Source organism: Bos indicus, chromosome 28, assembly GCF_029378745.1.
Source record: "Bos indicus isolate NIAB-ARS_2022 breed Sahiwal x Tharparkar chromosome 28, NIAB-ARS_B.indTharparkar_mat_pri_1.0, whole genome shotgun sequence".
NCBI classification, from domain to species: domain Eukaryota; kingdom Metazoa; phylum Chordata; class Mammalia; order Artiodactyla; family Bovidae; genus Bos; species Bos indicus.
Genome location: NC_091787.1, coordinates 24961553 through 25174676, shown reverse-complemented (window position 1 = coordinate 25174676; position 213124 = coordinate 24961553). Strand labels below are relative to the sequence as shown.

The window sequence follows — 213124 nt, the reverse complement described above, 5'->3', positions numbered from 1 at the left end:
CACTCTGCCCTTCCCTACTTCATTAAAGAAATTAATATCCATAAAGCATTTAAAACACCCCATAATCCCATTTTTGTTTGGGGAGGGGACTACTGAAATAATTATGTTAACAAAAATTATTTGTAGACAGATTACAAGCAATTTTTCTATGAGCTTCTCTATACTTTCAAAAAATTCTACAATTAAAAAGAGGCCCCAATAATTTTTGAGTTAAAGGAAGTAAAGGCAGCTGACTCTTCTGCACTGGGTCCACTAAAACCAATACGTTTTCTAACTAAAATGAGCCGACTCCCATCACTCCACCTTCCCATTAAACTTGGGGTCAGAGGGCAGGTCTCAGACCTGGAAAATATTACTTCTGGAAAGAAAGCTGGAACAGCAATCTGTCAAAAAGGCATAGCAACTAAGTGCCCTGAGCCAAAGCTAGTCAGCAAAATTCCTATTACTTGAAACATGGAAAATCAGATTAACTATTTCCCTGACACCAAAAAATAAAGTATGGAGGCCTAATGCAAGGTGCCAAATTCAGTTTCAGGCATTTTAAAGGAGCCTGCCTGTGTGTGCACTCAGTCGTATCTCTTTGTGGCCCCATGGTTTGTAGCCCACCAGGCTCCTCTGTCCATGAAAATTTCCAGGGAAGAATACTGGAACAGGTAGCCATTTCCTTCTCCAGGGAAATCTTCCCAACCCAGGGATCAAACCCATGTCTCCTGCTTGGCAGGCAGATTCTTTACCACTGTGCTGACTGGGTATCCCACTATTTACATGCAGATCTGATAAAAAATGAGTTGTCCTCACTCCAGTTGCCCAGATTTCAAACGAACTGTTTCCAGTGAGGCCCCTGCCTTCCAGGTACAAGTCTCTCTTCTCTGCTTTCTTATGGGGAAGAAGGATGCTAATTTCCCTCACACTGAAATCGTCATGGACTGTGAAACAAAGTGTTGCCTTCCCCGTTCTGACAGTCTACCTGTTACCAGTTGTTAAGCAGGAATCCAGGATTACCTTTTATTCATCTATGTATCCTCCAGAATGCCCCCACAGCCCTGCTCAAAAGCAAGGAACAAGATGATAAAGAACAGAAGTGTGGTACCAGAGAACTAGTTCAAGTTGATACCAATCAACCCTGCTTTAGGCCTAAATAGATGTAACTCACTGAACATTCTACAGAGGAACTGAATAAAACATGAAGCTTTATAGAAGCATCTATAATACAAGAACAAGTACTTACTGAGCCTCCTGAATCCCAGGCACTGCCTTGGGTAATAAAGAGGAGGATACAACCATAAAGGATGCATTTCCATTATTTCAAGTAGTTTACCATCTAATGTTTTTCTTTTCATGACAAAAAAAAAAAAAAGGCAGGGGAGGAGAGGTTAAAAGGACTTCCCTGGCAGTCCAGTGGTTAAGACTCCATGCTCCCAGTGCAGAGGGCAGGGGTTCGATCCCATCCCACATACCACGTGGCAAGCCCTCCCCCACTAAAATTAAAAAAAGACTTACAACATGCCAACCAAAGCAACAAAGTGTGGGCCTTATTTGGGTTACTGAACACTTTGAACAAACTCAATGTGAAACATGAGATACAAACACTGTCTGGATATTTGATACAAAGAAAAGGACAAATGAAGGGACACTTGAAATGTGATTTATGAAGAAACAAATATGCTCTTAAAGTAGCTTCACCTTTAAATATGTATGTCAATTCACTGAGTAAGTTGGTGATTTCTTTTCTGCTCTTCAGTAAAAATTACTACTAACCCTCAGTCATCACCTCTAACAAAAAAGTACATCTAGGTAGCTGAGTAGTTGTAAAATATAGCTGCCAGTAAGACCAAAAAAAAAAAAATTAATATTTTTAAGTAACATCTTTAAAGGAGAAAAATGTCTGCTTTCTAATAATCTCTGGCATTGTGTTCTCTTCACTCACCAAAACCAAACAAAGCAAAACAACAATAGGAAAGAATAGCACTGGAAAAATAGAAGTGGTATGAATGAGCCTTTGTATATAGAGTTGCTGCTGCTAAGTCGCTTCAGTTGTGTACGACTCTGTGCGACCCCACAGACGGCAGCCCACCAGGCTCCGCCGTCCCTGGGATTCTCCAGGCAAGAACATTGGAGTGGGTTGCCATTTCCTTCTTAGGAGACTACAAATTTTGATCTTACGATCAGAGCTGTGACATTGTTCCTCATATTAGGACAAAGACTCACACTGAGGATACATTAAGATTTGTTTCCCTTAAGTAAACTGATCTCCATTCCACATATATAAAATAACATTTCTTGGGTTGACTTCTCCTGTAATGGAATCAGGAAATCTAATAATATAGCTAAAAGGAATTTTGTTTCATCTGTTCTGTCAAAACACTTCATAATCTGAGGGAGGGCCACAGAAGTTAAAAAGTTGCACAGGGTCCATAGCCAGTTAAGTGTTTGAGCCAAGAGAGTGAGAGAGATCTTCGATACTCAAGTCTAGAGCAGAGATGGGCAAACTATGGATGGTGGGTCATATCTAGCCTACCTTTTGTTTTAGTATGGGCTGCAAGCTAAGACTGATACTTACATTTTTAAATAGTTGAAGAAAAAAAAATCAAAATATTTCTTGATGGGGAAATTAAATGAAATTCAAATTTATGGCCATTACATTTTTTAAAATTTTATTGGAGCATAGTTGACTTACAATGTTGGGTTGTCCTTTATGTTTTACTGGAACACCAACACACTCTTTCATTTATGCATTCTCTATGGCTGCTCTTGTCAGCAGAGTTAAGTGGTTCCAACAGACTGTATGGTCTGCAAGACCTAAAATATTCCCTCTCCGGCCCTTCAAAGAAGACTGCAGAATCCTGGTTTAGAGCTCTATTCATGTCAAGACTGCTTCACAGAACAGGGCCAGACATATGGAAAGTATTCTCAGCGCACAAATGGCAGGCCTCCTGGTTCAACCCAGTTGCTCTGCATGCTGGATGCTGCCGGAAGAGGGGAGAAATGGTAGCTGCCCCTGCTTGTCCTCCAGCCGACATGCTGAGCTGAGGTGGGGGGATTTAGTTTCTGTTCTCACTGCCCATTTAATCATGAGCCTCTCAGCTAACCCTGTCAACAGGGAGACCAATTAGTGCCAATTTCTATGTGAAAGGCATTTCCTTAAGGCAGAACTGAGATCTCCACCTCATTTCACACAAACAATTCAAGGTCACAAGGTTAACCTGGTTAGAGTCAAACCAGGGCTTAAAAAGTGAAAGGCAGCCTTTCTTACAAAGCCCTAGAGCTCTCTAGACTCCTTAGGAAAAAGCGTCCAAGAATGTACCTCATTTACCACAAGGGGACCTAACACTACAGGGGTAAACAGCCAACAGGCCCTGCAAATTTAATATCCCTCTACAAGATTACTCTCAGATTTCCCACAGATGTTTATGGCAAAACTTTATTGGAGCCGTGTGTAGTGATCAGCTTCCTTGGAATTCAAGAGCATTAGGTTTTCCACTTGACCCACCTCCAAGGGCCAGTGAGTTTTCAAAATGCATTTCTTACAAGTGAAAATATTCTTTTATAGGCAATTTTGTTTTGTACTAGATTGCCTAAAACTTCACTGTAAATAAATTTTTCTGTGCACACTGTAATATTTTAGTAAGATGAGCAGAGCTTACTTCTTAAAACCTTTTGATGGATCACTTCATTAAAAAAACTTGTTTCTGGAGACTGCATAGTTATTCCAAAGAATTCCTAATTTTCAAAAAGTGATGTGCTATTCACATAATATAAATTTATTCTAAATAAATCAAGATTATTTTAAAATGAACAGTTCAGTGGCAATCACTACATTTACAATGTCATGGTTTCTTATGTCAATGTAGCCTTTTATAATATTTATACTACTATTAATATTTTGACTATTAAGAGGACACATACACACATACTGTCCATGTTCCACAAATGAATTTGAAGCCAAGAATTGTTTTTTAAACCAATAAACTGTCCCTCTTGGACATTCAAATTGCCAAATGGTGAAGAGAGGTAAATCACACTCAAGGATAAGAGAAAAATTCTTTTAAGCTGATTATAACCACTCAGAGATTTACTAGGTTTTTCTAGGGTTTGATCCCTGGGTCGGGAAGATCCCTTGGAGAAGGGAATGGCAACCCACCCCAGTATTCTTGCCTGGAGAATTCCATGGACAGAGGAGCTTGGTGGGCTACAATCCATGGGGTCGCAAAGAGTAGGACACAACTGAGTGACCAACATACACACGAGGTTGCAGACATTTCTTTGGGGACATTAGTATCTCCCAATATTCAGCCCACTCCAGTATTCTTGCCTGGAAAATTCCATGGACTAAGGAGCCTGGTAGGCTATAGTCCATGGGGTCGCAAAGAGTCGGACACGACTGAGCGACTTCAATATTCCTCCAAACCACACACTTTTTATTTTTTAAAGAATGCCTCTATTATTTCTGAAAAATGACATACCTCATAATTAAAAATTTAAAATACAAAAAGAAAAACATTAACTTGAGATTCTACCATCCAGAAACGATCTTTAACAACAGGGCAAACATTGTTTTAGGTAAATATAGACAGAAAGAAACAAGTTTAGAAAAATAGAATCATATTATGTATCACATTTTAAGTTAAAAATATTAGTATCAAGATGGAATAGACATGGAGAAGGAAATGGCAACCCACTCCAGTAATCTTGCCTGGGAAATCCCATGGACAGAGGAACCTGGTGGGCAAAGAGTCAGACACGACTGAGGGAGGGGCAGGCGCTCGCTAGAGGCCCCAGAGCTTTTGATGGCAGAGGCAGCACTGTGGCTGAGGACTCCCGGCTCCCAGGCCTCTCTCACCAGATAGGAGCGTGGAAAACTAGTCTAAAATATGCCTGAGGGCTTTCCTGGCAGCTCAGTGGTAAAGAATCGCCCCCCTGCCAAAGCAGGGGACGCGAGTTCCACCCCTGGTCTGGGAAGACCACACGTCACAGAGCAACTGAGCCCATGCATCACAGCCACTGGGCCAGGGCTCTCGAGCCCGGGAGCCGCAGAACTGAGGTCTGTGGGCACCAGAGCCCATGCTCCGCAACAAGAGGAGCCACAGCTAGAGAAAAGCCCACGCAGCATGAAGACCGTGCACAACCATAAATAAAATCATTTAAAAACAAAACAAAACAAAAAGATGGAATAGACAAACTTTTCTGTATTCTTCCCATTTAATAATAACTATAAACCTTGGGGGTATCTTCAACTCCCAAGTTAATCACATTATCTATATTAGTTATAACAGTAGGAAAGTTGTGAAAGAGAGTAAATCCTACGAGTTCTCGTCACAAGGAAAAAATCTTTTTCTTTTTGTATCTATATGAGATGAAGACTGTTAACTGAATTTATTGAGATGGGACTTCCCTGGCCATCCAGTAGTTAAGACTCTCTGCTTCCACTGCAAAGGACATGGGTTCAGTCAGGGGACTAAGATCCTGCAAGCCACACAGTAGAGTCAAAAATTTTTAATTAAAAAAATAATTTCAGTAATCATTTCACAATACATGTAAGTCATTATGCTGTACACCTTAAATACAGTGGTGTACATCATGTTAATAGAACTGGGGGCAATTTTTTAAATATATATATTAACAGGGAAAAAAACTCAACGGATGACCCAGCAATTCTACTCCCAGGTATATATCCAAGATAAATCAAAAACTAAAAGATAAATCAAGATAAATCATGAACATGATACATCAATGTTCATGGTAGCATTATTCATAATAGCCAGACTGACCGGTTCTATTTTGAAAGCACTAGCTGAAAGGTTAAAAACTCACCTCCTAGAAACATTTCCAACAGCCAGGTGAATGCCTCCTGAACTTGCAAAGCTGGTAAAAACCCTGTGATTAAATAATAGATGGATTTGGGAAATGGCAGAAGTGCAGCCCAAGGCTAGTGTACTTGATTTATACCCTAAGGAAGAATGGTTCAAAGTAGGTTTTAATTAAATATTTATGTTATAGCCAGAAACAGCAAGTGGTCTTTGTGTAGTTAGGGACTGGCTTTCAAAAGGTCTAGGAAAGAAAATGAATGAACATTAAATATTTATATGTTGGAAGTAGATTCTGTTCTTTCCCTGCCTGAAGGAAGATAAAAAGGCTAAAGATAACCAGTGAGCTGCACTTGGAAATACTAAGAGACTAGGTTCAATTTAAGTGAATATGAGGGTTTTACTGAGGCCAGATAATGTAAAATATTAAACCCTTCATTATTTATCTGGGGACCACAAAGGAATAACTTTCCATTGTTTTTGGTTGAATTTTCTAACTTTTAGAATGGGAAAAATAACGATCAATTTCTTTGCTGAAGCATAGGCTACTAACTGGGACTTCCCTGGTGGCTCAGACAGTGAAGAATCTGCAGGCAATGCAGGAAACCAGAGTTTGATCCCTGGGTCAGGAAGATTCCCTGGAGAAGGGAATGGCTTACCCATTCCAGTATTCTTGCCTGGAGAATTCCATGGACAGAGGAACCTGGCGGGCTACAGTCCTTAGGGTCACAAAGAGTTGTACACGACTGAACGACTAACACTTTCACAGGCTAATAACTGCTGTATCAACTTTTCAAACCCTTATATGACCCTTGCAAAGGAGAATCTATCCTAGCAAACTAAACCCAAGGCAAGTTTGTTTCTGGTTTATCTTGAATCTGAAAATTTAGAATGATCATGAACCACACAGCATGCCGATTCCTCATATTTTGTCTCTTTAGATGTGAGAAAGTTTTGATCAGTGTTGTAATAACCTCTCTATATATAATGATATATATAATGGCTTCCTAAAGATCACATTTAAAATTGTTACCTGCTCTTTATGATGCTTCATTTGCCTGAACTGCTGCAGCAACAGTGAAGGATCACCTGTTGTTGGACCAAAGGTAAAACTTGCACCTGATTAGTAGCCCCAGAGAATTTTTAGGACAAAGGCTATTAACACAAATAAATGCGAATTTTAAAAGAAATGTTTGAAAAAGTTCAATTCTGAAGTTAAATTAATCCAAATTTGAGAATCTAGAGCAAACTTCATATAAAAAGGTACCATCTTAACCACATGTTAACAATAATGAAACTGCCGTATTGCAATAAAGGAGAAAAATTAAAGTAATTATATGGCATTCTTTGATGTTAGGTCCAGGGCATGTGGGTTCTAAAACTGGTGAACTGCAATGCCACCTACTCTCAAGACACTGTAAAACAATGCCAAGATCCAAATATTTAAAAGGTGATTGAAATATCTAGACCTAGACTTCAAAATATTTTAAAGTTTAAATAACTTAGTAAAACACAGATGTTTTTAAATATCTACTTAAGTTCTCCTAATTTATACACTTTACATGCACAAAATCTCTTCATACATCGTTTCACAACAACTCAGCATCTCTTTAAAAGCATTGATTTTGCTTCCGATCTTGAGTTTACTTTTAAAGCAAGAGTACTGCTGGAGCAATGCTGAAAGCCTGGGATAGCAAGAAATTGGTGGATCACAGCTTTTACCTCCAGAGGCTAGTTTCTTAAGGTGATCTTTATTTGCAGACTGCTAGAGGTCCCAGGCAACAAAGAACTAAACATGATCAAGTTCTGAAACAGAAAAATTAACTGTGGAGCTGAAGGCTGAGCTTTAGAAGGGTTCTTTTTTCATTTCAAATCCAGATTTACCTTGGATTTGATTCCACTCATTTGAAATTAGGATGGTTCACACTAACAAAATACATTACATATATGAAAATGCTTAGATATTTTTGATTAATAACACCACTAGGTAGGATTTATTACCTTAACTGTCCATAAATACGTGTGAATGGAAATGCCACCACCCTCACAAAACTCGTCTTCAATTAAAATCTGTGTAGATGTTTCCTGGCTTCCACTTCGTTCGCTGAACATGGGGCCTCGCTCTGAATCCTGCCTCTGTGGTTGGTTGGGATCCTGACAGTCTGCAAAATATCTTTCAGGGCTGGATGAACAAGCTCTGTCTTCATGAGCTTGACACTGGTTGAGGTCTAATTCTAACTGATCAGTTTTCCCTGGAACTAAGATTATAATCTGCCTGATTTTCAGTAATACTAATACAGCCTAAAAGATTATCATCTTTTCATCCTCTTTACTCTTTCTACCCACCAGACAGACCTTTGGACAATTAAGTCAGTCATTCCACATTAATTAGATTACATTTAGTATTTGATAGCTCACAAAGGAATTACAGTCATGTCAGGTTGAGGATGAGAAGTGGAAAAGAAAAAAGTAAAATGAAGACTGATGTAATGATAAAGACTAAAAAGTAAAATGATAAAGATTCAGTTGTATAAGCAACTGTGACCATTCCCATAAACGATTTTTCAAAGTAGCTTCTCAAAAGTGACTACACTTCAGGTTACCAGACCTGCATCCGCTTATTCAACAAATATTTCAGTGTCTACTATTAACCAATGCAGAAATAACTTACCCCTACAAAAAGACCAAAATGCCCAGAGATATCTCCACAAAAATGCTGCTTTTCTTGGAGTTTTAAAAATCATGTATTGGTAGAAAAAACTGCTGCATATACTTTGGGTTAGAGGTTTTCCAAGCATGTTAACCTAGAAAAGCAGCAACACTAACCCAGGGAACTTGTTAAAAATACAAATTCTTGAGCCCTAACAGACTGTCTCTTATCAGACATTCTAGGGATGGGACCCAGCCATCTGTTTTAACAAGAACCCCAGGTGATTCTGATACTTACCAGATTTAGAACCACTGCCTTAGTTTAAGAAGGCAATGGCACCCCACTCCAGTACTCTTGCCTGGAAAATCCCATGGACAGAGGAGCCTGGTAGGCTGCAGTCCATGGGGTCGCTAAGAGTCAGACACGACTAAGCGACTTTCCTTTCACTTTCACTTTCATGCATTGGAGAAGGAAATTGCAACCCACTCTGGTGTTCTTGCCTGGAGAATCCCAGTGAGGGGGAGCCTGGTGGGCTGCCGTCTATGGGGTCGCACAGAGTCGGACACGACTGAAGCAACTTAGCAGCAGCAGCAGCAGCCAGTGTTCAGGGACGGGGGAGCCTGGTGGGCTGCCGTCTATGGGGTTGCTATGAGTCGGAGACAACTGAAGTGACTTAGCAGCAGCAGCAGCCTTAGTTTAGGCCCAGTGATCACATTCAGATTCCATCCTTAATAGGACTAAACAAAGAGGTGACTCAATAACTTAAGTAGTACCCTATTCTGGGTACCCAACATAATATGTCCTCTCTGTAATAGGAAAAACCAAGTATATTAATTTATGGTCAAAAGTATTTTGGGACTTAACCTTCATTTATGTTTAAGCCTGAGGCTTGCTGCAAAACTAGTGAGCACCAAGGAATTCCTTGACAGCCTAGTGGTTAGGACTCTGTGCTTCCACTACAGGGGAGCCCAGGTTCAATGCCTGGTTGGAGAAGTAAGATCCCACAAGCTACGGCCAAAACAAAAAAACCCAAAACTAGTGAATACTAAAAGCAGGCCAATTTTACCCATAAGGTGAATAAAAATAAGCTAACAGTTTGTCTTAGACTGGTTTACACTTTGTCTTGATAAATTAATAATTATTCTTGGCACTCTATTCTTCCCTCAAAAGGTTCCCAGTTCAGGGTCTAAGTATCACCTATTCTTAGTGATTGAATGTTAATAAAACACAGAGGCAGTAAAATGTGTTAATAATGATACCTGAAAAGTTCTCATCATTCCAGTAAGCTTCATTAGACAAAAACAATTTGTAAAGATATTCTTAGATATTAGTTTTTATTAACTTCCGAAAGTCCACATACAAAACTATAGTGGAACAACTTTCTTTCCTAGAACCCACAGACACAGCAACTGCAGTTCAATTACACTGTGAAGTTTGCTGCCCACCACATGTCCTAGGAAGGAGCCTTTTTTGGTGCCTCTAGTTACCATGCTCACTTCAATCCATTGCCTAAAATCAAGACTTATTTTTTGTACCTACTTTGACTTCACATCACTGGGAACAAACCTACATGGCTTCTATCAATGAAACCATTACAACCTCAGGCTATCTCAGACCCACAAAAAGATTCATTCAATGCCATCCCAGCATTAACTTGTGGACTTGCAAAGGTCTAATGTGTTTAAGTGTATGCTGGGCTAGAAGGGCCATATAGGAGGAAGCAGGAACAAGTGCCCCTTCTACACTATTAATATGACTAGCACAATGTTCTGAAAGCCCTTCAGTATTATGTCAAACCCTATAGTTTCCACAGTAATATTTCTGATGAATTCTAGTCACCACTTACAGATCTAAGCAGCGAAGACAATTCAGGCTCTCAGTAGCCTCTCAAGGGTCAATTATCACCTGGATGAGAGAAAACTCACTAAGGTTAGCCTGGTCTCTTCCAACCACTGAAGATACAGCTTTTCTGCTGGACTTGTCAGCTGTTCTACTTAGGTATCTAAACAAAATGTCTTTATTATTTGCTATGTACAATTAACATTATCTTTTTCCACCAAATTCTTTAATGCCTGTGAGAACAGATATCCACAGGTAAATTCCCTAATACAGTTACAATAAATTTCACCCATATTTTAATAAGCAAACTCATCCATGTTTTAATGTATTTCAAATGTCTTCCTTTAGCAGAAAATTCGAAATTTCCAAACTTTTTATTTTGTTCTCTAAACAAATGCTGCTTTTCTGACGAGAAAAGAAGTGACTGCCTCTGGATTACAGCACAACACAATTGTCACTGTGGCAGAAATTCCTGTTTTTCCTCCTTTTCTCAGCTAAGAACCTGTGGCTCATAAAACAAAGGCACGTAATATTTTCCTCTCACCTGAAGCACAGGCAAGGTACCCGAGAGGTAAGACTCTTCAGATTGTCATGTTCTTTGCTCCTGTGTAAAAGTTCACGTCTTCACTGGTGCTGAAAACGGATCCTAAGATTTACCAGAAATGTAAAAGCATCTTCAAATGTCTTTCCTCCTGAGTCTACTTTTGACCAAAGTCCCTAAAGCTTGGTCCCTTAGCAAAGGTACAACTCCATATCCTGGCCACTCTTGTGGTTTTAAGAGAGGATGATTTGCTCAGGGGTATACAACTGATGAATTGTTCTCTGCAAGTCATATACTTGTACAAGGGGTGAGGTGCAGATGTATGGTAACAGGTGAAATGCTACAGAGAAGCCCTTAGGGTACACAGCATGGGCACATGAAAAGGGCATCAGCTAATCTGTCCCACCTACTCCAGCCTACCCAGTTCAGGGTCTTTACATGTTTCTTATGGGAGTGAGAAGTGTATAAAATCTAACTATTGCTATAATTATCTTTAAAGGATTTTTTGTGCTATTACATTTTGAGGAGTAATTTCTAGGACTTAGGGAAATTCAGAAAAAAATATTAAAATCTTAGTGTCTTAAAATGACTGAACCAAGCATTACAAATGCAAAAACAGGTATCCAGAACATAAAAAAGATGGAAAAACAAAATTAAATGTTATCACAGACTTATTTTGTTACCTGATTAATTTTTTTGGCTTGGTCAATGTTGGTTGGTAGAATTTAAGAATAGATTGCATGTCTCCCTCTGAACAAAAACCCACAAGAGTTTAGAAAGACAGAAACAAGTTCCCTGTACCTCATTTTCACTAGACAATTTCTCACTTTCCACTTCCAGTTTACCTTTAAGCAATAATATAATGCAAAGATTTATATTTTTTTCTCCATTCTCCCATTATTATTTTCAATTAACTATCTCTGATAAACAGACTTTATGATTTTTCTTTCAAAATCATACTGTATTAAAGAACTATATTCTTCACTGTCTTTTAGTTAAAAATTATCTCCAAGATTTCCACCTGAGAAAAACTTTCTAACTATTCTATAATGATTAATCTTACTGTAAAGAAACAGAAACACTTATAGAATAACTGTACAGTTACAGATCAATCAGTGGTTCAACTTCATAGAAGTTCAACTAACCATTAAGAGAGGAAAGAGTAATTTATGGTTAAAAAAAAATTAGTTTGAAAGAACTTCAGGTATTTTAATCTATTTCTTAGTAAGAGCTATGTGGATTACACTTAGCTTAATATGTGTGTAACAAGGTACTTACATTCTCATATTAAACTGTAGGAACACCAAATCATCATTCTAGCAAAAAAAACATAAAAACTCTAGTATATATTTCTATGCCAGTGAAACATTCCAGGAACGGTTATTCATATACAAATAAACTGATTATTTGCTAAAGCTGCAATTCAGCTTTTAGTGTTACTTCAAAGACATGTCATTTTGGGGACTTCCCTGACAGTCCAGGAGTTAAGACTCTGCACTCCCAATGCAGGGGCAAAGGGTTTGATCCCTGTTCAGGAAACTAAGATCCCACACACTGTATGGCATGCCCTCTCCCAAGCAAAAGACCAGAATTTATCCCTACATTCCTTTAGACAAGAGTTTTTCAACTACTGACATTTTGGGCTGCATAGTCTTTGCTGGGGTGGGGCGGTGGCGGGGAGGGTTCGGCGGGGTGGGCAGCAGTGGCAGGCAGGATATGCAAAGTAGGATATTTATCAAAGTTCTTGGCCTCTAACAAGTAGATGCCAGTAGCACTCACCCAGCTGGGCCAGGTACAAATGTCTCCAGACATAGCTAAATGTCTTTTGGGGGCAAATTAACCCCCTGTTGAGTACCATTGCTTTAGAGTGTATCACATTTCCTACCTTTTCACTGAATTAGTTAATAAACTCTTATGTATCTAAAATTCTGAAGGAGGTACACAGACTAATAAAAATAATATTTTTAATTAAATAAGACTTAAGGTATCATACTGACATCCACTGGCTCGATACTAAATTGTACATGTGACATATACTGCATTTAAAAAAAAAAACCTCAAAATTAAAAGTAATATACATGCTATTCTGGGAAACTAAAACAGTTAACATTAACATCAAAACTATGTTTTATGTAAAGCCTAACATATATAATAACATAATTATTATTTTCTCAGTTTTCAATGTACTGTCTTTTGGATGAATTAAATTTTTAATAAATGTTTTTACAGTCTAGTTAGGATTTTAGAACAAGTAAAAAAAAAAAAAGCGTGCTCCAAAAAACTTGCAAAATTGAAGCACCACGCTATTTTCTGACTTATATTGAGGTTTTAAAAGGCTAGTATCTTTCGTAAAAACTAGTAATGATAATGTTATAAATAAAATCGCAACTTTCCAGGTTTTTAATAAATGACATCTGTAATTAAATACTATTGTCAATTAAACTGATGAACTTTATTGGGGTTAAAACTATAACAAAGTTCATCCTAAAACATTTTGCAATGCAAAATTATCTCACTCAAGGAGTGTTTAATAATTTGGATGCCAGGAATTACAAGCAATTTTCAAAAACAAAGACTCACATTCATAAAACTTTATACATCATTTGAACTGACAGATATTTATACTACTAGGATCAAACGTGCATCACTTTCATTCTAGTATCATGATTTTATATATTACATTATTTATCACCATTCTTTGTCACTACATGTATTTTATCATACACTTGCACCATTCTCCTTAGATTTCTGATCTTTATCTTCATTCTTCCCATTATCCTATAAAATATACAAAGAAAAAGTATATTTTATTAGGTTCTCTTAGATGTAACTTTAAAAAAATACCATCAATAAACAGAGATACTCCAGATAGCCCATTTCACCATCTATGGAAAAATGAACCCTTGGGGAACTATTTGAAAGAAATCTCGCAGTTCTGTGCAGAATGACTTTTAGTATTTGAGAAAGCCATATAAGTCCTAAGAAATCAGAGGTTCTCAGGAATACATTACTAACAATAATACAGTCCTTGAAGTGGAGACTTTTTCCCCCCTTGTTCTCTGAGGGAGACCCAGGCTAAAGAAGGTCTCTCAATTACTAAAGTTAGTTTACAATGGCACTAAGTTACTAGATTAGTAAATCTTGTTTATAAAGAAGTCTGCAAACATAAATCATGTTGACATGTGAAGTAAGCTCTAGGAAAATACTATCTTTGGAGAAAAGGACAGAATACTACCACTAGTTTCTGTTAGAAAAGCCACTAAGAGCTTAATAATATTAAATTTTCCAGAGATAGGCTTTTCTGAAAAAGAATAAACTATGAAAATGTTGAAGGTAAACAATAGCTAACCTTCTTAAGAACAGTGTGGATTTCATCCATTACTGTGGATAAGTTTCTGATTGTCTTATTCAGTTGGTTTTCAAATTGCAAATTCATGTTTTCTGAAATCTTTAAGTTTTCTTGTAACTGACTAAGGTCCTTTTTAACTTCTCTAAGTTCACCAGAAAGGTTTTTGTTAGAAATCTCCAAATTTAATATGGTTTTTTCATCTTTATCTGTCAAAAGAAAAAAAAAAGAAATCAAGTTCAAAATTCACCATCTTACCACTTAATATTTCCAATTTAACCTTGAGGTTAAAAATATTTAAAGTCAGAAGACTTAAATAATAATAAGTGTATGATTAGACTTAATAAGCGTATATAATTCCTTAAACTGGCCATAAGTGTCAATTTCAATAGCATAGCACAATGCAATGCTTCTTTGTAAAGAATCCGGCTACAATGTAGGAGACCTGGGTTCGATCCCTGGGTTGGGAAGATCCCCTGGTGAAAGGAATGGCTACACACTCCAGTATTCTTACCTGGAGAATTCCATGGACTGTATAATCCATGGGTCACAAAGAGTGAGACATGACTGAGTGACTTTCACTTTCACTCACAATCAGTTCAGTTCAGTTGCTCATGCCAGGCTTCCCTGTCTATCACCAACTCCCGGAGTTAACCCCAACTCATGTTCATCGAGTTGGTGATGCCATCCAGCCATCTCATCCTCTGTTGTCCCCTTCTCCTCCTGCCCCCAATCCCTCCCAGCATCAGCCTTTTCCAATGAGTCAACTGTCCACATGAAGACTTACAATACTCAGTTAAATTAAGCTTTACCTAAGTATTACTTCTAAAACCAAGTTCCATTTTTTAGATGATTGCACAGACTAGAAAAAGTAGCAGGAAGTGGTGAAAACTAAGCAGAACTATGGGAGGAATTAAAGGATACAACAGAACAATCAAACCTGAGAATACACATGAAGATCTAAGATTAATTCTATTATGCTAAGCAATTTTACAACCTTTAACAGAAATAGTCAAATGTAAAGTTACATTATGTATCTACACTATAAAGTATGGATGGATATGCATGTGTACAGGTGTGCATATGTGTGCCCACATATATACCCCAGTAGAGTGTTAAAAGTACCAACATACCAATGCTTTTCCTTACCTGTCTTTTCTTCTAGTAACTGCAGCTTTTGTTCCACTTCAGCTCGTACTTTTTCACTCTTTTCCAATTTTTGCAAGAGGCTTCCTACATCAACCATTGCACCGTTGTACACAATAAGGCCAACATTTTCTTCTACGTCTTTTGACTCCTGTTTTACTACTGGTGTTGGAAGTAACAATCTGTTTCCTATAATATAAAAGATACTTTTATTTTACAGCATGTGGGGTCACAGTTCTCTGACAAGGGATTGAAACCGTAACCCCTGCAGTGGAAGCATGAAGTGCCAACCATTGGACCTCCAAGAAATCCCTAAAAGATACCATACTTAAAAAAAAAAAAAGATACCATAGTTTATTATGTTATTTTCTTTTTAAATTAATAATACAGTTATAAAATGGCATGATCTTAAAGTAATATACTCAAACCTAGCATATCTTCCTGCAAAGCTTCAGATTCTTCATGGTTTTCTTCATCTTTTGAGGTGTCTGTTAATTTCCGGTAAAAGCAAGATTCACGGAGTACTACTTTATTAAGAAGCTTCTTTACCTGTTATGCAAGAAAGTAACCATATTTAAAAGATGAAAATAAGTTTTTGATTCTCCTTGAACTATGTTCTAATTTTCACATATGATGAACATTAATACCATTTCTCAGGTATCCACTAAAATTCAATTTGAGCACTTACGTTTTTAACTGTCTTCTCTAGAAACCTAAATTTCAAATTATCACTTGAAAAAAATTTTCTAAAAAAAAAAAAAGCAACACTGAAAGAAACGCTAACACATACATTAAAGTTTATGTACAAACACACATATTACAGCATAGCCTGTGGTTCTAAAAAATGAGAGCCATTCAGCAACTGGGGCCTAGTTAAGGCAATAAAAGGCACACCTATACCATGGAATACTATGCAGTAATAAAAAGAACAAAATGGGTCTCTATTTTCATGGCAGAATGCTGATGATACATTATTAAATGAAAAAAAGTCTCAGATATCACCAGAATGATTTCATGTATTGTTTATAAAACCGGAACTATCATATATAAACACGTATGAGTTGCTTAAAAAAGATCTAGAAGTTTATATACTAGGCCAAAGGCATAGAATTAGACAGAGAGGAGACTTTTAACTGCTTACATGTTATTTCAATACTGTATTATTATGAGCCTGTATTTGCATTTATATTTCAAAAAGTCAAAGATACTAAAAAGAGAGTTATTTAAAAATGCTTTTCATTTCAAATATTTTAAGATAGATTACCTGAGCCCGAGAAAGATGTAGTCCAAGAGTATAAAATATTTCTTCCAAATCCTTTTCAAGAAGGTAACCACAATGGCTTTGATCAAAGTAAACAAATGCCATTAATAGATCTCTGTTAATTGTGATCATCTGAGTCTTCTCTTTTTCCTAAAGAAAATGCAGAAAATATAGTACATAATTTTAACCCCTGAAAAGTGACAAAATTTGACTTATTAAGTCATTGTCCATAATATACAAAAATATGAAAAGACCTTTGTCTCATCTTAGCTAAACTGAGTTGATCTAGTTACGTGTATGAAGAAATAAATAAAACATATTATCTGTTGTTGCTGTTTACTCGCCAAGTTGTGACTTTTTTGCGATCCCAAGAACCATAACCCACCAGTCTCCTCTGTCCATGGGATTTTCCAAGCAAGAATACTGGAATGGGCTGCCATTTCCTTCTCCAGGGAATCTTCCCAACCCAGGGATCCAACCCACATCTCCTGCATTGGCAGGCAGATTTTTTACCACTGACCACTTAGGAAGCCCACTGATTATCTGACATATCTTTTCTCATTTAAAAAGACCCTGATGCTGGGAAAGATTGAGGGCAGGAGCAGAAGGGGACAACAGAGGATGAGATGGTTGGATGGCATCATTGACTTAATGAACATGAGTTTGGGTAAATTCCGGGAGTTGGTGACGGACAGGGAGACCTGGTGTGCTGCGGTTCAGGGGGTTGCAAAAGTCAGACACAACTCAGCAACTAAACTGAATACCAAAATACAACTGACTGAATTCTGCTGAGTGGTACTATAAAGATATACAAGCATCAATAAAGTTCATCACTGTGTTACATTTAGTAATAAGTATGTTTTATGTAAAAAATGGAAATCGTTGTGTTGTACATAAGAAACCAATAATGTATGTCAAACATACTTCAGTATTTAATACATACCTTATCTTTAGAGGGCCTCTCCTTGCAGTACCTATTAATATCTCTTTTGTCATCTCGTTTGTTTTCTTCCTCATCTCGATCTATACAGTAAATACAACAGGAGCAAAAGACTCATTTAGTAGATAAATTTCCAACTATCACACAGATTGAAAATACTTTTCTATTACTGATCAGTTTTCATAAGATACAACAGCAAAGAAATATATAAATAAAAATAGTTTGGATTTTATAAGAAACAATTATAGCCCTGAACAGGAAGAAACTTATAAGGAGACCAGAGGGAAGAAGAAAGTGGATTTTACTGATTTAAATACAAGGACTTAATTCAATAAGTATTGGGGGGATTTAGTTTCCAAAAATGAATGTATTTAATACAAAAAGATTGAAACTTAAATTTTTTTTTAAAACAGAGCAAGTATATTTTCTTAAAGGAGAAACACCAATATAGGAATTCTAACTGCAGATGCATTATTGCAGAATAAAAGTGTATGTGAGAATTGAAACGTTTTTTCATAATTAAGACCTAACAATGTTAATATCCAGATTTGCATAATAAAAGATAGGAAATCAGGTGAAAGTTAAAGCTCAGTTGTATCCAACTCTTTGCAACCCCATGGATGTAGCCTGCCAGGCTCCTCTGTCCATGGAATTCTCCAGGCAAAAACACTGGAGAGGGTTGCAATTCCCTTCCTTCTTCAGGGGATCTTCCTTACCTAGGGATCAAATCTGGTCTCCACACTGCAGGCAGATTCTTTACCATCTGAGCTACCATGGAAGCCCAGGAAATTGGATAAATTATTCTTAATAAATAAATAAACAGAAAACTGACAAAAAAGTAAACTCCTTTCTCTTACCTATCCATAGGCTACCCAGTTTTTGAAGACCTTGGCCACCACCCTCAGGTAAATACCATTACCACCTTGAAATTCAGCTAATATTAAACAATAAATTTGCTTATGGATTCAGTCCTTACCTCCTAAAATGCCTAAGTTGAAGTCCTAAGCCCCTAATACTTCAGAATTTTTCCTTATTTGGAAAAATGGTCTATGCAGAGATAATCAAAATGAGATTATCAGAGAGGGCTCTAACTCAATGACTGGTGTTCCTAAAGAAAGGAGAAATTTGTATGCAGACACATGCAGACAGAAGACAATATATGAGAATATGGGGAAAAGATAGCCATCTAGAAGCTGATCAAAGTTGCCTAGAATAGAACCTTTCCTCACAGCCCTCAGAAGAAACTAACCCAGCCAACTCTTTCATCTTAGATTTAGCCTTCAAAATTAGAGGGGACTTTTTTGCAGATATTTAATGATCAACAATTTTAAAAGAAAATTTTAGTTCTAGAGGTTTCTGGATCTTTCAAATGGATCTCCATCAGAAAGCCCAGAGTAACAAAGGGTTTGTTGGTAAAATACAAGATACAGTAAACACAAGAAGTTGATTAGTCCTTAAGATACTACAGAGCTTATATTCATAAATAATTCACACTATATTCCCTTCTTGAACATTCACAATATAAATAAGCAGCTAAGAAATTCTATAGTAAAACGTGTTAACCTTTGCTTTTAGCCCAAGTTTCCCAAATTTATTTGACCCTAGAATATTTTAGTAACCTTAATACCAGTTAATATTTTGGAACACTCTGGGAAGGACTGTCTTAAATGAGAAGTTGTATGCAAACAGTAACAATGTAGAAAAATCTTTGTATTAAATAGAATACACATGTGAAAACACACATGAACCTTGATAACATTATGCTAAGTGAAAAGAAGCCCGTCACCAAAAAAACCCCCCACATACTGCATGATTATATTTATACAAAATGTTGTCTAAAATTGTGTATATATCAAAAACCAGTGAGTTGCATGTTTATAAGTGGGTGAAATGATTGATATATAAATTATATCTTAAGGTGTTATTAAAAAAAAAAGAAAACAGTGGGCTTTTCTGGTGGTCTAGTGGTTAAGAATCCGCCTTGCAATACAGGGACACTGGTTCAATCCCTGGTTCAGGGAAGACCCCATGTTCTGTGGAGCAATTAGGCCTGTGAGCCACAACTACTAACCTGACACACTGCAACTACCAAAGCCTGTGTGCAGAGACCCTGTGCTCCACAAGAGAAGCCACCGCGATACAACCGCACACTGCTCACCACTAGACAAAGCCCATGCGTAGCAATAAAAACACACCACAGCCAAAAAACAAATGAAAAATAAATGAAGAAATCTTAAATAAATAAAGGGAAACAGACAAATGTTCTAAAACTACTGGATTGTGGTGATGGTTTCCAATTCTATAAAGTTACTAGAAATTATTATATTGTTAAATTATTAAACTAAATTACATACATTTAAAATGAGTGAGTTTGTGATATATATCTTAGAACAGCAATTGCTAAGTCGCTCCAGTCGTGTCCAACTCTGTGTGATCCCACAGACAGCAGCCCACCAGGCTCCCCCGTCTTTGGGATTCTCCAGGCAAGAACACTGGAGTGGGTTGCCATTTCCTTCTCCGATGCATGAAAGGGAAAAGTGAAAGTGTAGTCGCTCAGTCATGTCCAACTCTTAGTGATCGCATGGACTGCACCAGGCTCCTCTGTCCATGGGATTTTCCAGGCAAGAGTACTGGAGTGGGGTGCCATTGCCTTCTCCAAGAACAGTAATAAGCAGTATTAAAAAAGAGAAAGACTATGTGTGTGGTTTTTTTTTTTTTTTTTTTAAGACTATGTGTTTTAAACCTAATTATTTCATACAAAGTACAGAGTGGTTCAATTGCTTGTTTTATTACCATGGATAAATTAATTTACTGCTAAGAGCTGCAGTTTCCTCAATTATGAAATGGTTAAGTATTCACTTTCATTTGTTCACATTTTACAGACATGACCCATTTTGAGTGTTTAACTTGAAAGGTGTCACTTTCGTAACCATCTCTCCAGAAACCTAATTTTAAAACATTTTTTAAAATTCCAAGTAATCACTGCTCAAATCTTAGAACATGCTGCGTATAAAAACTATCTGGTAATCTTTTCCACATCACTATCCCCTACCTACTTTTTCAATGACTACACAGAATTTAACTGCATGTCTATGTCAAAATGCATTTAAATAACTCCCTATTGTTTTACATAAGTTATTCTAGCAACTGTACTGAAAAGAGACTTTAGAGGAAGGGTATAGGGAGGGAAACCAGATAGGGGGCTATTAAAATAATCCAGGTATGGGCTGCCTTAGGGCTACACCAGTGAAAAAAACAGAAGTGAAACTGACAATGTTAGTTACTCAGTCATGTACGACTGTGACCCCAGTGACTGTAGCCCGCTAGGCTCCTCTGTCCATGGAGTTCTCCAGGCAAGAATACTGGAGTGGGTAGGGTGGCCTTTCCTTTCTCCAGGGGATCTTCCCAATTCAGGGATCAAACCCAGGCCTCCTGCACTGCAGATGGGATTCTTTACCATCTGATTCATCAAGGAAGTCTATAAAGTTGGTGACAAATGGTCTGATTCTGGGTATATTTTGAAGACAGAGGCAATATGACCTCCTGATAGTATGGAAATGGAATATGACCAAAAAAAAAACAAGGATGACTCCTAGATTTTAGCTTAAGCAACTATAAGGATGAGACAGCCATCAAGAGTCAGAGGTCAGAGGATTTGTTTGTTTTCATATGGTGAAGAGGAAAAGCAGAAGTTCAGGATTAAGACATGTTTATTTTGAAATGTCAGGTAAGTGGAGATGACAAATAGGCAGTTGATATGGAAGAATAAGAGAAGCCTGATTTGAGATATAAATTTGAGAACTATCAATACAGGTAGATAGTATTTTAAGTCAGGAGAATGGAAAAGAACACCACTAAGGGAGTTACACAGCAGAAAAGGAATAAAGAAAACAACTAAAGAGAGCCAGGACATTCTGACACAAAAGAAAATGAGAACAATGTTCAGTGATTTAAGTAAAGCAGTGATTAAAACAATACTGGGAGAATGGGGGAGAAAAAAATGGGATTGTAAAAAGGGTTCATCTTCATTGAGCAAAGCAGGTAATGAAGATAAAAGAAACAGTGATATATGTATATCATATCACTGCTACTGAGTTGAATGTCTTTTCTTAGGCAACTTGAAGAATTTCTACTTTCAAATGAATCAGAAACACATACAAACACAAAGACAATATAAATAAGATAAAATATTAACTAATGAATCAACTGTTGGGTATAAGCTGTTCAACTTCTTTTGTGTTCCGTTCTTTCAGCTTCTTGTATGTTTGAATATTTTCACCAATTAGAAGAAAATTAAAATGCTAGGCTAAAAAAAAAAAAAATAGAGAGGCAAACCAAAAATACCTTAAGTAGTAATAATTCTCAGAGATAGGTATTACAAAGAAAACTTAATGATTTTCTCATTTGAGAAAAAAAAATTTTTTTTTAAAACGCCGCAAATCTACACTGAAACCAATAATCAGTGGTACTCCATAAGTACTATAGAACTGGCATATATGATTAGTCAAGACATCTACTATAAAGCCTTTTGAGTTTCATTACTACCAGTGAAAGTCTATTATTTAAAACTTGGATAATAGATATGCAAGTGTTTCTTATTAGTCTTTAAACTCAATCTGAATGTGAGACATACTCTTTTGCTTAGATGATAGCCTTCATAATTTAAAAAAATACTAGAGTTAGTTTTCAGAGAAGGCAATGGCACCCCACTCAAGTACTCTTGCCTGGAAAATCCCACGGACGGAGGGCCTGGTGGGCTGTAGTCCATGGGGTCGCTAAGAGTTGGACACGACTGAGCGATTTCACTTTTCCCTTTCATGCATTGGAGAAGGAAATGGCAACCCACTCCAGTGTTCTTGCCTGGAGAATCCCAGGGACAGGGGAGCCTCATGGGCTGCCATCTATGGGGTCGCACAGAGTCAGACATGACTGAAGAGACTTAGCAGCAGCAGCAGAGTTAGTTTTCTAAGGAAGATTATAACCTTTTCATGACACACTTTAATACAGTTTTTAGGGAAAATTTTACTCAAGGTGAATAAGCATTAATTGTATGTGGAACATATGACAGTCAAAACTAAACATTTCTTAAAACAATCCTCTCACCTAAAAATTACTAAAATAGTAGTTAATATATTAACAGTACTTAATATAACATACTCTCACCAGAGAATATTTTACCTTTCCTATTCTAAAAATTACCATAATCATGCATTTCAGTGATATGAAGTCACCAAACAAAAATTGTAGTTTTCACCCTAAGGGGAAATAAGTGAATCGTACCATCTTCTTCATCCTCAGCTTCTTCTGCTTCCATTGGATCATATTCATCTTGATTATTATCCTCTTCAGTTTCATCATCATCTTTAGAATCATCTTTTCTTTTATCTTCTTTCTGTAATTTAAAATGTCTTAAAATTAAGCAGGATCTCAAAATAATTAAATTCACCAAATTTACTTGAAATAGTATATTATAAATATCTTATAATAATGTACTTTTATCATTCACAACATACATAAATAAGCCATCATGCTATATACCTCAGACTTAAAAATAGAATAAACAAAACTAGTTATAACTAGTTATATATGCTTATGTAGGCTTAATTCAAAAGACTTAAATTTCTAATAATACACTAAAACTTTTTAGTTTGACTTTTATATTTCACTATTCTGATGAAATTTATTGTTCTATGTTACACTACAGAAGACTAATTAGAAAACTAAATCAATTGCTGGTCATACAAATAATTACAGACCTTCCTTTCATCCCTATCTTCTTTTTTATCTTTATCATCGCCTGATTTTCTCCGTTTGGGTTTTGGTTCATCAGTTTCATCATCTCTTTCTTCTTTTTTATCTTTTCTCTCATCTTTTTTGCTTTTCTTTTCCTTTTCTTTTTTATCCTCTTTCTCAGGAAGAGACAATAATGATTTGTATATTCTGACACCAAAATCTCTTTGAAGCATTTCATTGAAAAGCTCTGCAAATAATGAAACCTATAAAAAGACAAAACAGTAACCCAGCCAACTTAGTGAACAAATCCAGCAAATCAGTAATTTATCATACGATGACTTATCACATCCAAGAACTAATGGGCGCTAACAATAAATAATTAATGTTGATGATGCCAAGAAGCCTCAAAATCCTCAAAAACTCTTCTGAAGATATAAATACTGTTTTTAGTGTACTTTTGACCAAATAGTATAAAAAAATAACTGCATGACTTTATCATGTGTATCAACAAGATGTACTCTACAAGTTTTTATGAAATGCCTACTATGTATCAGGACTGTTCTTTAGCAATGTGAATACAGAAGTGAAGAAAGCAGATAAAAATCCTAACTCTCATAAGATAACTAATCTAGGGGGACAAAGTATGAAATAATAAAATCAGTATCAAATTATAATAAAAACAAGCAGGGTAAGAGCATAGAGAGTAATAAGAGTACAGCCGGAGATGGCCTTTCTGATCAAGTGACATTTGAAAACTAATGTTAAATTCACATACAAAAATGACTTACATTCTAATGATAGATTAAAAGGAAATTAAGGGGATATGTTAGATGGAGAGGAAAAAAATAAAGCAACATTTTGCTAGCAGATGTCTGTTTCTCAAATCAGTGTTTTCCACTGTATGGCATTAATTTGAGATCCTCTTACAGCATCCTTTAGATATATAGTGTATACATTATAAGTAGAGATATCAAAGACTATTTTTTTCATTAATTTATTTTTTAATGACTACTGCAGGAGAGGCACTATTAAGAGTTACATTTATGGCAACTGGTAATAAAAATAAAATCATATAACATATGATGTTTAAGGACACTGATTTACTGGAATTTTCAGTGTTTCAAAAACTGTAAACACTTTAATATTTGTTACATACTTTGCATCAAGATGAATAAGAATGCACTTCATGTTTAATAAGCTCAGAAGCCCTCTTTATTTGTTTATAAACATCACTTTTATCTTACCATCTGGTGGACAACGAATGACCTTCTGGGTCAAGTAGGTATGACTGATTTTTACAGTATAATTTATCAAATGAAACAATGTGAAATTTGTTGATAAGATACAATAATTGTACACAATTATAATTTCATATAGGCTATTTACAAAAGTCATATTTTACACCGTTTTGTTTAAAGAATGAACCAATCACTAACACAGAAAGAGAAGTGCATTTCAACTATTTTGAAAAATGACAAATTATGTTGTAAAGCTGCTCTAGAGTAATGATACAAAGGAACAGATTCACCTTGAAAAGATAAACATCAATTATTTTATCTTACACCAAGATCAGTCAGATGTAAAAGTTTCAATCCCACAAAATGGTATTTTAAATTCTACAGTAAATAATAAAGTGCTGCTACATTCCCAAGAGCAGTAGTTAGACATTATTGTATTATATGACCCCTGATATCCTGATAAAAAACAAAAAACACACCACTACTTGTGAAGCAGTCGAAGAAAAACAATGATTGAACCTGAACCGGACTGAGACTTTAGATCCAAGTATCAATTTATGGGAAACAGAGAAGGCAAACATTTAAACCATACCACAGGAATGCAATCAGCAAAACTGAGTTTGTAGGAAATGTCACCTGGTTGTTTTTCCCATAAAAAAATACACTGTAAGGAAAATTTTAAAAACAGAAACAATGAAGGAGGCACTCAAAAGAGATTTGAGATATACTGACCAATCAAAATATATGAACCTTATTTGGACCCCAATTCAAATGTAAAACATTACCTCAAATGAATGTTCTTTATTATCCTCTAATCTGTAGTCCAAAAGTACACTCAAAGACATGATGCTACAATCAAACTTGCCACTTTTTGCAGCCCAGTTTGGATGTACAACGATAGCCGGCTCATCAGGCAAAATATATCTTCTTTCCCGACGCTGGCGTTCCAGTTCCTCTTGACGTTTTCTTTCTTCTTCCTACATATTTGAAATTTTAAATAATGGTTAAACTTCCACATACATTATGTATCATACCAAAAGAAAAAGGGTGAATTTCTAACAATGATAATACCAACTTTAAGGGCTAAGAAGAGAGTGAAGTTCAAATTTACTAAAGAAGATAGCCACTTTTACGGCTCCTAATTCTCTTTTTCATTTTCCAGGGTAAGCTGCTGCCTTCTAAAGAGGGAAAAGACACCACAAACCTGTATTACCATCATATAAATCAGGATATTCTGGGAAAATGGTGGCAATCCCCACATTTAAAAAAGAGACAGTATAATCTAGATACCAAAACCAAAATCCATGTATATTCATAACAAAATGAAATGACAAAGGTATTTCCACAAACCCCAATATACAAGTAGGAGGGGAAAAGTCACAAGATCTAAAACATCTATGTGTTACTGACATCTGTGTAGAGGGGAAGCAGAGGAAGCAATGAGGTTACCTGCTGAATCTAAGAATAGGAAAACCATAAAACAGGCAGTGGAAAGCACAGCAGGTAAATTTAAAAATAGTAGCTGAAACTAGGAAAAGGTGAGTGAGTACAAAGGGTCAGTGTTAAGATCTAAAATGGCCAAGGCATTCTAGGCCCACTTGCAAAGCTGATTTATCAAGGCACCCTTTCAGCACAGGCCAAACTGAGGAGAAACTTCTGGGAGCAGAATCAACAGTGAACAGTACAAGAATAAAAGAGAGAGAATAGAGACGTGGGAGGAAAAGGTCCAGATAAAATCTCAGCAAGACACCACATATTTTTTGGCAGAACAAGAAAATAACAGAACATAGAGCTCTATAAAGTCAGAAAAGCTATCTGAAGCAACCTCCTTCTAACAAACTTTAGAGAAACCACATTCACATAAAAATTAGCAACAGAAATGTACTTTGGTCAAATTCCATGCAAAGTTATTACTGGAAAAAAAAAAAGGGGGTGAGAGAATAAGGAGCAGAATCCCGTCTCTGGCAGACAATGAAAGTGGACCAGAAGACATGGCCAAAAGACAGATAAAAAACCCTTAACTGACTATTTTAAAGTGTGCTAAAAGACATAGAGAAAATGTTACAACATATGAAAGAACAACATGAGTAAATATTTTATTTTATTTTATGAGTAAATATTTTAAAAGTAGAAAATGAGGTGACAGAATTTAGGGAACAATCAGAAAAGAGAGTTCCAGAAATTTAAGAATAAAGTAAAGGAATAAAAAAGCAAATGAACTCAACAGGTAAATGCCTTATTTCCTCTAAAATCAGGAACAAGACAAGGGTGACCACTTTCACCACTACTATTCAACATAGTTTTGGAAGTCCTAGCCACAGCAATCAGAGAAGAAAGAAATAAAAGGAATCCACATTGGAAAAGAAATAAAACTCTCACTGTTAGAAGATGACATGATCCTCTACATAGAAAACCCTAAAGACTCCACCAGAAAATTGCTAGAGCTAATCAATGAATATAGTAAAGTTGCAGGATATAAAATCAATACACAGAAATCCCCTGCATTCCTATACACTAACAATGAGAAAACAAACAGAAATTAAGGAAACAATCCCATTTCAATGCAAAGAATAAAATACTTATGAATAAACTTACCTAAAGAAACAAAAGACCTATATGTAGAAAACTATAAACAAAAGACCTATATGTAGAAAACTATAAAACACTGATGAAAGAAATCAAAATGACACAAACAGATGGAGAAATATACCATGTTCTGGGATTGGAAGAATCAATATAGTGAAAATGAGTATACTACCCAAAGCAAACTACAGATTCAACGCAATCCCTATCAAGCTACCAATGGTATTTTTCACAGAACTAGAACAAATAATTTCACAATTTGTATGGAAAAACAAAGAAAAAACCTTGAATATACAATGGAGAAAAGACAATCTCTTTAAGAAGTAGTGCTGGGAAAACTGGTCAACCACCTGTAAAAGAATGAAACTAGAACACTTTCTAACACCATACACAAAAATAAACTCAAAATGTATTAAAGATCTAAATTTAAGACAAGAAACTATAAAATGCTTAGTGGAAAACATAGGCAGAACATTCTCTGACGTAAATCAGAAGATCCTCTATGACCCACCTCTCAGAGTAATGGAAATAAAAACAAAAAAAACCAAATGGGACCTAATTAAACTTAAACGCTTTTGCACAACAAAGGAAATGATAAGCAAGGTGAAAATATAGCCTTCAGAATGGGAGAAAATAATAGCAAATGAAGCAACTGACAAAGAATTGATCTCAAAAATATACAAGCAGCTCATGCAGCTCAATACCAGAAAAATAAACAACCTAATCAAAGAGTGGGCTGAAGAACTAAACAGACATTTCTCCCAAGAAGACATACAAATGGCTAACAAACACATGAAGAGACGCTCAACATCACTCATTATCAGAGAAATGCAAATCAAAACCACAATGAGGTACCATTTCATGCCAGTCAGAATGGCTGCCATCAAAAAGTCAACAAACAATAAATGCTGGAGAGGGTGTACAGAAAAGGGAACCCTCTTACACTGTTGGTGGGAATGCAAACTAGCACAGCTACTATGGAGAACAGCATGGAGATTCGGTAAAAAACAGGAAATAGAACTCCCACATGACCTAGCAATCCCACTGCTGGGCATACACACCAAGGAAACCAGAACTGAAAGAAATACATGAACTTCAATGTTCATTGCAGCACTGTTTACAACAGCTAGGACATGGAAGCAACCTAGATGTCCATCAGCAGATGAACGGATAAGAAGTTGTGGTACACATACACAAAGGATTATTACTCAGGTATAAAAAAGAACTCATTTGAGTCAGTTCTAATAATGAGGGGGATGAAACTGGAGCCTATTATACAGAGTGAAGTAAGTCAGAAAGAGAAACACCAATACAGTATATTAACACATATATATGGAATTTAGAAAGACAATAATAACGACCCTATATGCAAGACAGTAAAAGAGACACAGATATAAAGAAGAGACTTTAAGACTGTGTGAGAGAAAGCAAGGGTGGGACGACCTGAGAGAATAGCACTGAAACACACATATTACCACATGTAAAATAGATGACCAGTGTGATGCATGAAACAGGGCACTCAAAATCAGTGCTCTGGGACAACCCAGAGAGATGGGGTGGGGAGGGAGGTATGAGGGGGGTTCAAGATGGGGGGACACATGTACACCCATGGCTGATTCATGTCAATGTATGGCAAAAACCACCACAATATTATAAAGTAATTAGCCTCTAATTAAAATAAATTTATTAAAAAACCAAATAAGATAATGTCTTAAAGAGAAAGGGAGGTAATATGGAAATGTTAAAAATCAAAGAGAAATGAAAAAGTGAACAATACTGAGGAAGCAAAAAACGTAAACACAAGACATCAGAATTCCTTAAAGAAAACAAAAGTGAACAGAACAAATAAAAAATTATTACTTGACACAACTTGTTTGTTCATAGCACTATTATTCACAACAGTCAAGAGACAAAACCAAGTATTTTTGCTACCATGAGCTCTGAGGTATCTACTAGAGATGAGCTTCAGGTACAACGACAAAAGGATTAGTTGTAAGCATTAGGTATATAGTAGTAAAACCAAAATTAAGTGAGCATTAAAAGAGAGTACAGTATGTATGCTAAATGCTAGGACAATATATTTATAGGACATTTTTAAAATGGGGAGAAAGCAGGTATAGGAATAGGAAATTCAAAAATGTACTTAAAGTAAGCAAGACTTTAATACTGGTGGTGGGGCTACTAATATTTTATTTGTATTGTGTATCTGTATATATATTCACAAGCACTGGCAAAAAAAAAAAAAAAGTTGACAATTTGAGCTTCAAAAGGAGAAGAATCACAAGGAATTGAAACCCATTAAAAATGTTCAAATCCATGTATTCATAATGTTTAAAAACAAACAGGTAACCATCTGAAGATGTGGGGAACCAATTCACTATTGTAAAAACTGGATAAACAACAACAGAAAAATAGTGCTTGATGGAGCAGCATATATACTACATTAGTATGGCAGAGGAATGCTGCAAATTCCTGAAACCTTTTTTTTATGCCACTGTGCCATATATGGGATCTTAGTTCCCCAACTAGGGATTGAACCCGTGCCCTGTGCAGTGGAAGCGCAGGATCTTAACCTTTGAACCACCAGAGAAATCCCAACATTCTATATTTTAAAAAGAAAGAAAACAATCAAGTACTGATCCTGCCTTTTTCTGCATGAATTTACCAAAAGGCAAATACCACTGCATAACCAAAAGAGCAGATGAGAGGAATATGTGAAAACAAAATAAGAATTATAATACCATCATTTTTAACCTCAATAAATCAATGGATTTAGGATTTGAGCACTACTGCCCACTAACATCAAAAAGTGAAAATCTGCTTTCTTCTGTTGCTGTTCTGAACAATTCAATTCTAAAGCAATTCCTACAAGCAAAGTAGGTGTCTACAACAGGATTGAGGTTGATGAGAAAAGTTTAGAGCTACAATGGCCCCGAGTAGAAGAGCTGCCCAGTTATCAGGCACTGATATCCAAATGAAGCAAGGAGGGCATCCATACAGAGAAAGTATAGGACAAGAAATAAGACTAAAGTGGAATAAGGAGGATACACAGATTGGAGAGGGAGTGTGATATATAACTAAGGAAATAAGCAAATCCATTAAGTATAATAGAAGGTATGTTTCTCATTATTGGGGAAAGGAGTTAAAATATATAGAAAGAGAAAACCAGAAAGAAGTCTGTGATGTTGGAGTAGGACTAGAGTTATTAGTGTAAGCTCTTCACTTTCAACGTACACACCACAGTAAATACGATGTACCACTCTTCACTAAAAGGTACCAAGGCTTCCGGGGGAAATGGGTGACTTCAGAAACAGTGCAGGGATAGTAATCAATGAGACTAAAACACTTTATATCATAATGCAAAATAAGCGAAGTCCTCAAAAGATGACACAAGGCTATTTGGAAGAACACAGAAGTCAACCTGAAATGCCTCCTGCTGGCCAACTCTGAGATAATTCCACTATCAAATCTACTATTACATCCATAATCAAATTTCTCCAATTATCTCAAAAATACTGTTAATGGCTTCCCCTCCTCCCACCCTGATCCAGGGTCCAGTCAAGTTTCACTCAATGCATTCAGTTGTCATTATTAACCTTCTTTAAACCATTTTTCTACTTTCATCACATGAACATTTATGAAACGTTCCGACAAGCTGCTCTGTAAAATTTCATACATTCTAAATCTGTTTCCTTACAATTAGATGAAGGTAAAACATTTCTGGTAGGAAGACTTAATAAATAATGATGTGTACTTTCACAATACATTCCATTAGTACACACATAATGTTGGTTTATCCAATTACTGTTGGTGTAACACACTTCTGACATCCCCATGTTTCAAATTCAGAAAACACCCGGAAGTTATTCTTCTGGGCATATAAGACTGAGGCACAAACAAGAGTGAATAAACGGTCTCTGAGTCTTAAGAACTGTAATGCAATCAAGCACACAGCTTTAAAGCAGCAAAATTCTCAGACAAGCACTTCATCAAAACTCAATCTCTGAACTTAATAGCTCTGTCAAGCAAATTTTCTTTGATTTTTTAATATCTAAAACATTATTATTCATTAAGAGGAAGGATTGAAAACACCTGACTTACAGAAATCATTCAAATGTCTCTCAAGTGAAGAATGAATAAACACTGATACACTGATGCTGTGGAATATTATTTAGCAACTAACAAGAACTACAGAAACACACAATAAAAATGGGTGAATCTCTAACGCATTATGTTAAATTAAAGAGGTCAGACTCAAAAGGTTATATAATTCCATTTAAATGATATACTTGAAAAGGCAAAACTATAGGAAAACAAATCAGTGGCTTCCAGAGGCTGACCAGGTAGGAGAAGAAAATGCTTACAAAGAGGTATTAATATAAGTTATTTTTAGGGGATGACAGACCTTTTTTATATATATGATGACTGTGATGGTGGTTAAACGGCCATATGTATGTGTCAAAACTTGCACAACTTTTCACTAAAAGGATCGATTTTACTATTATGTAAATTATATCTTAATAGAAGTATATACACATACATATTCAAAGAACCCTATAAACCAATATTAAGTGTAATAGTATTGAAATGATTTAGTATATACCTCTTTATCATCTTCAGATTTTCTATCATCCTCCTCTTCCTCTTCTTTCTCAGATTTCTCTAATTCCTTTTGTTCTTCTTTTTGCTCTTCTACTTTAAGCTGTTTTGTCAGTCGGGCTATTAACTGGGATTTTAAGCCTTTGGAACTAAGAGCTCGACTTTCTAATTCTTTTCGGAGATCATTTACCTAAACATACACAGCATAAAAACACAGAAAATGGAAATAGGATCATGAAACAAGGAATCATGCAATTATCTTCTGTATGAGTTTTTTAAAAGTTTTGGTGAAAGGGACCCTTGTACAGCTCATAAAATATTTGTAAAAATGCAAACTGACAGAATTATTTTTTTAAGTAATTTGCAACATATTTTAAGATGCTTTCAAAGAAGTTAATGCTCTTTGACCTAGAAATTCTAGTCTCTGGGAATTTACTCTAAGGAAATAATTTATAGACAAGAAAAAAAACTTGTTATACATTCTTTGTCATAATCCCTCCATCCAAAAATGTGAAGAAACAAAATATCCAATAAGAGTATTAATACATAAGGAAAAAACAGTACATCATTTGAATGGAAGAGTATAAAACATTTAAAAATAAATTACATGGGAAACACTATTATTAATTGAAAAGGATGAGATGGAAACTTTTTGATACATGATTAGAACCAAGCAAACACTTTATACCCAGAAAAAATAACAGAAGATAATACATCTAATTTTTAAGAAAGGTTGCTCTGTTTGAGTGACAGGCTTGAGTCATTTTTTCTTCAATATTTTATGTATACACTAATTTTTAAAATAAGCATGCATAATATTTATAGTCAAAGAAATACAAATGTTTTAAACTAAGAAACAATAGAGAAGCCATCAGTTAGACAAAAATTTCTTTGGGCTGCAGGCTTAATCTAATCTTCTGAATCTATAGGATTCTATATCAAACCTGATGTTGAGGAAAACTGATGTTGAGGAGTAGTGCAAGAGTGTCAAAATTATGATATATATTCTCTACTTACTAAAAATCAATGTTGGCTTAAAAACTATAGTTTCATAAGAAAAACTCTGATTTTGCTGAGGACAGAAGTTAACCAAAAGGTCAGCTTTTACATGTTAATAAACAGCTGCAAAAGCAATCAAGTTTCTGATCTACATAGAATTTATATATGTAACTCTCTAGATCTACATCCACAGTATAGACTCAGAGATGCAAAACGGTCAAAAGATAACAGGTCCAAAGACCTTGGGAAGCAAAGAAAAACTCGTTAAGTATCAATCAAAGATTTTCAAAACAGGGTCTTATATTACCTTCCTCCTAGTTCAGATGCATTTTGAATCCACATTTTACTTTTAAATTCATTTAAGAACTGGATAATCTTTTTCTATGTTTCATTCCTTCTCCTGGAATTTAAGTAAATTAAATGCAGAAATTCCAACTCTTGGTCAGTTTCCAAATCAGAAAACAATATTGCTCACACCATACACATATGCGTACTACATTCACCAGATACTGGCTGAACTATTTAATTTTTGCACACACAAACACAACACAGAATTTTATATTTAACGAGCGGACTTCATTTTTAATGACTTATATCTGAAAAACTATTGTCTACAATATCCTCTATTCCTGTTCATAGATTTATAATTAAATATCATTACTTTCAAAGTTACCTTCATTGTCTTTGGGTCAAGTTTAGACCAATGGGTAGGAGTGGAAATTTCTTTAGCTTCACCATCATCCTTCTCTTCTTCATCCTGATATACAAAGTTAAGAACAGAATTACTATTCTGAAACCTTAAAATAAAGGTTAATTAATTTTTAAAAGTCTGTTGCTGATCTGTGCAAGGTCACAAATGTTTCAGATTGTCTTCTCCTAAAGTTATTATTTAGGCAAGTCCACGTACATACATTCTACCACTTTTAACTGATCACAAAGACACTCATCAGCCAATCAAAGCCAGATCTGTGAAACACAAAAGGGTGATAAATTACAACACAAAGGATATCAGGGATGCACAAACACTGCCGGTTCTCCACTAACCACACAGTGTGTGATCTTGCCCCAATTTTCAAACCACCCAAAGTTAAGACTGATTTAGTCAGACCTTTCAAATGTACCAAAGATGCCGCCACATAGCCTGAAATTTCAAATCTCTCAGACTTGTGGTTGTCCAATTTCAAATATCCATGACTAGAAATGATGACCGTGAAAGAGAAAATTTTTTAAATTTTAGAAAATGGCAAAATGTTTAAAATGGCTTAATACTGAATCTTGCTCAACAACTGGTCCCAGATTCCAGCAACTAGACCTATGATAAAAACAAAATTCTGTGCAATTTAAGCACAACTTATTTTCCTTTGAGGTCTCAGCACTCTTAAAGTTAGCATAATAGACAAATTTTTTTAAGAGAAAAGAACATACAACTATACTGCTGAAAGCTGGATTACCAGTCGCTGTTACCAGTTATGTTCCTCCATGTGTGTTTGTTATGTAGTGTGTGGTGTGCATTTGTGCCTGTGTTCCTGTGCCTGTGAGAAGCGGAAATAGAAAAAGGGATTAGCGTTCAGTGCCTGTTCTCCATCAGCCTCCTTGCGTTCACCCTGAAGCTTCTCGACCAGCTGCTGCTTGTATCCTCGGGAGAGGGTTTCCCACTCTGAGCGGGTGGGAAGGCAATGCCAAACATCCGGGAAAAATAAAACCACTGTCTCCACATGAGCTGGAACTGTACGCCCCTTGTGGGTCTCCTCAGGGCGATGGTAGCGAATCTCTGCAAAACGGTACCTGTTGCAAGGGAAGAAGCATGTTGGAAAAAAAATTCTAAAATACATTTTAAAGACCCTAGTTCACTTGTAGCACATCAAGTAAAGAAATTTTGCTGCAAGAACTTGAGGTTGGTCTAAAGAAAAAAAAATTATAGAAGCCATAGTTCCTCTTTTGGTACATTTGTACAATATTTTATGGTTAAAAGAATATGTTCCCCAAGGCATTGTCAAGTTTGATTACAGAGCTACCCATATTTTAGAGAATACCTGAAGAAGCTGGATAGCTGTTCAGATTTCATGTGCTAAAAAAAGAATGTTCTCAATTAAATCACAAGAAATACACTAAAATACACAAGACAAATAAGCCTCAAGAGAAAATATGGCTGAACAAAAATAATCAGCAACTACATCATTTTATAACAAAAGAATTATAATGAAATGAAGTTCTCTCTTGACGATCTTCTCCAGCTATGCATGAAATGAAAAATATTTTCAACATACATCCAACTTCCAAAGTACAGCGTAACAAAACATTAATATTTTCAGTTTATTTTGATTAGTTCTTAATCCTTTTCCCCCAAACATTTTTGGCACCAAATAAACTTTTGCTACAAACGAGCATTTTCCTTTGAGATTATCTGCATGATCAAGATTGCTAAAATACGGGAGGGTGGGGGTGGGAGAAGGCTGATGGACAAGAACATCTACATAAACTATTAGAAAAACCTTTCTAATCAAGAAATGAATTAGTACTTACCATTGTGTGCATACACTTAGATCAATGCCTGTCAGAGCCTTACAACAACGAATAGCAGTCTTAATCAACACAAAGGGGTCTTTTTCTGGGTCTGGTCCATCCAACGAAGGAGACCAATGGCCTCCAATGGCCATGGCTTCATCCTTGCCTTTCATGCCCACTAAAAACTAATTTAAAACAAAGAATCATTTACATGTATTATGTAACCTGTCAAATTACAAATTAAATACTTGAAAAGGAAAGGAACAAACCTTTCCAATACCATTTTTACTACCTCTGGTATCTGTCAGTCAAGGAAGAGTTCAGTTCATCATGTTCCACACTGCATTTCAGCAATGGAATAGGATTTATACATCATAACTCATCCTTCTAAAGTATTTCCTCAGATAAAAAGTTCTTTTAAAGAAAACAAGCTATAATTCACACTTTAAGAGCATCCAGATACACTAAATCCACTAAGATTTTATTATGCTTCAAATATATAGTATCAAAACGACAGCTGAACTAGCGACATATAAATAAGACATTAAATACAGCCATAATCTGCAATGAGAAAAACACCTCCATCATTTACTGCTGTAACTATATTAAAATAAATTATAAAACAAATCAACAAAATTTAAAAGGTAGTATTTTTAAATTTTATATATGGACAGAACTAAGCAAAGTAAATATACACCTAAAGTTAAAATAAATCTTTCAGTTTACCTTAACGAGTCTAGCAGGATGCTGAAATCCATCTCGAAGTTCTTGTGGGTCTTCAGCAAGAGCACATGACTTATGATACAAATCTTCCATACTAGGGCTAGCCATCAGCATTACCTATTACAGTCAAATAATTCAATCCTGTCAAAAGTCTAAAGTAATGTAAAAAAATGAGAAGCACTACTAATTATCCTTCCATAACATTTAGCTGAAGTTTTTTTTTTTTGTAAAAAATGGAAAATGCTACAGCAGAAATGGTATTGGATACCTTATAATTATATAGGTAACTTTGGAAGAAAAGGCGTTTTGATCTATGTTTATCAAATAGCAGAAAACTACTGACCATAAGCAATATACTCAATGTTATCCCAAAGACTAAAATATGGTGCATTTACCCAACAAAACATTTTATCTGGATCTATCAGAAGCCATAGAACATTTCAAAAAGCTCAATAAAATGAACTTCATCTTCACATTTTATAAGGTTCAAAATGTTGACGCAGTATCACAGTTTTACAGCTCAAGAATTAAAGCAAAAAAGAGGTTAAATTACTTTAACAACCAAACAATCAGGCAGACAAGAAGAAAACACAGGCTTTCAGGTCTTAAAACATAATACTTTCTGAAGATTAACTTCACATACACTCTTAATACAAATAACTGCTCAGAAATTTTAGCCGTGTATCACAGAATACAAACCTTTGCACTGTATAAATGATCAGCATCTGGTGGATCAAGAATGGCCATATTTTTTTCTAAGGACTCTACTTCTCTGTGCATTACATAGAAATTGCAGTAATTTCCCAGCTGAAATGGTCTTGACAAAGGGAAAGCATCCACCCATGTAAACTGAGCATCAAAAAAGTCACTAGGTATATATAAATTCTGATAACGGCGCCTTAGTTCCATCATGTCACAACTAGGACTGAAAAACAGACATAAGTAGTGAATAAAGTGCCTCTAACACCAAAGATTATGCAAAGATTCACTCAATTCTAAAGCTATAAATATATAATTTGACACAGTTAAAAGCCAGTTGAAAATGAATAGTCAACTATTAACGAGCTTTACATTTATATAGAAGCATATGAAAATGTCATTTTCAAATATATTTATTTACAGTTTTGAATAAATAGCACCTACGTGTTACCTTCTTTATTATTTGTGTATAGCTTAAAATTCACTTAGAGAAGACCCTTTGAAATAACTTCAAACCAAGTTCCAGAGCAGATCTGAACAAAATCAATTCTGTTTCAGTTGAAGCTGTATTTTTGAGAAAATTATGGTTCATACAGAATGAATACAAAGAAGGGATAAGAATAGCACCAATGAGTATGACAGCTCCTCCATCAGGCTTATACAGTATAGAAAAAAATAAAATCTTTATTTCTTCGCATCTCTATACCTCTCTATTTAATGATTAAGATCCATACCTGATTTATTATGTAAAGAGAGGATAAGTTTCTTGTCTTTTAAATGTAACATACTGTATTTATTTTTAAAGGATGATTTCCTTTTTCCTAAGAAACAGAACATTTAAAGGAGAGACACTCAAAAGTAAATCAATCTAGTAAAAAGGCTGAGAGATAAGTTAAAAACATAATGAAAAGTGGAAAATACCAATAGTGTGTAAGATAAGATTAACTACACTGTCCTTTTAAAAAACAAAAAGTACAAAATGTGAGCTCTATGTATCCACAAGGATGTCTTTTCATTTGAAACCTAAAATATAGAATTATAAGCTTGTTATTACAGTTGTTGACATATTTGGATAAAATTTTGCTGTCAAAATATAAAAAATGTGGTTATCTGAGTGTTGTTATTGTTTTTTAAAAGAAGTGTTACAAACAAAAACTGTAATAGTTTTAGTTTTCCATCACTAGAATCTCTGAAGTCATGTTTTATCCCACAGGAATAAAATCTATAAATGAATGAAACATCACCACTTCTTGGCATATATCCCCTATTATAACCACATTACTACAAGAAAATCTTGATTTCCACAACTACCGATGAGAAGAAAAATGGCAACTCTAAAATAACTTTTATTTGTAATGTGTTCCTCTGATATCTGGGAATTTACTTCAAAGTGAGGAAGTGATACCATGAAGATTTAACTTGGAAGGATAAAGACAGCTGCTCAAATTACATCCTAAGTATCAATTCCTCCCAGAATAGCAATTGAGCTAGGAACAGATGAGTTTAAAAGCAGAGCTGCTCTAGTTAATCTGGACATGTGGTTTTGTTTCAAATGAATTCCTCTGAAATATGCAGACATATTTTTAAAATATACAAGTAAACAGGAGTAACAAGAAAACTAATAAAATTAAGAATCGTTAGTGATTTTACCACATGCAAAAGTAAATGAACATCATCTACCTAACAACTAAGCAAAGTCATCAAGCAAGACTTTGGGGGCATGGAGTAGCTTAAACACTACCCTGGTTTACTCAATATAAAACTGAATAAGTAGAAATTTTAATTTTTGTAGGTCAGTCTTATGAACACTTTGTCAAATGGAGCAATACCCTCTCAAGACACTGAACTACATAGTTATTTGTTCCTATGTCAAACAGTTTTAAACACTTTCACTGATTCATTTCTTATTTTATTGTAAATTTGCTTTTACCACCTGTTAATTTATCTTATACACAATTATCAGTTCCAAGGCTTTGAGAGGATTCTTCCCTTCCTTTAGAGTAGATTAGTCATTTATCAATTTGCCTCTTTATGAATTACAATTTTGCACCTATTACCTAGTTGGCCACCACATCCCAGCCATCACTATCTACAACTGCCAAACAATGGATTAAGTGCTTTACTTACATGAAATCAGCCCAGCCTCACAATTAGTTCTGGATAGTTAATATAATTTCCATTTCACAAGTGAAGGTTAAAAATTCTTGCTAACTTTCCAGTTACTTCTGATTTCAAAAGCTAAAATATGTATATATGTATACACACATATGTGTATATGTTATATGTCTGTTAAGTACATACACAGAACCATGTTTCTATTACACTGCACAGCCACAGAGAACTTGAAGTAACTGGTCAGTACGGTATCATTACTTCATCATACACAATGAACTACGCATGACCTTAATAAAGTCATCAATAAACTAGAATCTTAAATAATTTTACTTTTAAGGAACAACTTCATTACAGAGGGGCTGCCTTTTTCAATAGCTAGTACCTATAATGAGTGTATGAAAATAATGCAATCTTGCAAAGAACATAAATGCTAATTCAAATTGCCTTTCTGCTCTTATGTAACTAAGAACTAAATGTTATGAAATCAAAATTATACAGAAAAAAAATTCTCTAAATATAACACATTCCTCCAAATTACAAAAAGTACAAAATTAGTAATTTAAGAAAACAATGGGGAAAAAAAGAACTTACCAATCTAAAGAAAACTTTGAAAACTGAACTGTGTAACGTGGGACAACACGTCGGACTCTCCGAGGTGACCGTTCCCTCTCTCTCCGAGGAGATCTCTCGCGGGAACGTTTTCTCTGAGGAGATCTTTCTCTGGATCTACGTCTTTCTCTTTCTCTTTCACGACTTAAAGCAAATTTTTCTAAAATTACTTTTTCTAGCATTATCAAGGAGTTCTTTAATGAAGTAAATTTAATATGTATAAGCATACGTATAAATATAAGCAACATTTCACGGTGTACATTTTTAAATAACTTCTTGAACACTGTGGTAAAATACACACAATATAATAATCTATTTTAATCATTTTGAGGTTTACAGTTCAGTGGCATTAAGTGCATTCGTTCACACTGTACAACCATCACCACTATCAAAAGTATACTTCTAAAAACATACCTTCGGTCATCTTTTCTGTTGGGCACTTGATCCCCTCTGTCATTTCTTCCTGAAAATCTGGATGGTGGATCTAACCTTCGTGCTGGTTGTGGCTGTGAAACTATACGAACAGGAGGCTGCAATAAACCAGCTTTAAAAGATACAGAAAAATATATTTTAACTTATTTAAATGAAGTTTAAAAGCATCACTGGGTTAAATTTTATATAGAAAAATTTGGCTTTTAGGTTTTGTGACCCATAAATGGTAAATGCCAGGGATGATTTGCACATTTATATATTTTTAAACTATCATTTGAAAGTATAGAAACCATTTTCAGCTCAGGGACCATACAAAACCAGGCCACAGACCAAATCATAGGGCTACAATGTGCCAATCTCTGACCTACAGATATTAAAGCAAAGACATTAAAAAACAACAAACCCTTGTTGTTGGCTACACAAGACATTCTCGCAGCACCAGAGTATCATCCAGACATTTTCAACACAGAGAAAAACCTTTATAAAAAGAGATCTATGACCATCACTTTGACCAAGTAATCCACCACCTATAATACTGGAAGAATCTAACAACATTTCCCACCTAGTATGATGCAGTACGAATTAGAAAACATCACCTAAAATGTGCCAAAAGCCTTTAGACCTAACTTTTACTTTATAGTTTATATGGCAGAAAGAGGAACAAGGTAAAAATACCACAAGGAATCCACACAATTCAGAATAAAACATTATAAGAGAATTTACAAGTCAACTAGACCAGTATTTTAAAAAGTCAGTGCTATAAAGGAAGAAAGAAAAAATGGAAAACTATTTTGGAATAAAAAGACTAAAGAAACACTGTTGTTGCTACTGTTTAGTTACTCTTTTGCAACCCCATGGATTACAGCCTGCCAGGCTCCCTTATCCATGGGATTTTCTAGGCAAGAATACTGGAGTGGGTTGCCATTTCCTTCTCTAGAGAATCTTGCTGATTCAGGGACTGAACCGGCTGTCTCCTGCACTGCAGGAGGATTCTTTAATTACTGAGCCACCTGGAAAGCCCAAAGTAACATAACCAGATACAACACATGAAACGTGACTGCCTTTTCATTCAGGAAACAAAGAACAACTTTTTTAAAAGAAATCTGCGAGACAACTGGGGGTGTCTAAATATAAATAAAGTATTTAAATGCTTTTTTTAGAAGTGACAATAGATTGTGGTAATAATAGGAAAAGATTCTCTTTAAGGAAAGGCACACTTACGTTAATGGGTGAAATGTCAAAATGCCTACATCATGAACATTCACTGCAATGTTTTCAGAAAACAAAAACTAGAAACAGTACATTTACCAAAGAAAAACATAAATTGTACAATATTCATACAATGGAACATTATCCAATAATGAAAACAAAGAAATTAGAGCCACATAAAACAAGAAAGTATGAAAAACTTTCAAATATAATGAACAAAATTCTTATAAAAAAGATTATATAGACAATCACATATGTAAAATTCAAAAACAGGCAAGGCTGAAGTATATTACGAGCATACATACTTAGAGTAAAACTGTTAAAAGAGAAAAGGAGTTAACTAATAATGTACTTTTTTACCCAAGTAATGATTACATGGGTGTTTATTCAGTAATAATTAATTAACTGCAATCAGTTTTATAAATGTTATGTTTGTGCCAATTTACAAAACAGAAAATGCCACAATTACATTTAAAAAAATACCAATTAAGTAGACTTCTGCAAAAGTTAAGACTATCATTTTTAGTATTTTTGGGTAAGAAAACTGGATGCTACTGCTGCTGCTGCTAAGTCGCTTCAGTCGTGTCTGACTGTGTGACCCCAGAGACAGCAGCCCACTAGGCTCCCCCGTCCCTGGGATTCTCCAGGTAAGAACACTGGAGTGGGTTGCCATTTCCAAGAAACTGTATAGAGTTACAAATTATCAATTTGCTTCAGAAAATTTAAAACAGTTCATTTGTTTGATACACTACTGTTCAATGAGTGAGGTGCTGCCACCAGACTCTACATACATATACAATGTCATGTTTTTAAGAAGTCTCGATACATTTTCCTCTATAAAAACACTTCCTGATTGCTATACAAGTAGAAATTCTCTACAAAAGATATTTAACTTTATTTTTAGGTATTCTACTAGTCCCTGCTTTTTTTTGTAATTAGTAGCATACTCTCATTATTTTAATAACTGAACAGCTAGGTTTTAGTCTGTAATACCTTTCTGCTGTGGTTGCTGTAATAAAGGCTGCGGCTGAGTCTGCAACAGTGGTGTAATAGAAGCCGCTGAAATCTGTGCCTGCAGCAGTGACTGGGGCTGGGGCTGAGCCTGAACACCAAATGTTGTCTGTGGTGCAATTGGCTGAAGTACGGCAGGAGGAGTCTTCAGTAAAGGTTGAGTTTGGGACTGATTCTTAACAAAAAGAAATAACATTTTAAAAAACAAAGAAAAATCTTTGTAAATTGGAAGACTCAATAACCAAGTTTTTAGAATACTATTTTATATACCTGGTTTGGTAGTGTTTGAATTCTTTGTGCATTCCATTTAAAAGGCATATTGGGATTATACGTAGCTTCAACCAATACTCTGTCACCCACTTGGGGGGTTTTCCCTTTGACAGCACTGAAAAAAAAAATTAAGTTAAATACAAACACTATTAGAATAAATTCTTCCAAAAGATTTATATGTTAATACTAAACACTGTAAAGTACACCAGAAATAGGAAGCCTGAAAATCTCTTTTGAAAAGTAGATACACCTCTGAGACTTAAGCAGAAAAATATAGAAAACAGGAGACCCACTTAAACAGAAAAATCTTACACAGTAATTAAACTTAATATTTCAAAGCACTTCTAAGGAAGTTCATTAGAAGTAATTTGAAATATCAAAGGAAATACATATTTCCTGCAACCGCCACTACATGAACAGAATAATAATTCAAATCCATTAGTTTATCAATCATTTAATCCTATTTTTTTTTTCAACTAAGTAAAGTGAAAGTGAAGTCGCTCAGTCATATCCGACTCTTTGCAACCCCATGGACTGTAGCCCACAAGGCTCCTCCATCCAATGGGATTTTTCAGGCAAGAATACTGGAGTAGGTTGCCATTTTCTTCTCCAGGGGATCTTCCCAACCCAGGGATTGAACCTGGGTCTCCTGCATTGCAGGCAGATGCTTTACAGTCTGAGCCACCAGGGAAGCTACAACATTTTACATATATGTTATCATTAGGTATGTCAAACAGAAGATTAAATTTTAAAAAGTATATGATTATTTTAATCTTAAACCTTACTGTAAGTCTGTTCATTAATAGCTAGAAATGTAAACTCACCCCTGTAAAACATTTATAAAGAATTCACAAGGACTACAGCATTCAATAATCAAAAGAGATCTTTCATCACGTTCTCCATCAAAAAACGCCACAGGTACAGGTTGAATTATTAAAGCAGAAAACTATAGCTAAACCACAATTCCATGCCCCACCTAAGCAGGTGTCTTATCAAAATACTTAACGCTAAATACAAGCAGCCATCTGCCAACAACTCATTAAGTTTACCTAAGCTGAAAGAATACATCTTCATCCACAAATCCAAACGTATCGTGTAGTTTTGTGACAGCCCCTGTAAAAACACGCTGTTTCTGAGGTTGTGTTTGTTGCTGACTGGACCTTGGTGTTGGATATGATACAGTTATCTGAGCTGCAGGTTGAGGAGTTGACAAGCTAAGGCTTGTAGGCAGTCCAACAGCTGGCTATAAAACAAAATCAACATCAAATTAAGGTAAGGATTACAAGTAGTCTAGAAATAAAAAATGACTACTTAAAACTAACTCAAAATTCTAAAAACAATTTAATATGTAGGTACACCTTGAAGACGCAACTCAAGTCTGAAAAAAAAATTTTTTTTTTAATCAATTTCATGATTAAGTTCCCTCAGATGAATGCTTTTACAGGGAAGTTTCAGGGGAAAAAAGCCACCATAGTGTAATGAGTTTTAAAAAACACTGCTTATTCTAGCCCCCTCTTAGAAACTCAAAATCCATAATAGCACAACAAAGACTCAGGAAAGTCCTAGATAAGTGAAATGAGGCAGAGAGAGAGATACAATTACATATGATCTCACTTTTATACATGCAATCTAGAAAAACCAAAGAACTCATAAAAACAGAAAACAGACTGGTAGCTCCCAGAGGCGAGTCTGCTGGGGCAAACGACTGGTAGTGATCAATAAGTACAACCTTCCAGTTAAACGTAAGTTCTGGAGATGTACGGAATGGTAACTATGGTTAACAATACTGTATCATACATTTGAAACTTGTTAAGAGAGTAGATTTTGAAAGTTCTCATCACAAGAAAAAGAAAAATTCACTTATGTGAGGTGATACATGTTAACTGATTGTGAAGATCATCTCACTAAACATATATATGATATTAAATCATGCTGTACACCTTACACTAATACAATGTCATACGTCAATTATAACTCAATAAAACTTGAGGGAAAAGGTAACAGTTTCACTGGTCTTTTCTGGCATGATCAAGCATGAATAACAACGTATTATTAAAATTTCTATATATAAACAGAAATAAAATCATTAAAAATAAAGGAATAATCATGATTTGACTCAAATTCCATAATTCATTTTACACTTTCCCAATAAAGCAAGTCTCGACGTTCTACAATTGAAAAAATAAAAGGTGAGTCCAGTTCTATAATTAGTAAAGGAACTCGGCATCTCTTAAAACTACAGCCATGAAATTCTCATGACATTTCTTTAACATCCTAAGACATATTTTTTTTCTTTCAAAACTGTGCCATTCAGTTTGTGTGACTGCAGTTCCTTGAACAAGGATCAAAACCTGAACTCTCAACAGTGAGAGCACAGAGTCCTAACCACTGGACAAAGGGAATTCCTGGTTTTTGCACCTTTAAAGAATTATATACAAGGAAAAAAAAAATACGGGTACACTTTGGAAAATGCTATTCTAAGAAAAGGCTTCCCTGGTGGCTCAAACGGTAAGAAGTCTGCCTGCAGTGCTGGAGACCTGGGTTCGAGCCCTAGGTTGGGAAGATTCCCTGGAGAAGGGTATGGCAACCTACTCCAGTACCCTTTGCCTAGAGAATCCCCACGGACAGAGGAGACTGGTGGGCTACTGTCCCTGGGGTCACAAAGAGTCACACAACTGAGCAAGTAAGCACAGCATTCTAAGAGGCTAACTTTTATACCTTTTCTATTTAGTCTGGAAATCCTACTATTGAAGACTGAAAATAGGATATACGTGTTAATCAATTTTAGCTGTGTTTTTCCTTTTTCTAACTGCACTGCAGGGCATGTGGGATCTTAGTTCCCAGACCAGGGATCAAACTCGTAACCTCTGAAGTAGAAGCTCAACTTAACTACTGGACCACCAGGGAAGTCCCAATTTTAGCTTCTTTATAAAAACAAAATGAGGCTGATTTCTCAACCGAAGTGTACTTTCTTAAAAGTAACAGATTCAACATTGTGAAAGGTACAAAAGGTTACAGAGTAAAAAGTTTCTCTGCTCCTTTGCCATCTAGTTCCCTATCCATGGGGCAATCACTGTCCTCAGGTATTATTACAGGTTCTGCTTTCTTAACAGCTGCGTACATCAGGGGCCACTGAACCGAAATTCAAGGACCAAATCCAGCCCACAGCTTATGATGTTTATACAACTTACTAGCCAAAAATGGGTTTTACATTTTTTATTTCTTTCAAAACTGTGCCATGCAGTTTGTAGGATTGTAGTTCTTCGAACACGGATCAAAACCTGAGCTCTCAACAGTGAAAGCATGGAGTCCTAACCACTGGACAAAGGGAATTCCTGGTTTTTGCACTTTTAAAGAATTATATAAAAGGAAAAAAAATATGCAACATAGACCGTAAGTGGTCCACAAAGCCTAAAGTAGCATTATGTATCAAAAGTTAACAAAATTTTTAATGCTGCTGAAAAATTAAGTTGATAATGCATTACAATAACTTTCCTATAATAAAGTCAAATGAAGATATAACATATACAAAAAAATCCCTAAAAATAATTTAAGCTACAAAGAAAATGTAAAAGCCAAAAAATCAGTATTAAATTTAAAATAAGGCCTCATATTTATTCAAACTAGATCATAGTAGGATCAGCAATCAAATAGCATAAAAGAAAAAGCAAAACAATGCTTTATTCAACATTATTTTGCTATAAACTATTATGTGACTCCAACAAATATTCATTTTTAAATACTGAAAGAAAACCCAGAATAGGAATAAAACTTTAGTCTACTCTGCATTCAGATATTCAAAAGAAATAAAGTAATGCCAAACTAACCTGTGTTAAAAGGGTCTGCTGAGGTTGCTGTAACTAAAAATAAAACAAAAACCAAACAAAAACAGGAGAGAAAAAAGATAAGGATCAATTGGAATTGCTGTTTCACAGATGCTTTACAAAAGGAAAAATTTCTATTAAATGATCACTTTATTTCTAACTAAGAAACAGATAAAAAGTAACAGAAGTCATCAGAGTGAGGTTTCCTACAAGTATTTGTAACAACTGCAGAAGACCTTAAATATAACTCATTCAATAAGGATCAAGGTATTATTTTTGCTATTTCACAGGAATAACATCCAGAAAAAAACCCACAAGTCCCTAGTGGGGGAAACCTCCGGTTCTGTCCCACATTAATTACCATGCTACAGAAATGATTCAATATCATCAGTATGCTATCTATATCAAAAATATTACTTGCTAGATGTCTAATTAATATATATATAAAACTCCATAAAATGAGAAGCACTTCCTCACAGTCAGATTTGCCAAAGATAAAGCACCACACATTCTGACATAGAGTTTTGACAGCAATAACAAAACAGAACATTACCAGAAAGCAAAAGCAATTGGTAGGAAGGGAGAAATTTTAAATTTTTCTTCTGTGGAAGAAAAGTAACTTTATGAAGTTTCAGCACTGTGTTTTTTATTCACCATCAGGAGGGTCTCCAAAGAAACACTTATCCTTGATGCTCCTTCTCCCTGTCACGTTTCAACATTCTTAAGCTGCCCAGCCTGGAGTTTTCTTATCATGCTCTAGTGCCCCAACAGTACTAAAGAGTATATAGCTAGGAGAGCAGGCATCTCCTGATGATGCTTAATAACTTGAGGAAAAGGTCTTTTTTCCTACTGGTTAGGTAAGCAGTCTGAGGAAGGCATGGGCATCATTTCTGAGCTGTGGACATCCTGAGCAGGGTAAGATTTGGGCTTAAGTAAGATTTCTCTTGGGACATCATTAATGTTTATTAGCTTCTAACTAGTGTTTTAAGCCCAATGGTAGAATCTGAAGATCTCAGTTCTATTCATGACTTTTTATTCACTGTGACTAATAATCTTCCAAATAAATCCTTACTAGACTTAAAAAGCTAGGATAAAACAATCTATATGACATTTTAACTCAAAACAGTATAAACGTTAAATCTATCAAATTTCTTTTTCTGAAAGTTAAGAATGGATAAGTAATGGCAGTTTTTAGGGCAAAACATTTGAGTATTGCCATTTTGATGTGGTTCAAAACAACACATAGGCTTTGATAATGTATTTCCTAACTACTAAAGTAAGTCTAAAGGCAGACTTTCTACTTTGCTTGATATGTTTTTCCTTGGGTTCTGTTTTTCTTACCATCATAGATATAATAACCCTCGAAGATGATGATTAGAGTATGAGCTTGGGGAAAAGGAGCCAAAGAAACTTATTTTAGTCCAAGTAAGGTGCTTTCCAATTGTTCAACTGTGCCCTGGGAATAGGGGAACTACAACGGGAGGCTTCCTCCCATTTCCAACACTATTTTTATATTTTACATACTGGATTTCAATATACAATTTGATTGGGGGTGGGGGAAGTAGGGCTCCATTGCTTTAAATAAATAAAGGCTGAAAGTCAATGGTCTGTCTAGGGTTTAGGCTTCAAATGGGAAAAAGGAGCTTTTCATTTTGACATGTAGTCTAGTACAGGACACAGGCCTGAAGGCTTCAAACAGGAGTACTGGGCCAAAGATTCATTCAGAGTGATTCATTCAGAGTGATTCTTTCCAGATTATCTTCTACATGCTTTCATAAAAACATGTGACAAAGACTGGCTGCTGGTTTAGGATTTGAGTTTTCAGGACCTCTCTCCTAGCTTCCTCTCCCTTGGAGACATTTCTTTATACCTACCACATTTCTTCCACTCCATTAGAATTCAAATCACACATTAAGGTTACTGAGGGGAACTAAAATCTGTGTAAGTTTAGTTGGAACAAATGACTTTTTAAAAATCAGTTTTTAACATGGAAAATATAAACTAACCTGTTGTTGCACACTATACAAGGCCTGCTGAGGTTGTGAGTATTGCTGGAAAAAAGATTAAAAAAAAAAAAAAGGATATTAGTTTTAGTCATTCTCAAAAAGCAATATACACACATATACATTCAAATATATAACCAGCATTACACTAAAAAGGAATTTTCTAAACAGCTACACTTCATCTAAAATAAACAAAATAGTGATTATTTATACTTTCAGATTCATCAAGAATGAAATTTTATTCAAATAACTAAGCTATACGGACTTTAGAATTTTGACTCTGCAGCTACACTTCTGTTATGTCCTGAGCATAAATAATTCTTATCATGAGAAAAAAATAAGCATAATGTAACTCCACAATTACTCATTCCTTAAAATGTACAAGTACCTACCCTTGGCTATTCAGATTTGAAAGTTTTCTATGTCACATTTTAAAACCTAAACATTCACCTGTTGCAACGCAGCTGCTGCAGCTGCGGCTTGTTGCTGCAATGCTGCAGTTTGAGTTAACTGATAGTTTGCTGGGGTTTGTGTAGTAAGGCCTGCTGCTGCCAAGGCAGTTTGCTGTGTATAAATGGTAGGAGATGCTCCAAGGAGAGATGGCTGCTGAACACCCAATGCAGCTAAAATGAGATTAAAAAAGGGGGGAAGGAAAAAAAAAAAAAGTCAAGATTATTTGAATCCTTTCCAGGAATTTTCAATGAGTGCTTAGTTATGCATTACAGTCTGCCACTGCTTAGTGAAGGAAAAAAAAAAAAAACTAAAGAAAAATTTCAGTAATGCCTCACCTCAGATTCCAATGGCTTTAAATATTTGTTCAAGTCATGATAAATACAAGAAAAACTTAATCTATAAAATTAAACTACAGAATGAACCCAACCAACCTCAGCTAGACCAAGAGGCTAAAGTACCCTCAAGAAATATTTTCAGGAAGAGCAAAAAATATATTATCTTATTTTACTCATCTAGAATGTACAGTTTTACCCTCAAGCAGATTAGAATCATACATTAAGGACAGTGTTGCTGGAAGTGATCCACCCTTAAAACATCCTACTATCAAGGATGTTTTCATGTATTTCTTGTACTTCAACTCTGTATTAAAAAACTGTAAAACTAGCCAACAGACGATAGGAACAGTTTAAACACAAAGCTAAACTGCAGTCTAGCACTGCCCTTCCCAAAACTTTATCTCCTAGAATGATGACTTGCTCCCCAGGACATTAAGTTTGGAAAAAAGGGGTCCAAGGTTTTAAAAGTTAACGCAACAGCAAATTAAGTACATGTTTTTACTGCAAGAATCCTCAGAACATTTAATATGCCACTAAGCACTGTGAATCTCAAAAGAGGTCACCATAAAACAGTATTTGCTCATGGAACACTCCCTTTTCCAAAGCATCTTGCTTGTATCTTAGAGTAACCTGAAAAAAGTGCTGCTCAACAGCTATTAGTTAGTAACTGTACAGAAAGAACAATACTGTGTCTTACAGGAACAGAACAGAGACCATTTATGAATTAACCAAAGCACCTAGTCTAGAATCTACCAGAGAATCTTTAGACCTGTGACGCTCATCATCAATCTTGTTTAAAGTGTCCAGATTAATTCTATTTAAAAATAAAGCAAGCGAACAACAAAGTGAGGCAAAAACAAGCAAATCCCAGAAATCATGTTTGGAATTCATATAAATTACACATTACTCCTTGATAAAACATGCTTTTTAAAAATTAAAAAAGAATGAAGCAGGTGGGGGAAAAAACCTACTGCATGTCCTGAATACACAATCCTAAACCCTTACAACATTAATATTTTATTCTCTTTGTTTTTAAGATAAGTCAGATGCCATAGATGGGTAAAAAGGAGAAACCAAGACTAACAAAATAAAGAGAAGTGGGGAATGTCTTAACACCAATGCAAATTCAAAATGAGGTTAACTGCACTGAGAATGGAAAGAAACATACAAAACTACAGCACAGGTTCTAACCAGTAGATCCTGTTAACTTCTGGAACTGTACATAAAAGTGCAGATAAGAAAGTGTAAAGTTTTAATCAGATTTTCAAAAGGGTAAGAAACCCCAACAAGCTTAAGAACCACTTTTCTAGGATAACAGAAGCAAAATTCTCATGTAAACACAAGAAAGGTAGAGAACAAAGGAAAAATTAAAAATTCAATTTGATGTTCTGTATTTGACAAAAGTAACCTCTTGTGATTCAAATCATACCTGCATCTCCTTCCCCTACGTGAGCTCTGACCTCTGATTTACTGTTTCACTCTGCTAGTACCAATGTCCAGAACACTGGAAAGTATCAATAACTGTCACAGTAAAAGGGCTCACAGCCAGTATCTCACAAACAGCTCTTTTTCCTACAGCTTTTCTAGGTGTTCTAGACTCTGACAACATATAGCAGCCCAGCATTAAGTAGGTGGGATGATAGCTGATATCCGTAATCTCTTTCCACTGTTGACAGTCAATGTGATGAATTAGAAACTACAATGCAGACTGACAGGTACCGAAAGGCTCAAATGCTGAGAGAAATTTATGGGAAGAAAATTTACATTCTAGTAGCTGCTGCACACTACTACCTAGTTAATTCAAACTTTGTGAAATCATTGTGCATAGGTTGTGGCTTTTATATGTCTATATAATATTGCTCTTTTTAAAATCGTTTGAGATTTTAAGCTCAATAAAGTACATTTCATTAAAATGTATTAATCCTCCTCTCTTTTGTAGCTAGATCTAAGAAGCTATCCTTGAATATTTTTTGTATATAGCATTCGCTACTCTTCTGAATTGAATAAAATCAATATTCTGCATGATAATTCTACAGCTTGCAAAGAACAAAGGTATGAATCTCTGACTTAATCTTTCTCTCTCCATAAGTGGCCTAACACTTATCAGTTGGAGATTTTTTCCAATTATCCACATTGGAACAGTCTGTTCATTTATCTGTACCTGATTCAAAATGATTGTTGAAGGTCTCATGATACATCTGAAACAGATACACTTATAACCATGTATCAATACTTCCACAGACCTATGAAATAAGCCCTAAATGACCGAAGGTTACCAGAAGTTAATAACAAGGACAAATGTAAAATATATTATTTTTTTAAATGTAAAATCAGTTTCATATGATGGAAGTATTCATTTTATGACATACCAGTAGTTATCATATATTGAATACCTGGGAACACACCATTAAAACACATAAGAGAAACCTGTCCTGTTTGCTGTCCCTTTATCTTATCAAACTCACAAATTTAAAAAATTCTTATTATCTTTATACCTATCTTTACTAAGATGAGTGACCCTTCCGAAATAGTAAAATTCAAAACTTCATATGTGAATATACACATATACACATAATGGAATCACTTTGCAATACATCTGAAACAAACACAACACTGTATATTAACTGTACATCAATTAAAAAAATAATTTGGAGTAACCTTATGCAAAAAAAAAAAAAAAACCTTAATAAATTGCATTAAAGAAACAAACAAAAAAACTTCAAACTGATCCAAGAAACTTCACTTTCTATCACCTTCTGCAAAATTATTTAAGGCACTGGTCAAGCAATGCTTTATCCTTTGAAATTACCATATATCAATATATGTTCAAAAGCGATCTTACACCTTATGGAGAGAAAAAGCAATGTGGGAGAAGACATGGAAGATTCTCCTTATAACTTGTAGATTTACTAAAACAATATAAACCCAAATTTTAAATCATGTGAACAAGTCTGCTAAATGTCATCTTCAACTCAACATCCTTCCTAAGACATGATCCTCACAGAAATCACAAACCTTTTTGATGCCTCCATGCACAGATACTCACTGGTCGATGTATTGCTGTTGCTTCTGAGACTCTATTCTAAGCCCATAACGTACGCAAGTAACTGGAAATATTCATTACCTTTTTTCCCCCTTCATTATCTTTTAAGAATTAGAAGGCATTAAGAATAAGAAATTAAGACAGTGAAAGGTACAAACTTCCAGTTATAAATAAGCCATGAGCATATTTTAAAAACTGAGGCATAAAATAGTATTTTAAATGTAATATATTCTAAATGTTGTAATCTTCTATACTAATCACATTTTCAATAAGCAGCCACCAGCCATACATGTCTATTTCAATTTAAATTAGGGAAAATTAAACAAAATGAGAAATTCAGTCTCTCAGTCACATTAACCACATTTCAAGGAGCAAGGGCTCAACAGCTACATGTGGTTAGTGGCCACCATATTAGATAACGAAGACATATAATGTATCCATCATCACAGAACAACCCTCTCAGGAAGTTAAAGACACTATATGCAATGTCACATGTCCATCCTTGAACAACTCTGAAATTTAGTTTTCAACTCCATTCCTTTCAAAGAGTTTTCTATTACCCAAAGTTAGTACTCAAACTTTCAAAGTCACTTCTGAAACATTTTCAGCTGTAAGAGACCAAAATTATTTCCCAGATCATAAAACAAATAGTTCAAGCAAAGTCACTAATGCATAAACATGAGTTGCCCACTCAATTTAGGATAGAAGGATGGAGTACTCACTGGTGTGTAGCTTATAGTATGTTAATAAAAATACTCACTGGATGAGAGTACAAGTCATGCTCAGAGATGAAGGAAAAAAAACATACTAATGAGCCTAAGAGTTTATGTACCTTTTTTTTTACTCTTAGAACAATGTTTTAGAGACAATTTCCTATTACATAGCATTAGCAGTGTTTAAAAAGGGCTAGCCCACACCAACGGCAATCTTCCCTTTTTTTCAGGGGGTAGGGGGAAGGCATGCTGGCTTGTAGAATCTTAGTTCCCCAGTCAGGAATCAAACTGGGGAGTGAAATCACTGAGTTCTAACCACTGGACAGCCAGGGAATTCCTTCAATCTTCAATTTGTACCAAATGAGTTGGATATATCCAACTCTATCAAGAGATAACTAATGTAAGTATACATAGCACATCAGCCATTATTTGTTTGAAAAAGACCACGAATCTTGCAATTTAACAATGTGAGCTCCTGACTCAAGAGATGGGGATTTTAAGACAACCAATGGGTCAGATTAAAAAGGAAGAAAAAATGAGGTCATATTTATAACAACATCGTAAGTGTTTATTAACAGATGAACGGATAAAGATGTGTGGTACATATACATACACAATAGAATATTACTTAGCCATAAAAAAACCCAAAATCTTGCCATTTCAGCAATATGGAAAGACTCGAAAGGTATTATGCTAAGTGAAAAAAAGGCAGAAGAAAAAATACTGTATATCACATATATGTGGAATCTAAAAAATAAAACTAGTGAATGTAATAAAAAAGCAGAGTCACAGATACAGAGACTAGTATCTAGTTCTGAGGAGAGGGAGGGAGGGGCAAGACAGGGCAGGGGAGGGGGAGATGCAACCACTGGGTGTAAGGTAACACACTGCAGCACAAGAAACAAAGTCAGTATTTTGAAGTAACTTTAAATGGAGTGTGATCTTAATAAAATTTGTAGAGGGGGGACTTCCTGGGGGTCCAATGGTCAATACTCATGATTCCAATGCATGGGTTCAATCCCAGGTTGGGGAACTAAGACCCACAAGCTATGTGGCACAGCATAAATAAATAGTTTGTACAAAAAAATGTGTTTAAATGCAGTCACCTTCAAAACAACTGTATTACTTCACTTGTTAGAGCATCACATAATCACCATGACTTCATCACCATACACATGGTCAAAGAAATGGGTGAGAAAATATGTCCTGGAATTGGCTAAATCCACCCAAACGTCTTAATACTGTTGCAATCATATACATATACACATGCAAATACTTTGAGTCAAATATACTGAAGATACTCCTATATCACTATAATTTATCTAAGGGATATTTAAAGATTCAATCAGTGACTTACCAGCTATCCCTCTCAATGTCCCTTGACACAACAGAAATTGTTTAACTTTCAAACCTAAAAGCTCTGGCCCCAGTTATAACTGTCACTGAATATGTAACACAGCACTTCAACTACAAAATGGAAAAATAGGGTAAATTTTAAAGACAAGGGTAAATATTAAAAAACAAGTATTTCAGAATAGGAAATTTAGAAACGAGGCTGGAAATGAGCTGACTCATTTGAAAAGACCCTGATGCTGGGAAAGACTGAGGGCAAGAGGAGAAAGGGACAACAGACGATGAGATGGTTGGATGTCATCACCGACTCAATGGACATGGGTTTGGGTGAACTCCGGGAGTTGGTGATGGATAGGGAGGCCTGGCATGCTGTGGTTCATGGGGTCGCAAAGAGTCGGATGCGACTGAACTGAACTGAAAAGAACAGAATAATGGAAGAAGCAATGAACCACATTCTGAGGTCCTAACAACAGACTCTTCTGTGACTTTCTCCTGATAAACTTCATCACTTTTCTAGGCCTCAAATTCTTTATCTGTTAGAGAAAGATGCTGAGACAGAATCTAGTTCAGGGCCCATTCTGTAATTTAGATAGAAATCATGCTTTAGGAATAATTATCACATCTGACAGATACACTGGAGGTAGGGGGGAAAATAGTTAAGTATCATATCTAGTAAAAGAGGAAAGCAAATTAAAGCAATTAGAACTTAATGAAGAATAATAAATATAGAGTATGACCAAATGACAGATGGGGAAAAGAGCATCCTGACTTAAGTGAATGTTATGGTAAATCATGTGCTTAGTCACTCAGTCGTCTGACTCTTTGAGACCCTATGAACAGGGGCCCTCCAGAGTCTTCCGTCCATGAGATTCTCCAGGCAAGAATACTGGAGTGGACAGCCATTTCCTTCTTCAGGGGATATTCCCAACCCAGGGATCGAACCTGCATCTCTTACGTCTGCTCTATTGGCAGGCAGGTTCTTTACCACTAGTGCCACCCGGGAAGCCCACATCACAGATCAGGGTATAAAGTTTTGGGAAGGGTATGGAAGAGCCTGAAAGTCAGGTGAGAGACCTTGGCATAGCTTATGTAAGCAAGAGAAAGCAGTTATGGATCAGTCATCCAAATGTGAAGTACAGAGAGCCTAAAAGTAAAAGAGAGGAATACATGTGAGGCATTTCAAAGGAGAAGTCAAAGTTTGATATATGTTTGAATATGGGGAGTAAAGGAAAAGAAAATTAAAGATGACAAACTTGAAATTATTAACTCCTTAACTGAACAGCTTCCTAGGTGGCTCAGATGGTAAAGAATCTGCCTGCAATGCAGGAGACTGGGGTTCAATTCTAAAGTTAGGAAGATCCACAGGAGAAGGGAATGGCAATCCACTCCAGTATTCTTGCCTAGGAAATCTCATGGACAGAGGAGTGGGCTACAGTACATGGGGTTGCAAACAGTCATACACGACTGAGCGAATAGTACAGACACAATTGAAAAACAGCATCAAAATTAATCAGAAATAATTCAAATACTGAGCTTCAACTTTATGACAGATTTTAGCAATTAAGTGCTAGTGTACATACTTTTACTGAAGTTTTTAATCTTAGATATGTCATCTGTCAGAGAAGGCAATGGCACCCTACTCCAGTACTCTTGCCTAGAAAATCCCATGGATGGAGGAGCCTGGAAGGCGGCAGTCCATGGGGTCGCTGAGGGTCGAACATGACTGAGAGACTTCACTTTCACGCGTTGGAGAAGGAAATGGCAACCCACTCCTGTGTTCTTGCCTGGAGAATCCCAGGGATGGGGAAGCCTGGTGGGCTGCTGTCCATGGGGTCACACAGTCGGACATGACTGAAGTGACTTAGCAATGTCATCTGTGTGAATGCACTGAAATGTTCAAATCACTGTTAGCTGATTCCAGAGTTAAGTACAAATGCAAGACAATCTTGCTAGAAAACGGAATAGCAAAGCCATTAACTGAACATAACCTTAAGTCATATACTAAAAAAAAATAGCAGTAATTTTTTTATATTGCTTTCAGGAGAAAATGAGTCAGATACACAGGCACAAAGATCAAAATATTTTCATTTGAATTGAATTTTCAGTTAACCTTTTTCTGTTGTGTGACCGCGATTTGATTGACATTGACCTCTGATACTAATATATCTGGCATATTTCAATGCATGCATTTTTTTTTAACTAGAATAAAATAGGTACCTACACTACTATCCTGATTAAGTTCTTCTGATGCCCTCTCTGCTGAAATTGTTTTTTATCAAATTGCATTTGAAGCTTACAGGAGAAAATGTAAAGCCTTATATATATATACTGGGCTGAAATTCTCCATTGAAATGAGGTGTAAATAAAACCATAATTGCCTTATAGTTGAAAAAAGTTCAACTTAGAAATTAGCTTGACTCTGAGAATCAATTCTAATAAGATAATGATTAGTCACAAAGGCTTGAAAATGAAGGCTAGAAAATATCAAGCTTTCAGGAAACAGCTCAAAATATGAAAGTGAAAGTCACTCAGTCGTGTCCAATTCTTTGCGACCTCATGGACTCTCCATGGAATTCTCCAGGCCAGAATGCTGGAGTGGGTAGCTTTTCCCTTCTCCAGGGGATCTTCCCAACCCAGATCAAACCCAGGTCTCCCACATTGCAGGTGGATTCTTTACAATTGAGCCACAAGGGAAGGCCAAGAATGCTGGAGTAGGTAGCCTATCCCTTCTCCAGGGGATCTTCCCAACCCAGGAATTGAACTGGGGTCTCCTGCATTGCAGACAGATTCTTTACCAACTACAGAACATAAAAATTTCAATAGTTTAATAAAAACATTTAATAAAAACACTCACTAGAGAACCTACTCCAGGATTTTTGCAGGAAAACTAAACATAGATGCTAACAAAATACCTGCCTAGTTAGTTACTAAAGTAATGATGCATCAATAAAATATCAGACTTTGAAAAACTATGATTAATGACAGGTCCCAGAAAAATCCATAATTTCTTAGAGCACAAACTGTTTACACAAATCCCATTATTTACATTTGAAATCTCTACTGTCAAATATGGAAAAGGTCTATAATTACTACTGACTTTGACAAGTTTTAAAACCTTTATAGTCTCTCCTTTGCTCAGTTTCAAAATAAAAACAAAAGCACAGCGCATATTTAAGTAATTACAATATAGACGTTAAGAACTATAGACAATAGAAATTCACCATAACAGCTATTCTATAGGAACAATACAGACAAGAAATTAAAGCAAATTGTACACAGGAAATCAGGTAAACATGTTCTTTACCAAAATACCAGTACACATCACTTGTTTCTGGACACACAGTATTTGGTAATAATTTCTGTTTTATCAAACTTAAGTCATTATCAGGTTCCCCACTGTTTAACACAGAGAAGAAACACTTGGATACCAATTATAACTATTATTTCATATTATATTCAGTTGCTCATTTAATCTCTCAAATCAACTGTTGCTCCTTTAATATTTCAAATCAAAAGTAACTAAAATAAAAACCCTAATATATTCATTTCCTTAAAGAGAAAGGTCACCTACACAGCAAGATAATCATGTCGATCCAATTTAGAACATCAGAGTTAGAAGATCACAGTGTCTCTGCAACTGACCTCAAATAACAAAAATTTAAGTAAAATGCAGCAAAAACTAGTATCAAGTATATCATAAGTAAAATATATTCAAATTAACAGAATAAGCTGCAACTTTTCTGGGTACTCAGAGAAACTCAAAATTTCATTTTGTAAACTGAAGACTCAACCATAAGTCAAGAAATTGCAAAAAAAAAAAAGTAAGTCCTCCCAAAAACAATAGAAAGAAATGCTGAAATAAACACTTTTAATGACGTATTTTGTTACTTATTTTGAAAATGACATTTCGTAGGCTTTATTTTGAATACGTAAATACTTGCTCTTTTCCTTTACATCTATTTATTCTTTTCCTTTGCTTCATAAATTCTTTAGAGTTGGTTTTTTCACTTAAAATTCAAATACCTGAAAAACAGTCTTATAATTTTTCATAAAGTATGAATATTTAATTTTAAATATAACTTATGAATACTGACACCTTAACATGCCAAATGAGGTAAACTAGAATGAATGAGTGGCTGCTAACCTCTAACATAACTAAACCAATTTAACGTTTAAAAGACTACAAATAACTGTCCAAACTGCTGTGCAAAGCAGGTATTTCGCTAGCTGGTCTATCAATTTTTAAAAGAAGCTTCACAGATAATCTTAAAAGATACATCATTTGCAAAGTTATATTAACAGTATTATGCACAGATTAATGCACACAGTTAAAACATATCCCAAATCCGGCATCTATAGCACATGTGTTCAGAGGAAGCCTGACCTGGCTGAGATACCGCAGTGGCTGTAAACTGAGTAGCCCATGGCGGATTCTTCTGTCCTCCAAACTGAGCCATGACAAAAGGGGAGGGGGGGACCTTCGCTTGTTAGTCTTCTACAGCAGCGATCTATTAAGAAAGGATCCACAGTTTAAAGTTCAACCAAACTACAACCATCACAAAAGTCTTATTTTAAAGAAATGTTTAATTTGTCAAGGACATCTTCGTAGACCAACTATAAATAACAAGGGGCACCTGAATGTCCGATATGCAGCAAAAACATTTTACATCAAATTAGTTCTCGAAAGTAGCCAATTTCAATACATGACATTAGAGGTCGACTTACAAGAAACGCACTTCCCTCATCGACTACAAACTGTCACATTTAAACAGAAGACCATCTGCCGTTTTCTTACCCAATTCTTAACAATAAAAAATACACAGCTTTACATTCAACAGAAAAATAGCCTGCTTGTTTCTTTTGGCAAAGGGCTGGGGGCTAAAAGTGGAAAAACCAATAACGGAAATTGGGACGAGACATCGAAGAAAGGTATTCAAGAGCATCATTTAAATAACGAACATTTCCTTACTTTGCAGACTAGGGAAAAAACTGGGGGCTCCTCTTCTCCCCTTCCTCGAGGAGAAAGACAGTTGAAACAACGGATGCCCCTTAAAGAACCATACCGAAGACCCCTCCCCCCCCCAAATCCAGCCAGAAGAAGCGAAGATCTCAGCCCGCGCACTCCCTTCCCCCCACACCTCGGAGGGGCCAGAGCTGTGCCATCCATCTTCCTCCAGCCCCAGCTCCTCGCGGGCTGCAGACCAAGGGAGAGGGAATCCTCCGTCCCGGAGACTAGGCGAAATGCAAAGAAGGGAATACCGAGAGCTCCGGTACACATAAGCCCCCAGCGGTGCGGAGAAGCCTCCACTCCCCAAAACCCGTGCCGCCGGGCAAGGCTCCGACCCGAAGCCAGGAGGCTAAAGCCTCACCGGCTGGAGAGCGAGGAACGGCGGCCCGCAGCCCCTTCGAGCCTGCCAGGCAGAGGCCGAGGCCGAGGGTTGCCGGGGGCACCGGAGGGGCCGCCGGAAAAAAAAAAAAAAAAAAAAAAAAACCCGAGGCGGTGGGGGAGGGGCCGGCCGCGCCGGGCCTGCTCCGACCCGCACAAAAGGGACTGTGTTTCTCCCGTCCCAGTCCCACGAGAGCCCCACCGTCGCCGGCCTACGGACGCCGTGCTACCAAAACGGCCGCTCCCGGCGCTTCGGAGGATCCGACAGGACGTTAGGAACCCCGGCTCGGCCGCCTGCCGCTCCAACCGCGAGGACCAAACCTTCACCTGAATCCGATCCCAGTTAACACCGAAGCCATTTCAAACCCATCAGGCTTAAGCGCATGCGCCAACCTCCCCGTCTTCCTCCGCGCCTCTGCCCCCTCCCCAATCTCTCTGAGGAACGGCGCACACGGGCTTACGTTCTACGTGCGCGCTCCCGAGGTAGCCGTCAATGCGCTCACCCCTTTCACTACGCAACTGGAATCGGAGCTTGCCTAAGACGGGTTACCTTGCCATTTGTATGACAATGAGCCAACTGTCTGTATCTCTGCGCAAGCTCAAAGGAAGAAGCTTCGCCGAGTGTGGGAAGGAAAGAATCGGGAGTCATGTGATCCATGAGCTCGCCGCCATTTTCGGGGGGGGGGGTTCCTTTTTTTTTTTTTGTAGTTCAGGTACGTGGGAGAATGACTATATCCAGTGACATCTTCCTAACTTTGAAAAAATTGAGATGAAATTCACTTAACATATAATCCCATCGGTTAAGTATTTTATTGTACAATTCAGAGGCTTTTAGCATTTACATAAAGCTGTGCAACCACCATGCGTCCAACACTTGAAAAGAACTCCTACCCATTTCGCAGTTCCTCCTTAATCCCAGCGCTCTCCAGCTCCAGGCAACTACTAATCAGCTTTCTATGGATTAGCATGTCCTAGACATTTCCTGTTAATAGAATCATACTGGGACTTGCCTGGTGCTTCAGTGGCTAACATTCCAAGCTACCCATGCTGGGGTCCCGGCGTTCGATCCCAGGTGAGAGAAATAGAGCTTACACGCCAGAAGACCCATTACAAAAAAAAAAAAATTATACAGGCTTTTTGTGTGATTACTGTATGGTGTCCAAGGTTCCTCTTGTAGCGTGCCTTAGTACTTCATTTTATAGCTAAAACGATTACTTTATATGAACAGTACCATATTTTGTTTATCCATTTGTCGGTTGATCTTTGGGGTTGCCTCCACTTTGGGGCTACTATGAATAATGACGCTGTGAACATTCATATAGAGTGTTTGTTTAAACTCCTGTTTTCAATTCTCTTAGATTATACCTAGTAGTGCGATTCTGGGTTATCTGGTAAATTCTATGCCTAACTTGTTGAGGAGTTGCAAACTTGTTTTCACAGTGACTACACACATTCACATTCCCACGATTAACAACGTTAAGTATCCATTCTTTCCAATTATTTAGGTCTTCTTTTAGCATGTATTACAGATATCACAGTTCAATTTCTCACACTTTTCCCCGCTTTTTTAACTGCACTCTGCAGCTTGATGTAGCTTAGTCCCCCAACCAGAGATCAACCAGCGGTGGAGGCATAAGAGTCCTAACCACTGGACCACCAGGAAATTCCCTTGCATTTCCTTGAGTAAATGAAAGTTATTCACCAACTATTTCATTGTTCTTCACACTTGGTAAATGACCAAGTAAGGAGTGTGCTTTCATACCAAGTACAGGGGAAGTCACTGGGATGTTTTAAGCTGGGGAATGTCATGACCCAAGATTTTTGTTTTGTTGTTTGTTTTCTGTTCTCCGGCCGCACTGTGCAACTTATGGGATCTGTTCCCCTACCGGGGAATCAAACCCATGAACCCTGATGTGGAAGTATGGAACCCTAAAACTGGACTGTCAAGGAATTACCCACAAGATCTGTTATTAAAAGATAACTGTTTTAAAGGATTATTCAGGTTGTTGTCTAAAAGAGCATCAATTAAGATAAAGGAGGGCATTCTCTGGCAGTCGTGGTTAGGAATTAGTGCTTTCACTGCCCAGGTTTCAATCCCTGGTCACTGGTCAGGGAACTAAGATTAAGGATCTAGAACCCGTTTCACTAAAGAAATAGTGACGAAGTGTCTATTTGGCCTAGAGAAGACTCAAAAAACCTGATAGTTGTCTTGTAGGGTACCTGTCGAGTTAGGATATTAGCTGAGCTATTTATTCTTCCATCCCCTAGAGTGTTGTTCAGGTCTGTCTGTACGTTCAGCATCTCTAATGTCTCCCTTTTAACCAGTCAGGAAGGAGGTAATAAATGTAGTCTCTAGCTGCCTGGAGAGGAAGTGGAGAAGGGGAGGTGGGCCAGTGGAGTAGTTTCTATCACTAGAAGGAAGACTACTGGGATGCTACAGAGAAATAGGTTTCTAACAAGATGAATTTAAAGTAGCTTATTTTTCTATAATATTTGCTGGAATATCACTAAAAACGTATTTGTTTTTTGTGTGTGTGTTTTGTTTTTTGTTTTTTTTTTTTCATTTCGGATGGTAGAGAATTTGCCTGCAATGAGGGAGACCCGGTTTCCTTCCCTGGGTCAGGAAGATCGCCTGGAGAAGAGAATGGCTAGCTACTCCACTATTCTTGCTTGGAGAATTCCATGGATAGAGGAGTGGCAGGCTTCAGTCCCTTGGTTGCAGAGTCAGACATGACTGAGCTACTAACTTTTTAGGATGTCAAATTTAAAATAATGTTAGCATTCTGTGTTCAGAATTAAGTTTTATTAAAATAATGATAAATCCAAGGGAGGGCATGAGTCAATATAGAACAAGGTTGATTAACAGCTTTGCTAATTACTAGGGGTGTCAGCTTAACCACTTTAAGTTCCTGAATTCATATGTAAAGTGGGGTTAGTAAGAGCCCTTACTTAATAGCGTCACTGTGGGGATTAAATGGTTTAAAACGCAAGAGTTCTGCTACAGCCATCCTGATTTGGTTTTGAACCCAATGCAATATTTGGTTATCTCCAAATAAATCGTATAGTCCTGTGTAGTTAAAAATATGTGACTTTTATTGGATAGTAAATGTAAAAAATATGATTTTGAAGAGGAAAGAAAAATTAGACCACCAGGTGCAAAATAGAAGTATAAAATTTATTTAAAACCACCCACAAAGTTCTGTGTAATCAGGAATGATACAATTTGCAATAGTTTTTTTTTTTTAAAAACTCATGACAAAGATTTAAAATATAATTTCAATTACAGTATTCATTTAGCCTTATTCAGTTAGAACAACTAAAAAAGAAACTTTATGCTCTAAATAAATGAGACACACAGGAAAATATAATAGACAATTTTCACAACTATCTTTACATGTATTTTTCAAAACTAGTACATTTCAAAGCATTTTGCTACATAAACATGAAATCATGTACAACTGCTGTGCACCAAAATTTAGCTTAATTAGGTCTTTCAAGTAACATGCAATCCCAACTCACAAGTCTTCAAGTACTGCTGGTAAGTGTTCCCTTGTTTGCAGAGTCACTACCTATTGATCCTGAATTGAAATCATAATGAAGATTATCTTTCCCTTCTACATGTTGAAGTGCTTTTATAAAAACTGTTCCCCCCATGTGTTAAGAGCCAAAAATGGATATTTGTGGGGTTTTAAAATCTTTACTAACCTATTTCATTGTATGGGATATTTAATACAGTAGGACGGCAATAGGTAAAATCTTCCAAAGAAAAAGATCAAAGATACAAAATAAATAGTAAATACACCCCAAAGAGAGGAAAACGTCAGCTGGAGACATAAATATTATTTTGTAAAATTGATAATTCTCTATTGGGAATTTAGTACTACTCTACTTCACCATGGTGAAGAATCTGAATATTTTGTTCCCACTAATGATAAGCATAATCGGTATCCTCCAAACAGATATTGATACACCTGTGAATCTATTTGGTAGGTCACCACATAGCATAAGAGAAAATGAAGAAACCGATAATCAATACTTTTCTTTCTGCTGAGCAGATTTTTGAGCTTCTCTTTAGGGAACACTACATGATTTCTTAGTAACCGAAAGATGACTATCCACCCAGACATGACAATACAAAAGCTGCCCTTTACTTTTACTACAAAATCATTCTGGAAAAATATTTCTCTTAAAGCACCTATCACAATGTTAGCTCATAAAAGTTAAAAAAAAAAAAAAAGACCGTATATCTGTTTTTTTTTTTTTTTAAAGAGCTCTTTTTGTAAAGTCTTACGTCATCAGGGATTTATTTAGCAATATCACAGAGAAGCATTAGGGTAGGCAATTATGGAACTGAATCACAAAAAATGTTATTTGACTATTTTTAGAACAGTCTGGACTATGTTTTTTGTTAGTAGCCCATAATATACTGATGAAGTAGCCCAACTTTCCTCTTTATAAAGAGCTTACTAAAAACTAGTACATCTTATTATTTTTCTTAACTCTCTGAACAAAGGTATATTTAACCTTTGACACAGATTTTACATGGCTGGAAAAGTAGAAAAAAAAAGCAAATTCAAATAACTGGGAGACAGAGCTATTTCTGAGAGATGTCAACAATTTTACATGTTTACCATGAACGCCTGGGAACTAAAATAATCAGTTTACCCAGCACATTCCCTTCAACCATTTCAAATTACAAAACCATTGAATTTTGATTATGAGTTGTTGACCTTGTTTCCCTTTGTTTCAGTAGTATGGGGACATTCTTTAAACAAAACAACAACAAAAAAACTTTTACAGGGGTAAAAATAAAGCTTCATTAATCTAAGCCCTAATACACAAGTCCTATGAATCTGACCGGACCTTCCAATATATGCATAAGAAAATAGCTGGCTAAAATAAATAGTGGAAACAAAATACTTCGGAAGCGTATTTTCTGTACAATAAGTAGACTTTGTATTATTCTTAGATTAGATCTGACAAAATATTCACTCAGTAACACTAAGTCATAGTTTATGGCAAAGAAATCTGTTCAGCAGTCTGCAATTATTACCTTAGTCTCAAATGAGTTGACTTGCTTTGTGATTAGGAGAAAGTCATTTGTTTTTCTTGCCAATCTGCAGCTTTATCACCAATAAGAAGGGAACATTGTTCTCTGTCCAACCATCAGCATTATGGAGAAAAAAGTGGCAGATAGGAAAGAGTTTGATAGCCTAAAATATTATAAAGTACAAGTATTATAATTCTTATTTCCATATTTTCTTTCAAAAGGGTTCCTCATTTTGAGTTGCTATTTTTTGGAAAGAAACTGGTATGGAGTGAGGAGTAGAATCATTATAACGTGGTTTTGAGCTGGTAGGTGAACCCACAGGCTGCTTATAGGAACACAGTTCTTCCTTTCTGCCCCTTAACTTCCTCCACCTGTGCTCAGAAGAAAGCACTTCTGATGACTGAATTAAGAACTCTTCAGATTACTTTCAGTCCATTTAAAAAAAAACTTTTCGCATCCAGGTTATAAAACAGTTCCTATTATTGCCAACAACCAAATTCCAAAGGAATAAATCTACCTTAGAAAACAGAAACCATCCACAAAATTGAGCTGTGAGATAAGGAAGAAAACAGGCCAAAAAAAGAGAGAAAATACTATCTAGTCTATAGATCACACCCACTAATTCAAAGTCACTGGTCAGAAAATTGATAATTAGTATGATGTGTTACAGAGAAATAGCAAAGCTGGAGTGCTAGAGTATCTAACTTCTCAAGCAACTTTTTGTAAAACATTCAAACACTAACAAATGAATTGAGGGTCAAACATCACTGGGATAGGTAAAGAGCACTTGATGCTAATCTGGGGGTTCCTAAAAACTGAATTTGCCTCTTAACCAAAAGGGCTGACTAAAAGCTTTTAATTCTTTTTGATATTATCCCAAAAAGAATTGATTGATGAAGTGATTTTAAAAGACAGGAAAAGACAACTGACCAAGTTCACTGCTATTCTTAAAATGAACCATGTGTATCTGTGTAAGGGACATACATGGGGGAATGAAGATAGAACAGAGAGAGTGGAAGCAACAGTCTTAAAGAAAATCAGAGGAAAGGACTAAAAACTGTAAAAAGAATGAAAGTACACTTGCTGACAATGTAGCTTCAGCAGTAAAATGAGAAAAGAAAAATAATACCAGAGTTTCTGCTCAAAGATGCAAGTTTATACCTAGCCAGATGGAGAAGAAACCAAATTACTTTCCAATATTATTTCTCCAAAAATGAAAATGTTTCTGAGAGTTGAGGTTTTTTGTTTTCTTTTTTGGTGTTTGTTTTTTTTTTTTGTGGTGATTGAGAGAATGCTTTTCGTAATAGCTACTAGGACTTTTTTTTTTTTTTAGGAAAACTAGGTTTAAACTCTTAACCAAGGGTTTCCAAAGTTGCACTCAGACATAAAGGGGTTAAATCCGTTTATATATAACATTTACCTTAGACTAAGATTTATTTTAATTTAAGGGACATCTATGGCTGAGCAAACTAGAAGAAAATTTATGATCCAAGGAAGATCATGAACATCACAGTAGGGATGGGAAAGGAGTACAAACAAAAGAGAAATGATTAATGTTAGACTTTTACAGCTAGAGATATTAAACAGTGCAAAAGACAAACACAAGGTGAGACCCTCACAGAAGGGAAAATAAGCAGTGACAAATACACCTGGATTACCTGAAGGAACAAAACACATGCCCTTTGAAGTCAACAATGGTATTTAATTCAATACTGAGAAGAAACAGGCATTGAAGGGAAGTTGTCCAGATGCCGGAATGCAGACAATTAGTTTGTCAAGTTCATTATGGACAAGAAGAGTTATGTACTGCATTAAAACCAGCTCCACCATCTCCAAAATTAACATAAGAACTCACACTCTTATTTTATACACTAGAGAAAAGCAAAGATTCCAATGATTCTCAATATACTCCAAGAAAATACACAAATTCCACTTCTGATAAAGAACATACTGATTCTTTCCAAACTGTATTTCAGAGCCATAGATGGCATCTTTTTTTTTTTCACTTGCCAAGTTAAGAATTATGTTTTATTCAGCGAAACTTCTAAGGACTTCAAGCCCAGGAGGCGGTCTCTCAGATAGTTCTGAGGGACGGCTCCTGGCATCATTTTGTAAACCATTAGAAGAAAGCTCAACACGGAGCCTAATTTGGTTTAAATAAATCCAGACTTCTTCAGAAATCAGGGCACTGAATTCTATTTTGGTTAAGTGTGCCATATCACTGACATCAAAGTTACACAAGTTCAGTACATTTACGGGCAAGTTTAGGAGCTGTGCACAAAACAGTATTCTAACACACATAGACAGTCCCATCAAAATAACTAGTCTAGGACTCTGTTGTGAGGCCAACTATGCAAGAATGTGGATAGACTGTACAACTATGGCTAGGGAATATATACAATGGAAATATACTTTCCCCAATTATTCCAACCATTCAGTCTTTTATAACTCCCTTTATATGCCAAACACTTGTTCCAGGGGAAATAAAAACCTGTACTCTATCAGTACTTGATTTTCATTTATTGAAATAGCAAATAGGACAATTGCCACATTTTGTGAGATGAATTAACAGGACAGCTTCATAGGTAAAAGTCAGCTAGATTTCCCACAAAAGGCCCACAAAACTCTACAGGCAGGGAAATCTTGATTCAATTTCACTTCTTACCCTGAATTGCTCAGAAAAAGAACCCAAAAGCCATTTTATTTTGACTTGTACCAAAGATAAGATTACTTTATAGTGATAAAGTCCCCTGTGGGTGAGCAGATCAAATTTTCCTATAGTCCTCCTAACCAAAAAGTGGCCTTCATTTGACTGTTTAAATTTTATTTCCAAACATAATTGAACACCAACACTGACATCTGTCTGGGCCCCAGTGACTGGACTGTATGACTTCTAAGGTATCTTCCAGGGCTGTGAGGCCACTATTTTACCTTATTTCACAACTCTCATCATAAATTTCTACAAGAGATCAAAATTCCCAGTTGTACTAAATCTAGACAAAAAGGATTTCCATGCATCAGGAAGTTGTGAAATAGAAGGTAGCTATATATTAAAGGTCACATACAGCTACTGATTTACTGGGCACATTCAAAGGAAATGCTGTGCCCATTATTGGTGGAAGTTGTCATGCAATGTCATAAGTTCGTCCGAGATAAAAGATATAATTTAAGAATACTAAACTTAAATAGATTGGGGTTATTTTCATACATGCTGTTGTGAAATAAATGATAATCAGTAGGAATCCACTGAAGTAGTAACATTAGAAAGTAGGTTAATTCATATGAATTCGGTACCTCATTTACACAGCGGTATGCATTCAATTAACTATGTATTGGGGTTATGTCTTCAGTAAATTGCTTATGAATCTCATCTAGTTGAAATTCTATATTTAACAAATGAAATTATTTCATCCACATGCAGACTGCATAATAAGGAATGTGGAAGGGTATTTAAGACGCAAACATTTTGCAAAACTTTACCTATAGCTATACATTTTCAGCTAGCCTCAATTTTCAATAAGAATATGTTTCAATCAGGTTTATGATATGATCTATTTGATACTTTGTGGATGAATTGAAAATATGAAGATGAGGCTGACAGGAACAAGAGAAAACTGTTTTCATCAATGGCCCGAGAGCCATTAAAGAGACATTGAAGGGCAACATGACATTTTGTAGGGTTCTACATCAAGTAGGAGTTATTCTCTCATTATAATTGGTAACTTTGAGACTATGATGAACAGGCTGGGCTAACTTAAGGGCCAAGTATAAATGAATTCAATTATCACACCATGAACAAAGGCAGAAGATGAAACATAAGGCTATAAAAGAGGTAAAGCAAAAGGTTTTACAGTAAAACGTAAGTGTAGAAATAATGTTAGATGACCAGTTTTCTGAGTGAAAATGTCATTTCAAACAAATTTATTTCCTTGCTTCATGATAAAGAGAATTCTAAAAACAGTAAAGCCAGCATACAATCACAATCCTGCAGGACATATAATAAGCATGAGCTTTGAAAAAAAATCACAGAGCACACAATGGGATGGTACACTGTGAAACCTGGGAAATAAAGAGTTCAACAAGGCAGGAATCATATGTGGTTCCCACCAAGGGGTTATCAGTAGAGGCAAGCCGTTCATGGTGCTACTTACAATAAGAGACTGGAAATATTTTAGTTGAGATAGGGTATTTTCATGTATTCGTTTTGGTAAATTGCAACTAACTTCACAGATCTGAATGTTCCCCTACGTCAACAATGGTGTTTCAAGTTTAGATTGTTAAGGAATTTATTCAAACTTAGTGACAAACTGATTTGAATAACTGCAGATGTATTACAGTGGATTGTTTTGAAGGAAATTTGCTGTTTTTGAAAAAAAAAAAAAAACAGTACCTTTTGGGATTTTAATTCTTTAAGTTTACTACGTCAGGGTGGTGACTTAAAGAAAAACAAAGCTAATACTTAAATTTGGCAGACATTCAATGAGAACTGAATAGAGAATGGATAGACGGATGGATGGATAAAGGTTCTTACAACTTTATCCATTAAATCTGTTGAGGAAATAATTTCTGGTGGGAGCTAAGGCCTAAAGTCTAAAACAAAATATCACAAGGGTGTATTCCTGATAGTCTAATACTAGTAACATCTTATTGAAGCAGCGGAAACAATAAACAATCACTTATTTATATACTTATATGTATAAGAAACCTTAGGCTCACAAAAATATACATGTTTTAAAACAGAAATCTAAGGCACACAAAATACTAAAACAAGTCAATGATTTACTCTATTTTACATATTCAAGAAGCAGAAATCTACTTGACAAGATGATGGTCAATCAATGGACATTTTGTTATTTACAATCCCTTCATATTCCTTTAGTCAAAATCAGTCAAAAGCTTGAAACTGATACTTTGCACCATATATTATTTTAATATAAGTTACAATGAGTTTTCCTTTAGATAGCTTGTTGGAACTGTTTGCTTTTGCACCAGAAATGTGAGTGTTAGCGGTTGTGAGCTTCCTATGGCATTTCCAAGGGAGAAGCACCAGTAGGTTTTCCATACTCCCAAGGAATCTGACACTTTGAATGTTGTAGCACCTCTGCATTTTAACAGAATCAAGTATTTCATTGAAATTTCTTCTTGTTCTAAACATTTTAATTGGGAAATCACTTTTGCTTTGCTATAAGTTGAGTCAATAAAGCAATGGGAAAAATAATGGGAGAGCTAAAATAACTGGAATGCCTATTTTCCTGTTACCTAGAAAAAGATAAGTTAACATTTCCCCAAAACAATATACTTAGATAAACTACTTTGGATTAGCTGTTAACGGACAAACCATGTTTAGGATACCATCCCTACTGTTTATTTAGAGAGTGTGTGTGTGTGTGTGTGTGTGTGTGAGGGGGGCAATGTGTGATGATGATGATGATAGGAAATTTACTATCAAAAAAATTTCTACAGGAATTTTATTTGTCTTCTGAACCAGAATGACTTTCAGAATGAATAAGGGGTAGATAAGGTTCTTGCCACATAATTTTTTAATTTTATCACCTTGAAACTTTAGAAGCATTTGACTCTTCAGAATCATCTTATGTCTCATCTCCTTTTGGAAACATCTTTTACGGATTATATTACAAAAGCTGGGGTAAAAGTAAATCAGGGCCATTGTTGCTCAATCAGAAGAGATCACTCTTATTTAGTTCCAAAGAAAAGTTAATCAATATTGGTGATATGCTTCCTAATTCCAATTTTACAGAGAATTAACAATTTTTGCATGATCTAACTATTTTATATAAGTAGCTAACCTTTGAATGAGAAAGGACACATTTAAAAAACACAAACCATATACATGATTAGGATACACATTGCAGTTAACAAGATGGAACTCTACACAGCAAGAATAAATGATTTCTCTTGTATGCAAGTATGCACAAACAATAGACAATAGGATTCTTATACTATACTATTTCAAGTTACTTTTAAAAATAGAAAGTGCTTTTAAAATATATATTTACAATTTATGAACAGCCTCCAACCATTACTAACAATAATGAATTATTTTATACAGGAGAAATATTTTAAGAGAGAAAACACTTCATTGGTTTATTTCAAAGGAATATGCCGATTTCCTAGCAATGATTGGAAGATGTTGGAACAATGGCACCATGAAATAATAAATCAGCTTATTTTTGTGTCGATGTGGTTAAGCACCAGGAGCTGTGTAGAGTTAACACTGTGTGTCTTAATTTTACATCATAGCACATGAACCTGTTAAAATCCTCTAAAAATGACTCGTTTCATAGTAAACAATTTAAAGCACCAAACTGAGTGATTCTATCAAGGTTAACACCTAACCAAAACATTTCTTTATGTATTTAAAACTATAAAACTTTAATTTTTGCTTAAAATGTGCACCTTCTACCAATTGTCAAAATATAGTCACAGTTAAGAAATACCCACCCCCAATTTTTTTTTAACCTCAGCCTTCAAATGGGTGAGATGAAGCTATAGTAAACGACAACATGACTTTCTTTTAAGAGCACCTTGAAAAAATACACTGCACTCGCAAAGGCATTAAGAAGGGGAGAAAAGCCTTCAGACCCAATGGTTATAGGGCCCCGCAACGTGTGTGAGAGCATAAGGGGACACAGTGACAACATTGTCATGGGTTAATGTTAACGCTTTGTGAGAAGGAATCTGGCTAAATTCATTAACTTCTGTGGACAGTTCAATACCCTCGTTAGCTGCCTGGTCTTTCTGTTCGGAGGCTTTAGTTTTCTTATTCTTAGCTTCTTTTGCCTCAAATTTAATCTTGTTTAGTTCGAAACCGTGTTGGGGCTTATTCAGGTTTTTGTGCTGGTAGAAGACAAGAGAGAGGCGCGTAGGGTGATTTCGGTTGGGGTGTTCAACAGGAGTCGTGGCGTGAAGCTCCCGCCGGGCGCACTCGATCAGAACCGAGCCGTGGGAAGGCGCTATAGCCACGCCGCCAACATTGGCATCCAGGAAGATGTGCTCACTGTCTGACCAATACTCAACAATGTGGGGCAGTTTATCCTCAGCAGGTGACAAGGGGTCGTCTGACAGGGGGTCGTCTGATGGAGGCTCATCTGCTTCAGAAGGCTGCTCGTCTTCTTCCACCAGAGAGGAAGCAAGCTCATGAGGAGAAGTAATGAATGGAGGCTGCTGGTTTGGCTGATTGGAAGTTAGCTGCTCAGATGGGCCAATGGGAGGCTCAGAATAACCCAGGGAATTTGTCATAGGAGTAGACAAGGTGGGAAGAGGAACCACTTCACTAGGCTGTGCAATTTCAGCGCATTCCCCAGCAGCTACATTAGCACCACTGTGTCTCGCAGAAGGCATTACGCAGTGGGGATTGCTTCCTCTTTCTGAAAACCCGTACGAAAGTGATCCATCATTCTTAAAAGGAGCTGTTGTGACCAAAGCAGTCTTAGAGGACCAGGAGAAGGCTGGAGCGAAGTTTGCCTCTTTCCCTGGGTGAGGAATGGACGGGGTTGGTGAGTAGCTTTTAGTGTTGTCCGAACCTTTGAAGATAAGATGGGGTTCAGTTTCACTTTTTATTTCAGGTTGCGCAGGCTCTGTTTTATTTCCTAAACAGAGAAAAGGACACCAAATGTAAAGATAAACATAAACTAATTTGGTAGTTGTTGTCTTTTAAAGATAAATACAAAGATGAATAGAATAAAACCAGATGATGGCAATGATGGTCAGTTTTGTTCTATTTAAAGTCTGACATATGCACACATTAAAAATTATAGGTGGTTTGGGTATGCTTTTTCATTCAATACATTTTTACTTAGAATTGATTACTTTGGAAATAATCATTTAAAAAGTCCACAAATTTAGCAGGATATCCATTGTCTAAAATGGTACGATACTAGAAATGACCCTAATTGGCTATGAAGTAAATATTAAAACTATACATCAGAATGCAGTGCAGATGATAATATGGGGACAGCAGGTTTTCACTACCCAAAGAACTGTTTAGATACATTGTAGATATTGCATGATCAAATTTCTGAAAAAATTAAAGTAAGTAACAATTGATAAAGATTTCTAGATAGCAAAAGCATCATAACTGGCAAAGTTTATTGTTAAGCAAAAGGAAGTAACATAAATAAGCTATATGTAACCTCAAAACAAGTGTATTTAAGCTGCATTTCTTTCTCACAAAGTAGGTAGCAATTTATTATGATGATGATATTGGCCAAAATGTGGGCCATCCACTCTGACATATCCATGCAAATCTCATATCAAATGGAAACATTTTTCTTGAGGACGTTCTCCTTTTCAGAAGTTCTAGCAAAATGCTTGAAAGGTGGAGCTTCCCTGGTGGCTCAGTGGTAGAGAACCTGCCTGTTCCTATCCATGGGTCGGGAAGATCCCTTGGACAAAGAAATGGAAACCCACTTCAGTATTCTGACCTGGGAAATCCCATGGACAGAGGGGCCTGGTGGGCTAGAGTTCATGGGGTTACAAAAGGAAAAAAAAAAAGTTTGAAAGGCAAAAGCAGTAGATCTTAAGAATCAAAAAACAGCAAAAGTAAAGTGGTGCTGTTTTAAAACAATAAAAAAAGAAGAAAAAGCTCTCATGGGTTATATTACAAAAGAACAAGAAGTTATAGGGCAAATATTGTACATTTGGCTACTAATAGAGTACATATTTTAAAAGAATAACATGTAAAGATGCAATTGGGAAATGACAGAAAGGTGAAAATGTTATGACTGTCTTAAACAAGCAGCATGGAACCAGATATGTGAATCTTAAAATAAACCTAAGTATCTGTAAAGTGGAGCTACCAGCATAAAGGAATGATAATTCTTCCTCGCCTCTTCCCTAACTCTGTTGAATCTTTCCCAGTGTTATATAAAGTCTGCACTATCAGTTCTCTCATCTTAAAAAAAAACAAACAACTTTTCTTAAAAATACAAAAATCGAAGAAGTTAAAGAATACCTTGTAGCTCTGACTTTGAGTATCAGTTTAAATTCATAGTATTAGTTTTTTAGGCTCCCTAGAGGAATGGCTGATTTTAGATATGGGGCAGGATTATATAAGAGGAGCCTAGAACATCTTGTCAGCACAGAAAATTAAGGAAGTTATCAAAGACAATCAGGGTCACGACAAAAGAATCATCTTCTCTGAATAACACTCTTATTCAACTGCTTTCCTAACACCTCAACTTGAATGTCTGACAGGTATCTTGAACTTTTACCATGTCCAAAAGTGAGCTTCAGATTTCATCAGGGTAAACCTTTACACTTTTTTGGTCCACACTCCAGATTTAAATCTATCAGAAATCCCATTGATTCTACCTCAAAACATCTAGAATCAGACATTTCTCATGTCCTCCTCATTAGCCACTCTGATCCAAGCCTCATTGCCTCTTTCTTAAGTTGTTAATGGATAGCTTGTTTATCAACACCTTAATATTTCTCTGCCCCATCTGACTCTAGCTACAATCCAATAACTAGAATGTTATTTTTGAATCGGATCATAGCCCCTCTCTATGATGAAATATCCAGAAACCTTCCTCTCCCTCACAATACAGGCCAAAGTTTTACAGCAATCTACAAAGCCCAGGGTGAACTGCTCAGATGTCCCTCTTACCTCTCTGATCTCATATCCTGCTGTTCTACCCATTTCACACCTTGCTCCAACCATACATGTGCTCAGTCGTGTCTGACTCTTTGCAACCTCATGGACTGTATCCTGCCAGGCTCCTCTGCCCATGGAATTTTCCAAGAAAGAATACTGGAGCAGATTGCCATTTCCTATTTCAGAGGATCTTCCTGCCCCAGGGACTGAACCACATCTGTTGAGTCTCCTGCATTGGCAGGTGGATTTCTTACCACTGCGGTACCTGGGAAGCCCTCTGTGCGCCAATTATAATGGCTTTTTTGCTTATATCAAGTATTCAAGGTAAATTCCTCTCTCCTAAACTTTGCATTTGCCACGTCTGCTACCTGGAATGCTATTTCTCCAAATAAAAACATTGCGGATTCTCATATTCTTTAGGACTTTACACAAATTCCTCAGTCAATCCTTTTATGACAACCCTGTTCAAATGGAATTCTTTCAGAGCACTATCTCCCCTCTTATTCACTGCTACAGTACCTAGAACAGTCCAAAGTAGTGCTCAGTAATATTTATTGAATGAACTACTTAAACTGATGCTGAAGCTGACGAAGTAAGACTTCAAGGAAGTGATGTCATTTTATCTGTGTTGAGACAGCTTATTGGTTCACAATAGCTGGGGAACAAACGATAGGAACATGCTTTGGTTTTGTACTTTTTTTTAAGTATAAATAGAGGGGGAAAAAAATACCAAGAAATACTGATAGGTCACTTTCTGGTTGACTTTTAATTCTGGTAAGAATATGGAAATATACTGTGTCTTCCTTTGAATTCTAAATGAACTATATAAAAATAATTAGCTAGTTGGATTGACTGGTATCTGATCTAAAGTTTTCTTTCATAATGCCTCATTCTCAAAAGAGTAGCAAAGATGAAGCTGCAAAGGCCAAGTGCAAATGCAACTGCCAATGGAAGTTGCGCACAGAAGATTATCAGAGTCCATAAACCTTACCTAAAAGGGGCAGTGATGAAGCCTTACTATTGTTTGCCATTGAATTATTCTTCCGCTTGATTCGAGGAATAAATTTCTTTTCCACAGCCCTTATCTTATGTGCCAGAACCTCTGTCATCATCGCTGCTCTCTTCTTCCCAGAACGAGGAACAGGTTGAGTAAATCGCATTCTTTTTCTCTGGCGGGGTGCAAGGACCATGATGGCCCCAGATTTGATCTTGGCTTCCATTCCTTCCCTTGATCCAAACTCATCTGTGTCTGAAAGTTTATAAAGAGGAAGCACATGCAGCTGCTCATCTTGAGGAATAACACCAAATGAGCGGTTATCTTCTCGTGTTAAAGTGCAGACCTGATAGGAAGAAAACATGAAATGGGAACCAGAGATCCTGCACATTCATCACAGTTATTCCTACCTTCTTAGTGATTCCTACCTATTTATTGTTGCCATTGTGAAAGGGAACTATTTTCAATTGGTTACTGTGATAAGTTAATTCATTTTGGAAAAATATTTTATATATCAAGTTACTCAATGCTATTCAATATGAGTAACTTATCAATTGTTTTTAAGCAGACCAGTGTAATTTTGAGTTGATTTTCTAAGTACATATTATATGTGTTTATGCATTTTATAATATTTTCAATATGAAGGCTTCTTTGTTCTATTCCATCTTGTTCCACAGTTAATAGTTACTGAATTGTTCACTATCATCATATTAAATAGCAATGAATAAAAGATATTACTTCAGGCTACAAATCACACTATTTCTTACTATTTGAATAATGTCACATTCCTTGGTTAAAGGTGGCTAAATCATGAGGAATTTTCTAATTTGCTGTGATTTTCTCTATGATTTTTTTCACTTCTGCTTCTAAGTGAAATTCATCTACACATATATTACCCTGTCCTGTTTGTCAAGGTGAGTTTTTTTTCTCTTCTTCATTAAAAAATTTGGCAGATATTAATGAAGCAAAAGAAGCCCAGATTTCATTTTCTAACAGGACTTATATACCCCAATACTTTTAAAAATAAATTCGCTGAAATATTTTATCTGGATAAATAATTGTTCTGCTCCATTTTGATTTTAGTTAGGAGTATAACAGTAAGTCTGTCTTTTTCTTGGATGTAATATAGGACTTTTTAAGAAAACTTTGTCTTGGACTTCCCCAATGGTGCAGTGGATAAGAAGCCACGTGCCAATGTAGAGGACACCTTCTTCGATCCCTGGTCCAGGAAGATTCCAGACACCAAGCAGAAACTAAGCCCGTGTGCTTAGAGCCTATGCTCCACAACAAAAGAAGCCACTGCAATGAGAAGCCCACACTCTGCAATCAAGAACAGCCAATGACCATAACTAGAGAAAGCCAGCGCAAAGCAACGAAGACCAGCACAGCCAAAAATCAGTAAATTTTAAAAATAAAAATTTTGTCTTGAATATAGCCAATCTCAGCCTTCTCTTTACTTTATAAGTTATTTTTGAGGTGGGAGGGAGGTTCAACAGGAAAAGGACATATGTTTACTTATGGCTGATTCGTGTTGCTGTATGGCAGAAACCAACACAATATTGTAAAGCAATTATACTCCAATGGAAAAAAAATTTTTTTCTAAATTATTTCTATTCATTGTAGAGAAATGAAAATACCGGGAAATGTATGAAATTCCTGATGTTGACACATAAAATTATATTTATCATAAATTAATATTTTAATGGTAATTAATTTTCAAATGTCATTAAAGAGCCATCAAAAATATACCCAATGATCTCAAAAAAAAAATTTATCCAATGATCTCATTATTTTTCATTAAAACATTTCTTCCACAACTAAGATCTCTTCCTAAGACAGCAAAGTATTTTAAGACTGGAAACTGCAAGATTTGATTTCTCCAAGTTGATAGAACTTGATGGATACAGATAATGATCTATGTTAAAGGTTTTTAAAGTCACATGCCTTTCTAAACATCTACTGCCACATTTACCATCAAGGCCTGAATCACTGAACTCTTTACGGTGTAATTTGTTAATAATTTTAAAATAATAATCTTTAGAATTGGAATATTTCATTTATAAATGTTTACTTCAATTTATTTGGTCACAGGGAGACTAAGAAGGGGACAAAGACAAGAGCATAATTACAAAGACCAGGGAAATAAAGAGGAAGAAGAGTTGGCAGAAAACTTTCAGTTCACGTTTTCAGAGGTGGGGAAATCTAGCATCACGCCAAGTTCTAGGCATGTGCCTCATTGCATAAGCAATAAGAGGAGTGCAAAGAACAAGCACTGAATAATACATAAGAAGAGAAGGGGAACCAAAACTTAGTTTGATTCTCAACCTAATCTAACCTGATCACTAATAATTATCTCTAATGAAGGAACTCATGGAAAATGTACTAGCCAAGCAAGATGTTGAATTACTCTTCAGCTAAGATTCATCTGGATGGATTTGTAAAATTTCAACATTTGAAAATAACATTAGTCTCAGAGACCAGAGTCAACATCAGTGAAAAGGCATGATACACCAAAAAAAAGTTATTTTTGCTCCTTAATCTGTTGCTGATAGACCGCACAGACCAAAGAAGGAAGGAAGACTGCATTTTAATGGATCAGACGGTACACTTTCAATCAAAGTGGAACAATCATAGCTCTGTCTTCAAAGAGGCCAAACTGGTATAGTTCAGAAATAGAGGCAATCACTCTCTGTTTTACTGGGTAAGAAGATATCTACTTAAAGCAAACTCATTTCCCTTATAAAAGGACTATTGCATGATCTCTCCTGAGATCTTCTCCTTACTTCAAATATATTTTGATTGATTTCATGCTAGAAGCATGTGATTGTTTTCCATGGCTGTAAACATAACAACCACATATATGTGCAAATATTTCTTCTAAATATTCCTACAAACTAGTATTAAGAACCAACATTAAAATTTTGGCACACAGTTCCCTCACAAAACCCCTGAAATACAGGGGAATTCCTTGGTGGTCCAGTGGTTAAGACTCCACGTTTCCAGTGCAAGGGAGATGGGGTCCTATCCCTGGTCAGTGAACTAAGATCCTGCAGCCCGTGATGTGGGGCAACAAACAAACAAAAACCCATGAAGTACAGATGGCAAAAAAAGAAGCATTAACTAGCTTAACTTCCTACCTACCAGTTTGATAGCCAAGAGTGGTAGCTTTGAATAACCATGTAGTCCTCCATCCCAACAAACCTACCACAATATATAATTTGAAACATTCAAAAAAATATTTCAGGCTGGTTCTATAACTTTTGGGGAGCACTGTTGATATCAGGATCTCAGCTTGAGACTATGTTGATGGAATCTTTAGAATTAAAAGCTACCCAGGTACATACCACTGTGCTCCCATTATTCATGTTGTGAATGTCCCTGTGGGGATGGGCACAGAAGTCTAGGCAAGCAGTGACCCCAGAGAAAGGACGACCTTCTTTCTTCCCAAGCCGACATTCTCGGGCAATATGTTCAAGCGCCACCTGAAGAGTAATGAATTACCCACAGTTTTAAGAGACAAAAAGAATCACCTTCAATAAAGATAAAAAATCACTTTATGACAAGTTTATAACTTAGTTACACTTATTATTTCAGAGATTTAGATTATCACAGTGATTGTGTAGTTTAGTAATATTCAAGGTAAAGAATTTGAGGCTATATGAATTAAAATGACAATCACTGAAGGCAACAGGAGGACACTGATACTTGGTGGCGGGTAAATAAGAAGAGTAGCCTGAAATATTTCATTAGGAGAAAAGACTAATATAGTGCTTTGATCATGCATCCAGTGTTCAAGGTCTATAACAACAGTATAGAAAGTCAATTTGTAACCGTTTAAAATGAAAGGTTAGAGAAGCACCCTGGTGGTCCAGTGGCTAAGACTCCAGGCTCCCAGTGCAGGGAGACCAGGTTTGATCCCTGGTCAGGGAATTATATCCTACATGCTGCAACTAAGACCAAAGATCCCATGTGCTGCAACCAGCACCCAGCCTAGCTAAATAAATAAATCAAATGGAATTGGAAAGAGACCTTGTTATTCATGATAATACAAATAAATATTTAATTTTTATCATATATTTTAAAAATATGCACCCCTGGTTATGTTTTTCATTTTTGTTTGTTTTTGGCATAGTTGCTCTGTTTGCAGGATCTTATTTCCCTGATCAGAGATAAACCTTTGCCCTCAGCAGTGAAAGTGAGGAATCTTAACCACTGGACCACCAAGGAATTCCCTGGTTACATTTAAAAGGTATTTTACACTTATTTCTACTTTGTCTGCTATATGATTTACCATTATTTTCTCCCAATGTATGGTTATCCTTTTCTTTTCTTTAAAAAATGTTTTCCCACCTCACTTTGATTGATTTTACTGACATACATAACATATGTAAGATTAAGGTGTACAATGTGATCACTAGATACATGTATATGTTACAAAATGATTACCATAATAAGGTTAAACATAATTACAATTTTTTGGTGTGTAGAGGTAACATTTAAGACATAATTAAAACTTTTAAGTATAATACAATATTATTAAATATAACCAACAAGCTGTGCACCAGGTCTTATTTATCTTATTGCTGGGAGTTTGTACCCTGTGGCTAATATCTCCTGATCTCCCCCACTTCCTAATTGAATTAAATCTCATTGTGGATATTTAATTCAGTTGCCATGAAAAGAAAGTGAAAGTGAAGTCGCTCAGTCCTTTCCTACTCTTTGCAACCCCAAGGACGGTAGCCTTCCAGAGTCCTCCGGCCCTGGGATTTTCCAGGCAAGAGTACTGGAGTGGGTTGCCATTTCCTTCTCCAGGGGATCTTCTCAACCCATGGATCAAACCCAGATCTCTTTTTTTGCAGGTAGACACTTTACCATCTGAGCCATCAGGGAAATCCTCAATTGCCCTAATACTGTTTTAAAAAAACACTAGATAATTTTTAAAACTGTCAATAAAAGATCTACATTGAGGTAAAATTTGCAAAACAATTTCTGTTAACAAGGACATTGTTTAGATGTAAATTTCAACCATGTTTAAAAGCTCTATATAAGGTCCCAAAACATACCTGGTTTTGATAAGCAGCTGGAGCATACTGCTTATAAATTGGAGCTAATTCTGTAGCCAAACTCTGTAAATTATCTTCAAGGTTTTTTTCCTATAGGAAAAGACAGTCCATAAAAGTTGTTTCATAATTACATATGAGTGATGAATTTATATAACATATGAAAATGAATTATACCTCACTGCTGATATGTTCGTTATTGGTGCACAGTTCATACTTACCCTGATAAGCTACCAAAGAAAATGACATGATTGCTACCATAAATCTAAATTATTAGTCACTGTTATGCTTAGATTTAGTCTTTTGAAATTAGAAGTCTATGTTATCAGCTAATGAGAAATCTAACTGGTGTTAGAGGTAAGTTACAAAGCTGCTCATGTCACAACAAGAACCACATTTTATATTTATTCAATAGTAGAGGTCACTTGAAGTAAATCAAGACAACTTTCCTGGTGGCAAGTGGAGATGTGGAAGAATTCTCACAGTGAAACAAGGTTCTATAACAGAGATGGGAGAGCAATGCATTTAAGGCACATACTGTGTATCAGATCCCCGTGCTAAGAGCTTCAAATATAATAAGTAGGCAATAGGCTGTCTAAATCCAGTGTTTTATTTTCTACACAGTAATGTCTACAAACTGAGGAAGATTTGATAGAACTGTGGAGAAGCCTTAACACTTTATCAAGATTCTGGGGTCTAATGATAGGAGAAACATGTAAGACTTTTTTCGAAGGACAACTATCATGACAAGAGTAGTAAAAATGCCACTGATGACAGTATGAGGTATGGAGGAGAGGAAGGAGCCTTTAGTAACACTAGCTGGAAAAACATTGTGATAGTTTTTCAGAGATGATTGTATCCTAAATCAAATCAGAGATTGATAAATGATCAGTCACAAAAGACAAGTGATGAAGAACTGACATCAATGAAGGGCTTCAGCGGTTTGAAGGTTTCTGTCTCATTTGTGATCTGGTAGATGAGGAAGGAAAACCTTCCTGAGGATCAGTTCACCTCTGGTATACAGCAAACTATTATAAAAACCAAAGCCACATAGCAATGTAGACATAGGAAGTTAATTCTTGAGTGCTTTATAACAAGACCCAGTCTTGGCAACTGCAAAGCACCAGTGATAATCCTTTTAGTTTCCTACTCATTTCGGTTGGTGTGTTCATTGAAAAGGAAATTTATATACATAGGGTCTATATCTAAATTGCTCTCTTCTATTCATCTGTCTACTTATATATCTGTTACTTAATGTAGCTTAATAAATACAGTCAAGGAGGTCAGACCACTGACCAAAAAAAAAAAAAAAAATCCTTCCTGGCTATATTGACACATAATTTGAGGAAAACTTCAGAATTACTACTTAAATGGCTAGTTAAAAGACTTTATTACATTTTATTGCACTTGGATATTGGGTAGGGTAAATTGTGTTTTACTGCTAGAAGAATGTTACGAATCATTCAGTGTCACTAGTCAGGTTGGGCAATTTTTTATCTTATGAAGTAACATTTCTTGTATACAAATGAAATAAAGCACGTAAATAGAAAAAATTAAAACATTTAAAGATGATTATTATTGAATGCAGGTTCTTTATCCATATTATAAAAATCCTTACTAACTGTTTCATTAGAGTAAGTGGGTGTATGGAGATTTCTTATTAGATCTTTACACAATGGGGCTCACGCCCTACATCCCTCTGCCCTTCTCACCCTGTACCTTATCTCTCGGGTCATCATCTCCACATCAGTGCCTACAACTACCCACCTGCATCACATATTAACCCTGAGGTTCTTATTAATGACCAGACAGCCTCATTTGGATTTCTCTTAAGAATCTCCAAGCCAGGGCATCCAAACTGAATCGATAATCTGTCTTCTATAAACCTAGTCTTGTTTCACCACACCCTTTGTCAAGGAATAGCACCTAGTTTTAACAACCTGTCCAGAACTACTACTTATCATTTCTTCTCTCACAACCATATTCTAAGTCACTACTATCGCTTCTTTGGACTATTCTAAGGCAATGGCACCCCACTCCAGTACTCTTGCCTGGAAAATCCCATGGATGGAGGAGCCTGGTGGGCTGCAGTCCGTTGGCTTGCTAAGAGTCGGACACGACTGAGCGACTTCACTTCACTTCACTTCAATAGCTAGCCTATCTTGCTAAATGAACTCTTGGCCAACTCCAGTCCACAGAGCAGCCAGAGACATTCCATTAAAAAAAAAAAAGGTATCATTTTATTACTCTCTGCTTTAACATTCTTCAATGATCTTCCCATATTCTTAAAGGCCACTCTATGCACCTCACTTTCCCTAGCCTGCTGAGCCTCACACTGGTCTTTTCTCAGTTCCGGAAAAGAGGAATGCTTCTTCCTGTATTATAAACACTACATAAACATTACTCATTGTTAATAATAACCATAAGCAAAAACTGATCGTCCATTTATTATATGAGTGTTATAGAATATGGCAGCTTCATCAGATAATTATTTAGAAAAAAATTAACTTTAATTTTAAGGTTTATTTTAAGGAAGAATTCACATCTCATTATCCAATATTCTGATCTTTGAACATGTTACCTTCTCATTATCAGGTATTTTATATGTCCTTTTAGTATAGTTTTCTCCCTAAAGGTCTGATAAACTTCTTGTTAGACTTCTTCTAAGGTATTTTATCTGCAAAAGACAGTGCTCTCTAGAGTGATTTCCCTCTTTTATTATAGTAGATGGGAACAAATAATTTTGATTAATCTTTAAAGGGATTATTTACTTATTCTGAGCTTTCCTGAAAGATGTTACATTCCTTGTATTATAGATACAATTAGAGTAATTCCTGTTGCTTTATTTTGTGTTTCCTATTTATCTTATATCCCAATTAGATATTATCTTATATCTCAGTTACATTTTTTAAACTAACCTTGCTGACTGAAGAATGGGTTTTTTCCCACAACTAGTTCAAAGCTTATAAATTATATTTGTATTCATCTAAAAATTTTTAAATATACACTTCTCAAATACGTATTTCTGACAACATTTAGAGCAGTATTTTCCAAGCTGTGGGTCATGACTCTTTAGTGGGCTAAGAATTCAGTTTGGTAGGTCAAAACTAGAATTTAAAGAAATGAAATTTTATTTAAAAAATGTTTTGCTGCATCAGTGATCCTCAGCAATAACTATCAGATATTAACTTTTTAATATTTAAATATTATCTTTGTTATATGTAGTAAGGCTAAATGTTATTTTGTGATAGTTTTATCTATTCATTTCAAGATATATTTTTCCAAATAGTTACTTGTAGTATAAAATGTTTTTACACTCTTGGTCACAGCACAAAGCTTGAAAAACACTGATCTTGGAGTTAATCATTATCTAAATTCTCCCCATTCCAAACAAATCATAAAACATTGCCACACTTAATTTATATAGGTGCCCCACCCCCTCCCATTGCCTACCCACCCCTGATTTGAGAAGAGTATTGAATTATACTTATAGGTTGTTATTTCAATTAAAAAATGTAAGTACTCAACTTATTTAATTTAAACTTAACAATAAGGTTGACTAATTTCTTTGCTCACCATGGCCTCGTGTTCCGGACAGATTGGTTCCGGTTTCATATATCTTCTTTCTGGATTACGTCCTTTAGTAATTCTTTCATAGTAGTGCTGTGGGTAGTAAACTTACTGAGTCTTTGAAATGTTGGCAAATAGCTTTATTCATTGTTCCTACTTTGGCTGGGTATAAAATTCTAGGTTTTTTTTTAACAGTGAATTCTCTTTAGGGTGAGGGAAGGAGGGAGTCAGGGACAATTGGAATTTGGGTTGATAATTAAAGATTTTACCTACATTATTTAGAATTTTAAACTATTTTCTTATATATACATATACACACACATATAGTTACTATTTTGTCACTACGTTCTAATATTAATTTCTTACAATTTAAAAAAAAACTTAAAGAAATGTACTTATATATTAATAAGTATAATTCATAAGTAAAAAGGACACTTACATGTAAGGGAGAACTTGGATCAATTCTAAATCTTCTAGGACTTGGGCTTCTACCAAATTTGCAGCCATTGAAATACATACTCCATGAACAGCCAAAAGAGAAGGAAGCTCCACAAGTCTCTGGATCAATTCCTTGACATGTACAGGTACGACTGTAAGATGATAATTGCAAGGGAATGAACTGATAATGTAGGATAATACCTCAAACAGAACATTTCAGGTTCATATATATATAGAAGCAAGGATGGATAATGAAATTATTTTAACATATCTATTTCATTACTTATTTTATCTAAGGTAGTGTTAACAACACTAAGCTAATAATACTTGAATGTAACTAAAGCTTCAATTAAAATGTTTGTTCAAGATTATAAATCCAATAAAAGGCAAGAAACCATACAGATCTGGAATACATATAACCTTGTTTGATTTGGAGATATCCAAGGTAAGAAATAAAAAGCCTGGATTTTAATCATAGATCAGTTTCCTATCAGAATTTGAAAATTATAGCACCTCATTGGACTTAAAAATACATTTTTGAAAAATGATAAATAAAAGAATATAGAAACTTGATTTTGATCAAAACTATATTTGATTGTGAAAGTCAGGAAAATGCTGAATATGAAGAAGGAATAGTTCAATTATTCTAATTTTCACAAAGATAAAACATATACTTTAAAGGGAGCAAAAGATTACAATTACTTGAAAAGAAAAAAAATAAGATACAAAGAGTATCAAAGAAGAGAAACTTTAAATTGCAGAATTTCAAAGAAGTCAAAAAAAGTAGAAAAATGTACTGTGTTTAGTCGCTCTCTCACGCCCAACTCTTTGTGACCCCATGGACTGTAGGCCACCAAGCTCCTCTGTCCATTGGGATTCTCCAGGTAAGAATACTGGAGTGGGTTGCCATGCCTTCTTCCAGAGGATATTCCCAACCCAGGGATCAAACCCAGGTCTCCTGCACTGCAAGCGGATTCTTTACGTCTGAACTACCAGGAAAACAGGAATACTGGCTTCCCTGAGGATCTCCCAGGGATCTTCCCGAACTGAGAATGTAGTTTAGCTATTAACTATGAGACCTAAAATTGTCTCCTAAACAGTCAACATTACCAATGATGAGACAAAAAGACTTTAATATAGCTCTTAATATTATGAACCGAGTGTAGTATTCTTGCCAATAATTCCTGAATTGAATTGAAACAGGAAGACAATCAAAAATTGAGCAACAGTTTGCAAAATTACCTTGTCCCTTTCAAAAACACAGTGCTATGAAACACTGAAAAAATATAGATAAAAGTACCAAGGAACCCAAAATACAAAATAACTTATTCCATCAAAGCCTGGATGGGAGAAAATTAGTATGCAGTACCTCATAGGAAAGTAGATGATATTTGAATTAGAGAATAGCATTTTATCCAAGTGAAATAGCCTGGTTTTGATAATTGTACTGGTACCTGGTACCTGATTTTGATAATTGTACTGATAATTGTACTGTACCTCATTCTCTGAAGTATTATTTAGAACTAAAAGTTTGCAACTACTTCACAAATTATGCAGAAGAAAGTATAGAAAAGAGCAGTAATGATAATGACATGTAAGCTTATGTGTATTGTGTGATTATTTGTGGAATTAGAAATAATGATGCCACAAATAGGTAAGGTAAGGGGTATATAAGAATTCACTGAAGTATTCTTGCCTCATTTCTGTAACTATAAATTAAAAAAAAATAGGCTGGATCTACATTGAGTAAAATAGCATAAAACTTATTTATGAATTATTGGGAAAAATAAGCTTATATGTACACAATTTACAACAGTTTCTTTATATTAGAGGTATTACTATTATTATGAAGCCACATAATAAATTAGATATATTAAAATTATATGTACATATTTATTGGTATTAGAAAAATAATAAAAAGCATAATGAAATGATTTTAAGCATTAAAGAAGTACTCTGGAAGATATACAAACAATCCTATGAGGAGGTTAGAGAGGGGATATTTTATAATTTGTATAACAACATTTCTTTTTTAAAAAAAGAGAACTTTTTGAGGAAAATCATACAAAACACTGTTGAAGAACACAAACACTTGAACAAATGAAAAGAAAAATCTTTTAATGGGATTGTAAGATTCAATATCAGAATAATGTCAGTTTATTCTAATTTAATCTAATCCCATTAAAAATACCATTAGATTTATCTTAAAACTAGACAAATTGATTATGAAGTTCATTTGAAAGCAGAAACATTTTTTAAAAAGCCTTGAAAAAACAAGAATGGTGAGCTAGTATAATGCCTCTATAATATACAGAATTCATAAGAAAAAGGATTTGATTTTTGTATAAACTTGGTATTTTGAGTCAAGGGGGAAAGAGGAACTCTTTAGCAAGTAGAGTTGTGATAAATGGAAAAAAGAATAGAAATGGATCCCTTCTTCTCACTTCTGTCCAGCATAAATCTTAAATGATTTCTGTTTTAAAAATTTCTGATTTCAACAAGAAATAAAAGAAAATATGGGTGAATTATTCTAGAGCTCATGTGAAAGAAAAATGGTCTTAAATATCACAAAAAATTCAGATACAGTAAGGGAAAAGAGATATAATAAGTTACATTAAAAAAAAGTCCCTGAGACTGCAAGGAGATCCAACCTATCAGTCCTAAAGGAAATCAATCCTGAATATTCATTAGAAGGACTGATGCTGAAGGTGAAACTCCAATACTTTGGCCACCTGATGCAAAGAACTGACTCATTTGAAAAGACCCTGATGCTGGGAAAGATTGAAGGTGGGAGGAGAAGGGAACAGCAGAAGATGAGATGGTTGGATGGCGTCACCAACTGAATGGACATGAATTTTGAGTCAACTCCGTGAGTTGGTGAAAGACAGGGGGGCCTGGCGTGCTGCAGTCCATAGTGTTACAAAGAGTCAGACACAACTGAGCGACTGAACTGAACTGAACATACAAAACAAAGTCAATTTGCTGTACAGTTGAAATGAACAAATATTGTGAATCAACCATACTTCAATGAAATTAAAAAACTAAAACACAAATGGCAGATGCTCTTACCATATGAAAAAATATTCAGTCATAATATGAAATATGCAAATCAAAAGAAATTGAAGACATTTATCGGAGAAGGCAATGGCAACCCACTCCAGTACTTTTGCCTGGAGAATCCCATGGACGGAGGAACCTGATAGGCTATATAGTCCATGGGGTCTCGAAGAGCCGGTCGGACACGACTGAGTGACTTCACTTTCACTTTTCACTTTCACGCATTGGAGAAGGAAATGGCAACCCATTCCAGTGTTCTTGCCTGGAGAATCCCAGGGACAGAGGAGCCTGGTGGGCTGCCATCTATGGGGTCGCACAGAGTCGGAACGACTGACGCGACTTAGCAGCAGCAGCATCCCCTATTAAATGGGCAAAATTCAAGTTTGACTACAATGAAAGCTATAGAAAAATGGATATTCTTTTACACTGCTAGAGAAAAATGGAAAATGGTACAATTCCTATGGAGAAGCTGATCCTTTATAGAAAAATCTCTCTCTTTCAGACTCCAGGGCTAAGAAGGATCAGGTGTCAAAACAGAAACAAGGGAAGAATTAAAGAGAATATCCTAAAATGGCCTTAACTCACTATGAAATAAAGTCTCCCTTCTAAGCAATGTTCATTCTTTTCAGTTGCATAATACCTAAAATTCTGTTCTCACCTATAATATATATATGTCTATTACTTGGTAGTCAATTTAACAAGATATAAAACTGATGTTAAAACAGTACAAAACAGATTTGATTACTTTTCATTGAGCGTGCATCTTCGGTCTGTGGGATGACCATTGTATGACTTGAGACTCTCGGTAAGCTGTGAGTACAATTTGTCAGCCATCGGGAGAGGAATGCCGTCCCATACCATGATGAGCACCACCATCACAGCTGTTGGGCAGTGGTGGCCTGTACGCTGTCGAACCAGACAAAGAACTTTCTCTTCGTCACTGCTTCTTCTTAAAACCTGCCAAAACAGAATGTATACATTTATGGAAAACAAGAAACCTAATGTCAAACGCAGTGGATATTGCTTTTAAAGCTCTTCATCACTACATTCTAGTTTTTTAAACTTACTATTTCTTAAAGAATTGACGCCTATAAGGCCTTTAGCTGTTAGACTAGCTGCCTCCATACAACTCATCACAGGGTATCCAAGGTTACTTGACTAACAAACAACAGGCTGAACAGAAATCTGTGGAAACAGTTTGTGTTTTATTTCACTGTTAACACAGTATTGCAAAACAGACAACAGAGAATCCCATGGAAAAGAGCCTAATTAACTCATCTGCTCTTCCATAATTGTCACAATAGGACAAATCTAGCTAAATGGAAATAACCTAGTACTCCCAACATTAAAAATAAACTCTGAGCACTGATATTTAGCATCTGAGGAAAATTGTGGATATTTGCCTTGGGCAAATGGTTTTGCCATATAAAAAACAATTCATATGTACATAAAGCAATATTCCTGCAATTTTTTTCCATGCTGCCACAGATAGTTATCATACCCATCTTAAGATTAAGATGTTCCAGCTGACAGACAATACAAATTATAAGTAATTTTGAATTTATCTTACACTGCATCATACACATGGGTAGCTAAAAAAAGATTCATAAGTATTTAAAATACTGTCCAGTGGTCCTAGTGTTTACTTTTGTTAATTACATTTAATTACTATGCTTAAAACTCCTTCCATATATCACATATTACAGACAGACTAATTAGATCAATCAGTATGTACTCAGTAAATGATGAAACTGCCCACCCCTGTGACGACAATGGAGCACCCAATAGCATAATTAATATTCCATTTTTGTTGCTATAATATTACAAAAACTTGAGATGAAACTTCTTAAGATGTTAGTTACCCAATATCACTTTCTTCTGTCACTCCAGATGGTTAACAATCATTGCTACCAAGGCATCCCTTGAGTAGAGTTGGCTTTAGGACCTTCCCCCTAAACACAATTATTTACATTAAAAAAATTTTCTATGTTTTTATGTCCTTTTACAGCCAAAAAATACATTTGCTTCCAAATAAGCTCAAATGCAAAATGATATTGTATCAAACAAAGTCACACCAGATAAACTTCATGCTGTCAAACCAAAAAGTTATAGTGATAGAGTCTTTGTGTAGGAAATGCTAAAATGCTATTTATTCATTGTATTCATGCCTTTTCTAAATCTGTCATAGCTCTTTCAGTGAATAAAAGAAAATTAAGCAAAATGAGTCTGTAAAAGTTTCAATAAGCTGCTTAAGTATCACTATCTTATGGATATTTATGTTCACTCAAAATTCATATAATGAATGCCAAATCTGAACAATGGTATCAATAGAGCCTCTGGGAGATGCAGATGATTAGGTCATGAGGAGGAAGCCCTCACTAATGGCATCAGTGTTCTTATAAAAGAGACCCCTTTGTCTCTTTAGCTTCTTCTACCATTTGAAGACACAGGGAGAAAAAGGACCCACCAATCATGCTGGCACCCTGATCCTCAATTTAAAAACCACAGAACTGTGAGAACTGAATTTGCTGTTTATAAGCCATCCATTCTGGTATTTTCTCTAGTACTCTAATCAGAGTAGGACAAATATTAAACTTCTATGAAATGTTTGAAAATTTTAGAAATATTATTGAAAGAAATTAAAGAAGACCTAAATAAATGGATATACTATTTTCATGGAATAGTAATTATTATAATGATGTTAATTTCCCCAAAGTTTGTTGCTAGATTTGATACAATTCCAATCAAAGCCCTACTAGAATTAGTTTTGTTTGGGCATGGAAATGGACAAAGGTTTTACAAAGTTTATATGGAAATGCAAAGGACCAAGAAGTGGAAAAAAAGGAACAAAGACAAAAAATGATTAATCAAGTATCAAGACTGATTGCAAAGATATGATAATTAAAACAGTTTAGTATTGGTGCAATAACAGATAAGGAGATCAATGGAATAAAACAGAATGCAGGAGAGCCGTATATATGTGGTCACTTGACTATGACAAATGATACTGCAGTCCAATGCAAAAAGTAATCTTTTCCACAAACTGTAGTGGACAGACATCCATATGGGGGGAAAAAATGAATCTTGATGCCTAATTCACACCAGTAACAAATTATACTGTAGATCTAATAAGTTTTTAGAAGAAAATACCTTCATGACCTTGGAGTGGCTATAATATTTTAAAACAGATCACCAAATTTAATAATTCTAAAGGAAAATGTTAAGAAATTGGAATATACTAAGAACTCCTGTTTATCATAAATATTAACTAATAAAGGATTAAGAAAGCATAAAAGCAATCAGTACAATGGGAGACATATCTGCAATATATATAAACAACAAACTATTTTTACCCAAAATATATAAAGAACTTCCTCAAATGAGTAATAAAAGCAAAACAGAAAATTGGCCAAGAAAGTTAAACAAACAAACACAACATCCAAACAGATGATGAGCATATGAAAATATGCTCAACATTATTAGTCATCTAAGCACTACATATGTGAATGGGGTTTTAAAATGGTTTAACTGCCAAGCAAAACAGTATGAAGTTCCTCAAAAAATTAAAAATAGAACCAGCAGTCATATGATCCAGCAATCCCACTTCTGAATATATACCAGAAAGAAATGAAAATAAAGTCTGAAACAAATCTTTGCATTCCCATGTCCATTTCATCACTATTCACAAGAGCCCTGAGGTAAAAGTGATACCCAAATGGTCATCAATAGATGAAAGGATAAACAAAATATTGTATATGCACACAAAGAATAGACACAAAAAAGAAGGAAATCCTGTCACACACTGCAAATGAATGAACCTTGAGGACATAATTCAAAATGAAATAAAACAGTCATGAAAAAGCAAACATTTTAGGAGTTATCTAAAGTAGTCAAATTCATAGAAACATAAACTAGAATGGTGTTAGGGGCAAGAGTGATAGACAGATAGATAATTGTTTAATGGGGACAGAATTTCTTATACGCAAGAAAATGTTTGGGAGATCTGTTTCAGAACAATGTGAATATATAATACTACTGAACTGTACACTCAAAAATGGTTAAGATGGTACATTTTTTATTATCGCTATTTTACCACAATTTTTTTTAAAAAAAAAAAGGAAAGGAAAGGAATGAAAAAGAAAATGTCATTTGAGAAAGATGTACATTATTGCAACTTGTACATTATTCATGAGAATGCAAAAACAGATAACCATTTTGGAAAACTGTATTGACCCAAGCTGCACATAGGCAACACCCCCACTATCTCCTAGCAATTCCACTTCTAGGTATAAAACAAACAGAAATATATTTTTGTATTTCCCAAAGACAGCACCACTATTCATGACTACCTCAAACTGATAACAACACAAACATTAATCACCAGAGAACAGCTCAATAAGATGAGAATTCTCTAACAATGCTTAGTCTCACAATTATACTGCTATGAGATAGTTGATATATGCAGAAGACCACATACTGCAAGACTGCATTTACATAAGGTTCAAATTAGACAGGATTAATCAATAACAGTAGGGGGCAGGAGAGTGATTCAGAGGGGCAAGTAATATTGACTGCTGGTTACACAAGTTTGTGCACTTTAGAAAACTTGTGATCGAAGAATTTCTGAAGTCTTCTGCATGTATGTTATACTAAAATAATGTACTTAAATCTAAATTTAAAACAAAAACCCAAAACTGCTTAGTCACTTACTGGCTCATGACACTGTAGCAAGTTTCTTAACTTTGCTATAGTAGCACAGACATAGGATCTAATAAATATTAGCCACTAACTTTTTTTGCTTTTTTAATGCATACTTGGCTCCTGAGAACAGAACTCAGCTCATGGAAGACTCTCATTAAATATTTGTTGAACGAATGGTTAAAAACCACAAAAACCCAATGTGGTTGGATTTTATAAAACTTTCAAAAACAAGTTATGCTATTAATAAGACAGAATCTCTCATTTCAGAAACAGTCCAACAAACAGTCCAAATTTTAAAACATTTGGCAAAAATCACATTTTTTGGTAACTGGAACAAAATATTAATTGGTGAGTGGTTGAAGCCAGGGTCTCACAACAGATTCACTTTACTTTTTATTTATTTACCGTGGCCAAGCACCATGTGGGATCTTAGTTCTCTGTCTAGGGATGGAATCCTGTGCCACCTGCATTGGAAGCATGGAATCTTAATGACTGGACCTCCAAGGGAGTCCCCAGAATCACTTTAGATGGTAAAAGATGTGTCCAAAATCTGAGTAATGTAATGTTCATGACTACTGTCCTGTCACTTTTAATAGTCTTATTGTATGACATGCAAGTGTTATATCTTATGAAACACCATACATTCTTTTAATACTTGTGCTAAAAACATACCCCATACTGAATACTGCCACTTCCCTTTCACTTCTCACTTCCATGCATTGGAGAAGGAAACGGCAACCCACTCCAGTGTTCTTGCCTGGAGAATCCCAGGGACGCGGGAGCCTGGTGGGCTGCCGTCTATGGGGTCACACAGAGTCGGACACGACTGAAGTGACTTAGCAGCAGCAGCAGCAGCAGCAGCAGCAGCAGCAGCAGCCATTTCCTACTCCAGGGGATCTTCCTGACCCAGGGATTGAACCAGCGTCTCTTGTGTCTCCTGTATTGGCAGGCAGATTCTTTACCACTGCACCACCTTGAAAGCCCTCATGGATATTACCCTTCGTAAAAAACTGAAAAAATAGTTTGCCACCAGAAATAAGCTAGTATTGGATTGGCAAAAAAAAAAAAAAATCATTCAGGTTTATCTGTAAGATCACATGGAAAAACCTGAAAGAACTTTTTTGGCCAAGCCAATACAATGGCAATTCTAAGATTTTTGAAAAAATGGTCTACAAAGTAAAGGTGTTATTTAAGGAAGAGTTCTGCCACTTGCAGTCATATCAAGTGGACCCTGTGATTATAAACCTCCCTTCATTAAATTAATATACATAATTGGTTCAATTTCTGAGATAACTTCTTGCTCAGTTTTTAAGATGTAGCTCAAAGGTCAACAGCTCATTAAAGTCCTTCCTGTACCCACCAAAAGTTGCTCTCAGCTACCTCCCTCTCTGCTCCCTCTAGAAGCCATTCTCAAGCAGGCGAGTGATAGGGGATTAACTAGCACGCATGTAGTCATGAACAAGATCACCTAAGAGGGTATATTATAGACAGCCTGACTTGAGCAGGTGAAGAGTGATGGGGGAGACCTGTTTTTCCCCTAGAAACCAGGCGAAACTTCCCAGAAGAGGGAGTAGAACCAATAGTTTGAACTGCTTCAGAAAGGTTCTGAGGATTTAGACTTTCTTTGGCAGATAAAGTATCAGTAGTAATCATTGGGATAGTGCTGAATAGCTCCAGAAGTGGCGATAAAAGATCAGTCTGATGATCATTAGGAAAAGATTTCCTAGCTATTTCTATGATGGAGTCCCTTATTCTGGATTATCAATTATTCTGCTTCAGTAGCCTATCTATGTACAGCTCTGAAATGCACAATCTAAACTATTTCTGTTAACTTGGTCTGGATGAGATAACCTATTTAAATTCTAAACTGGGAGCTTTTGAGGCATGATAGACCATGATCAAGAATAATAATCTCAGATAGTCTAAATAACCTCTGACCATCTAGTAGGTTTAAGGCCACTCTGGAGAGAGAAGACTGCTCTGAGAAACAAAGTTACTGTTGTAATTTATGAGAAAGCAGCTGTAGGTAACAATTTTTTTATATTCTTAAGACATAGAAGAAAACAAAAAATATGGAAAGAAAAATCTCAAAAATGGAGGGCAGTTTCTACATAGCAGTCAAGCTTGACTTCTAGCCATAGTACATTTACATGGGTAATAGAATTACTTAAGTAGTTTTTTATTCCCCTGACTCCAAAATCCAGAGAATTATATACACACTCTTGCTTTGCACAAACAATAAAATAATAATAATGTTGATGAATAGTATGCTTGCATTTAATTATCTTCCATTATAATCATTGGAGAAGGAAATGGCAACCCACTCCAGTGTTCTTGCCTGGAGAATCCCAGGGACGGGGGAGCCTGGTGGGCTGCCGTCTGTGGGGTCGCACAGAGTCGGACACGACTGAAGTGACTTAGCAGCAGCAGCATAATCATTAATTTACCTTATAGTATAGCCTAATAATTATATAACTGTTCTTTTGGAAACACAGCATCGTGTTTGTTGGGTCAGAATTACAACATTTACTGGTACCTGCAGATATCTGAACAAAGGCTAATCAAACTATTGTTTCTGAAAACTAGAATTAAAGGTGATTTTTAAAACATACTTTTAAAACAAGTATTATTATAATTGGGAGACAATTATTTTTTATACATTTGAGTCCTCCTAGGAAACTCAACAGAGGGCTTCCCTGTGGCTCAGACGGTAAGTAAACTCCAGAGAAGCAAAACTTTACTGGATTTTTAAAGAGAATAACACAGGTGGCTACTTATAAATTTTGAAGACTCAAAGGTTTAATATATACCAGCAAGAATCAAATAGAAATTTGGTTTACAGCTTCAATTAAACATTAAATTAAATATAGCTGTGAGGATTATCTTAAGGGAAATGCATGTAAGTAAATCTTAATTAAGTTGTTCCTAGATGGAAGGTCAGACATTAAAAGATTTTTTAGTCACCCATCTATTCCCTATTGTACATATACTTAGTTTCTGAAAGTTCATAGGAAAGAATAAATGAACATTAAGTCATGAAAAAGACTTTTTACATATGAAAGATAAATGTCCTTTTAAATTTAAAAGTTTTCTGCAGAGCTATAACAAAAAACATAGTACCAGCTTAGGAATGGTCTTCCCTAATGGGTCAATGACCAACAGCAGAAAACAGGGGCAAATTTCCTGGTGGTCCAGTGGTTAGGACGCCAAGTTTCCACTGCAGAGGACACAAGATCAATCCCTAGTCTGGGAAGTAAGACTCTGCATGCAGTGAGGTGCAACCAAATTAAAAAAAAAAAAAACTTTTTTAACCAAATACTAAATCAATACATAAAATTATAAGAATACGGGAGACACTATTTTTATAGTATTAGGGTGGAAAAAGTTTTCACAGCAAGATGAAAAATCTTTAAGGCACGTATTAAGTGACATAAGTTTGACCTGCTAAACATTTCAAGCTCCTATAAAATAGGTCTTCCCTGGTGGCTCAGACAGTGAAGAATCTGCCTGAAATGAAGGAGACTTGGGTTCGATCCCTGGGTTGAAAAGATTCCCCTGAAGAAGGGAATGGCTATACTCCAGCATTCTTGCCTGAGAACTCCATGGACAGAGTAGCCAGGAAGGCTACAGTCCAAAAGAATAGGACATAACCCAGCAGCTAACACTTTCACTTTCATACTAAGATAACTGTCAGATCACTAAAACTAAAAGAAAATCTAGTATGAGATAATGGCAAATATATGATAAAGTGTTATTTATAAAAATACAAAAAATAACATCAACAAAAAAAGGCTATGAAGAGTGAATTCATAGAAGAAATAAAAATGGATAATAAATATATAAAGAAACCTAATTTTACTACTTAAAATGCAAATTTAATCAAGGTAGTTATTTTTAATTGCTAGTTAACAATGACAAAATAGATTTTTCACCAGTAGATTAATATATTTTTTCTATTTAAATGTTTCAACAATAAGAAAGAGATTTATTCTTTATCATGAATTAAGAATTTGGTGATGGTGAAAACCAAGACAACCTCGTATAACAATTATCCTCCAATTAAAATTTTTTTTTAAAAACTGGGAAAAATTTATCCATTTCCAGCAATTTTTTTCTTACAGTAAACTAGTTCTTTGATGTCTATTTTAAAAAAAATTTCTAATAGTGAATTCAAACCACTCCTGAAGAATTGAGCTATATATTCCATTTCAGTATGCAGAGAAGCAAAATCTCACGACTAGTTTCTGCTAAAAAAAACAAAACAAAACAAAAACCTATGTTCACTTAATCAAACATTCTTGAAATTTAGGAAGTTGGAGAATTATTAATATATTGACTTCACTCTTCTGCTTAACATACTTCAGCAGGTACCCAATTTTTAACATCCTAAGTCTTCATTTGGGTATACTCAAAATTGCTAAAAATCATTATCTCTAAAGGAGAAAACTAAGATGTGTTTCAAAATTTTAAATTGTTTTGAAATTTAATATGGAGTTTTAATTTTCTACGTGGATACAAATTAACACTGAATTTAATTTTACTGTTATTTTATTGTTCTTTTTAAATTTTTAAAAAATTTTAATTGGAGGATAATTGCCTTACAATATTATATTGGCTTCCAGCATACAACAATGTGAATCAGCGATAAGAATACATATGTCCCCCTATTTTTATTACACAATTTAAAGAAAGGAAATTAAATAGTCCTTGTAATATTAACCTTAGCAGTAAAGATGCGAAGGTAACTTCGGACTTCAGTCGTGTCCGACTTTATGCGACCCCATAGACGGCAGCCCACCAGGCTTCCCCATCCCTGGGATTCTCCAGGAAAGAACACTGGAGTGGGTTGCCATTTCCTTCTCCAATGCATGCAAGTGAAAAGGGAAAGTGAACTCGCTCAGTCATGTCCGACTCTTAGCGACCCCATGGACTAAAGCCTACCAGGCCCCTCCATCCATGGGATTTTCCAGACAAGAGTACTGGAGTGGGGTGCCATTGCCTTCTCTTCGAAGGCAACTAGGTTCCTGCATAAGCTCAAACAAAAATCCATGGTCCGCAGAATAGACTATAGTTAAAGCTAGGAGCCATTTATGTCAAGTGTGGCTTACATTAATTACCCAAGAGAGATCACTTTTTGAGTTTATCCATAACCGTGAGAGAAAATTAGAGTTAAATTTTCAATACAAAATGATGGAGGCCGTCCCCACCTCTCAAAACCCAAAATCATCCACTGATTAAGACCTTTAAATCTTTCTTCTCTTCCTTCCCTTCCCTGTTCACCTGAAACTACCACAGCCTTGTAAACTGACTATGTGCTATGCTTAATTGCTCAGTTGTGTTCTACTCTTTGCGATCCCATGGACTGCAGCCCACCAGGCTCCTCTGTCCATGGGATTCTCCAGACAAGAATACTGGAGTGGGTTGCCATTCCCTTCTCCCAGGGATCTTCCCGACCCAGGGATTGAAACTGGGTCTCTTGCATTGCAGGCAGTTTCTTTAAAGTCTGAGCTACTAGGGAAGCCCCAGTAAAAAAAATAAGTAAAAAAAAAAATAATAATTTAAATATGTCCTATATATTATAGCTAATGAACTTCAACCCCATTTTTGGAGGGATGGTGGTGATTGGATGCATGAGAGGTTTTCTGGAGTTGGTGTGATGATTTATTTCTTAACCTAGATGATTTGATTTTGTAAAACTTCAGTGGCCTGCACACTTATGATTTGTGTAGTTTTGTGTATTTTACAGTTCAATAAAAACTTTCCTTAAAAAATGAATTCTATAAGCAAGTCAATTAGTTCAATTTAGTGACTCAGTTGTGTCTCACTCTTTGTGACCCCATGGAGTGTAGCCAGCCAGCCTTCCCTGTCCATCATCAATGCCCAGAGCTTGCTCAAACTCATGTCCATGGAGTCAGTCGTGCCATCCAACAATCTCATCCTCTGTCGTCCCCTTCTCTTCCCACCTTTAATCTTTCCCAGCATCAGGGTCTTTTCAAATGAGTCAATTCTTCACATCAGGTGGCCAAAGTATTGGAGTTTCAGATTCACCATCAGTTCTCCCAAAGAATATTCAGGACTGATTTCCTTTAGGATTGACTGGTTTGGTCTCGTAGTCCAAGAGACTCTCAAGAGTCTTCTCCAACACCACAGTTCAAAAGCATCAATTCTTTGGCGCTCAGCTTTCTTTACAGTCCAACTTTCACATCCATACATGACTACTGGAAAAACCATAGCTTTGACTAGATGGACTTTGTTGCCAAAGTAATGTCTCTGCTTTTTAATATACTGTCTAGGTTGGTCATAGCTTTTCTTCCAAGGAACAACAATCTTTTAATTTCATGGCTGCCGTCACCATCTGCAGTAATTTTGGAGCCCCCAGAAACAAACTCAGTCACTGTTTCCATTGTTTCCCCATCTATTTTTCCATGAAGTGAAAGGACCAGATGACATGATCTTAGTTTTCTCAATGTTGAGTTTTAAGCCAACTTTTTCACTCTCCTCTTTCACTTTCATCAAGAGGCGCTTTACTTCTTTGCTTTCTGCCATAAGGAAGGTGTCATCTGCATCTGAGGTTATTGATATTTCTCTCTGCTTCATTCAGCCAGGCATTTCGAATGATGTATTCTGCATATAAATTAAATAAGCAGGGTGACAATATACAGCCTTGACATACTCCTTTCCCGATTTTGAACCAGTCCGTTGTTTCAGGTCTGGTTCTAACTGTTGCTTCTTGACCTGCATACAGATTTCTCAGGAGGCAGGTCAGGTGGTCTGGTATCCCCATCTCTTTAAGAATTTCCCACAATATGTTCTGATCCACATAGTCAAAGGCTTTGGTTTAGTAAATAAAGCAGAAGTAGATGTTTTTCTGGAACTCTCTTTCTTTTTCTTTGATCCAACAGACGTTGGCAATTTGATCTTACTATAAACAAGTAAGCAAACATAAAAGTAGTTCTAACGGTACATTGGTAAACAGTAGTGAAGAAAAATGTTTTATAACAAAAAAAGAAAGAACAGTGAAAAGTAAGTCAGTACCAACCCCTCTGGTGTTTGCCCAATTTTAATCACTGAAGCATTAAATGGTTTTTTTCACATTAGCAAGATTTTGCAGATAGTAGCCAGCCCATGACTGCCTGTTTATTATTCTGACATGGTAATACACATAGAGTGCCTGATCTGGGCACAGACATAAGCAGCACTGTGGTGTAGCCTGAAGACAATCAAGGCAGGTTAAGAGTCAAAATCTTGGAAGAAAGGAATTCATAAAAAGGGAAGTCTTTGAAGATATGTGTTTAAATCAAGGCAAGATGGTTTTAAAACCTTTAGATACATCAGCTTCATTTACAAAACACCCTAAAAACTCTGATCACTTCACACCCAAGTAGGCAATAAAACATTCAGTAGTACACATTGTCACACCTGCTCTACTGACTAATAACAATCCTAGGTAGGGAAACCCATGAACTTGGTTGGGCCTGGTGTGAATTTCTCAGCATTTGAGTCATTTATAGTAAAGGGCATTAACAGAGCTTAGTATATTAAAGAAACTATATTGCCCTTTCCATCAAAATTTACTGAATAAGAAGATATAACTACTTCCTGCCAAGACACAAAATGACAGAAGGAAGAGTTAGAAACGTCTGTCAAAAATTAACAATTATGGGAAAGTGTTAAAGACCACCTAGCAAAGAAGAAAGATTTTGAAGAAAAGATTAAAACTGTTTTTAAGAACAAACGCAAAATATAGTGAGATTGGCTTAGAAAGTTCTGCTCCCAGTTAGAATATGTTGTTAGGCTTCCTGTGTGTGACCTAACCCTAACAACTCCCTTCAAGAAAAGAAGGCAAGTGCAGAATGATAAAAGTAGGATAGAATTCAACCACTAGGGACTTCCCTGGTGGTTCAGTGGCTAAAACTGCATGCTGCCAGTGCAGGGGGCCTGGGTTGGATCCCCGGTTGAGGAACTAGATCCAACATGCTGCAACTGAGACCAGTGAAGCCAAATAAAAAATTAACAAATAAATATCTTAAAAAGAATTCAACCACTATTACCACACGTAAGTCTGCACACACACGAGAAAATATACATCAAATCACAAAATGCTTGATTTAGGTTAATGTTTAATATCAAATACAGGATAAATGTAAAGTATGCAAGATGAAAAGTAAGTTTAAGGCAATACTATATATATATATATATATATATATATAAATTCTGCAATGCAACCTAAAAATTCTATCAGTGGTGTTGGAAAAGACTCCTGAGAGTCCCTTGGACTGCAAGAAGAGCCAACCAGTCCATCCTAAAGGAGATCAGTCCTGGGTGTTCGTTGGAAGGACTGATGTTGAAGCTGAAACTCCAATAATTTGGCCACCTGATGCTGACTCATTTGAAAAGACCCTGATGCTGGGAAAGATTGAGGGCAGGAGGAGAAGGGGACGACAGAGGATAAGATGGTTGGAGATGGCATTACCAACTCAATGGACATGGGTTTGGGTGGACTCTGGAAGTTGGTGATGGACAGGGAGGCCTGGCGTGCTGCAGTTCATGGGGTCGCAAAGAGTCAGACACAACTGAGTGACTGAACTGAACTGAACTGCATTACTGTTTTGTTTTGTTTTTTTTGCATTACTGTTATTCTAGAGAAGGGATGAAAAAAAGGAAGAATCATCCAAAATCCTACCACTTAACTCAGCCACCTTGCTCTTTTGGATCACTTAGTCAAGGGGAAGCCAGCTGCCATGAGTATACCTTCATGCCTTGCTGGTTTAGTTGCTATGTCTTGTCTGACTCTTGAGATCCCATAGACTGTAGTCTCCGAGGTTCCTCTGTCCATGGGATTTCCCAGGCAAAAATACTGGAGTTGGAGTGGGTTGCCATTTCCTTCTCCTCATGCTTTGTTACTTAAAAGCAAGTAAGTAAAAAAATATCAAACAGATACAGATTAACAAACCTATGTAAATTATCAGTGTCAAATATTGGGAACCAATCCTTACTCCTTATTTCTACAAATGTGCAAGGTATGATGTAGGGGCAAAATACAAAAGCACAGTAACCGTACCATAAGGAAATATAAAAGGTGGGGAGATGGTTCTTAGGGTCTCTGAGAACCTAGCAATGTTGTATTTTTCACCAGGTAGTAGCTTGTGTGCTCAGTTGCGTCCGACTCTTTGTGACCCTGTGAACTGTAGCCCACCAGGCTCCTCTGTCCATGGGATTTTTCAGACAAGAATATTGGAAAATGGGTTGCCATTTCCTTCTCCAGGTAGTAGCTTGATGTGTATTCAATTTATAATTATAGGTAAACTCTAACTTTATTACCTTTTTTCTTGAAATATTCCATAATGAAGAATGTTGGTGTTTAACAGCATTATTTTGTGAATTAAGATCTACAGATTAACGTTTTTTTGCCTTTTTGAGAAGCTAGAGCTAAGGAAGATAGTTACATTTTATAATGTCAATGTAGTATCTTAAACATATTGATGCGGGTTTACCTGATAGCTCAGAAGCTAAACAATCTGCCTGCAGTGAGGGAGATGGGTTCTATTCCTGGGTTGGGAAGATATCCGGGAGAAGAGAATGGTTACTCACTCCAGTATTCTTGCCTGGAGAATTCCATGAACAGAGGAGCCTGGCGGGCTGCAGTCCATGGGGTTGCAAAGAGTCAGACCCAAGTGAATGACTTGACACTTTCACTTAGCATATTGATATTTTTAGTGAAGAAGTGATACTGAATTTTATGAATAGCCTCTCTCCAAGATGCCCCCAATCATCACCACCACCTAATATTTTGTCTCCTCATAGTCCTCTCCTACACTAAATAAGGGACAGCTATGCAGCAACTTCTGAGGTTAATGTCATAAATGACATTGTGGCTTCCTTGTTATATTTTGATTGACTCACCCTGGGGAAAAATAAACTGCTATGACTGAGAAAACACTTAAGAAGTCCTATGATAAGAAAGTGAGTCTTGGGACTTCCCTGGCAATCCAGGGGTTAAGAATCCTTCTAGCGACCTATTGCATGACACATGGAACTCTGCTCAAAGTCATGCACCAGGCTGGAGGGAGAGGGATTTGGAGGAGAATGAATACACACATAGGTATGGCTGAGTCCCTTTGCTGTTCACCTGGAACTAGCACAGCATTGTTAATCAGCTATATGCCAACACAAAATAAAAAGTTCAAAGTTTGGGGGGAAAAAAAGAATCCGCCTTGCAGTACAGGAGACCTGGGTTCCATCAAAGGTCAGGGAACTATGGGACAACTAAGTCCTCATGCCACAACTAGAGAGTCCGAGCACTGCAATGAAATATTCCACATGAACAAGTATCCCAAGTGCCGCATCTAAGACCTGACATATCCAAATAAACAATATAACTAAAGCCTCCTGCAAATGACATGGGAAGTAGACTCTAGCAACTTCCTCTCCAGTCAAGTTCTGAACTGATGAAGCCCTCTTCTGGAAGCACCCTCCTAAGTTCCCACAGACAGATTTCTGACTCACAAAATTGATGAGATAATAAATGTTTGTCGCTCAGAGCTACTAAATCTGAGTAATCTGTAAAGCACCAACAATAAAGCTCATCAATAATAATACTTAAATAAGCTTAAAAGTGAAAGTGAAATTGTGTCTGACTCTTTTCGACCTTGTGGACTGTAGCCTACCAGGCTCCTCTGTCCATGAGATTTTCCAGGCAAGAATACTGGAGTGGGTTGCCATTTCCTTCTCAGAATGCTCTTTATAAAACATAAACCAGATAGATAACATGTGTGTGTGTGTGTGTGCATGCATGCATGTTCAGTCCATTAAGTTGTGTCCCACTCTTTGAGACCCCATGGACTGTAGCCCACCAGACTCCTCTGGCCATGGGATTCTGTGGACAAGAATACTGGAGTGGAGACTTCCCTGGTGGATCAGTGGCTAAGACTCCATGCTCCCAAATCAGGGGGCCCGAGTTCAATATCCAAGTGCCCCAATTAAGATTTGGTACGGCCAAATAAATTAATTAACAGTTAAAAGAATACTGGATTGGGTTGCCATGCTCTCCACCAGGGGATCTTCCCGACTCATGGATCAAACCCGGGTCTCCTGCAACTCCTGCATTGCAGGTAGATTCTTTACCACTGGAACACGAGGGAAGTCATAGGGATTTTAAGATATCCCAAGTTAAAATACTTGAAAGATTTCATATTCATGGACTAAAACTCACGATGGCCTAATAAAACCATTTAGGCTATTGCTTCTGCCAACAGTTCACATTCACTTGTTTCCATTCTCTACCTCCTTTACTTCACTAGATTTCTGATTATTAAAGAATGTACTGTCTCCCTCAACCTTTGTACCTGCTTTTTTCTCTGACTAGGAATGTTCTTCCTTATGCTCTTAGGGGTATTCTTTGCATACAAGCCTCCTTCTTGTCACTCAGTTCTCAGCTTAAAAGTTCTCTCCCAAAGAGGCCTTCCCTGATGACCCTTAAGGAGAAAACTCTGGAAGGTCTCTACTAAAAAGAGGAAAAAGATAAGTAAATTTAAATTTGGAATTACTTTATTAGAATAAGCATATTAAATGAAAAAAAGAATTTACTAGTTTAAATTTTAAAGGGGAATATAAATTTGTCATTATATATTATATGATTGTACACCTGAGATACACAAGAGAAATAAATTGAAAAACAGGAATCATGTAAACTATGGGGAAAAAAACACTACAGAAGGACAAAGAAAGACATCAACAAACAGAAAAGGATAGCATGTAGGGTCAGAAGACTAAATGTCAAAAATGTAAATTCTCCAAATTCTCTCGCCAATGATTTCAATCAAAATATCAAAAGAAATTTATTATTACAAAGACACTGGTGATTATAAACTCATATGGAAAAATAAACAAGGCAAGAAGAGTCAGGAAATTGCTGAAGGATTAGCTCTATCAGATATGAAATACATTTTTAAACCCAAATAATCAGAATAAGTTGATTATGATGCAGGAGAAACATAACAATGTGGTAGAATACAAAATCTAAATATGAACAAATATATCAATAGGAAGTAGATGAACAATTATTTAGGTAAGTAGTGTTGTTTAACTGGGTAGTCAGTTGAAAAAAAACATAAGTTGTGACTAACATTTTACATACAAGAGGAATAAAATAAGTAGGTGTATGAAAATGAAATAAAAAAAGAAAAATGAAACCATTCAAATATTATAAAAAGAAAATGTGAAAAATATTTATAAGCTAGAGGTTGTAAAAGTTTTTCTAATTAAGATACACTAAAGTCATAAGCAATGGCAACCCACTCCAGTACTCTTGTCTGGAGATGCATGGACGGAGGAGCCTGGTGGGCTGCAGTCCATGGGGTCGCAAAGAGTCGGACACGAATGAGCGACTTCACTTTCACTTTCCAGTTTCATGCATTGGAGACGGAAATGGCAACCCACTCCAGTGTTCTTGCCTGGAGAATCCCAGAGACGGGGAAGCCTGGTGGGCTGCCGTCTATGGGGTCGCAGAGTCAGACACGACTGAAGCAACTTAGCAGCAGCAGCAGCAGCAGCAGAGCCATAACAGCAAAGTTTTTCATTAAAAATTTAACTTAAATTTTCATCTCATTTAAAATTCAGAATGTTAAAAAAATATGACAAAGAAGGACTTCCTTGGCTGTTCAGTGGTTAAGACTATGCTTCCATTGAAAGGGGCTTGAGTTTCATCGCTTGTCAGGGAACTAAGATCCCCCAAATTTAAAAACAAAAAACAAAAAACAAAAAAAGCAAACAGAAAACATATTTGCAACTTATCACAAATGGTTAATTTTCTAAAGAACCTTCTATAAAAATCAATAGAAGCCAAATAACGCAACAGAAAAAAATGGACAATGTGTATTATTTATTACTTTAAAATGTTTTGAAACAACAACTTTTTCAAGAGTGAATAAAATATAAAAATCACTAAATCACCGACTCGATGGACATGAGTTTGAGTGAACTCTGGGAGTTGGTGATGGACAGGGAGGCCTGGCGTGCTGCAATTCATGAGGTCACAAAGAGTTGGACACGACTGAGCGACTGAACTGAAGTGAAACAGTGTTTAGGTTTATCTTCATCAAAACTCTTACATGCGGTGATTGACCTGTTTGGGTTTATGTTGTGGAAAACCATGTAACTTTCACAGCTGAGTTGACAGGAGTGTACACAGCAAGACAAGAAGCTGATCCTTGGGAAACAGGACTTCACAAACACTGACATCATCCCGCTCCAAGTCACCTCAAACACTAACATGAAGGAAGCATCAGGGAAAATTCTACACTTCTAGGGAGCATTTCAGAAAATTTTAGTTCTTGAGAAGCAAGATGACTCCAGGAAATACTCGTGTTACTACAGAGTAAGCGAACTTTAGTCCAAAATGTGTTTGTGATAGCTGATATGTCTCAGGGCCAGTTTCTTCCCATCTACACAATGAAATGACTGATAAACTTTAATTCACACTTGTATCCCGAGTATCTAGCCTGGAGCCTGCCAATGAAAAGTTCTCAATAAATACAAGTTCCTTCACTTACCTTTCTCATCCTAAAATTCTATTTATCTTCCAAATTCACCCACACTGAACAAATTAAAGGCAGGTATCTTATTTGGGACTCAATTCTACTGCACAAAACAGAAAACTTCCTAATAGGTTTTAAAGACGTGAAAACCAAAAAATTCTGTTATGTTAGAGAAATCCAGGTTTAAGAAGCCTGAGGATGGGACTTCCCTGATGGCCCAGAGGTTGATTCCGAGCTCCCAAAACAGGGGGCCCAGGTTCAATCCCTGATCAGGAAACTAGATCGTACAGCAGTTCTACTGGTATCAGAGATGCAGGCTCCTGTCGTCTCCCCATCCTAAAATATATTTTCTATTATCAAGTCAATTCGTAGTATCACATGATTTCTGTATCTCCAACTATTGAACCCATGTTCTATAGATGATGAGGGAAAGGAGACAGATACAAAAGAGTACATTCTGTATGGCTCTAATTCTATAGAAACTATCTAAAAGATCTTTATAGACATGGAGGTTAAAATAGTGGTTATTATACATGGAGTTACCAATGGGGAGCAGGCAAAGGGAGCCTTCAGGGGTGCTACAAAGATTTACATCGCTGTCTGGAGTAGTGTTATATGTGCAGAGAATCACTTGATATTTTGACAAGACTATGCACTCCAAATAGACTGAGGAAACTGGAAGTATTCTAACACACTTAGTGTTCACGCCCAGTTCTCGTGCTATCACTGCTGTCACCTTCCAGAGGTTGGTTGAAAAATAACCAAGATAGGGATTTCCCTGGCAGTGCAGCGGTTAGGATTCCCTGTGCTCCCCCTGTAGGGAGCATAGGTTTGATCCTTGGTCAGGGAACTAAGATCCCACATGCCAGATCAAAAACAAAAACAAAACAAAGACATACAGTTTTCTAGAAGAGATGCAGGTGCACCAATCGTCTTGCTTCAGGAATAGCCAGGTCCAAACCCTCTTTTTTTTTTTTTTTTAATGTTTTTTTGTTCTTCTGAAATGGGCATAAAAATAATGAGTTTTATTTTTCCAAAATCTTAAGAGTCCCTCTGTGGGGATTAATGAGGCAATGTATGTCAAGTACTTAACATGGTGCCTGATATTTAATGAAAGGTAGTGGTTACTGTTATTATTTATTATCATCATGATAGTCGTCATTACAAACAAATGATAGGACAGGATCTCAAATGATCCTTTAGTGCAAATTTCCAAAGAAACTGATCAACATACTTGTAAATGTGAATATCTTCCTGAAAATATACATTTGGCTAGGCAGGTAATGACATTGTTTCTCTGTCGAGAACTTTCAAAAGAAGCTAAATCCAGTTCTTACCTCTGATAGCACCACAGTTTTAGAAAACTCAAAGTAGTTATAGAAATAATTTTGGAAATATATTGTAAAATTTTTGATTTTGCCTTCAATACTGCATGACCTTCATTAAGGTGGCCCCATGAAACAAATGGGCTTTCCTGGTAGCTCAGCTGGTAAAGAATCCGGCTGCAATGCAGGAGACCCTGGTTCGATTCCTGGGTTGGGAAGATCCCCTGGAGAAGGGATAGGCTACCCACTCCAGTGTTCTTGGGCTTCCCTGGTGGCTCAGATAGTAAAGAATCCACCTGCAATGCAGGAGACCTGGGTTCAGTCCCTGGTTTGGGAAGATCCCCTGGAAAAGGGAATGGCAACCCATTCCAGAATTCTTGTCTGGAGATTTCCATGGACAGAGAAGCCTGGCAGGCTATAGTCCATGGGGTTGCAATGAGTCAGACATGACTGAGCAAGTAAAACACATACATATATATTTACTTACTATTTATTTATGCTGTCTAATTATAAGAGCACTCTACACTCTCTAAAAAGTAACAACAATAACAAACAAACAAAAAAAACCTGGTAAGAATGATGACTCTAGATCACTACATACAGATTAGGAATGCCATACCCTTTTGTTCATTAATATAAAAAGCCCAGGCTAAGACAGATAGCTTCCTTATTTCCTTGGGAATAAGGGAAGTGGGTATTTTCCTAGTCCATGTTTTCATGGAAAAAATTACTGACTTAGCTTTTATGTAGAGTAAATCCATTTTGGAAAATGTATAAGTACAAAATACTTACCCACTTAGCAACTGGACACCCATTAGAGCTTTTTCCTTCTTTCCCCGTGTACACTACTATTTCTATCCTTACTGCATTTCCTTTTTGACCATACCTAAGTATGAAACACAGTGAATGGAAAATCATTGAAATAAACTTTTAACATCGTTATGGGAATAAGATTTACAGAAGCACAAAAATCAAACACTCCTCATAATAATAACTTTGTTAAAAATGTACTTGTGTGTGGCAGATATTTTTGTTGTCCAGTTCTATTTACTTGTCCTTAAGGATCACTTTTTTAAAAAATGGCCTGGCTCCAAGACAAGCAAAACCAATGTGAATGTAGTGTTGACAAAGGTAATTTTAACTATTTCTATGATTATACAGTAACAGGAAAATAAGTATGTCTGCATTTAACAAAGACAGCCTTGCTTCGTGAGGGTCTTTATTGAGTTCCCAATGGCTCATGTGAATGACTTGGCAGGAACACCAGGACACTGGGCTTTTCCTGGGTGCTAAGAAACATCCAACTCATATTCCTGAAGGTTTTCCATTCACCTCCTGTTTGTTCCCAGAAAGTATATCTCTGCATTGAGTTAGGTCCCCAATAATCAATGATTTTAACAGGGAAGCATATTTCCTCACCTATTCTCCATGATTTCCCTGACAGCAGCAACACTTGGTCCTGCCCCAAGGTGTGTATAATATGGGCCTTTGTCTTTTTGTATAACTCGATCTGTGGAAGGAACAAGATTATTAGACCCAAAGCTTTACAGAATTGCATAGGGGCGCGGAAGAGCTAGTTTTACTTTTTTTTTTTTTTAAATTCAGAACAATGAATCTTGACAAGATTTTGGTAAGCTTTAGTAATTAAAAACTGGGACAACAGGCCCTGGAGTGTAACTTATCCCTTTTTTCTGCTCCTAATTAATCCATTCTTTCCTGAGAATCAGAGGAGGAAAAACATATTTTAAGTTGTGGTTAACATTTATTCTCAGATCTTCTGCTTTTAAAAAGACCTATAAAAATTGAGGTACGAAATTAAGTTATCCTAGAGCAATACATCTTAAAAGCTTTGCCTCAGAATCCTATTAAAATTGAGCCCCCCCAAGAAATTGAGCCCAACAATTGCACTGCTAATTTATTTTACTACACACATGCATAATTATTTATAATGCACGTGTACACAAGAATCTTCATTGTTACAATAATATGTAATATCAAAAGAGAGAAAAATGGAATCTTCCAATTAAATAATAGTTAAAATTTAGGGTTATTTATACAGTGGAATATGATACAGCTATTAAAACAATAGCATTTACAGACATTGAAAAATCCAAGTTAAAAAGCAAGCTGTAAAAGTAGTATGTTTTAAAAGCCTTAAATTTTGTAAAACTTATAAAATTTTTTTTTACAAAAAAATTTTGTGAATATTAAAATCACTAACAATATTAATTCAATAGAAAAACTGTAACAGCTAGTTTCCTCTAAAAAAAGATATTCGCACCACATTTCTGTACCATTTGAGTTTTTGTGAGTATGAATTAAGTACTTCTTAGAAAATGTCATTTTTAATTTGGCCTCTGAGAATCATGTCTAACTAGAATCATTGGGGAATGCATGTCTACCTACATCAGAAGGCTATTACTTACCATTTTAATTGGATATCCAATAAAACATAGGATTATTTTTGTGGCTACTTAAGCAAGATAGCAGTGAATAATTTTTTATTTATTGGTGATCTAGGGCAGGACTTCCCAGGTGTCTCAGTGGTAAAGAATCTGCCTGCCAATACGGGAGACATGGATTCGATGCCTAGGTCGGGAAGATCCCCTGGATAAAGAAGCAGCAACCCACTCCAGGATTCTTTCCTAGGAAATCCCATGGACAGAAGAGCCTGACAGGCTACAGTCCATGGGGTTGCAAAAGAGTTGGACATGACTTAGTGACTAAACAATACAACAATCTAAGGCAATGGTTCTTAATCATGGATGGTTTTGCCAAAGGGGATATTTAGCACTATTTTGAGTTATGACAACTGTATGCATGTATGTGTGTGCGTTTTTGCTAGCTAGTGAGAAGAGGCCAGGGAGGCCACTAAACAGCCTACAACAGATAAAGCAACAGGTAACAAATACACAGATAGCAAAGAATTACCCCACCTAAAATGTCAGTAAATTTGAGGAACACTAACTACCCTAGTTTTGCTAGGACATAACACTTTCTTAGAAATCCTTTACCCTTGGATATGATTGGGATACTTTACCCTCACTTGGGATGATTTCTGAGTCTGGTCTTTTGTTTTTCTTTTTAAATTCCCATCTCTACACAATGAACACAATAATCTCAAATGGAACAATTATAGGAAAACATGTAACTGACAGTGTATTATTACATAGTTCCAGGTCCACTGCAGATACTGAATAAACTTTGAAAGCCTGGCTGTCTCAATTCCTACAATGTTACAAGATAGTATGTATAAGGAAAGAGTTTTCAAACTAGCTAATCATCTTATCGAAACTATGTATAAGGTTAAATTAGACTAGCTCAGGTCTATACATATTTATGGCATTTTAAAGACTACTTTTCCATGTTTAATGACTTATTAAAAAAAAAAAAAAAAGGTCTCTTTTTCAGATTTTTGATGCAAGAGGATGGAAGTTACAAATACAGCCTCTGGAGTTGGGACTGCCTGTCTTTGAATTCCGGTTGAATCATTTACTAGCCATGAACTTCTCTGATTCAATCTCTTCACTTATAAAATGGGGATAATGAGCATTCCCTTTGGTGGGTTTTTGTTAATATAACAAGTCAAGGATGCAGCAGTTATGAGACTTGCAGGGAAAGATCTGGAATCTGAGCCATTATCATTACCACACTCTCCTGTCCTTGGTCTGAGAATCTCTCTTTCCCAATTCAACCCACTCAGACAGCGCTGTCACCCCTCCAGACTGTCCGACCCTTCTAAAAGGCTCTTCATTCTGAGAGGAGCCTATCTTTGGTGCCTGGCATGAGGTAGGCTGTCAAAACAGTGCTGAATGATGGGCAGAAAAATGGAAGGATTCATTTCAGAATATTAAATGCACTTTGAATAATCAAGAACTGAAAGTAATTGTTATACTTCACTATTTTTTCTATTGTGGTTAAAAAAGTATATCAGAATGATATACTTACTCCATCCTTCCAATCAGTCCTTTAAGTACCCATTCTTGAATCTACCAATGAATCATTTTCTTCTTGACTGGATTAGCAGTTACACAGATACTTTTCTTATGGTTATTTAAGTTATATATATATTTTATGTTCTCTGCATACATGTTTAAAATGTACAACTTAAAAATACTTGATTTTAAACAAAAGGCCTAAGGGTTGAAATTTTTCTGAATATAGGAAGAATAAACTGTGATAAAGTATTAAGAGATTCATTCTTATGATGTGCACAATAAACAACTTGAGAGACATCTAGCTTGAGCGAACTCCAATTTTCCACTTAAGAAAGTTTCTGGAGTACCAGTTGCATTTCCCATTTATCTGAGCTGCATGAAAGAAAAGGTCCCACAGAAAAATGGATATAGAATTATTTAGTCCATCCTAGCTAGAATATGAATGGGGCCAAAATGTCACATACAAAAACACAAATCAAACTTTATTTGATAATGATTTGAGGCAATTAAGGCAAAAAAAAAGAGAAAAAAATGAAACACACATGCATACACTTACCAAGACAGTTGCAAGTAGGCAATTCAGAATCTTTCGTTGTGGACACAAGGGTTTTTGTAGGATTGGTAAAGAAGTTCATCGCATAATCATTAAAAGTTTTCTGTGCACTGTTTATTGGGGAAAATTCTGATGTTCCAACACTAGATGAACAGACATCCTCTTCATTTTTGGTAGAAACCACTGTAATTCCACCTGAACATACTACATTTAGGTTCCTGAGAATTTGTGCTGGGTCTGGTAACGGGGTCTCATGAGAGATACCAGGAAATGTTGGCAGTCTCTGATGCATGAGTTGGTCTTTAACATCCTCTTGGAACTGTCTTTGGTCACTGCCATCCAGGACATTAGCACACTGGTTGGTTGGAGAGGCTGGCTGGAGTAAAGGATGAGCTTTCTGATTGACATTCACTGTTGGCTGTACCTGAGTATATGCATTTTCTGAAAATGCCTGCCCAGTGGATTCTGTTTTTAACGGGATTATGGGGATAGAATCCAAGGGTTCAACCTTCATCTTTTCCTGTGCTAATTCAGGATAATATCTCTCAAATTTTATCTGAGCAAGTGGAGGAAATAATTTTTTGTGTTCTAATGCTGAACTTGTTTGAGTCAGTGGTTTCCATACTTTAGTTAGGGGAGGAATTTTTCCCAACAGAATGGGAAAATCATGTGGACCAAATTGACCAAATCTTTGAAATTTAGATGCTATCCAAATGTCATGTAATTTACTATACTCATATGACAACTGTTCCTGCTTTTTCTGGTCATTTTCTTGACAACTTATGACCATGTGCTTTTTTTTCCGTCTATCTCTTGATGGAGTAGATTTTGTCTTTTTCTGGATTGTGTTCTTTTGCTTTATTACTGATGAACCTTGATTATTTTGAACACTGGAAGGTGGTTTCTGTGGTGGTGTGCCCATCTCCTGGTTATACTTTTGCTGTACATTATATGCAACAAGGCTTGTTGGTGTACTTTCAACTTTTTTGTCCTCTGGTTTCACATAATTGAATTTAATCATTGATGCAAGTTGTGTTAATTGTGCGGCAACATCTTCTTCTATTTTACTGTGAACTGAATCTTGACATGATGAATCATCCTTTGAATCCACCTTGATGCTGTTGTCCAGTGACTGGTTACAATACTCTGATTTGCTAGTTATTGTGGTCAACTGCTGCAAATTCCTAGAACTGTCAAGAGTAATCCTACCTTGCGCAGTATTTTTATTGGTATCAGTTTTAGATGAATTTGAATTTGGTATAAAAAGTGAATTTGTGACGGTTGAATTTTCCTGTGCCTTTGTGGATGCTTGGTCACTAGGTGAGCTGTTGTGTGACTTAGAAATGCTATTTTGGCCATTGAACACTACAGCATTGCACGAGCTTTGCTTTTCCAAAGACGGACAGTGATGAAGGCTCTGTGACTCCCCTTTTAAGTTTGGGTCTTGGAAGTCTTTTCTCACAGAATACAGAATAGCTTTACAGCTGCTAAGCAAACTAGCTGTTCTCTGTTCTGTTTCTTCATCCTTCTCTGACTTTGATGGAGAGGAATTTTCTGATGGGGCTTCTGAAAGTTGTGTGAGAGCTTCTATGGCCACTACTTGTTCTAGTGTTAATCTCCTATCTTTCATTAGGGATAGGAGACTTGGTTGAAGTGTTGATCCTTCTTTTAGTTCTCTATTTGCTATAATTTCTAGGGATTTTGGTTGATCACTTTCATTGTGTATAGTAGTATGACTATTTGAGTTGCAGTTCACAGGATCTGGGAAAGACTTACAATTAAAGCCAGGCTTCTGAATAACCAAAACATTACTCTTCCCCTTGAGATGATCACAGCTCGCACTAGAAGCAATGGTGCTCATGACATTGTTATGGTTTGCGGTGTCTTTCAGGAATTTATAAGGATTGTTTTCAAATGCCTTGCCAAGTTCTTCAATGTTGATTTTTTTAAAAGACAAATTTGTTTCAGTTGGTAAATAGTGTACATTTTTAATGCCATTTCTTACAGTTTGTGCAAACAATTTTTGAGGTTCAAGGAGGTCAGTAAGTAGAATTTTTTTCCTGTCATCTTCAGAGTTTTTCAAATTTTCAACTTCTGTTTTAATTGTATTAAATTCTCCTTTGACATGATCAGTTAAGTGTAATTTCTTGTTTTGTGTCCAATTCTCCACTTCAATACCTGTCATACTTTCTTCATTTTTAGTTACATTTTCTAAGGTACATGAATTCAATTCCAATCTCTGTTCTTCCTCATGAGCACAACTACTGTATTCCATGGATTCTGACTTGGGGCCATTTACCAGTTTGTTGTCAAAATCTGCCTATAAAATAAACACAGAAATTACTCATATAATCTACTCCGATACCTGAGGAAGAGTCATAAGAACTTTACAATTTAAAAGCAACTAAATGTGAAGTCCCTGAAAACATTTTATTTTCACTTTTTATATTTTCTAATAATTTATAAAAAATCAATAAGGGGAAAAGAAAAAAGAGAGGTAGAAACCATTATAATCCCATGCCTGTTAATGTTTTGGTATACTCATTTTTTCAAAAATAAAATTTTTTTACAATTAAAAAAAAATTGTAAAATATTTTCACAATTGGTGTCATGGCAACCCTCTCCAGTGTTCTTGCCTGGAGAATCCCAGGGACAGGGGAGCCTGGTGGGCTGCTGTCTCTGGGGTCGCAGAGAGTCGGACACGACTTAAGCGACTTAGCAGCAGCAGCAGCAGCAATGAGCAATACCTACTATTTCAATGCAAACTGTAATGAGACACACACATACAAAAAAATCATACATCATCATAGGTAAACCTATGGCTGGTTCACGTTGATGTAAAGCAATTATCCTTCAATTAAAATAAATTAAAAAATATATAAATCATAAATACTTATATAGCTTGCTGAGTTTTCACAAAACTGCTATGTACCCAAATCCCACCAAGAAATTTACATCTAATAAACAAGGTCCTACATTATCGCACATAGTATATTTAATATCTTATGATAAACCATAATGGAAAAGAATATAAAAAAGAATTTATATACATATAACAAACACTTCCTGTACAGCAATTACACTGCAAATCAACTATATTTTGATTAAAAAAATTTTTAATTAATTTTTAAAAACTTATCATCATCACTCCAAAACCAAAGCGTAACCACTGATTTGGCATCTTAGATTTCTTTTGCTTATTTCCATACTTTATACAACTGACTTTCTTTTACTCAAAATTTTGTTTGTGGTAGTCTTCCATGTTGTAAAGTATAATTGTAATCCATTGATTCCTCCTGCTATACAGTAATTCATTAATTGAATATACAATGTATTTTTGTGTTCTACTGTAGATGGACATTCATTTTTACGTTTTTGGCTACAACAAAGTACACTATAACATATTACTGTTATCTTTTGGTGAACTTATATATACATGGGGTGGAGGGAAGTGCTGGATCATTCAGTGTGTGTATTAATATATGTGCATGCACCTTCAGCTTTAGGAGACAGGCCAAATAATTTTCTACAGTGGCTATCGATATATACTCCCACAAGAATTATTAATATGTTTCTATTTTTATTAACAATTAGTTCACATTCTTATCAAAACTTAGCATTTTCTGTCTTAACACATTAACCATTAGGGTGAGTGGGTAGTGACATCCCTTTTTAAAATTTTTTTGAGATGAACTTCCCATAAGATAAAATTCGTCATTTTACTATTTCAAGTTGTATAATTCTGTGATTGTATACACAATATTGTGCAACAATCACCTTTAATTCCCGAACACTGTCATTGCTTCTGAGAGAAACACTGAACTCACCAAGGAATCAGTATTCCCCTCTCTAATCCGTATTTTTTGTAAACCTTGAAACAAGGATTTCCCTGGCAGTCCAGTGGTTAAGACTCTGCACTCTCAACGCAAGGGGGCACAGGTTTGATCCCTGGTCAGAAAACTAAGATCCCGACTGCCGCACAGTGTTCATCCAAAGTTATACCACAGGATGACACAAGAGGGGACATTTCTGTCAGGAGTAAATAGAAAATAATCTTTATATTTAACATGGTGCTAGATGTTTTAGTCAATGCCTGAAAGACAGTAAAATCTAAATATAAAAATATTGAATAAATGATTATATAATTGACTCTAATAGAAAAACCAAGAGTATTGACTAAAAAGAAAAAAAGATTCAGAGTTCAGAGTTCATATCTAATTTCCTGTCAGGGTACAGGTTACATAGGCTATGTTTAACATGTCAAAATTCATTTCAAAAATGCAATATCATATATACATTATCCTATATGTATATTACATACACATAACAACTTTTTAAAAATAAATAAGATAGCCAATTTTTTTAAAGCAATATATAAAATTTTAACATTAAAAGGACTAATAAGTTAAGCATTCCGGGTAAATAAACAAATTAAGAGAATAAGTTCAATAATATTTAATATTATTGTTAAAATGCTGGCATTTGTAAGCAGCAGAGAAAATTATCAATTTCTTAATAATGACAAGAAAGATGTTTGATCCTTATAACATGCAACAAAAATTCCAGATATATTAGTAATTTAAACAGAAGAAAATCTAGAAAATAGGAAAAATCTTCCAAAGCAAGAGCAAAAAGTGGCAAGCCATAATAAAAGACAGAATCCTTTGACTACATATAATATTAAGACTCTGAAAGGCAAAGACACCATAATATGCTTTTTAAATTGCTGATCACAACCTGAGTTCCAATACCAATTTCATGCTTTGTAACAAATGCTTTTTTAATAGAATATTAAAGAAAAATAAGTATACTATATTTAGTAAAGATAAGTATTATCATAAAAATCTTTTATGTATGGTTTTGTGTCCATGTACTGAATAATGATGTAAACTGTATTTACTTCCTGATATGCATAGCTACTTACAAAGGTAGGAGAAATATTGTCAAAATTAAAGTGAAAATTTCATTGAAAAATTTTTATATTGAAATTTTTAAAAAATCAAGTGACAGACTGGATAAATACAAGATATATAGTTACTGTTCTTAAAGAAAAAAAAAATTTCTGAGAAATTAAAAAGGAAAATGACTCAATAGAATACTGAGGAAAGAACAGGCATAAGTACTTCACTTCGGTGGAAATCAAAAGGATCAAACTCTATCCAACTTCTTACTAGAAGAAAATGAAAATAAATGCAATCCAAATTGCAACAATAAAATGTAAGCAAATCATAATGCAATATAACATTTAGAGAAAATACGAAATAAACCCTCATATATTCACATTGTGAATTAATGTGCAGTCATTACTCAATGTATCAATCTAGTGATTGCATGGCAAGTTATTAATAATACATCATTAACCCAAAATAATGTGTGATAACATGTGATAAATTAAAATATCTTTTAATTTAAAATATACAAACAGTACGAATTCCCTGGCAGTTCAGTGCTTAGGACTCAGCACTTTCACTGCCTTGGCCCGGGATCAATCCCTGGTCAGGGAACTAACGTCTCACAAGCTTTGCTGGCATGGTAAAACAGAAAGTACGTCCAAATAATGTATTCATCACAAAGTGGATATAGAACGAACATACCTCAACATAATACAGGCCATTATAATAAGCCATAAGCCCAGAGCTAACATCATATTCAACAGTGAAAAGCTGAAAGCATATCCTGTAAGATCAGGAACAAGACAAGGATACTCGCTCTTACTACTTTTATTCACCATAGTATTGGTAGTCCTAGACATGGCAATCAGACAGAAAGAAGAAATAAAAGACGGCTAAAGATATCACATCAAAAGATGTTCAGCATCACTAATCAGAGAAATGCAAATCAAAACCACAACTAGAATTCACTTCACATCAGAATGGCTATCATCAAGAAGACCACAAATAGCAAATGTTGGTGAAGACGTGGAGAAAACAGAACCATTACACATTGTTGGTAGGAATATAAATTGGTGCAGCCACTATGGAGAACAGTATTGAGGTTCCTCAACAAAGTAAAAATAGAATTACCACATGATCCAGCAATTCCACTCCTAGGTATTTATCTAAAGAAAATGAAGACAGTAATTCAAAAAGATACATACACCCTCAATGTTTATAGTCGATTTTTTTTTCAAATCAATTTATTATTATCCTGACAGCTGGCATCATTAATACTTTGATAGAAACCACTTAAAATTAGCCAAACATATAAGATAATCACATGCAGAAGATATACAAAGTATAACCATTTAAACGGAGAAGGCAATGGCAACCCACTCCAGTACTCTTGCCTGGAAAATCCCACGGATGGAGGAGCCTGGTAGGCGGCAATCCATGGTGTAATAGATATAATTTGTACTTGACCATAACTTCTGTACCCAGAAATGATTGTAAAATTAAAATCTAAGATAAAATCTGTATACCATATACTTTGAGTGCTTTACATCTTAGAAAACAAAGGTAGTCTTTCACTGTTACATATTTAGTGTCTCCGGTGAGTTGAGAGAAACACCATAAAACTTCGAATTTTTGTGCTTTTCTCTTATTAACCATTGTGCATGCTGTGGTGCTCTGAGGTAGGTCTGGTGAAGGTCCATGAGACAAGGCTTTAGAATTTCCAGCGGATATCCAGTCTTTTATACTAATGAGTCAGGCCAGCTTTGTCTCATGGCTGTGTAGACTGCTAAATGAAAGACCACAGCGGTGATAACCGATGGCATATATTTTAGATATGAGTCAGCGTCTATTCAGAGAAGGCAATGGCACCCCACTCCAGTACTCTTGCCTGGAAAATCCCATGGACGGGGGAGCCTAGTAGGCTGCAGTCCATGGGGTCACTAAGAGTCGGACATGACTGAGTGACTTCACTTTCACTTTTCACTTTCATGCACTGGAGAAGGAAATGGCAACCCACTCCAGTGTTCTTGCCTGGAGAATCCCAGAGACAGGAGAGCCTGGTGGGCTGCCATCTATGGGGTCACACAGAGTTGGACACAACTGAAGCGACTTTGCAGCAGCAGCAGCACCAGTGTCTATCAAACTTCGCTCTCACAAAAGCACTGCTAAACTTTCAACTTTGCCTTTTGCAGGCTGCTGATGCAAAAAGTACTGGGTAAGAAGCTGATTTATTGTTTGTACAGCTAAGTCAAAAGCAAGGACTTTCAAGACTAGGTGCTCCATTCTCAGAACCTGTTTCTTGATACAAGTGTCATCTGTAATGTATACAAATTCTGCTACTTCTGGGGGTCTGTATCTTCAAACTTTGAGGCTAACAGCATAGCAGCAGTGCCCGTAAGTTGAAGTTTTCCTCTCAACACAGACATGGATGAAAGAAACCTATAAAGGTAGTTCACAGTCAAATGCAGGGTCTCATTTTGTAGTATATTCTTCTCCTACGTCAGCTAACCAGCCTGCGAGGATAGCCTTCATACTGTTAGTAATGTCTGGCTGTTTCTTCATGTAACCCATGTTAGGCTTACATTTAACCCCCATTTCCTAAGGTATGTGTGAACATCCTCATGGTAGTCTGGTACTTCATTAACATTCCCTGGCTTTTCATCTTCCAATACAATTGATGTGAACATAGTATGTGGTGACTGCAAACTACAATCCACGGGGTAATCAAGAGGTACCAGTGGTTTTCTTGGTCCTGGTAAAGTAACAGCCAAGACATCTTCACTTTCTGCTTTTTTAGATTCAGTTGGCCTCTTTTGCATCCTTCTGCTTCATCTATATGAATGGTAAAGGCAGGCTGTTTACTGTTTAATTTCCCGGGAGGAACAGTGATATGCTCATCATTTATAGGAAGATCCTTAAGAGGTGCAACCCATCAAGTGTTAGGCCTCTGGGGTGCTGGACCCCTCGAGTTTCCGGCCTTCAGTACCACCAGCCCACCTGGTCGGGGACTGCCTCCTTCTCAGGGTTGATGTTCTCCTAGTCCTCCAGGAACGCTATCCGCTGCAGTGTTAGCGCCGAATCCGCCTAGCGGGCCAGTGGCCGGGGCGGGGAGCTGCCCACCATCACTGGGGCGCGGTGGTTCAGCCCTGCGCCAAGCAGCTTGCACTGCATCCCGCAGACCTCCTGAGGACCTCTCCAAACGTACCCCCGTGGCAGCCTGAGCCAGCCTGCTCGCCCACCCAGGGGGACCGTGTAGGAGCAACAACGTTGCTAAAGGCGGAGGCAAGCACTGCCAGGCCTGGAGGGGCAAGGACGCCTCGGAAATGAAGCGATCCTGCTAAAGTAGCCCGTTCTTGCAGTTCAAATGTATAGCAGAAATTATTTAAATAGCCAAGATATGGACACAACCTGCATGTCAATCAACAGATAAATGGATAAAGATGTTGTTTTATTATAGAAACTGGAATGTACTCAGCCATAAAAAGGGATGAAATTTTGCCATTTGCAACAACATGGATGAACTTGGAGAATATTATGCTTAGTGAAATAAGTCAGACAGACAAATACTGTATGATATCACTTATATCTGGAATCTAAAAGATAAAATGAATGAATTTAACAAAACAGAAACGGAATCATAGGTATAGAGAACTAGTGGTTACTAGTGGGGAGAAGAATGGGGGGGAGGGTCAAGTTGGGGTAGGGAATTAAGAGATACCAACTACTATGTATAAAATGAATAAGTTAAAAGGACCTAGTATACAGCAGAGGCAATGTAACCAATATTTTTTGTATTTTTTCTTCTTTTGTAACCAATATTTTATAGTAACTTTAAATAAAGTAAATAATCTTTATAAAAATTTTGCATCCTTTGTCGTATACCTGAAACTATTATTTTAAATAAACTATTCCTCAATTTAAAAAATACATAAAATCAACTTATTTAAATAGATAAAAATCTAAATAAAGTATATATAGGTTTGTTTTTAAAAAGAAGTGTTGAAAAGAAACCAATTTATTTGCCATTACTATTTAATCTTGAATACTAACACGGGGAAGGAAAGAGCAATTCTTAGGAATTGTACAACCCAGGATGTGCTACTTAACCTTAACTAAACCTTAACTTAAAGTTTTCTCTTTTTAAGAGATCATATATGATTGTGATGGTAATTAAGTGAGATAACTGTCAGATAATAACCGACTCAAGAGCACAGTGACAATGAGCTATCACTAAAAGAGAGTACAATTTCATCACAACAGTTATAATTCCAAAGCCATTAGCTCTATTCTAATATAGTCATTACCTGCAACAACTCATTTAATCTTCATACAACCCTGACATAGGCACTGTGGAAAGATGCTCAACATTAAAAGAAATGCAAATTAAAATGACATTTTTCATTTATCAGAATAGCAGTCAAAAAGTTTGACCACCTAGACCCTTGGACAAGCTGTAGGGAAATAAACTCACATATTGCTGGTGAAAGTACAAAAGGGTGCAATCTCTATGGAAGACAATTTGGCAATAATTATCAAAATTAAGTGCAACTTTAATACAGCAGTTTGAAATTTATCCCAGTTATACTTGCATATAACTACATGTTTTGACAGCTTTGTATATTTAAACAAATAGCTGAAAAGATTCCAATGTCCATCTGTAGCAGGCTAATTCAATTGTGATATAGCTATATAATGCCTTGAAACCATAAAAAAGGATCAAAAATTCCATAGCTAACAGGAAAAGATTATATGTGAGACACATTTTGTATAAAAAGAAATAATATACACATTCATATTTGCATAAAGTTACTCTGGAAGAAACTAATGGTAAATAGAAAGAGTTTAGGAGCAATTCTTTATAGTGAGGAAACAGCAAAGGTTTATTTAGGCCAGATATGATTAAAAGCTATTTTGACTTTTTAATATATTTCCCTTAAAAGTAAACCAAAATTGACAAAGCACTCTATGCAAAGACTTCTATGAATAGTAAGTGAAAGAAATCTAAATGCAGAATAGTTTATGTAGTATCAAACTACAAACAAATTAGAGCATGAGGAAGAGTGCAGAGTACATATTTTTTTATAATATTTGTTTAAGATATTTTAGGAAAGCTACATACAACAGTCAACATTTGTCTTTTAGAAACTCTACTCAGTGGTATTCTGATAAAGGTTTAACAATCAACTTGGGAAGTGGTGGGGAGGAAGCCCTATTTTGTAGGGTTGGCCAATTTTTGTGGTGCCAATCCACTATCAAAGTGACCAACTAAGCAAGAGTTGGGAAGAAATGCACACACGTAATAAGCTGGAAGGAGCTGTTTCCATGACATCACCAAGAGCGTGAATCCAACTACTTGAAACAGGCCCCAGTGACCACAGTTTTTAATGATGATTTTATTGGCATTTAATCTGCCTAGGTATAGTGTATTTCCTGAACATCCATCTTGAAGTGCAAATTATTGGGTTGGCCAAAAATTTCTTTTGGGTTTTTCTGGAAGCTGTCTGTTACGGCAAAACCCAAATAACTACCTACCTGTGTTTGTGTCTCTTCTCCTACCCCAGCCCCTCCCCCACAGTTCCATTCCTGTCCTCTACTACTCCAAAAAGACCCAAGGGTACAGTTTAAAAGACAGTAAATGATTTCAAAGTCCCCTAGTTGTCTGTCTTCCATTCAATACCCATCCCACGATTACAGGTTGCGTGTACTCTGAACTAACAGGAATGTTGAACTCCTGAGATGAGATCTGGATCCAGTAGTTCCCAAGCTATTGCCATGTTCTCATTTTTCCACATTCCTATCCTCAGGACACTTATACCTACTTTTGCAGGAGCCAAATGGTACTGAGGAAGTCAAGTGAAGCCGTTCACTCGTGTCCGACTCTTTGCGACCCTAGGGACTGTAGCCCACCAGGCTCCTCTGTCCATGTGATTTTCCAGGCAAGGATAATGGAGTAGGTTGCCGTTTCCTTCTCTAGGGGATCTTCCCGATGCAGGGATCGAACCTGGGTCTCCCGCACTGGGGGCAGACGCTTTACCATCTGAGCCACCAGGGAAGTAGGAAAGAGGGCTTCTCTTCTGAAAATTCTGACTCTGCCCTTTGAACAGGATCTGATTGTAGCCCTCCCAACACACGCTCACATTCCATACGTGCTGTATTTCCTACATCCAGAAACAGGTACCCAGACTAGATGAAAAAATAAAAACTCTGAAAATACTTTGAGAGCTTTGGTCCAACAAGACTATGACCTTTACTATACAGGTAAATCAGTTTGTTTCTTAACCTACTTTTCATTTTTTTCCCACCCCTTATTACAGAAGTCTTTTAAAACATTTTTTCCCTAATATTCCTCCCCAGAAGATCTTAATACCTCCCCAAAAGATCGTCATATCATAGATATAGTGTGTATGTGTTTACATACAGTGACCTCATTGTGATATCTTAAGTTTTTTCAACCCCTCCCCCACCAAGAACCAATCTTTTTCACCTCCTTGGAGGAAAAAGCAATTTTAAAAACTAACAAGTAGAGCAGCAAGAGCAGCCCACAGTGTATTTATCCCTAATCAGAAGAAATACCTTCCAAGTCTGCTTTCTCAACCTGAAAACTGAGCATATGAAGAAAAACCCAAGGAAAAACCACTGAGGCCTCTGTTAAGTTTGACTTTAAGAAAACACAATCATTCCTGATACTGTATTTTCCTCTCTCACATTCCCTTTAAAATACACCAAGAAAAAGATGCAGAGGTCAGCCCTGCTCTCCAACCTACTACCAAACAATGCTCACCACAACTGCTTGCTAACAAAATCAAATTTAAGTCAAAAGTAAAGACGAACCAGTGACTCACCAAAGATCCACCTAAGGAAATTCTAAAATAAGCATTTAACACACACATACATCAAAAATATCCTCCTTCAAAGGGGATCTACTTTATTTTATTAGAGCAGTGACATTATCTACTCCAGAATCCCAGCCATTAATTTCCCCTTTTCCTTTTTTAGGCATAAAAAAGGAATATCTGCCCTACCAAGATTTGTAACCCTAACATTCTTTTTTAGTTTTGCCTCTTATCTGTTTCTCCAGTTTGCCTACAGCTACCCAGTGAGGGGTTTCAAAGGCCACAGATAGGCAGGGCTGGGTGGGTCAGCCGGATGAGAGGGAGCATAGAGACTGGATGACTATACACCCCAACCTGTCCTACCTTGGTGCCACAGGGCCTCATGGTTTTTCCAAGCTTGTGCCGAATGGGAGCCATGGAAGAAACTACAGATGTTTCTCAATTTTCTCCTTCAGATCCAGAAGCCAGAACCAAAAGCTTTCCTAAAGTTTTCATTCTTAACCCCCAAAACTCCACCCTCATTTGGCCACAGGGTTTTAGAATCCACAATAAATCCTTTACTTGGGGGTGGGGCAAAGGAGGAGACTTAACTAAAGGGAGGGACAACTTCTATTTAGTCAAAAACCAAGTTAATTGCAAATGAGTTCCAAAAGTATAAACCTAAGAGCTAAACTTCTCTAGCCGTAGATGACCTTGTCTTAGACCACCTCCTCAGAAGCTAAGAGCCAGTATAATTTATTCCTAGTCAAAAAGATAAAAATCCAGAACTTTCCTGGCGGTCCACAGAGCTCAAGTTCAATTCCCTAGTCAGGAAACAAAGTTCCCACATGCCTCGAGGCATAGCAAAAAAAAAAAAGTATGTAAGACATTAAAAAAAAAAAGAAAGAAAGAACGATAAGAACCCCCTCTCTGGTGGCAAGGCTAAAAGCACCAAGGCCAGGACTGTCTGTCAATAAGAGCCCATTATGGTACCTCCCTCAGAAAAATGATGAAGAAAATTGAAATCAGCCAGCCCACCAAGTACACTTGCTTCTCTGGTGGCAAAAACAAAATGAAGAGACAAGCTTTGGGGATCTGGTTCTGTGGTTCCTGAAAAGGTGGCAGGTAATTCCCAAACCTACAGCACCACTTCTATCATGCTATAGTTTGACTGAAGTAACTCAAGGTCCACCGTTCATAACGTTGCTAGCCTATAATAAATGTGTTAATTCACGTAAAAACAACAAAAGACAAAAAAAAAACCCCAAAAACTCAGACTCCAAATCTGCCTCAAGCTATCAACCCACTAAATCCCCTCCTCATTCAATTATCTTCAGGGGTTACCCCTCAAGGTTATGAATGACTTCTGAACTGCCAAATCCAAACATTCCTTAAATATCACACACCTACTCTGCTCTTCTGTAGATCCCCAAGGGCATTCTCTAATGACACTAAAATCTAGATCTCCCCTGGAGCCCCTCTGTCCCTTGAATGTCTGTCCCTTGGCTGTAGGTGTGTCTCCCAAGCCTGTTCCTTAGAAGATTCTAAATCCACTGCCTTTTTGTTCTTCACACTTTTTGTGAACAACCCTATCCAAGCTTAAAATTAATAACCAACTCTATGTTCAGTGTATTATTCTTAACACTTTTTTACATACCCTAACTGTTCCATATATTTTTAATAATGTGAGCTTTCCCGGAATGAAAATGGTAACTCCCCTTTCTATTGCTTACCAACCACATGGCATAAAGCTCTATAGATCCCTTTTGCACCTCAATTTCCTTATGATAACTCAACTTACACACACGACTATATATAAAATAGATAACCAACAAGGACCTACTGTATTGCACACGGAACTATACTCAATAATTTATAACAACCTATAAGGGAAAAGAATCTAAAAAAGAATTGCACCTGAAATTAACATGACATTGTAAATCAACTAGTATTGTTGCTGTCCAACTCTTTGCGACCCCATGGACTGCAGCACACCAGGCTTCCCTGTCCTTCATCATATTCAGCAGCATGCTTAAACTCATGTTCATTGAGTCAATGATGCCATCCAACCATCTCATCCTCTGTTGTCCCCTTCTCCTCTTGCCTTCACTCTTTCCCAGAATCAGGGTCTTTTGTAATGAGTCAGCTCTTCGCATCAGGTGGCCAAAGTATTGAAGCTTCAGTTTCAGCATCAGAACTTCCAATGAATATTCACTATTGATTTCCTTTATGATTGACTGGTTTGATCTCCTAGGAGCTCAAAGGACTCTCAAAAGTATTCTCCAACTTTACAGTTCAAAACACTAATACTTAAATTAAAAAACAATAATTTCTCAGGACTTAAAAAATAATTTTAAAAAGATAAATAACTACTGTATAGCACAGCACATACTACATCTATTTATCCGTCTGTGAGTTATAGCAGAACAGCATTACTCTTTAAATAAAATATCATAACTTAATCTCCAAATTCAGTATATGCACATAGGTTTCATACAGGGCTTCCCTGGTGTCTCAGATAGTAAAGAATCTGCCTGCTTTGCAGGAAACCTGGATTCAGTGCCTGGGCCAGGAAGATCCCTTGGAGAAGGGAATAGCAATCCACTCCAGTATTCTTGCCTGGAGAATTCCATGGACAGAGGAGCTGGAGGGCTACAGTCCATGGAGTCAAAGAGTCAAACATGACTGAGAGACTAACACTTTCACTTTTCACACAGGGTTCTCACAAATTATTAAGGAAAGGAGTGAAACTGGGACCCAATTTAGAGGCTAGTTCTTAAGGAAGCAGTCAGAGGTCACCGTCTATTTCTCCCACAAATATTCCTTGACCTATAAATCCTCTTCAGAATAACCCTGGTATGTTTTACTTTCTAGTATAACTTTTTCTTCAAATTTGTTAGTTTCATATAATTAGGAGAAAAAGATACAGTGAAAACTTCCTGGTATTAAGTAATACCGTAATATGAATTGCCATATTAATTTTAAAAACAAAAGAAGAACGTACAAATTGCAGATTATTTAATCTGACCACAGTTTTTGCAAATGCAGTTTACATGCACTTTTTTGGGTTTGTTTGTTAATGGCACTTAAACTCTACTCAAGATTTCTGGAGATTAGTAATCCTGTTTTCCACTAGGGTTTAACCCCTGTCAAATCATTCCACCTGGAATGTTCCCTCATGATCAAAGATAATATTCAAAGACCTTGCCTCACCTAACTCCCTCCAGAAGGCCATCAGATAACTAGCTAATTCATGATCCTATGAGGAACCAAGAAAGGTTTTAGTTTTTGATGCATTCCACATCGCCCATATGCATGCGTGCACACTGGTGGCACAGTGGTAAAGAACCCTTCTGCCAATGCAGGAGACACGGGTTCAATCCCTGGGTCAGGAAGATCCCCTGAAGAAGGACTGGCAAACCACTCCGGTCAGTATTCTTGCCTGGAAAATGCCATGGACAGAGGAGCCTGGTGGGCCACTCTTTGGGGTCCCAGAGTCAGATACGACTGGCCATGGACACACATCCAGGCTTATGGCCCACATGCCTTGGGTCTCTGCTCCCTTCCTCCAACATTTCCCTTTGAAGAAAATATGTCTATTTCAGTTTAGACTTTCTAAGAATAATAACATAATCTCCAAGAATACTGACTATTTATTCAGCACTTAGCTGGTGATGGTATGCACAGAGGTATTTATACATTCCTAACAGAAAAGTCAGAGAGCATTCTGGAGTCAAAGATCAGTAAATCTCTTCCAGCTACCTTCTTCCCCACGGCCTAGGACACACTGAAATCTTTTGTCTTGAGAAAACAAAAGCCTCCAGAAATATTTAGCTCCCACCCTACCTCACTGCACTGTTCACAAAGAATGTCATCCAAACTGCAATCACCTACCATGTACCTTCAACCCACTATAATTAGGCTTCTGCTCCCACTACCCGACTGAAACTATCCAAGATTCACCACTGTAGTCCAGTTGCTCACTTAAGATCCTCCTTTCAGTTCTGAGTCCATCATTTCAGTCTCCCTGGTTGGCTTCTTTCCCCACATATAAAGGATAGTATTTCCCTTTGTCTCCTCTCCATTCACCCCATTTACTGGCACACTTGCCCTTCAGTCTATGATTGCCTGCTGTTGATTCTCACATCAAGAAAAGATATTCCTCCTGATTGTGAAATTTATCCACTAACTGGACATCTTTACCTGGCAGTTACAACTGAACCATGTCTAAAAGGGCTTCCCTGATGGCTCAGATGGTAAGGAATTTGCCTGCAATCCAGGAGACCCAAATTCTAACCCTTGGTCAGGAACGTCCCCTGGAGAAGGGTATGGCTGGCAACTCCAATATTATTGTTTGGAGAATTCCGGACATAGGAACTTTGGTGGTCTACAGTCAATGGGGTCGTAGAGTGTCAGACAGGACTGAGTGGTTAAAACTTTCATGTCTAAAAGTTAATGAATTACTTCATTCTTTGGGCTTGCTTTAACCCCCAAATCCATCTAATGACCCATGAGTCTTCTGAGAAGCCATTAAGTTAAGCAGTTCAGTTCAGTTCAGTAGACCCTTCCATTTATCCCTGTGTTCCCCATTCCTACTTCTTTGCCTCCGTACATTCATTCAAAATGCTTATAGAGACCAATAACAAGGCATGTATCCATCAAAAGTAGAGAAAAGGGACCAGTTCTTATGGAGCTCACATTTTAATGAGTGTTAGATAGCAAACATTGTCAGGACCTAAGCTACCCTGAGTGGATTAATCTCAGAATTCAGATTGGCTTGCAGAATACAGCACTCCGAAACCTTCATGCTGTTCTAAGGAAGCACTGTCCAATGTAAATACAATGTGAGCTACAGAAATCATTTCAAAGCTTTTAGGAGGTATTTTCTTTAGGTAAAAAGAAGCAGGTAAAATAAAATTTAATATATTTCTGTTTAAGTCACCATAGCAAGCATATTATTTCAGCATGGAATTATTGTAAAAATTATCAGATAGTTTACATTTTTACATAAAACCTATGAAATTTAGTGTATATTTTATACTTAATGAACCGCAATTCAATGCTAAATATTCAATGATTGAAAGAAAATGTAGTGGTACCAAAATAAAGTTGTATTTTAAATTTTAAAATTAAAATAAAAATTGGTTTATCAGTTGTCCTACCCAAATTTCTAATTATTAGACAATGCAGTTATTTATGGAATTCATTTGAAATGCAAATCTAATTGCTTTAGGCTATATTCCACACTGCACCTGGCTAAACAACAACATCACCCAAGGGGGTTCTAGAAACCACACATTCTAAACTAACCCCTGCCTGGTTCCCTTAGATCTGAAGCTAAAAAGCCCATAAAGACTCAAAGAACAGCCTGGTAAAGGAAAGAGGGAATCAAGATTCCCCAGAGCAAAATTCACATTTTTCAGTCTAGCAAGCAAGGCCTCCAAGTTCCTGGCTTTGGGCCATATTTTACAGAATGTCTCTTAAACCAACCATTCTCCCCTACCCAGCCCTACCCCCAGCCTTGCTTCCTCTAGGCTATTTTAAGCAGCCCTATGATCAAGTAGAACTTAACATAGAAAGCTTTTTGGTCTTCCAATTTGCCTCTAATAAAGAACTAGAGGAAATGTGACACTGTGGAATCAAGTATTTCTTAATTCCCCAGCTTTTTATATATTTTCTTCTTGCTGTTGGTGGTGGTGTTTTTATTTTTTTATTTTTTGGTCCACATCACAAGTCACGAGGGATCTGATCTCTCAAACAGGGATGAAACACTTTCCCAGATGAAACACTTTTTCCCACTTTCCCACATCAGTGGTAGCCCAGATTAAACACTGGACTGCCAAGGAAACCCCAGATCAAATATTTCTTTTTGTTTCAAATCGATTATTTCTTATCCTGCTGCCTCACTCAGATAAAAGGGGCTTCCCTGGTGGCTCAGATGGTAAAGAATCTGTCTACAATGCAGGAGATCCAGGTTCAACCCCTGGGTTGGGAAGATCTCCTGGAGAAGGAAATGGCAATTCACGCCAGTATTCTTGCCTGGAGAATCCCATGGACAGAGGAGCCTGGCAGGGTACAGTCCATGGGATTGCAAAGAGTTGGACATGACTGAGGGACTAATGCACTCAGATAAAACTGAACACTCCCTTCTTTACTATCTCTGCACACATATTTAACACATCAATTGATTGCACTTACTTGTTTTGTTGTTCAGTCACTCCATCATGTCTGACTCTTTTGAGACCCCATGGACCGTAGCAAGCAGGCTTCCCTGTCCTTCATTATCTCCTGGAGTTTGCTCAACCATGTCCACTGAGTCAGTGATGCCAGCCAACCATCTCGTCCTCTGTTGTCCCCTTCTCCTGCCTTCAATCTTTCCCAGAATCAGGGTCTTTTCCAATGACTCATCTCTTTGAATGGTGGTGGCCAAAGTATTGGAGCCTCAGCTTCAGCAACAGTCCTTCCAGAGAATATTCAGGGTTGATTTCCTTTAGCATTGGCTCGTTTGATCTCCTTGCAACCCAAGGGACTCTCAAAAATCTTCTCCAACATCACAGTTTGAAAGCATCCATTTTTGGTCCTCAGCCTTCTTTACTGTCCAACTCTCACATCTATACATGACTACTGGAAAAACAATAACTTTGACCATACAGAACTTTGTCAGCAAAGTAATGTCTCTGCTTTTTAATATGCTGTCTAGGCCGGTCATAACTTTTCTTCCAAGTAGCAATCATCTTTTAATTTCATGGCTGTAGTCACCATCTGCAGTGACTTTGGAGCCCCAAAAAATAAATCCGCCACTGTTTCCATTTTTTCCCCTTTTATTTGCCATGAAGTGATGGGATCATATGTCACGATCTTAGTTTTTTGAATGTTGAGTTTTAAGCCAGCTTTTTCACTCTCCTCTTTCAGTTTCATCAAGAAGCTCTTTAGTTCTTTGCTTTCTGCCATAAGAGTGGTGTCATCAGTTTATCTGAGGTTATTAATATTTCTCCCAGTAATCTTGATTCCAGCTTTTGCTTCATCCAGCCCAGCATTTCACATGATGTACTCTGCATATAAGTTAAATAAGCAGGGTGACAATATACAGCCTTGAGGTACTCCTTTCCCGATTTGGAACCAGTCCATTGTTCCAGGTCTGGTTCTAACTGTTGCTTCTTGACCTGCATACAGGTTTCTCAGGAGGCAGTAAGGTGGTCTGGTATTCCCAACTGTTTAAGAATTTTCCACAGTTTGTTGTGATCCACACAGTCAGAGGTGTTTGCATAGTCAAGGAAGCAAAAGTAGATGTTTTTCTAGGATTCTCTCGCTTTTACTATGATCCAACAGATGTTGGCAATTTGATCTCTGGTTCCTCTGCCTTTTCTAAATTGAGCTTATACATCTGGAATTTCTTGGTTCACATACTGTTGAAGCCTAGCTTGGAGGATTTTGAGCCTTACCTCGCTGGCATGTGAAATGAGCACAGTCGTGCAGCAGTTTGAATAGTGGTTCTTTACTAATATGAGAATATTTATGTGAGACTTTCCTAGTGGTCCAATAGTTAAGATCCTGCATTCCACTGCTTGGTGCATGGTCTTGAATTTAGGTGGGGAATTAAGATCCCACTGTGGTGTGGCCAAAAAAAGATTAAAAAAAAAAAGTTTGGAGAATTTTTATGTAAAGCTTGTTTGAGCTGCATCATAACAACAAATGTTTCAAAAGGATACAGGACTGGGTGAATAAAGTACCGTAGAATATGTCTGTACAATGGAATTCTAGGTATTCACTAAAGTAGCCTGTATTGCAATGACAAAATTTCAAAACATAGTATTAAAAAGGGCAGCTGAAAAATTACATATGATACAGTCCTCTGTGTGTGTATGTGGAAAGTGTTAGGGAGAAGTATCTATGTAAGTGTAGATTCCAATCATCAGCTACCTTTATAATAAAGGTTGTAAAAATTCTAATTACATTAAAAATAGAAATAAAAATTCAGAAAACCACATCCAGGAAACTTCAGTATCAATAAACTTTCTATGAAAAACTGTCTCAGTGCTCGCTTCAGCAGCACATATACTAAAATTGGAATGATACAGAGAAGATTAGCATGGCCCCTGTGCAAGGATGACACGCAAATTCATGAAGGGTTCCATATTTTTATGGAATTTAGAAAGATGGTAACGATAATCCTGTATGCAAGACAGCAAAAGAGACACAGATGTATAGAACAGTCTTTTGGACTCTGGGGGAGAGGGAGAGGGTGTGTTGATTTGGGAGACTGGCATTGCTGAGGGCCTATATATAACAGCATATATGAAACAAATCGCCAGTCCAGGTTTGATGCATGATACAGGATGCTTGGGGCTGGTGCACTGGGATGACCCAGAGGGATGGTATGGGGAGGGAGTTGGGAGGGGGGTTCAGGATGGGGAACACATGTATACCCATAGGGATTCATGCTGATGTATGGCAAAACCAATACAATATTGTAAAGTAATTAACCTCCAATTAAAATAAATAAATTAAAAAAAAAAGAAAAGACAAGAGTATATGTATATGGAAAAATAAAACAAATAATTTTTGAAGATAAAAAAAAAGAAAGAAAAACTGTTTCATTCCAAAAATAATAAGTAAATAAAAATTAAGGACTTAATGGATATTTTTCGCAAGAAGACAAACAGGTGGCCAGCAGGTACATAAAAAGAAGCTAATCATTATTCATTATTAAAAAAACACAAATCAAAACCACAATGAGATACTACCTCAAATAAAGTAGTGGCACTATTCAAAATAGTCAAGGTACGGAAACAACTTCAGTGTCTGTCAATTGATTAATGAGTAATGGGTACAAAAAATGTGGTATATATACAGAATGGGATTTTATTGTCTTTCAGTTCAGTTCAGTTGCTCAGTCATGTCTGACTCTTTGCAACCCCATGAACCACACCTTGCCAGGCCACCCTGTCCATCACCAACTCCCAGAGTTTACCCAAACCCATGTCCATCGAGTCGGTGATGCCATCTAACCATCTCATCCTCTGTCGTCCCCTTCTCCTCCTGCCCTCAATCTTTCCCAGCATCAGGGTCTTTTCAAATGAGTCAGCTCTTCACATTAGGGGGCCAAAGTATTGGAGTTTCAGCTTCAACATCAGTTGAATCAGTTCAAAATCAGTTCAGGACTGATTTCCTTTAGGATGGACTGGTTGGATCTCCTTACAGTCCAACAGACTCTCAAGAGTCTTCTCCAACACCAGAGTTCACTGATTCCTAGAATGTTGACGTTCACTCTTGCCATGTCCTGTTTGACCACTTCCAATTTGCCTTGATTCATGGACCTAACAGTCCAGGTTCCTATGCAATATTGCTCTTTACAGCATCAAACCTTGCTTCTATCACCAGTCCCATCCACAAATGGGTGTTGTTTTTGCTTTGGCTTCATCACTTCATTCTTTCTGGAGTTATTTCTCCACTGATCTCCAGTAGTGTATTGGGCACCTACCGACCTGGGGAATTCATCTTTCAATGTCCTATCTTTTTGCCTTGTCATACTGCTCACGGGGTTCTCAAGGCAAGAATACTGCAGTGGTTTGCCATTCCCTTCTCCAGTGGACAACATTCTGTCAGACCTGTTCACCATGACCCGTCCGTCTTGGGTGGCCCCACGTATAGTCTTTAAAAGGAAGGAAATCCTACCATTTGCAACAACATGGATGAACCTAATGGGCATTATGCCAAGAGAAATATGTTACACAGAGAAAGATAAATATTGCATGGTATCATATATATTTATGGAATCTAAAAAAAAAAATCAAACACAGAAACAGAGTAAAAATTGATTCGTAGGAGCTGAGGCATGAGAGAAACAGAGAGAGGTTGGTAAAAGGGTACAGGCTTTCAGTTATACAATGAATAAGGTCTGAGGTCCTAATGTATAATTTAGTAACAATAGTTGACAACAATGTACTGTATAACTGAAATTTGCTAAGAGAATGGAAGGCTTTCCAGGTGGCTCAGTGGTAAAGAATTTCCCTGCCAACGCAGGACACTTGGGTTCAATCTCTGGGTTGGGAAGATTCTGAGAAGGAAATGGCAACCCACTCCAATATTCTTGCCTAGGAAATCCCATGGACAGATGAGCCTGGTGGGCTATGATCCCTGGAATCTCAAAAGAATCAGAACGATTTAGTAATTAAAAGAACAACAACAAGAGAGCAAGATTTACATGTTTTCAGAAAGAAAAATGAAAAAGGTAAGTCTATGAGAAAGGGAAAGATAAATCCATGCTAATTAACTCAATGGAGGGAATACTCTTCACATTGTACACTTTAAGTAGCTTGCAAATCTATTTGTCAATTTTTTGTGGTGGTGGAGGGAGAAAGCTACACTAGGTAATCTGTGGGATCCAACTAGTTTCCTGACCAGGGATTGAATCCATGCCCTCAGCAGTGAAAGCTCAGAGTCCTAACCACTGGACTGCCAGGAAATTCCCTTTATTTGTCAGTTATACCTCAATGAGACTGGAAAAAAATCTCAGTAATAATTTTTAAAATGAAAATAATGTAATCACTTAAAAATGTCAGACTATAAAGAATAAGGATTGATAATATCTAGAGGTGATAAATTTGTTGCTCTTGGTTTAAGTTTAAATTTAGAGGAAAATAACTATCAAAAAATTTTAATTTACACCTCAAGTACATTATTTTTGTTTACACTTTTCTGGAAAATCTTTTGCCCATCCTTTGCATTTCAACTCACATTGCTTTTAGGATTGTGTCTTGTGAACAATAGATCATTTATATTTTGTTTTATTTATTCAGTCTGTGGGATTTCTTTTAGGTTGGGTCTATATTTGTTAAATGGGTCATTTTTCTTTTATTTTACTCTATTAATTTAAAAGACAGACTATTTTGATTTTATGACTGATTCCCTTTATGTCTTTAAACTCTTAAATTTAAGAGTAGTATTTAAAGGATTTAAGAGTAGTGTCTTTAAATAGTACTCTTAAATCCATATTTCTCAATTTATTAAAATCATGATAGAAATCTACTTACTCTGACCCAACAAGAAGTACATAAATTTAATATTACAAGAATGAAGCCTCAAAAAAGTAATATAATACAATCTAATTTTTATAAAACCATAATTAATGTTAGTGTAGTTATAGGAACATAAACCAAATGTTTATTATTTGCTATGGAATTAGTGACTGGGGAAACATTCTTGTAATGAGAAAAAATATTTTATTCAAGAGAAAAAATTTTCTTTCAACTACATGCTCATCTCCCTCCTATGTATTTATACTATAGAAATTTACCCTTAAGAACTATAGTATTGAAGATGCATGCAGGAATGACAAAACTTTATATAGACGAGTAAAGAAATGATTATGCTAAGGGCAGGAAAGAAATTTCCTCTTGGGGGTTGGGAAGATGATGAGATGTTAGAATGATATGCACAGATGGTTGCACTATTGGCAATATCCTATTTCTTAACCACTTGACTGGTGATTGACTGTTCTTGTACTAATTCTGAACTACACAAATGTCTTACATGAACTCTGCATGTATTATTTCAGAAGTGAAATTTAAAAAGCATATGGCAAAATGATAGCGTATGATACCACTCTCTGTATATATGCTTTTATATGTAACAAAAGTGATTTGAAAGAATATGAGACAAAAAAAAAAAAAGAATATGAGACAAATGTTAATAATGTCCATCTGGGTGAGTTGGAGGAGGCTCTTAGTCCATACAAACTCTATGTATACATACTCTATGCATACATACATATGTATGCTCTTATATGTAACAAAAGTGATTTGAAAGAGTATGAGACAAATGTTAATTCTGTCCATCTGGGTAAGTTGGAGGAGGCTTATAGTCCACAACAAATAAATTTACAATTAAAGGAAAACATACTTAAGTGTCTGCTTGGACACATGTTATTTGAAATAAAACATTAGCACTGGCATTGCCATCATTGTTTCAAATACTTCATAGGGCAAACAAAATGTCATAGATGAAAATGAAGGCATTACAACGAAATGTAGACATTACAAAAAATAATAAAATAATTTAGAAGTCATTTAATGATATAGAGGAAGGCACTGCATTTTCCCCTTTCCTTTTAAGTATTTCTTTAACAATTAGAAACAGGCAAATTCAAATCTACAGCTCCATTACTTTTCAAAGCCTCATAAACATCTTAAACATAGAATATAAATCAAATAAAGGAAAAGGAACACAAGAATAAAACCATAAATCAGAAAAAAGATTCTGAATTTTACAGTTTCCAAAAGACTGGTGTTACATGATGAAACGGGAAATCCTTAAGGTTTAATATCATCCACTAAGTATGGTTGTAAAGACTGACAACCAAATATAAGGCTTTTAATAAAAGAAAATGAAAAGAGCACCAGAAAATGATTTCCTAGTCTGTGAACACCGATGGTTTTTTGTTACTGCTGAATTTTTCTCACCTCTCTTTTAAGGATTACAAAGTCACAACTTGACCCTAAATTTACCTCTCTGGCAAGCTGCCAGCTAGCCCTTAGTGGTCTGTTCCTAAACCAGTTTGATGCTTGCTAACAAATGAGATGACATCCATGGAAACTAATGGGAGTTTTGAGAACACAAGGCTCCAGGCAGGAAGAAACCTCAGCAGATGTTATACATTTGGACATTGATAATGAAGCAATTCCAACAAGGTCTCTGGGTATTCTACTTGCAAAAGTGATTCAGACAAATCAGCTTGGGGATGAGCAATCAGAGGGACTAAAGACTGGATTAAATATGGTTAACAAAGGACTTTTACCAGGGACAAGCAATACTTGTCTCATAGAGATTCAAATGATATCTAAGACCTTTTAACTAATAATTAATTTAAAAACAGCAAAGAGAAAAATTTTAGCCAGTAATAAATGAGACTAATGCTACAAACTACTAAAAGGGAAGAAAATTTCACTGATTCCAAAACAACATAAAAATGTGATAATCATTTCAAAACATACACATATACCAAATTATCACATTACACACCTGTATGGATCACAATAAACTGGAAAATTCTGAAAGAGATGGGAATACCAGACCACCTGACCTGCTTCTTGAGAAATCTGTATGCAGGTCAGGAAGCAACAGTTAGAACTGGACATGGAACAACAGACTGGTTCCAAATAGGAAAAGGAGTATGTCAAGGCTGTATATCGTCACCACGCTTATTTAACTTATATGCAGAGTACATCATGAGAAACACTGGGCTGGAGGAAGCACAAGCTGGAATCAAGATTGCTGGGAGAAATATCAATAACCTCAGATATGCAGAGACACCACCCTTATGGCAGAAAGTAAAGAGGAACTAAAAAGCCTCTTGATGAAAGTGAAAGAGGAGAGTGAAAAAGTTGGCTTAAAAGCTCAGCACTCCGAAAACGAAGATCATGGCATCCGGTCCCATCACTTCATGGGAAATAGATGGGGAAACAGTGGAAACAGTGTCAGACTTTATTTTCTGGGCTCCAAAATCACTGCAGATGGTGACTGCAGCCATGAAATTAAAAGACGCTTACTCCTTGGAAGGAAAGTTATGACCAACCTTGACAGCATATTCAAAAGCAGAGACATTACTTTGCCAACAAAGGTCTGTCTAGTCAAGGCTATGGTTTTTCCTCTGGTCATGTATGGATGTGAGAGTTGGACTGTGAAGAAAGCTGAGCTCTGAAGAATTGATGCTTTTGAACTGTGGTGTTGGAGAAGACTCTTGAGAGTCCCCCTTGGACTGCAAGGAGATCCAACCAGTCCATTCTGAAGGAGATCAGCCCTGGGATTTCTTTGGAAGGAATGATGCTAAAGCTGAAACTCCAGTACTTTGGCCACCTCATGCGAAGAGTTGACTCATTGGAAAAGACTCTGATGCTGGGAGGGATTGGGGGCAGGAGGAGAAGGGGAAGACAGAGGATGAGATGGCTGGATGGCATCACTGACTCGATGGACGTGAGTCTGAGTGAACTCCAGGAGTTGTTGATGGATAGGGAGGCCTGGCATGCTGCGATTCATGTGGTCGCAGAGTCGGACTCGACTGAACTGAACTGAACACCTTAACCTTGTACAGTGTTATATGTCAATTATATCTCAATGCAGGGTGGAAAAAATTAATTTAAAAAAAAATAAAGTTTGATGTTTTTGTACAGTAAAATAAATAAACACAAAACAAGAAAAATAAGTTTGTTAAAAATAATATATTGCTTCATGGAATTATCATGGAAATAAAGACAAGTGTAGAATTCATCTGAAAAATATGAAAATGTCTGGCGGGAATAAACACAAAGCTGAAATTCTAAAGAAGTGATAAAAAAGGATTTGCAGTGGCAGTAGACAACAAATCATAAAACAATGTACTTGGTACTAGGAAACACAATGATACCAGCAAATACAATCATCTCCTTTACACATCCCAAGAAAAATTCACCTTGAGCTAAACTTACACATCATTATATGTAGTTCTAAGAAGTGAGAACCCAGCTACATAAAAATAGTGGAATCTTTCATGTCTGGCATTTTAAGATTATTTACATTGAAGTTTTATACATCTTACCCTTTGCCTGCAGTGCCAGCTGGGTTTTACTAATTATGGGACAGATACACCAGAGGCTAACCATGCTCTGATATAAAACCCTTACTACACAAGCTTAGTGGCTAAGTAAGTTATGAAGTGGCCATCTGTGTTTTCTGCTTAAGCTGCTGAGAGGATCTCAAGGTTAGAAGAGACTTTCAAGGGCACAGAGTCCATCTAGTAAGGCCAAGCACCAACTATCTGCAATTCCTCTATCAAGCAATCCACCAACCTCTGCTTAAGTGCAAACAGTAACAAGAAACTGTCCAGTGTGCCGTTTCGTCCCACCCTTCATCCATCAGTCCTACTTCATCCTGGGAACCTGATATGGCAAGTCTCCCTTAAGCCTTCAGTTATATATCAGTGATGGATTATACTCCACAGAATAGAACAAAGGGCTATGAGTCCTTTCTTTAGACTGAAGTAGCCATACACTTTCAAGACTATCCAAATTGCTCTCCAGAAAGATAGTGGTAGTGCTCAGTGGCTCAGTGTCTGACTCTTTGAGAACCCATGACTGTAGCCTGCCAGGCTCCTCTATCCATGGAATTTTCCAAGCAAGGAGGCTGAAGTGGCTTGCCATTTCCTACTCTAGGGGATCTTGCTGACCGAAGGATCAGACCCACGTCTCCGGCATTGGCCGGCGGATTCTTTACCATTTCAGCACTTCAGGGAAGAAGGAAGATAGTACCAATGTATTTTCTCACAGAGTGCATAGACTGTCCCATTTTAAGTCAAATTTTCCATATTTTGTGATCATGTTCTTTTAGCTTTCCAAATTCAAATGGAAAGGAAAAAAGATAGAATAATGTATGCTTTTCAACTTATTATAGAGGCTGACCATTTAAAACTTATTTCTTGGACATTTATATTTCTTCTTTTGTGAAGCTGACAACTTACTATGTTTTTTTCTCCTTTATTTTAAATTTCCAGGCACCTCTATCGTTCCCCATAACATCAAAAATCTTACTGATGTTATTTGTAAGTGCTCTTATTTACAACTACTGTCAGTATTATCTGATGTAATCTACTTTAATTAGAAATTTGAACTCTTTTTAGACCAAGCATGAGGTTTTTATGCTATCAGGAAACATCTTGAACTTCAATTCCTCTTTTCTATGTTCTATTTATGTTTTAATCTAAAGATTAAAGGCCAATAAACAGCAAAGCTACAGGATAAATTGTCTCCTCTCTACAGTTAACAAAACTAAACACAAACTCTTACAAAAAAAAACTTACGTCACCTTTAACTTTATTTTTTTTCATAGTTATTATAGGCTTAATGTTATCTGACATTATATAACATCTTTATAACCTATGCTGCTGCTGCTGCTAAGTAGCTTCAGTCGTGTTCGACTCTGTGAGACCCCAGAGACAGCAGCCCATCAGGCTCCCAGTCCCTGGGATTCTCCAGGCAAGAACACTGGAGTGGGTTGCCATTTCCTTCTCCAAAGCATGAAAGTGAAAAAATAAAGTGAAGTCACTCAGTCATGTCCGACTCCTAGCGACCCCATGGACTGCAGCCCACCAGGCCCCTCTGTCCATGGGATTTGCCAGGCAAGAGTATTGGAGTAGGTTGCCATTGCCTTCTCCGTTATATAACATCTTTAAAAAGATAATTATATAACATCTTAAAAAATCTGTGTTCAATCAAATATGTTTACTTTAGCAATAATTATAATGATGAAAAAGCAGAAGCCAATTATTTCTCCTGAACAATAATATTTTCCTGACAATGCTATTGTAATTTGATAATGCTACTATTTTAGGTAATATATAGACTATTATTCAAAAATAAATTACAGTAAGACTTTCCTGGTGGTCCAGAGGCTGGGAATCTGCCTGCCAGTGCAGAGGACACAGGATCAATCCCTGATCCAGGAAGATTCCACATGCCTGGGGGGACAACTAAGCCTGCTCGCTGCAACTACTGAACTCCTGCACCTAGAGCCCATTCTCCCCAGCAAAAGAAGACACCAAAGGAGAAGCCCTTGAACCATGACTAGAAACTAGCCCAAATGCAGCAACAAAGACCCAGTGCACCAAAAATAAATAAATAATAAAATGTTTAAAATGAATACATTGTTATAATTAAAGCAGCTATTATAGAGCCATTTAATGGGTAACAATTGACAAGAACACAGCTATAACTAGAATGACTAAATAAAACAACTGACAAGCCAAATGTTGGAGAAGATGCAGAGCAATTAATAGTCTCATAATTTCAGTGGAAGAGTCTTAAAATATTAAACATACATCTACCCTACAAGCAATTCAAATTCTACTTATGCAAGACAAATGAAAATATATGTTCACACCCAGAAAAAGCCCTGCATAAGAATGCATTGGCCTGAATGTAGAGAAATTGGATCTTTCATACACTGGCTGTTCCTCTAAGAGTTAAACATAGAATTAACATGACTGAGCAATTCCATTCCTAGGTATGTACCCATGAGAAATGAAAACATGTCTACACAAAAACTTGTAGTGAATCCACATATCGGCATTGTTCAGAAGAGCCAAAAAGTGGAAATAACTCAAATGGACCTCAGCTGGTGACTGAGTAAGTAAAATACGCTGCATGCATACAATGGAATATTATGCAGGAAGAGAGGAAGGTACGTGCTACAACATGGATGAATCCTGAAAGCATTATGTTAAATGAAAGAAACCACTTATAAAGTATGATCCTTTTTCTGTGAAATACATTATTTGGGGGGATAAGGAAAAGGTTCTAAAATTGATTGTGGTGATCCATGCACAACTGTGAGTACACTAAATACTCCCAGAAAAATATATTCTATAAAATTCAATATGTGAAAAAATTATAGAAAAGGCAAAATCAACCTACGGTGATAGAAATAAACCCAGTAGTTGCTTGGAGGGAGAGCAGATTAACTAGGAAGAGGTGCTGCTGCTGCTGCTGCTAAGTCACTTCAGTCGTGTCCGACTCTGTGCGACCCCATAGACGGCAGCCTACCAGGCTCCCCCATCCCTGGGATTCTCCAGGCAAGAATACTGGAGTGGGTTGCCATTTCCTTCTCTAATGCATGAAAGTGAAAAATGAAAGTGAAGTCGCTCAGTTGTGTCCGACTCTAGCGACCCCATGGACTGCAGCCTACCGGGCTCCTCCGTCCATGGGATTTTCCAGGCAAAAGTACTGGAGTAGGGTGCCATTGCCTTCTCCAGGAAGAGGTGCTAGGATGACAGAAAAGATGGATGTCTTACTGTGCATTCATCAAAACTGGTTAAGTAATATTTTTAAGACCTGGGTATTTCACTGTATATAAAATACATTTCAAAAATAAGGCTAGGGACTTTCCCAGTGAGAGTCAAAGTTTTATTCCCTCACTCATGCAATCCCATGGATTGTAGCCTGCCAGGCTTCTCAATCCATGGAATTCTCCAGGGAAGAATACTGAAGTGGGTCGCCATTCCCTTCCTCAGGGGATCTTCCCAAAGCAGGAGGTATCAAACCTGGGTCTCCTGAATTGCAGGCAGATTCTCTACCATCTGAGCCACCAGGGAAGCTGGTGGTCCAGTGATTAAGACTTCATGATCCCAGTGCAGGAGGCCTGGGTTCGATCCCTGGTCAGGGAACTAGATCCCACATGCCACAACTAAAGAGTCTACATGCTGCAACTAAGACCTGGCACAGCCAAATAAATAAGGCTGTTATTTAATGCCCACAAAACTATTAAGAGGATCTACCCTTCAGATGTGAGAGTAAGGAGGATTAAAGAAGGGAGGGACAATGAATATAAAGAACATTTTTCATTTTCTTCATATATTTCTTCTTTTTTTTTTTCTCTGTTCCTCCAAATTTATTCTTGTGTGAAGACATGCTGGGGCTTTTTTTCTTAAGAGCTTATGTTGTATGTTCTCTTCCCCAGGTCACCCCTCTAGTGGCTGCAGCCTCTCTCTCCCAGTCACCTGACTCATAATCGGCAGGATGTTTTGCGGGGTCCCAGCCACTTCTGGCATGGGAGGTGAGTATGGACCATGCTGAGCCTAGGGACCCAGAGGGCTAAGGCTTTGAACCTGCAGAGGCTGGGGGTTGCCGGCAGGCTATAAGTCCCAGGGGGTGGCCAGGGGCCAAGAGACCTCCTCCAAGTGGGGTCAGCTGGATGCAGAGATGACAGCTGTAGTGTGGCTGGACTTCTCTAGTATCTCAGAGTCCCGAAGCCAGGTAGATAGTTGAAAAGCATGTGACAGACCTTGTATGCCCACAACCATGTCATAAGCAAGGTGTGGTCACTCAGCTATAGGGGCAGTAGCTGAGCAGGAGGGGTGGAATGGAGTACCAGGCCTCACATGCAGCCCCAGGACCCAGAGGCCTGTGCTCTGCTTGGGTCCCCTGCAGATTGAGGGGGCCCTGACCTCTGATAGAGTCCCCTGTAGACTGAGGGGGTCCTGTCCTCTGCTTGAGTTCCCCACAGATTGAAGTGTGCTGTCCTGCTCACATCCCCCGCAAATTGAGGGGGGACTGTCCTCTGCTTCTTCATACATTTCCTTCAAGATTATTCTTTTTTTGTAATTTAAAATTAGTTTAAATGAGTTCATTGGATTTCCTTTTAAATCATACTGATATTTGTATTTTCTTGCTCAACAGAATTTTGACTACACTTTAATATTTGTTTCAGATCATTAATTGTACCTTGGGTGCTAGTATACTTTTCCTGCTATTCTGATAATCTATAAATATCACCTGGACTTAAAGTTTTATAATTTATACACACCCTGAAAGATGATTAATGTAATTTATTTCCTATCTAGCTCACAATCAACAACAAAAAAAATTTTAATGCTACTTTGTCCTAGATTGAGGGAATAAGCTGTTACTGATTGACTGGTTATCTTCTATTTTACTTTGTCTCCACTGAGTTCCTCTGAGTTAGACTTCTCTCTTTTGCATTGAGTTTTTTGTAAGATAGGGTTGTGTGGAAGATAAGAGTGGAAAGGGCAAGATAAAGAAGGAATGAAGTCTGAGTCACATTCTCTTCCAATCCTAAACCTACTTAGCCTCATCATCTTCTCACTTCCATTTTTCAACATCCCAGATACTTACTATGCCCATATTTGATCATATAGTGACCAGAATCCAACTTTCTCAACCAAAATGAACCATTTGGTCACACTGTGCAATAGGACGTTAAATAGTCAGAGGCATTTTTCATTATTATTGAAAAGCTTCCTTCATTTAACCTCCAAAACTTAAAATATGTGCCATTATTATGTCCAAAGGAAAGTTAAGATGACTTAAAGATAACCAAATAAAATGTTCAGCTTAAAATGAAGTCCATCATAATTATATCAGTCAAGAAATATGAATGGATACTAAAAATTAAGAAGTAACAGAATGCTTACACAGTCTTAAAGCATCTCTACAGGAGAAATTTATTACAGAAGGAAAAAGGGTAATTTAGGAGAAACTTGGCAGATGCCACCTTAACCAAGAGATCAATGTTAAGAACATAGTTATGGAACAAACTGACATCATGTGCTTTCAGATATAAATTCACTGAAAAAAACAAAAAAACAAAGAACTTCGCTGGTGTTTCACTGGTTAAGAATCTGCCTTCCATGTTGATGTATGGCAAAAATCAACACAACATTGTAAAGCAATTATCCTCTAATTAAAAATAAATAAATTATTTAAAAAAGAATCTGCCTTCCAATGCAGGGAACGCAGCTTTGAGCCTGAGCCCGTATGTGTACTAGAATGCAGACCTAGCACAGGCAAAATCAAAAACAAAACAACCAACAACAACAATAAAAACCAAAGCACTGCTAACTCACTTCTGTGGCATTCTTGTTAAAAATGCATAATCTGAATCTAATCATGAGCAAACATCAGTTCAGTTCAGTCGCTCAGTCGTGTCTGACTCTTTGCGACCCCATGGACTGTAGCACGCCAGCCTTCCCTATCCATCACCAACTCCTGGAGCTTGGTCAAACTCATGTCCATTGAGTCAGTGATGGTATCAAGCCATCTCATCCTCTGTTGTCCGCTTCTCCTCCCGCCTTCACTCTTTCCCAGCTTCAGGATCTTTTCCAATGAGTTAGTTTATCGCATCAGGTGGCCAAAGTAATGGAGTTTCAGCTTCAGCATCAGTCCTTCCAATGAATATTCAGGACTGATTTCCTTTAGAATGGACTGGTTGGATCTCCTTGCAGTCCAAGGGACTCTTAAGTCTTCTCCAATACCACAGTTCAAAGGCATCAATTCTTTGGCGCTCAGCTTTCTTTATAGTCCAACTCTCACATCCATTCATGACTACTGGAAAAAATTGAAACTTTAACTAGATGGACTTTTGTTGGGAAAGTAATGTCTCTGCTTTGTGATATACTGTCTAGCTTTGTCATAGCTTTTCTTCCAAGAAGTAAGCGTCTTTTAATCTCATGGCTACAGTCACCATCTGCAATGATTTTGGAGCCCCCCAAAATATAGTCTCTCACTGTTTCCACTGTTTCCCCATCTATTTGCCATGAAGTGATGGGACCAGATGCCATGATCTTAGTTCTCTGAATGTTGAGCTTTAAGCCAACTTTTTCACTCTCCTCTTTCACTTTCATCAAAGGCTCTTTAGTTCATCTTTGCTTTCTACCCTAAGTGTGGTGTCATCCAAAAATCTGAGATTATTGATATTTCTCATAGCAATCTTGATTCCAGCTTGTGCTTCATTCAGCCTGGCATTTTACATGATATACTGTGCATATAAGTTAAATAAGCAGGGTGACAATAAACAGCCATGACATACTGCTTTCCCAATTTGGAACCAGTCTGTTGTTCCACTGTTGCTTCTTGACCTGCATACAGATTTCTCAGGAGACAGGTCAGATGGTCTGGTATGCCCATGTTGTTAAGAATTTTCCACAGTTTGCTGTGATCCACACAGTCAAGGCCTTTGGCATAGTCAATAAAGCAGAGGTTTTTCTGGAACTCTCTTGCTTTTTTGATGATCCAGCGGATGTTGGCAATTTGATCTCTGGTTCCTCTGCCTTTCTAAATCCAGATTGAACTTCTGGAAGTTCATGGTTCACTTACTGTTGAAGCCTGGCTTGGAGAATTTTGAGCATTACTTTGCTAGCGTGTGAGATGAATGCAATTGTGCAGTAGTTTGAGCATTCTTTGGCATTGCCTTTCTTTGGGATTGGAATGAAAACTGACCTTTTCCAGTCCTGTGGCCACTGCTGAGTTTTCCAAATTTGCTGACATATTGACTGCAGCACATTCAAAGCACATTCACAGCATCATCTTTTAGGATTTGAAATAGCTCAACTGGAATTCCATCACCTCCACTAGCTTGTTCGTAGTGATGCTTCCTAAGGCCCATTTGACTTCTCATTCCAGGATGTCTGGCTCTAGGTCAGTGATCACACCATTGTGATTATCTGGGTCATGAAGGTCTTTTTTGGATAGTTCTTCTGTATATTCTTGCCACCTCTTCTTAATATCTTCTGCTTCTGTTAGGTCCACAACATTTCTCTCCTTTATTGTGCCCATCTTTGCATGCAATGTTCCCTTGGTATCAAATAAACCCATATAAGAGACATTCTAACTGAGGTATACTCTTTGAAAATGTCAGGCTGACAAGACTAATGAGATAGAACAACTGAATGCAATTTATAATCTGAGATTATTTTTGATATGCACTGCATTAAGGACAGATGGTGAATTTTGATCAGTAGATGGTAATAGTATTGTATCAATGTTAACTCCCAATTTTGATTATTGTATTATAGCTATGCAAGATGAGGTCTTTGTTTATAGGAAATACAAACTTTAGTATTTAGGGGTAAAGAAACTTCATCTTTACAACCTCAATTTCACATCTGAAATTACTCTCAAATAATTTAAGGGGGAAAATCTACATGAGAAGACATAAAACAAATAAGATAAAATGTTAACATGAGTAACCTAGGTGAATGGTATATGAGAATACTTTGTAGTATTCTTACAGCTTTTCTGTTGTTTGAAATTATGTCAAGGTATTTTTTTTAATTTTAATGAAGCTAACAAGAATGAAGTAGGAAGATGAGATGCTTCCTCATTTTGGAGTTGAGCATATTACATGGTTTGACCAACAAATACTACTGAATTTTCTTAGTTGAAAATCAAAATAGAAAACACATTGTTTAGATTGTCTTTCATTCTGGCCATGGGCAGCACATAAGTTAGTCTTGACAGACACTTTTTCACTAGAAATTATACTGAGAAGTTAGACTGTCCCTTATATAACTATGGCATGTCATGATGCACAGTATCTTAGAAAACATGGCCCAGGTAACTCAGCTTTCGGATGGTTCCAACTTGTTTTAATGAAGTGATCAAATATCAGAGGCTTTAAATAAACCCTGGATAGCTGGATTAAATTTCTGATGAAATGTTCTAACCTGCAGTGCAGCTATTTTATACTGTCCGTTAAGTGAGACATAAATGAGATTTCAAGTGTGCTGAGTGACAAAAATCATTGTTTTGAAATAGCTTCCTTTTGTTTTAATCTGCAAATAACATTCAGAATTTTATAAGTTTCATCAATAACCTGACTTCAAGCCAATAATAGTAGCTTTACAAGTGCTTCCCCATGGCTCTATAAATACCTCTGCTTCTTTTTTTATTTTTCATTTCTTTATTTCAGTTAGCCAATAATTAAGGCATCCCTTTCTCTTCCACTCCCTGCTACCACTTGGTATAGATGTGGCAGGTCAATTTAATCTCTGAGTTTAGCCAACCACATTTAGTTTTCCAATCTGCTAATCTCTTCTAATTAAGAATTTAGGATCCAATCCAGGAAGCATTGGACAATCTCCAACAAAGGCCCCAATAGTTAATGTAGATTGGATAACCTATCTGAAACCTGAAATTTATTGTAATTTACCCAGATGACTTGATCCTCAAATCATTTTACAAAAATGTGAAGAAAGAGAAGTAGTGTTCAAAATCACCAATGAAAAAACACTTACACACACAATGGTAGGAAGAGGAGATAAAGGAGTGCAAAGAGGCAAGACAACCAAATCCAAGACGTGATCTAAGATTACAGGCTGGATCAGGAGGAAACACCTAAAAAGGATTTGTGGGGAGGGGAAGAACAATTGAGAAGATTTTTAAAGGGACAGTATCCTCTGAATCATTAAAGGTCTGCAGTATGATCATTGTATTGTAGTTAAGGAGAGGCATGCTGCAGTATTTATAGGTAAACTGTCACATGGCTCAGCAAAAAAAGAAAGAGTACTGATGCACAATGTGTTATTCTTTCATCTTTTTTGTAGGTTTGATTTTTTCAAATAAAATTTGAAGAATTAATCAAATTAAAAAAAAATAAATATATATATATCCTGATTTCCATAGCAATTCATTATCAATACTACCCAAGACTGGCTTGATGATTTCAGAAAGTGGTTTTCCTTACATACCTAGATGTCACTATAATAATTTCAGCAGTTCAGACCTAACTGACTAAAGTTAGGCCATAAAATGCATTAATTCAATCATTCATTAAACCAACAAGTATTGAGTTGTAGGTAGAAGGTATTACACTAAGACCGCAGAACATAAAGTTAAATGCTGCTCTAAACTTAAGAGGTTGACAATCTAGCTTAAAGAATAATAAAAGCAACTAAAAATCTAAACACATCAATATTCTATAAAGGATTTTATTTTATATTAACAGTCATAACAAAAACAGTCATGATGTTGATAGCTATCATTTAATGAACATCCACTCTGTGTGGGATAAATTTAGTAAAAATTAAAATTAGGTAATCTGCTAAACAACCCTGTGGATTAGTTATTGCTCCCCCTTTAAAGATAATGAAAACAGTTCTCAGAGAGTTCAATTAACTTTCCCTCAGTCAAGCACCTGCCTCTGGGTACTGTTGATACCACAAAAAAACACACAGTTTAAATTTTAAAATTTAAAAAAAAAAATTTTTTTTTTAATGAAAAGTAATCAAAAGCACTAAATATCTTACCATATCAAAATTTAAATACTCAGGGACTTCCCTGGAAGTCCAGTGGTTGCGTCTCCATGCTCTCAGTGCAGGGAGCACAGGTTCCAACCTTAGTAGTGGACTACTATAGTGGAACAACTGCATCTTAGTAGTGGAACTAAGATCCCAGAAGCCAAGTGGCAAAAAGTCAAAAAATAAACACTCAAGAAAATTTCAGATTTGTGTTTTCCATTATCAGAGAAGTTACATCTAAAATAACATTAGTTAAACTTATTTCAAGAAATGGAATAAACAGTTATTAGATTTTCCCCCTTTCTAAAGTAGAATGAATACACAAGATGATAAGTATGAATAAAAATATTTTTCCAAGAAAAAAATATATTCAGATATTTAAGATATTTAAACTTTGTGACAATTGAGTGAGAATGTTCTCATGTGATTCTTATCTAGAAGAAATCATGCTTAAGGCACATAACTTGCAAACAACACTATAACTTATATCCTGTTTCAAGTGCTCATCCTAGTCCACATTTTTCTTTGCAGCTGAGGCTTTTTTAATCTGTTTATTTTTAATTGATGGATAATTGCTTTACAGTATTGTGGTGGCTTCTGCCAAACATCAACATAAATCAGTCATAAGTATATGTATGTGCCCTCCCTTTTGAGCCTCCCACCACCTCCCTCCCCATCCCACCCCTCTAAGTTGTTACAGAACTGTCCCTGAATCATAGGGCAAATTCCCATTGGCTATATTACATATGATAATGTATGTTTCCATGTCACTCTCTCCATACATCCCACCTTCTCCTCCCCACCACACCGTGTCTATAAGTCTATTCTCTATGTTTATCTCCATTGTGTAGCTGAATTCTATAATAGAAACTAATTATCAACTGTGAGATTATATTTCATACAGATGATATTCTAGTCTTTATTATAGAATTATTGATTCTATAAAATATATACATATAAAAAAAGGGGGAAAGAGAAATTTAATATTTTCAAGGTTTAAAGTCTTCTTTCTGATACTTCTCATTTACAAAAAGCAGAAATGACATTTTTAAAAAGAAAGGAAAGGCTTTGGGGGATATAAAGAAAGTGAATACATTGGTAAAAAAAAAAAATACACATTTTCCTAAAGGCTCACTTAGTATTTTTAGTAGGATAAATTATATTTTTAGATTTAATAATAATACCACTGATTGAGAAATTTCTATGTGTCCAGCTATCCTAAGCAATGTAACATGCATTAAATAATTTGCTTATGTGTATAACTATCTTATGATCCTATGTGTATTTTTGTGTACTAAATTTAAAATTAAACAACACACAATATAATGTTTAAAATAAATAGTTTTGTTATTTAAACATAACTAACTTCCTAAACTAAGTTTATTATTTAACATCTGGTTCTCTAAAACCATGAAAAGAACCTATGCTTTAATCAAATTCATATATCACTAAATTATAGACATAATAAAACTGTACCATCTCTTAAATTTTTTCAAGTGCAGAAAGTCCTGTTTTTAGTTCAAAAAGGAATAAAAGTTAGTATTTAAAACTATGAAGCACAAGAACAGGTTAAAGAATGACACTGTAATCTTCTTTCTCTGGAATAAGCCAACTACAGTGGGCAAATCTTGCCATCACATCTTTAAAAACATATTTTTATGACACACTTTGAATACTGAAAGGCATTCCATTATCAAATTAACTACAACTTGAAGATAATTTCAGACACTAGTAAGGTTTTAACAAAAATTTAACTAACAGTTCCTATCTTGGCTCTTTTTCCCTATCTGTTGAGATGATATTTTAGCCAATACATGGAGAGCTATACAGTAAAGAAGGCAGACATCTGAAAACAGTACGAATCTAGCACTATCAAAACACAAACACATTATCAGATGAGCATAAGGATTCAAGACACAAAGCATATGTTCTTTTCTGAGCTCAGAAGAATTCAACAGACTTTTTTTGTAGCCTGAATGAAATTTTCTTCAAGCCTATTTACCCTACTTGGCTTCTATTCACTCTCATTCTGTTTGGGATCATTCCTAGAAATTACAAAATGGACATGAGTCTTGAATCACTGGAAATGTTCGTGTTCCAGTGATAAATGAATGACTTGACTGTGTGTGAGTTGGCTTAGTGAGAACTCAGCCCTGAAATCAGTCTCATCATCCCTGGGCAAAATGCTATGTTACAATTTCTGGATATGCAAACCAGAAGCCCCATGTGTGCCTTTGAGCGTGTGAATAAACATTGATGAATGAGCACACATCTTTGATAGTTTTTGCCAGCACATGACATAAGGAGGAAAATAAGGACCATGTGTTGTTGAATCATAAAGCTACATTCTTAAGTTTTATATGATCACCTTATATGCTAAGATTATCTTCTTCCAAATTATATGTTTGTGGGGTTTTCTTTTGTTGTTTTTTTTTTAAAGCTGGTATCCCTTTGCAGATACTCTTACCACTCACTCTGAATTTTTCCCTCCTGATGGTCTGTTATATTCAGATGTCTGGGATTCCTTGCCTGGGACTATGTAAGTCATAGGACTTCCCAGTGGTCTAGTAGTTAGAATTCTGAGCTTCAGCTGCACAGGGTAAAGGTTCAGTTCCCTGGTCAGAGAACTAAGATTTCACATGCCATGTGGTGTGGCCAAAATTTTTAAAACAAAAACGAAACACAAAGAAACTATCAATATGCCTCCCTATGCCCCCAATAACCATCAAGATCACTATAGGATGTCACTAAAATTTGCAGCGTGTTGCTGCTATAAGTCATAGAAAGTTACTTTATAACTAGACTTAAATCACTTTACCAATGATTTAACCAACTGAAACAAAGTTGTAGATAAGTGTGCAGAGACAAAGCTTTAGTAACCTTGTTATCTTTCATTTCTAGTAACTTAATGAGTTTTTAAGATAAACAAGGTAACTCAATTGTATCTAATTTGGTACTTTTGAACCCTCACTAGTATATGTAACAATTTACAAATGAAGGAAGTAGTTTTCAAAGGTACCAAGTAAATTTCCCTAGGGGGTGTTTTGCTCTATCTTGGAAATTTTTTTGGTTTGTTTTTTTCCCTCAAAGTATATACCACAATTTGTAATTTATTAATTTGTTTTTTTTTTTTTCCCCCTCAATCTCTTTGAGGGCAGGGATCACTTTGGACTTATACACCATTGTAGCCTAGCATTTAGTATGGGCTAAAAAAGTATCGACTGAAAGTTAATAATACTGTTTTTCAAGAAAGAAGACTCATTGAGCATTAACTGTGTGCCAGGCAATGATGGTACTAAATATTTTGAATATCACTGTCATGTAAATCAAGATCACATATGAAAGGTGATTCATTTATGATTTGATTCTCCTTTTAAAAGATGTTTCAAAAAGACTAATCAGTATAGCTACATGCCATTATCTTGTCCTTCTCTTAGTGAGATGTGTCTTATTTCCCCTCATTCCATACCTCCCTGCCCCCTCAACCACTTTTTTTTATCAGCATCATCAAGGAAGGAAGGAAGCAGTGAAGAGCAGGGCTGCCAGCACAGAAGCTAGCAGGAAGATCACTTGGTTTTCTTTTCTTTTTTTTCTTTTCTAAATCATTTGTAGACAATTTCCTGGTTTAATGTCCCCTGATATTTCTTTGTATTTGTTCAAAATATAATACTGTGATGATATTTTATAACCAAATAGCTAGAAAATGTTTCTTACCAGTCAAGAAATTACAGAATGAATAAATGCAGTTCACTCTCAGGGATACCCACACTTTTCATGCTGACATGATTTTAGGTTTTCAGATAAGTTGCAAAAATAGTATACAGTTCTTATATAAACTTTACCCAACCCTGTCAGTGTTACTTTCTTACATAATCATGGTTCTGTTTTGACCCTACCATACTGTCCCTGTGGTCATTTAGTGATGCTGAATATATTTTATTTGTCCTTTCAGGTCCCCACTCCATCTTCTACATCCTCTTATAAGACACAGGAGGCTGACCAAGATATATCTCATTAGTAGGCTCCCTTGCTCCTTTTGGGTTCTGGTTGGGATAAACCAATGAAAGCAGCAAAAAACTGGAGGGCAGAGTATTTATTTCCATACCCACCTCCCCATGACTTTCTTGCTGAAGAAAGATCCCATTACCATAGGCCACTCAATAGAACAGTCCTGTTCTATTTAGCAACAGCTATTCTACCTGACTTTCTGCTCCCAAGCCCTTATCCCTTCAGGCCTGCTGCTGCGTCACTTTAGTCGTGTCCGACTCTGTGCGACCCCATAGACGGCAGCCCACCAGGCTTCCCGTCCCTGGGATTCTCCAGGCAAGAACACTGGAGTGGGTTGCCATTTCCTTCTCCAATGCATGAAAGTGAAAAGTGAAAGTGAAGTCACTCAGTCGTGTCCGACTCTTAGCGACCCCATGGACTGCAGCCTACCGGGCTCCTCCGTCCATGGGATTTTCTAGGCAAAAGTACCTGAGTGGGGTGCCATCCCTTCAGGCCTAGGAGGGGCAGTATGTCTGCTGTCCTCAGCCCTAGGATGCTTTGTCATCACTAGATTTTTCCGAATCCTGCCCTCACCCTTTTTTAAAAAAATCCCTTTCTTAAATTCTCCCCAATATTTCCAACTAATTGTGCAATCTGATTTTCTCCAGACACAATGACTGACAACCTAACCAAAGTGATGTTGCCTTGAATTGACTTTTTCTAAGGGTATATATCCTTCTACCTTAAAACATAAAGCAATGGTTATTTACATACAGGTTTCTGCCAAGAAAAGTTCCAAACCATGCCTCTCATAAGTACACATTCATGAAACACGGCCTGGAATCATCTCATGCGCTTACCTTTCTCAAGAATCAAGCGAACAATTAAAGCACAGCTAATAAGCTATCATCTATAAAAATAACTCCAGTGAGTTAAGGCAGTAACGTGGCCCTCTAACACCAGTATGGAATGAGTTTGTGCTGAGCACCCTAACCTCATCCCCCAGTCATTTGATACCCATTCTGGCCATGAGAGTACTTTGAAAAGAAACTGTGCTTTCAGCTAGAGGAAAATGCTATCTTTAGTCAGGAATGTGAGATCACAATTTATAATTCTAAATATTGAATTATAACAGCATGAATACAGATTACCAATTCAAATAGATTGTTTAAAGATGAGAGGTGTGAGACTCAACAGGCAATTTTAACCCATAACTGGATTCAGGATTTAGTTAGTAGGTTCACAATAGGATGAGACAAGCTTCCCAGTTTCCTTAGTCAGACTCTTCATTTATCCTGCTACTGCTGCTGCTAAGTCACTTCAGTCGTGTCCGACTCTGTGCGACCCCACAGATGGCAGCCCAACAGGCTCCGCCATCCCTGGGATTCTCCAGGCAAGAATACTGGAGTGGGTTGCCATTTCCTTCTCCAATGCATGAAAGTGAAAAGTGAAAGTGAAGTCACTCAGTCGTGTCCAACTCTCAGCGACCTCATGGACTGCAGCCCACCAGGCTCCTCCATCCATGGGATTTTCCAGGCAAGAGTACTGGAGTGGGGTGCCATTGCCTTCTCTGTTCATTTATCCAGCTACTTCCTGATAGATTATGAAGATGAAAATCAGTCAGGATACTTATAGGTAGCAACTACCCTGACCAAGAGCCAGGACTGAAGAGATTTGAAGACTTCAGAGGCCAGAGTCCAAGGAAGAAGAGCAGCACTCAGGCATAAGGCCAAAAGCAAAACTGTAACCTGCAGAGTCCCATCACTGATCCCTGAGTAGCAGCTGACTGTAATGTTAAGTCCTCACCCATAAAGTCCTAAATGGAAAGTGTTCCTTTTTCTCCAGCCTCCCTCCCGAAATGCAGATTTAGTTTTCTTAACATCTCCTTTAGGGTTATATCTATGCTTGAACTGGTCCATTCCAGGTGCTGCTTCCAGCTGCGCTAAGAGATCAAGGCAGGCTGGAGGCCTCAGTTGGACAGGAGGGAGCGGCAGCATCCAGGGAACAACATGCCAACTGCCAAGCAACTACCTGACATGGGCTGCAAGACCTTCTTCACCTCCATGAATCTCCTCAGTGTGTACGGGGGCTACTTCTGCAGTGTCCGAGCCTACCACTGTTTCTAGCGGCACAGCTCCCAGCGCCAGGCTGCAGAAGAACGGAAGACCTCGGGAGCCCTGTAGAATGGGCGGGCTTTTTCCCTTGAGCAGAGAAGCCCAAGGCCTGCTGTGGAAAGACTGCACCTGCAATCATTTCTGAGTCCAGCGGACCAGGGCCTTAACAGCTTTCGAACTCTGCTGGGGAAAAGTGCCCATGTTTTCTCTGATACGTCCACTTTGGAGAGGCTATCGAATCAAAACAGGAATGGGAGGGTGAGGCACACTTACTGACATTAAATAACTTGCCATTACAAAAAAAAAAAATTCTACACTTGCTCAACTGTATTTTACACATATCAAGCTGAAATCTGAAAGTATCTTAGCATTTCTTCTGTGGTGCAGAGAAACAAAGCTTTCTTTGGAGAAGAACAAAAAGGTATGCCCAACAGAAAATTAAAGAAAACATTTTAAAATGTCAACATCAGAAAATCATTAATTTTTTTTTTAGAGCATTTCCTTACTCTTGTACAACAACTGATAACTACAGAGGAAGTGAGCAACAATTTGGTTCTGCTTGTTGTGGCACATGAATATCAGCCACACACAGGCACTTATTTCTTTTTAAAAGTCAGAGTTCATTGCCACGATTCAAAAAAGCAATACACAGTATATTTACTTCTGGAATTTATTTCAGGTAACAGGACACCCACAGACTAACCAAATAAACAGAATTCAAGAGTATTCCCAAGGCCCAATTCTACCTCATAGCAAAGGGAGGTAATGACTTAGCTACCAGGGTTAGACCATATTAGTTTGTCCATGTGGTTTCCTTCCTTTCTTCTATGCCCCCTTCCCACCCACCCTCAACCTGCCCCCCCACCTGCCTCCCCACCTCACCCCCACCCACCCACACACACACAAATCTGAGAGCCATTTATAACAGCAAGACTCAAACTACTTCTCCCTTTAAGATTTTAAGACAAAATACCTGAAATGGATATACCCAATACAGCGAGCGTGAAAAGAGAATAAGATATACATTTAGGGATTGTAATGATATTCTTCTATAATTTGGGGAGGAGAAAAAATTAAAAGGAGGCAGGTGGATCAATATGCAGAAGAAAAACAGAGAAGGGTTTAATTTACCTTGAAAATAACCAGTATTCTATTTGTCTAAGCCCAGTGAGAATTTGTGCCAAGCAATTTCATTCATTTCACAGTGCCTACCACACAACTGACTGTGCGGTAAATATTAAATAAATACTTGTTGGTTGATGAAAAATGTACATGGCAATGCTGTGTACACACAGGAAGCAGAAACTTGAAGTGGTCAGACAAATTAGAAAGCAATGTAAGGTCTGGTTCTGCATGTCAATAGCATTTTCAAGGTATACAACTGAGGAAACAGATGAGAAAAAAAAATGTGTCCCATCCATAGTTCAAACATGTTCTTCCTCTTTGAGTGCCAACACTTTATTTGCAAAAGAAAAACTAAGATTAGGATAAGATATTTTTAATTATATATACACAATATACTTTTAAAGACCAGTCATTTTATTGCTTAATATGTCTTTTTGAATTAAAAAGGTTGCCTGCTCAAGATACTTACATTCAGAATAACAACATACTACCTGAAACCTTTAACACATAAGCACCTATTTACTAGACTAAAGCTAGCCTTGAACTTTTAGTAGTGTATATGATTTTAAATTAACCCTGCTAAATACCAGACAAAGCTCATAACACAGACTGCTAGCTTATAACTGAATTAGGTAACTACTAAATACTCATTAGGCAAATTACAGAAAATAAAGGAAACATACTCATTCCTACAGCTTCATGAATGCCAAAATTAAAGATGATATAATGAGAATTTGGGATTAAGCAACTGTAATTTGGCTGTAAAATCTCAATGGCTTACACATTTTAAATTGAAATAAAACCTCTAAGCATCTTTTCCTTTAGAAAAATCACACATTTTAAAATAGTGTCTAATGGAAGGACTATTAAAACTACAATGGATCATAGCTGTCAACTTTAAATAGTGTCTTTCTCCTTAAGAGCTTAAGTTTACACACTGGTGCAACACCACAAATGCAGATGCTACAAAGAGAGCTACAAAAAAAGCCACAAATTTTATTCACAACACTTTGCATATAAAGTTTTCCTTCTGCAGACTTGTGTGGAGTTGAAAATAAAGGATGCTAATATGCACATTATGTAGCATATAAAAAGAGAGAAAGAAAGAGAAAGAGATAAAACACTTTAGTTGAGTGAAAATTCATATATCTACTGAAAATCTGGGAGAACTCATATCCACTGTACTCCAAATTTACCCCTCAGTGACAGAAAAATACTATATGAAATGGAAAAAAATTAAATATGATTTAATCAATAGCTGATTACCTTTAAAACTTTGGGCTTCTTTTCCCTCTGGGGCCTCTTGTTTTCCTTTACAACCTAAAAAAAATCAAATTGCAAAATGAGCCTCCGTTTAAGAGAAAAAAAAAATTAGCTCCCACACCCCCCCCAAATTTTTTTTGGCTATTTCTCTATAAAACTACTTATCCCATCTAAAATCATCAACATGTTTGCTAGGCAGAACCTAAAGAGCTTATGTAAAATGTATACTTTAAAAGTCACTGAAAAAAAAGCCTTGCATAAAGATGAAGTAGGGAAATACCCTTTTTTCCCCTTAAAGTCTGTCTTAATTAGCCTCTGCATTCTTCACAGCGAAGCCCACGAGGTAGCCATCTTGCTTGCTTCTGCAGAGGAAGCCTCTACAGTGGAACAGTTCTGCAAACTGCTTTTTGGTATTATTATCATGGTGTTTAAAGGCAGCCCTGGCCTGCCAGCACTGTAGACGTGCTGGGCATGCCTTTTGCAAAAACAGCCCCACAAAGAGTGCAGCCAATGGCAATGCAGAGCTTAGCAACTCCAAAGTGATCTTCTCTGCCTAGCCTTCCTAGACAAAGGATCTCCTGTGCGGCTCCGCTCTCACCACAGGACACAGGCAGCCACAAGCTGCGACATGGAGTTCGCTGCAGAGGATCTGGTCCCGCCGAAATCACAGGAGGCTTCAGCAAAAACAATGCACACAAATCCCCAGGTCTCCACCATCGGATCGATGGCGGAGTCTCCCTGATTAGTAACCTCTTGGCGGCTCCGAGGGCAGGTCTGCGCGGGGGGGTTGGGGTGGTGGGGGTGCATGGCCCTGCCTCCAACATACAGGAGATATAACTGAGCTGAGGGGGGCATTTGGGCTTGCTGAAACTCTGGAAGGTATTGTGCATTTTTACTTTATAAGGCAAGGCTAAATATTGGCGATATTTAAGGCAGGGAGGTTATGTGAGGACACTGTAGGCTCAGCTGTTGGGCTGCGTGTCTCATTCCTCGGGAACCACACCTCTCTGCAGCCGGCGCTTTGCCCAGAAACACAGCAATTTGATTTCTGTCAATAAATGTCCAATGACAAAGGCAGATTAAAAAATAATAATAAACTCGCTTAAAAGGAAAAGGACAGGATGAGGACAAGGGAAAGGGGAGGAGTTTTCAGAATACACTTGCCACTCTGAGTGGCTGGCGATTTCAAAAAGCTTTCTCTTTCTTGCTCTGGATGTTTCTGATGACCTTCATTTCCCCCAAGAAATTTGTCGCTTCCAGAAAGTGGACTCATACTTCTGGGACATAAGAAGCACCTTTGGCTCCTCTACCTTCCAAGATCTTCAACTGTCACCGAGCATCTCTCCGCAAAGCTGCCAAGCAGGTCCCCACGTGGAGCCTGTCTGTGCACGGGCTGATGATCAGACACGGCCACTTGGTTCTCAGGGACTGGGAGCTGAGCCAGAGGTAGAACTAGCAGCCACCCACACTCAGCACACCTGGACTACCCCCCGCCCCCGCCCCCATGCCGAGTGGGTGGCAGGCACTGGGAGAGCAAGGCACCACAGTTGGAACTTGCCAGACTCTGGGAAGGACAGAGCCAGAGGAGTCTAGCCCCTCCCTTCAGCCCCTTGGACAAGTAATAATGGCAATAGACAAAGAACCAGGACAGCTGTTTGAGCTGGCAGGTCTCAAGGTCACTGCCAAAATTCGGTGCAGAGGCCAGTCACAGTGCCATCACAGCCACCTTGACAGCTGCACAGATCTCGGGAAGACAGCTTCAGCTCCATCCTCACAGGGCCAAAGTCTCAGCAGCACATTTGGGGGATTGGCAGGAGGGCCTCTCTGGCTGCTCTGCCAAAGATGGGTTTTCCACTTGCAGTTGGATTCAGAACAGATTCCCACAACCAGAAATCAGGAACAGAGTGAGGGCCGGAAAGCCTGTATTTCATCACCCTTGATTCCTAGCCTTTCGGTTTGCCACAAAAGCACGCTTTTCTAGTTGGAATGGGAAATCCAACATGCATTGTTTTCCCGCTTTAAACTACCTCACCCCCACCCATCCACCCTCAAAAATTTTAACAAATGTAAGAAGCAAGCAAAACCAGTGGATTGTAACCTAACCACGTTCACCACGGCAACTTCAAGCACACTGAGCCCACACTAAAAAGCTCTCTGTGGGGAATGAAGCAAACATGAAATGGGTCAAAAACAGGACCAAATATAACAGGATTTGAAAATGGGTGCAAAACCTTTTAGCCCTATGTTTCTTTCTCTTTGGAGGCTTGTGTGTGTGTGGTAAATTATAGAAAACAAAAAATGTTACATTTTTACCATTTTAAAGTGTATAATTTAGTAGCATTAAGTATATTCATAATATTATGCAAGTATCACCACTTTGCATTTCTAGAACTTTTTCATCATCCCAAGCCCAAAGTGTATACACGAAGTTACTCCCTACTCCCTACCTTCTGTTAACTTTCTGTTCTACTTTGTCTCTATACATTTGCCTGCTCTAGGTACCTCATATAAGTAGTATCAAGCAATATTTGTTCTGTTGTGAATAACACTGGGTATGCAAGTATCTGTTTGAGTCCCTGCTCTCAATTTATACCTAGGAGTAGAAATAATGGATCTTATGAAAATTTTGATTAATTTTTGGGTGAGGAAACACCAAACTATTTTCTGCAGCCAAGCCACTTTTTTCTTTTTCTGCCATGTTACATTCCCATCACAGAGAAGGCAATGACACCCCACTCCAGTACTCTTGCCTGGCAGACGGAGGAGCCTGGTAGGCTGCAGTCCATGGGGTCACTAAGAGTTGGACACGACTGAGTGACTTCACTTTCACTTTTCACTTTCATGCATTGGAGAAGGAAATGGCAACCCACTCCAGTAGTCTTGCCTGGAGAATCCCAGGGACGGGGGAGCCTGGTGGGTTGCTGTCTATGGGATTGCACAGAGTCGGACATGACTGAAGTGACTTAGCAGCAGCAGCAGCAGCATTCCCATCAACAAGACATGCAAGGATAATCCTACATTTATTTCTTAAAGTGTTTTCCATTTCAATTAAAGATTATGTCTCTCCCCTTGAATACCTGAATAAAAATTTTTAAAAGCGTGAACATTTTCTCAGGTTGATTGCTCATTGTTTAGTAAAGTGGTCATTATATATTAAGATATATATATATTTTTTCCCCTCATCATATGGCTTATGGGATCTTAGTTCCCTGACCAGGGATTGAACCTGGGCAGTGAAAACACAGAGTCCTATCCACTGTATTACCAGAGAATTCCCATAATTATATATTTTAAATAATTTCATTACCTGTGTGACCCATAATGTATGCCTCAATAAAATAAAAAAAATAAAAATAAATTCGGGATCAGGGTGTTAGGTCTACTAAATATCCACACTGGTGAGAAGTTCATTTTTTTTTAAAGCCCCATCGGCAGGCATTTTCACTGCATGGGATACTCATGAAACTGCATAATACTCCACTTGATAACCTAAGCAAAACAAACATCGAAGGTCTGTGTGCAGTGTTCTGTAAAATGAATTAATAAATAAAGCCAAAGTTCATCCCAGCTAATTAGAGTTAATGGAAGTGATCATAGCTAACATTAACTCCAAATATCCAACCGATACTACACCATGAAAATCTGTACTTGTTTGAATACAGAATACATTGGTAGCCTCTACTGGTTGTGACCATCTGTTCTAAATCCTACACTTAGCAATTTATCCATCTCAGCTCAAGTCTTAGGTGATAGTGAGCTTTGATGGAGAAAATAATCAGAAATTACTTGCAGAGAAAGTGGAGGTCAAGAGAGCCATTTCCACTCTCTTATTATTCAGAGCAAAATGCATACAACTAGATCTTATTGAATGATAAATTCAGAAACTAAGAAACATGATGTTGTAGTCCTACTTATTCAGAACTGATTTTTGTTACTTAAGTCTATTTGTTTATTCCCACCTAACCCTAATCACAAGGAACTCATTGCATGAGTTGATATTTAATTTTGTAATTAACTCATGTGTACTAGGTTCTTTCAAATGTTACAAAATACTTCTATCTCTTTACTCTTAAAAAATCACATAATTGGAACTTCCCTTGTAGTCCAGTGGATAAAACTCTGTGCTCTCAATGCCGGGTGCCTGGATTCAATCTCTGGTCTGGGAACTAGATCCTGTACCCTGCAACTAAGACCCGGAGCAGCCAAATAATAAATATTTAAACCCCTCTCCCCCACCTCCCCAAAATCACATGATTACAGAGATTAGAAAAGAGTGTCAGGGACTTTCATGGTGGTCCAGTGGTTAAGAATCTGCCTTGCAATGCAGGGGACACAGGTTCCCACATGCCAGGGGGGAACTAAGCCTGCGCACCACCACTAAAGAGGCCACATACGCGTCAATGAAGAAAGACCACACGTACAGCAACTAAGACTCAACACAGCCAAATAAATAAATAAACAAAATCGGAGAAAATTTAGGTCATAGATAAATCTAAAAGGTGAGACCCAGAGAAGTGAAATTACTTAACTCAGGTTACATAGCCAGTTAGAACTTGAGCCTGAATCTAACCATCTTACACAGCTCTCTCTATAACTTCTCATTTTCAGTACTCAACAATAGACATTTATAAATATCTAAAAAAATAACCTTAAAGGAACTGTCTTCGAAACCATACCCTTCAGTATAAGAATATTGAATCATTATGTTGTACACCTGAAACTAATACTGTAAATAAATGATTTTTTAAAATCAATTATATTAAAAAAAAAAAAAAAAGAACACTCACATGCATCATTTCTAGCCTAGAACAGCAGCTCAAGAAGGTTAGTATTTTAGGGGCTTCCCTGGTGGGCTCAGTGGTAAAGAATCCTCCTGCCAATGCAGGAGACATGGGTTTAATCCCTAGTCCGGGAGGATCCCACATGCCATGGAGCAACTAAGCCCATGTGCCACAGCTACTGACCTTGTGTTCCAGAGCCTGGGAGCTGTAAGTACTGAAGCCCCTGTGCCCCAAAGTTCCTGCTCCACAACAGGAGCAGCCACTTCAATGGAAGCCTGTGCACGCAAGTAGAAAAAAGCCCACACAGCAATGAAGACCCAGCGCAGCCAAACAAATAAATAATTTAAAAAAATTTTAACTAGTATTTTAAATTAACGTTACATCAGGTGTACTTTTTAAAAATGTATTTTTTGCCCTCAGAGGTAAATCTATGAATAATTTCAAAATCCTACTTCTATTTCTAAACATAAGCAATTCTGCACCCACAAGAAACTAGATATACAAATACTGACTAGGAGGAGTCTTCTAAATTAATCTCAAGTTATTCACTATGCTCCAATATTGACACCTCTGCAGCACAAAATCCTTCTAATATAAGCTATTGTCTCATCTCCCATGAAATCATTTTATATTTCTTTTCTTACATACTGTTGGGAGACTCATGGCTTTTGCACTGAAACCTTGGTAAGATATTCCAACTACCATCTTTTGTAGATTTTCAATCAACAAGAATAAAAAAAGAGCAGCTCATACTTTAACAATTCTAATGGAGATCTTAAAATCAGTTTGATTTTATTTCATGTGCGAAACAAGAACCTGAACTGCTAACACTGGAGGTCTTCCTGGATTATAGGCACAGTCTTTCCCTGTGCTTTCCTCCCCCAGTTCCTTCTCTGAGGCTTATCTACAGTAGCCCTTTTCTTCTCTAAGGGGCCAGGTCTCCCTAGTACCCAACCGCATTCTCTCTAGCAGTCCTGCTTAGTGCTGGTAAAAATAACTGCTCTTCAATAGCTAGAACTAAGGAACAAGTGAACAAAAAGTGATCTTCTGCAGTTGCCAAGCAAGGGCAGTTGACAATGAGGTGAACCATAATGCCCAAGACTAAATGGGGCTGAAATATCACCTCGCCCCAATTTCTTCTCAACGGTTCTTCATGCTAACTTAAAACTGACAATCATACTCCCTCTATTACAGTCTAGATCCATAATTTGAACAGAGAAATCCAATAACATCATCTATGTGCTTTTTTTGTCAAAATCAAATCACAAAGGATGCTGTGATTTAGAAAAAAAATGTCCCCCTTTGTGAATGATAAGATGAAGTTTCCTTCTTATTATTGCTAGTCTGTCCTATATTTTATAATTAATATTACTTATTTATTTGCTTTTATGCAGTGTATCTGTAGACTAGGCAGTATACGAATAGAGTAATGCTTTCCATCCACTCTTTCCTCCTAGCCTGTGTTTCAATGTCCCAGAGTTTAATTAACAGAACAGGGAAGCTGCCCTGAACTGAACTCAACACTCTGGAAATCTTTCTTTGTTTCTTTGTTTGAAAGGAAGTTCTGTACCTTTGGGCTCCTTCTCTACATCATGCAAGAAAGCTGAAAGTTGACTCTAGAGAACCTTGTATCCTCAGTTTTTGATCTAACAGCAAAATCTTAAAAATATTTTGTTTCACTGAGAAGCTCAAAGCATTTACGCACATACAACTTGTTTTTTAAAAAGTCAGACCTAGGTGTCTCCTAAATTTAGGAAAATCAACCTCATTTGTTAATTCATGTTTTTACAATGAAATTCCCCAATTTAATAACCAAAAATCCTTAAAAGAATAGTGTTGTTTTATAAACAACTGTTGGGCACTCTCAATATGTACACATGTTCTGGGCTTGCCCTCCAGTCCCTCAGAATGTACCATCTCAGAAGACACATAAATAGATAGTTATAAAGTAGTATAGAATGGAGATGAGCCCAGAAAGCTATATAAGACTAGAGAAGTCTCCCTAGAGGAAGTGACATTTATTTCCACTCAGACCAAAGGATAGGTAAGAAGTTGGTTAAACACAGGAGAGAAGAAAGGTGTGTGCCCCAGATGAAGGTAACAACATGTTCAAGGACACTGGGAGCACTGTGGCTATTGACAGTCACACTATGGGGAGAAATGTATGTAAATAGATGCACTACTACTTGGGCATTGTTGTTATTGTTCAGTCACTCGATCGTGTCCAAGTCTCCTGTACAATGTTACGAACCTCCGTCCACAGTTCTTTAGGCACTCTGTTTATCAGATCTAAATCCCTTGAATCTATCTGTCACTTCTACTGTATAATCATAAGGGATTTGATTTAGGTCATATCTGAATGGCCTAGTGGTTTTCCCAATGTTCTTCAATTAAGTCTAAATTTTGCAGTAAGGAGTTTCTTGTCTGAGCCCCCTAGTTTTGATTTTGCTGACTGTCTAGAGCTTCTTCATCTTCGGCTGGTCATTAAGCATGCATATGAAGAGATGTAATCAACCTTTAATTCTATACCATTCAGGTTTCAAATGTTTCTATTTCAACCTTCAACTTTCCATTATTGGTCCCTTCAAAACCTAACAATGATACTCCTGTTAAGTTGTTCATCACAAATGTCAGCTACCTTTTCAAGAGAACTAAGGGCTCCCCAGGTGGCTCAGTGATAAAGAATACCCCTGTCAATTCAGGAGACATGGGTTCAAAGCCCTAGGTGGGGAAGATCCCTGGAGGAGGAAACAACAGCCCACTCTCGTATTTGCCTGGAAAATTCTGTGGACAGAGGACCCTGATGGGCTACAGTTCAAGGCATTACAAAGAGGTGGACACAGTTGAGTGACTGAGCATGCACAAGGAGAAATGACTGGTTTATCCCAGATCTGAAACCCTTGTATTTTACCTGTTTAAAATTCCCACATATAACTAAGTCTCCTAATCAAAGAAAAGCAATATTTTGAAAATCAGTGTATGTAGGTTTTTGTTGAGATGAGGCCAGTTACTCCAGAAGGGTTAATGTCTTTAGTTTTTTAGCTAATTGACTAGAGTCCCACACAATATTTGGAGAAGAAAGATTTGTCTGCCTAAAAATGTCAGTCTTTCATCTGGGTTGGTTGGAGAAAGGAAAGTCCTTCCTTTGTTCATTCCAGAAATAGAATAGAGAACACCAACTATATTAGAGGCACTGCTTAACACCTGTGGAATCTCTGACTCAATGAATAACTTCTGCATTGAACTTAACTCAGGTAGAGAGAAAACACAGAAAACTTGCCATGGAACCCATAATATCTACAATTATAGAATGCCTAAAATTAGTCTTTTTCTGAAGTTTGTTTGACTTTCTTGATAGCCAAATACTGGGCACATCAGTTCTTGTTTAAAATAAATGATTCTCGATATTCTTAACAGAGACATTTCTTCTAACTTGCGAGTACCATTTCACTGTCTGAAGGGATCCTTTTGGGCTTTTGCAATGTAAAGCCCTTTAGGAATACCTTGTGGGATCAGAAGGAGACATATTTGTCATAACAGGAAAACTAAAAGGTTATTTTTCACTACAGTGCACCTTAGATAACAGGTATGGAGCACAAACTTCTACCTGTGTTAACTGTGCAAGTTTAAATGAAAAACTTGTTTATGATTATCAGGACTGTTTTAACCTAACTGATTATAATGGCATTTCCATAGATACTCTTAACGACCAGTTGAGAAAATGCAATTTCCTCCCAAATCTGTTTGATTTACCTGATTTCAAAATACTTATTCAAAAGGCACAGTAGCTCTTGTTGTTTAAAATAAATGGCCCTTGATGTTTTTACTAGATATTTATAAGCTATGAATTGATATTTTCCTTGCTCATAACAACAATTCTTTCATGCACATCACTTGAGAGTAAGTCAAACTGCATTCATCGATGCTGTGATTGTTTCTAACTTGATGAAATATATACCCATATTTTTATAGGGCTACTTTTGCTAATAATCATAATGAAGACTTAGTGACTTGGTGGGGGGGATGACCAGTATACCTAAAAATTCCCTAATCGTAGCTATGCATGTGATGAAAGAAATTACTTTAGATTTTTTTGAAACAAAAATATTCTTTCCTCCAGGCCCCCTGTTCACCTTAAGATGTTATATTACACATAAAATATAATTTATTTTATATACTATAATAAAATATAATAATAAAATATTTATAAAATATAATATATTTTACACATATTGTTAAAATATGATATTGTACAAGATCAGTATGTTCCTGTTGTTGCTGTTTGGTTGCTCAGTTGTGGCCAAATCTTGGTGACCTCATGGACTGCAGCACACCAGACTCCCCTGTCCTTCACCATCTCCCAGAGTTTGCTCAAATGCATGTTCATTGAATTGGTGATGCTATCTAACCATCTCATCCTCTGGTGGGATCCAGATCCCAGTGATGCTTATTAACTGTGTGACCTTGAGCAAGTTAGCCTCCCGTAGACTTTGTCCCCATGAGGGACAAAGCTGACATTAGGGTTAAATGCTATAATGGCTATGAAAAAGCTTATGGTATGGCAGCTGACTTCCAGGTGTTCCACTGCAGCAACAGAGAACAATGTCTGTCATTAATTAAGAAAACAAGTACAAATAAACAAGGTATTGAGCAGTAAAAACTCATTTAATATAAAAATGGAGGTATTCAAGCAAACAGTATTTCAGGACATTGGAACCTCTCCCAGATAAGTCTAATACTAACAAGATTTCTGATAGAGTTAGGGCATGCTAATTTCACCATGGAATATAACCTAATCTTACATTTATTAGTTTAAAAGAAAATGAGGGAGTCCCCTACAGCAAGTGGTTGGGATTTGGTGCATTATCACTGCCGTGGCCTGGGATCAATCCCTGCTCAGGACACTAAAATTCTGTGCTGGGGTGTTGGGGGATGGGGAAGAGAATGTGAAACTGTCACTTCCAGTTGTAACAGAATTGGTAATTTGGAACAACTGCTTAAGACAAAGAAAAAATACACAAAATATAAAAACATTTGCATAGAGGCATAGAAGAGTGAAAAATTACCATGATAGTGTAGAATTAATTACCAGACCAGAATTTAGAAAGGAATGAGGTCCAGGGAGGGTAAAAGTTTCTTAAGGAGAAACTAAAAATGGAAAGAAAAAAAAAAGAGCTAGAAAGATGGTTTAAAAGACTGTAACCTTGAAATTAAAATACAGAAGCAGTGGATTGGCAAACTCAAAGAGTTTAAATATTTGATTCCTGTCAAAAAATTATATTTTTGTAAAATGAGCTTATAAAATTCTTTTCTTAAAATTTTTATTGAAGTATAGTCAACTTACAATGTTGTGCTAGTTTCTGGTACATATCAATGTGATTCAGTTTTTTATATGTATTTTTTCTTTTCCATTATAGGCTATTACAAGATATTGAATATAATTCCCTGTGCTATACAGTAGCTCCTTATTAAAATGATCCTATAAGATTCTTATACAACATCTCTTTCGAAGTTTCACAGGCCTAAGATAGCAGCAATAAACTTAGCATGGCTATCTTCAACCAGTCCACATTTTGGTCCTGCTTCTCTGAACCCTCCAGGTTCTTCGCATTTTGATTGATGCCCTTGCTCAAGGACATGGTGGTTAAAATGAGCCCTTAGCATATAGACCAAAGGCTCTAATCCAAGATCAACTGTGTAGTTTTAGACAAGTTACTTGGCCTATCTAAGCCTCATTGTCTTATTTTGTACATTGGTGGATGAATGTACATTTCATAGGACTATTGTAAAGATGAAGTGAGACAATGAGCATTTCAGTTTTTAATACAGTTCCAGGCACTTAGTATGTATTCAATACATAATAGTTGTTATTAACTTCTTTGGATGTCAATGTTTACCACACACCAGTTTCACAGCCATGACTAGTATCATTCAATTAGACCAACATTTGCTTGATGCATATCAAATGACAAGCACCACACAATTTTTGTGCCCCCCCAAATTAACTTGTTTTAATCCTAATGCCTAATATAAAGAATTCGAAAGTTGGGCCTTTGGAAGATTCTTAAGTTATACCAGTTGAATTGAATGAGATTGTGGGGTCTCTGGGAGTCGGACATGACTGAGCGACTTCCCTTTCACTTTTCACTTTCATTCATTGGAGAAGGAAATGGCAACCCACTCCAGTGTTCTTGCCTGGAGAATCCCAAGGACGGGAAGCCTGGTGGGCTTCCGTCTCTGGGTTCGCACAGAGTCGGACACGACTGAAGGGATTTGGCAGCAGCAGCAGCAGCGCATTCTAATGGAGAAGGCAATGGCAACCCACTCCAGTACTCTTGCCTGAAAAATCCCATGGACAGAGGAGCCTGGTGGGCTGCAGTCCATGGGGTCACTAAGAGTTGGACATGACTGAGCGACTTCACTTTCACTTTTCACTTCCATGCATTGGAGAAGGAAATGGCAACCCACTCCAGTGTTCTTGCCTGGAGAATCCCAGGGACAGAGGAGCCTGTTGGGCTGCCATCTATGGGGGGTTGCACGGTGTCGGACACGACTGCTTCGACTTAGCAGCAGCAGCAGCACATTCTAAAAGAAGCTCCAGAGAGTTCCCTAGCCTCTTCCACCATGTGAGGACACAGTGAGAAGGCACCAGTTATAAACCAGGAAATGGGCCTTCACCAGAGCTATGAGCAGTGAATGTCTGTTGTTTATAAGCCACCCAGGCTGCAGTAGTTTGTTGTAGGAGTCCAAATGGACAGACTTGAAACAGACACTTCTCCAAAGATACACAAGTGGTCAATAAACACATGAAAGGATGCTTGACATCATTAACGAGAGAAATGCAAACCGAAACCATCCTGGAGTATCACTTCACACCCACTAGGAAGGCAATCACAACAAAAGTCAGATAATAAGCTTTGATGAGGATGTGGCGAAACTAGAACCCTCATACATTGCTGGTTGAATCTAAAATGATATGGCTGCTTTGAGAAACAGTTTGGCAACAAAAAGTTGCCATAGGACCCAGCAGTTACACTCCTCAGAATATACACAGCTCCAAAGAAATCCCTAGCCTCTTCAACTCAGAAATTTCCCTAGCCTTTCCACACATATTTTTGTGTGAAAAAATATTTTCACACAAAAACCTGTACACATTTGTTCGTAAATGCATTATTCATAATAGCTAAAAAGTAGAAACAACTCAGAAGTCCATCAACTGATGAATGTTTATACAAAATGTGGCTTATTCATGCAATGAAAAAATATTCAGTCATGAAAGTACTGATAAATGCAATGACAAGGATAAAACTTGAAAACATTAGGCTAAAGTGAAAGAAGTCAGATACAAAAGACCAAATATTGTATGATTCCAGTTATATGAAATACCCAGAATAGACAAATTCATAAAGACAAAAAGCAGATTAGCGGTTACCAGGAGATGACAGAGGGAAAAATGAGGAGTCACTGCTTAATTATACTGGGTTTCTTTTTTGGGGCGATGAATACATTCAAGAAATAGATTGTGGTAATGGTTGCGCAACCTTGTAAATATACGAAAGACCGGGAATTCCTTGGTGGCCCAGTGGTTAGGATACCAAAGTTCCAGGCCGAGGGCATGGGTTCAATCTCTGGTCAGGAAATTAAGATCTTGAAAGTCATGTGGCCAAAAATAGATAAAAAATACAAAATATTATATAAATATAATATGTATTTAAATATATATATAAAACACCAGAAATGTCCCTAGAAAATGAAATTAGGTGAATAAAGAATGTAATTTAATTTTATGTTGCCTAGTAGACAAACCTCCCTGCAATTCTGTATCAACTCCTAAACAAGTTACTTACTCTGTCAAGAATGGAGGAAACTAACACACACACACACAAACACACACACTTCTCTCTAAACCTAAACTGGATGCTGCTGATGCTAAGTCGCTTCAGTCGTGTCCGACTCTCTGCGACCCCTTAGATGGAAACCCACCAGGCTTCCCCGTCCCTGGGATTCTCCAGGCAAGAACACTGGAGTGGGTTGCCATTTCCTTCTCTAATATGTGAAAGTGAAAAGGGAAAGTGAAGTCACTCAGTCGTGTCCAACTCTTCGGGACCCCATGGACTACAGCCTACCAGGCTCCTCTGCCCGTGGGATTTTCCAGGCAAGAGTACTGGAGTGGGTAAAAGTCCATGGCTTGCATGGAAGCAACCTAACTGTCCATCAATAGAGGAAGGGGTAAAGAAGATGTGGTACATATGAATAAGGGAATATTACTCAGCTATAAAAAGGAACAAAATGGTGTCATGTAGGTGGACCTAGAGAGTGTCACACAGAATGTAGTAAGTCAGAAAGAGAAAAACAAATACATATTCACATATATATGTGGAAACTAGAAAAATGGTATAGAAGACCTTATTTGCAGAACAGAAATAAAGACACAGACATAAAGAAAAACATGTAGACACCAAGTGGGCGAAAGGAGTCGGGGCGGGGACGGTGAATTGAGAGATTCAGACTGATATATATGCACTACTATGTTTAAAACAGATAAGTAATGAGACCCTACTGTGTGTCACAGGAACTCTATTCAAGTGACATAGCACTGTAAAGCAACTATAGTCCCAGAAAAAATACCTCCATGACTTGAATCAACTGTGGGCTTCCACTGTCTTAACCTCCTACTTCCTCCTGCCTTGAACCTACTTTTGTACTTTAACAGAAAACTCACCACAAAATGGTATTCTATATGAAATATGATATGAAAATTAGCTGTGTAGTGTGAATGTCTAGAATACAGCAGAAACACCAAAACCCTTTCATTATACAAGGACAAGAAAATAACTGTGGCATCATTGTCTGGCCGGAAACCACAACTATAATTCCGTATCACATGGGAATGGTGAAATCAATTCATTCATAATGCGTCTTAAACCTCTAGCAGGAAAAATGCATTTGCAGATACTGTGAAATGGCACGAGCTGGCTACTTCTGCAGACTTTAGCTGCTGCTGCTGCAGCTAAGTTGCGTCAGTCGTGTCCGACTCTGTGCGACCCCATAGATGGCAGCCCACCAGGCTCCCCCGTCCCTGGGATTCTCCAGGCAAGCACACTGGAGTGGGTTGCCATTTCCTTCTCCAAAGCATGAAAGAGAAAAGTGAAAATGAAGTTGCTCAGTCGTGTCCAACTCCTAGTGACCCCAGGGACTACAGCGCACCAGGCTCCTCCATCCTTGGGATTTTCCAAGCAAGAGTACTGGAGTGGGGCGCCGTTGCCTTCTCTGCAGACTTTAGCTACTTTCCTCTAAAAAACCAGAGTCAAATAGCAAGAGGGAAATGGGTGAAAGTAATGAAATGGATAGGCAAATCTCCACAAGGATAAAACAATAACCACCACATTTAAGCATCCATATGTAGCGGGGACTCTTCCAGGCTCTTTGTAGACCTCAGCGCTGCTCCTCAGGACATCCTTGCTTCACAGGTCTGACTATCACAATGTTAAATCCATTCTCACAATGGAGGAATATCAGAACTCTTCATATAATTTAATCATAGTAACAGTTGTCAATTTCATTCCTTCCAAGCCTTAAAAGATTAGTGTGATTCTCTTACTTGTTTTTATTTTGGAGGGTAGAAAACATTTCGGTGAAATCTAATGAAAGTTAAAGATCATCTTTCCAGAAAAACGCATAGAAAGCATATAATTTTGAGGGGATGGCATTACAGAGCACTGAAGTCCATCCAGATTAAAAACCTCTGCTGTAGTTCTAACTTTATCATTTTTGAAACATTATATGAAAGACAAGTGTTGGGATCATTGAAATTAGGATCAAATTAATCTTAGGAATTCTTGTCTAGCAACCAAAAACATGTGGAAAGTGTAGCAGGACTAAAGCACTAATATAATAATAAGTTTTAAAATTCTGTTTTTTCCATAGTAGCTAAAAATACACCAAGTACCTAATCTGATCTGGCTAGTATCCAGTCATTAGTTAGGAGGTATGCTGAAATGCTGGCTCAAGCTCCATCTATGAGAGGGCGTGAAGATGTGTTTAGCAAAAAGAATGTAACGGAAACTTTAGTTTCTCATTTTTTGAGAAGGAAATGCACTTGATTTTCTAAAAACAAACAAACAAACAAAAACCTGTACTACAAATTTTAGGTTTCCAAAGGTGATAAAGGTTTAAGAAACTGTTGTGTGTGTGTTAGTCACTCAGCTGTGTCAGACTCTTTGCCACTCCATGTACTTTAGCTTGCAAGGCTCCTCTGTCCTTGGGATTCATCAGGCAAGAATATTGGAGTGGGTTGCCATCTCCTTCTCCAGGGGAATCTTCCCAACTTGGGGACTGAACCCGGGTCTCCCACATTGCAAGCAGAATCTTTACCACCTGAGCCTCCAGGGATGCCCCAATAGGCTTCCCTATTTAGGCAATAATAAATCATAAATTATTAGCAAAATACCCAAATTTCAGTTACGCTAATACTTCCAGCTTGAGGTAAAGGACTAGTAGATTCCAGTGTCAAGAACACAATTTTAAATGAGAACCAAGATTTATACAGATAAAAAAAGTTCACTAAATATAAAATAATTCATCCAGTTATGAAAAATTATTTAGTGGGTTATGTTCATTATCCCAGAGGAATATTATACACATATTTTTAAAACCTTTACAGATTTTTACTTACAAGGGAAATGCTGATGATATACCAAGTAAAAATAAAAAGGAGAAAAAATTTTGCCCCAATCAACTTTAACGATGTGTGTGTGCACACATTTAGCTTTATTGTAACAAAGCAGTTTGTATACCTTTAACATTTTAAACTGAGATCATCTTTCCTTTCCAGTGAAACAAAAAAGAAAAATAATTTAAAACAATGGTATTTTTCAAATGTAGAAAAAATACTATATACTCATAGCGGAGAAGGCAATGGCACCCCACTCCAGTACTCTTGCCTGGAAAATCCCATGGATGGAGGAGCCTGGTGCGCTGCAGTCCATGGGGTCGCTGAGGGTTGGACACAACTGAGCGACTTCATTTTCACTTTTCACGTTCATGCATTGGAGAAGGAAATGGCAACCCACTCCAGTGTTCTTGCCTGGAGAATCCCAGGGACAGGGGAGCCTGGTGGGCTGCCGTCTATGGGGTCACACAGAGTCGGACACGACTGACGCAACTTAGTAGCAGCAGCAGCAGCAGCATAGCGATTGCCTCTAGATAATAGAATTAAAGTTTATCTTTTCATATTTGTTTCTTTTTTCTTTCTTTTTTGCTGCATGGCCTGCAGGATCTTAGTTCCTGGAACCAGGGATTGAAACTGTGCCCTTCGCAGTGAAAGCATTAGTTCTAACCACTGCACTGCCTCTTCTAAACTTTCTAAATGCAAATTACATCACTTTGATTTAGTATGTTTTATTACTTTTTAAATAAAATGTAAGTTCTTTATGTAGAAACTCAAACCATTTTAGAAAAATTTAGTCAAAAATTTAAAGTCATATATTTTTTAATATATCCCTCCTACATCCAAAAAATCCAGTCCTCAGAGGTAAACGGTTCCAATGTTTGGTTTGGTAGGCATGTATCCTTCTAGAATTGTTTTCCGAAATTCCATTTACAAGTAGAAAAATGTAATTTTGAGTTTTCATGGTCTTTTTTCTTTTGAATTTTGAGTTGTCTAAACTTCGCATCTTGGTATAACTCAAACTGCAAATGGACATGGCTGTAATTTTAAACAACACCAACAACTGCTTCTTTTTAACATATTTTTAAAGCACTGCTTACCTTCCTAAAAACATTTTTCTCAAGTCTTCTTCTTAAATTTCTATTATAGGTATGTCATGATTCTAATATCTTTGGTACTTGAAAATGACATATATAGGATAAACCCCAAAATTTTTGGAGTCCTAGTTGCTAAGATGATATAGTACGGATATATGGAATATGATGGTTTACAGTGCACTTTTTTTTAAAGATACACTAGTATGTGACATAGGCTGAATCTTACATTTTTTTAATGATATTTCATTCATTCATTGAGTCATTTGTTCAACAAACATTTGTTGAGCACCTATTATGTGCTGGCACCTTCCCTAGCCTGGGCTTTGGCTTTAGAAGTAAACATCTCACCTCTAATCATTGCTTTCTCATGATCCCCTTCTTTTTAAAGCTTCTCTGGTAGCTAAGCTGGTAAAGAACCCTCCTGCAATGCAGGAGATCCCAGTTCGATTTCTGAATCAGAAAGATCCCCTCGAGAAGGGATGGGCTACCCACTCCAGTATTCTTGGGCTTCCCTGGTGGCTCAGATGGTAATGAAACAATCAGCAATGTGGGAGATTTGGGTTCAATCAGTGTTCAGTTCAGTCACTCAGTCGTGTTCAACTCTTTGCAACTCTATGAATCGCAGCACACCAGGCCTCCCTGTCCATCACCAACTCCTGGAGTTTACTCAAACTCATGTCCAGCAAGTCGGTGATGCCATCCAACCATCTCATCCTCTGTCGTCCCCTTCTCCTCCTGCCCCCAATCCCTCCCAGCACCAGGGTCTTTTCCAATGAGTCAACTCTTCGCATGAGGTGGCCAAAGTTTTGGAGTTTCAGCTTCAGCATCAGTCCTTCCAATGAACACCCAGGACTGATCTCCTTTAGGATGGACTGGTTGGATCTCCTTGCAGTCCAAGGGACTCTCAAGAGTCTTCTCCAACACCACAGTTCAAAAGCATCAATTCTTTAGTGCTCAGCTTTCTTCACAGTCCAACTCTCACAGTCAGTATTAATGGGACATAAATAAATCAGAAAAGAACAAGATTTCTCTTGTTGCTTACTCGTTGCAGACATGAGCTGATGCTAATTACCATAGAATTTCTGGATAATCATGACTTGAGCACCTAGTCTCATTATCAAGGTAATGATTTGAATTGCTTAGATTAATCTGAATCATTTGTTAGTTGTGTTTTATTTTACTATGAAATTAATGCAAAAATATTTGATTACCAGGTGTCACTTAGTGGTAAAGAACCCATCTGCCAATACAGGAGACAGAAGAGATGATAGTTCAATCCCTGCATCAGGAAGATTCCGTGGAGGAGTGAAAAACCAATCCACTCCAGTATTCTTGCCTGGAGAATCCATGGACAAAGGAGCCTGGCAGGCTACAATTCATGGGGTCGTGAAGAGTTGGACATGACTGAAGCAACTTAGCACACACACACACAATGCAAAAATATGTGATTTCTGGTTTTACTTGTGCCACATCCATTATAGTATCACAATGACAGCCTACTTTATAAAGAGAATGACTTTTGCAGCTTTGAAACAATCAACTCTTGAAACACTAATCTGGAATAATTTTTCAAAAAAAAGTCAAGAAGCTAACCAGAAAGAGCTGGGGACACAAGCTCTATAGCAATATAAACGTACCAAACTACAATGCTCACTAGTAAGTGACAGTATAACTTGGATAATATGGATATTAGATGAAGGTGTTAAGTCAGTTTCACATTTTTTTTCTGGATAAGATGGTCTACACAAAATGGCAAGGTAAGATTTGAACCATATTGACAAGATTCTAGAAATTAGCATACACTGATCAGAATCAGTCAAGATCAGCATGGTTTTGTTGACATACTTTATTTTTTTTTTTATTGAAGTATACTTGATATACAATGTAGTGTTAGTTTCTGGTGTACAGCAGAGTGATTCAGTTTATGTATTCTAAACATGTAAGGTTCCTAGACACCAAAGGCTCTTTTTCCTATGGTCAGTTCTGTGGTGAGGTATGCTACTGAAGACTCAGCAGTGATCCAAAGAGATTCCTTAAAGGCATATTTAAGGACATATAACATCTGCCCTCAATTGCAAAACTTGGTAGCAAAAATTTGTTCCATATGCCATATATAACACATGCCAAAATGAAATCCGGCTGTTTGAAAACAGTAAGAAAAGCAGTGGCCAGGAGAGGCCTGTCCCACTCCACTCCTACTAACATGGATAAAATAAAATCAAACAAGTATGTCAACCAATTCCGAAGAGACATCTCCAGAACCAGACTGTTAGCACACTATCCATTGGATAGTGAACAGTTACTTGTTCCATTTGTATCATATAATACTATTAACTTTTAGCCTTTCAAGTACAACCTATAGGTATCGCTATTTTTCCAGGTGCACTTTCTATTAGCTAGGAAGGTAGCATGGTAACAAATAGCACATTTATGGTGTTATCTAGTAGCTATTAATTTAACCAAGCATAGAATAACCCTTTAATATTTGGGGGGGGGAAATCAATATTAACTGGAGTACGGAATTTCCTGGCAGTCCAGTGGTTAAAACATAGAGCTTTCACCATGGTAGCCAGGGTTCAATCCCTAATCTGGGAACTAAGATCCCACAAGCTGCCTGGTATGGCAAAAAAAAAAAAAAAACAACCACGCACACACACACACAAAACTAGAATAAATATTGAGACTATTTCACCTTGGCAACCAATTCACAAAGTGCTTAGTCATTCAATTATTCAATTCATGTAATTAAAAGGTCAGTTTTCATTCCGATCCCAAAGAAAGACAATGCCAAAGAATGTTCAAACTACCATACAAATGTGCTTGTTTCACATGCTAGGAAGGTAATGCTCAAAATCCTTCAAGTGAGGCTTCAGCAGTATGTGAACTGAGAACTTCCAGATGTTCAAGCTGGATATACAAAAGGCAGAGAACCAAAGGTTTAATTGCCAGCATCCATTGGATCAAAGAGAAAACAAATGAATTCCAGAAAAACATCTATCTCTGCTTCACTGACTACACTAAAGCCTTTGACTGTGAATCACAACCAACTGTGTAAAATTCTTAAAGAGATGGTAATACAAGACCACCTTACCTATCTCCTGAGAAACCTGTATGTGGGTCAAGAAGCAATGGTTAGAACCAGACATGGAACTATGGATTGGTACAAAGTTGGGAAAGGAGTACGTCAAGGCTGTATATTGTCACCCTGCTTATTTAACTTCTAAGCAGAGTACATCAGGGAAAAGGCTGGCTGAATGAAGCACAAGCAGGAATCAAGATTGCCGGGAGAAATATCAATAACCTCAGATATGCAGATAACACCATCCTTATAGCAGAAAGCAAAGAACTAAAGAGCCTCTTGATGAAAGTGAAAGAGGAGAGTGAAAAAGCTGGCTTAAAACTCAACATTCTAAAAATGAAGATCACAGCATACAGTCCCATCACTTCATGGCAAATAGACGGATTTGGCAAAATAGTGACAGATTTTCTTTTCTTGGGCTCCCAAAATCACTGTGGGTGGTAACTGCAGTCATGAAATTAAAAGTTGCTTGCTCCTTGGGAGAAAAGTTATGACCAACCGAGACAGCATATTAAAAAGCAGAGACATTACTTTGCCGACAAAGGTCTGTATAGTCAAAGCTATGATTTTTCCAGTAGTCACATACGGATATGAGAGCTGGACCATAAAGAAGGCTGAGTGCAGAAGAATGAATGCTTTCAAATTGTGGTGCTGGAGAAGACTCTTGAGAGTCCCTTGGACAGCAAGATCAAACCAGTCAATCCTAAAGGACATCAACCCTGAATATTCACTGGAAGGACTGATGCTGAAGCTGAAGATCCAGTACTTTGGCAACCTGATGGGAAGAGCAGACTCATTGGAAAAGACCCTGATACTTGGAAAAACAGGATAGGAAGAGAAGAGGGCAACAAAGGTTGAGATAACATCACCAACTCAACAGACATGAATTCGAGGGAACTCTGGAAGACAGTGAAGGACAGATAAGCCTGGCATGCTGCAGTCCATGGAGTCACACAGCTTCAGACACAACTTAGCAACTGAACAATAAAGGTCTGATACTGAAAAGCACCCTCGCTACTTGTAAACTTCTTTCACTATTCAATAAATAGAATAATGCATGTGTCAATATGCTAAATCACAAATACATATAAGGAATACCTAGCCAAGGGCAAATTCCTAGATGACTATGAGTTACTAAGTTAGTGGTTTTAATTATCTGTATTTCTTAATATGGAGAACTGAACAAAATTAGGTAGAAGAATAACACTTTAACTCTTGTCCAAAGATATCACTGGGAAGACTATTATCACCTTGTTGTACAATTAAAATAAATCATTGGGAGGCAAAAACACAATTTCCAATCAAAAAAAGTAAATCAAAATTGCTTTTATTTCTCCCAGACATTATTAGTTAACGTCTTGAAAACTGGCATATACCTTTGGGGGCTAAGTATATTTTATAAGAAAAAATAATTCTGTTTTTAAAATGCATATTTATTTCATATAAGCATTAATAACAATATTAAGATTTAAAAACTATAAATGTATTTTCTCTCTCTCACTCCAACCCTCAATAATAAGTAAAATAATTCTGATGTGAGGAACAAACAAACATATGAAATATATTTGCTTAAAAATATTCTTGGTTATCAAAGTAAATGGGCTTCAATCATTGATAAGCATGTAAAGTATCAAAAGTCTGGTATCAAATGGTTAAAAATAAAACAAATAGGTCTATATTGAAAACTATAAAATATTGAAGTAAAGTAAGACATAAATACAGTATGGTCATGAACTGGAAGATTCAATATTGTAAAAAATATCAGTCTCTCCAAATTGATATATAGATTCAACAAAAACACAATAAAAATTTCAGCATGGCTTTTGGTGGAAATTTACAAGTGGATTCTAAAATTTGGGTATTCCCTGGTGGTCCAGTGATTAGAACTCTGAACTCTCACTGCCAAGGGTGGGTTGGGTTTCTGGTCTGGGAATTAAGATCTGACAAGCCAAGCATGCCCGGTCCCAAAAAAAGAAAAAAAGTCATGAAAGAACAACCAAAATAACATAAATAAATATTAAAAAAAATTACTGAAGGACTTATATTACCAGTCAGCAAGAGTAGCGGTAAAGCCTAATAATGATGCGGGTTTAGATACAAAGATAGAAAAAAAGGCCACTGAAAACAGTCTATAAACAGATTCAGAACTAATCAATCACCTGATTTGTGACAAAGTTGATGCTGTAGTGGGGAAAGTACAGTCATTTCAGTAATGGTGCTGGTCAAGTAGATACCCAGATGAAGAAGCATGAATCTTGACTCATCTCTCACACAATATGCAAAAGTCAATTCCATATCTTCATACAGCTTAATGTGAATGGTTTTAAAAAGTAGCTTTTAAAGAAGAAAACAAAAGAGAACAACTTCATGACCTTGGAATTCGCAAAATATAGACAAAATATTCTTAAACAGGAAATAAAAAGTTATTAAAAAGTTACCATAAAGAAGAAGAGTGGTAAACTGGACTACATTAAAGATAAGAATTTCTATTCATTCAGTACTTCCCTGGTGGTCCAGAGGCTAAGACTCCGAGCTCTGAATGCAGGGGGGGCCCAGGTTTGATTCCTGGTCAGGAAACTAGCAAACAGATCAAACTAGTCAATCCTAACGGATATCAATCCTAAATATTCATTGGAAGGCCTGATGCTGAAATGGAAGCTCCAATACTTTGGCCCCTTGATGCAAAGAACCGATTCATTAGAAAAGACCCTGATGATGGAAAAGTTTGAAGGCAGGAGAAGGGGAAGACAGAGGATGAGAATGGCATCACTGACTTAATGGACATGAGTTTGAGCATGCACCAGGAGACGGTGAAAGACAGGGAAGCCTGGCATGCTGTAGTCCATAGGGTTGCAAAGAGTTGGACATGACTGAGCGACTGAACAACAGGGAGCTAGAACCCACATGCTGCAACTAAGACCTGGTGCAACCAAATGTATCAATAGTTTTTAGAAAAAAAGAAAAGAATTTCTGTTCATTAAAAAGCACAGGGAGTTCCCTTGTGGTCCAATGGTTAAGACTCTGGGCTTTGACTGCCAGGCCTGGGTTGTATCCCTGGTTGGGGAACTAAGATCCTGCAAGTCTTGAAGTGTGGCCAAAAAATAAGAAGCACAACTAAGTGAAACATTGTCATAAAAAAGATAAAGATATCTGCAACTACTTATTCAACAAAGAATTTGTTTCAACAGAATATAATAAACTCATGAATTAGTACTAAAAAGCCAATTTAAAAGTGAATAAAAGTAGGACTTTCCCGGTGTTCCAGTAGTTAAGACTCCACGTTTCCACTGCAGAGGGTAGGGTCAAGGAGCTAAGGTCCTGCCAACTGCACAGTGAGGGGAAAGAAAAAAACAAAAAGAGCTCGATTTCATTAGTCATCAAGGAAATGCAATGTAGTGATGTTACTAAACAGCCAATGAAATTATTGAAACTAAATAAGACAGAAAATACCAACTGTTGGATAGGGAGCAAATAAAGAGTCTTATGGAGAAGGCAATGGCACCCCACTCCAGTACTCTTGCCTGGAAAATCCCATGGATGGAGGAGCCTGGTGGGCTGTAGTCCATGGGGTCGCTAAGACTCGGACACGACTGAGCGAATTCACTTTCACTTTTCACTTTCATGCATTGGAGAAGGAAATGGCAACCCACTCCAGTGTTCTTGCCTGGAGAATCCCAGGGATGGGGGAGCCTGGTGGGCTGCCATCTATGGGGTCTCGCATAGAATTGGACACGACTGAAGCAACTTAGCAGCGGCAGCGGCAGCAAAGAGTCTTAATTGGATCAACCACAGCAGTTTGGTAGTATCCATGAAAGTTAAACATATGCATATTTTATGACAAAGCAATTCCACTCCTAGGAATATAGTCAATAGAATGCATGCATATATTCACCAAAAGGTTTCCATAAAAATGTCCATAGTACCACTACGATGTTTGTCCTCCTGTTCAGTTCTATACTGTAACATTCCACTGTGCATTAACAATAGGATGGATAGGCAATATGACATATGACAAAATAGAATAAATATTGTTAATACATGATATTAACAAGAGAATTTCTGTATTGCGATATATACATACACTGGAAAATAACACTACAATGAGGATGAATAACTATAAGCAAGACTATTGATGAGTTTAATAAACATAATATTAAGAAAAGGTGACCATAAACAAGAGTGTACAACTGTTCGTTGCTCTATTAGAATGAACTTCCCTCAGAGAAGTGTTCCCGATTTTCTTCTCTGCCTCTCCATACACCGTTGGATGAGTAGGTCTATAATAGTGTGAGAGTTCAATATAAGGACAACACAACACATCTTCAGAATCAGCTTTGTCTGGAAAAAGGTGATATTTTGGCAAGAGAGAGCAAGTGATGATATGTGAAGCAAGAGATGATATGTGAATATCATCTAATATAGGGAAACTTTGAAATAAGATATGAACAGAAATTAATTAATTAAAATTGTATTTCAAATGAACAATATAACCACGCTGAAGGGTGAGGGTAGTGTGTGTGAGAGAAAGAAACACTAATTCAACAAAACTAATTCAACAAATGCATAGTCTAAATTTGAACACACCACTGACATTTCAGTAACAGCAATAATTTCTGTCACCAAGATCTTGGTTTCTAATTACCATTCTCTACTGAAAAGAACCAAGTTTTCTTGGATAACTGTCATTTCATCTAGGGCAGGATGGGAAATAGAAAACCTTGGAACATTTGTGACAGAAAATAATTATTCAAACAATGGTTGAAGGTGCTCCCTGGCCAAATTTGAGCATCAAAATAAGTAATGATAATAAAGAAGTATAATCTACTGAATATAACAAAAATCTACAAGTTCACGCTGAAATAAATATATAAATAAAGTAAGAAGAAAAAGCTCTTCCTTGGAGTTTAAAGCTAGTTAATAGATTTAGAAGAAATGATGGAAACAGCATCAGCTTCTGACAACTATCAGGCAAAAATCAGCAGTGAATACTAAAACTGAAGAGTGAAAATTTGAGGGATAGCTGTGTATTTACAAGCCTCAATGTCCCTGCAAGATATTTATTAAATACAAAGTGAAAAATACTGATTATACCATGGAGACACTACCTTTAACCAAGTGATAAAAATTAAGATCATAGATAGTGGGACAAAGGACATCATGCCCCTTTTATAAGAAGGTATTCAAACAAAGATGCATAACCCAGATGAAGTCACGAGGAAGCATTAGACAAACCCAAAGTGAGGAACAAAACAAGTAATCTGCACTTTGTAAAAGTAGCAATATCATAAAATATTGCAAAAATATTCTAACTCCCCCCTAAATCTTTGTATTATACTATTCCATTTATATCAAACCCTGGAAAATACAAACAAGTGTACAATGATGGAAAGATGTTTGCCTGAAGAAAAGGGGTGCAGGTAGGGGTGTAGAGACTATGAAGGAATTTTTGGGGAGTGATGGGTTTTGACTGTGGTACTGATCACATAGTGTATGTACATCATACTTATAAATTGCATACTTTGAATATGTGCAGTTTATTATATGTCAATTATACCTCAGTAAAGTTGTTTTATAAGTCTAAGGAATTACTACAAATTAACAGAGGCCAAAGGGATATTTTCTTATAGGCCAAATTAAGTCTGTGGGTTAGATAATAACAATGGTTCATTGTTAATTTCATAATTTTGATAATAATATGTGAGAATATACTTGTTTTCAGGAAATCTATTCTCTAGTATGTGAGGATAAAGGAATATCATGTCTATGAGAAACTTAGTCTCAATTAATTCAGAAAACCTATTTATGTATATGGAGAAGACATATCTGGAAGAGAAAGGGCTTCCCTCATAGCTCATTTGGTAAATCATCTGTCTGCAATGCAGGAGACCTGGGTTTGATTCCTGCATCAGGAAGATCCCCTGGAGAACTAAATGGAAACCCACTCCAGTATTCTTGCCTAGAGAATCCCATGGACAGAGGAGCCTGGCGGGCTACAGTTCATGGGGTCGCAGGAGTCAGAGATGACTTAGTGACTAAACCACCACCATGGAGGAGACAAAAAGAGATAGCACAAGGAACTCTTTTCAGTACTCTCTAATGGCCTAAATGGGAAAAGAATCTTAAAAAGAATGGAAGGACTTCTCTGGTGGTCCAGTGGTTAAGACCCTGTGCTTTCACTGCAAAACACATGGGTTGGATCCCTGTTTGGGGAAATGAGAACTCACATGCTGCATGGGGCAAGCCAAAAAATTAAATTTTTAAAAAGTTAAAAAAAAAAAAAAAAAAAGAGTAGATAGATGTATACCTGATTCACTTTACTATACACCAGAAACTAACATATTTTAAATCAACTATACTCTGATAAAAATTATTTTTTTAATTAAAGTGATACAATAAAATACAAAAACAATAAAATGTGTAAAACAGATAGCTAGTGGGAAGCTGCTGTACAACACAGGGAGCTCAGCTCAGTGCTCTCTATGATGTCCTAGAGGGGTGGAATAGCAGGTGGGTGGTAGACAGGCTCAAGAGGGAGGAAATACACATTTATTTATAGCTGACTCAGGTTGATGCACAGCAGAAACCACACAACATTGTAAAGCAATCATCCTCCAGTTTCAGAAAATGTTATCATTTGCCTGAAAGCTAAACTAAATGCTCAGTACTGCAATATTTCCATAAATATATTTCTATAAATCTGAATTATGCAAAGTAAAAGTTTTTTATGCAGGCCAAGAAGCAACAGAACCGTACATGGAACAATGGATTGGTTCCAAATTGGGAAAGGAGTACATCAAGGCTGTAAACCGTCAACCTGCTTATTTAACTTATACGCAGAGTACATCATGTAAAATGCTGGGCTGGATGAAGCACAAGCTGGAATCAAGATTGCCAGGGGAAATATCAATAACCTCAGATATGCAGATGACACTATCCTTATGGCAGAAAGTGAAGAACTAAAGAGCCTCTTGATGAAAGTGAAAGAGGAGAGTGAAAAAGCTGGCTTAAAAACTCAACATTCAAAAAAATGAAGATCATGGGTGGGCAGCCCTCAGCTGGACTGGTGGTTATGTGGGTTGTAGTGCTGGGCGGTCTGCAGGTGCTAGCAAATCCCACCCAGGATGTAGAGTTAGTGGTGTCTAGGTAGTCGGAGAGAAGGAGGAGGCAGCGGTGAATCACTTATAAATGACTCTGAAGCCGGACATGGAGCCTAAATTCCAAGGTGAGAGAGTGCTGTGCTTTCATGGGTGGCTACTTTATGAAGCACAGGTACAAAATCTGCTTTGAGAAGTTAGCTGAAAAAACTACTGGTCGGATAATAATGAGATTTCAGTGATTGGTAGCTTTAGGGAGAGCTACCTTTTTCACAGATTTTCAGGTTCATAGTTCCTCATCTTCTCTTTATTGGTGTCTTACTGCTTGCTGAGTGGGTCACATACAGCATCCTGCCATTCATGTTACTGACCTGCTAAAGGCCAGTAGTTGGAAAGAGCATTTGAGTGGAAAGATAGAGGTTTGACTGTGGAAGCAAAATAGCATTGTTAGTGATTTGTGAGAAAATACTGCCAAAGTCAATTTTATTGGCAAATAGTTGGCTTAAAACTCAGCATTCAAAAAACTAAGATCATGGCATCCGGTCCCATCACTTCATGGCAAATAGATGGGAAAACAATGAAAATGGAAACAGTGACAGACTTTCTTTTCTTGGGCTACAAAATCACTGCCAATGGTGCCTGCAGTCATGAAATTAAAACATATTTGCTCCTTGGAAGAAAAGCTATGACAAAGCTAGACAGCATATCACAAAGCAGAGACATTACTTTGCTGACAAAGGCCCATATAGTCAAAACTGTAGTCTTTCAGGTAGTCATGTATGGATGTAAGAGTCTGACTGTAAAGAAAGCTGAGCGTCAAAAAATTGATGCTTTTGAACTGTGGTATTGGAGAAGACTCTTGAGAATCCCTTGGACTGCAAGGAAATCAAACCAGTCAATCCTAAAGGAAATCAGTCCTGAATATTCACTGGAAGGACTGATGCTGAAGCTGAAGATCCAATATTGGATCACCTGATGCAAAGAACTGACTCATTGGAAAAAACCCTGGGAAAGATTGAAGGCAGGAGAAGGGGATGACAGAGGATGAGGTGGTTGGATGGCGTCACTGACTAAATGCACATGAGTTTAAGCAAGCTCTGGGAGTTTGTGATGGACAGGGAGGCCTGGTGTGCTGCAGTCCATGGGGTCGCAAAGAGTCGGACACAACTGAGTGACTGAACTGAACTGAAAGGTTCTTTTATGTTTTTTAGAAATAAAGAATGTGGTACTTAGGAGAGTGTGAGCAATAGCCAATATATTGATTCACTCCTTAACAAATACTAGTATTTCCCACTCTGACAGACCTTGACCACAGTGGCCACACTTGCTTACCAGAGCAAGTTTACAGAAATAAACCACACACCATCTAAATTTCTAAACCTGATTATTTGAGTTACAAATATATTCTTTTCATTCAATTATCAAGTATTTACTTAGCACCTATCACTGTAACAAGGCTAGAATGCACGGGAAAGACAAAGTTCCCTGGAAGTAAACCTGAGGAACATGCACAGATACAGGTGTTGCACAGGAAGGGGTGAGTGAAGGGGGGGGTTTTGTCAGGCAGGAAAAAGGAAGAATATGTACCATGAGCATGAACACGGAGACAGGACCATGCACAGTGAGCCTGGGGAAGCAGAAGCAGCTGGATGCGGCTGAAAGTTCGAGTATAATGTAAGAAGTGACATCAAATAAGACAAAAGAGGTCAGTCATGTCAAGACCCTAAAGATCTCATATTCCATGCTAAGGAATCCATGCTATAGGCTTCACCTATAATTGGAAGGCACTATTTTCCATTGTTTTGGGTGAGATGAACCCCATATGCAGAAAAGCACTAATTGGATTAATCTAGGAGAAACAGCATTATAGAAAGAAAACTTGAATTGCACCTAAGGAGAGCTTGTTGTTCAACATCCTGACTTCCCAGCTGGCTGGTATGCTCATCCCACAATAGAAGTGCCATAAATACTTGCCAATAATAAAGAGAAAGTTGAAATTGTCCCAGTAAGAGATAAATGCCTCAACAGCTGGAGCAAAGAAAATGGAGAGATAGGAGTGCTCTTATCTTGTAGACAAGAGATAACTAGAAGAATGAGAGAAAGGCCGTTAAAGATGACTGAGTTTTCCATTTAGGGTGACCATGTAGATGGTAAACCATTGAACCAAATGTGCAATGCCAGAAGAGGAGCAAGTTTAGAAAAGAGCAAATGTGTTTACACCTATTAAAAATAGGGTACCTTTGGCAACAATGTCACTTGGCAATGTTACAAATCAGGAGCTTACCAGTGAGATCTTTCTGTTACAAAAAAAGTTGCTACTAAGTGTTTTAGAGATAAGTTTGTAAACTATTAAGTTACTGGCCACATTTTGATCTGCTCCCACATATGTGAAGTGAGGAGTCAAGATTATTCATTGCAGTAAGGTTTGTAACAAGTATTTTAAAAACACCTTAAATGTGGGATTTCCCTGGTGATCCAGTGGCTAAGACTCCTCACTCCCAGTACAGGGGGTCCGGGTTCAATCCCTGGGCAAAGAACTGGATCTCACCTGACACAACCAAGTGTTTGCATGCTGCAGCTAAAGATCCTGCTTGCCACAACTAACACCCATCACAGCCAGATAAGTAATAAATAAATATTTAAAACAAAACAACTTAAATGTCACTGATACACAAGGGCTTAAATATCTGATCTCTAGTTTATAATGGCTTAGTCAAACAGAAAGTCAGCATTTTTGAACAGATAATTTAAGTCCAGAATGAAATAGAAAAGGTTGCCTGAATTTAAGTTCATAATATTTGAATCTATTCTACTATACTCATATTCATAGTAGACTCAAAAAATTTCAAGTGAGTAATCTAAAAATCATAAAACACCACAGTTGACAGGTATTTAAATTTAAGCACGTTTGAGTATTAACCAAGCTCCATAAAATTCCTTTAAACAAAGTAAGTCAATGAATACTTTGACTACCTTAGTTTCATAACTGTAATAGTAAGTATGAGTGTTATTATGTATATATCATTTTGGATTTTACAAACAATTTTCGATTTTTGATCACCATTGAATCCCAACAATCCTGTGAGATATGCAGAGCAAGTGGAAATCACCTGCCAAAAGTTGAAGCGAAAATTCTATTATTGTTATACCTCCAAGGCAAAGTTTCAAGATAAAAGATAGAGACAATTTTATTCTCTCAAAAGAAAAGTTTATTTCCTCTGGTTCCTCAGGATGCAAGGCATTTAGTGACTTTGTTCCACTCCTAGTTTTTAAAAATGTAGCTTTCAAAATAAGACACACTAAAATAAGGCACAGTGGAAATCTTTCCAAAACGACATTTCATACAATTTCCCTATTCTCCATCAAAACCTATGATGGAAAAACTTAATGTTCTAGCTTTCTGAGACAAATTCTAAAAATAAGCTACTGTATCACTCAGTGTGCAAGACATGCCTCAGGTAGCTCCTCAAATTCCTCTAGATAACTTAAAGCAACATTTTACCAAAGCAAAAGCATGTAATACTGAAGCAAACTCTCCACATGGATTTCCCTGGTGGTCCAGTGGTTGAGAATCCACTTGCCAGTGGAGGTGACAAGGGTTCGATCCCTGATCCGGGAAGATCTCACGTGCCATGCAGCAATTAAGGCGAAGCACTACAGCTGCTGAAGCTGGTACACTCTAGAGTCCCTGCTCACTGCAACTAGAAAAAGCCTGCATGCAGCAACAAATACCCAGCACACCAAAACAGAATACAATTTTTTAAAATTATTTTTAAACAATAGTCTCCAGAGATCACTCTACCAAGTTTCACACGTGTCCCCAGCCCTTTGGGTATTTGCTTACCTCCAAAGACACAATGACAGATGGCTTCTTTTTCAGTTCCTCACATTTCCTCTTCTTACAGATCTGATGGCTGTTCTTTCTGTTCTTACAGTAAGTACATTCACCACAATTGGTCTTCTGCTGGCAGGGCTCACAGACCCCACATCGCTTTCGTTTCTTCTTTTCCAAGGTAGGTAGCAGAGTTGTGTAGGAAGGAGAAGAGGTACTAGCAAGTGGCACTGGCCTAGACACCACTGTGGTGTTGATGTCAACCAACCTGGTGGCGCTGATCTGGGAGCTCCCTCCTTCCAATGTGCTGGGACTCACCAGGGGGAGCTGGGCAATGCCCTGTGGAGCCGGCTGAGGTCCTCTCTCAGGGGCTAATGTGAACCCCTGAGTGTGAGCTGGCAGAAAGCTTATATGAACCTTCTTCTCATTTTCTATATTGTTCATAGGTATTACAGGAGGTACCAAAATTATCTCTGAGTTTGATGATGGTTGAGGAGTGTGACCTGAACCCAAAGGCAAAATCTGCATAGTGCCCGGGACCTCAAGCCCAGATGAAACAGTGCCCTGGGGCTCGGGCCATGCTGGGAGAGCATTACAGGTAGCAACTGGGTTAAGAGGGGCAGGAAGAAAAATAGGTGGGTCTGAGGCAGTACCACCACCCATACCAAGGACTTGTTGATTTAAGATAGCACCAAAGACCTCTCCTTGGACTGGAATAGCACCAGGAATCTCTGGTGGGTCTGGAGTCTCACCCAAAGGCTCTCCATGAACTGGGTTAGCACCAGGAACTTCCCATTGATGTGGGACAGCACTAAAGGCCTGTCCTAGGACAGGGGTGGTATCAGGAACTTCCTGTTGATCTGGGGTAGCTCTGAGTACCTCTTGATGATCTGGTTTAGCACCAAGGGTTTCTTGTTCTGAACCTGCCAAGAGGAGTTTTATTAATGAGGTAGGATATATCGACCCACCAATAGACAAACAGTTTCTAAGGTCCAACGCAGGTACAACCTTATTAAAGCTGGAGGTGGGGCAGCAATCATGTTCACTTTTGATGGGATCCAGGTAAGAATCAGACAGCTTAAGAGATTCTACTCGTGAACCCAAATCTTCTAACTGAATGCTGGGGTTTCCTTCAGAGGTAACCTTGAGGGCTGCTCTTTGGAGCAAAGGAACACAGACAGTGTCCTGAGCAAACATTCTAGGGGAATCACTGATATTATTCAATGTCTCTCTAGAGAATAGTCCTTCTCCACCACATGTCCCTTCCAGTGACCCAGAAAGAATCTCTGCTGCAGGGTCACTAGGAGTAGAGCAAATTATTTTGGAATCCTGGACACCTTGGGACCAAGACTGGGTTGTCTCTTGGCTCTCGTCTTTAATGAAAGATGCATTTTGTATGCCAATTAGCTTCTCTATGTCAGGGGGGACTGGGGGGTCTTGCATTGGGACTGAATCATTTTCTGAGTGCTTTACTCCCATGTCTGTAAGTACCTTATAATTACACTCATGTTGCTTTCCTAGATTCTTAGGTGGTGGAACTTTCTTGGGTCTGGCTATGACCATTGGGGGTTGGGAGAGTCGTCTGCTAAGAGAGGTGCTTCGCAGAGCCATTGTAAACCCATTGCAAGTTAAGGACTCTGGGTTCTGAAAAAGAACCTCGGTCCTATCCAAATTCATTCGTGCTGCTCCAGCTCTTGTCAGAAGGCTTCTGACTGGCACAGTCAGTTTGGGTTCTGTTTTTTTCTTAACATCTCTTTCTTGCACGAATTGCTTCAATTTTCCAGGGCTCACAGTCTTGACAGTCGCCACATTTTTGTTGGCTGGCTTAGATCCCTTCTTCAGTTGGTTGTTTTTCTTCTTGTTTAGATCTTCCCTCCTGACTAATTTGGAAGGTCTTGCGTGGCGAGATCGAGACATAGCTATGAAGTAGGAAAATCTGAAAGGGCATGAGGGACAGAGTCATTGGTCCTTTGGAAAGTCTCACTTCAGAAGAGAATCTGCATGCACCATGGTTGTGCTCAGTTGCACGAGGTTTTGGTCTGAAATAAAAAAAAACATTGGCAATGAGTCTTTTTTCTATGTAGTCTCTCATTTGAAATAGAATATTGGAACTTCCCTGGTGGTACAGTAGATAAGAATCTGGCTGCCAATGCAGGGGACACAGGTTTGATCCCTAGTCTGGTAAGATTCCACATGCTTTGGAGCCACTAATCCCATGTACCACAACTACTGAGCCCGAATTCTAGAATCCATATGCTGCAACTATTGAGCCCCTGTGCCTAGAGCCCATGATCCAAAGTAAAAGAAGCCACCACAGTGAGAAGCCTGTGCACTTCAAGAAGAGTAGCCCCTGCTTGTCGAAGCTAGAGAGAGCTTGTGAGTAGCAACAAAGACCCAGCACAATGAAAAAACTGTTTAGAAAAGAAATGGAATATTCACTAGCAATTATTAATTAAAATTAAGAAACAATATTTACCACAAAACCAAAGTAAAATAGACACAAAACATGCTAAAGTACCCTTTAAACCTTGGATTCACAAATAAAGCTCCTTTAATTTCCGTGACAATTGATTAAGTTAATGAAATTCTTTGACGAAGCTAAGCATGGGGGTTTCTTTAAATTAGAAGCCACAACTATTCTAGTTACAAGTAGTTTAAAGCTCAAACCTAATCTTTACAAATGTGAATACTTAAAAGTTACCTCTTTATCCCTTAGTTCCCCAACCAGGTGGCGAGGGAAGGAACCAGGGCCACAGCAGTGAAAGCACAAAGTCCTAATTACTGGACCACCAGGGAATTCCCCAAAAGATACCTCTTACACCCTTTTCTCACTCCATCACTACCCAAGCAGGGTATTACCTGTTGGACAGCAAAGCTGCTAAAGCCAGAGGAAGAAGAGCTTACATTATCCAGGAAATGCTACTCCTGGAGACACAATAGTATTAATAACATATTTCAGTTAACAACCTAAATTTTTCAGACATGTTTCTAACAAGCAGCCATGTTTAAAAAACAAATTGACTATATGAGGATCTTATCTAGTTTGTTTCACTTTTTCTATTTCATATTCAGTGCTCCAATGGCACCCCACTCCAGTACTCTTGCCTGGAAAATCCCATGGACGGAGGAGCTTGGTAGGCTGCAGTCCATGGGTCACTAAGAGTCGGACATGACTGGGCGACTTCACTTTCACTTTTCCCTTTCATGCATTGGAGAAGGCAATGGCAGCCCACTCCAGTGTTCTTGCCTTGAGAATCCCAGGGACGGAGGAGCCTGGTGGGCTGCCATCTATGGGGTCACACAGAGTCGGACACGACTGAAGCGACTTAGCAGCAGCAGCAGCAGCAGCTCCCATTTCACTTGGTTTATGTTTTCCAATTTCTCCATCTCTTCTTTTTTTTTATACTCTTTTTAAAGCTTTTATAAAGCATAGTAGAAAAGCTCTTGTGTGTGTGTGTGTGTGTGTATATATATATATATATATATAAATCATACATATAATATATACCTTTTAGAAAACTTATGAATTTTTGCCTAACTAAAAAATTTATAACATTTTGAGTCCAGTTGTTTGACTTAGCATAAACAGAATGCTAGATTTCTAATTTAAAATAGACATGCAGCAAACAATAAAAGTTTACTGTATACCATAGGGAACTATAGCCAATATCATATAATAATCTGTAAAATAACTTCAAAAATAATATGTGTAACTGAATCATGAAAAAAGAATTCTACTTTTTGAAATTTAGTAATGTTTCTATTTTTGACAGTTTTTCTAAATGTTCTATGGACATCTAATAGCAACATATGAGATACAAAATTTTAAATATATTTGTGTAGGATATAAGATTAATATAAATAGAAATCTATTATATTTAAATTATTAATGACATCATTCAAGATACTCTTCTCATTTTTTTCTACACTTGATAAAAATATTCTCAGAGAAATGTTAATATGTTGCACTATGATTATACATATATTTATTTTCCCTTGTTTTTCTTCTGATGTAGCTTTATTTATCCTTGTTTCTTTGTTGTTAGATATCTAGAGGTTTACGATGTTTATCTTCTTTGTGAATTGTACTTTTTACCATTAAAAATATTCATTTAAAAATAAATAAATTTAATTTAGAATCTACAAATTTTTAGTTTTATACACACACACAAAAACAGCATAAAATCTGGGGAGTTAGTATCACCAGATTAGGTTACACATAGATCTCATGGGTCTGTAAATATCTGAGTACCTCCTCAGCATAAGGAAGGCATTGTCATGGGGACTGTCCACACCCAGAAATGATGTCCCTCTTTCCTCCTTCACCCAACTTAATCCAAAGACTGCTGGTTCTAGGTTCTCCTTGGTGGCCCAGTAGCTAAGACTCTGTGCTGTCAATGCAGGGGGCCAACATTTGATCCCTAGTCAGAGAACTAAATCCCACATGTTGCAACTAAGGGTTCAAAAGCTATAACTAAAGATCCCACGTGCTGCAACTAAGACCCAGTGCAGCCAAATAAGTAGATAAATTAAAAATCCAAAGAAACAAAGACTGATGGTTCTAAAGCCCTTCTACCAAGGGTCCCAAAATTTTCATGCTGAATATCTAAGCAAGGAAATTGGAAATAATGAGAAAATGAGATAATACAAACAATAAAGAATAATAAATCAAGCAACTATTATTTGAAAGTTCAGAAAAGAGGAGAAAATGAAAGGGGACTGGCCAAGAACCATCATCAAATTGCACTGTTGTCTCCTCAAATGGCCTGACTCTGACCTCAAAGAGATGGGAATACCAGACCACCTGATCTGCCTCTTGAGAAACCTATATGCAGGTCAGGAAGCAACAATTAGAACTGGACATGGAACAACAGACTGGTTCCAAATCAGGAAAGGAGTACGTCAAGGCTGTTTATTGTCACCCTACTTATTTAACTTATATGCAGAGTACATCATGAGAAATGCTGGGCTGGATGAAGCACAAGCTGGAATCAAGATTGCCGGAAGAAATATCAATAACCTCAAATATGCAGATGACACCACCCTTATGGCAGAAAGTGAAGAGGAACTAAAGACCCTCTTGATGAAAGTGAAAGAGGAGAGTAGAAAAGTTGGCTTAAAGCTCAACATACAGAAAACTAAGATCATGGCATCAGGTCCCATCACTTCATGGCAAATAGATGGGGAAACAGTGGAAACAGTGGCTGACTTTATTTTTCTGGGCTCCAAAATCACTGCAGATGGTGACTGCAGCCATGAAATTAAAAGACGCTTACTCCTTGAAAGGAAAGTTATGACCAACCTAGACAGCATATTGAAAAGCAGACACATTACTTTGCCAACAAAGGTCTGTCTAGTCAAGGCTATGGTTTTTCCGGTAGTCACGTATGGATGTGAGAGTTGGACCATATTCTCCGGATGTGAGCGCCGGAGAATTGATGCTTTTGAACTGTGGTGTTGGAGAAGACTCTTGAGAGTCCCTTGGACTGCAAGGAGATCCAACCAGTCCATCCTAAAGGAGATCAGTCCTTGGTGTTCATTGGAAGGACTGATGTTGAAGCTGAAACTCCAACACTTTGGCCACCTGATGCAAAGAGCTGACTCATTTGAAAAGACCCTGATGCTGGAAAAGATTGAGGGCAAGAGGAGAAGGGGACAACAGAAGATGAGATTGTTGGATGGCATCACTGGCTCAATGGACATGGGTTTGGGTGGACTCCAGGAATTGGTGAGGGACAGGGAGGCCTGGCTTGCTGCGGTTCATGGGGTCACAAAAAGTCGGAGACGACTGAGCGACTGAATTGAACTGAACCAAATGATCATCAGTCTGTGGTGAAATGAGAAAAAAAAAAGAGGCTGAGTACACCTGAAACTAACACAACATTGTAAATCAATCAGTGAAAAAGTGAAAGTGTTGGTCTCTTTGTCATGTCCTGACTCTGCGATTCCATGGACTGTAGTCTGCCAGGCTCCTCTGTCCATGGAATTCTATAGGCAGTAATACTTGAGTGAGTTACCATTTCCTTCTCCAGGGGATCTTCCCCAACCCAAGGACTGAACCCAGGTCTCCTGCATTGCAGGCAGATTCTTTCCTATCTAAGCCACCAGGGAAACACAAATCAACTATATTTCAATTTTAAGAATAAAGAAGTAAAAAAAGGCATGTAAAGTTTTTCATAAGCCTGAATTAATTTAACTAATGTCTTCCTTTTTCTCTTATTAAAATTTCCTTTCTAAATATATAGAGTGCTTCCCTGGTATCTCAGTAGTGGAGAGCCTGCTTGCCAATGCAGGAGACAGGGGTTTGATCCCTGGTCTGGTAGTATCCCACATGCCTCGCAGCAGCTGAGCCTGTGTGCCACAACTATTGAGCCTGTGATCTAGGACCCAAGAGCCACAACTACTGAGCCCATGAGCAGCAGCTCTGAAGCCTGCTCACCCTAGAGCCTGGGCTCCCCAACAAGAGAAGCCACAACAAGGAGAATTCCCAGCACCACAGCTAGAGAGTAGCCCCGCTTCCTACAATTAGAGAAAAAGCCAAACAGCAATGAAGACCCATTCTTAAATTCTTAAATAAACAAAATTTATTTTAAAAGTAGAAAATTCCCTGGTAGTCCAGTGGTTAGGACTATGTACTTCCATTGCAAAGGGAAGAGGTTGCATCCCTAGTGTGGAAGGTAAGATTCTGCAAGTTGCATGGCCAAAATAAAAATTTTTTAAAGTAATAAAAGTCCTTTTTTTGTGAAAAGGTGGAGATGGGTTTTTTTCTTTTCTTTTAAAATTATTACCTGGTACAGTAAAAATTTGACAGTCCTCTACCATCCTCAAATTTTGGTTTTGTTTTGGTTGTACTTTTTTGATCCAGGTAATCCTGGGATACACTATTTGGTTTTGTGGCTAGAGATGGTGTTGCATTAGAAAACCCTCCGTTTCAAGCTGTGATCACCAGCTGTGTCCTTCAGCAAACTATTTAACAGGAGTCAAGTTTCCTGTGTTTGAAATGAGGTTGTTTGGGGGAACCAATGGGCTTCTCTGGGGAAAACCTAGTGGTAATGGTTTCATCCTTTTGATATCTGAGGTAAGAACAAAGACTTTGAAAATAGATGTGGGTTCAATTTCTAGATCAGAAACATTATCAGCCATGTGATTTTGACAAATTCCTTGGTCTCTCTCTTCCTCAGTTTACTTACGTATATTAGAATAAGAAGCATAATAAGAACTTTCCTAGCGGTCCAGTGGTTAAGACGGCACACTTTCAGTGCAGGGGTCATGGGTTTGATTCCTGGTCAGGGAAATAAGATTCCACATTCCTTGGGGTATAGGAGGAAACAAAAGCATAATAGTACTGACTTTACTGGGTTACTATGAGAATAAAATGAGATGATCTATGAAAAGGCTTAGCACAGAGCTGGCATATAATAAATGTTTTATAAATGAGAGCTTAAAAAAAAAAAAGTCTGCCTACAGGCCAACATACAAAAAAAAAGAGAGAGAGAGAGAGAGAGAGAAAATAAATTTAATAGTAGTTATCATTATTATAGAACCAATTTAATTCTGAGTCTGCCGTATCCTGCAAAATAAGATCTAATTCTTTTTTTCTGTCTTCACCTAACACATTGTAGGCCACACGCTATAATAAAAGACCTCAGAGCACAACATTTAGAGTTAAAGCATTGAGCCTTTAAGAAAGATTTTTAAAATAGACATTAGTGATAACATTAACCACAAGAAAAACAGCATTTTGATACATCTGTGCTAAATACAAATACTAGGCTAAATACAAATCCACTTGAATTCTTAGCATTTAAGCTTACTGCTTTTCCTCCTTTCTTAAAAAAAAACAAAAAACAAAAAAACTAGCTCTTTTGCTGTGAAAAGCTGTAGGATATTTTCTCCAAAGACCACTGGTTTTCACACCACCATTTTTAGAAAACAAAGACATTCCAATTCTAATCTCCAGAAAGTCAGCAATCTTTATAAGGATGTATTTTCAGATAATAAAAAGCAATCCATCCCATTCAGTAGAAATTCAGAAATTCAACAATATCGGTATAAGCATACTTTATGTCTTATATCGGGATTACATGGCTAAAAATTATTAGGGGCATATAATCTAAGTACTGCAATCAGTCATGAAAATTAAAATTTGTATGCTGAGGCAAGTAATCTGTATATGCCAGAGGGTGTCATGGGATCTGCTTTTGAAAGTAGTTTATAACTTGATCTTTGTCTCATATATTCTTTTATATTTTTTAATGGAAGTGCTTTAGAAATTCAGACTTGTAATTAAGATAATGTTTACCATTCAAACCTTATCTCCTGAAAAAGAGCCTGTCAAGGAAATGGAAAAGGTATGAGCAACAGGGATTGGAAAGATGTGGCCTCTTTAAATGATAACAGCATTTTTATGAGATCCTGAAAGAGGCCAATGACCCCTAAAAACCCAACTGCAGGAAAGAAACCACTGGGTACCACTCAGCTAAAGAAACAATCAGAAACAAAATAAGGATTCCCACAAGATCTTAATTTTATCACTTGACTCCACTGATGAAATGTAACCCCTTTTGTGATAAACTAAGTTATCCCCAGGGCTGAACTCTGAGAGGAGAGGCAATAAGCTTTTTCCGAAATTTGGGAGGTGGAGCGAAGGGAGGGAACCTATTATATTATATAGATTCATATTTAAATATGGAATTTTCTATACATCTTATTTTCCTTATTAATTTATAAACATTATTAAATGCTTTATTTCATTTTTGGGGTGCTTTATTTTTTATAGAGTACTTAAGTCATAGAAAAATATATTTACAATTGAATACTAATTCCACTTCCGTTTTTCATTTCTGATGAAAACTGACATTTCAGTATTTCTCAAAAATCAGCTTTATTCTACTCTAAAGTATATCCTAGAGTCTGAGTGCACGGAAGTAGCTACAGGATAACATGATTGGAACAGAAAATAAGAGAATTATGTCCTTGTTATCAAACATACATAGGAGGTCCCAGAGGGGGCCTACATGCAATTAATTGACACTATCTGGTGAGCTCTATGTTCCTGGAGGAGAAAACAAAGCAAAATGAAACAAGCAAAACTTCCAACAACTGTGGGATGCAAAGCATCACTTGGGTAACTAGTATTTTCAGCAGAGGGCATCAAGATCCCCAACCCATAATAATTTCCCCCCCCTAAAGTGTCCTTGTGACATAAGGGACTGGAGTTGGAGTAGTACATGAGATCGAAACATTACTGCCCAGGAGATAAGGGCCAACTTATAATTTAAAACATGCAAAGAGATTCTAGCCCAAAATAGAAAATCGAAGGTTACAGAGAAAGTGGAGAAGAGGCTAGATCGGGTCCCAGGGCCTATGTGTATATCTGCTAATTATTCACACATAATTTAAACATAGCTAACCAAATTGATCAACAGGATCAGACTTCTGCCTCAGTATTATTTGAGTTTACTAAGTAGTCTTTCCCTAAAGAAGCCTTAAAAAGGGGAGATGGGGGGAAGCAAAAACAATTTCTGATGCAATCACCTTGCCTAGAAACTGAAAAGCTGTCTTCCTAAACTGTATCAGTCATCTGTAAAGGACAATATTGACAGTACTGTGATAGAAAAATCTTCTCCCACCTACATCCCTCCTCCTTCTGGATCTCCTAGTCCCCTGAGGCAGGAAGTGGCTGAACTGATGTAACCATCCAGCCCACATGTCAATTTAAAATTACACTGCAATCCTTCCCACCACCAGTAGTGGCCAAAAGAGTGGTGAGTATTTGCATACATAGAGCTAGTTTCGAAAGAAACTCTGATTTCATAGTCACTCCATTCAGCTTCTTAGAATTTAAAGGCTGCTGCACTTGACTGAGAAATACAAGACTTAAAGCATTTCTTTTTAAAGGGCACCACTTCGCTTAGTTTCCTCCAGTAACTAAGTTCTGAAGGAAAAGGAGGTGGGCGGGCTGCTTGTAGTTCCTAGATAGTTTTCTACCACAGGAAGTGTGAGAGCTCTCCGCACATGGAAAGACTGTGGAGGGAAACTCAGTAGAATGCCAGCAGATTTAGTCAAAGTCTCCTTCCATATGTAAAACACCCTTGCTGCCCTGCCGAGAGCGAGGGGGGAAAAAAGCCAAAAAGGGCCACAGAAAGGGAAGGGATAAGTTAAAATGGAAAGAGAATGACCCCGCCAATAACAAGAAAAGCATAAAACATGTTGAGAAGAAGAGGGAAAAGCAGAAGGAAGAAAATGTCTAAAGGAAAAAAAAAAAAAAGCAAAAAAGTAGAGGAAGGGGGAAGAAACATGTAGCAATAAAGCTAGAATATAAAAAGACAACTGGATCAAAACACAAGACTAAAGTTAGAAAGATGGAGGGGTGGGAAAAGAGATAAAGAGTAGACGGAAGGAAAAATACAGAGGCAAAGAAGAAGGTGGGGGAGGGGAGGGACAAACAAGATAAAGAGTGGAGGAAGAGAAACAAAGGGCAGGGACAGAGGTGATCCAAAACTCCAACCCATCAATTCTAGAAGATCCGAGCTGGGAGCCATAGTTAACCTTCGGTTAAATGGTAAGCGCTGATCCAGGAGTTCTTAATATGAGCTACTAGTCTTTGCAAAGAGATAGGGGCAGTGGATACTAATAACTCTCATACTTGATTCTGAAGTTTAATTGAAATAATAACATGGTTTTAAACACTGTCATACATTGACAACCAAGCTAATTAAGATCTCTTAACTGGGGAGTGAAGGCACTTGGGTTTCATCCTGTGTAACCAACGCAAACCAGTAAAATCAGGAAATTCACTCAAAATCAACGTTACCTGAGGCTTTTAGTTCTCAGAAACAACGCTGACTAATCCCCAAACCTCTCCTTATCTGCATAACCCGCCTTGTTTAACTGTACGCATAAATTCCTAATATGTCTTAAAAAGTTCTCGCCCTAACCGGTTCACAAGCACATTTTCCAAACTCATTTTGGCATCCTGAGTGAGGCCTAAGGAGGCCGACATTTTTAAATTTTACTTTATAACATTGAGGAGAGGGGAGGTGGAAAGGATGGGCACTTTGCAGTTCAGAGCGGACCTGAGGTTGCTGCCCTGTAGCGCCGCCCTTAACCGTCTGGGTGCAGCGCTCAGACTAGACTGTGCACCTAATCGACTCCTCGCTCAAAGTCTTGAAACACTTTTCAAACATGTATTTATAAACTGATCATTACTGTATTATGCAGCTCATTTTGTGCTCAAGAGTGGAGCCGGGGAGTAGGGGAAGAAGCAATGGGCGAGTTGGAGCTGGGGGAAAGACTCCCACTTCAAGTAATATTCTCTTGTTGATACACTAATTTTTATTGGGTCAGAAATGCCCAATTTGTGTTCCCCATTACAGTGGGAGGTATACTGTGAAGGGCCAGCAACTTCCCGACCGCTTTTTTGTAGAGACTGCGCACAGCCCTTAGTAGCTGAATCGCTTTGGGAGTGTGGGTGAGAGGGAGGGAAGGAAGAGAGGCGAGGGAGTGAGGAGAGGGAGAGAGACCTAGCCCAGTCTCTTCCCGACACGTGAAGTGGCGGCGGTCCCTGGCACCCCCAGACCCGGCCCCTCACGTGCCGTCCGAAGTGTCCCGGCACCCAGCTCGGCACATCTCCCACCCTAGGGCCCCACTCCAGGATTCCGTGCTAGTGATGCGACGGCAAGCCGGCGCTTTCGGCGACCGAGAGGCGCCCGTAAGGGTTTTTAGAAGGCCATTTTGACAGAACACTATTCTATTCCCTACTCCCTTCCTCCCGGATCCGCAGAACTCCAGGTCAACCTCTGGCAAGCCTCTCCTGCTACCTCCACTCCAAAATTTTCGTCCCTGAAGCCTCCTCCCCGAAAAGCTCAGAGAAGGCAAGTGCCAAATGTTCTCCCAACGAACTGGCCCCCTGTATTAGCATGGGGGAGGAAGAAAACTTCTTTTCGGGACACACTTGAGTGTGGGACAGCCCGGGTTCCCCATCCGAAACTTGCCCTAACTCTTCGCTCTCCTCAGCCCGAGGCGCTCAGACCTCCGTTTCTCCTCTGAGGGGCATCAATCACGGGCACAGTCGGGGAATCACCCCCTCCCAAAGCCACGCTTGCCCTCCCCGCAATCCTCCCGTTTTCAGCGGAGCCCGGGGTCCTAGCCTGAGGCGCTGGGCTCTCCCCACCCGGCGTCCCAGCCCGGCCTCAGGGCAGGCGACCGCGTCCTCTGGCCGGGGGCATTGTTTACCACCCGCAACAAAAGCGCCCCAAGCGGCCTTGGGTGGGGGGTCGCCGCAGGGAGTGGGCCCATCCCTGCGACCCCCGCGGCCCCGCGGACACGGAACCCCGGCGCACGTCCAGCCCCAGCCGTGCACTGCCCTTCGCAACCCCTTCCGGCCTCCGCGTGTGCCTCCCCAGACCCCTGCCCTCTGTCCCTCTCCCAGCTCACCACTGGCCCCCTCAGGCTCCGAGGACTGCGCGCGTTCCCCCGGCTCCAAGCCTGCAGCAGCCCTCGGGGAAACTTTCCAACTTGCGATCGTCCCCACAACTTCGGAGTCAGGGGCCCCGGCGGGCGCGAGGGGCGCGGGAGGGCCCCGGGAGGACACCTACCGGCTGCCTGGCAGGGTCAGGGCCCGAGCCCCCGGGGTGGGCGACTGCTTCCCAAAGGTCCACAGCGCAGAGGCAGGTAGAGTTGCATGACTGGGGCGGGGCAGGGGGGCGTCCGGGGGGGCAGACCCGGGAGCAGAGGGCCCAGCGGCTGCGCGCACAAAGCGGCGCGGGAGCGGGCTGCGCTGCCGCTCCCCGCCAGGTCAGCCCCCCGGAGCAGCACTGTCTCCCCAGGACAGACCTCAGGGAGTGAAGCTGGGGCTCTGCCTTCCCTGGACCCTGCTCTGCTGAGCGAGAGGCAAAACGCGAGCTGGATTTCCCTAAACTGGAGCTGGACTCTCCTGTGGACCCTTACCCCTCCCCTTGGCCCTCTTCTCTCCCAACCATTTTTTTTTTAAAGGTCAAAGGAGAGTATTGGAGAGGGAAAACGTTATCAAGATCTTCTTGTCATGATATATATATGTTTTTTTAACTAGGTACTCTGGGGCTGAGAGAAAAGTTTTGGGGTCTCTGAATTGAATGTTTATAGATACATTAATGGGGATGCGAGGTCAGAGATGCCACCATTGAGCAATATTTGGGTCGCAAGCAATGGAAAACTGCCCTCAGCACCTTAGAGAGAAGCCAGAGAAGGGTTGTGTTCCCTTGACTCAGAGCTTGATGTCTCAAGTGTCATCATAACATTTTTGTTAGTTATTTGCCTTTGTGCGTTGGTGGTATTCATTTTCCGGATGAAGAAGACATAGGAATAAATAAGTTTTCATCATTAAGACGAATAACCAGTGCCAGTATACCAGAAGTAAGACTGACTGGGGCGTTCCAATTTCTCCCGAAGTGTCTGATGGGCTGTTGCTTCTTGCAGCAGACAGTTATTAAACAGACATGGGAATCTAGATCTTTAACGGAGTCACAGTGGTAAGGAACATAGAAATCATTCCTTCCAGGTCAAATTTCAATGGAAGGGAAAAGACTACTTGTATTGCCTTCCACACCATTCTATCCTTATCCTGAACATAATTTTTATTCTTTGTTATACCTGCTTTAATAAACATAACCAGATTGTTCTTTTGAGAAAGATTCCTAAACTTTCAAACTTTCTCACTGATTGATTCATTCAAATTTATTCTTGAGCTAGGAGCTGGGCGTACAGAGTTTAATGCAATTTGCTTCCTACCCAGGAGGAACACACATTCCAGGTTTGCAAGCAGAGCAAACGAACGGCTCCACTGCAGTATTTTCAGGGCTACAGTCAGATAAATACCTTGATTGGAGAAAGAAATGTGGTTTTTAAAATAAAACTTCTGCAAAAATGCCACTCTTCTTAATGTTTGCGAAAGCCTAATTGTCAGTATCTTGTCAGAAACAATCTCCTAGGACCGAAATGAAAAGAATGTTGGGAGAGTTTGACTCAAAACTTAATTTTCTTAAAGAACAAAGGGAGAAAGGCTATCATGAACTAGCAATATCCTGGCTTTTGTCAATTAATTGAAATGATTTACTTTAAAAGGTATTGAGGGGCTTCCCTGCTGGTCCAGTGGCTAAGACTCCCATTGCAGGGGGCTAGGGTTCGATCCCTGGTCAGGGAACTAGATTCCCTGTGCTACTACAAAGATCAAATATCCCACATGTCCCAGCCAAATAAATTATTTAAAAAAGAAAAAGAAAAGCTATTGAGATGGAAAAATCACACAAAGATATAGAGAAATGTCCAAGACAATGCTTATTCTCTCCATTTCATAAACATTATTTGAGTCCATACTGTGTGCCAGGCACAGTTTCATACTTTGGGGAAACAGCAGGAAGCAAACTGAAACCTCTTCTCTAGTGGTGACTTGGTGCTTGTATTCAATAATGGAGTATTCAATAATGGAGTGGGGGCAAGGAGAATAAAAGCTAGAAAGCAGAATACACATAATGTGTTAGATGGTGATGGTGAGAGTGGGAGGAGGGAGAAGGAGAGTAGGGGACACTGAATCCTGGGGAAAGCTGCAATTTTAAATCCAGCAATCAGCTCATGGAATAGATCTGAAAGAGATTAGGGAGAAAGCTGGGGGCGGATTTTATGCTTAGGAAGGAGCAAATGCAAAGGCCCTGAAGGTGGGTTTGTATCTGTGGTGACAAAACAATTTCACTGTATTTCACAATGGTAGAAAATTGGAAACTGAAACTTCCCTGGTGGTCCAGTGGTTAAGACTCCACTGCAGGGAATGCACGTTTGATCCCTAGTCAGGGAACTAAAATTTCACATGCCATGTCCAAAAAACAAAATTCAATTAAAAAATCAGAAACTGAGTAACAGTCCATTAAAAACAAGGGAAAAAACAAGATAGATAGGTCCCGATGACCAAGTCTGAGACAAGTTTGAGTTTGGAAAAGAGGTTTAGCTTGGAAAAGCAAATTTGAAAGTCATCAGCATGTAGATGACAATGAAAGTCACCTTGGTATCTGAGACTTAAAACATAGCCCTAGCAACATCTGTTTCATTTGAACCTGTTAGAAAAGGGGTCTGATAATTATAACAGACACTAAAAGGTTGAATAAATTGTGGGAAACTAAACAATAACATGAATCTACCCAAAGAGAAGAAAAGAAAGTGCAATTCTTTCCAGACCTCAGTATCAAAGAATAAATGTTTAAGCAATTTCCTACTATCCTTACCCATTCTTAATAACAAAGCAAGAATTCCAGTCTTATTTCCAAAAACCTCTCTAGAAGAGAGAGGTAAAAATAAGGTAGGTATAGGATCTTTGCTTATGTAACTTCCTAAATACATAACTGTAATTTCAGCTTAGTTGCCCTGTTTACTAATTAACTTCACTAATGTCCTCTATTGGCAAAAAAAAAAAAAAAGATTTTTTTTTTCTATTGGCAATTTTTTTTTAATTTGGCAGAACTAACTGCTGGTGGAGAACTCTTACACATCCATAAAAGTAAAAATTGTGCAAACAACTAAGAAAGACAGACTTACTATTCTCTATAAGGAGAACAGGCGTGGATGGATGGATTGATAGATGATATAATGATATAATAGTAGCTAGGAAAGAGTTAATAGTCCCTTGGTGATGTGGGACACTAACTACAATCAGAGAGGTCCTGGAAGAGCAGGGGAGGATGGGCAAGATAAACCTGTGCTGATAGGTCAGCATCGAAAAAGATGTAATGCTATCAATTCTGCTAGAAGTCCAAGAAAGCACGGAAAACCTAGAGTTGAAAGACCCAAGGGAATTCTCAGAGAATTTTCATGGAGCAGGTCTGCAGGAATTGACATTTACTTGTCAGTTTACTGGCAGATGCAGACCCAAAATCTTTTTCTCACTCAAGTTTCTAAACTGTATCAAAGATTGTCAAGAAAACATAGGGTACATATAACATATGGTAGGTACAAACCAAAAGACACCTCAGTTAAGAAGGTGGTAGAGGAAATCAAATTGATGTTCTGAAGGAGAAAAAATTTTAGGCTTGCCAAATTGGTTTTGGAACTGGTTTTGGAAGGAAGTGGGAAAATTAGCATACCTTCACAATAACTATAGAGAACGAAGATATATTCTAGTTATGATAATGAAACAAGATCTTTTATTATATAGTCAGCTTCCAAAAGAACCATATCCTTTGGACTTTCCTGACAGTACAATAATTAAAACTCTGAGCTCCTATTACAGGGGGCGCTGGTTCTATCCTTGGTTGGGGAATAAAAGATCCTACATACCTAGAGTTGTGGCCAAAAAAAATTTTTTTTAATTAAAAACTAAACATATCCCAAATCAAATCAAATCAGTGTGGTCAAACTCAGTCTGTTTTGGTAAAAACTCCTTCCCTACTTCTATGACAAAATTCAGCCATTTTCCCCATTTATGCCTTGTCCAGCAACTTTAATGATAAACTTTCCAACCCACTAATTCATTCATCCTCTTAACCTCTCCAGAATTTAACCTATCCTGGAAGCATCCTGATTTGACTTCTACATCCACATCATCCATTTTCTCTACTGTTTGCAAACAGCAGAATTCTGTGAGGGCCTTAGACAGCTTTGACATCGTAAGACCTAAATCTGCATTAGGTCTTTATTTCTCCTCAGCAATCTCTATTTTGGGAGCTTTTGAGTCTCTTCCTGCCATGAGATCTGTTTTAAGCCTTTATTTTCTTAACCTCCAAAGCTGTCCACAGCCCAGGCTGTCAAGAGAGGCTCTTGATTTCTTTTTTACTTCTTCCAGTTTTATTGAGATATAAATGACATATAGCACTGTATACCTTTAAAGTGTGCAACGTAACGATTTGATTTATATACATCATGAAATGATTACCACAATAAATTTAGTGAGTAAGTTTTATCGCATGTAGAGGTACTTCCCTGCTAGCTCAGACAGTAAAGCGTCTGCCTACAATGCAGGAGACCCAGGTTCGATCTCTGGGTCAGGAAATGGCAACCCACTCCAGTATTCATGCCTGGAAATCCCATGGACCGAGGAGCCTAGTGGGGTACAGTCCATGGGGTCACAAAGAGTCGGACACGACTGACTTCACTTTCATTTTCACTTTCATGTAGAAACAAAATGAAAGAAAATTTTTTTCCTTGTGATGAAAACTCTTACAATTTACTCTCTTAAATTTTACATATGACATATAGCAGTGTTATATTGTGTTGTACATTATATCCCTAGTGCTTATTTATTTTATAATCAGAAGTTTTTGTACATTTTGACTATCTTCATCCAATTCCATCTCCCCCCACTCTCCACCTCTGATAACCACAAATCTGATCATTTTTTATATGAGTTTCTTTGTTTGCTTATTTATTTTTGAAGTGTAATTGACCTACAACGGTCTGTTAGTTTCTGGTCTACAACACAGTGATTCAATATTTCTACCTATTACAAAATGATAACCACAATAGATTTCTTTTTCATATATAGCATTTTAATTATTTGGCTGTGATGGGTCTTCACTGCTGCGTGGGCTTTTGTCTAATTGTGGCGAGTGGGAGCTACTCTCTAGTCGTGGCTCATGGGCTTCTCACTATGGTGGCTTCTCTTGTTGGGGAGCTCAGGCTCTAGAGCACGCAGGCTTCAGTAGTTGCTGTGCAGGAGCTCAGTAGTTGCGGCTCCTGGGCTCTAAAGCACAGGCTTGACAGTTGTGGCGTGGGGGCTTAGTTGCTCCATAGCATGTGGGATCTTCCCGGACCAGGGATCAAAGCTGTGTCTACTGCACTGGCAGGCAGATTCTTCACCATTGCTCCACCAGGGAAGCTCTACAATCGATTTCTTAATTACCTCTCCCTCCCTTCCTGAACAGTACTGTTTCCGTCCTTACCTGAAGTTTTTTCCCCTGTTACGTGGCCGTCCATTTTCTTGTGCCCTTCAGCCTAGTCTCCATGCTACTTTATTGAAGCATTACTACATTAATGAATCCTTCTTTTTAGTCTCTTCAGGCTCTTCTTCACAAGTACCTTCTTGTCTACTGTCTAGAGGTCTTCCATGTTTATCATACTTAGGACATGCTTTTGCTTTGTCTTACCTCCCCGTCTATCTTTAGCCCTATTTCTCTCCATGACAAATTCTATTTCATGCTGTTTCCTGTTCCTATAACAGCTATTTGTTTCTGAGTCCACTGACTTACTCTCCTGAAGTTACATTCACAACACAGCTTCTTCATTCCCTTTTTTCATCCCCCCCCTCCGCCCCCACTCTTGGAAAAGGCAATGGCACCCCACTCCAGTACTCTTGCCTGGAAAATCCCACGGACGGAGGAGCCTGATAGACTTCAGTCCATGGGGTCGCAAAGAGTTGGAATGACTGAGTGACTTCACTTTCACTTTTCATCCTCGTGCATTGGAGAAGGAAATGGCAAGCCACTCCAGTGTTCTTGCCTGGAGAATCCCAGGGACAGTGGAGCCTGGTGGGCTGCCGTCTATGGGGTTGCACAGAGTCGGACACAACTGAAGCGACAGCACAGCAGCAGCAGCCCCTACCCTACATTTTGAAATTTCTCATCCCTGGAATTTTGTGACACCTATAGGCCATCCTGGTTCTTCTCCTAGAAGTCCAACCAAAATGCCTTCACCATCTTCTTCCTCTGGCTACTTCCTTCTTCAGAGCCCTCTTGGCATTGCAAACACTTTGGATCTCCTGGTCCAGCCAACTTCCAAAGCTGACTCTCCAGCCCTGAATGTTTTGCTCTGTGGCTGCAGTCCATTATCTCTGGCCCCTGAAGCTGTGTGCTGTGTTCCTCATCTCTTTCTTTGCATTTTCACCCGAGACATGCTGGGACCCGCTCTGCTCTGCTCTGATACTTGTTTCTCATTACACCACACGTGGTGACTTCTACCTAGCAGGCACATTAAAGCCACCTGTCTGAATTATTTCAAATGTTTCCTTCCTCCCTTCTGAGAATTCACTTAAGGCTGTTGATAATTTGGCGAGTCTCTTCTAAACAAATGTACTTTCTCTAGCATTGTGAATAGAGGGGATGGAAAAGTTGGGACAGATACAGGTCTGCCTGGAATGTCCTTCTCCCTCCTGTTCTCTCCTCTCTTTCCTCTATATTACTCTCAATCTTGCCAGGCTGGCACACTTATCTTCATCCCTCAAAACCCAGCTCACAAAGCTCCTTGTCTATGAAACCTCACATAATAACCGAGGCAGAATTAAGAGCTTCGTAGCTCTCTCAACAGTGCTTCTGCAATAGTCGCATATCTGTCATAGTACTTCTCTCTCATGCCACCCCGTTACTAAACTGTACACCTCTCAAAGGACTTCTCTTCCTTTTCTATATTTCCAGTGCTAGTTCCTGGTCCACACATAGTGATTCAGGACATAAAACAAAGCAGACACCCAATATTTGTTAAATGACTCTCAAAGGTCCTATCTAAACTATCTAAACGCTGTGACCACAATTATGTAATTCTCTGTGCGAGTCCTAAGTCATTTCAGTTGTGTCAGACTCTTTGAAACCCTATGGACTACAGCCTCTATCCACGGATTCTCCAGGTAAAAACATGGGAGTGGGTTGCCATACCCTCCTCCACGGGATCTTCCCGACCCAGGGATCGAACCTGAGTCTTTACGTCTCCTGCATTGGCAAGCAGTTTCTTTACCACTGGTGCCACCTGGGAAGCCCATATCATTCTATATGTTTGTACAAAAGAGGCTAATTTCTTGGTAATCTTCACATTGTCACAATACCTTACACATGGCAGAAAATGTAAAGTGCTAAGCAGGGACACTGTAGGTCCCTTTCCCATCCCCTCTTCATAGATATAAGATGCATTTCAAAAATATCTATCATTGCCTTAAAGTTTGCTAAAGCCTTCACCATCTGAAGACTTCTATTATTTAAAATCCACTGATAACTCAGCTCCTCTAGAAAATTGTTCTTTTTAAAAAATTAATTTATTAAGCAGTTTATTTGAATGAGCTGAATCTTAGTTGTGGCATGCAGGATCTTTGATCTTCATTGTGGCTTGTTTTTTTTTTTGTTTGGGTTGTGGCATGTGAACTCTTAGTTGTGGCATGTGGGATCTAGTTCCCTGATCAGGGATCGAACATAGGCCCCATATATTGGGAGCACAGAGTCTTAGCCACTAGGCCACCAAGAACCCTAGAAAATTGTTCTTGAACAATCCTACTAGGGAATTCCCTGGTGGTCTAGTCGTTAGAACTCTGTGCTTTCATTGCTGGGGCCTGGGTTGGATCCCTGACCAGGGAACTAAGATCCTACAATCTGTGAGTGGCCCAGCCAAAAAAATTAAATTAAATTAAAAATTAAAATTGAAAAAAATTAAACAGGAAATAACCCTACCAAACATACATAACCTCAGAATTATCTCCCCTCCTCAGCATTCATGAAGAATAGTGTTGAACTTCATTACTTTATACTCACTGATAATGTGATTTTGACACTGTTTATTAGTATTATCTATGTACACATTTTGTTTCCCCAACTATGTGAAAACTTCAGAGTAAGACTCATATCTTCTATTTCTTTTGTGTCCTATCTCTTTAGAGAAACTGATACTATAATACCCTCAATAAATATTCCTGACAGGCCAAATATTGACTGACAGAGCAATTGGATAATATATCCCATGTTATCTTCTCAGTGAAAAACACTAAGCAAATCCATCAGTGTTATTATTGCTCCAGTGTGTGAATAATATAATTGCTACTGTTGATTGAATACCATCTTTACACATTATACTATACTTTCTAAACAAACATGGCTTTAAGTTGCCACGTAAATGCCCTAGGCTTCCAAGTTTATCTCTCTAGCCTGACTCCCATTTTTGAGCTCCAGACTATTTTGACTTAGATCCTTCACGGACTTTTTAAACTCAACATTTCCAATATTACATTACTCTTAAAACACTCCTTACCACTGACTTCTATACACACTTTCAACCCCTGCCCTACCCTGCCTCTACCATATATCTAGCTACTCCTCCATCTTCTTTACCAGCTCATCATTCTCCAACTGGCCATTAGGTATTACAGTTACTCAAGGCTGGTGCTTCCTTGGTGGCTCAGACAATAAAGAATCTGCCTGCAATGCAGGATATCCAGGTTTTATCCCTGGGTCGAGAAGATCCCCTGGAGGAGAGAATGGCAAACCACTCCAGTATTCTTTGGAGAATCCCATGGACAGAGGAACCTGGAGGGGTACAGTCCATAGGGTTGCAAAGAGTCAGACACGACTAAAGTGACTTAGGACGCATGGACATGCACAAGGCTGAGTTCTAGGTTCTCTCTCTCTTTAGCTTGGACTTAACTAATACTATATTTTCAGCCCAGACTGCTCCATATATTCACCTCTTCAGTATCTCCTCTTAGAGGTCTCTGAGGCCTCTGCATACTCCATATGTTGCTACCAAGCAACTCATTCTCTCCCCTGTCCTTTCACTTTGCCCTAGAGTAATAACAAACTGATCCTCTCCCAGTGATCCTTGCCTCAGTGAATCCATCCAGTCATATAACCAGGAACCTAGGAATTAGCTTTGATATCTCCCTTTCCTCAGTCCTTTCACTGAATCCATCACCAAGTTCTATCCCTTTCATCACTTCAGCATGTCTCAAATCCATCCACTTCTGTCCATTCCCATGGCCTTTACTCTAGACCAATTGCCATGTTTTGCAATAGTGTACTCACACCCACTTTTGTCCTATTTCATTATCTAAGCCACAGGCAGAATGACCATTTTGAAATATGCCTCACTATGTTAGACACAGCTTAACACTGGCTTCATGTTGCTTCAGGGATAATGTCAAGACTCCTAAAGTGGCTACAAGGCTGCCAGTGGCTATAAGACTTGACCTACTTTTCTACCTCATCTTACATCACAAATATCCTAGTTTTTCCCACTCCAGCCTCAATGGCTTTATTCTAAAATTGCAAGCCAATAATTCTGTTCTTGTAAACCAGTGAATTTCATTGGCAGATATGTTTTATTTTAGGCAAAGCAAGCATTTTACAGTTCTTCCGTTTAGCAGCTCCCTCTATTATCTTACCGGGGAAGGCAATGGCAACAGGGGGAGCCTGGTTAAACGAGCCGACTTAAACGACTGAAGCGACGTTTAAGTCGTGTCCGACTCTGTGCGACCCCATAGACGGCAGCCCACCAGGCTCCCCTGTCCCTGGGATTCTCCAGGCAAGAACACTGGAGTGGGTTGCCATTTCCTTCTCCAGTGCATGAAAGTGAAAAGTGAAAGTGGAAGTCGCTCAGTCGTGTCCGACCCTCAGCAACCCCATGGACTGCAGCCTACCAGGCTCCTCCGTCCATGGGATTTTCCAGGCAAGAGTACTGGAGTGGGGTGCCATTGCCTTCTCCGGGCTATTATCTTACACATTTGTCAATATAAGTGACCTGCCTGAACCCTGGAGGGGCATAGTATGGTAGTGCATTTGAAGTTGTGATTAGTCCCTTGAAGACCCCAAACTCTTCTACCATTAGCTCTGATTCTTTTTTCTGGAACATCTATTTTTTGGCCATGCCATGGGGCATGCATGATCTTAGGTCCTCAATTATGGGATGGAAACTTTGGGTTCAATCATTACTTCCTTAAAGAAGGCTTCTGTAAACTTGTTTAGGTCATTCCTCTTTTTATGCTCTTATATTATCATGCACTAAGCCTTTTCTCAGAAATACTTATCCCAGTTTCAATTTTACATAAATTTCTCTGGTTATTTGATTAAGATCTCCCTTTCCCACTAGAATATAAACTCCCTGAAGTGCAGGGCCCAAGTTTTTATTTACTGTTATATCTCTGATACGTAGCACCTGTGTAAAAAATACCTGTTGACAACAATAAAAATAAATGAGGTCAGTTCTTTAATTTCTAGTTCGTAGAAATTATATCTAATTGTAATGACATTGAGATAATGCAGTTTGTCTTCTGAAATACTCAGAAAATTCTTACTCATTTTTCAAGGCTCAGTTCAAGACTCTAGCTTTTCCTAATGTTCCTCTCACCACCCCATCCCAATAGACCTGGCCTCTCTCCTCTTTGTACCTTATAATACTTCTTGCACACCCCTAATACTGGATAGATACTGACAAATTGTACTTTTTGTGTATACTTTTTTTGGAACAGCTTGCTCTCTTGCAAAAGTCTTTGTAGGAATTTTATCTGATTTTTATAGCTTGACCATCTAACATAATGGCTGGCATACAGTAGGTGGGTGGTACATATGTATTGGTTGGATGAATAATGATCTGTTCTGCAGGTCTAGGGGTACTAAGGAAATGAAAGGAATATAGCACATACCATAGCACTGTGGTAGGTCCTTTGCTGAAACGATCTTATTTGATATTCACATCATATCTCAGGGGAAGTATCACTCATCTTTTACAGATTAAAAACTGAAGATCAGACCTTTATTGCCTTTAAGATCACTTACCTCTTAAGTAGAGAAGCAGACAGTCATGTTTCTGTTTGTTTTCACTATACTGTATTAGAAATTTAAGGTACATCTTTGGTGGACTGTAGAAAAAGACAATTATGTTACTTTTCATTTTTTGGATACCTGATCACTAATGCCATAATTTAAAAAAAGACACCGTTTCCTAAAATTCCTGCTTTCAAGAATTCCCTGGTGGTCCAGTGGTTAAGATTCTGTGCTTCCACTGCATGGGGCATGGATTCAATCCCTGGTCTGTTCCTGGTTGGTGAAATAAGATCCCACATGTCACGAGGAGAGGCCAAAAGAAAACAAAAAATCAAACCATATAAAATATTGTACAATGAAATGAAAGGTGTAAGACCCGCCCCCTTCCTTCATGCATTCCACTCTACAGAGGTAATCTCTGCTGACAGTTTCTCGTGTATCCTTTCAGAAATTATTATGATATTTCTTCTAATATACTAAAATGCTATACTTTATATACATATAAAAGAAAATGTGGATGTTTAATTTCATGTGAAGTTGTATAGCATCTAAAATATTTTAAATTTTGTTTATGGATACATTCTACTAAAAACACAAAGATCATGTTGTATGAGTGCCAAGTTGCTTCAGTCATGTCTAACTCTTTGCGACCCTTTGGACTGGAGCCCACCAGTCTACTCTGTCCATGGGATTTTTCAGGCAAGAATACTGGGGTGGGTTGCCACGCCCTCCTCCAGGGTATCTTTCCGACCCAGGGATGGAACCTAGATCTCCTTCAGCTCCTGCATTGCAGGTGAATTCTTTACTGCTAAGACACCAGGGAAGCCCAGATTATATGTTATACATGGATAAATTATGTTGTTGTTATTCAGTCGCTAAGTCATTTGTGACTCCATGGACTACAGCATATCAGGCTTCCCTGTCCTTCACTATCTCCCAGAGTTTGCTCAAACTCATGTCCTTTGAGTCAGTGATGCTATCCAACTATCTTATCCATGGAAATTATATATGACTCCAAAGTTATTTAAGTTATAAGGCATCTCTGATATATGATGCTTATTCCTGGTAAAAATAACTAAATAAAAGTTAATGATCTGTGGTCTAAAAGAGACTAACGGAAGACTTAAAAAGACAACTAAGGTTCATGACAATGTTTGTTGAAATGGGGCCTCCTCTGGAAGTTTTTGCACTGCAATAAGAAGCTTGCACACAGCAGCTAGACAGTAGCCCTGCTTGCCACAACTAGAGAAAACCCTCCTGCAGCAAGGAAGAGCATGTTCCCCACAAGGAAGACCCAGCGCAGCCAAAAAAAATAGGGGCCTCTCTTGGATTTTGGGAAGCTTGGGTTGGGGTGGGCAGTGGGCAGGGATGACCCCCGTCTGCAGCTGGCTTAACCTACTCAAACTTGGTGTATGACTGGGTGAAGGTGGCCATCCTCTTCAGCGTTGTCAACACCATGGTGCACCTCGACCCCTTGGATCCCCAACAGGCTCCCCAGTGTATCACAGTGCTCTACATTTTTGAGGAGATGCACTTTGACCTTGGCATCAACGATTGGCTCTGCAAGTGTGTATATGACCACATTGTTGGGGAGCACTCTGCAGTGATCCCAGAGCTGCTGGCCACTGGGGCCACATTTGCCATCACCACTCTGTGGCTTTGTCTTATGATATTGTCTACCTGTGGTCATGCCTTAACTGCTTTGGCCTCAACTTTGAACTCCGGGTACAGAAGCTGGCAGAGTAGGGGCCTCTAATGTGAATCGAAGCCTCACGTTTGGAGCAGATGTTCTGCAGGCTCTGAGCTATCTTTGGGGCCATGCACTTCTAAGCCATTATCGCGTACAACCTTGTAAGCCTGAACAACCTTGAGTTCACAGAGCTGGTCGCCCAGTCCCTGCTACTCACAGGGTTCCCAAAGACCATGCTAGCTGTCCTATTTGTCACCTACTGTGGTGTCCAACTGGGGAAGGAGCCAGAACAAACCCTGGTGCAGGAGGAGGAGCAGACGAAGGAAAAAGAGAAGCCGGAGGAAGAGGGAGGGGAAGGAGAGGTCCTGCTCAGCTATTCCCGATTCCAGGTCGAGGCTAGGCCAATGGGCCTGACCGATAGAATAAAAGACTTTTCCACCTCTAAAAAAATAAAGAAAAAAATGGAACATTGATTTCTCCCTGTTTCATGAAAAGCTGGGGTATATGTGGGGTGGGGTGAAGCTTTCAAAGATGACTTTTTAGGTAGTTATTGCTATATTCACTCTATATGGTATTCACATATTATCCATATTTTTAAAGAACTTTTGCCAAACATTTGGCCTTTGGTATTTTGTGTATTTTCATCTTTACTGTTTCTGCTGTAATTCCTATTCCCTTTCTGTGCCTTAAACCTGTCCCTTTTTCTGTTTTCCCTCTTCTGTTAATTCTCCATCAAGTCTCTTAACCGCCCTAGCAAAACCTGAAGCAGTTTTGACTTATCCTATGCCTTGCCTTCCATATCTAATTTCTTACCAAGCACAAAAGGTTCTGTGTTTTCCATCTATTTTCTTTCTGATCATGTTTTCATGCTCTCACCAACTCTTTTGTCTGGAAGATTGCAAATGCTTCCTATCTCACTTCTTTACTGTTGTATCTGTCAGTGTCTGTCTTCCCAATTATCATGTTCATCTTTTCCAGATTGATTCTTCTAAAACATAGTTGTTATCAGTTTCTCATTAGCCACTGAATTGAACCTTTAGCCCAAGATTGAAACTGTTCGTGATATAACCTTGACTTATTTCTCTAACGTCATTGGTCAGTGGTCTGCCATACAAATGTTGGGGAGTCATGGAGAAGGGGTGAAGGATCCTAAAGCAGGCAAACTGGATAATTCTTTGTTTTTTGAACGAGTTGAGCTTCCTTATGTGTGTGTCTGTGCAACCTGTGTATATATAGGTATGTGTGTTTGCCCTGGATGATGTTTAGCTTGTCAAAGGACAGTTCAATGACCTCCTTCCCAGGTTCAGTTCAGTTCAGTCACTCAGTCCTATCCGACTCTTTGCGACACCATGGACTGCAGCACACCAGGCCTCTCGTCCATCACCAACTCTCGGAGTCCACTCAAACTCATGCCCATTGAGTCGGTGATGCTATCCAACCATCTCATCCTCTGTCATCCC

General features: G+C 37.6%; 2 protein-coding genes, 1 long non-coding RNA gene, 3 other non-coding genes and 2 pseudogenes across 14 annotated transcripts; 3 read left to right on the top strand and 5 right to left on the bottom strand.

Annotated features, from left to right (window-relative positions):
• Window positions 1-12781: 12781 nt before the first annotated feature.
• CCAR1 (cell division cycle and apoptosis regulator 1) lies at window positions 12782-59815 on the bottom strand. 6 transcript variants are annotated; one of them, XM_070781863.1, is made up of 26 exons: window positions 59690-59788; window positions 59115-59208; window positions 58361-58484; window positions 48530-48702; window positions 48083-48127; window positions 46080-46112; window positions 43302-43495; window positions 42253-42367; window positions 41965-42157; window positions 39745-39874; window positions 39313-39474; window positions 36607-36832; window positions 35911-36024; window positions 35203-35369; window positions 34254-34464; window positions 33353-33436; window positions 31685-31870; window positions 25284-25475; window positions 23284-23523; window positions 22808-22919; window positions 17531-17610; window positions 16591-16737; window positions 15755-15875; window positions 15330-15515; window positions 14184-14389; window positions 12782-13612 (listed from the first exon to the last, which is right to left on the bottom strand). In XM_070781863.1, exons 3-26 carry the CDS (start codon window positions 58431-58433, stop codon window positions 13553-13555), a joined length of 3450 nt encoding a protein of 1149 aa, XP_070637964.1. In that variant the 5' UTR covers window positions 58434-58484; window positions 59115-59208; window positions 59690-59788; the 3' UTR covers window positions 12782-13552. The 6 variants fall into 6 exon arrangements, with proteins under 6 accessions (XP_070637964.1, XP_070637966.1, XP_070637962.1 ...); XM_070781865.1 differs by lacking the exon at window positions 59115-59208 and having other exon boundaries at window positions 59690-59815; XM_070781861.1 differs by having other exon boundaries at window positions 59115-59750.
• Window positions 35501-35565, bottom strand: LOC139180479 (small nucleolar RNA SNORD98). The gene has a single exon (XR_011564747.1). It is a non-coding gene; the product is annotated as a small nucleolar RNA SNORD98 (small nucleolar RNA).
• A 2701-nt stretch (window positions 59816-62516) lies between the features above and the next one.
• On the bottom strand, window positions 62517-199323 carry TET1 (tet methylcytosine dioxygenase 1). 4 transcript variants are annotated; one of them, XM_070781857.1, is made up of 13 exons: window positions 199103-199323; window positions 186516-188542; window positions 155955-156008; window positions 111203-113519; window positions 108128-108218; window positions 107501-107594; window positions 87893-88104; window positions 84092-84242; window positions 83659-83745; window positions 80086-80175; window positions 78367-78504; window positions 75020-75368; window positions 62517-72022 (listed from the first exon to the last, which is right to left on the bottom strand). In XM_070781857.1, the coding sequence occupies exons 2-13, from the start codon at window positions 188418-188420 to the stop codon at window positions 71010-71012; spliced, it is 6501 nt and encodes a 2166-aa protein (XP_070637958.1). In that variant the 5' UTR covers window positions 188421-188542; window positions 199103-199323; the 3' UTR covers window positions 62517-71009. The 4 variants fall into 4 exon arrangements, with proteins under 4 accessions (XP_070637958.1, XP_070637959.1, XP_070637961.1 ...); XM_070781858.1 differs by lacking the exon at window positions 83659-83745; XM_070781860.1 differs by lacking the exons at window positions 186516-188542; window positions 199103-199323 and adding an exon at window positions 156550-160184.
• On the top strand, window positions 71792-76456 carry LOC139180351 (uncharacterized). The gene is made up of 2 exons (XR_011564620.1): window positions 71792-71929; window positions 76152-76456. It is a non-coding gene; the product is annotated as an uncharacterized lncRNA (long non-coding RNA).
• LOC139180311 (cyclin-A2 pseudogene) lies at window positions 113540-148115 on the bottom strand (annotated as a pseudogene).
• LOC139180447 (U6 spliceosomal RNA) lies at window positions 130938-131044 on the top strand. Its single transcript, XR_011564718.1, has one exon. It is a non-coding gene; the product is annotated as a U6 spliceosomal RNA (small nuclear RNA).
• Window positions 153459-153632, top strand: LOC109553843 (cytochrome c oxidase assembly protein COX14-like; annotated as a pseudogene).
• On the bottom strand, window positions 162130-162263 carry LOC139180470 (small nucleolar RNA SNORA36 family). The gene has a single exon (XR_011564738.1). It is a non-coding gene; the product is annotated as a small nucleolar RNA SNORA36 family (small nucleolar RNA).
• Window positions 199324-213124: the final 13801 nt, after the last annotated feature.

Coding starts and splice junctions, on each gene's coding strand:
- CCAR1 (XM_070781865.1), bottom strand. CDS start 58,433: ATGGCTCAGTTTGGAGGACAGAAGAATCCGCCATGGGCTACTCAGTTT. Junction 48,128..48,529: donor CAGCAGCTGCGTTGCAACAG/GTGAATGTTTAG, acceptor TCTTTTTTCCAG/CAATACTCACAACCTCAGCA. Junction 42,368..43,301: donor GATGTATTCTTTCAGCTTAG/GTAAACTTAATG, acceptor TTTTTTTTTCAG/TGCTGTCAAAGGGAAAACCC.
- TET1 (XM_070781857.1), bottom strand. CDS start 188,420: ATGTCTCGATCTCGCCACGCAAGACCTTCCAAATTAGTCAGGAGGGAA. Junction 108,219..111,202: donor GCCTACTTGCAACTGTCTTG/GTAAGTGTATGC, acceptor TTCCTTCCACAG/ATCGAGTTATACAAAAAGAC. Junction 78,505..80,085: donor CAGCTGCTTATCAAAACCAG/GTATGTTTTGGG, acceptor ATTACTCTTCAG/GTGGCGCTTGAACATATTGC.